The sequence below is a fragment of the Pelodiscus sinensis genome, chromosome 1 (genome assembly GCF_052426305.1).
Source record: "Pelodiscus sinensis isolate ZL-2025 chromosome 1, ASM5242630v1, whole genome shotgun sequence".
Lineage (NCBI taxonomy): Eukaryota > Metazoa > Chordata > Testudines > Trionychidae > Pelodiscus > Pelodiscus sinensis.
In genome coordinates, this window is record NC_143052.1 from 272,096,181 (window position 1) to 272,366,117 (window position 269,937).

The following is a 269,937-nucleotide window of genomic DNA, read 5'->3' on the forward strand; positions in this document are numbered from 1 at the left end:
CTAGTGGACTGAGGGAAGGCAGGAACAGCGCAGAGCCTTCCTCCCTCATGCTCCGGCCAGCCAGGGGAAGGCTGGGGCTAAGTCCCCGCCCCCCCCCCCCCACACCAGGAACGAGGCCTCATGTACACCTAGCCTCATTCCACTTAACCTGCCTCCCATCTCACATTCCCCTGTTTGTGCCTGTTCCTCCCACACTCACTCACTCTCCTGCCCTCTCACTCCTTAACACTGCTCTTCTCTTTCACCTCTGCAATTAACTAGCACAACCAGATTGCAAGTATGAAAAACTGCAACTTGGGGGGAGTGAAAGGTAAAGGTACACAAAACAGTCCCAATAATTTTGGGATGTCAGGTCACCCTACTTTATATACATCCCTTAATCCTTCTCCACCCACCCTTATTTACTCATCCACCTTTCCCTTCTGCCCCTCAGACATCCCCTTCTCACACATTTACTCACCCCTTTATCCTGACACACATAATTCTGCCTACATCTTAACCCAGACCCTCTCTCACATCCCTTTACTTACCCTTTAACATTGCCTCTCTCATGTACCTACTCTCCTCAACTCTGCTCCCTAATCACACATACACATATCTGTTAACACTGCCCTTTTATTCACTCACACACACAACCAGGTTAGCTTCTCTAGCTGCCCACCACATACTGAAAGTACAGCAGGAGTAGGCTGTAGGATGGGGTTAGGCCTCACTCCTGGGGGAGGAGGGGAAAATTAGCCCCAGCCTTTGGCTGGCTGGAGCATGTGGGAGGAAGGCTCAGGTAGCAGCACGCCACTCCTGCCTTCCCTCAGCTGGCCGGAGCACGCTTACTTGGGGGATCATGGGAGGGAGGTGCATTCACACCCTTGTGGTCCACATTTACAAAAAAATACACAAACCCCCACAGAAATTCCTGCAAACAAGCCTGCAAATATATACTGAGCATTTCGGCAACTCATCTGCCAGATATCTGGGAAAGAATTCTCTAATAACTCAGAGCCCTCCCCATCCCATGTCCCATTACTGGCCATCGGGGGTATTTGCTACTACAACTTACAGATTGGCTACATGCCATTGTACATAGTTCCATCATACATCTCCACCATAAACTTATCAAGCTTAATACTGAAGCCAATTAGATTTTTTTGCCCTCACTACTCCCTTTGGAAGTCTGTTCTAGAATTTCACTCCCTGATAGTTAGACATCCTCTAATTTCAAGCCAAAACTTTTTGATGATTAATATATAGCCATTTGTTCTTGTGTCAGTATTGGCACTTGACTTAAACTTACCTTCCCCTCCCTAATATTCATCCCACCAAAGCATTTATAGAGAGCAATCATATTTCCCCTCAGTCTCATTGTTTCCTGTCATATTTATGAAGAGGCTTTGAGAAAGAAATGCATGTAGAGAATCCAATTTTTATCTGAAGGTATCAACTTCCATCCTCTTGCCTAGAAAAGGAAGATTTAATTGTTGAGATGGCTCCTCAAACCATTCACAGATGTAGAAGTTTTTAGCAATAGTAAATATGTAATTTTGGCAAAACCTGAAATGCCACTATATTGAAGAAAAATAATAAATGAATGCTATAGTCAGTTGCCTGAAACTCGTGTGTGTCTAGTGAGGAGAACAGAAGTGGTCACATAGTGCATACAGTTTAACAGATTTCTTCTGGCGTTCCTGTTGCTTATCTTCTGATAAATTACTTGTCATTTATGAGACTCATATTTAATGTCAGTATGATAAAGAGCTTGAACATGCACTAGCCTTGTCGTCCCCATTACCTTGGGGTACTTACATTACATACTAAATGTATAAAGTGAAAATGACCAGGAACACAAGGATGGCGCAGTATAGGCAAGTTTCCAACTTCAATGTGATCAGGAATTTCTAAAGGAAAACTTTTCTTTAAGACGATTACATAGGCAATTATTTGGGTCAAGAACCAAACAGAAGTAGAGGAAAATATCAGTGAAGCTAGAACGTTGGTGTAGAAAGAAAGAAAACCAGCACTTGGTAAAATGGAAAAAATTACTGCCTACATTTGAGCCTGTTTTTCAAGTACAGTTTAAAAAAAATTCCAAGGCCAAAAATTCGCATAAAAGGTTACCTCTCCTTTATGAAAGGATATGTTCCCTGAATCCTCACACTGCTGTAGCTGTGGCCTCTCTTTCCATACATCACTCTCACCCTCTCCTTATCCTATCTAAGATTCAGACCCCAGTCAGATGAAGAAACATTTTTGGGTCTTTGACATGGTTTTTGCTGCCCTTTGATATGGTACTGCCCAAGTCTTGACTTTAGCCCTCCCATCCCTCACCCCTTTTGAGATGCAACCCATCAAACTAGAGCAAAAATTCTTGTGGGCCAAATCCTACATATCTTTGCACCTGTCCAAATCATATGTATCTTTGCACCTGTCGAGGACCATGCAATATGACTGGTCACAATATGTTTCTTTTTTTTCCTTGGGCACTTTGGGTCTTGAGCAAAAGAATTGAGAGCCACTCTTTGGCATAGTACATATTCCACCAGAGCACTCTAATGCAGCAGCAATTCAGAGATAGTTCCTGAACGATCAATAGCCTGGTGGCCCCAACAAAGCTTTTCAGCAAAGCTTCCAACTACCCTTAATGAATTGATGCAGTCAGATCACTACATTTTGAAAAAGAGCGTGAAAGGAAAAAAAAGCTATCACATTTAAATCTGGAGTGAGTGAAACAGCACATAGCAAGAGGTAAGCCAGTAGTGTCCCTGTGCATGCATGATGATATTGTAAATATTAAACAAGAAATTTTTTACTAAAATAAATTCAAACAATCATCTTTATTTTTCAGAAAATTCAACCTATGCACCATTCATGGACCTTGATATTTTGAAATGCAGGAAAGAGAAGAAAATACCGGATAAATGCCGCATCAGAAAATTTATTTACAAATATTCTGGAATTCAACAGAAAAATTATCCATTTTCTGAATCAACTTATCAGGGTAAGTGATAGTTGTATTTTTCAATAATAAAAGAGAAAATAGACCCCTTTCCTCCAAACAGTTTCCATTGTTCTTCTGCAGAACATTATACCATTACCACTATGCTATACTTTGTATTTTACTTTCAAAAACAAACAGTTTTAGAAATCAGAATACAGAAATCAAACATTTTGGTGTACATTTTAATGCAGCTTATATTATTTTAGGAGAAGTCACTTTGTAGTATGTGTCAAATAAAGACAGCAATTACAAATACATATTTATATTAACTATTTCAATAGGGCTCATTTAAGAGCATAAAAAACAAAATACCCTCTTCATATACCACTGGAAACTCTGCTAGCTGATTATTAGCCTCAGAATTGTTTTCATGTTATTACTGATAAATGTTTGTTCTCCCTTGTGCTTTTAAGTACAGTGAACTCAAAAAGTGAATGTGGTTCCCTCCTCTCTTTCCCCCCCGCCCCAAGAGATTTCCTTCTTGTGATTACAGTCTCATAAATAACTAAAAAATACAGTTGAATGAAGAATACAATATATTTTCTACATAATCTAGACAAGCAAAAAAGTTACCCTGAAAAAACACAAACAAAATACATATTTATAGATCTACATCACCAGCAACCACCTCTTCTTTTATCTGCAACAATGGTTTCATATGTTCAGTTGTTTCACATGGAGGTTGGTTGTCCAGCTGTTGGGGTCAGGGAGAAATGGAAAAAAGGTTTTAATTCAGGAAGAGTTTTTTGGAAATGTAGTGTTTTACTAATTGTAAGATTTGGAGTCCAAAACGGCCTGACTACATAATATCTTTAATCAATATCTGTTTGCAATATCCTTCTGGGTATTGCAAACTCAAAAGGCAATTAATGTAGAATCTAAATACAAGATAGAATCAACATGCAAACTATAACTGCAACCAACACTGGTTATACTGCATAAATCTTGGTTTGACATTTAAAACAAATGGACTTGCAATGGTGCATACAATCTACCCAAAGCTCTTGCTTTAAAACATTCACAGTCCCATTTTTTTTTGGGGGGGGGGGGAGAGGGAGGCAGAGGTTGCAATTAGAGATGAGCAAGTTTTGTTTTGATTGCCAAATAAATGTTTGCTAGATTGTTAACCTTTTAAAAAAATCACGAATTGTTTCAATTAATATGTCAAGTATCCATCCAATACTCTGCACTTTTGCAATATTTTAAAATGTTTCATTTAAAATCAGCACTAACCAGAAAGGATGATCAACTGCTCTGTATAATATATTTAAATGACACTATTATAATAATGCTATACAGTAACGCCTCACTTAGCACGGTCCCGGTTAACCTTATTTCATTGCTTATCTATTAGGTCACATGCACATTTAAAGCTGTGAGATACTCCCTTAACATTTTCTAGCCTCTTGCTTTTCCCAGAAATTCCTGCAAGTAGTGGACAAAGTTGCCTGTCTTCATGGGGGCTTGGAACCAGAAAGGGTCAGCAGCTTCCTGAAGTTCCCTGCAAAGTACTGTATGTAGCTGCCAGCAGCAATTCTGCTGCCCCTTCCCTCTGCCTTGGAGCTGCTTCCTGTGCAGGGGCAGGGGGAAGTGAGAGGGGGAGAAGGGAGAGATGGGTGCTAACATCAAGATGTTTCCCCTCCCCACAACCTCCCAACTCCATACCCCATCTTCACAAAGCAGGTCTCCCTCCTGCCTTAATCCATGCTGCCTTGTAGAGTGTGAGGCTCATTAACACGTTAACCCTTGAGGGCTCAGCCAAGAGCTAGTTCTTCATTTAGCATCAAAATATACCCTGTGAAATATTCCACCCTATGACTCTCTGCAACCTCAACCAAGCTTTACAGTCATCACTGTTGTGTCCAGTATTAAATTGTTTGTTTAAAACTTTTACTGTATGTGCCCGCACAGTCATAACTGCTGAAAAAAATTCCCTTGAACTTAACCCTCCCTATTTACATTAATTCTAAAGAGGATATTGGATTCACTTATTTCGATTCAAGTTGCATTTTTCAAGAATGTAACTAAAATGTTAAGCAAGGAGTTACTGTAAATTACCAACCTAAAATCCTTAACATTTCTTCTATTTGAGGTCACTGTAAGCATAACTGGAAGTTTCGCAAATACAGGTTGTGACAAGAGATATGGAAAAGTCATATCAATCTGAGAGTCAAAGCCCTTTTATAAGAATGCACTATTAACAGCACTCTCAGTGAAAGGGGTCTAGCTCAAATGCTTCCATTCATCGCAACTGCTGTAGTAACATACTGAGGGAAAGGCAGCTTCTTAACTATCCAAGTCCAGACAACTGGATAGGTCAAAAATCAAGATTCCATCCACATGGAAGCCAACTGGTTTCCATTGGTCTCAAGAACATAATAATTTTAAGTAATCACACAGCCACATTATCTGCTATTCATTTAATTCCACTGATGGGGTCGAAAAGTGATGAAAATATATAGAATGCAGAGCCCTCACAGTGGTTTAACACGGCCACTGAACTGAAGTTAGAATCCTACAGAAAATTACATATGAGCTCACTTGCCCCCAAACTACCCTCTCAGTTCTTTAAGAAGGGTGGAGAGGAAGGCCATTCTAGAATAATTCCATCCAGGGAGGACTACACATCACCACAGCTTTATAGACCAAAATATTACAGGCAGCTCTAAGATTTAAAAATTAGCTTCATCCTCATCCACAATATACAATTTTCAACCACCACCACAACTCAAAAACACTGGCTACCTATAGTCAAGAAAATCTGTGGATTCCAAATGTCAGAGTTATATCAGTTACACAGCAATTTTCCCAAGAGAGGGCAAGTGATCAAAGGAAGTCAGAAAGAGTATATGTTGCAAGAAATGGTTTCTTTAGTAGAGGCACCACAATTGTTTTTATCTAAGAAAGTAACATCATCCCTTTACATTTTCGAAACACGCACAAAAAAACCCCCACTCTCAATCTGAAAAGGGTGACTAACAAGGGAACCAGTATTTTCTTCTTCCTGCGAGAACTACCCCATCCAGAGAAGTCCTTGGGGTCCTGTTCATAGTTTGCAAGTCCAGCATATCCCCATTGATTTCCAAAACCTCAGTGAGCCATATAGACCGAAGTTCAAATGGAAAAGCTGGAGTGTATGTCCCTCTCTCATTCATTCTTAGAAACTCTTACAATCCCTGTCACAATTATTAATTTAAAAGAAGTTTGGGCTTGCCACAAATTACAGGTTGGATACCTCCCTGATTCAGCACCCTTGGGACCAGGCAGGTCCTGGATGAGGGATTTTGCTGGACTAGGAGATGTTGTTTCTGGACCCTTATTTGCTGCCCGCACTCCCCAGCCCACTGGCCTTCCAGCTGGCTCCTCACCTCCTGCTGGGCAGCTGCCCATACCGTGCTGGGGCTTTGGGTCCTGCTAAGCAGCTGCGCGCTGCGGCGCTCTGCCCCACTGAGCTCTCAGCCCCACCAGGCAGCCATGTGTAGGTCTCCCAACCTCCATGGACAGATTGGCTGCCATGCGCTGACGGCAGGCTTGCTGCAGGCACCTGCTGCCCTGCCAGCTCCACAAGATTCTTTGCCACTGACCCACCAGCAGGACTCTGTGGTCCTGCAACATCCGACTGGACCATGGATGTTGCCAGACCAGGCAATCCTGGTTAACCTGTAGCTATATAGGAACCACTGGACAGAGAACTCACCTAATAATTAAGATGTTATCTAGCAATTTCTGCAGCGGCATAAATATTTTTTTTCTTTTTCCTAAGTGCCAGCACCAATCTCACTACATTCAACATGGATTCACCAAGGGCTGGCTAGATTGTCGGGCCCAATGCGTAGTGATCACAGGCTCAAAGTTTGGTTGGCAGTTGGTATCAAGTGGAGTGCCCCAGGGGTTGGGTCTGGGACTGGTTTTGTTCAACATTTTTATGAATGAGCTACGAGTGGATGGATTGCACCTGCAGCAAGTATGAAGATAAGATAGGGGTAGAGGTAGATATGCTGGAGAGTAGGGATAGGGTCCAGAGTGACCTAGACATATTGGAGGATTAGTCCAAAAGAAATCTGATGAGGCTCAACAAGGACAAGTGCACAGTCCTGCACTTGGGATGGAAGAACCCCAAACACTGTTACAGGCTGGGAACCGACTGGCTAGGCAGCAGTTTGGCAGAATAAGAACTGGAATTTATAGTGAATAAGAAGCTGGATATGAATCAACAGCATGCCCTTGTAGTCAAGAAGGCTAACGGCATATTACCGTGCTTTAGGAGGAGCATTGCCAACAGATCTAGGAAAGTGATAATTCCCCTTTGTCTGTCACGGGGGAGGCCACATCTGGAGTACTGCATCCAATTCTGGGCTCCCCAACTACAGAAAGTATGTGGACACCTTGGAGAGGGTCCAGCAGAGGGCAACCAAAATGTTTAGCGGGCTGGAGCACATGACTTATGTGGAGCGGCTGAGCGATTTGGGCTTATTTAGTCTGCAGAAGAGAAAAATGAGAGGGAATTTGATAACGGTCTTCAACTACCTGAAGGGAGGTTTCAAAGAGGATGGAGAGAGGCTGTTCTCAGTAATGAACAGATGACAGAATGAGGAGCAATAGTCTAAAGTTGCAGAGGGGGAGGTCTACTTTGGATATTAGGAAAAACTATTTCATTAGGAGGGTAGTGAAGTACTGGAACAGGTTACCTAGGGAGGTAGTGGAATCTCCATCCTAGAGGTTTTTCAGTTCCAGTTTGACAAAGTCCTGGCTGGGATGATTTAGATGGGGATGGGCCTGCTTTGGGCAGTGGGCTGGACTTGATGACCTCCTGAGGTCTCTTTCAGCCCTAGGATTCTATGATTCTAAGTTTTGTGAAAGGTAATACAAAAAAATGTAGACTGCATCCTTTAAAACTTGAAAGCAAATCAATCAACTGTTGATCTAATGCACCCAAATGAATAAACAATCATGAGGCTATAATTCAAATAGTAGTAGTTTGAGATAGTAACCAACAGCCTATAGTTAGGATCTACTCAAAAAAATGAGTTTAAGAACAGATCAGTTGTGCAAGTCAGTGAGATTTTGCAGCGTGACAGACTTGTTATTCAGTGAGAAATGATGACATTATGGATATGCCTACACTGCCACCGATGCCGTTATGCAACCATCCTGCAGTCAACAATAGTGAAGCCACAGAAGCAAGGGCTGTACCTAGCCTGTGATTCTGTGAGTTCACGTCCATTTAATTAAGCTAGCTAGGTCAAAGATAGCTTAGATGTGTCTATATATACTGCAGTCACACCTTGGAGTTGAGAGAAACCAAACCCTAAGGTGGCACTTTCTCTGATTTGCAAAGAATGAAGCATATCCATAATAATGGGATGGTAAACCATTGCACAGTATGGTAAAGGGAGTGGAGAATACAGCCCATGAAGACAAATTGAAATTAAAGCTTTAGGAATCAATTCATTAATATGGCAAGTTGGTGACTAAACATAGTCTTTGGTAAGTACAGCAATAGGCAAATTCTTAGGGCCCCAGAACAAAAGTAGAAAATAAAGTTCACACACTTATTATAGGCTGGTCTCCTTACTTTTAAATCTGACATAGCAGTCATTGCAGAAGAGCTCATTGTTTCGGATCCTGACTTCAGCTCCTGACTGTGAGCCCCCAAGGTCACGTTCACAAGCCACGCACTGTAACATACACCAATAATTAGTAACTTGTGACAAATATACATGTTCAGAAGCAGCATACAGTATAAGCCAGCAAAGCCTAAATCATAAACCCACATTAGCAAAAGCAAATATAGGATTAGTAGATTAAAATGAAGCCAACAAGATGAGACATCATTTAAAGATGATGATTGGTGAACTAATAGCAGACGCGCACATTCTAAGCACATAAAAGCTGAAATGATTCAGAGATTAGTTCATGAAATCTTGTTTAAGCTTCAATGTCTCAAACAAAATTTTAAAAATGGCACAGCATGAAATAACTTGTTCTTGAAATGGTGACAGCAATTTTGGCACAGAATATTTGGGTGTGCCACTTGGAGATTCCATGCAACGCTATCTGCTTTTCATTCTGACAGCTTACTTTTCAAGACAGGAATGCATCGAATTATTCTAACTGTTTATAATTTTAAAAAATACTTGCCACCTTTCTTATGCTAGTATTAAAATGTTTAAGCATAGTGGGTGAACAATGCATTACTATACTGAGAACTAATCAATAACTCTTGACTCTCCAAGCAGGCAAAGTACATTCAAGCAGCTATAAGCTGCATGGTGTCTGGGTCGACTGTTTGTATTATCATTTATAATATTTGCCTATTGGGTTTAGACAATAACATGTCTTCAAGAAGGTCAGCTTTAGCAGCCTTTGTGGAAAACACTACATTATGATGGCACCAAGGAAGGATATCAGGAGAAAAAAAGATTCAAGAATTAAGATATATTCAGTCAGCTGTTCCATAGGTCCTCACACATTCATAAAGCCCACAACATCTAAAATAAGAAGTTAAACACTGCAGTACTTTGTTCAATGGTGCATTAATCCTAAAAATATTTCCTTAGGGGAAGTTATGATCTCTCCCAATGTGCCAATGCAGGCGAGTGCAAAGGGGTAACTGCTCTGTGTTGACTATCTATGTAACAGGAAATAACAGACGAAAAGCAGGGGAGTGAAGCTTGCACAGATTATTATTCTTTCCTTCTATGCAGGTGTACAGAAGTCGGATGAGCCCTAGGTATTTCTCCTACAAAATGCCACCCAATACAGCTGACACAGATTACATCTTTCCTTCAGCCTGTGGGAAACCAAGGACCAGAGACACTCAAGTCATTACCTCATTTCTCATCTACTCCTGGAGCAATGCAATTATGTGTTGTCCCCTACTAAAGGGTTAATGGCAAAGTGGCCAGTGATTTTAGCTGTCTCACTTTTTAGATGCCCAACTTGACACATCATAAAGTGTCTTGGTTTTCAAAGGGCAGGTGGCTCAGCATTTTTTCAAAATGTCTTTAAAAAAAAAGAAAAATCAGAGTATATATAATAGAGAACTAGTATTATAGTGAATGCCTAATGCCCGTGGATGGGACTGTTGCACGGATATATGCATGTAGCACACAATATGAGCAGAGCATGTAGCACATGATTAGTAGAGTCTTAGCAACCAGAATTCCAAGTAGCCATGCATGCTCCAAGTTAGCTCCCATTTCTTCATGGTGTTTCTCCAGCTCTCTCACCTTAAAACAACGTAAATGATAACAAAGACCAAGAGATTCGATGATCATGGCTGCTCCTTTGCCCAAAACGTTATTACAGTATGAACATACTCTCTTCCCACTGACTGACCTAAATACAGAACAAGAATGTGGCATGATGCCATGAGAGAAAGCACTGAAACAGAGGACCACATGTTGCAGTAATGAGCAGGAAATTAAGTTATCTGGAATAAAACATCAAAATTAATATTCTGTAATTAAATCTGCAAGCTATAAATATCTAAAACTGAAATGAGAAAAATATGAAGAAACTGACAAACTGTGGTAAAGGGAATGCAAGATTTAATGTAGTATTCTGCCTCATTTCTTATCTGATGACATTTTAGTAAACACCTGAGTCAAATATCACCCTCTGTAGCTTGTTAGATAAATAAAGTCTGATTCTGGACACATATTATATTAACTCCTTTGAACATGTGCCTTATGCAGTCCAATATTGAAGGATCAAGCAGATTTGAAATCCCATAATGAAAGATCAAACAAGAGAAGCAGTCGTTTTCAACAGATCATTTTCTTACCCCCATCCCCCCAAAATTACCCATGACCCTCTCCCCAGCATCTTCCTTGCTGAAGGCTTTACTCCTGGTACCTGTTTACACTTGATCCTCCCAGACCTTTCACTCCAATTGTCCTGATTAGTCTGCCTCCCTTGATTCTGAAAGCCACCTAAATGACTCTAGATGTTTAATTGCCCTAATTGATTCTGTCATGCTCCTGCTGGTTCTGGTTTAGCTCTTGTTAGTTTACCCTTGGCAAAGGGACCTATTTAATCCTGGGGTAATACGTTTCCCTTCTACCACTCTCCTGTAGCCGTCCGGCCTGACCCAGAAACTGGGGGAATTGAAGAGATATGTTCAATAAAATATGGGTTCTCTTCAATTTTATGTATTCATTTTTTTTAAACTAAAGATTCTTATTAAACCATAAATGTCAAAGGTGATGCCTGCAAAGCACAAGGAGACTTTTACACTCATTTAGGTAACTCACAAATAATTTTGAATTGAGTAAAGATTTATTGCTTCACTTTCTCTTTACCAGTGTAAACAGAATCCTTAGAAACTTTCTGAACAGCTGTGAGAAACACATAAGTAATAGCACAGTGTTCAGTGTTGCCTTTCAACCAGATAAAATTAATTTGAAAAGTGCTTTGAGTTTAACATTCCAAAAGGTAAGTACAATATAATTATACTATTTCACACACAATCAGACTACAATACTAGAGATCAAGTAGCTTGTTTAAGATCCAAGCAAGACTGTTGCAGAGCTTGTACAAGACTCATTAGATCCACCTCCCCTGTAGTAATTACTATATGAGAGTGCCCACAGTACAGTGAGCTATTTATAAATTTTCAGCAGATGGGCAACTACTTACCTGTTCCGCTGCTGAGCTCCTGACTGGGAAGCAGAGGTAGGAGACTGAGCACGGGGTACAGAAGAAGATGCTGAGGGCAAAGTGTGGGATGAAGTCACTGATCTTCCAGAGCTGGAAGAAGGAGGTCCTGTACTGGAGGAGGGGGTACGCATGTAGGCCCGGTTTGAAGTAGACACTAGTGGAGCAGCAGAGCGACTAAAATCTTGACTAGATGACAAGGATGTGGAAGAAGTAGATTGATTTGTCCAAGGCTGACGTCTCCATGAACTTGTTTTTGAGGAATCAAGATTATCTAAAGATTCACCTCTGAAATGAATAATTGTGACATGCGGAATATTATTGCCCAGAAACATATCCTCTTATGAGCTAACATTTTATCATGATATATATTCTCTCCCTCTCCCTCCCCCGCTCCCCCCAAGGTGCTGCAGGATTACTCTTTTTTCAACCTTTTATTCATGCTTTGATTTTAGAAGAAAGAAATATTTAAGTTTTCACATTATGTAGGATAACAAAACATTCACCCTTTCTATTTTAAAGACTGATATTATAAGCATAATTATTTTGATAACCTGGAAGAATATTGTATTATATTTCTTTTATTAAAATTTTTTGAAGCTGCAAACTGTTGATCATTACCGTGCTTCACCAGTCTTAGAGAGAGCAATGATCAAAAAGGTGACACTAAAGCATTAAAGATAACAGCAGAATACACATCAGTGCTGCTTTATCAGAATGAACCAAATCAAATTGCTTTTATTTAGCAATGACATCAGTTAGTTGTGGTGTTTGTATTTTTTCTTAGGGATACCATCTCTAAAATAGATCAAGCCCTGCCTCCATTGGACAGGCACATTGTCCAGCAACTAACTGTTGTGCCAACAGCTATGAGATCTCATGACTGATAGGAAATAATAAAGTAAGTGACAAACTGAACATTTAGAATCTACACAAGCCTTAAACACAGAAATCCTGAAGTTTCCTACAAGGTATCTGTGTGTTAGAAATACTAAAATGTATTCTTCAGAACCTATATTTAAGCATTATTTTGCAACAAATTACATTACCGAGGTTCTCAAATACATGTGCAAATGACAAAAGCATATTAATTATTAATTCACATTGCAGGTACAAAGGACAAATAAACAACTGAGGAAATATTGACAATGCACACCACCACCTTTATATTCTTGACTTGCTTGTATCATAGCTGAGATCAAATATTTGCAAGTTTTACCCTCATATGTTGTGACAAATTTTTAGAGACTGGATTTACAATCTGTGCTGCAAAGAAACATTCAGAATGCCCCAAAACTAAATATTTATCAAGAGGCAAAGTTCAGTGTACAGTTTTTAACAAGCATCTTACCTCCTCATTGTATTCTTGTTTAGAATAACGGGGTCCTTATTAACACTAGAACTGCGCTGCCTAATCCAACTGTTGTCTGTATGTAGTGGTGTTTTCTTCCTCATTTCCTGAAGGATATGTTGTCTCTCCATTTCTGCTGAAGACATCGCATGCTCTTTCTGAGACCCCCTCTGTGAATCACTGACATTCCAAGATCTTTCCAAATATTTGTTGTTGGTACCTAGTTTGAAAAATATATAATCTCATGTTTGAAGAAGGTAAAAAGCAAAAGCTAAAATTAAAAAGCAAATTGTAAAACTACAGTTGCCATATGTGAAGCAATATATACACCTTTGTGTTATTAATATTTGATGCAGTGTAATTTCTCCATTTTAGTTTTGGGTCCCATTACAAAAGCAAGTATTACCAGACATGCACATTGGAAACAAAGATTTAACCAGACAAAAAAGGGATAGCTAGTGTCAAACTAGCAGCAAGCTATCAAATATCCAAGTTAAAGCACAGAAGCAAGTATCAGGTATTCTTTACTTTTAAAATATAGTGCCAGAATGAGGTAGGAGTTATTTTGTCTTTCTTCCACTGTCCTCCACAACAACGTAAATATCTCTAAGATGTAGGCTTTTCATGTGAGCATTATCAAATCAAACAAACCATTTAAAAGTGGTAATTTATAATAAAACAAATCAAATACAGACAAGCAAAACTGTTGATCCACCATGGGAAAGTGTCACACTACAATTACCAAATGACTATCCCCAACTCTCTTAGGTTAGAAAGCCAAAACAATCCTCAGCTTAAAGGCTTAACTTCTCTCCTTCTTTGAAAGAGGGGCTTTTCTCCAATAATGAGAAGAAAGCCTGCCAGAATACATAACTGCATTACAAGGTTCGTTTGCCCTTTCAGAAAAAACGGTTACTTACCTTCTAACTATTGCTATTTGAGATGGTTAAGGATGTTAAATATAGACTAAACACTGTAAGGAGCACAGCATCAGGCTGCATTTTAAAGTGGCAGTGCCACATGGAGCCTGGGATCAACTGTGGACTCCCATGCTGATCCCGGGCTCCATGTGGTGCTGCTGCTTTGGAACACTGCAAGGAGCCTGACACCAGGCTTCTTGGGAGGTTTCAAAGAGGCAGCACTACACGGAGTCAGTGGGAGAAGTCCCCAACTGATCCTGGGCTCCACACAGAGCTGCTACTTTGAAATGCCACGTGCAGCCTGGGGACACCCCAGCTGGCCCAGGGCTGCATGCAGTGTTTCAAACAGTGTTTCAAAGCAGCAATGCCGCGTGTAGCCCAGGGTCTGGCCGCAGGCTTCAAGTGGTGCTGCCGCTTTGAAGTACCCTTTTCTCTCCTCCACCCTCATGGTGCCTCCACCTGAGAGAGGCAGCCGGGGGGGGGGGGGGGGGGTGGAAGCGACTAGCCAACTATCCTGTTATCTATCCAATAAGCATTTGCTTATCGGATAGTTGACTAGTCCTTGACCATCCCTAAAATGTGTTGCTCATGTCCATTCCTTGTAGGTGTGTATGCGCCCCATGTGCATGAGTTTCTGAAGCTTTTTCCCCCTCAGCAGTACCCAGCTGGGCCAGCTAGGTAGCCCCCTGGAGTGGCACAGCTACATCGGTGCATATATAACCCTGCTAGCCTTCTACCCCCTCAGTTCCTTCTTACAGGGAACTTAGGTGGGGAGATCCCCACATGGGGAAGACCTCTCAGGCTATGTCCTCACTGAGGGACCATTTGTATGCTCTGAATGACGTGCTGAGTCTGTCCGCCAGAAGATTATGGGGTTCCTGGAAGGTATGAGGCCTTCAGATGGATCTCATGCAAAATGCAGAGATCCCACAGGGCCAAGGCTTCCTGACGTATGGGAGAGGAACAAGCTCTACCCTGTCTGTACACAAGTTATACTGCTATATTGTCCATCAGGACTGAAATACACCTGCCCCTCTGGTGAGGCAGGAATGCCTGGCAAGACAGGTGAACTGCCCTCATCTCTGACATTTATATGCAGTGCCTGCTTGGCCTGCAGCCATGTACCTTGAGTCCTGAGGACCATGAGGTGTACTCCCTAACCCATATCTGAAGCATCCATCACCTGCTGGACTGACAGGGATGCCTGTGCACACCGCATCCTGCTGCAGCCACCAGTCTTGAGAGGACAGGATCTCTGCAAGTATTGATACCACTATGTCTACTGGCAAGTGAGCTGGGTTGTACACTTGCACCAGTCATGCCTGCAGGGGATGCAGGCATAACCCAGAAAGCTGTACCACATATATGCAGAAGCTTTAGGCGGTAGCCAAGTTAGTCTGTACAGGATAAACTTAAACAACAAGTCTGGTAGCACTTGATAGACTAACAAGACATATAGATAGTATCATGAGCTTTCATAGGCACAGTCCACTTCTTCAGATGACTGGAGTTATATGCATGCAGCCATGTGGCCCAGTAGCTTCATGCAGTTCACCGTTGTCAGAGGCGACACTCGTAGGCCAAGAATAATGTCCCTTATGCCACGAACCTGAGCTTTGGAAGGGAATCCGTTCCCATTGTTGAGTAGAACCTTGCTCCCACAAACTCTGTGGTCTGTGTTGAAATAAGCATGGACTTCTCATTCAACAGGAACCCTAGTCGGGTGTATGTGCCCCTCACCAGTTTTATGTGCTGTAGGACCTGGTCTAGTGAATTTCCCCTGATCAGCCAATCATTTGAGGAGGGGAAAACTTACACTCTCTACTTTCTTAGAAAGGCTGCCACCAACAAGCATTTTGTGAAAACCCTGGGAGCTGTGGACAGGCCAAAGGGGAGGACCGTGAATTGGTGAACTGCTTCTGATCGTGAAGCAGAGAAACTGCCTACATTGAGGAATGATGAAGATGTGGAAATAAGCATCCTCTAAAACAAGGGTGGGGTACCAGTCCCCTAGATTGAAGGAGGGAATAATGGAGGCTAATGTGACCATCCTGAATCTGGTCTTTTTTAAGAAGGTGTTGAGCCCACTGATATCCAGAATGAGGCAAAGGCCCCCTTTGGACTTGGGGATTAAGTAATAACATGAATAAAAATCCTTCCCCCCAAATTCCTGTGGAACCACTTCTACTGCTCTTAATTGCAGAAGCAAAGACCCCTCCTGTTGGAGAGTATTCATGAGAGGAATCCCTGAAGAGGGACTGGTAAAGGAGCAGGGAGGCAAGGAATAGGATACAGTATCCCACTTCCCCTGGGTCCAGGATCCACTGGTTCCACCCTTTTCCCATTCTAGATCTCGCCTGGAGTGAGACCGGCGCGAGAAGATTCTTGACAGGACTGACTACCTCAGACTCCAAAGAGTACTCGGAGACTGATCATGGTGGTGCCACGGATAATGCCAAGAAGCCATGCCAGATCTGATGGCGGACCACAGCCATTGGCTTGCACTGGTACCAGGCAGGGAGTGCTGGCAGCAGCAAGTGCAGCTGAGATGGTCCCGAGGCTGGTGATCGAGGCTGTGCTGTGGATACCTGCGACGTAGAGATTGCTGCTGAAAGTGCTGGTACTGAAGCCAGAGCCAGACATCTCAAGGCTGGAGGTGCCAGTGCCAGCTGGGTCGGAGAAGTAGTTGGGCCCTTCACCAATGAAGACCTTGATGCCACATTCCTTTCCTGAGGTGGCAACGTGCAGGACTCATCCCTACGCGCTACCAGACAGTGTGAGGACGTGGGCGCAATTAGGTCCTGAGCTGTGTCAAAGTTGTCTGGTGTAGATGGTTCCTGGATCTCCTTCATGGACAGGTGCTGTGCCTCTGGATTGCTCACCCACACAGAGCTCGACCAACGACGTGCAGTGGTGAATATGGAGCCCCAGAATGTCCCACTTGAGAACTCATCCTCTGCTCACACCATCAGGGAGATCTGCCTTTTTGTGCCTTCATTGTCATACATGGTGCCAGCAATGGCGGGTGGTACCAAGGAGCAGCCTGGTGCCATGGAATGCCTCAGAGTCACTGCTGGTTCACACACTGATGCTGGCGCGCTTCCAACAGACTGGGTCAAGGCCAGTGCCAGGGGCGGCAGTGCCTACTCCGTGAGGAGGAGGAGTTTAAGCTTCAAATCCTTCTTCCTCTTGGTCCTAGACTAAACTGTCAGCTGCAAGATCTGCAGAGTGTTTACGTGCTCTTCCTCCAAGACACTTGAGACAAGTGGGGGTCACCTCAGGGTATGGACTTCAAAAAACAGGAGGCTTGAAGCCATGTGACCCAGGCATTCCCCCCCGGGGAGGGGAAAAGAAACACGGGAAACTCCCACTAAAACTAACTAACTACAACTATCTACTAACTAAATATAGAACTACTTACAGACTACTCACAGGTTGATCACTAAGGGTACATCTTCAAATCTTGCAAGCTGAAAGCATTCCAGCAACTGTTTCAGGTGGTAAGAAGGAACTGAGGGGGTGGAGGGTGAGCAGGGGTATATGTGCTCCATGGCTGGCCTAACAGGTACCGCTGAGGGAAAAAGCTTCGGGAGCTTGTGCACACAGTGCGCGCTCTCCTACATGGAATGGACTTGAGCAAGCACTCGAAGGAGAATTTATAAAATCTCTCCTCTGTTTGTAGCGGTGGAAAGGAGCCTAGAAGGAAGCCCGGAAGCATGGTTGGTGGTCAGCGGCCAGCAGGGGAGCACTGACTTCCCCGGTACAGCAAACTCCCTGGTCCTGGACTGCTCAAGGTCCTAAGGGCACAGGATCAGGGAGGTCCAACTTGTACAGAAAATGCATTAACATTTTTCTTTAGCCATTGTATAGATTATGATTACAATAGAACTGTAATCCATACAAGTATAAAAGAAATGTGAACTCTTTTGAACTAAAGTATACCTTACAAAAAGCATCCATTTTGAATTTAAAGACACTTTTGGATAATTCACCACATCCTTTAGATCATATGTTCCTATGGTTAATTTTCCACCCTACTAAAAAACTGATATAATATGCTGTATAGCTGAATTATAAGTAGCAATCAAAATGTAATTATTTTTGACCTTCAAATATCTTCTTGTTGTAAACTACCCTTTGATTGTGTTCATAATTTTCATGCAGTTAATCATCAATTTAGAAAGATCTAATTGCAATTAAAGTGCTCACCATTTCGACTTTTCGGGTAATCATCCAGTTCTGAAGTTGATCGAGATTTATTTCTATAAAACCAGAAAAATGTACATTATTTGTATTGCCATAGCACCCAAGAGCCCTTACCATGGCACAGCACACTGTTGGGCCAGGCACTCCATCAACCCAAACCAAAAAGATAGCCCTACCCGAAAAAGTTTACAATACAAAACAAGATATAACAGATGGAAAGACAGACACAGCCAAGTACAAGGAAATAATAAGGTAACACTAAGTTAGCACTGACAGGCTTGTGGTCTCAGCATACCAGCAGTCTAAGCTATTTAAGACTAATTTTGCAGTAGTCCCCATAGCGCCCAGATATGGAGTGGATGTGGAGCATCATTTCCCTGTATACAATTATATGAAAAAAAGAGTCCCTACCCCATTTCCTTAGATTATTAGGTTGAAATATCATGAAGACTTGACACAGTCCAGCATGCCAGTCTAAAGGAGACTATTTTAATTTTTGGGTGCATGCTTATATTTTTAAGTTTGTTACGCAAACATGTAATTACCACGTCTTAATTTAAAAGTGCTATTGCAGATAAAAAAAGTATGGCCTTACATGCTACATGAGGATGCTTCTTGGGGAAATCCTTGCCGGTCATCAATCCTATCATGCAGGGAAAAATGCCTATGTGTTTTAGCTGACAAAAGTCATCAAATACATAAGGAAAAGAATAGTAGGTAAAAGTGTTCTGGCTGCCCAGTGTGGAAGTTAACACAGTCCCTGGCTGCTGTATGCTTAGCTCTAGCTCATGAAAAGGAGGATATGACTGTCCATACAAATATGGAGTTTATTTAGAATAGGAACAAAGAGTTCATTTCTTGGGCAGCAACTTGACTATTAAAGCTACCGATGACTGTTACAGCAACTGCACTGTATGCAATCACTATCCAGTGCAAAGTGAGTCTATCAATACGGCCTCTGAACTCAATATTCTTAATAATTGTATACCGTTTCCTGCTCCCCATATTCACTGTTTCTTTTAAGATAGTCTAATCGGTTCTTGCACTGGTGAAGAGCTGGTGTTACACACGCTCAACTGCTTAGAGAACCAGTTACAACACAGAACAAAGGAAACTAGACCTCGGCTTATGCCACTTTTGGCCTCTCCCAATGTCTCCACAGTGTAAGCAATCAATGCCAAAGCCCTCCACACTTTCTGAGGGCAGACCATTGAGAGGACAGAATACCCAAATATTAGTGAAAGATTTTAGGCAAATAGTTTATTTGCCAAAAATGCAGTTTTGGTCAACCCAAAACTATTTGCCAATTTGGCAGGCATTTGCTCAATACTTTCAGCCATTGGTGTCTAAATGCTGAAGACAAACACATTCACAAAATAGGGGGATAAGGAAGAGGAGAAAAGGAGGAGGAAGAGGTAGCCCTGGATTCTCATATGAGTACCCACTTTCTCAAAGAAAAGGATTTTATCTGAACCTCCCACCTATCTCTAAGAAGAATGCCATAACCACAGTTATGACAAGAGTTTTTGAGTCACCAAAAACTTTCAAAGTTTTAAGCTTTAGTTCAATCAAAACTCAATTTTATCATCAAGTTTTCAGTACTGCCAGAGAACTTAAAAAATCATTTGTCAAGTTCCAGGCCTCAGTTGCACCATCTCAGATCTTGGAATTTCATCTTGTGACATCGCAAATGCCATACTCATTTCCATTTAATTCATGGACTAATTGCTGAAAAGGGTATACAGATTACTTTTACAAGCAACTATGGGGTACTATATGAATTAATGTTGGATGGTAGAGCTATGGATAGAAGATATTTGAACAGAGATGGGGAAATTAGTACATTTAGGATTATTCCAATAAGCAAAAGGGGAAAGAAAATAACTGTGAACATTTAAATGGACCAGTGGATGTTTAATTATGACAAAAAAAAGCTTCTATTTAAGAACAGAAAAGAGGACAGCAAAAAAGACAGACCGACTAAAACAAAAAAAAGAAAATAAGCAAAGGTGAAAAAAGGGAAAACTAAAGAGATGTGTATCATCTTGCTGATAATTTTGTATCTTCACTTTTTTTGCTTATCTTTTATAGTGGTGGTTATTTTACATTCTTATTGGCCTACTCACAACAACACAATCAGTTCTTTATGCTTCCTTACTCTCTCTACAGAAAGATCTACTGATTGAAAGATGTTCTGTGTTATAAATGGAGTATGACTTAAAGGAGCTTTGGCCAACTAGATATTCTTTAGGCGAAAGCATAGCTTAAGGACTGAAAAACAATATTGCCATGAAGGACTCTAAATGAAATAACACCAAAACAGTTTAAATTTAATGTCAAATCCAAGGCTCTAATATGTAGGTGAAATTCTAACCAGCCTGGAGAGTCAGTATCATACTAACCTGTCAGCAAGGAAGTGGCCAGGTGGATCTTCAAAGTTTTTAGAGCCTTCATAATGTTCATAATGCCTAGAAGCAAAAAATAAAGTAAATTATATATATGAAATAAGTAATATCAAGTCCTAATTGTGAAGAGATGGGAAAATAAAAGTACAAACAACAGATCCCTAAACATGCATAGTATATTGAAATTCTAGGAAGCACAGCTTTTGTTTTGGTTAGAAAAGAAGTTTCATAATAGAGATAGCTTTCAAAGATCTTTTATGAAGTCAGACTAACCCACCATCCATAAATGAAAATATCAAACACTGACACCAGACCCCTAGCTTTAGAGGAATAATGTATAACTAGAGTATGAACACAGATTTTTAGGGTAGGGACCATGTCGTCATACATATTTGTATAGTGCAATGAAGCTATCATTCCAATTGGACCTGAAATATTGTTGTTAATGCATTTCAAGTCCCAGTTGAGCAAATCCATTTGCATATGCCTCAGACCAACCCTATTTGGCAAATTCTTAAGGTCACACACAAAAGAAAAATATTTGTTTATGATATTTTAGTGAGTGACATTTGTGTTACTTGTAACACTGGTAGGTAAAACATTTTCAAAAAGGAATGTTATTTATAAGTTAATGAGTGTTGTTTCATCCCACTCTCTTTACTTTTTAAAAGAGACACTTTACCTCAAAGCTCAGTGGGATGATGAGAGATACAGGGTATCGCTCTGTACAAGTAAGACCAAAAGGCTCTTATGTTTGACTAAGGTAAGAAATGTGTATTGGTAGTGCAATGAGACATAGGTTTAGGGTGGGGTACCTTATGCCTGGGGGGGGGCCAGTTTGCTTACATCTGGCCCCCAAGGTTTGGGGCTGACCCCGCACTGGTGCTCCAGCCCCTTTGCCATCCTCCAGGGGCCTAAAGCACACAGAGTCTACTAAGTCCGGGCCCTCTTAAGCTCTGATATATGGGGGGAATGTAGAGAATGTTTTTTCTCCAGTCGAGGGGCACGCCAGTGAGGGATTGTGGCCCCCAACCCATAAAAGGTTCTCCGTTTCTGATTTAGGATGTTGAAAAATGCACTCTGCTTAGTGATTTCATGTCTGACTTTTCCCTTGATACATATATCAACATAAATTTAACAGTAAACTTTTAATATGCACATATTTCACGACACCTGATTGTCTTTGAAAATACACTTTTTAAAAATAAATGCATCTCTCCCATTTTGAGTGCAGACCTTCGGTATTGGGGTATCTGCACTGGTATCTCCTGTTCTCTCTCCGCCCGCCGCTTCTGCTCCTCCGCCTCCGCCCGCCGCTTCTGCTCCTCCGCCTCCGCCCGCCGCTTCTGCTCCTCCGCCTCCGCCCGCCGCTTCTGCTCCTCGGCATACTGTTGTTCCTTTTCTTTTCGCTCCCTTTCAAGCTTTAGTTCTTGGGCTTTCCTTTGTTGCTCCAAATGAAGGGCTTCTTCCTCTTGACGTCTTCTTTCCTCCTGGAGTCTCTTCCTTCCCATTTCTCTCTCTTCCTCATTCTGCTGTTCACCCCACTCATGTCTTCTGTCTCCTTCAGAAACATCAGTGTCTTCTCTCATGTGTGATCTCCAACTAGATATAGGTGGTGCATGTGCAGTTACAGATATTATGTTTGAGGTTAGGACACTTGTCTCCTACAGGAGAAGAAAATAGGTTAAGAAACATTATAGTGCAGGCCACCTATTAGGAAACAGTCTGTTTTGTTACCAGGAACTTGAAGGGAAGGATCTCAGGGGACTCTCAGTAGCAAGGAAGAATGTGCTTTTTACTTTAGGCTTTAGGGATACCTTAAAACACAAGCTACTAAGGTGAGAAACTCCATTCTGTTTGCTAACCTTGATTATTCCTTTGCCTTGTTTTTCTGAAAGCGTCCGCAGCTTTTATTTTTTAAACTACCTTTATGCATGGAACACCCAATCTATACTTATGCTTCAACCCATCACACTGCCTCTTAAACTCCTATGAAAAATTTAAGAACATTAGACAGGCCATAGTAGGTTGGATCAATGATCCATCCATCCCAGCATCCAATTCTCAAACAGTGGCCAATGTCTGGTACTATGGAGGGAATGAACAGAGCAGGTAATTGAGTGATTCTTTGTGTCATTCACTAGCTATCATTTCTGACATTCTATTTTATTTGCATTCCTATGAAAAAGCTCTTTGAATAGCTTGTTTACATGTAGGAAATAAAAATCCCTTTCAAATGAAGGAATAATGTCAGCCCAGATCACAAACCCAGCACTTATGGTTTAAAACAAAATATCCTTGATGGGCTTCATAGTGAAAGCTTTAACAGCTTAACTGAGGAACATAAGCCTTTCTGTTTAAGTTATACAAACTTTAGATTTGTTTTGCGTTCCTGTTTATCACTGTATAAGCATTAATACGCTTGTTGGTACATCTGAAGGAGGATGAAATGCTCCTTTATCTGATACAAGAGCAAAGAGCAATGAATATAGGCTGTCCAGCTGTAGAACAGACTATAGCTGCAGAACTAAACATCTAAAGAAACTAGACACACTTAACATTCTGATATATAGCGAAGCTGATATTCATCAACAAGGCTGCAGTTTATTTAGAAAATTCTTAAGAGGCAGGCTAGCTCAGACTTAACACTACAATTTATCAAGGTACTTAAGCACATGCATTAATTTGAGCATGGGATAGTCCTAGTGGCTTCAATGGGACTAGTCATAAGTGGGCTTATGCTTGAGTACCATGCTGAATCAGGGGCAAGGATAGCCATTTTCACTCTGGTCTCAGTGATATTATGTAAGTTAGTAACCCATTTATAAAACAAATAATTTCTTGTGTTCATACATCTTATGTTGTCCTATCTTGCATGAGTGTAAATCCAACTGAACACAAAAGCCAGCCAACAACCTTTCAGATAAATATTTTTATTTTAGGACTATTCATTCTCTGCATTGGGCAAATGAGAAAACAAAGTCATTATGTCACTATTCAATAAAGGAATAATGAAAAATGTGAAAGTGAACAAATATTCATAACCTACCTCATCTAAATATTTGGAACTCTCTCTTTCCGCTTCTTGCTGAGCACGGAGCCATTCTTCCCTCAATTGTTCCTGTTCACGTTTGTATTTCTCCTGGCATGAAGAGCATGAATTATATGTAATGTAAGTAAAAGCTCCAGGAAAACATGACCTCCTGTATCTGTATTTTAATATTTGTTTTAAAAATAACCTCTTGAAAAGCAGTACATCAAGTATAAGAACATAAGCAGCACAGAATTCTAATAGATTGCAAGAGGTGAAATCCTTACTCTAATGAAGTCAAAAGGGAATTTTACCATTGACTTCAGAAAATCAGAATTTTACCCCAGACTTAGAAGATTCACCAATCTATTACATTTCTTATCTTAATTTTGGTTTAGCTATGAAGTTACTTTTGTTAAGCTAGAGTAATATCAATCTTAACTATTTATAAAGAGAATAAAAACTTTAGACTTGGTAACAAATTAGTAATTAGGTTCCTTAAAGATGACCTCTAAATTAAGTCTGAGCAACAGTTTAATTTGCTTTGAATAAGAACCTGAACTTTTGGATTCTTGTCTAATCCAAGAGTCAACCTTAGAGTATCTCTTGGATTTTCTTATCACTGGTTTTCTGTGTGATGAAATATCATACTAAGTCATATACAGAACAGATTACAGAAGTTGGTGATTTTGTCTTTTGCCATTCAGGTCTGCAGAATAGCAGATCTGTAGGAACTTCCTGAAAAAATATATTTTTTCATGGTAGATGAACTATCCAATACAAAAAAATTCCTGAGTCCGAAAATATTATTCTGCAGGTGAAACAAGATTCCTGGCTTCCAGACTCCCATTCATTTGAAAAATAAATTGTCCATAGTGTAGCAGAGAGAGATAGCATTGGGATTTTGAGCTAGATTGCTTTTCCCAAGAAAAAGGTACACAGAAGCAAATGGAGAATGATTTTTGTATGTAACTCTCTAAAGAGAAATATTCCATGTTTCACATTCTTGCAGGCCAACCCTCCAAATTTTTCCTAGGCTGTGACTGTTAATCACTAATTATATGCAGACTAGTTGCAGTCATGTCCATTCCAGGACATTAGACATGCATGTTAGTGCAGTAATCATTTATTGGACCAACTTACCTCACCCACCTTGTGTCTGATTATTAGTTATTACAGGCTGAACCTCTAAAATTCAGGACTCTCTGGTCCAGCAACATCCATGGTCCAACAGTTCCATGGATATAGCTGGACCAGCAAGCCCTAGCTAAACAGGTTCAGGAGCCTAGCACCAGTGAGGGCCGGCAGCCAGGAGTGTAGCCTGGGCTGGCAACTGGGAGCAGAGCCCAATGGCCAGGGCTGGCACCTAGGAGGAGGGCCAACAGCCAGAGGATAGCCTGGACTTCCTCTGGTCTAGCAAACTCCATGGTTTGGGATTGCTCTGGTCCTAAGGATGCCAGACCGGGGAGGTCCTACATGTATTACAACTTCAGTAGCACACACAATGCTATTAATACACTTTAGGAGATCCAGGTCTTGCCTTGGAAAAATGAATGGTAGGAAATATATTGACACATAAATACAATGTTTTGTTCTCATGCTGGGTTCATCATCACCCTTAACAGAGCTTCTGCAGGGTAAATTATATTCAATGATACCTGAGAAATCCAATAGTCTTTGTATGGTTCATTAATTTGCACATGTTACTCAGGATAGAATTTGAAGATAATGAGGTTGTATATGTTTATTGAGAGCAAGGTCTCGATCTAGCAAAGCACTTAAACACACCACTAAACTTTAAGCAGAAGTAGTGCCATTCAGTTAATTTCACTTGGACTACTCACATTCTAAGTGCATTACTAGAGCGAAGGCTATAATTTTCCCTGAAGAATCTCTCTTAAATAGCAATGTACGAAGATGGAAAAATTCCAGCTTGATGCCAAAGACAGGCTGGGTTTGCGGGACTAGCAATGAGAAAAACACATGTATTTTACTCATTCACAGAGCTATCTAGAAATTCAAGTTAACGTGAACATGAAATTTCATGTCATTTTTAGAAAATCTCTTTGAACGGGAGGAACAAATATATCCACCGACTGATAGGAAAAGGGGACAACTGTTCTGTGGCCCAACAATTCAAAAGGCCCAGTCAGAGCCCCAAGTCCTTTAAATCATTACCAGAGCTCTGATTGGCACCAAGAGCTAGCTGGGAGTGGGATGTGGCATGGTGTGCTACCGGCAGCACAGAGCTGCCCTCCCACCTTGGCCAAGGGCCCAGCAAATCTCTTTATTAACAGCTTTTTGTGGCCCTAAATATTTAACACTCTCTAGAGCTGACCAAAAAGAACATGAACCCTATTTTCTCCTTTTTCAGAGAGAGCGCTCAGAACCGCCAAGTCACTCTATTCTCTAAGCCTCATCTATACACTCATGAAAGAATGATCCACTCCTTTCCTGAAATATTGGGCTGTGAGATACCAAGTTATCACAGGTGCATAATTCCCACTACAAACCATTGTTGGAAACATTACTACAATGGTAACTGACTTCTTTGTGGTAATACATTTTACTATCCTAGTCCACATTATGAATTACATCCCATTGCTTAATTATCTATTGTGACTGACATTCAGGAAAACTGGAAGTAAAGGGGGTCACAGTGTAAAATTTAAACAAAATTTATAAAGACTAAAATCATGTATATTCCATACACAGCATTTAAATTTAATTTTTAGTTTGGCAAACTACAAAAATATATGAACTGCTCTTACAATGAGCCTTCTTGAAAGAAAATTCTATCCCTACTGATATGTTTTAAACAAATCATTCTGAAATCATTTGGCTGGTTTATAGGTCTGTAAGTAGAACTGGTTGAAACACCATTTTTCTCAAGCAAAAATTATGAACTTTTCATTCCAATATGTTTACTTGAATTTTTGCAGGGAAGTTCAAAACCAAATGTATATCACATCAACATATTGCAATTCACTTTTTAAAATAGAATATTTTGATTTTCAGTTTGGGAATTTCTACTGAATCTTCTAATCTGCCCCACCCTCCCTTCCCTCCTTTTTGCTATTGATAGCAATAAACCCCCTGGATGATTTTATTTTGTTTCCCCTTTTCCCCTTCTTTTTCCACTCTAAATTTCCTCTCTCAAAATTGGAAAAGTTGCAAAAGTGCCAAAAGGAAAAATGAAATTTAACTCTGCCATTGTCTAATGTTTCCAGAATTTGATAGGTTTTGAAAAATAGCCCATCCAAAGTTCAATAATAAAAGTTAACAGTGAGGAGTCCTGTGGCACCTTAAAGAGTAACAGACTTATTTGTGCATAAGCTTTCACGGGTAAAAAACAGTTCATGTATTTGATGCAGTGGTTTTTACTCATGAAAGCTTATTCCCAAATAAGGCTGTTAGGGTATGTCTACACTACCCCGCTAGTTCAAACTAGCGGGGTAATGTAGGCATACCGCACTTGCAAATGAAGCCCGGGATTTGAATTTCCCGGGCTTCATTTGCATAAACTGGGCGCCGCCATTTTTAAAACCCTGCTCGTTCGAACCCCGTGCCGCGTGCCTACACGCGGCACGAACTAGGTAGTTCGGACTAGGCTTCCTAGTCCGAACTACCGTTACTCCTCATTCCACGAGGAGTAACGGTAGTTCGGACTAGGAAGCCTAGTCCGAACTACCTAGTTCGTGCCGCGTGTAGCCGCGCGGCACAGGGTTCGAACGAGCAGGGACTTTAAAATGGCGGTGCCCATTTTATGCAAATGAAGCTCGGGAAATTCAAATCCCGGGCTTCATTTGCAAGTGCGGTATGCCTACATTACCCTCCTAGTTCGAACTAGGAGGGTAGTGTAGACATACCCTTAGCCTGTAAGATGCAATAGGACTCTTCTTTGTTTTTGCAGATAGTTAACAATTCTAACCATGTTAGTCTATGTACAGTAAAACTCCCATGGTCCGGCATGTGATGGTCCGGCATCATCAGGAACCCGGAAGTGTTCCGGACAGCTGGACCATTGGAGCTGCTCTGCCCCCAGCTTCCCCGATTCAGCAACTGCTAAAACCGACCAGCGCTGAATCCGGGAAGCAGAGGGCAGAACAGCTGGAGTGCTGTCGGGTAGGTCCAGTAGCGCTGCACTTCGGGGCTGCGGGACCAACCCGGCAGCACCCCAGCTATTCTGCCCCAGGTGTCCCCGATTCAGCCGCTGCTGAAACTGACCAGCAGCGGCTGAATCAGGGACTCCTGGGGCAGAGCCAGACTATCAGAAGGGGGGGCTATGAGGGGGGTCTGGGGTAGCATCCCCCCACCCCACCCCAGACCCCTCATAGCCCCCCCTTCTGATAGTCCGGCATATCTGATAATCCAGGACCCCCTGGGTCCTAAAGGTGCCGTATTATCGGAAGTTTACTGTAATATAGAATCTGGGAGCCAGACCTGGGAACAGAACCTACGACTACTGAATAGCAATCTTGTATCCTTCTCTTAGCAAGGGAATCCCTGTCTACGAGTATGTAGTTTAACTGTACCTGAAGTAAACGTTCTTGTTCTTTCTGCCATTTTTCCTGTCGTTTTCTCTCTTCTTCTTGGTCCCAAGCCCGACGACTAGGAACATTAATAGATGGAACTGGAAGCTAAAACATCCCAAAAAGAGGATCATTAGATGGAAAAAGGATATCGATCCACTATCATTTTAATGCACCTATTTTTAAAAGCTAGATATAAAAGCCTTTATAAATATTAGCTACAACTCCGAGCAATGAAAAGCTACAGTACCACTCTTACAACATTAAACTGTAACTATTCTTACAAGCTTTAGAAAAGGTTTAAAATCAACAAACTGGATAGGTGTCTGACCAAATTAAGAGCATGAAATAAGAACAGGAAACTAAAAAGCAGGGTTCTCTGAAATAAACCAAGCCAGACAAACTGATAACCTTTTACATTAATTTACTTTATTTAGCAATTTGTGAATAGTACTCACATCAGACATTGCAGGCTCTGAACCTCCTACAGGATTTAGGAAAAACAGAAAAAAATGGAAAACACATTACAATTATGTGCTGTTACAAGGTTTGTTTAAATGTGAAACGTTTCACTGGTATGAAATCTTAGTTTTAACTGCAAACCATACTGGTTTCATTTAACCCTATACACTTTATGTAGGTCAAAGAATTATGAGACATCAAACTAATGTATATGTATCCTGGAAGTCTCTGAAAAGGAGAATAACCTTGCAACACATTCAAATGCTTGCAGGCACTGCTTACAATCACGTGATCTTGAATTTGCAGTACATCCCCAACCATAAAAACATGAATTACCATTTCCCATAGCTATTCTGGGGAAAAAAGAGCCAATGTTTTGTCATAACCCAATAATCTACTTTCTTAACCTATACAGTTGTTAGAATCATAAAATATTAGAACTGCACAGCATCTCAAGAGGTCCCCTGCGCTAATAGCAGAACCATCTAGTCCCCTGCCCTAATAGCAGAACCATCTAGATCATCTCTGACAGACGTCTGTCTAACCTGCTCTTAAATATCTCCAATGATGGAGATTCCACAATCTCCACAGGCAATTTATTCTAGTGTTTAACTATCGACAGTTAGGAAGCTTTTCCTAACGTCCATCCTAATCTGTTAGGATATAGCTATACTGCTTATACAGTAAAACCTGTGTTATCTGGCATGCCCGGGGTTAGGGTATGCCGGTAACCTAAACATTCTGGTTATCTGAGGGGGGAGCTGTGCAGGGCTTACGGGGGCGGGGGGGGGGGGGGGCCATGGAAGCCATGCGGGAGCTGGGATGTGGCCTGCTAGGGCAGGCCAGGAGCCGTGGAGGAGAGGGTGGCCTGATGAGGGGAAGTGGGAGCTGGAGGCGGCCTGCTGGGAGGAGAGGGGTGGGAGCTGTGGGGGGGAGGGCTGGCCTGCCAGGAGCCACAGGAGGAGCCGAGATGCTTGCTGCTTTCCTCCGGCTGCCGTTCGCCCCTCCCCCAGATATGTACTGCACACTCGTCTGAGGAGCATCTCGGCACTTAAAGGTCCAGTTCCTTTTTTTTTTTTTTTTTTTTTTGCTTTTCCTGGCGACAGATATTTGCCGGTTTCTACAGTTTTCTGGATTCTTAAGTTCCAGATAGCTCAAGTTTTACTGTATATTCAGAATGATAGACGCACATTTTACTTGTATTAATGCCAATGGGCCTTCCAATAGTAACTAATCTTCCATTATAAACCAACAGCTTCTCCAAACTTAGTAGCATGTGTCAAACCTGATGATATTTGAAGGTTGGCACCTTAGCTCTTAGCTTATGCCATTGGGATAATAAAATGCACACATTGCACTGACAAACTAACCACTGAAGAATCACACACTTATGAGAATCACACACTTATGACTCAAGTTGTTTTAGTTTTTTAAACATCAATTTATCTATCTACTTTTGTTGTTCCAAATAACCAATAGTTTAGACCATAGACTCACCTGCAAAATTTAATTTTGTTGGGAAAAAAAAGTCACAGGAAAGCAACATATTGGTACTTACTACAGTATAACATAACAGTTGAGAAAAACAGCAAATTTGGTGTGCAAAAGTGTCTAATGATTGTCAGGTCTTTATATTAATCAACTATGTATCTTCAAAAACAGGAATTTATAATTAAGAGACTAAATAAAAGCTCCTTAAGTGAAACTATTAACATACTATATATTTTAACTATTAATAGAATGTGTATGTGGATATTAATAGCATGCCTTACTATAGGAAAGATTTTTTGCAAACAAGGGGGAAAGGACTGCATATAAAATAATGTTAAATTATACAAGGAAAACTTAAAATATTTAACCAAGGAAAATATAGTAACATAATGACAGTCTGTTATAACTTCATTATGTTTAAACACACAAAGTAGAAATTTATCAATGAACATTATGAAATGTGCAGTGGCATTTCAAAGTCAGTTTAAAAAGAGAACCACTCAGAGTAAAATACTAGCTATCCTGGACTCAATGACAAAACTCCATTGACTTCCAGGGATCCACTCAAAGTCTACAGAAAAATACTGAAACGAACAGTTTTGAACATAGTATTAGATATTTTACATTAGTGAAAATAGATGTGACATGCGAAACATCAGAAAAGCAACCCCACAAAACTGCAGCAGACATTTTTACATACCTTAAAGCACAAAATAATAATGTAAAATTAATTTGTTTCAAAATTTGTATTGTGTTTTCTTGGACTTAAGTCATTGTTACATGCCTTAAAATGGCAGGTCAACCACTGTATTGTATTTTATCAGTTTGGATGCAAATGAAAAACAGCAGCTGTGAATCAACTGATTTTACTGTTAAATATTTTAACAGCTCATTGGCCTATGCACTAAAATTGTGCTGGAATGGTTAGTTTTAAGCTGTTTTGTAGGGAGTTGCAAACCTGAAACAAATCTTTTACCGGCGGAAAAAAGTGTTTTGAACAGCGTCTCAGAGGTTTAAAAGGTTTTACATATACAAAAGAACACACAAAGACCCATTACCACAAAGGTAGACCCATGAATTGTAATAACAATCTGATGACCCTGAAGAAAGAACGGAAATGGATTATGTAGCTTTTCCATGTTTGCAACAAAACACTGAAGAGGCTTAGTACCCAGCACCAGAGACCAGCACCAGAATAAGAAGAATGCACAATGGGAACAATTTCATGACAGTACATGAAATGTGAGTTTTTTGTTTTACCTTGTTCAAAAAATTGTGACCGTCTTTTTAAGTTTTTCAAAGAAATAGGTTCAGATTCTATTTGAAAAATACAAAGAATACAAAGAAGTCAATACGGTGCTGTCTATGTATTTTTAATGACTATCACCACTGGATAACATTTATCAGAAGGACAGAAAAAAAATCTAACCTTTTATTACAAGAAATTCAAGGTTTTTAGTAGATTAAACCACACAGAGGTTAGTACAGGTCGAACCTTCCTTGTCTGGCACCCTTGGGACCTGAGTAGTCCCGAACCATGGAGTTTGCGGAACAAGGGGAGGGTTAAGGCTCCCTTCCTGGCTGGGGCTGCACTCCCTGCCACTGAATCCAGCCCCCCACCATGCCAGCCCTGAATGGGGCTGTGTTCGCCACTGTGCCACGGCCCTGCTGCCACTACCCCCCAGCCGGGGCTGCGTCCCCCATTGCATCAATCCAGGTTGTGCACCTCGCTGGCAGCCCTGCTGACTCCAGTCCTGACTGGGGCTGCGCTCTCCTGACTGCTGACCATGCTGCCTTCAGCCCTGGCTGGGGCTGCGCTCCCCACAGCCAGCCCCGACCGGGACTTCGCCCCTGCCCCCACTCCCCTACCCTGAGGCTGTTTCTCCCACTGCACCAGCAGCCCCAAGTGGGACTGCGTTCCTAGCTGCTGACCTCACTGCCTGCAGCCCCAGTTGGGGTTGAGCTTTGCTGTCAACCCTGGTCAGGGCTGTGCACCCCACCACACCAGCGCCTCTGGGGATGCACTCCCCACTGCCAGCATCTGAACCTGGGCACCTGGGGCTCTCTGGTTCAGCAATATCTGTGGTTCTGCCAGACCATGGATGTTGCCAGACCAGAGTCCCAGATTTTAGAGGTTCAACCTGTACTTCATTTTAGCAGAATTACTATCCATCTATTACAACAGCATGATTGACCCACTTTGTGTGGGGCTGGAGATTGGGTGGCAATATTTTTCTTACCCAAGATCGCATCTCATTTTAAAAGTCTCCAGTAGATTTTACAAATTCCGATTCCTTGGCACCTTCTCTTCTCTACTCGCCTCAATTTAACTGAGTCAAGTACAATGGTGCTTTGGCTTGGTTATACATTTCCCTGTTCACAAAGCTCACCTGTAACCCACCATGACTACAATACCCTGTAATTGCATAAATAGTTCCCATTAGGGAGTTAGAATTCTATTAGGAGGTTTAAGTGCCTACTTTACTTCCTCCTCCTACCTTCCCCCAAGGTTACTTTTACTAACAAGGGGTCACTAAAAGTTATGGAACAGAGCCAACAATATACAGTGCAGATATAAAAAAAAATTATCATACTTGAGCTAGAGCAAAATAGAGATCTGAATGCTCCAGGAAGGAGGTTGGAAGGGGAAACCCCTTCCCCCCACATACTGAGATTCTTAAAAATAGAGGACGGACTGATGATCATAAGGAATCTTTCTGTTTCAACCACCATTGCAGAATAGATAGGAGGAGTTAAGTTTCTGTGTCTTCTTGTTTCTCCTTTCTTATCCTACCATAGTCAGTCTACACCCAGTCATGCTAAGATTTAGGCACTTATCTGCGCTTTGTTTGCAGTTTTTAAACTATTCAATGCTCCCTAGAACACCAGACTCTTAAATGCAGTTGGATCCATGAGATACCCTTTAGCTTTCATTTTGTCAAAGGTTTGACATTTATTTCACTGTATTAAGTTAGCAATATTTAAAGGTAAACTCATGTTTTCTCCTTTCAATTAGCAGCTGAAAATGTTGGCAATTACCTTTTTGTTCATTAGAGCTCAGATCTGCTTGCATTCCATTTATCATTTTTCCTTCAGGATCCTACACATAGAAAACAATATTAGTACACTTTCCTGTGAATTAAGTTTTATATTTCCTCTCTCAGAAATTCTACACAGCAAAGCATGTCAGGTTGTTATGAATTCCTCAATTTTCCAAAATTGTTTACATCTCTTGCATATATTTTATATAATAAAAAGACCATATGTGCTGGGATTTATAACCAACTGTAAGTTGATGGCCTGAAAGGAAATCATTAATTCTCCAGAAAATGTCATGGGCCAAGATGGATATCCCAGTATTTTGTTTCAAAATAAGAGCATTTTCTGTTTCTTGGAATGGTCACATTCATTTAAACTGTCATTGGAAATCCACTGTATTGAGCATTTCTAAAGAATTAATGTTCTGAGGCTTATTATAATAAGAAGTTATGATTAAACTTAACACACTGCATTTTTTGGAATTGTTTTCATGCTCATATGGGCATACAACGGCCACTCAAAATGTGGTGGTATCCTTAAACAACATCATCTCAATATTAGCAGCATCCCATCTGTTTCCTGCATTATGTAAGTGAAGGGAATACTGCCAACTCCACAGTAACTTCATCTAAGACCATGTCTCCACTTGCCACACCAGAGATTGATCTTCTGGCATTTGATTTAGCAGGTCTAGTAAAGACCCGCTAAATCAAACTCATAGGGTACCCCCATCAGCACTCATAGTCCTGAGCAACTGAAGCCAACAGGAACATTTATTTTTGTTGATCTCCTGCTATGAAGATGGCACAGAACCTTGAATTAAGGTACGAGGACTCCAGCCACGTAATTAAAATAGCTTGAGTTGCATATCTTAATTCAATCTTTCCCGATAGTGTAGACCTGGCCTCAAGGAAGCTGACATGAGCATTTGCTCATGTTGGCCTCCTACTACAAAGATGGTGCCAAGCTTGGCTCAAGGTAAGCTGACTCCAGCTACGCATTTTACATAGCTGGAGTTGCATATCTTAAGACATCCTTCTGCGTCTAGTGTAGACTTGTTCTGCAGCAAAACCAGCAAAATTGAAAAGGTGACTGCTACATATACTTAACTTAAGAACATTTCAGTACACAAACAATATGACCACAAAACCTAACTGCTCCTCCCTCCTTGTCTATTGACCAAAATCACCAACCTACATTCAGTAAGGATCATCATGCAGCTAGGAAGACCAAATGGTATGATGTTACTCAGAATAAATTAGTAAATGCTAGATGCAAGGGAAAATTAAACCCCTAGACTCAATTAGGATAAAGGGGAATCAAGGAACCCTATGATTCTGTATCAGTCTGCTGCAGACATCAAGAGCAGTCTAGTAAACTGCTCTTTTACGTCAGTGGAAGACTAAAAAAAGCTGAGTTCCAAACTGCGAAGTCCTCAGTTCACCCCTATTTTGGGATGAAAGTGCCACCTAGTATAAGGGTTGCCACCACTAAGTTTAGCTCAATGGGGAGTTCCTCTCCACAAGGGGAAGGATCCACTGGCTATTCATGGCTGAAATATAACTTCTCTGAGCTGCTCATTCAGAAGAATGTGCCCCCATGTCTGAAACTACATTAGTGCTAAAATAATTTTATCATGCAATTTTATATATTTATGCAGAGATCAGTTGCCTAAAAACTTAATTGCTACCAGAACAAAACATTGCCACCATGTCATTCTGTAAATCCACATAATGTTACAGTAGTTTCGTATGAAAGTAAGAGTCACAGGAATTAATGTATTTAAGGAGATTCTAGTTAGAAAGCAAAATAAAAACTGACTCCCTGGAATTGCTACATCTTATTCCTCCGAGACATTACAGCTTTTCCTTCATTTCTCCTTCCAATACACCAACTCCCTGTTTTCTCACCCAAAAAATTCTTACCGAATTTTGAAGGCTATTGGAGAACTCTCTTTTGGCCGATATGTTTGAAGACTTGGTAGAATTGTGATCTCCAGAAATCGCATCAATCCATTTGCTTTCAGGTGTACCTACAATGTTGGTAGCCATACTGGTAAGATTGAGGACTTTATGCCTTACATATGGCAGGGAAGGTTGGTCTTTGCCCCAATCTGATTGGCACATGGAGATCAAGAAGTGAATGTGAACAGAAAAGTCAAAGTATAAAGAACAAAAAGTTAGTGAAAACACATTTTCATTTAAAAAAAAGACATGAAGAGGCAGAAAGATGAAGTAGGTAGAATTTGTAAAGGCAGGAAATCATTAGGGCTTTTAGAAACAGACCACCTTCCCACAAAAAGCAAGAGTTAGTCAAAAGATGTGCTTGCAAAACACTAGCAAGTGTACTAAAATTCATTATATAAACATGAAGTTCCTTAGATCAATATTACAAATATTCATATCAATAGAAAGTTATTTTTTCCACAAGAGCTTCTTTGGTAAGGACAACATTCTCTCAGCTATAATCAAAGCCATAGGGAGGAGTGTGCAGTAAGCTGCATTTTAATGGACACTCTGCTCCTGAAGCATTATCTACAAGATTTACAGGAGTACAATCTGTCAAATTTGCCCCTGCAAATTTATCGGTGGATGTTATCATCCACACTACAATTGATTAGACCACACAGGTATTGAGTTTCAGTGGTAGCCTCTTTCTTTCTGGTTACTATGTAGATTAAGGTGCATTGTCCCCATTCTAACTTCTGGGCAAAGATTTTGGCTCCAGTGCCAAAAAGACCATCTAAACCAAAGCAGCAAAATCGGTAAAGAGAGTGGCTACCCCTGGCTAGTATCTACATTGTCCTCAACCAGAAATTCAATTTAGGAGATTGACTCGCAAGTGACCTTCTCTTCATGCAGGAGATGCGTGTAAAAACAAGAAGCTCCTCAATCGATAAATGACTTAAAACAACTTAAAGGCCCCCTAATCAGTCAGGGTCTCCGTGAGAAGCTTCTTGGATTTCTCTCAACCACTGACCCCACTACCATCTAGCCCAAATGCACTGTTAACCAAACAAGCTGTGACAAACCATTTTGTTTGTTTTTTAAAACTAATAACCTTTTCTAACACATGAACCTGTGGGCTCTACAGGGAAAGAAAGTCCTTTCCTGATCCTATAAAAGGGGCAGGCCCACAACAGATCCAGATTCCCAGCAAGGCAGCTACACAACCCATCCAGAAAGTAGGGGGCATGCTGCAGGGCCAGAATGGTGCTACTATGAGAAGGTAATTTTAAATGCCAAGTGGATGGGCTGAGTGAACTAATCAGCTTACAACCTTCCCCAAATAGCTGATCACAGCTCAGAGGGACAATAGCAAGCTCTGTGGTGCATTTCACACACTTTCTTTATTCTGAGAGAGATGCAGGGTAGAGTGTTATTAGGAAAAAGAGGAATCGCTGCCTCTTGCAGATGGTAGGAAGGAGCCCATGAGTAGACATCCCCTCCTGGTATGACAGAACTACCCTTCACTCCTAAATGTGAGGTGGCACATAAGGAGCATTTTCAGTTCTTTTCGGTGGTGTCTTTATGTATGTAACACATACAAACAGCTATGCACTCCTCAAAAATTAAACCAATACATGACAGAGTGGTCACTAGTATAGTTAGCAAACTTGCTAGTGAAGTTATTTGCGATACAAACCACGTAAAAAAGAAACCCCCAAGTTGTCTTATAAAACAGACACACTAACAAAGCACTTGGGCTCCAAAAAGATGTTAAAGCAAGGACTACAGGCTTCAAATCCATCAGAGAAACTTCACTAACTATATAGCTTATTTACTTTATGCAACAGGGTACTTGCCCTGTGAAAACTCACCATTTTTCCCATATCGTCTGACATCCATGACCAGGTTTCCAGTTTCTAGTGCATTGGCCATGGCTTCTTCCCACTGATTATGGTCCATTTGTGAAGCCCTTGTGCCATCAACAGCAATGATTTCATCATCTACTCGTAGCTGGCAAAGGTCTGCAGGGCTACCTAACAGATCAGACAAAAATTCCTCATGTCTGGATATTCCTATAGTACTTCTACTATAGTGAGGATGAAGAAAGTGGCTGTTCAGTTTTTTGTTTTTCTCCCCAAGAAACAAAGTGCCTCGCCAAAAACTTCAGTAAACTTTTGTGAAACTTTCTATTGTACACTGGCCTCTCCAGGGAATGTAATTCTGGGCATCTTGGTTAGTGCAGAAGTACTCTGCAGTTTTCTATTATAAAATAGACCTGTGGAAGTTGAATGGGAACAAGAAACTTTCAGATTTGCATTTAATATTGCAGCTAGCCTGTTCACTGAAGTTAGCCTGTTCACTGCAAATTTTTACTGTCTTTCACACTAGCCCAGATCTTATTGACAAGATAGGGCAGGCATTCGGATACCTGTTGATAACGATAAGCTGAATTTAAACTGATGCAGTTACATAAACGGAGCCAACATGTAACAAGATTATCAGGGTGGTAAAATTGCTATGGAATGATTAGTGAATACTGATGTCATGGTATCAACATGTCAGTAAGTACAATTATTTACTCCATATTATCTAAGAAGACTTTTCTAAATGAAAACATTGATTTAACTTGCGTTAGACTTAGTGTTATGTCTAATATAGCCACATATTGTTTTACCTCAAAGGAGAAATCCATGATTACGAGTGGTTTAAAACATGGCCTAAGCTTTTATTTTAAAGTAAACATGTCAGGTGATTGTTACACAATTATTTTTCTCCCTGTGAAAAGAAATGCAACCAAGTGCCAGCCCAACGTGAAGCTTCCAGTAGTGTTTTCTTTCCTCTTGTTTAAAGCCTGTCTTATTGTAAGGTAATATTTTAGTTGTAACCAAGGACACTAATATGCAGTGAATGTTACTGAAAAATATCAGTGTATTCCCCAATTACTGGTAGTTTATAATTTTGGAGGAAGGGAGGAGTTGGATGAAAAATTTTTGGGTTGTTTTATAAAAACCAGCAATACGATACAACAAAATACAAATTTGTTTTTTAATCAGCGTCTCAAGTTCCTTGTAGTTTTAAAGTTAGATTTATTGCTATAGGAAAAAAAATTATGAATCCTCGATATTAGTAAATACATGAAAACATTTCTGAGTACTTATTACCACATCAAATGAAACTCTGCACAATTAATTTACTTGAAAAAATAGTTCATGAAGATATTTAAAAAGCTACAGTTACTCATAGAATATAATATTTTACAATCTTTAACACAGTGAAGAAAAATAAACCCGAAATTTAAAAAAAAAACCCTCTACATTGGAAAGGTATTTGAGCACTTATCTCTACAGGTTTTAAGAGGAAGTGAAGCCTTTTAAAATATACTACAAGAATGGTGCGTTCTATATTTTATACGCATGCCCATGTGACATCTCTAAGTAGGTAACTGTATTTAACAGACATTATGAGGCCATAAAATAATGCCATAAATAAATCAGAATTTACCCCACTGCTATGGATGCAAGTCTTTTTTACTTCAAAATAAATTTTCTAATATTTCTAAATTAAACCAATTGTAGTGCATGAGGATACAAAAGAATCATAGCATATTTAGCCTTTAGCAGTCAAATACTGTTTTCTTCACTTTCTTGCTATCTGAATTCTTTGGAAGATGTTCATTCATTATTAAAATTAAACACCCGTGTCTCTCAGTCTCAATCTATTTACAGTAAGAGCAAAGTTCATAAAAGGGTTAAATATTAGTTTACCTTCTTCAACTGTCTGTACAAAAACCCCAGAAGGTTTCCAATTTGTTGTGAACCCAAAGCTGCGACTGTTACCAGGTCTCTGGTTTATACTGATTCTCATTTCACTGTACTGGTCCTGAAAAATAAAACATGACACTGCAATATCTGGTGTCACCGGCAATCTACATGAAGGAAAGTTTATCCACTAAACAAGAGGCTACTCACAATGTACACTTTAATTATCTATTGACTGAGTATAAAGCCATTTTCTTTGTAGAACATGCTAACTAGGTTTTTAGATCATTATGTTTTAAAGGTTTTATAAAAAGTTTTTGGTACACATTTAACTCTGTGTAGATATTAAATCTGTCATAGCATGTTTCTTAGAGCAAAATGTTTTAATAATAATTAGAATATCAGAGCAAGAAGACAGTGTTATGGCCCATGAAAGGTGAAATGGACAGCTAGTACCTCAAAAGACCAGTTTATTAAATTCATTATAAGAGATTTGAAAAAATTCACCTATGGAATTAACTGTGTCATGAGACTAAGGCTCATACTCTAACTTGAATTTGAAAAAGCTGGATAACAATGACTCAATTTCATCTATAATTATGCATACAGAGGCAGGGTAAGCCTTGCTCCTTCATGCGCCAGCCCCAGAGCTGCTCAGAAACTACAATTTTCATTCCCTGGGAAATTATAACATTTTGAACTATCATGAAACAAAAATTATGACAAATTAAATTCAGAACTAAAAATAAATAAAAATAAAAATAATGTACACCTTCTCCATCAGCTTCATGTAACATGAACACTCTAATTCACTATTTCTCCCCCTTCCTTCTCCCCACCCACATCCCTTATATATTTTGCAACTGGACTTTTAATACTCCATCTGAAGAAGTGGGTTGTACCCACAGAAGGTCATGATACCTGTTTTGTTAGTCTTTAAGGTGCTGCTAGAAAATTCATTAAGTTTTTCTAAATAAAAACAGTTTTTTCATTTTGATAATACTGAAACATTCTAGTGCATTAAGATACAATATGAAAGCGGACACAAATTTAACATGATAAAAGTGAAATATGGTTCAATGTTACCAAAATGAGAAAGGCATAACACTTCATTTAACTATTTTTGTGGCTGAAAATATTATCGAAATGGAAAAGTCTACAAAACGAGTATGTTAATGTTAAACCCTATGCTATAGCAGAGTGGGCTACTATTTGCCTAATATAGTGCAAATATCTGTCTAATTCCTGGGCACGTTACACTGTTATGAGTAGCAACTTTCCTCAAATTTTAATGAGCAATGAGGAGCCAGGAAAATATTCTAAGTAATAAGACTGGATGAAATGACACAATGGAGAGGCGTGTTATACGAAGAAGCTGCCATATGGCTGGGAAAGTCTGAGGGCAATGGCTGGTTGCACCTAAGGGTTTATAATAATCTGGGTCCACAGTGCAGTACACCAACAGGACATCTGTTCATGTTTACCAGGCAATATTCTTGACCAGTCAAGTCAGGCATTCACAGTATATTAGCCCAGGGTAGATATTTCTGAGATAAATAGTACCAGATACAGCTATTAAATAATATAAGGATATTTACCAGTTTATAATCTAAGTGGATTTTTAGTTTTCTTGCTGTACAACAGATCTCAAATACAAATAGATGATATTCAAGTTAACATAGTATCCAGAGTAAATTTAGTACATTACCATATATTAAGTAAGCTTTTGACGGTTCCATGAATGTTCCATGAATGTAGAATGAATAAAAAGCAGTGATGTTTTTATTTACAGTTAATTACATTGTCTTTTTAGTTAAATTTGAAATGACAGCATATACTAAAGTCTAAAAACTTACTGTAATTTATAAAAAAATAAAATAAATGTTAAGCAGTAAATATTTGCTGCCAAAGTTTTAAAGAAAATCAAATGCTGAACTAGAAGTCACTGGCTAAGCATTGGAAACAGTTTGCTGAAGTACCAAACCAGCATGACAGTAGTAGTCCCTCCTCCAGGTGCAGAGAGTATTTTCTTCATTTCAGTTTATTCAACTAGTTCAGTTCAATGATAAATGAAAATGCAGGAAAGTTTGTTTTCCCTCTCTAATCCATGAATTAAAACTAGTTACGAGAGAGAGAGAGAGAGAGAGAGAGAGATCGATCTACTATTTCTAAAGTATTGAAGGACATGGTGCTCAGAAACAATCACTTTGATTTAATAAACTATTGATATTACTTCCTTTGTTTAATTAATCAATCAATTGTTTTAATGCAAAATATGTTTTGATAAGGCAAAACATTTACATATCCAGCATATTTAAGATGGTCTTTTTAGTTAAATAAAACGGATGATATGCATTTTTATGGAATTACAATTTCTCTGCAAATCAGTTTGGTAAATAAAAATGCACCATTCACCATTTTCTGGCATAACAAAAAGCAACAATTAAGAATCTGAATAAATGTATGTTTAGCTATATAATTGCTTAAATACATGTGTATAGTGTATTCTCTTAATTAGCAGTAGTATCTAATGTAGTGTATAGATACCATTCAATTATAGAATAGCAATCTGAGCCCATGCACTGAACTGCACTATTTGGACAGGTCCTCCTCAATACCTACAATGCCCTACAAACGCCACATAAATGATTCAGAGTACACAAAGCTACCCATTGCTCACCTGGTTGTGCAACCTTGTTTTACCAGCACATAACCGGACATCACAATTGGTGAGAAAGGAGTTCCCACACCAACTATAGCTTGTTTGACAAATGCTGTATATAAAAGCATTAAATGATTCATTTGCCAGGTAGGCGAGTTTACTATCACAGGCCTGATAATCAAAGTCCCAGTGAGGCTTGGTATAAGTTTTGATATGAGAACAGAATGAAATCTGATTCAGAACATTTAGCTTCCATTCAGCTCACATGAGCCCCACACGCACACGCAAAATCAACTAATATAATTCCTTTTACTGTAATGCACTGAAACCATCTCCACCCACATACAACAATCAGGCTGTCAGAATCTTCGATTAAATTAAGTAGAATGACAGCATAGACAGCAGTACTAGCAGTTTGTTGTGTAAACAGAAACATCTCTCATTTCTAAGTCGTTTTTTAAATACATTGTTTGCAGTAATATTTACAAAATCTATTTTAAAATAAAAATAGAGCAGGAAGTGATTGCATCAAAAAGGTCCCGTATTTTCCTTCCAACAACTGACATAATTGTAGTCTATAGTAGCATAAACAAAGTAGAGAATGTGGCCCCCAGCCCGGACTTGGGAGTTAGTAATGTTGTCAACTGTTGTAAAAAGCTACTGACAGCTGACAATATTACTATTCGAGTATGAAATGAGCCACTGAGGCAGGAAATGGTAGTAAGCAGTTGCAAGATTATAGCATCTTACATGCCCCAGAGCTCTGAAAGTAGAACACAGGACTTCTGAACAGAAGTTGGAAACCTGCCATTAAATAGGACAATATTGAGGAAGTGATTTATTTTTAAAATTAGCAATTATAGTCATTAGACTAAACCAAACAAAATAATTGGGGTAGGGGAATAGGACTCCTGCCTCAAACCATTCCAATAAGAAGTGAAACCTGGAGTGATGCTTAGCATTTAAAGGTCAGATTTTTCAGAAGCGGGCATTCATTTTGCCACCTTAAGTTGGAGGGTGTGAATAAATTCTAGTGCGACTCACAAATCAGATTCTTCGCTGTCCTAGTGACCTCAATAGCGGCAGCAAATAATTGTAGTATAAAAATGGAAACATGCTTAATGCCAAGCTGAAAACTTGGCTCAATTTTTACAAGAAACAGAGAAAGTCAAACTCAAAAACAGAGAAAAGCAGTTTACAAAGATTATAGCAATTAAAAGAATGAATTACACAGACAAAGTATTTCTTTTTTCATGCTCCCTGGGAAATAAAAGCTCTTAGGTGAAATGTGTGATTTGTTTCTCTGAATTACTTTTCTCCGTGAAGTATGTTAGGCTGAGTTTCTAATCATCTTTGTTCACACTGTTCTAGTACTACTTTACTGTGGATAATTATATACTTTCCAAACTCACCAGTGACACTGAAACCTCTGGTTCTGGCAGGCTTTTTATTTCTGCAGAAGAAGAAACTGTAATAGTGTCAGGAGGAGTGTAATACTCTGATTTAAGACCATGGGGCACTGTATCTTGATATTGGGATGTAGCAGAGGCTATCAATGTAGGAGACTCTGTTCTTTTAATCCTTTCCTTTTCCTCTTCACCACCACTTGTTTTTGGATCTGTAGAGAGAAGTGGCTCTGCATCGAGTTGTGAAAACGAATAGCTGGTGAGCAAAGTTTGAGATTTCTTAGATCTATCTACTTCTCCATTGTACTTTTGGGCATCATCCACCTGGAATAAAAATATTTAGGTACAAGCCAGTTTTTTAAAAGCATAAAATCCCCAAATGTCATTATTAGCAAACTAAGTTAAACAGTCCAGAAAGTGCAGCCAAAAAAGTTGTGTTTTTTCACCATCCATTCTTTCAGTGCAGTTTCCCATTGCCACATCTAGCTACCGAATTATTAAACAGACAGATGGGTTTTCCCCCTTCTCAGATATCTGTGAGCAGGATAATTAATTCAGGTTTGGATTTAAAAGAAATGCATTAAAATACCATGCTTTTAGACATATTAGTTTCAAGTTTAGGGCAACTAGAGAATGGTGGAGAAGACAAAAATTTATGCAGCTATTTTGATTGCCTGCATTAAGTTTCACTAACAATATTCTACAGGGCAGATCAGCTGGTATAAAATGGTTTTCATCCTATTGATTTTGATGTTGGAATAATTATACTTTTAGCTGATGTAAGACAAGGTAATGATATGTGTCAATAAATTTTCAGGCAAGAAAACATGAAATTTTACAAAAATTATTATTACACCAATATACTTATCAGATGTCTGTTCAAAGGAAACAGATCATTTTAAGTACATAAATATCAATAATTGTTTAAGAATTGTTTAAGAATATCTGCTCCATTAGCAATACATCCTTTGTTAAACAGGGCAGGTAATTTAAAACCAAATGCATAAAAAAAGTCAAAACAGGGATTGAGTTAATTATTCAAGACAGTAATATTCACAAATATTAAGAAATAGAAGAAGTTTTACCGTAAATGATCTGGGAAGTGATGAGATTCCTCTTGAATGGACACCAAAAGGTCTTGGTGTAACCACAGATGTCAACCTAGCGGTATCAGTTTTCTGGTAATTTCTGGGGAGAGAAGCTGAAACCCGAGCTAACCCCATTTGTGCATTCATTGAATGGTAAGTAGACAAAGGGACTGAGCTCTGTTCTTCTAATAGGCTTTTAGATGGAATTTGAGTTTCAACTGTTGCATCTCTCTCTGGCTTTTCAGAATTCTCTTTGTTAGTTTGTGCATATGATTTTTCAGTCTTCTTAAAGCTGTAAGGGGCATCTTTTTCGACAAGGTAATCTTTTGCTTCTGATGGTCTGGAAGGTGTTTTTTCTTCACTAAATACATCATCTGATGAAGACATCCACCTGCGTTCACTTTTTTGCTGCATGACACTATAGGATCCTTGATACTGGTTCTCTCTAAGGAGACAGAGAGCTCAACAAATTAAAGATTTGACCAGAGAATACATGGACTAAGTTTTTCCAGCTACAAAAAGTTCAAAGCAAACTCTGAACAAGCTCTGACAGTCTTCCTGTTAAAATGAAAATGAATCCACCTCTAAACAAAAACCTCACATGAAAAATGTTCAGATATTAAAATGACTAAGGCTCTCCTCAATTTATAAACTACTAATGCCAAGAATGATCTTTTGCCTGAGAAAGCAATACAACAAGTTCCCATAAAAATGCTTGGAAGGCTAGGTTTCGATTTTTTTGGGATAATACATATAATCTTACTTTATTTTTTGGATGTTAAGGAAAGGATGAATGTCTAGCTAGATTTGGCAGGATGGAAGACTTTGGAAAGTGTGAGCCAAACTCTATAGTTCTATGGATCTAGCTATTGTATTAGAATGATATACCAATATATAAAGAACACAATTTATGCATTTGCTAAGTGCTCACTCTGAGGCTTGGTTCCTTGCTAGGTACATTTCCTTATATTGCGAAATGAAACAAAAGCATTATTTAGTGACAGTTAAGTTTTGACAATATTGCTATTAATTATAAACACCTCTGTTTTCTTATCCAACAAGATGTCATTCCTATCCCAGAAACAAAAACAATGGAAATTACATGTAACTGAAACACAAAATACTGCATTTATGTTGAAAAAGGATCCTTTAACTTTGGTTTGTAAGTGTATGTAGCATGTATATACACTTAAACACACATCCCATTGATCTTACAATGGATAAGTAAGTGCATTTATAAAAGTATCACCTCTGGTGGTGTTTCTCGGTTTAGTTTCTATTTAAAGAGAAGCCTTAAAAATATTTGCATTCTGCAAATACCAGAAGGATTCACATAGCAGCAGCAGCAAAGGGGAAAAGTTCAAGAAAAATCTTAATCCTGCTGTTTTTCAACAAACAAAAGCTCTGGCTTATAAATTGCTAAAAAGAATTGTAACTGAAATATTAAAGGAAAAAAACCCCACACAATCATAATAAACAGATAAGCAAGATTATTCACTATAGGTAATTATTTTGGTCTGTTTAAAAATATACTGTTGAAGTGAACAAAGACTGATTTCAAAGCAAACTATATTTGTACTTTGTTTTACCCTAAACTACATTTTACTTTACTAAAATGCTTTAAGTTCCACTATAAAGAGTTTACAAATATTTCTATCAGTAGTTTAGATTTCTCCATTATATAAATGGACCATTCAAAAGGCCAGTAAAGAGTAGGTTTATCAAAATATATTCTCCAAGAAAGGTGTGCTGAGTTTGTGCTCATATATGAAATAGAACTATTAAAATGCTAGTTAAGGATGCTTTAAGATTGAGCATATGTATTCACACCAAGGTAAGCAGTACATACAATATCTCCATTAGGTGATTACCTGTTCTGCTGCATTTCTCTCAGTGACTTGCTATTTCTTTCAGAAGTCTCAGAGGCTCTTCTTTCAATTTCTTCTCTCTCTTCCTTTTTCTTTTGCAAATCCGAAGTGAAACTTTTTCTGCGATTTTTCCATTTTGCTAGATCCTAAAATAAAAAACCACATTAATGTATGGAAATCTGATTTTTCTTTTAGAGACCTTTTAACAAACTACTGAGACCTTTTAACAAACAAACAGTCTTGGCATTGCTAAGACTGCTCATTCCAACTGGAAAACAGTGTGTCCTAATTTTGCTTTATAAAGCCTGTTTGTCTGCACTAACACTAGATTCTCATGTGTCTTCCTGTAAAAATCTGACCCAAATGTTTCTGACCTAAATGTTTCTGACAGACTGTGTTGATATTTTTCAGGTACGATGGCCTGCCGCCTATCGTTAAATAATGGTAACAACTGGAAACTTCTACCATAAAGCAAAAGCACTTATCTTTTCATTTATTTAAAAGGTAACATCAATGCTCAACTGGATGTTAACTTTAAATGCAACTGAAACGTGTGTGTCTGCATAACATACAGAAGAGTAAAGCAATATCTGAATGGATTCATGTATCAACTTAAGTATATACGGTATTAAATCCTAAATGGAAATTGTGAAGTTTCAACCCATTTTATGTTTTGCTCATGTTCTAATAAATAAATTAATTTAAAAAAAAAAATCACACTGCAGTTTGGCAGTCAGCTGCGTCTGCCCCCTAGAACTAGTCAAAGTAGAAGTGCTGAAAGTTTGAACCAAGGTGAACTAAACATGGTGAAAGCTTGCTCAGTGTCCAATGCTTATTAACACCACTCTCACTTCTATCATTACATCCCAATGTCTGAAGGAAAAGTCTCAAGTTTTTATAGGCCCCGTGGATGAATTAGATGAATAAAAATGCTGGTCTCAAAGCTGGGATATTAGTTTTCATAGTAGAATTTAAACCAGGTCTTTTTTTTTTTCCAGCTGTGAAAGGCAGGGGGAGGGGAAGGGGAGGGAGGAGGAGACTAAAGAAAGTGGAAGAAAGTAAATCATGGAATATTTTCCCAAAAGTTTAAGCATTTGAATATAAAACTATCCAAATGGCTTTACAATTTCACTGAATATGACTTTACGTGCTAAATTTATGCACTTAATACACGTTTTGCCTCATTAGATTTCACAATATCACTCCCCCTGCAACACAGAGATGTTTGATTTTGTTTTGTTAATCTGATATGCAGCTTTTTTTAACTTCTTCCTATAAAAGTAACTTATAAGATTACTACACTGAAATGCATTTAGTATTTTAAGAAACTTATGTTAACCATTACCTTTAAAAAACAGATGCAAATAGGTAAAATGACAGTGTGCTAATTACAGCACTTTATCTTTCATTGTCTTACACGTAATTAGGCCTGAAGTAGTTTCTTTAGTTTTGTACTCTTCAAAAAGTGATCATACAGATAAATCTTACACTGAACAGCTGATCAAACAAACAGATAAAGCAGGAACATTAAGGATTTAAATTCCACATACCCAGATAATCTACAAATACTTGAAATTGGTCATTTACAACCCTGTCCCATAATGTGCCCTTTGTACAAGTGGAAAGTGACACGGGATTACAGAACTGGGCCATAGCAAGGCATATATGAGGAGCATAAAGGAACACTCACATCTTGCCACTTCTGATCTTGTTCTTGTATTTTGGACTTCATTTTCTGTAGCTCATCATAACGAATCTGGCGCAGCAGGAGTGTCTCATCTACACTGACATCATTCAAAGACTTGCTCCTAGGACCAAAAACATTGTTCTGCTTAATTTAGTTTTCACCATCATGCATGCAAGCAAGAGTTTCAAAAGGGAGGAAGGGATTTATATTATTATAACTTGAGCTGCCTATGGTACATTTTTCATCAGAGCCAGAAAAACAGATTAGCCATTTTTTAGTATCCATTATGCACCATCCTTGAACAAAGGTGACTAGGGAAGGAGAGAATCTGTTTCTACAGTCTCTCAGTAGCTTTACACTGATCATTCAAACTGCACTTGGCTACTCTTGAATGTTCTGCTTCTCTTCAGATTTTTCTCTCCCCCCATGAATTCAAAGTCTCCTGTTGGGGAAAAAAATTTCCCACCTTATCATCCCACTCTCGCTCCCCACTCTTTCTTCCTTCTATGTTCATAAATCTATTGTTCTCTGTTCTTCAAGCTCACAAGCTTAGCATCATTTTCAACTTTCTTTTCTCCCCTTCCCCTCCCCAACCATCTCCAGATGCTTACCAAGTTTGTCCACCTCTCAATCAAAACTGATTTTAAAAAGACCACAATATTGTAACTACCAGGAAAGCTTGTCTGTGCTTTGGTTCTCCTTTGCCTGGGCTTCTATCAAATTCCTCCTCAGTCTCCCAGACTGTTTTCTTGAATGAAACATCCAACACCTAAAATAACTGTATCGTCTGCTCTCACCACGCAACACTTCTCTACCAGCACATTCACTGTCTTATCACCAACAACCATGGGCTCGATGCCCGTTGGTGTCCGATGCCTCCCTCACTATTTTCTTCCATCTTTCTCTGTCCAGTGCGGAGTGGCTTAGTTTCTGTAGACGAGCTCCGCACCAATCTACTATATCATCTACCCATTCTCTAAGGCAGTGGTCCCCAACCTTTTGGAGCCATGTTTGCGCCACGTGCCCGGGGGTGGCACCACTCATGTGCCGCGCGCTCGGGGCAGAGGTGGCACCACACATGTGCTGCGCGCCCAGGGTGCAAGAATGGCTCAGGCCGGCCCTGGTTACTTGGTGGGCACACATAATGCCCCGGTGGGTGCCATGGTGCCCGCAGGCACCGCATTGAGGACCACTGCTCTATGGGGTCTGCCTTTCCTATTCAGATCATCCATTATGCCGAATATCAAAGTCTTAACTTTTCGCTTGTTGTTCATTCTGCAGATATGCCCGAATAGCTGTAACTTCCATTATATAACCTTCAGCAGTAGGTTCTCTTTCAGCTGTATCTTGCTATATAGTTCCTCCTTGGTGACCTTCTGCATCCATCCTATTCTCAGGATCTTTCTATAACTTCTATTCTAATCTTTCGTTATCACCCATGTCTCACATCTGTACAACATGCCGCTAAATACACACATTTTCAAGACACTCAGCACTGTTCCTAAGCTAATAGCTTTACTTTTCCAGATTTTATTCATCGCCTTCAAACTTGCTCTTGCTTTCCCTATTCTAGTCGCTATTTCCCTTTTACAGTCTACATCATGTGTCATGTTGCTCCCCAAATATGTGAACTTCTCTACATTCTCTAATTTGATCCCATCTACACTGATCTTCCTTCCTATTTCCTTATCTCCAAATACCAGTCTTCATTTTATCAATATTCATAATCAGTCCATACCGCTTCCCTTCCTCATTTAGCACACGCACCATTCTCGCTAAATTCGCTTCATCTTCCACTATCACTATATCACCCGCGAACCTCAAATTGTTAATTCTCATCCCATGCACCAATATCCCTTCTACCTCTTCCTTGATCTTGTCCATCACTCTCTCTAGCTCCGCGGTCAACATCAAAGGCATTTGTTGACCTCCTTTGTAAACCTCATCCCACGAGGCATACCAGGGAGGTTGACAAATGCCCTTGGTGTCGACCACAGAGCGTCCAGACTACCGCACTAAGCCTATAAACAGCTGATCGGCACAGCGCGGCAGCCATTTAAATTTAAATGAAGTGGCAATTATTTAAATCACCGTTTCATTTCCCTATGCCAGGTAGCCTAATCTACATGCCTCTGTCACCAGAGGCATGTAGTCTAGACACACCCTAGGTGTGTGAAGAAGATACTCAGTGATATCAGATCTCCTTGTCTCCCTCTTCACTGTCTCCTTCTCCCAACACTGGTCTCTTTCACCCTGCTTTCCATGTCTGACTTCCATTCCTGTGCTACTGCCTCATCTGCTCCTGCTCTGCGTCAAAGATATCAGGACATATGATCTACTTGCTATAGAATAAGTTTCACATTGATTGGTTTTAGTCCCAGCCCTTTCTTCTTACCCCTACATTCTTTGTCTATCTTGTGCTCAGTAGGTACACTAAGGGGCAGAAACAGTGTGTCTTTGTTAATCTTTCTAAATTATGATGCAACAGAATGGTTCTACGTAGCATATTTAAAAGGGACAGTCATCTTAAAAAAAATTACTTCTCCCATTCAGAACAAAGGCCTATTGCTTTGTGAGGTATTCATATCCTCTATTCTGTTTAGCCCTATCTGTGTTCAAAGGTCTCTGGCTAAGTTCTCAAATCCATCAAGTTTCCTTGTAGTCTGACTTCAAGGTAGAGAGAGAACATTGTAATCTTCTCCCTGATGCTTCTGGAGTTTTAAGCTCCTTCTGGATTGGCCATCGATATAACTTTGGAGTGACATAGGACCCGCCCCAACCATCACAGTGCTTCAGCTCATTGACTGAGATGTGCTCCCATACAACTAGCTCAGGGAGCACAGCGACTGAAGAAGAAACCAACAGAATGATCATCTGAATGGCAATGAATGGCCATTAGAACAAAATAACATACTAAATGCTCCTGAAAAGGAAGGAATTGAGAGGATTCACTTAAGCCAGTTACAGCATAAAAAGGTATTGTGCAAGTTTCACCTATTTTTTGACAAAGTCAGTCAGGCCTGATCTGCTCCCCCAAACTTGAGCCTACCTCAAGGAGACGTGAATTATAGAAAAAAGTATGTAGTGGTTTTGCGATACATAGAACTAGAGATTAAGAGGAGGCTAAATTTAATTTCAGTAAATTAAAATGTAAAAGCTAGAACACTCAGTTATTGTCCCTGTTTATCATTTTAAAATGGGAAACATGACAGGTCTCACAACAATACCATGGTTACTACCTCAGGAACTATTTGTTTGCTTAGTTTTCTGTCCTGCCCTTTTTATAATTCACTTGTGTCAGGCACAGAAATGGTTTTGTATTTCAATAAACTTGTGTCGAAATTTGTTCAAGATTGGTTGAGGGAATGTAAATTATCAACCACTTTTCTCTCAAGCACGGTAGAAAATATAAGTAATTGAAACACATACTTGATTAAAACCAATTTAAAAAAATTGTGTTAAGTTGTGTGTCATCAGTTTAATATAAAAACTTATCTAAAGGATACACCCTCAGAGTCTCCCTCCTCTGACTATGTAGCAGAGCTCCCTCTGGGATACTTTCATTTAACCACTTACTACAAATGCATTTCATACAACTTTCTCAGATGTTATTTCATTTCTAAAGATCACAGTCAGAAAGTGCACAGATTTCAAAAGAGAAAAATTAGGGAAACTTAGTAAAGCATGCCCAAAACCCAAACACTCATGCATATGCAAATCTGCCAAGTGCATTCAGGCTAAAATCAGTGAAGCACTCCTTTTCTCCTACTACTCCGCCTAAACAGTAAGCCAAGTGAAAAAACAAGTCTCAAATGACAAAATTGTGCTTTAATGAGTATTGCTGCATTGAAACTTGGAGTAAGTTTACACTTAGTATTCAGTCACCTTGTGTTGGATAAATAGATTCAATAAATTATACAATATCCAGAAAGCCCAACCTCTCTAGCAGAAACTATATCCTTAAATAACCCTGAAAGGAAAAGCTACCCCTAACTTGCCTCTCTGTCTTTATTTTAAGATGCCCTCATTTTAAAGTTGGATTTTTGTGCAATATATCCAAAATAATAGTAAATGCTGTGCTAAATTAATTTAAGATGCTCTTAATTTTCTTCTCTCTCTCATTCTGGGTTATTTATTCCACATATGTGGACCGTAGCCAACTGAGACACTTTCCTATCCTTTCTTACTAAAATAAATAGCTATTTAAATTCACATCAATTTCAGTATTCTTGCCCATACCCTCCATTAAAGAAGAAATATTTAGTAGCTTTTCACTAGAATTGCTAAACCTCTAAAAACCCAAATTTGAATATTATGGGGAAAACATGGTAAGTTTAAGCAAAAGTGAAATTTCACAGAAGATTTCAAAAAAGCATGACAACAGCAGCCACTGCAGTTTATTTACAACATATGCAACAATCCATTTCTATCAGAAGCATAGCTATTGTGTTTCCTGTAAGTTATGAAAAATTGCCCTTGTACAGAAGTACAAAGCAGCATGCACAAAGTGCTTTGAGCAAGAGTTTTTAGTTATTATACATGCATAAAATTACTGGAAAAGTTTTATAAGATGCAAAACACAAATAGTATGGTATCATTTTCATATTTTTATCAAACTTACCCATCCTCATCAGAAAGCTTTTGAAACAGTCTGAGAAATCAGAAAATCAAAAATAAATTCATTTCAGAGTCTTACTACGTATGTAAGATAACATTAAGAAGCTTAATGAAGAAGCATTTTGATTAAAGTAAAGGGAGATAATCAAAAGATTGGGAGTTAGAGGCTTGGATCAGCACCCTAAAGTCCAGGTGCAAGTCAGAAACTTATGAGAAGCAATGTATTCTGGAAATCAAGCTTTAAAAAAAAAACTCAATTAAAAAAGGTCCCCATCACAATTCCTAATATTTTCAGTTTTGGAAATAATTCATGAACAGTCTAATAGTTACTCATTACCTCTTCCAGTGCTGCCAGAAAGTGCAGACAAAAAACTATGACTATTTTGAACTGATTCCTAAGATAAAGTTGGAGTCAGAAAGGTTATATTTTTGTTCCAATTGATATGTTCATTCTTAATTGTAATGCATGTAATAAATGGAATGAATGAACAGAATGCCAAAAATGCTATCAGCTTAACACATTAAGATGCAGAACCAGATGCATCCAATGTGATATACTGAGTTACTTAGTAAAGACATTGAATATAAAATTGAGTGTAATATCCTGTATATTCAGGAGTTCTAGAAATACTTCAACCAAATGCAAGATCTGTTGATGTGTTAAGCTTCAAAATTAATGATACACACAATTATAGCTGTCATGACATAGGGATGCTGAATGTGAAAAATTGCAACTTGCAATTCCGTATTTTCAGTGATACAGAGAACTTGAAAAACCTACTCTCCCCAACAGAGTAAGGAGTTTGAGAGAGGGCAGGCACTAGTTAAATTGAGGGCAGACAGGATAGCAAGGCTCTCAGTAAGCCAGACACAGAGGAGTTGAGCACTAACTGGCGATTCATTTGATTTGGAGAGAGAGAGGAATTGGTTGGAGCAGTGTTTCCCAAACTATGGTCCGCGGCCCAGTAAAATGCCGGTCGAATTGGGCCATTCGGGCCCCACGCCCCTGCACCCGGAAGTGCCGGCAAGTTCAGAGCCGGGGCCCTGCTCCAGCGCTATGTTGCGCTGGGTCTATCCCCTGCTCTGCCTGGTGCAGCCCTCGGATCCCCCGCTCCTGCCCCCAGAGCGTGCCCCTTGGCCCCGGATGTCCCTGCCGTGTGCAGCTCCTCCTCGCCACCTGCCGCCCATGCGCAGCGTTGCATGTGGGCGGGTAGGACGCACGGGCAGGATGTGATGTCACGGCCCGGGGTTTTGAAACCCATGGGAGGCACGTTGCCGGGCCTGGCTGACTCCGGGTTTGGCCTCCATGGCCTGAGTGCGGACTCCGGCCCCGCAACGTGGAAGGAGAAGGTAGGGAACTGGCTCATGCAGCATTGGCAAGGAGAGGAGAGGAGGGACTTGGGAGGGAAAGGCACTAAGGGACAGGGGTGCAGGAGAGAGAGGCAAATGCCAGGGGGGCAAGTGCAGACCATGAGGAAAAGGGCAAAAGTGGAGGTGTCAGTGAGAGAGGGGACAGGGTGGTGCTGGGAGAGGAGAGGGGAAGGGCACTGGGGGCTGGAGGGGGAGGTGTTGGGAAAAGGCTTGAAAGAAGGGGTGGGCATGAGGAAGGTCAGGATGGAGCAAATCGTGTGTGAGGGCACAGAGGGGCAGGAGGGGAATGGGGCAGAGACTGGTGAGGGGGTGGGTATTAGGGAAAAAGAAGGCAAAAGGGAGGCACCAGGAGGGTGCAGGGCTAAGGGAAGGTGCAGTTGCCAGGGGATTCTGGGGTGAGGAGGAGGGGAAAGCTGGCCACCAGAAGCAGCACTGGACGGGGGAATCGGGGCAGGCTGGGGAGATTGGGGCGCTGGTGGAAGCAGGGCTGCCGGGGGGTGTGAGATTGGGGGTAGGGAGCTGGCCGGGGAAGATGTGGGTGGGGTGGGAGAAGCGGACGCTGGAAGGAGGGCTGGACACTGGCAGCGGGGCTGGCCAAGGGAGATTGGGACGAGAAGCGAGGGAGAACTGGCTGCCTGGGAGGGGGTTGGGGGAAGTGGGGCTGGCCAGAGGCACAGCAAGGGGAGCAGGGGGGAGGAATGAATGTGCCTGCAGGGAGTTGGACTGACCCGACCCAGTTTCCCCCTCCCTCCCCCCAAGCATGAGTTAGTCCGGCACAGGGATTCTACTGGTTCTCCCCCCCGACACACACACACACACACACACACACACACACCCCTCGAGTAGTTGTGAACTGTCTGGCTGGTAGACACACTCATGCAGCCTGAGCACATTTACCAGCCAGGCAGTTTGAAACTACAAACTGATACATCTAGTAATAATACAACTTACCTACTGAGAAAATACCAGACATGTTATAGGTCTGGTATTTTCTCTGTTTGTTTTTCATGTGTTTATATTTTTGGGCTGCAAAAAGCAGAACTGAAGAAAAAGGGTGTCATGATTATGAGGGTTAGCCAGCAGCCTGGGGATTAAGGGGTTAACTACACCTAGCCAGGTGGAGTGACCAATAAGAATGTAGGTGGGACTTTTCAAACTGGGACAAAGGAATTTGGTTTTTTTTTCTTTTCTCCCTTTTGTCTCTCGGAGAGAGTTCTCTGCAGCTACAGAGAGGGACAAGCATGTCTCTCTCTCTCTCTCTCCAAGACATCATTCTTCATTTTCTGTAAGTAGGGTAAAGTTTAGGTAGTTTCGTTAGGTTTTATTGTGTTATGGATTGGGTATGGGATCTGAGATCTGGCACTGCTTAGAAGATGTTTTGGCTTTTCTTTGTAACTAAGTTCTAGGCCCATGGAGTTTCTCCATGAGTATATTTTGTTACCTTCCTCTCTAGTCATTATACTTGCAACCAGAATATTGTTGTAATAATAAAAGTTCTTTCTTTTCTTTTATTTACCTGGCAGTGGTTAATGGTGTGCCCTGATTTTTGTTTTAGGGGGAAGATTTCCCAAATGATCTTTCCCCTGGTTTCTTTAGCAACATTTGGGTGGTGGCAGCGGAAGTTTTATTCCCAAGATCTAGGTTTTTAAGATCTTGGGGGAAGTTTTATACCAAAGCCTGGTAGATAAGGCTTTGGGGTACACTTGCTGGCCCCCACTTTTGCATTTATCATGCCAGAGTGGGGAAGGAGCCATGACAAAGGATTCCAATTAAAGTAAAAAGTTTGGGAAACCCTGGTCTAACCAGCTTTGTCTGTCTGTCTTACAGCCCATTTATCCAATCCATATTCCTTAACTTGTTGGCAAGAATATTGGGGGTGACCATATCAAAAGCTTTGCTAAAGCTGGCACTAGGAGATTTGGGAGGACCAGAAACAACTTATTTGAATATTCATCATTTGATTAATGAATATGCAAATGAACATTACTGGTCCTCCAAAAGTTCGTGAATGGATTTACTGGTGCCCGTGTCAAAAAGTTTGGGAACCCCTGGGATGGAGAAATGAAAGGGCTAGTTCAAGTCACACACACACACACACACACACACACACACACACACACACACCTTTTGGGGATAAGCTTTTTAGGGTCAAAGTGGCACAAGTGCTTTTCACCGAGGACAGTAGGGTTAGAGCTATGGGTAAGTGAGCCTTGGGAATTTTTCAGATCTAGCTCAAACAATATTAACAGAGCATCTATTTCCTGAAATAATTCTAGTGTGCAGGTAATTTTGCAACATTTATACTCTTGTTTTGAGATATAAAGTATTGCCTTCCATGGTCTCTTGGGTGATTAGTCTCAAATTATTCATGCTGCTTTCTACATTTGATCAGGAGTGGGAGTAAAGGACACAATGTACATTACTAGTAGCGATCAAAATAATCTAAAACCAGGAAAACTAGGGGTTTTTTTTGAAAATACGGTATTGCCCAGTCTTAAGCTTTTCGCTGACTACACAAAAATAAATACACTGCAGTTTCGCACTACATGCATGGTTCAGTTCAGTACAAGATGATGCTTTCTTTAACGGGAACATTTCAAATACTTGGACACAAGCACTCTCCACACATGGACACAACCTGACCTCTTAACCATCTGGCGTTTCTTGTGTTTAACTTTGCTGGCCTCTCTGATAGCCTCCCATTTTTTCCAGTCTTCTTCACTGCATGGACCTGGAGTAAAACTGACTGGTTGCACAACACTTCCTACTTTCCAAGACTCAATCTTGCGAGTTAGCATGTCATCTTTCTTATGTCGTGAAGAGGGTGATAAGACTATACCGCCATTTTTTTCCTCTTCTGTTGTGGTAGTCTTGTCAAGTAAACAAAGAAATTTGGATTGGATTTCTGGTGGGAGACTCCAAGGATCAGGAAAGAGTGCAGGATGGTAAGTGTCTGGAGCACCTGATAAAGATGCCTCTTTTTTCTGTGTTTGTACTTTTCGGACAATCATGTCATCTTTTTCTAAATCCGGAATAACAGGCTGTCCCTCTCTGGGCTGCAGAATTATTTCACCCTCTAGAAGAGGTTCTTGTCCAGAGGATTTTCTAAAATATTCAAAAGCTTGAAGAGCAACTGGATTCAACTGGAAAGCCCCAGTTTTCCGAATAAATAAATCATCATTTTCTAAGTCTGGATACAGGTCTCCATTCATAGTTTCCCTCTGATTGCATCCTGGTGTTGAAGAAATATTCTTCCTGCATGTTATGACCCTAGGGCCAGAAGTAGGATCAATTTTGGTCTTCATTTCAGAAGACAAATAATCATCAGAGTATTTTTGGAGGGTCTGCAGTAATGAAAACTGACTGAAGTATATAAACAAAAAAGAGGAAGGTAGAGTATCATTAATTGGCAGAAGACTCAAAATATTCAGTGGAACATTTGTTTTAGACTTGGAATAGTCTGAGAAGCACACATACAATTCAGCAGTTGCTATCATTTCTAAAATGCAGCACACATCCATCCCTCTAAAATGATAATACAGCATATTAACTGTGGTTCAAACAACAAGATCACATGCTCATACACAAAGCTAATGATCTTTTACAGTTTGTTATGCCTTTCAGTAAACTAGCAACTTGTGACTAAGTACAGAGATAATAGCAACATCATGAGTTGCACTTTTAATTCACTCAGGCGTTGCATTAGTAGTCGTTTCCCTTGATACAGCAAGAGCGTACAGTTCATGCAATTATATCAACCTGGGCTGATCAGAGGCATATGTGAGTCCCCCTTCTGCAATTTGGGACAATGATTTCCCCACATATTCAGCAGTCAGTTTGGCACTGCTTGGTTTTAAGGCTGAAGCTTCATCCTCAGAATCAGACTTCCTCCTACTGTAAAGTAGCATGAGGAATGGGGGGGGAAAAAAAAAGAGTGGAAATTAAGAAATATTTATAGTAATTATGGACTGAAGCATAAAGATTGAGGTGCAATTGTCTATTGTAGATAATACAGCAGTTTATTTCCCTGCAAAAACTTCTGCTTGAACAAATAAGCCATAAAAAAGCAGCTGTTTAAATTTTCAAGGAACAGCCAGTAGAGTTGATAAAAAAAAAAATAGACCAAAAAAAGTTTCTTGAAATATTTAAAGCCACATCGCAATCAAAAGTTGTGCATACATGAGACATAAGAGTAGCATGCACACACACACAAACCTGAATCCCTGAAGCTCCTTATACCATGGTTTGGAAGAGGATCCTTTTTTTACTTTTTTCCAATGCAATTCCTCTTCTGGAGTCCAAAACTTAGGAAGAAACTTGTCAAAACAAACTGCTGGGTTTGAAATGGCTGAGTTTAATTTGCGAACATAGAGATCATCTTTTTCAATGTTTGGGATGCCTACTGCCTTTTCTTCCTCATCATCAGAATAGCCGGAGAATTTTGAAGAAATATTAACTTTTGGCTTGTTTTCCTCTTTAGGGTCCAAATGCCTCTGCCTCCTCTGGTTACTGTTCAAAATATCCAATCAATTAAGATACTTTAGCATCAACTTCACAACATATGCAAGAGACATGCTTTTTGGCTCAAAATGTTCAAATTTGTGAATGAAGCAAATTAGTTTTCAATTCCATTACTGCAGCACTAGAACAAAGTTAAGTGGTTATAATAGCATCTTATTTCATCTGATAAAAAGAAAGGAATTTGACTACAAAGAATGTAGTCATTTATCAGAATAATTAAATAAACGTCGATTAGAAATGTTTGCTTTTTGATGCAGTTATTTACGGATTGCAATTTTGGTAGTATAGTAATTTGGATCTAGGATTAGTATCTCTGACCTCATTGGTTCAAGCACAGCAGATAATGGACCAGCTGGATAACTTTGTTGTAAACAAGATTTAGAAGAGTCCTTGTGCAAGATGTAAAGATGTCCAGGTGCAGCAGAACTCACAGGGCTCTTTTTTATTAAGAATCTACGTTTTGCTAAATCATCCATAACCACGTCAGGCAGTCTTCTTTCATCTTCTGAATCAGAGCCACTGTCATACTCATAGATCATCTGCACGGAAGCTGGATTTGTAAACCCAAATTCTGCTCTGCTATTTTGACAGGAAGCTAAAGGATTCTTTCCTCGTCCACTGAGATTGACCAAAATAGGAACAAAGTGAAGATAGTGAAGTCACCTAGATCATGATGAAACCCCAAAATGCCCAATAATTTACAAACTGGAAAATTGGACAGCAGAGATTAACAACAAAATCTGGATAAGTTTGGACCAAAAAAGTAAAATATGTTCTGGTCACTTTAATTCTTCATTTTAAGATAATCTAAATTCCCACTCAAAGTTTTATGCATGTCACAATGTTATTCAGCAACCAGCTATGCCAAAAACAGTTTATTTTGTAAGTCTCAAATACTTTACTTTTAATAAGGACAGCTTCTCTATACTTTAACGAATGAGTATGTCCCATTTGCCATAAATCAAAAATTTGCTCAACTTAAATACCACGCTAGTACCTTGAAAATGTTCCATCTGGCTCAGTGAAGACAGGACTTGCCCAACTTCTTCTATTGTCCTCATTCTTCTCTGTCCTTTTTTTCCTGAGTGGCGCTGGCATATATGATGCCGGTTTGGCTTTGCTTGGTAAGAAACGATTGAACTCTGTAGTAGTCTTTGGTTCAATCACAGCAATCCTGCGGTATGACATATCATCTTTGCTAGAATCATGCATTTTGTAAGGCAGTTCAGAGTCCGTGTCACTTTCACAACCTTAAAAAAAAGCCAAAGGCACACAGTTTATACTCTAGGTTTAAATCTTTGACTAAAGCCTATAATAAACCGAAGTTGATTAAGCTACCGATATGTATTTTCATAATTTTTTCCTAAAACATGCAATACTACTAACAAGATAGCCACAGAAGTATTTTTAGAAGTATGTCATGAAGCTTTGAAAAGGGTGAATGGAGTTGAAACTGGTTTACATGCTAGTGTTAGAATATAATGATTTTTCTACTGTTCCCATTAGAGGTGGAAAGCAATGTGCTAATCCTTAGATATTGAAAAATTTAATAAAATACTTTTGAGTTATAAGGTATTAAATTAATACACACAGCTCAGAGATTGGTTGAAGGTTTATAGAGTGAGGCCAAAAAAATGTATGAAACCTCTGAACAATGTATACAATTTACACATTTGGTTTTGTAAACTATACCATCCAAACAAGTCTACAAACTTGGGACAGCTACACAGTCAATTTTACTTGACTATTGAAATGTAAAGGTATTCAACTGCAGGAGGTATGTATGCCACATTCAAAAATAACTGAAGCAATTTGATTGAACAGTCTTTGCTCTTGGCAATTTTCATAAAAACCTACAAAGCCAAAATGAAACCTATTTTCAAATTTGGATGAAAACACTTTTAAGTAGTTCACGTCAATGTTGGTTTATGGGTGAATGTGGAAAAAACCCCCAGAGGCCTAACTTATGCCTACAAATAGAAAAGAGTAAGGTAGAGATGTTAAATTAATAATTCTGTCTAAAGATCTTTAAACAATCTTACAAAGGAGCAGAAATGCACAAGCAAAGCACAACACGGTGTGTTAAGTGTGAAATTCTGCTTCAATGCCTCTCTTCCTGGCTGCTAGTGATTTAAGTCCAGCATTTAGAGTTCCTCTGTTCTGAAACTGGAGGTGTAATTTCCATCTGGGGAAGATGTAGTAGTTGTGCCAAACCAGCAGTGTATCCACCATGGCCAGGGTACCAGCCTGACTACATACCTGGTATGCTAACTCAAAGCCAATGCTCCTACATCTGTCTGAGCTGGAAGATTACATCTCTAGGTGTAAATGAGCCAAAATGCCTTTAGATAAGTATGATATTATGCATATACTACATCAGTTGTAAACTGCTTAGACTTCATCTGCAGTTCTCAAAATGCAGTTCTCAAAGATACTTAATTACAAAGCATTTCTATCCATGTGTTCTAAATGTAGCAAACAACAAGCCCATTAGAGTAAAGTGACTTGCTGAGAGTAAATAACAGATCTTGAGCCAAAGTGGTAATGTCCAGTCCTCTAGCCATTAGAACACTGAATACACAGAAGAATAGCCTGAACTTAATATGTAGAATACAACATATATTTTACACCTTTAGTGGTTTGGTATTTTTTTAAATAAGTTATAGGCATTTTAGTTCACCGCAAAAAGCAATGTAGTGTCTCATCTCTTTCAAAACCAGTCATACCCACAGAGATTCCAAAATCTGAAAACCATCATTAGCGGTAGCTAAACAATGTGTTGTATATTTTGATTAAAATATTGTGAAGACTTTTTGTTTTTCAGTTTTCATTATGATGTTGAAAGTTTTGGAAAAATGAAAGTTTTCCACAAAGATTTATTTGACCAAAGCTCCAAATAAAATGTTTTGGCAAGCACTGTTAGAAGCACTGCAGTTCAACAGAAAGATCAGTCCTGCTATCCAGCAAAGCAGCCTGGGACAGGAGAAAAAAATCTGTGTATTAAGCAAGTGGTCAACAACCAAACCTCTACACATTCCTCCCTACAATTTAAAAATAAGCAAGAGAGGACAGTGGAGCAAAGGTCCCAAACAGCCCATCTAGAATCACGTTTGCGAGACTAGATTACTTGTTTTCAGCCAGCTGCTAGCTAGTCAATAATTGCTCATGCAAAAACATGTTGATATGGCACTTAGTACTCCTGCAGCAACTTCTGAGTTGGAGCTGCCTTTGAAGTCAGTGGGAATTTAACACATTGAGCAGTTGCAATATTAGGTCCGTATGCTTTCTTCCCCAATCTTCCTCTCACAATCCATAAATTAACAGAGAGCCCTAATAAGCAAAAATACCTTCACTGCCACCCTTCAAGGTTATATCTGATGAAAAGCTTGCAGAGGATCTTGAACCAAAGGAGTCCAGGCTATCAAAAGAATCGTCTCTTTTATGGCTAGTGGAAGGTGAAAATGCTTCTCCACGGTCAAGGTACCAAATATCACCGTACCCGCTATCCCTGCCACTGTTTTTCAGGCTGCAGGATTCTTCGAGGGCCTAAAGGAATAAGTTATTTTGTTGTTTTCAGAATTTTTTTTGGCAATTTCAGAAACAGATACTTTACATAGTACATGCTATACACAGCTTTAAAAAGTGCACTCCGAAGTTCAGACAAGAAACTCAGACGGGATACTCAGTGCCTTACATTCCATTTTAATTTGGGTCAAAACGAAGAAAAAAATCCTAAGTTTTCCTCAGATAAATGAGGGAATTTATAATCCTTTATTGAAGTGGTAGCGCTTAAAGTATCTTAAGCACTTTTGGGGAAAAAGTGAGGAATATCTGCCATCTTCTCACAAGAAAAATTTAATTAAAACTCAAAGAGAGGTTTAGAATTGACATCTCTAATGTATGGCATATGGCAAATTATGCAACATATATTTAATACTCAGCCTTACAAAAGTACATAGCAATTACTATTCCATTTGACTTTCTTACCCTGGTCAGACCTTGTCCTAGTAATTTCTCAAATGCTTTAAGGTTAAGGTGTGGACCATTATAATGAGGGTTGTTTTGTGCTTTCCTCCCCAGCCAGTATAATGTAATCAAAACCTAAAACAAACAAACAAAAAAAAGACAAATTGAGAACTACTAAACAGCATGCCAGTGCAAAAAGGACTGAACACAAACCGCTATGGTTGGTTTCAAGTTTTCCACAATGAAGTGTAAAATCCTTTTTTGGGGGGGAGGGCAGTATATATTTGCCAGGCTGCCTCCATCAAAAAAACAACTGATGAGTTATCATTGTGGTCCATCCACACATGTCCCAATGAGAAAATATTTAAATTATTATTACATTTCTAACTATTTTTTCTAAATTTATTATTATTATTTCATTCTAAAGTTACTCAGGAAGAGACACACAGGAAAGTAGTACTGATGTACACCAAACACATGAACAGCTGAAGAGTTATCTAAGAATGACAATGGCATGACAAGAGAAGTTTTTACAATAGTAAATTAAAGTATATATGAAATAATTATTTCAACCAAAGCATAAGGTAAACATGGCTTACATTCTTCAGTCTTCTGTTGGTCTCTTCTTGCCTGTAACGGAGGGAGTAGGGGAGGAGAATTTCAGTATTTCTGACTAGAACAACCAAATAAATTTTAGTCCCAAACAACACAATCATTAAAAAGATGAAATATGGATATATCTGATTCTAAAACACATCACAAGTGTGATTCACTTCTTCAACCACTACATACAAGAACAAAGCTGAAGGCAGAAACAACTCTATTGGAGGCTTCAGAATAATCTCTCCATAAATGGGAATGTGTCCTTCATTATAATCAGTATTTCTGACTGTAGGGGAAAACCACACCAAAGTAAAAATCTGAATAGTTTTGTATTATAATTTTACTGGTAAATTGAAATATTTAGCTCAAGTGGCAAACAGCCGAATGCTCCTGGGGACAGACTCCCTGTTAATCTGGAATATCTATAGGTCTCTCTGGTTCCATCTGCAGATCTTAACAGATTGTAACTTTGAGGTATTTTTGGAGTATTTTCCAAATACTTGCTTCTGAGCTGCAACCATGCATAGCAAATCTTCTGCCAAGAAAGATTTTTTCAGAAACTTGAGCAACTTGAAATTGGAAACATCTGGAGAAGGCAGTGGTGAAAGTAACTTAACATTTCTTATAGGTATTGTCCTTTTGCAACTCTGGTTCCTGCCAGTTCTTTAAACAACTTCCTGCTGGATTTTGCCACAGCTCTTGCCAGAGCTGTGCACTAAGGTCTACCCATTTACCTTCACCTCTGGAAGAAGGCCACATATCAGAGGACATGCTTGAAGACTATAAGCAGTAATACTAGTCAACATGTTTAAAAACTGCTCACTTGTAGTGTTTTGGTGGTATATTTGAAGATTCTGATCCTCTTTGGTTCAGGTGGAACTTTGCTATACAAAAATGTTTCTTCATCCAAAACATCCCACATGCCTAACAAACTGAATATCTCCCCAGTCACATCTATTACTCAAGGTTATGCTTGTAGGGCCATCAAGACAGGGAACCAAGCCATTTCAAACAAAAAACTACATTGGGAACACCACTTTAAACCTTTTTGAGAGCTTAACTTAACATCTAGGAGCTCTCTTGCACCTCCCATATATTTGTACCAATATGCATCATGACCACAGACTCTGCTTAGGCTATCTCAACTGTATTTGCAATTTTAGAGGGAGATGCAGTATAATGTTAAGTATGTTGTATAGTCTTGCAGTCCCAATGGAGCCTTTGCTGCTACATTTGAAGGGGCAGTCTTAGAATGCATGGTTTTCCATTTATATTTGATAAGGACTCTACAATCTTTACTAATATGTAGATTTCACTAAAGGCAGAGAACCCTGATCTGGCACCCTCGGGACCTGAGTGTTCCTGAATGACAGCGTTTGCCAGGCCAGGGGAAAGTCAAAGCTCCCCTTTTGGCTCTTTACGCTGCTCCACACAACTTCGGGCCAGGGCTACACTACCCAGTCAGGGCTCCACTCTTGCTGTCAGTAAAAGCTGCATTCTAGGGCTCCAGTCCTGAGTACAATTCCGGCTGTCCAGGCTACTCCCCAGCATGCTGGCCCCACCTTTCCTCACCTCTCCCCGCTACTAGCCCAGTCCCTGAACTTGCCAGCCAGAACTCTCTGTTCCAGCAATATTCATAGTCCTTCTGGACCATGGATGCTGCCAGACCAGAGAGCCCCAGATTTTAGAAGTCCAATATGTACAGCATTTGTACTTCTGAAAACACCAGGCAGATGGATCACGTGTACTACTTTGAAATAGGAAGGTGTCCTGATAAGCTTTCAGAAACTTCTGAAAACCTACTTTCTGAGTCTGGTGAATCACTATGAGCAATTCCTATGCTTTAAGTCAGTCCAACCCAGAAAGTATTAACTTTCTAAGATCTAAAACCTATGTATTAAGACACTATTACCTCTATTTCCCCATTGCAACCATTGAAGTCAACTGGGGAGTCCTGACAAATGAAGGATGAAGTTATATTTTATGGGATTGGTATCTGGGTGTACAGTTGAAGGCCATACACCTTGTCGTCTGCTACAACCTAATTCTGGGGCTCAAGTCATACATGATTTTTTCCAGTTCGCTTTTTAAATTAATATTTAGTGTTTGTTTCTGGTTTACATTTGTTTGGTGGATTGTTTCTGGCCACTTATTTTGAAAGAGGAAGACGTTCAGCTATTTTGGAATGATTTAATAATCATTAACAAAATATTCTCGAATTCTTAAAGCAATACAAATTCTGGAGAGCTATATTTACACCTAAAAAGCCAAGGAGTTAAGTTTAATCCATAAGAAAATGGAGGACAATCCCTTGAAAACTTAGTTTAATAAGATGAAATTCCCTTACATTTGCTACTCTAAGGGAAAGGCAGTGAGTTGCTCAGACCTAGCCAGTAAATTTTCTATCACTCTATGTGGCACTTAGATCACTCCTTTGCTTCCTCTAATTTGAATTACTTAGAACTAGCACTTTTGAACAGCATGTTACAATGGATGCAGAAGGGGAATAGGAAAAATAACCTCTTAACCCAATATAATATCCAACTCCTCATTTAAATACCACCCAAAGATGCGAAGTCCAGAAATAAAATCTATAAGAAATAGTTCACTCAAGATTTTTTTAAGGTACTTATCTAGACTGTTTCTGATTCTTTGAGCAGGTCTCATCTTTTTATGGCCTCTTCTGTAAATTCTCTAGTGTAGGTGGTACTTCATATTTATGTTTTGCACAGTGCAACATTATAGGCGTGTAGCAAAAACTTTTTTAAAAGGCTAACAACCTAGCTTGCCACAAGCCAGCAACATCCTAATGTAACAAAGCAAGTATCAAAGTTCTGAAGGAATTTTTCAGCAACATGGTATATATGTTTACAGAGACACATTGTTCAAAGTGCCTTATCAATGCTGGAAGTAAAATAGGTAACCAAAATCATGAATTGTAGTTAAGTATAAACTATGAAAGCAATCTAATGAAAGCCTGGTAAAAGACCCAATATCACCATGTTACTGAATGGGATTAACAATGTAACAAATCAGTTTTCACTTAAGAATTTCATAGTTGCCAATTAATTGTTATTTTACCTGATAGATTTAATAGGAATTATAACCCAGATCCATGTATTCCAAAAAGGACTCATTATCCTTTTGATATATTAAAGAATCTCTTACATGAACATATTAGGAAACCTTGTGACCAAAGTATAAAATTCATAAACAACTTTATAGTTAATACTTGTGTAACCCTTCTGCCAGGACAAGTTAATTGCAACAAGGGCCGGGTTCAATATCTAGGGGTCTCCTCCCAACACCATAATACAACACCGGCTTGAGACCCCACCCAGTGACCTAGGAAATCTTACACACACCCTTGGGTGCCTCAAAGAGGCAATTCTTCCCCTCTCGCAAGTACAGAACCTTGGTATAGCAGCAAATCTTTAACACAGGGTAACCGACATCAGCATTGAAGTGGGAAAACACCTCAACTCAGATTCATAAACCAGACATGAGCAAAGACCCACCCCCCAGCCACAAATCACCCAAGGTCCCCAAAAGTCCAACACCCCAAAAGTCTTTCAAGACCAGCAACCCAAAAATCACCCAAAGTCCGACACCTCAAAAGTCTCTGCCCTGGGTCAGTACCGCCCCAGAGTTCAAAAGTTCACCTGGCAGGGTTTTACCATCCCAACTTGGGTGCAATAGAGGGGGCAGGGGTTGATACATCTTACGCAGTCTACCGGCGGCTCCGCCTTTCCGTAGGTTTCTGCTACCGCCGTTGATGCAAATCACGCTGCCACACTCCACCTGCTGTCCTGTGAGCCACTCCAGCCATTCCACAGAGCAGTGTCTGCTCCGCCAGCCCACCTCGGTCTACGGTCCCCAGCCACCAGCTAGTAGGTCCCGCAGCTGCTCCACCAGCTGCCCGTCTGTTGTCCCCGCCAGCCGCTCACCTGCATCTACCAGTTGCCCCCGCAAACTGCTCTGCTAATCATCCCAGCACAGCAGGGAGACAGGAGCAAAGCCGCAGAGGCGGGGGACCCTTTGCTCCGGGGCAAAGGAGCAAAGCCCCCGGGCAAAGAAGCAAAGCCCCCAGCACACCAGGGAGACCCGGAGCAGCTTTTCTCGCCCCGGAGGACACGAGCTCCGGGGCGAGAAAAGCCCCGTTCGTAAGTGCGGATCCGACATAAGTCGGATCCGCGTAAGTATTTGATTCACATAATCAGGGTAACACCACTTTATCCCCCCTGCCTCAATAACAGTGAAACTTGAGATACCACAGGGGCCAAAGTGACCATTTGGCTGCTGAGAGCACATACTAGGAAGGGTGGGCGTGCCTATGAAAATGAATCAGCCCCTGAAGTCTTTTTGCATCACTTGCCACAGTTCACCCCCAGATGTCAGCATAGAGCTTATCCTGACCCTGCTTACACTTGATTCATTTCATTTAATATACAGCTGAGAAAACACATCAATTTGGTATAGCTTCATTGTGAATTGCAGAGGAACTGCTAGAAGCGCTGATATATTTTCCAGGTCTGTATTAAATTACACAAGTGTGAAATTTTAATTCAGTTGCAGTTAATTAAAGTGTGGAATAAACAGCGCACTCCAAGTTAGCAGTAAATACAGTTTTCTTTAATAAAGAACTTCTAACAGCATTAACTGTCATTGGCTGTATTCTGCCAGGTACAGACCTGAGTTAGGGTGGCACATATGAGAATTAGAGAGCAATTACAAAATCTCCTACAAGTGGCTGTAACACTCCAGAAGAAGGAATCTGTGATTTCCTTTTTTGGAATGCCACACATCTCAGCTTTATAACCCCAGATGGCTAGTCATCTCTGTGGCCAGTGCATGTGACAAAATAGCTCCACAAACTCCCCACCTGCTTATTCCTATATGACAAACTGCCCCTACTCTTTGTACTTAACTCTCTACAGCTCTAATGCAGCCAATTAAAGTTTCTCTCTACTCTTCCATGCAGCCCCTGAAGGGTTAGCCTCAATTCACCTTGAAACAAGTTTTCCTTAGCTTTCCATTCTCCCAGACTGTGTTGGATGGAATTAGAAAAAGGTCAGTACAGTGATTTAAACTATGTAGCTTTTCAATCACTTAACATTCTTGGATAATTTTAGCCTCCTCTTGAATGTGATGGTAGAGTACCTAAGTACATATGCAGCCCTGATTTGTCCAACACTTGTTTCCTGTAGACAATCCAAAGAATTTAAGAGGAAACTTAATTGCTGCAGCAAACAGAGCTCACATGATCTTAATCAATGCAAACAAAATCCATTACATTGAAATGGATAATTAGGCTGCTCCTTTGCTCACTAAGAACACGGTGGCACAGCCCAAGGCTGCAGTTATGAGATACTTTTTAATTCATGTTGGGACAAATACGTGTTTACTATGACTTGCTATAAACCAGCTAAGTCACTAGCAACATCATTTTGCTAATGTAAATTACTGAAGTTTCACAATTTATATGGCTGCCTAATGTCATTGTCAAACATTACTTCCTCCCTGTTTTCAACTACTGTATTTCAATAGCTAATAGCACTATTAAACATCTCAGAGCTAAGCAACATCAACTATTGGTTAGAGTGGTTAAAATGTCTGAAAAATGTCCGTAAAAACAAATACTTTTTTTTTTAATTGCTGGAACTTCAATATACATTATTGAACAAGGTTCTCCTTACAATTAGCCATATGACAAAAGAGTTTTAACAGCCATATTTAGAAAGGATTTATTTTCAACATTTAATCTGTGAGTACCTGCTAAGATTTTAAGAAAAACTTCAGTCTATCTAATGTTAAAACTTACTTTCCTTCTCTGCCTCCCTGAGAATACACACACTAAATTCCAGATACCACCAATGCATGAGTTTATGGCCAGTTTGATACTTTTAAAATTTGACACTTCTAAAAGGATGCCATGCACTCCTCAGCAACAAGTGACATGAAACTCAAAGAGCCCTTGGGTGAGTGAAATATTACTGCTGCTTATTTCATGGCACCCACTCAGGCATTAAAATGCTTTTTAATGTCCTTTATTTTTAGTTTCAAATGTAGAAATCTTATCCATAGTTCTAATATTTTCTGTTCCATCTCAATCAAGAAAAAAAATTAATCTACGGGTTTTTTTAAATTGTAACTCTCAAAATAGAGATTGCTAATTTTTTTCTAGACCTGCTATGCTGATAAATTCATGCATGGATAGACTTCTGGTGTAGGCCAGTGCATTCTGCAGTCACCCAAGGATGCTAACTTGCTTCTGAACATGTAACATGTGCAACCACTTTAAAAAAAGTTTCCCATGTTGTCTGGCATTAAGATCATCTCACATCACCTGACACAGCAGGGAAAGCAATGACCTGTACTCTATTACTAACACTGCACTGGAGTACAATCATCTGTCTGAATCAGCTAAAACAGCTCTGGGAAAGGTACTGTATTCACTCCAGCTGAGCAAGTTCCAACATTATACTAAGGTGCATGCCTTTGTCAGAACAAGGCTGCTTGAATGGGTGCTACTAGAACCACATCGGATTTCCTATAAGGAAGATTGTTTCCCTCAATAGTAACAAACGCGGCTTAGGAGAAAGAAGCAAGTTTAAATCCCCCAACAGTAGAAAGTTTGGAAAATACCCATTACTCCTTTCACCAGTGACAGATGCCCCAGGGCCATTTCCAAGCTGATGCCCAGTCCTCTCCTCACTACATTCTAAGAAATTGTCATTATGTGGCTTACCATAGAAGAAGAAAACACATTTTAATTTTAAAATGAATCATTCTTCTTTTCACCTTGTATCATTAGGGCTTTTCATTTATGGATGCAGACTGCTGAAATCAGGGAAGATTTGCTACAGACTAGAGGCCTACTGTACTGCAAAATGTATGGCCCCTCTCACTGTGCTGGAAAGAATCAACACTCATTAATTGACTTGAGCAGAAGATGGACTCAACTTACACTTATGAGGAGGATGTTAAAGCATCTGAAGGATTTTCCTCCCACTCCAGGATATGCTACACAAGTGTGTTCATTCTCTCTACCCAAATGGCAATACACTCATGCTAAATTTTAACCTCATTGGACACCTACTCAACTGCTAATAATAGTTATCAGATTTCACTGATCCCCGCACATGTTGCCAAGAATAGAAGCGCTTCCGTGGAAGCAGGCACAATTGCATGGTTACAGAAATAAGGATACTTCTTGTAGCTGAATTTTTCCATAATCTGGATAATGAACTCTAAGTAGCCTCATTTTAGGCTCAGCCTAGTGCAAGCGACATTATCTTATGATTACAGCCAATACCTAACTTTATTTTGAGCTCATATACTCAGCTTGCAGATTTGGTCTCTCTTTACATATTAAAGCCCCCACAAATATATTTCAACTTAGAGAGTAATGTGCCCACTGCACTCAGTGTATGTATCATGTAACAGCAGATCAGGTCATCTGTAAAGTAATGGTGAAGGAATCTGTCCTTCAAATACCCATTCTATTTATGATTACATTCCGCCCACTCTGAGCTCTGTGTCCTTGCAACCTCTTTCAGATTGTGACAACCATCCTCATCAACCTATTTGTAAAAGTTCGATCACCTCTGAGGACTGAGCAACCACAGTGCTGGAAAGCTAGATTGAAGGAATAGAGAATTTCTGAAGGGAAGAGGAGGCATCCAGGGAATTCAAAGATTGATGCATATTTCAAGTCTGCATGTGCTCCTCCTATTCCCTACCTCACTGCTTTGACCTTTCACGCTGTCTCCTAGGACTGGAACACCCTTCCAGATCCTATCCATTATGTCTGTGCATTTTCTTCAATCCCTTATCAAAAGTGGACAGTTATTTCTAGACACATGCATTAAACATAGCAAGGGACAGCACAGTCATTTTATCCACTTCCTCATTCTTCTCCTTTCCTACCCCTCCCTGTATAGTCATCTCCTCTAGATTGTTCACATCTTAGTTTAGATCATGATCTCTACAGGGAAAGGAATTCACTTTTATCTATATTACAAAGTGCCAAGCATACCTATGATGCTGGACAGTACAACAGTTCCAATAAAACAGGACTATGGTCACAGGGTAGACACTCTGGTTGACAAATTGAGTGTGCTCAGAACCCTGATAAAACAAGAACCTATAGGCCACAAGCCTAAAGCCATAAATAGCAGGACAACTGATTGTAATTTCAAACCAAACATTTTAAGACACTTTCAAGCTGCTAGAATGTAGCTTATATTGGTGGTTAGTGCAATACCATTGACTGGCTCTAATCTGTATGTTTTTCCTTATCCAGACTTTGGTACCCCTATAGAAACACACAGGTTTTCAGCTGAAAGAACCAAACACATTTGCGTGGATAGTAAAGCTGTGCATTTCCTCTGCTCTACCTGTTGACTCAGGTTCTGAAAATACACAGACACACATCATGAGGTAACATCTGCAGGCTTGCACACAACTGTCACAAAGCTAACCTATGTAGTTTTAGGCCTACCAAGTTTTGATGATGGCTTCGTGACCCCAAAATTCAGTGACAAGGAAAATAGTGTTAATTAAAACTGAAACATATAGGTAAATAATATTGGGAAAATGTTCACAGATCCCTGACTGGTGCCCAGCAATATCTCTTCCTCAATTTTTGTCCAATTTTCCCTTAGACATATTTAAAGATCGTTGCGAATGTAAGTGTAATACACAAAAAATGACATGCCTCTTTTCTCTCTGCTCTGCGAGCTCCTACTAACATCAACTTCTAGAAACCCATGAGACCTAATATGTGTGTTAAGTAGAAAATATATGAAAGTAACTACCAGATTCTTTGTTGCAGTCAGCCATGTGCCAGTCATTTTAGCCAATAGCACCAGTACAAAACCCTAGTTTCACAAAAATTGTCTCCTCCTTAATATAACAAGTTAAAAGATGGAAAAATGACTATGACTTGCATGAACGTTGAAGAGCTTGCTAAATTTTGGATAACCAGTTTAACTTTGAGACATCTGAAATTTACGTTAGTGCATAACGCACCATAAAGCACTGTTCTGTTCATTCAGCCAGAACTGTCAAAACTTGTTTTAAAGGTGCAGGGCAATCATTCCTTTTGGCTTTCCTCTGACTGTTTAGATTTCTCTGTATTGAACTATATAAACCCCACCTTCCAAACATCTTAAGTTATCCAAAATGTTATTTCCTTTATCTTCTGTGTTAACTACCTTTTGCCTTATTAGTGATTTTCAAAATTTATTTAAAAAAAAAACCCCACACTCCTTCCTCCAAGTCAATACAAATTCTGATTTTTTTTTGTACTAATCTCCACCCACACTAAATTTCCTTTCATTACAGTGATGCTCAATCTTTTTGATACCAGGGACCAGCAAGTCTACATGCAAACTTTTAGTGGACTGGCAATATTTACATATTCAGTATGCAAATAATACACACATATGCAGGCAGGGGTTTGTGGCCTACCACCAGTCTGTGGACCAGTGGTTGAGAACGGCTGTTCTATTCAGCTTCTCAGGTATATTTTCCAGACAGACCCCACAATACACTATTGACAGCAAAATAAAAATATAAAAAAATTAAATAAAAATAAATTGGTCATTTGTAGATATCCAAACAGAGCAGCACAACAATCTAAATTACAGCTTTCATTTTTTCCCCCCCAAACCAGACTGTAAACTTATTCATGGCACTCCTTCAAAAACAGTAAATATCAAATCAAGTGTTAAATCTGGTACTGTGATTATTTAAAACAATGGGCACAACCCATAAAGATATAGTGATGGATTAGTACAGAAGAATGGAAAAAGTTCAACACTATATCATAAAAATATCACTAGAAGTAAGAAAAACATAGCATTTACTTTCTGTCTAAATTAGAGTAACCATGGTAACTAGCAAGTAGAATTAGTCAAAACAATCGCAATATTCAATTTTGCTGTCACCTGGCATTGTTTTGCTGCAATTATATTAACATTTCTTCTGAATTGTGCAAATACAAGAGCTGCACTTTTACTTCAATTTCTGCTCTTAGATTTTTATGAAAATATTTGCAGTGTGAAAAAAATGTGCTTGCATGGGGTGGATACTAGATTTATATTTGCAACTTCTCTTTCACTTCATCTATCTATATGCTTTCATTGCATCCACTGAAAGCTGTTCAATACCACTGTGACGAGCACAATAGCAGAAGGTGGATAGATTAGACCGGAAAAAAAAAAAAAGAATTATTGAGGCATTCTGCTTGGTCTGTGCCTAAATGTGGATTTGTTATTTTTGTGAAAGGAAATCAGGAATATAATCATTACATTATTATTAACTTTATGCACAACTAAAATAACTGATTAAAGTATCAAATTTTTAATGTTAAGCACTCGCTGAAAAAAGTTGCTTAATATTTGAAAAGCTATTCTAATGTAAGTTATAAGCATTTAGTTTCTTATTTGGAATGACAATTTCTGCAATATTTTATTTCAGTAGGTATCTGTGGGCAAAAGAGTGGTAGCTGATGGTAACTTATTAACTAATATTGCACATAGCACTATAAAAGCACTGAATGATGCTAAGTCTGAACTGTTATTTGCTTCACTGATGGATAATTATGGATTTATGCACAGAAAGCAGAACAGAATAACGTACAGGAAATTGTTTTCTAAAGTTGATTTTTTTTTTTTTACTGTTGTGTAAACAAGATTCCCAACTCTCTAGGGAATTTACCGTATACTGATTTCCAGCACCTCATAGTGTATGGAATCCTGGATTGAGTAGGCATTGCCATTCAAAGATTCAATATAAAAAGCCCAGAAGTGGTACAGTGTAATTTTCAGGTCCTGATCTTACCAAAATCTATGCCGTTGTCACAAAGAAATACAGGTTCTTTCAAAATGACTGCCATTGAAAAATTCTTGCCTAATAACATTCTTATTGTATCAATCTAATTTATTTAAAGGAAGGCCATATTGAAGATGAAGAAGTCAAATGTGGTAAATGAACGGTATTTTACACACGTATCGTGACAATATGATAGGGGAGACATTTAATCAAATTTGGCATAACTCTTCAGAAAAGAACTGAATTCCCCATGTAGTATTTTTGGAAAACTATTAAATTCTATAGCTCCTGTCTCAAATTTAGCTTTACTTCCCCATGTTTGAGTTACTCTAGCAACCATTATTTATTTTTATATGCAAAGTGAAGGGGAGATCAAGCAAGCAAGAAGTCAGAATAATCATGACAGCAAACTCAAGTTGAACTTTGTCTCGATAAGCCAAAAAAACCCCACTCAAATAATTTGGTTTCAATCACATGTACCGAGAGTGAAGCATTAAGTGACTGACCAAAAGGAAGTACTCGAATTTCATATTGCCTTAGGTTTTTCTTGTTTGCCTTTTATTTATGGGCAGAGACTTGACTTAGAATCAGACATTCCACAATTCAGATTTTCATTGACTTGCCTTCTGTCCAAAAAGGAAGTTAAACCAGAAGTTGTTTCTCTGAGGTGGTTCATCTTGAAATCATAATCTAAACAGTAAAACCTTTGCACAAACAAAAACTATGAATTATAATCCCACTGCAAAGGAGCAGAGAACAATTCTCATCATCCCATTCTGCTTAGATAAGGAGAACAGGCTAATATAAGCAAATATTTTCCACATTTGCAGCAAATCTCACATGCTGATCTCAGCCATTGCATCGTGTGTGTAATGGAGCAAGTTAAAGGAGTGAGTAACTGATTTTCTTGTAGTCTTAAGTCTGTTCTCTAATATTTGAAATGTTGCTAAATTTAATTGGTCTTTGTCACTGAGAAAGTTACTCTTTCCCCACTATAGGATGTACCTACAAAATATAGTCAAGCAGGACCATGGATACTCCTGAACCAGAGAGTCTGGGGCCTTAGGGCAGGACAGCCAGCCGGGCTGGGCTTCAGGGTCAGTAGATCAGCTGGAGACAGCATGGGACCAAGTCCAGAGCCCCACTGCAGCCTCCAGCAGCTCCTGGGAGCACGGGGCCGGGCCTAGCACCCCACGGCTTCCTCCAGTGGTGCAGGGCCTGGGTCTGAGTCCCACAGCTTCCTGTGGCTTCCCTCAGCTGCGCAGGGCAGGGCTGGGCTGCGCAGTGTTGGAGCTTGTGTATGGCCAGTGTTGGAGCTCCAGCCCCAAAGCTGCCCCTGGCTGTGAGGGACCAGAACTCTGTTGTATGAGAGATGAGAGAGAGGGTTGCCTGCTGGTGCAGCCTGCTAGCAGCAGCTGATGGGTTTGGGGGCCAAGGGCAGAAGACTTCCCACCCGGATTGGCAAATTCTCTTGTTCAGGACTGATGAGGTCCCAACGATACCACACTAGAGAGGTCCAACCTGTAGAAATAACAGCTTACCAGTAAAACTAGCACCCTAGAGCGATTCAGGATACATGGAAGCATATACCTCTGACTTAAACCAGCCAATCACAAGTTATTTTTTAAACATTTGCTCCAATTGTTAAAATTCATGGAGCAAGTTTTCAATGTGGAAAAATGAATGCTCTTCTATTGAAAGAGTGAAAGAATGGGTAGAAGTCCAAGTATTTGCCTTGCCATAAGAGCTCAACTCCCATTGACTTCAATGGGAGCACAATATAGGCCTAAACGAGCAAGGTTTCATCCTACAGAAAGAACTGTAGGCATTCACACTTTTCATGAAGGCTACAATTAGTCATTTGCAAGCTTTTTAACCAAAATGGAGTCAAAATAAGCAGGTCTTGCAAGCTCAAAGAAGCTAAAGACATGAGGAAAGGCTATGTTGCTAACCTTTCAGGAGATTGGGGGGAACCCAGGCTTCCTCACTACTCTGGGTTCTGGCCCAGGGACCCTTAGGCAGCAACAGACTGGGTTGTTTTTATTTCTAATGTGGTAGCTTTTTCCCAGGATCACTTCCCCAAATAACCCCTCCAAGTGCCTCCCCCCGGTACCTGCTAGCCAGTCCCCAGCTCAAACACACGCACAGCTTCTTCTTGTACTGCACTTCCTCCTTCCCATGCGTCACTTCTTCTCTCCCCCCTCTCCTTACCTGGGGGAAACCTTTTAAAGCAGCCCCACTGGTTGTAATTAGCTGCAGGTGTTTCATGACTTACCAGAGGGAGAAAGCTTGTTAACTAGCCCCAGGTGTCTGCCTGCCTGGCAGCAGTCTCTAGGATTTTACTCTGGGAAGAGAAAGCCATTCATTCAACACCCTGTATGTCTGCCTTCCAGCAGAGTAGGACAGCCTCCTCTTCCCTGGTCAACTAGGTCAAGAGATCTGTCTGGGTGGTCGGGACCAGGTAGCAGGCAAGCTCCCTCCCATCCACACTTCAGGAATAGGGGTTTGCTGCTCTATCTTGGCATTTTTCTTTCTGCCATGCACCCCTCCCCGCTGGAAAACTGGCAAGGTTTAGAGTCCATGGTGGCTGATCAGTTGTGGAGGTTGACAGGACTGCTCCGGTGCCTTTCCCTGCATGGGAGGGTGCTGGTACTTAATCAGTCGGCCCTGTCCATGCTCTGGCACCGTCTCAATACCCTGGTTGTGACCTCAGGTTTCTTGGCCCACATCCAGCAGCTGATGCTGCAGTTCTTCTGGCATATTGTGTCTCTGCAGGGTTTCCTCCATCTTTCTGCAGAGGAGGGAAGATAGGGCCTGACATGTTTGGGCACACAGGTTCATGTCCCCCACCTCCAGGCCTTGCAGAGGCTCCTATATGATGCAGGTAGTCCAGAGTGGAGCATGTTTATGCACACTTTCCTTCACTGCTTCCAAAGGCTCCAATATTACTGGCAGCTCCTTTACTTGTAAGGTCTTCCATGAGACCTCTTCGAGCTGCCAGCCTTCTACCAAGATCTCCTCTGGGCCTGGAAGCTGCTTTCAGCGACCATGTCCTCAGGGAGCCACTGTGAGGGGGTAGACATTCTCATGGAGCCCCTGCTACACAATCCCCATCTTCATGTGCAGGTGGCAGAGTCCCCCTCAGTGTACCAGAAGCTGGTCCTGGCAGAAGTCACCAGGATCTGAGACCTCCTGGACTATGACTGGAAAGAGGGGATGGATCCTTTGGCGCTCACCCAGCTCATGGGGCCCTCCACCCGGCATAATCCCCGGCATATACTTCAGGAGGCAAAGGAAGCCTTGCTGCCCACTGCTCGGGTTTCTCTTAGCAGGGTCCTGTGAGATGGCGCACCACATAAGTCCCTCACCCCTGGCCCTCCTAATCTCTCCATCGGCCCCCAGCCCTGTGTGCCTTCCCAACCACCCTCCCGTCATCATCCGAGCTGGCTGCATGTGTTGCAGCCAGTTCCCTTTTGAACTGTGCCAAAGAATACATGCTAATGCTTCACATTCTTGACTTCCCTACCCTCATGTCCTGCCCAGATACCAAGTGGCAGCGCCTCCTACCCCCAATAGAGGGTGGGAAGCCCTGGTGGGCCAGTATTTACTCCACCTTGGTTCCGCAGTCTGCCAGGGACATTAGCTGGAGACTCCTCCATGGCACTGTGAGCATGGGTGTGTACTTGGTGCAGTTCACCCCTCTTCCCAAAACTTGCCCCTTCTGTGGCAGGAGAGACCCTAGGCACATTTACCTCAAGTGCGCCAGGTTACAGCCCCTCTTTCAGCTCCTCCAGAACCTCTTGTTGAGGTTCTGGCTCCATTTCTCCCCTATTAATTTATGCACACCCCATTCATGGCCCCACAAAGTCACAGGACCTCCTTGTCCACCTCCTCTTGACTATAGCCAAGATGGCAATTTACAAGACCAGGGAGCAGAGGCTGGCTGAGGGAGGAGTCTGTGACTGTGGGGCCTATTTCCATTCCTGTATCTGTTCATGCATCCTGTCAAAGTTTCACTGGGCAGCATCTGCTGGCTCTCAAAGCCTTTGAGGGGCAGGGGACGCTGTCTGGGGATCTCTGCTTGGTGTCCCCATCCAGTTCCATTGTGTTAGCCCTTTGACTTCCATACCAGTCCCTGTTTTTTCTTTATTTGTCCCCTGGAATCAGTTGGAGTCTAAGGCTTTTGGGATCCTCCCTGTAGGCTGGGGGAGGGTCCTTTAGATGTGGGAGAACTTATGCCCACCCATCTCCAGGACCCCAATAGGAACAGAGTGTGGCATGCTGCTGGTTTGGGTCTGTCACAACTCATTATCTTAATACATTTTTGAAGTTTGAGTTGAACCACCTGAGGTCAATAGTGCGCAAAAAGTATCCACACAAGGAGTTTATGTATAGTAGTGCGTGGCTTTAAAGTCATACACTAGCTTATTATGCATTGATTTCCCCATGAAGATAAGACCTTAGACCATGACAAGCAAGATGACAGAGAAGAGGAGGTACAAAGTCTTCTTCCAACAACATAAAAAACAACATTTCTACATGCAAGGTGGAGTTGGTTTGACCCAGCTAAGAGCCAGAGGCACCCCAAGGCTCTCATCTGGAACTGAAGACCCAGAAAGATTCCAGTCTTCCTTAGAAAATGGCGAATGGTATCATCATTTATGGGAAATTACTAACAAATACAATGCAAAGTAGAGGGGGGAAATCTGCCATTCACAGTTTACAAGAAGTGGTTAAAGTGAGCACAAGATATTCAATTATTAGTGCCAAATATACAAAAACCAGACTTGTTGCTTATTTAAATTTTGGGAACAAGGGGTGTCTTAGGCTCCCTTGCATTCTGTCATTTACCACTATTAGCTCATCTGTAGCTAATGGTTCATCAGTTCATATGCTATGGGATCAATACTCACTGATCTCATAATGGAAGCAACAGATAAGAACTCATCAACCACAGTAAAGTAAAACTTCTAATCTGAGATTGGATCATAAACCTGAAAACATATCCAGTCTGATAAAACTAAAATCTACAGTTTCCTTTTATTAGTGTTACAAAACTGTGGTTCTCAGTGCATCAAACAAAATTACATTTCTGGAAAGCATATAGGAATGCCAGCTCAGAGGCCTACTTATCCAGGGAGTACTCTGCATTGCCATAAATTTGGCTAAAAATTCTAGGTCTGTTCTCTTACCCATTGGGCTGGAAGTGCTACAGAGGGGAAATTCAACCAGTCCAATGGAAAATAATTGCATAGTGTCACTCAACTTCAGCGCTGAAAGCTGATTAAGCAAGAAGGTCGTCCATCTCCAGCTGGAACCCATATGTTCCTTGGCCAAAAAGATTAAGGACATGAAGTACATGAGGAAAAAATGATAAGGGAAGTTCTCAATGCCATGGCAAAGACGTATAGAACTTGTGAAGAAAGCAAACATACAATAACTATCATTGTGGTAAATTAATCTTAATATACATACACAAGCATTAACCAGGTTCTTACCACGCTGAGTAGGTACAAATGCTGTGTTCTTAATATCTGATTTACAGTCACCACATACAAATCACAGCAGCTAAAGATAGAAAACAGTTGCTAGAGTGCCCCAGACCATGGTCAAAGACCACTACCATTCTACCAAGTTTTTACTGGTCACAAATGTATTGGATTTCCTTATTACACACTACTATGAATTAAATGCTAAACAACATCCTCCTTATCTTCCTGTTTCATGACAATGAAAAGCTGGAGAGCTGATCCATGACAGTCCCTAACCTATTTGTTTATCTAGCTCACTCCGTACATTCACTAGTCAATTCCAAAATGGTACCACAGTGTATTTAAATAATAATGTATTGAAATGCAGGGTTATGGACAAATTCTGAAAACACAGAAATTAAAATGTTAAAGGATATTCAGCAATTGTTGTATATATCAAAGAAATGACATAACTATTATCAGCATAGGTTATATTGAGAGAAATTAGCATGATTTACTGGTTTTCTAAATTATGTTTATTTTCCATATTCACAATGAAGGATTGTCCAAACTGTCCACACAAGCGCCTACTCCTTAAGGTGCAATTGAGGAAAAAAAAAGAGGACCAGTGTTAAATCCCTCATCACGTGTCAAAAGTAGTTATTTTTTGAGTAAGACTTCAAAAAATATATGCCTCAAAAATAACAGACATGCAAACTATTCCACAAGATGATATGATGAATAATGCTCATCTTATTACATCCTTTTCAACATAAATTTGAATATAAAACTACACTAAACTTCAATTTTGATGTAAAAAACTTAGGGAGTACTGTAACATAAAAGCATTATATAAAATTTGACTGCATAAATACAAGACAAAGTTTCCATATAGATGTATTTATGAAGCCAGCACATAAAAGCCCTTAAGCTTGGGGAAAATATAGTACATTGTATATTTTAGTAAGATATATACTGCAGCAACTAGTGATACATTAAGCTGTTTTGCATTTGCATGAAACCTTTAATGCTAAAGAATCCCATATAGCTTCACAAACTAAGCACAGTTTATTCAATGTATGCAATGGAGGCATATATCATTCCATCGTTCCAATATTTTTTAATCTTACTCATTCAATTCCTATTGATTTAAAAGGGCAGTGCAAGCACTATCTCTGAAAACCAGACCCTTTATTTAGGTGCCAATCAGCCACATTTTCAAAATTACTTTTCTATAAAGTACGACTGAAATCCAGGCAACCTGTTTTAAAAAGCTACCACCATCAAGAAAGCAGAGCCAATGGAAATACAGTTGTTACTCTTGATGAGGACAAAAGAAGAAATTATGGTCAAGTACTTTGGTCAAAAACTCTTAGCCTTATAAGCAGTGCTATAAGATCTTCAGCATCCCACAGAGCTGATAGGACTGTGGATTTTAAGACCTCATTTTGAATCACTGAATTGTATACGATTTAGAATATTTAAGATACACAAATTATAATAAATCAGAAATCTACCTCAACTTTGTGCTCATTTTAATCTACTTAGAATTCATACTATACTCAAAATGCTTAAATTTAAGATTAGGCAAAATTAATTTTGATAGCCTTCTGGTAAAACTAATGAAAATGCACTATGCCTTTTTTTGAAAATCTCTTCATTTTACTCTGCTTTACTAAGCTTCCTTGTCTGCGAACAAAATCAAAGAGCAAAGTTTCCTGATACACCTTTTTAATTCAATCCAAACAATGTTTGGACAATGTTACAGTGATAGGATAGGCTTTTAGTATGGCAGTTAATAAAAGTCCATTTCCATGGACAACTAGAACTCATTTCTTTAGTGGACAGTGAATATATTATACCACAACAACATTTATTTCAGTGTCTTTCCAATTCACTGAATTACAAAACTCTTTACGTGGGTAAATAACAGCCAAAGAGATAGACCAGAGGATCTGCAGCTCACATCAATGAAGATGTTTCCTTTCTTGGCTCCCCATTCGGTGTGATCCACCTGTGTAATGTAACGTGTATCCTTTCTGTCTTGTTCTCACACCTGTGTCCATACCTCACACTTCTGTTTATGCCTCATCCTTTCATGAGGTCTTTCACATTTGGAACACATTCCCTCAACTGCTCACAAACTCTCTAGTCTTCTAACTTTCAAATCCTGCCTTAAAGCTTATTCCTGCCATCTCCCCTTCAGTGTGTTGGGAGAGATAAGAAATTTTCTTTTTAAAAAATGATCCTTAACATCTATTAATAAACCTGCCTTAACAAGCAACTACATGATCTTTTGACACTTGCTCTCTCTTCTGTAATATCCTACAAACTCTACTTGCTTAGATCCTTCACTTGTTGTCTCATGTTATACTCCAATTATGTGCTCTTTGAAGCTGGGACTATGTTTTCACTTGTTTTGTGAATTGGCTAGCATTTGTCTAGGCTCTTGAAAAATAATCAAACACCAACACTGGAAGAGATGCACATTCAGCAAAGATCTGAAAAGATATTGACACACACAGGAAGGCTATTCCAGACAGTGGGAGGAACAGAGAAGAATAATGGAAACTGTAGCTAGACTGAATGTAAAACACTCAAGAGGCAGAGATGAGCACAAGGAGGGGAAAACAGAGAACTGGTCAAAGATTTTGAAATGATTTAATGTAAACCTTTTCTTCCCTTTTTAAAAATCTAACAAAATAATATTAAGATTAGAGTACTTCTTTACAAATTAGGTAAATAAGGTACTCAAAAACAGTTCCGACTATCAAGCACCTAGCAGATCAAAATGAACAATAAATCAGGTACCAAACTCTAAGTCATCTGAAATAACTGGTGCAATACTTCCATGAGGTATAAAACTGCAAAGTATTTTTAAAAGATTCCTTCCATCCCAGAATCCCAGATTCCTGATTAGAGCTGAGCAAAGAGTGGGAAAAACTAGTGGGTATGATCACTAAATACTACATGCAAAACCTACACTCAAACGTAACCAAAAAGGGAGTCCCTCAAACATATTTGCTTTTCTGTGAAAATTCTAGAAGGAACTTTTATTTATGTAAATACAGATGTCTTGCATGAATGAGTGTATTTCCACCAGGGCTGTGTCTACACTGGCATGAATTTCCGGAACTGCTTAAAACGGAATACTATTCCGTTTTCAGTTTTTCCGGAAAAGGAGTGTCTACATTGGCAGGCCGCTTTTCCGGAAAAGCCCTTTTTCCGGAAAAGCGTCTGTGGCCAATGTAGACGTGCTTTTCCGGAAAAGAGCCCCGATCGCCATTTTCGCGATCGGGGCTTTTTTCCGGAAAAGACTACTGGGCTGTCTACACTGGCCCTTTTCCGGAACAGTGTTCCGGAATAAGGACTTATGCCCGAGCGGGAGCAGAATATTTTTTCCAGAATAGTGGCTGATTTTAGTAGAGCATCGTTGCTTTTCTGGAAATTCAAGGGCCAGTGTAGACAGCTCGCAGCTTATTCCGGAAAAGTGGCTGATGTTCCGGAATAAGTGGCCCAGTATAGACACAGCCCAGCAGTACTGGCATGTCCCTACACCCAGCAACCAATAAATCTAGCTCCTCTCTGTTATTCAGTTATGAAGGAACACAGCCATTTTTAAAAATGGAGTTCACATACATAGCCAATTTCTTGGAGGTAGATATACAAACTTTGCCTTAGCTCAAAATACAGGATGTGGCCTGTAGGTACTTTGTGTTTCAGCCAAACTACTTTAATATAAACCTATTGTGATCTATTATAATAAAACAAATAATCAAAACTGTAAGGCAATAAGATATCCATAAGAAAAGATACATATAGGCAAGCAAGCAGGTTAGCCCTATAGACTACACAGGAGACAAACATTTCAAAATGCCCAGTATTTTCCAGGCCTGCTATCTCTTCCCACAATGAAGTGGGTTCTCTCAGGTACATACAAACATTCTCCAACCCTAGCCACAATGATTTATTCAAATTTTTCTCCTACATTTGAAGCTTTTATCTTCCAAAAGGGAACAAAGAAGTCATCTTATATGGCAGGAGTGGGCAATAATTTTTGCCCGGGGGCCACTTCAAACTTTTTTAAAGTAGCCCCAAACCACCCCGGAAGGGGTGGAGCCTAAACAGGAAAGGGCAAGGCTATCCCCACCCCATAATTGGTCTGGGGGTGGGGGAGTCCCTTTGTCTCCTCTTCCCACTAGGCACTTATGTCCTAAAGAGGCTTGGTATGCTCCCCTCCCCCATCCCCACGCCAATCAAAGCCTGGGGAACACGGGAAGTCTCCTCCTGCCCTGCGAGGAGCACGTGGCACTTTGAGGTGCCATGGGCTCCTCGCAGGGCAGGGGCAGGGTGAAGGAAGCTTCACACAACTCCCCGCCCCCCAGTACCTGATTGGCCCGGGGGCAGGGGAGCACGCAAAGCCTCCTCCACTCTCCCTCCACCACACCCCACCCATCCTGCGAGCAACGTGCTGCGCTTCAATGCGCCACATGCTCCTGACAGGGCAGGAGGAGGTTTCACATGCTCCCCTGCCCCCTGGCCTTAGTTGGCCTGAGGGTGTGGGAGCACGTGAAGCCTCCTCTGCTCTGTCCCCCCTTGCGAGCAGTGCACGGTGCTTTAAAGCACCACCTGCTGCTTGCAGGGTGGGGGCAGAACAGAGAAGGCTTTGGGCGCTCCCCTACTCCCAGACCCTAATTGATCTGGCCCACGGAGGCCCTTTTGCCCACCCGTTATATGGCATAGGTGGTCAAGTCATACAACCAGTGTATTGAATTCTAACTACTTAATACTTCAAGGTGTATTGAATGCCAATAGTTCACACAAACAACTCAGTTTTAGAACTCATAGCTTTGCAAATTTGAGTCTATAAAAACTTTGAGACAGTATTAACAATTACAAAGAACTGGTTGAATCATGGAAAACCATTTACAAATAACGTAATGACTGACCATTTGAGACAAATCTTACTGTATTCTCTGTTTAAGTAAACTGAATTACTTGAATAAATTAATCATGAATTGATTTTCTGTGATTAACCGGAATAAAGTTGTTTAACATATTATTCACCCATCTTCATGAGAATAAATTGAGGAAATCAGATTGGTCTTCATATAAATTGGGCCAAATAAACACATAAGAACAAGAACAGTTAATCAGCTATTCCTATGAAAAAGTTTCATGACTTTTCACCCATGAAGGGGAAGAAAGCAAAGAATGAAATGGCAAACACTATTTGTAAATCCTTGCTGTTCAGTAACCTTTGTAAGATTCTCCATGAGCAATCAACACCCAACAGAAGCACACAGCCTAAATTTCAAAGAGTAAAATACTTTGGATAGCAAAAATGACTGTGGTTTGCAGAGTGACAGTGCTGAAAACATGTTTCATTTGCAATGTCTCTCATTCTGCATTTCTTCCATCTGGGTGGGTGTGCCTTCTGCTTAACCATCTGATGTGTGATCTGAAAAATATCCACCTAAAATTGGTTAAAAAAAAAAAACCTTTTGAAATCACTGCACTTTTATAAGACCAAACTTCATGGTAAGTTATGATGTTGGATGCAAAGTATGTAAAAATTGTTTTTTACGTATTTATAGATGGTAATCTCAGCCACATCTGATAATTTGTTATGGGCATTCACTAGCTTTGGCAAGTAGAATGATAAAGTGGTTTTGTAAAAGACAGACTGTCTAAAAAGCAAAATATCTGAGTTTAAGATAATGTTTATCTTTCCTGTGAAGGACTCTGAGCTGGTCATATCAATTTTTTAAAAAGTTACACTATTCCATTATTCTTAGTAGTGTGGAACATTTCACAATTGTAAGGAGACTAAAAACAGTAGTGCAGTTATGGTGACACAGGTAATGGCTCAGTCTAGCTGCTGAAACTAAGGGGGCTTAAGTGGGATTGTATTTTGGCAATTAACGTGTTACCTTTCATACCATAGTCATGCTAGTGTTTTTACCACAATAGTTGACCATATCCACCCCAGTTAAAAAAAAAAAAAAAAAAAAATCACACCTCCCAGCCATGTAAACCCTCACAGAAATCAGAGCTAAAAACCATCTTCAATGAGATTTTCAAAAGTTTTTAAGTGACTTAAAAGCACATGCCTTGAACGGTCATTGGGATTTATGTTCCTAAATCACACAAGTGGTTTTGTAAATCCCATCTGGTACTCAGCCTGCTTGTGCACTAGGTGCCTCCAATTCCACCAAGGCCTCGCAGTGTCCCTCTCCTTCTGTGTAGCTTCTTCTACATATCTTCTACTGGTTCCATTAAGCTGGATGAGCCACTCACACGATTTTCTTGAAAATGTTTCAGTCATCCAGTCAGGATGCAGAAAATTTCCAAACAATTAAGTTGGCCAGTTGTACAACATTCCTACTGAATAGGATATATTGAAAACAACAAACAAAAACCTCATTGTTTGTTCAGAATAAAGAAATCAGTATTGATTTGCATATACTGTAGCATAAAGGGCTACAGTCACTGGATAAACTGATCATCTAATTCCTAGATCATATTAAAGAAAGTATTAGTTTCACTGAAGACTATCAAAACAGCCTGAAAGGAGAGGTTTTAAAAAACAGAAGGAAAACATCAGGAATATATTGCCATTGTAAAGCAGTTAGAAAAATACAGAAGATGTACAGGTACTTTACATCTATTATCAAAATTGCATATGAAAAGCTAAGTTAATCATGTACTCAACTAGCTCATGCTTGTGATTCCATTCTATATAGGTTGTGATGCCACACCCACCAATGTGGCAGAGGTGTGACAGCTTAGTCACTGCACTGATGAGTACTGCAAAACATTGCAAGGGTGGAACACATGATACACTCTTCCCTACATAGCTTTCAGAACAGTAAGTTAATATTGCCCAATAAAAGCCCTCCTAGAATTTCATGTGAATGCAAAGAGCCTCATTAATATAAAGCGTGTTTTTACTATTTTAAGGTAGCAAAAGTAGCAAAAAGGAAGTTCAATAGACACCATGTGTATCTGTCTCCTACTAGGAATATGCCCTTTAAAATGGACAGCTAGGGACTAAAAGCAAATGGGAGCTGAGGATGTACTAAGTATCTCACAGAATAAGGTTACCTAATGAGGGAAGGAAGCTAGCGATAGAAAACAGAAAGGAACAGAACAGAAGAGAGAAGAGAAGAGAAATTCAAGTTAGGCCAGAGCTTTCAGACCCCACATAGCAGCAGCTCCAGTTTTAAATGATACAAAACAAATAATGAAGGACCAGAGGACAATATATAAAAATGTAAGCATGAAATATATTTTAGAAACACACTAGCTCGAGAGTAAAGATTTTGTGAAATTAAATGGTTAGCCTCTCTGATCCTTGCTCCATAAATATCAGTATCTAACCTCAGTGTTTCTTCATTTAAAACAATTTAAAGCAGTGGGATTTGCCACTGTCAGTATGAATATCAAATACTGAAGAGCAAATACATTTGCTTTTGTGAATATGCAGACAAAAAGTCTATTGCGTTTTTATGTTCTGTTAACATCTGCTGAACACTGCAGTACACTCTTTGCCTTACCTAAATACAACTTCTTCAGAAATTTCCCACTGTTGCCAACACAGCATCAGTTCCACTAGTAGTAGCAACACTGAGCACCAGCAGAATAGAATCTCTAGCCACTAATGCTGTCATTCCTGAAAGGTGCTAAGAATGGTTATACAAACTGGCATTATGAAAGATGTTCTTTCATTCACCTTCCTCTGCCCCTTCCCACTCATTTAAGACTTTTTTTAAAAAGATGACATTAATGCGGAGCTTGTACTGTGCCTCATAGTTGGGGTACTAAACCTACTCTCCAAGGTAAAAATCAGACAGAAAGAATGCTCATTCAACTTCATCCCTCCTGAAATTTTGAAGGAACAATTATAGCATCTTGCTTATGGGCTTTCCATTGAACATATTTTCAAGACCATCACTCTGATTCTTGTAATGCATCTTTTCCTTCTCAAATTCACATCACTTTTTCATTTATACAGCAGACCCCAATGCATCTTTTCTTTCATCGTGTTCAGCATCTGTTCCCTCACTCTTATTTTCTCATTTCATCCTCTTGTATTTTCTTCTTCATTTCTGTTCAAAATTTTCTGCTGCATTTTCCCCTTTCTTCTTCCAAAAATCTTACTTTTGAGCCCCTATTACTTTCTTCTAATGTAATTACCTTTGTATCTACACATTTGGTTTTGTATTTACAGTTATAATGTTATGTGCTCTTTTGCATTTAATACAAATACATAAACCATAAATAAGGTCTGTTCATCAGAACTGTCACATTAGCAGCTACTGTAACAGAAAATGTTCTGGTTTTTAATTCTGATAACATTACTGGAAAATCTTTCAATTATCAATGTGCACAAAACTGGAGACTGAAATACACTTGTTCCACTTCTGCTGTGTTTTTCTGTTATTAATGGAGTACCTCATTAAGGATGGTTTCCCTTTAAACAGAAAAAAGCTACCATATCTGAAAGTTACCCTGTGAAAGGATATTAAACAGAGTTACTGACTCGCATAATCAACATTAAACAAGGCGTGGATTAGTATTAGTTTACAGAAGTATGCGATAATGCCTTTGCTATTCAGTTTCATGATGAACACACATCTTAAAGTCAAACATTGCTAGCCTAAATATTACGCAACAAACTCCTGATTTCCAACTGCTCCTGGCTGGTTTTGACCACTGTTTTATATGAGGACACTTATCCCTGAGGAAAGTCAAAATTTGAAAATATCTTCTTCAATGCACTGCAACATTTCAAAACAGTCTTAGGGTCTATACAATAGCACCTACCTTGAAATAAACTATGTAATTCGAGCTACACACTTATTTCAAAATAAAATGCTATTCTTCTGACTTCCTTTAACCTCATACAATAAAGTTTACATTAAGTTGGAGAAAGAAGCCCATTATTTCAAATTTCAGCACATAACGTAGACCGCACCGACAGTGCATAATGTTATTTCGGCGTAACTCCCTGTAGATGTACCCTTAGACATGGATGCAGAATTAAAATGGATACACTAATACCTCAGATTTGCCTAGAATTAAGTATATGCACTTCTGTCATCAGTCTTGCCTTATTCACTGGGCTCCAGTAAATATGACTGGAACTTTGTATATTTGCCAGAGCTTTTCTAGGAGGACAGGAAAATGAAAGAAGAAATATCACCCATATTACTCATAGAAAGTTAGTAAACATATCACCCTTAGCTGCTTTATTACTAATACTACAATTCTGAATGAATACCAGAGATCCTACCCATTTTTACAGGAATCAAGTGGCACTACTACTGCATGTTGATTCTATCTCCAGCACCTGTTATAAGTTCTCTAGTCTTGTGCTTACAACAATCTCTGCCCTTTCTTCAAACAGTGACAAGTGGGCCCCTTTAGGTTCTTTAATATGTTTCTATCTACTTGGCAACCTTCACTGACAGAATGTTGGTTGGGGGAGGAATCATTTGGGGAGCACTCCCGTGATAGGATACCAGCAAAATGGCAGTGGGAACAGAACATTCCATCCTCTTCAGTTTGTGCAACATAAAATAATTTGTATACTATTCTTGGAATACTGATTATTTCAGACAGTACTAGAAGCATTGCTGTCAGCTTAGTGACTGTTATATGCCTCAAAAATTACAAGAAACATCTGCTAGAATTTAGACTTCAAAAGTATTTAAAATCTTAAGTAAAAAAAAGTATGAACCAATTACTAGAAGCAGAAAATAACCTGTTGCAAATGGAAGACATTTAGTTTAGCTAGCCAATGCTACAGCCCTCTAGCATAGGAGTTTGCTCACTGCCAATTCTGCAGATTGGAAAGGTACAGAAAGTAATGCATCTTCACTCCTCTTCTACTCTCTGTTCTTCCAAAAGCAAGCAATAGAAAATCTAGCTCCCCATAGAATTAAGAGAGTCAGTTCTCCATGTTGCATGGGGCTTGTCTACGGAAGATACAACCATGTAGTTCAGAGATTTAGGGATAATTTACAGTTAGAAATAATCTGATACTGAGTTTGTATCTAGCATTTATATATAATCTGGCATGTATTCCAAGAAACTATATAGTCTAAATTACCTTCAAGGGAATCTCTCAACATACTAACTCCCTGAGGCACACAATATTTTTTATTAGGGTTATCGATTAATTGCAGTTAACTCTTACAATTCATTAAAAAAATTACTAGACAGCCCTAGTTTTTAGGAAATAAGTTACTGCCACCAAAAGACTACAACTGCCATTATTGCATCTTCGGGTATTAGTTTCCATTCTTCCAACTGGATTTCCCTCCCCCATCTCTCATTGTATGTTATAAACAACATTTGTTTGCCCAATAGTAGGAGACTGAAGACTAAATTCACAAATGTATTTAGATGCCTAAAAATGCAAACAAACATCTAGTGGTATTCACAAAACAGCCCAAGCAGGTTAGTTGCTTAACTTCCATTGACTTCAGATATGAAAAAACACTATAAAAGCCAATTAGTAATAGTGATGTTATCTAAAAAGTCATCTCAGGAGAGGTTAAAAAAAAGGCAACATGCTTTCAATCCTAGTTTGAAAATATAAATTCCTTCTTGCAAGAATTTGTCCTTCTTAATCTTTTCCTCTTCTATGTCACTTAGTTGGAAGTTACTCAACCAAAGCTATCTAATTACATGTGAGTTGACTGGTGGTACCATAAACCTCACAAAAGTATTTAAATTACTCCCTCATCCATTTACAATCCACATTTTGTCAATTTTTCAGATCTCTCCATCCTTTCAATATTTGTGGGTGTCAAACTGCTCTGGTTTCCCACCCCAATTTAGCCCATGTGTGTGTGGATAAGCTAATTTTCAGTAATGTCATATTTTTCATTCTGCTTCATTCAGAGGACGGACAGTGAATGAGGCAGATGACTCAGAACTCCACTGAGGTTAAGATGCTAATTTAAGGCCAGAACCCCTTACATGCTGTGGAATCTCACCACCAATATAATTTAATGACAGCTGAAAGTGCTGATCTGACCATTAAGTAGCATGAAGCCTAGTTAACTTACTCTGCTCAGTATTAGACTCAACTTCTGCTTTCAAAGGAAGCCTATATATCCCTTATTTTAAGTAAGCTAGTGAAATACTTAATTACCTATTTAATTCAGTCCTTACAGAAGGCTAGAAGTTGGACAGTCAAGTTGAATATTACCTCTTACAATATTTTTGAGCTCAAGATAAATTTTACAGAATCTAAACTATTTCACACACACACACACACACACACACACACACACACACACGTTTATTTTGTGTTGCCCATAAAAGCTCTTCGTTTATTTTAGTGATGCACTAGTAGATCTGCATTTTACTCTAATAGAGACATTTATCCACTTGAGACAGACAATTTCTATTCTTTACCAAGGATATCAACTGAATAACTGGGAAGCTCAATATCAGAATTTCCAGTAAGAACAACTGAAGTTTGACAGGTCACTGGGATAATTTTGGTCATCTTAAAGCTATTGAACTATTTTTGTAAGAATCCTGCAACAGCTAGGAACAACTGGGTGGAAGTGCTCAACATTTTTTTAAAAATAACTTGGTAGGAAGTGCTCAACATTTTTTAATACTAACTGTGCTGCTAAATGAAAGTCACTGAGCTCAAGTTATACTCAAATTGACATAATAAAAAAAAAAATCACATGAATTAGAAAGATAACCTCCAACAATTGAGAAGTTGCTGCCATGCAGAATGCCATCTCATTTAGCTGCAAATATAATAAAAATATTTAGGGTAAAAGAAAATGTGGCAATACATTACACACACTGAATAGAATGAACAGATACATATTTACTTAATCAAATAACCGATTATGAAAAAAGAAGGAACACATACAACTCTTCGGGGGTATGCATGAAGTATAGTACCATCTCGATCATTTATTTTAGACACGACACATTGTTATACTATACCAACAGCCAATAAGGTCTAGAGATTTTCAGAAAAACTGAGCCATAAATATCAGACAACTAAGCACTCTTCCCTTCTTCCTGGGCACAAAATCATTCATGACAATATTTCCCATGTCACACTAGAGCTCTTCTAGTCTCTCAACTGCTATGATATGAAGACATTTGCAATTTTCTATATACACAAATACCAGGATTTGTATGTATGTGAAAAAGTTTACTAAATTTGCATCTTTGGCAAAATGTTAAGCAACTGTGTATAAGGCACAGACTAGTTATCAAAGAGAATTAAAAAAAACACTGGAAACCGAAGAGTTCTTTTTAGTAGTATTGCAGATATAGCTAATATTTACAGCAGAAATTTCACATTACAAATACCAATATCATCAACTGTGAGAACACTAAGACTCCCACTTCCTTTACAGAAGTGTCAACTAACAAAGTCAACTAACTTAAAGGCACTGTGTTGAAAACATACCAAAAACAACAACTCTACAGTGATCACTGCACATTCAAGCAAGCATTTTGACATGGGGCTCAATGAACACAATCTAGTTAAAACTGTAGACTTTTTTTGCCTGTGTTTACCAGTGTAACCTATCAAGTTACTTGCCTATCATGCTAATAATATGGTTGTGTGGATTTGGATTAATTAATAAATAAATTAATGGGTAGATTTAGCATAGAGGTAATACAGGCAGTCCCCGGGTTACATAGATCCGACTTACATCGGATCCCTACTTACAAACGGGGTAAGGCAACCCCGCACTAGCTGCTTCCCCCCAGCAGACCAGGGAGACACGAAGCTAGCGCCCCCCTGCCCCCCAGCAGACCAGGGAGACGTGGAGCGGCTTCTCTCAGCAGACACCTCAGCTTGAGAATAAAGGACTGAGGGAAGTGAGATGTGGGAGAATAAAACTGAGCTCTGGAGAAATGTTTGGCTAGAGTTTCCCCTACAATATGTACCAGTTCCGACTTACATACAAATTCAACTTAAGAACAAACCTACAGTCCCTATCTTGTACGTAATCCGGGGACTGCCTGTAGTTAAAAGTTGTAATGCAAGAAATCTGCTTAAGGCTGTAACAGGCCGTTTGCAAGATCAGCAGAAGCTAAGGTTTGCAGATTTCCATGGTTGAGACATGGTCTCACCCAGATACAGATCATAGCTTATTTATGGTTTCCTGGGACTAAAAAGGAGAACTTAGTTCTGGGACCTTTCACACACATAGGACAGTAGGAAAAATACCCTCAAACTCGGGAGAGACACCATTATATAAAAGTCCCAAAATAACTGGTTCAGGCTGACTTTAGTAATCAGGACACAAGATGTGACAGATGACACAAAGGCCCATGGTAACGAATTGATGTATATGATAATTTGAGAGCAATGATACACTGACCTATAGGAAAAGGGCACTTCAACATTAGAAACATCCCCTACTAAATATGTGTCAAACATGTCAGTGTCAGCTAGTATAAAAGTGGGGCACAAGTCTAGAGGGGATAGGGAAGAGAAGATGTAGTTCTTGGAAGGGCCAGATTGTTCTAGAAGGAATGATGTACGTATATGGTATGGAAATATGGATGTACGTTCCCTATCTTATGAAATTGGGGTGTTTGTGACTGTGCTAATCGTATTAATAAACTATATTTGTAAATACACAAGAGTGTGAGTGTTGCAACCGTGCACATCAGAGTTCCCAGTCATAGAATAATTGAATACTGGGCCTGATCCTGGGACAAAGAAACTGTCAACCCTAAAGATGGGTAATTAGAAATTAAATGTAATCTTAGATCAGGCAACACCAGATAGTCTCAGTGGCACAGCTGCAACCTTATTTCTGATCATCCATTTGTTTGGTATGGCTTCTATCAAAATAAGATCCTACCTCCAGAGCCATGCTGCCTTTAATCCACTCCAGAGTAAATTTCAGTCCCCCTTAAGTAGTTAATGATACCAGTTGTGTGGGAAGCAAACTTCTCTTTCTTTTGAAGCTATTTTTGTGGCATAATGGAAATTAAGTATTGTTCTATGTACCATTACAGAGTATTAATTTGTGATTCACCACCAATGTGCTAAGTACTATCCCTCACACACAAACACAGGGAGAAAGTTCCTGCCCTGATGAGCTTACAACAACGGCTCTAATGTATTTGAGTAATTATTTAAGACACATACTATAACTATCGAGTCACTGGTCAAATTCAGTATGTGAACTACAGTTAGACATTGACTGTGGGTCCTGAAATGAGGCCAAAGATTAATTTAGGACCTGCAGTCTCATCTGCAAATGCTGCAAATGAAGACACCTTTGTGTTTAGAACCAAATCTCTAACAGTAGTGCACTTACAAAACAGACACTACTCAGATGTTTAAATGCACCATTCTGTAGGCATACACTAATATTATTCTGTACACTCAATTGCAGCTGACTTAAATGTGGTCAGTTAGCCTCAGATGAAAGAGAAAATAAAATTTCCTGAGGAATTTAGGAGGCTTTGAACAAAAGTAGAAGGGACCAGTGTACAACAGAACCTCAGAGTCATGGACACCTCAGAAACGGAAGTTCTCCAGCATTTCCTCTAAGTTTTTCCATCCATCATTGGAGTGAGTTTTATCATGTGCACCAATGTTAAGATCATGTGCACGTGTGTGCCACAATGGTGCCTGGCAGTTACTAACAAAAATCCTAGATACAAGATACATATTTTTAAATGTTATGAAGATGAATACTAAAACAAGGGATAATTAATCAAGTGCATGACTTGATTTTACATTACATAACCATTTAAATGAAAAGAAAAAAATTCAAAATGTTCAGTAGCCATTTGATATCTTATTAAAAAGGTGTGTGCTGCTCTTATCATTGCCAGGAAAGTTGAGTTGAAGGCACTGGGACCTGAGCTGGCAAGCATTGGGTTGGGCTGTTGGGATAGATATTTTAAGTAGTTTTCAACTACTGGCTAGATGTTATTAAATGGGCTCACTTCTATTCCCTCCCATCTTCCACAGCTGTAGCCACAACCTCCCATAGCTAAAGTTCATAACCTTTTAGTCAGATTTCTGAACATAGTTTCTCCTTATTACCCAAGAAACAGGATTTTCTTTGCCATTCAAAGCAGGTGTGATTCACCATTAGCATCAAGTTAGCTCAGTCCTGTTCTCAGACCTGAATTACTTCCTCTATTTTATGGGTGCTTCCTGTCTTGTACTCTGAACAGCAGCCAAGCAGCTGGAGTTGCCTGGGTGGAAGGAGAAGGGGATAGAGGGGGCAAGAAGGTGCCACTTTTTACTCAAATTAGCCCAGCAGCTGGGACAGCTGCCTGAGAATGGGGATAGAGGGGACAGGAGTTACCCCCAATTTAATTCAAAGCAGCACAGCACATTGAGTTGCTGGAAGGAGAAGGGGCATAGGGGACAGGGAGCTGCCACTGGCTTTTATTCCAAACAAGCCCAGCACATGGGGCTGCATAGGAGGGATAGTGGAAGAGAGGTACTGTTTCTATTTCAAGTCACACTCACTGACTACAGCCCAGCTGTTGAGGCTGGCTGAGGAGCAGGAGGGAGTGCAACTTCTACAGGCACATTGGCAGCAGCTGGAGCTGCCCAAGCGAGTTGGACTGAGAGTCAACTCCCCTGCTGACTCCCCCGCCCCTGCCTCCTACCTAGTCCACCAGTTAACCTTTTTCTACATTCTCCATCTCCAAGGTCAGGAATCAGGAGGCAGTAGCTAATTAGGCTGCCTGGCTCCTCTATCTGCACTAATGAGGAGGGAGGGTCTTAATTTCTTCCTCATTGGTGGCTCATTTGCACACTTTACAGGGAACTATGTTCTTAACGCTGAACAAAAGATTATGGGCTTCAGCTATGAGAGGATGGGAGGGAATTTCAGGGCTCTGGGTAAGGAGGGGGTGTCATCAGGGCTTCTGGCCTTTGGGATGCCAGGCTTAGTGTTTTAGACATGGGTGGAGCACTGAGGCTCCCAGCATCAGGCCCGGAGCACCATTCCCAGATTCTACCCTGCAGGGGGCGCTAGGGGTCTGCTCCTGGTTGCAACTGCAGGAGGACTGGTCTCAGGGCTTCAGCTACAGGAGAAGTGCTGGGACTGAACCTGGCATTCTTGTTATACCTAGAACCCCAAATCCCAGTGCCTGCCGCAGGGCTGAAGCTGGGAATGAAGCCATGAGGTTGAAGCACCAAGCCCTGGAGAGCGCCATGGGGTAGAAGCCAGAAGTGAAGTCAAGCCGATCAAAGCCTGAGGCCTTCAGGTCTAAAGTCCTGAGCCCTGGTGCTACTGAGGGTCAGAAGCCCCAAGTCTCCCTCCCAACACCCAGAGCCCTGATTCCTCCCTTCCCCAACGCTGAAGCTGCCACCCCAACTCCCGGCAAGCCCAGATGCCATACACTACTAGCCATTTTGTTCTGTTTTTGTCTGTGCTGCTGCCTGATTGATTACTTCTGGTTTAACTTGGTATCCAATTGATGGATAAATCCAGACCTCTGATGTCTCCATGTTTGAGATTCTACTGCTCAACAAAATCTTTGTCTTTGACAACAAAAAGCGTGTTAGCTTTATACAAATACACTGCAAAGAAGGAATAATGCATACCGTATTTGGTACAAGCTCATCTTATATGTTTATGAGAAACAGCATCAAAATTCCTAACATGATGCAATATACCACTTTGAGGCCAGTATATACACTGTGTATAATTCCACCTGCATATGTCAGAAACCCATCACTTGTGTATGTTTCTACTATTTTATTTTTTAAAGACCAGAGAGTCTTTTTTTTTTTTTTTTAAGCAATTACTCTTAATGTGCTGAGAGCCTTATTATGTTTGCTGGGAACTTTCTGCAAGAGACTGCCTTGCCTCCAGGGTGATCATGTGACATTTGATTGACTTTTGGATGAAGAGTTATCCTAGTGTAAAGCTCTTCCAGTTTGGCAGGAAATTACAACTCAGTCATTCTTTCCTAATTTAAGTTTTAAGCATGCCAAAATTTGCCAGAATATTCAATTTACTGCTTTACAACATGGTCACATTTAAATGTCTGAGCATTTTAGTCAAATTAAGAAGCAATCATATGATACAGGTTATACAGAAAGTTGATCGTGTATTGAAGCAAATTAAAACAACATAGCAAAATGGAAATAATCCCAACTATATATACACAGTATGATGGGGACTAATTTGTCTACAACTACTCAAGAGAAAGATCTTGGAGTCATTGTGAATAGTTCTCTGAAGACATTCCACTCAGTGTGTAGCAGCAGTAAAAATAAATAAATAAAAAAATAAATAAAAATAGAATATTAGGGGTCATAAAAAACAGGGAGAGAAAATAAGACAGAAAATACCTTATTGCCTCCATATAAAACCATGGGATGCCCACATCTTGAATACTGCATACAGATGTGGCTGCCTCATCTCAAAAAAGATATGGCATTGGAAAAGGTTCAGAAAAGGGAACAAAAATGATTGGGGTTTGGAACATGTCCCATATGAAGAGAGATTGAACAGACTGGGACTTTTCAGCTAAGAAAAGAAGAGAGTAAGGGGGGGATATGATAGAGGTCTAATAAAATCATGATGGATATGAAAAAAGTAAATAAGGAAAAAAGTTATTTACTTATTCCCACAATAAAAGAATTAGGGGTCACCAAATGAAATTAACAGACGAATAAAAGGAAGTGTTTCTTCACTCAGCGCACAGTCAATCTGTGGAACTCCTTGCCAGAGGATGTGGTTAAGGCTAGAACTTTAACAGGGTTCAAAAAAGAACTAGATATATTAACAGAGGTTAGCTCCATCAATGGCTATTAGCCAGGATGGATAGGAATGGTATAACTAGCCTCTGTTTCTCTGGAGGTGGGTGACAGGGGAGGGATCACATGAGGATTACCTGTTAGGATTCCTCCCTCTGGGGCATCTGGTATTGGCCACTGTTGGCAAACAGGATACTGGGCTAGATGGACCTTTGGTCTGACCCAGAATGGCCATTCTTACGTTCTTATATTGAAAAACTTGCATAGCATGTCAAGCTCTCTTTATGTGTATATATATATATCTATCTATCATAAAAATGATCAAAAATTAAACCTACTTTTCTTATTGAACAAATGAGGCCTTGTATGGTTGAGAATAAGATACTATTTTACTTTAGTAATGACACATCCAGATTTGATCCCACTTTCCTTTGTGCAGGAACTACTAAACAAACCAGCGCTGTTGAATGAAAAGTTCTCAAAGCCAATTAAAAGGAAGGATAATCCAGTGGTTAGAGAACTAGCTTGGGACTTTGGAGATCTGGGCTAAATTCATAGAATCATGGGACTGGAGGGGACCTAGAGCGGTTACAGTCCCCTGCACTAATGGCAGAACTAAATAAAAACTAACCTACTCCTGACAGATGTTTTTCTAACCTGTTCTTAAAAATCTCTAATACCAGACATTCAGCAACTAACCACCTGGACAGTTAGGAAGATTTTCCTAATGTCCTTCCTTGTCTGTCATTTTCCATTTTCTGTGTGTGCAACTGATTGTTCCTCCATAAATGGACTACTTTACATTTCTCCTTATTCAGTTTCATGCTATTTACTAAAGACAATTTCTACACTTTATCCAGATTTTTCTCAATTTTAATCCTTTCCTCCAAAGCACTTGCAATCCCTCCCCAGTTGGTATCAAGAGAAGTCTTTTACAGGTGTATTCTCTTTGCCATTATCTAAATCAGTCATGAAGATATTAAATAGAAATGGACCCAGGACCAATCCTTGTAGTATCCAACTTGATTCACCCTTTGAGCTTGACAGTGAACCACTCAACTGGTTGGAAAACTGTTCCCAGAGAGAATTATACGAATCCACTTTATAGTAGCTCAGTCTAGATTTGTATTTCTTTACTTTGCTTACGAGAGGGTTATGCTAGACCAGGCCTGCACAACATATGGCCCGAGGGCTGCATGCGGCCCGCAGAGGCTCACTGTGAGGCCCATGCCGACTACAGGCAGCGCAGCCCCATCCGATCCACTGGCCGGGAAGGGGGAAGCGTGGCGATTCTCGCTGCTGGGCTGCCTGCATGCAGCACTGGCATGAGGAGGTGGGGTGCAAGCCAGAAGGCAGGACGCCGGAAGATGCCAGGACGCTGGCGTGACGTGGCGTCGTGACGTCACAGCCAGCGACCGATCAATTTAAAAAGGCTCCGGCAGCCACGTAAATTGGAAGGCAGAAGCCAGTTAGGGGAGGGGGAAGGGGCTTGTGCTGAGGGAAGGCAGGTCAGGAGAAAGGGGAAGGCACCAAGGGGCAAGGTGCAGGAGAGACAAATGCCAGGGGGCCAAGTGGAGACATTTTTTTTTGTCCGCATGTTCGGTATTTTTTGGGAGAGCATCCCTACTTGCGGCCTGCAGCTGTTTTCTTTGGAGTAATTCGGCCCTCGCCACTTTCCGAATTGTGAAGGCCTGTGCTAGACATCCTCAAAAGCCTTACTAAAGTCAACATATATCATATTTACAACTCCCCCATCCACAAGAATTAATACTCTGTCATAGAAAGTATTAGATTAGTTTGACATTTTTTTCTTGATAAACTATGCTGATTATTACTTATCACCTTATCTTCCAGGAATTTGCCCTTTTTATAGCTGGGCACCATATTTGCTTTATTACAGGACTCTGGAATCTGTCTTCCATGAGTTTTTGAAGAAAACCACTAATGGCTCACACCCTGTTCAGTGAGCTCCTTCAGAGTTCCAGGATATATTTCATCAGGCCCAGTGACTTGAAGACATCTAAATTGTGAAGTAATTTTTAACTTGTTCTTTCCCTATTTTGGCCTCAGACCCCAATTCATTTTCACTGGCATTCACTATGTGAGAGGTCCAGTTGCAACTAATTTTGTTGTTAAAAAAAAAAGATTTTCTGAAAGACTTTGAATAAGATATCCACTCTGTGCCTCAGTTCCCCATATACGAAAGGGGGATACTCATACTATCACACTGGGTGTTTGAGAATCAATGCATCAAAGAGTGAGATGCTTGGATACTACAGATACTAATAGGTTCCATTAAGTACATAAAAGAGATAAATAAATCTTATTTCATTTAATTGCCAACCATTACCAGGTAGGCATACCTGCTACTTTTGTGACCTGTAGTTAGAACTCAAACAAGTTGGACAACATACCTTCCACAACAGTTTGCTAAATTTAACTATCGGACCTCCCTCAGATTTCAGATTGTCAAAATATACTTGGCTAAATACTGACTAATCACACAACATTTTAAATTACTCAGCTATATTTTAACATCAAGCTAATCTAAAACAGGGATGTGGAGACTTGTGAAAAATTAAAAGGCAGAGTTCACAAACATCTTAGTTCCTGTTGCTCCATAAAGAATAAAAGAATGCCTACATTTTAAAACAAATAAATCCTCAAATAGTTTAGAAATATCTTAGTTATCATAAAGTATAAGAGATTAATCCTGAATTAAGTTTCATTTTCAAGTGGCGGAAGAACAGTTCACCATATTCCCACTCAAGCATCTTCACAGGTAAAAAAGCTGAGTTGTTTCACATTTTTTTTTCCTCGTCACCTTTTCAAAAATAAAAAAGTGTCCCTGCCAACTCTAACAATTCTACTAAATTTGAAGGAAATATATATTTAGTAAGTATCCTGTAAACCAGTCAATATCAGACTCCACCCATTGTCCCTTTCCCCTTACTGCTACTCAACAATGTACAAGCAGGTTGCACATCATGAGAACAAAAGCACCAAACACTACAAGCTAAATAGCCCAAGGAAAGATTTGGTGAATGCCATATTTACCTCAATAATACTTGTTAACTATCAAGTTCTGGCAGCTTATTAAAGCTCTATCTTGTTCTCACTCAAGTTAATAACAACTCCCATTCAAATGAAAAAAACATGAATCCTAAAATTAAGGAAAGCATGAGCTATACTGCAAGAACCAACATGTCTATTTGATGGGAAAATATTGTCATCTAGAAGTATAACAAGCAGTCCAAGTGCAATCCAACAGGTAATTGTTTAAATACATTGTACTTTGTTCATGTTTCTCTCACCCCACTCTGGAGTGTGACATTTAGTAACAAACGTTTGAGAGAAATTTTGTGCTTTAAAGAATACTCATACAAATACACCACAGCAAATTACTAGTCTAAGTAATTTGAAATCTTTTTAACTACTGATATAAACATATAAACACAACACCACATAATTTTATCACCTTCTGGTTACTACAGTGATTCATCAACAGAGTTTATTTATTCTAAAATTAAACTGTAACAGAACACTTTCTACTTCACATCTTTAAATACTCAAATTAACAAGCCAGAATACTGGTTGGTATAAAATACTAATTATACCATTTATATTACAAAATAAGGTTCCTTATATGAAAAATATGCACTATCAATTTTAACCAAGCTAAGAACCTTTTCAGCTACACAATTTCAGAACTGCTCTGTTTCTATTTTTTTCTAGCAAGAATTTTCTGGTGAATCATTTTTAAAAACTCTGACTGTAAAACATATTAGCTAAAATTAAAAAGATTAGGTAAAAAACAAAAAACAAAACACACTTACTTGACAGTAACTCGACTGGATAAATCCTGAAGATCCCCAGGATGAAAAAGCTGAGCTTCTTTCAATCCAATATTTTCACAAGCTTTCAGAAAAACATTTATATTATCCTGTGAAAAGAAGTGGAAAGCTATTGCTTAGTTAAGCAGCTATGAGCAGCTACTGCAAGTAGATTAGTATGAACGCCTAAGTTTCAAAGTCCAGCTCATGACAATAATAAAAAAAAGCAATCTTCCAGATAAATACTAGTAATACTTCATACACTTGCGTGGGCTAGTTTGTGATCTTTGACTGACACACACGTTAAAGATTGCCTGATATAAGGCAAGTGACTAGCCAGTAAGCAGTAATCTACACTTTGATGTCAGTTCTGCTCTGCAAACAAACGCCCTCTTTCCAGCTTTGCACGACAAGCCTCACCTCTTGCCTTTAAAAATAACTCCAGCTACTGACATTCACCCACCCAGAAACTGTTGGCAATGGAGGAATAAGAGGAGGAACATTCTGTTTCTATGATTACAGAATGATTGTGGAATACTGCACCTGGAATCTGGGTTTGGTTGCTGAGCAGGCTCTTGACAGAGACACAATCCAAACTGCTTGATCAAGGAAGCAGCAAAATATTTTATAGTGTGGAACTATAAAATATAGGTGTGGTAGAGTACTCGCTTTTTCCACCTGCTTCAGAACAACTGTCTAGTAAAGGCAGAGTAACAAACAACTGAAAAGACTGCAGAATTCATGATTTCACCTTCTACTGCATAATCAAAGGCAATTTAAAAGAAATTCTTTCAGTACATAACATTTTTATTTAATAGAAGAATATCCCTTCACATTCACTTCATAGCTCAATTTGGTAGAAAGGGGAATTGGAGAGAAGAGGCTACTGTTACTTAAATCATAAAATATAGCCATGTCATTCAAAGTTTCTGTACTTAAGGTACAGGGCCAGACTTTTCAGTCTGTAAAGCAGTCATGTTATCAATTCAGTACCACTTTAGAGACGTTAAAATTAGATTAATCAACTAATCGAATATTCGATGGAATTTCCATAGACTATTCTATTGCCGATAAGTGCACTTCCACTTTAAAATATAGCACGAGTCAACCTGTCTGTTCATACATTTCAAAGGGGGAAGTGTTGTGCAGCATTCCGCCCCAGCAAAGATTGAAATGCCACATGCAACCCAGGGCCAGTGAAGGACTCTGAGTTCTTCGCTGGCCTCAGGCTCCATGCAGCACTTCTGCTTTGAAATATACAAGAGCCCCAAGTAGGGGCTCTTGTACATTTCAAAGATGGAACACTGCTGCTGCACCCCTGCCCTCTCCCATGGAGCTGGAATTGGAGGAAGAGAGGGTGAGAGAACCAGCTTTTAATCCCACACCCCCTAGCACCCTCTCCTCTTCCCCCCACCTTGCTGCCTCTTTCTGACAGAGGCAGCAAGGAGGGGGGCAGGAACAACTAGTCATTTACATACCCATACCACCTTAAAACATTCTCTTCCTCTTATTTGTTCTCCTTGGATGAAAGAACTCAATTACATAAATTATGAAAGTACTCCTCCCAAGAAATCAGAGAAGTGTCAGTATCTTTGAATTAAAAAAACACCCCACTTGTAAGGTAGAAGTGACTATGTTTAAGTAAAATCAAGTGATTAAATGCAAATAATTGAATGGAAATGTATAACATCAATTGTAAATTTACCCTGTGAATCTTTGTACAGTGCATAGGACTGATATTTATTATACACATGTATGTATGCCAATTTTACTTATTTACAATGCATAAAGACTTAAATATAGCAGAGTTCTGCAATATCTCAAAATGGAGTCAAACTCCATTTTGAAAACCATAGAACTTTCTCTGAGCAACCAATTTGAAATATGAATTCTGTCACGTCCACAGGTAGCAGTTAGAGATTTAAAAACAGCAACGCACCTACCTGTTAAGATTTGAATAAGTTAAGAATATTCATTAATATCCTCCATTGACCAATCAATTCAAACCATAAGAGCATCTTTATCAGCCAATCATTTTAAACCTGGAACACTCATGAATATTCATGAGCCCTGAGTATAAAAGTTTCTACCGCACAGCAGTTGCTGCTGGCCCCTAGGCTCATCCTTGGGTCAGACAGCGTCGGGTCGTCGGGTATAGGTCAGAGAGAGAGTGTAAAGTTCTAGATACTCTTGTCCTATGTTGGATGAGTGAGGTCTTATACAGAGTTTCTCTCTTAGAAGGGACTGACGGAAAGTCATGCTCCCTCAATTTAATCTAATTTAAGTCTTTTACAGGGATAGGCTGACGGAAGGTCAGACCTTCTCTGATTAGGTTAGGTATTTAGTTAGGTAGTGTTTAGTCAGGATAGCTCCCGTCATCGAGTCTGTATGTCAGGCTGTGTCGGTCCATGCATGTCTGCCGTCGTTGTGTCTATTCGTCGGGTTTAGATAAGGTTTTCATTTTAGATTAGAGTTAGGGTAAGTAGGATAGGGTCTAGCATCAATCGCCTGATCCTGCCGCACTGAAGCGTGAAGAAGGGATCGCGAGGACCAGAAGACTTCGTGGAAGATGAATCTACCATCATCGCTCTCTGCTCACACCTAGAGGGATTCACCTTGGCTGTTCCTCCCTGACGGCTTTCAATTAGCCCAAAGGTTGTAGGTCGCCAAGCGCCGGGATCAGCCGACGAGGGACACCTAGCTGTCCTCCCTAAAGGCTCTCAATTAGCCTGAGGGTTGTAGGTCACTAGCAACTCACCAATCCTCTCCGTCACCGTAGACTCTGTGGTAGGCATAGGGACCTGGAAGGACTGCCCTTCCTGGTCCATTTAGTGTAAAAAAGGGGACTGCCCCCTCATTTGTTCATTTGAGGTACTGCTTGTTAAATTTGTTTGTTTTTAATAATATAGTCTTGTGGTTTCCAGTTAAATCCACGTCTCCAGTTTTCATTTGCGCGCCATACAAATCTAAGATTGGCACTCCCAGTGATCAGATACGGATTTGAGAGTCACTACCTTGTATACCATCCCTTGCAGATGAGCTGAGTTATTAGATAACTCTCGAGGAAGTTGTCCTTAAGACATCCTTCCTAATTCTGTCAAAGAGATACCGTAACATACTATATATTTGAGACTGTTCGTGTGTTTGTTCAAGAAATCCTTCTAAATCAGTCGTCTCCAACCTTTTTACATCCAAGATCACTTTTTGAATGTCAGGACAATCCAAGATCCACCCCATCCCTTCCCCAAGACTCTACCCCTTCCTTAAGGCACCGCCCGCTCCACTCCCCTCCTCTCCATCACTTACTATCCCCAGCCCTTATACACTCTCACTGGGTTGGGACAGGAGGTGTGGGCTCTGGGGTGGAATGAGGGATTTGGGTGTGGGAACAGGTGAGAAGTGCAAGCTCTGGGAGGCAATTTGGATGCAGAAGGAGGTAGAGAAGGGGATGATGGCTCGGGGAGGGGACTCCAGGCTGGGAAGTGTTGGGGTCAGGTGGAGGGTTGAGCAAGCCACAGGCTTGTGGATATGAGGGTGCAGGAATTTGGGTTGGGGTGTGAGAGTGGCTCAGGGCAGGGAGGTTGGGAGTATGATGGGCTCAGGACACAGATTTGCAGTGTGTGGAAGGTGCAGAAGTGTTGTGGCACAAGACTGAGGATGTGGGGGTGCAGAAGTTTGGGGATGTGAGTGGCTCAGGACAGGGGGTTCCAGTGTATGATAGGCTCAGGTTTGGAGTCTGGGGTGTATGTGCAGGAGTGTTATGATGCTGTGGCCAGATGGGGACATGATAGCCAGGCTTCATTTTTAAATGAAATATGTCAAACAAAATGTTTCAGCATTGTCTATTTATGAGAGGGGCAGAGAACCTGTTTTGAGTCAGGGGTCACTGACCCACAGAAAAGTCAGTCAGGGCCACACAGGTGAGATACAAAAAAACCCAACCTCTCTAAAACCTCCCCAAGTCTCACTAATGTGGCCTTAACTGAGACACCTCACTCCCCTGGCACTCCAGGCCAGGCCAGATTAACTGTTCTGGGGTCCAGGGTTAGTGGCATTTTTGGGCCCCTCTACAATCTAAGGCAGGGCCAAAAAGGAGGGATCCAGTGTATGGGACTGGGCTGCCAGTGAGTGGGATAGAGATGGGGGTACAGAATCTGGGTAGAAAATAGGGTACAGGAGCAAGATGCGGTAGGTATCTGGCCAGGAGGGAAGGAACAAGAGCAAGGTGCTAGTGGGTCTGGTCAGGGGGCAAGATGCTGATGGGAGTCTGGCCAGGGGGCAGGATGCTGTTGGGGGTTTGACCTGGGGATCCTGCAGCTGCATGCCAGGTCCAAGAAATGTGTGGGCTGCTCTTTCCTCTCCCATAACAACCAGTGCAGAACCTGAAATACCAGTCCATTGCACGCCTGGGACTTCCTTCCCCTGTTGCTTTCCTGTGTATGGGGGGCGGGGGGGGGGGGGAGGGCAGAAGGGGAGGAGACGAGAAAGGAGTGGGAGTCCTGGACAGTGCCAGCTCCAACTGCTCAGGGAGTGCATGCCCTGCTCCTCTGCTCCCCACAGCAGTACATGCTGCCTGAGCATTTGGAGCTGGAAGTTTGGAACTCCCACTCCCTCCTCCTCCCCCCCCTGCCCCGCAGGAAGGCAGTAGGGGAAGGAAATCCCCGGCACACAACAGACTGGTGTTTCAGGTACTGCACCGGCTGTTTGGAGGGGGGGGGGGAGAAGAGACGAGCAGCCCATGCACTTCCTGGACCTGATGCACAGCTGCAGAACTCCCCACCCCCATCTCCATTGTCACTGGAGGTAGTGTCAGTGCAGGGTTCTTCTTGGGGTTGGGGGCAGGAAGGCGGGCCCCCAAAAGCCTCACAATTAACTGGTCGAGCCCCTGGGATCGACCAGTCGATCACAATCGATGGATTGGTGACCACGATCTTAAATGGGCTAGAACCACCAAATTTGGTATGCAGCTTCCTCTTACAACTTAAAGCAACATAAAGGTTTTGTTATGCCAGGAAAATGGGATGTACTTGTAAAGGGATTGTGTCTCAGAAAACCATACAGAAACACAGAGACGGAATCAAAAGGCAAGTGAAAGAAGCTGGTGGGGATGCATGCCACCTCCCCATCTGGGACTGCCCCAGCTGCAAACCTTCCACCCCACAAGCACCCTTTAGGGAGTGTAGGGGGGGCTTCAGCTCCCTCCCCCAGATTCATACAGGGACACATCTGGCTGTTTCCCCTTGCTCCCTGATAAAGGTGAAGTTCAGTTTGCTGCATTCCTCACTCTAGTGGGGAACCTTGGCGCGCTCTCCTCTGGCAGGGGAAGATAAAGCACCCTGGTACAAAACTTGGGAAAGTGGGACACTTGGGCCTCCCCAGCCCCCCTGCCTTCTCCTCCCACACAATCCTCTTCCCAGAGCCCCTCATGTCCCAACCCTAACTCCTTCGCTCCCCAACCCTAACTCTGAGTTTCTCTTTAAGGACCTGAGCATTGCTGGGTAAATGCCCTACCTGTTTAGTACCCATACCCTTCTTTGTGTCCATGTCAGCCCCGTTTTGGCACCATGGCTCTGGGGGAGGAGCTGGAGAGACATGGACAGGAATAGGGAGAGTGCATGAAGTAAAGTTGAGTGTCTGCTACTTTCTAGTTTCCTTAGCTGGCTTTCAGCACACTCACCATTAAAACACGTTCTAGTGTCACTGCAGAAAAAGAGTGTGTGTGTGTGTGTGTGTGTGTGTGTGTGTGCGCGCGCGCACGCACGCGCGCCGCACATATACACACAGCTGGCTGTATAAGAAGTGAAATTAGAAATTATAGTTCCTACGAGGACACCTTGGGGCTCCAGTCCTGACCACGCCTGGGTTGCCCGTCTCCATCCCCTGCCAGGTTGCTGCCACTGGTGGACCTGGCCGGCTCTGGCTGAATGCCAGCCCCAGCTCCACTGCCATCACCAGCTCCAGCTCTGGCCACAGTCACTGGCCCCAGCAGAGCTCTTGACTGCCAGCCCTCCTGCCATCTGGCTCCTGTGTGGCTGGGCTAGGACCTACCAGCTCCTCCTGCCATCTGGATCCCGGCTGGCAGAGCTACCCTCCACTGGCCCCTTGATACCACTCTCCCAGCTGCGGCTTTCTGGCCCAGGAACATATGCGGTCCTGCCAAACTATAGATGTTCCTGACCTGAGTGTCCTGTTTTAAGGAAGTACAACATTTATTTAACGTCACAGCTGCAAAGTTTTCTGGCTAAAAACATTTATGCTGTTTTTTACTCCTATTTATACTGCAGAATAAATTCAGTTATGGGAGTTTAAGGCTGAACAGAATCCCACTCTTACACCAAAATGAATCAACTAAGTTCTAAGCACAGGATCTTGGACAGATGCTTGGTTAGAGAATATTTCAACGTTCAGTTCCCAAGTAAAGGTTTAGAAAGCTGTTGATTAGAAAGCCACCATTTTCACCGGTACATGTGAAAAAAAACATTGTAACAAATAAAATCTGTATTGTTTTTACGGCATCACTTTTCAGAACATAACCGCAGGTTGGAAACTGCTTTATCTTTTAAATTAATTACTTCTGCAATACTAGTAAAGTGCATTTTACTAATCCAATTTACCTTAGGTCAGTATTTGTATTTTACACACACCCACACCCCCACCCACCCACCCACACCCCTACCTCTCTCATACAACTATAAGGCTAAATGGTGAGTATTTAAGCCTGAAGGTTAGCCACAAAATTCAAATGCAGTTAATTTTTGATGGGATGTTATATGCATAAAAAGAAGCAAAGCAATTCTTGCTACTTCCAGTAGAACTCCAGTTTTATAAAAATCTATAAAGATGGCCTGCAATGCACAGCACAACTGATGACTTGTTTGGCAATTTGAATTCAGTATTTCATTTTGCCTGAATCATCAACACCAGCCACATCCCAAGATAATTTGATGGGATACTAATAGCAGACACCCAATCTGTGGAGAGAAATATAATCTAGGCTTTGATCACCCACAAGCAGGAATTAAAATGCTATGTATCTCAGGAATGAGGGAAGACACTACTCTTCTAGGGGTGCATCTGTCCTTCTGCTCTGCCACACAGCAATTCCTACTATTGCCGTGCTTCTGCTGAGGAGGCTTTGCACTATGGTACTACATTCATGTTGCTCTCTAATCTCTATGGTTGGAGAACCAGGAAGCAGCATTGTGTAACATATTGGTAGGGAAGGAGTGGAAAAAAACAGCATTAGGGATGTAGGGAGAATAGAATTCTCACAAAATAGGGGAAAAAAAGGGAAAGAAAGCCCCTATAAAGAAGAGAGCTGCACTGATAATAGTGTGACCAGGGCACGGCACTAAGGACTAGTGACACAGAATAGAAAAAGAGCAAGGGAGAAGAGCACTATGAAAAAAAAACCCCACTTGTATCCAGGTTTGAAATAGGATCATTAGAGTGGGTTCATGCTCAAGTATGTTACAAAAAGAAGTCTCAACACGTAAGAGGATGGAAGTACAGTCTTATTTTGATTTATCTTGTGGCTTTTAGACACAAGGAAACATACTGATTACATTAATGTCAACTTACAATTATGAACTGAACTTAAAGTGGAAACATCAAGTTTACTACAGGCAGTCCCCGACTTACGTCGGATCTGCACTTACGAACGGGGCTCTCGCCCCGGAAGTCGGGGCGAGAAAGCCCCGTTCGTAAGCTGCTCCAGTGCCCCTGGTCTGCTGGAGACCGTCTCCAGCAGACCAGGGGCACCGGGCGGGTTCCCGCGCCTCTGAAGCTTTGCCAGAGCAAAGCCTCAGAGGCGCGGGACCCCCCCCCCGCGGCTGCGGCTTCAGTCCGGGAGCCTGTGGTCTGCTGGGGACGGTCCCCAGCAGACCACAGGCACCCAGATTGAAGCGGCAGCAGCGGCGGTTCCCCGCGCCTCTGAGGCTTTGCTCTGGCAAAGCCTCAGAGGCGCGGGACCCCCCCCCCCCCGCGGCTGCGGCTTCAGTCCGGGAGCCTGTGGTCTGCTGGGGACCGTCCCCAGCAGACCACAGGCTCCCGGACTGAAGCCGCAGCCGCGGCGGGGTCCCTCGCCCCTGAGGCTTTGCCAGAGCAAAGCCTCAGAGGCTCTGCTCCCCGTGTCCCTGGTCTACTGGGGAGGGAGGGGGGCAGCTAGTGTGCTTCCCCCCCCCCCCCAGCAGACCAGGCTTTTGTTTTGGACTCTGGGGCAGAGCAGCTGGGGCACTGCCGATTGGTCCTGCAGCGCCCACTCTGGGCACTACTGGACCAACCCGGCAGCACCCCAGCTGCTCTGCCCCAGGTCCTGATTCAGCCGCTGCTGGTCAGTTTCAGCAGCGGCTGAATCAGGACACCTGGGGCAGAGCAGATGGGGTGCTGCTAGGTTGGTCCAGTAGCACCCAGGAGCGGCGCTACTGGAGCAACCCAGCAGCACCCCAGCTGCTCTGCCCCAGGCGTCCCCAACTCAGCTTCTGCTGAAACTGACCAGCGCTGACTACAGGAAGCCCCAGGCAGAGTTGCTCTGCCCCGGGCTTCCTGGAATCAGCTGCTGATCAGTTTCAGCAGCAGCTGACTTGGGGACGCCTGGGGTTCTTAAGTTGATTCTGTATGTAAGTCAGAACTGGCAGTCAGTTTCAGCAGTGTCTGAATCTGGACGCCAGTTCCGAGTTACGTACAAATTCAACTTAAGAACAAACCTACAGTCCCTATCTTGTACGTAACCCGGGGACTGCCTGTATTAGGTCTCCCTGATTAGTTGTCACTATATGGGGGGGAGGGGGAAGAGATTCTCAAGCTTTTTTACATTGACACAAATTTGCTTTCTTCAGAACTTAGTCATGCTAGGTGGGAGGCATATGTTCACATTATGTAACATTTTCTGACATTTTATTCATATACTGAAATGCAGCAAGATCCTGCTATTCAGCCGAGGCAAACAGCTTTTCAACATTAGCAGAAACACAAGTTGTCACATCTTTAGAATTCAAGGACTTCGAAAAAACAAACAAGTAGAGTGTGTGGGGGGGGAAGCAGCCTACTTAAAGTACTTGGAGTCTGAAGAAACACTTTCTACAGGACAATACAAAATAGGATGTAATCCTCGAACATAGATTGGGATCTTCTGCCATTTCAGCTAACTGTATGGGAGCTGCACCCATGCAAGCAGACACAGAATTAGACCTACTCAACTCAAGTAAGTTTCTTTTGGTAATTTTTTATTTTAATTAAGGAACACACCACCCCAGCACTACAAAGGTTAATTTTTTCAAGTACCACGTGTTCACCTGGATGAAAAGTTGATGCTAGAACTCCACTCAACCACAAACAAAAAAAATTTAAGTCATGCTAAGATTGCACAATGAAGTACCTGAAATTCAGGAAATGGAAAATTGGGCGAGTGTCATAGAATAAGCTCTCTGAAGAACTTTGAAAGCCCTCTAAGGAGGCCTTCAGTTCTGGGTTGCTTCGAGTTCTGGTAAGTCAAGTAACTACAACTGCAGGATTAAAAATCTGCCACGCTTTGAAGAGGTACAAGAATGAAGCATACAAGACATGTTGCTCTTCAGGAATGCTTCCAGCAGGCACTTTTTCCTGGGGATCTGATTGTGACTACCCATGACCAGAGGTGCTAACAAGCAGGTTTTGAAGACTGAAATCAGGGCCAGCTTCCTCAATTACACATAACACTCACTGTGCCTCCAGAATTTAGCTAATCCAGCATTATTAATTGGTTATAGCAAAGATGTGCATGAAAAGTGGGCAGTTTCAAGATGTAGACGTTTTAGTTATTTCCCCAAACGACAGGAGTTACAAATTTTAAAAGCAAGGAAAAAAAAAACACAACACAGAGCAAAAAACAGATCAACAAGATTAGCTCAAATCTTACATGTATTTCACCTTTGGGAAGCAATCAACCATAAACACTTTTTAGTGTTGGAAAGTAACAAGTAAACTAATAACTCTGGTCATCTGAAGACGTGGGCTGTGCCCAAGAAAGCTCATGATACCATCTACATGTTTTGGTAGTCTATAAAGTGCTATCAGACCATTTGTTGTTTTTTTTCCCCTGTAACAGACTAACTCGGCTACCCCCGAAACAAGTAAATGCATGTTTGTTGGGGATTGTTATAATGAAAACATTTTTACAACTTGTAAAATTATGTAAGTCACAATGGGACTTTTGTCATACTCAGACAAGTACACAGGACAGTGGCATCATATTATTCACTAATATACTATTTATTAGTACAGTATTTATGATAATCATTAAGTACATCCACAGCTCAGGAGATGTAAGCCATATCAACTATATGATTCCATAGGAAGCCTACTTGCACAAAAACTTGAGAAAATTCAGTAAAAAACAAAAAGAAGCATATTTCAGCTATAAACAAGGTATTTAAAAAGGATAAATATTGCATATACTCAAAGTCAGTTATACTAATCATAAGGACCATGTTATTGTATTTAATTTAGGACAGGACTTAGAGCTACATTTTGCAGCATTACCATATGATAGCAACAGTTAAATTAATAAGTACGATAGGGGAAGCAATCTATAAAGGAATCTTGATAAACAAGATGGATTACAAGCTGTTTGTCCCAGGTATGTTCAGATTATTAAAAAATTCAGAGGTGACATGGGGGAAGGGAGAAGGTATATGCGGTCACCTGCCCCCCTAGATTTTAATTACTGAAGCCAGATGCCCTCATTCTGCCCCACACTCTCTCCTGCCATCCCCCCACAGGCACAGGTTGCCAATAGCTATTTTTCATATAACATGAGAAGAGAAGGTTGGCCTCAATGTTTTATCACAGGACTTTGGGCGTCAGGTATTACTCATCTTGAATGCTATTCTGATTTATCTTTCAACAGGTTATTAAATATCTGATTCATATTCTTTATATTTATTGTTTGTGAAAGCAGGCTCTTTGCTGTCCAGGCCTCTCGCGCGTATTGCCATCCAAGCAAAAGGTCAACTTCCCCTTGATGAAAAACCTTACACTATGTAACTTAAAGATCGGCGACGAACAGGAACCAAAACCAGACCTGAAAAGTTAATGTAAAGTTCGTGCTGGTTGTGCTGACTGTGCCATGCCCGAGAAGGCAGAAAAGGAAAAACAGAAAGCCATCTCACCGCCTTACTCCTGTCACTTAACACACAGGGTCTGCTAGCCTATCACAAAAAGCACGCAAAAGCTTTCTCTGTAAAACAGCTTCCCCTCCTGTATCAAACTGAGGAATCCCGAATAAACATTGGAAGGCAGAATAAGAGCCAGGTCCGAGGACTGATCACCTGAGGGCAACCTCCCGGTCACCGAACCAAATGAGTTCCTGTAGAGCGTAATGTATACCAAACATAACGAATACCAAATATGTTGTTGTTGTAGTCTGTGTGTCTGTTAAATGTAAGTATTGTTATCTGAAATTGTTTAGAGGTATTGTTAAGTAGTAGTGTTAAGAGTTTTAGATAAATGATTAGTCTTATAAGTAAGACTAATGTAAATGTAACTGTTAATAATCCCTGGTCCCTTGTTAACAACTATTGGGAGTTAGAGAAACCTCAAGGAAGTTTCTTTACTGTATTGCATTTTGCTTATTGGACATTCTAATAATTATTTGGTGCCTACGTATGTAAGAAATTGATAAAATAATTTATACGTAGAAGCCCTTCAATAAAACTTTAAAAGATATTTAGTAATAGTTTGCCTGTTTCTGCACCTCCCTGGGGCTAGCCACATTCCCGAACCCTTTACTTTAAACCACACTGGTAAGGTAAGTCAGTCAAGGGACACAAGGAGAAATCTATGGCCAGCACAGATAAGGACAATAAGGACTTTTTAAATGCCTCTTAGGAACATAAAGAATCCTAACAATGGTAATTAGTACATGGAAATAACAGAATTGTCAATAATGGATGCAGAAAAGGTAGTAATACTCAAATCTCTCTGGTCTGTATTTTGGAGGAAAACATATGATGTGGTTATGTAGGATAACATTTTCTACTTCACTGATATCTTAGGAGTATGTTAGACAGTGGCTATTAAATAGGCATTTTCAAAATCAGCAGATCCAGATAACTGGACTGAATGTTGATATTCAATCATCTTTAGAACACCAGGAAAGTTCCAGAAAAATAGAGACACAACTACAGTTGTGCCATTCTGAAAAGGACAACTGGAATGACCCAGCAGTTATAGGCCTGTCCCTCTGAAATTCATCCTAGGTGAAATAATGGCATGACTGGAATAAGACAATTACTAAAGCACTAAAGAAGAGTAATATAATTAATGCAATCAATCAATATCAGTTTATGGATAGATGCTGTTAAACTAATTTGATGTTTTTATATTACAAGTTTGGTTAATAAAGATAATAGTATTGATACCATATTTTGAGACTCTATTTACATTAGACCAACTATGCTATTCTGCTTCTGGTGAAAATGCTCCAATAAGAGATAGCTCACCTGTTGGCTTAACTCTTGCTTTCATGACAGATAGTAGCATAGTGCTATCTATACAGCACTTAGGTCAATATAACCTACATCACTCCAAGGTGTGTATTATACACACCCCTGAGCAATGAAAGTTATACTGAAGTAATCTATTGTGTAGACTTAGCCTTACACTTCCATTAGGCATTTGACTTAGTACAGCATGACATTTGTGTGTGAAAACTATGACAATATAAGCATACATCACAAAATGTAGCTCTAAACTGAGAACCATCATCAAATAGGTGTGTCTCTAGTGGGATTTGTTCTTTGGCCCTATGCTGTATAAGATTTTCATCAACAATGGGGAAGAAACCATAAAACTCTGATAAAATTTGCCGATGACAAAAATTGGGGAAAGAGCTAAATAATTAAGAGGACAGTCACTGATAAGAGCACCCTGAATTGTTGGTGCAGTGGACACAAGCAAAAAATATGTTTCAATATGGATAAATGTTAACATATACATTAAGGAGCAAAGAATGTAGCCTATACTTACACGATGGATGATACTATCCTGGAAATCAGTGACTCTGAAAAAGGACTTGTGCTTTATAATGGATAATGAGGCTAAACTCAAGTAGTAGAGAGGTTGTTTTCCCTACAAATGTGGCCACCATTTCTGGTGTTCACAATTCAGAAAGGACGTTAAATAAAAAAGCGTTTGAAGAGGAACCAGAATGATTAAAAAAAATTAGAAAACATGCCTTTTAATGACAGATAGAATTTATTGAGTTTATTTAGCTAAACAAGGACAGGACCAAGGGATAACTTGGTAACAGTCAATAAGTACCCATATGGGAAGCACATAACTAATAATGGGCTTTTCAGTCTAGCCAAGAAAATGACAATACTGTCTAGATGCTGGAAGATAAAGCTAGACAAATTCAAAGTGGAAACAAGAACAACATTTTCAATAATGAGAATAATTTACCAAATGTAGTAGTGGATCTTCTATCACTGATTTTTAAGTAATTATTGGAGGGTTTTTTTTTTTTTAAGTTCTGCTCTAGGAACTATTGTGGGGAATTCTATGCCTTGTGTTATACTGGTGATTAGATCACATGACCAATGGTCCTTTCTGACTTTGGATTGTATGAAAAATGGTTTACTTAGCTTGGAGTGGTGGTGTAGGACGCTATGAATGAGCTTAAACCTCAGCTGCAACTGAACAGCTAAGAGGTTGAGCCAAATGACTTGAGGGGCAATTCTGTGCCACTGCAGCCAAAAAGAAACATGGCATAGCTTAGAGGAGTACCCTAAATTACCTCAGCTGCAGCTGTTCAATAGTGAGTGGCACACTTGTCAAGAATCAAATGAAGTTTTTCCCCCTCCCTCTGCATGCCATTACATGTGCTTTTCCATTAGCTTTGTGCTTTAGGTAACAAAATATATGATTATATATTTGTCATCATACCTGCGATACGCACAACCATGATACACTATGGAAAAATGCATTGTGTGAACTTTACTAATATTACAATTTAAAAATCGCCATTTACAAGCTTCACTTAATTAAAACATTTTATACTGAATAGGGCACACGATATCTGAGTAACCTTCCTATAACAAGTTACTATACGAGAAAGTAAGAAATAGGGTAAGAAATACATTTGAAAAAGTTCTGATATTATATAATATATATATTGCATAAATGACAGCTCGCTGAGCCTTGCTTGTTCTGATTAATGAATTCTAAACTAACTTTGCTGCCAGCTACATTCTTTACTCCCACTTGTATGCAAATCAATCCATGTACTTTTCTTTCTTGACAGTTTCTAAAAACCTGATTTTTAAGCTAAATGTGCATAAGCTACCAGGAAGCCAGGTTAACCTAGTACATATAATCAAAACAACAGCAATTTACCTGAAGACTAAACTTTCCTAAGACTTTATGAGTAATAGATTAAAAACCTTTTGGTTTTCCACTGAAACATGAACGATGCTGGCAAAGGGTTTTTCCACTTTTGCATACCGTGACATTCTGTACCTCAGAGTAGTACTCTGATGCCCCCATATTTACAGTCATAGGATGTCTTGTACAAAGCCTGCCTCGTGAAGGTATTAAAAAAGTCTTTGGTATATTAAGCTCAATATCCTGTTGGATTGTACGTACTATCATTTTATGTGAAGTTATGAAGTATTGCTACTATGTTGCGAGATTTGTTTCAGCAATGAAGTAGGGCCAAGTAGCATTAACGACCCATCAAGAATAAACGATTGCAGAGACTTGTGTCTATCCTAGGAGATTTGGTCAAATTTATTGCCCCTGATTTTATCAAGTCAAAGATGCATGTCCCCACTGCACACAAGAATTTGACGTATTGTCTCCCTGCTAGGGTGGCTACCATCAACTTCGACAACAATGCACTATTGGTATCTATCCACTGTTCTTGATCCTCCTTCGCATTTGGGGTTAGGTTCCCAATGCCTGATGGGACAAAGGCAGTGCATTGGATTGTTCTGGGGACATGTCATCAGCATCCCATGATGAACTTATTTCCTCCCTGCCCAATCGAACACCTGGCAACTCTACCTGTGAGAGCTGGGAGAAGATGAGCTAGGAGCAGAGAGCAGACCGTTCCTCACTCTGTAGCACTTTGCAGCAGGTAGTGACATTATTAACCATCTACCAGGGATCATGAGCAATTCTACTTAGAGCAAGAAGAACCTGGGAGGGAAAATACCTTCTTCTGTGTTAATTGTCTGTTTTAATTTTAGCCAAACTGTTTTAGTTATTTTCTCAGTATGATTCTTCAGCTTCTCTGTAAATGTCGTAATGGGGAAAGAGTCCTTTCTACTTCGTTATTCTCAGTTTTTTTAAGCCTGTTCAGTTGTGAGTTAACTGACTAGTTTAATCAGTGAACTGGAGTGATCCACAGCAGAGGAAGAGGCTGCCTGGACTTCAAATGAGGATTTCCTACAAGCAAGTGGAGAGATGGTTCAGACTCAGCATATGGTGCAAATTTGATGATCAGAGGCACAAACTGCAGCTTCCGTCAACTAAATCTAAGCTTTTGGGACCTCTCAGTCTTTCGTTTTTACTATGTTTGTGTGGACTGAACTGTTCAAATTCTACTTTTAGTTTTCTTTTTACTTGTGTTTACTGTAACTATGGACATTATCTGTGGGTTATAAAATAGCTGTGTTCTGTTGTAAGAATTAGATTGTTTCTTCATAAGATTTTAAAAAGTTATTTCATTAAATTCATTTCTTTAGTTTCTTTTGGAACTTGAATGTAGGGAGGCTGATACTAGGCAATCTTTGCTGAAACTGCTTACAGAATGAACTCTGGGTTTCCAGTACTATGTATGGTTGTGGAAGTAGGGTTTGTTTTTTTTAGGCACTGGAGAAGGGCAGTGAAGTCTAGCCCACCCAAGGTTGCACATGCAGAGGCCATAACAGGACAAGCATGAACCCTGTTCAACAGCAAAGTGCTATGACAATCATAGCGAACAAAACTCATGCCTTAGGCTGCAGTACATCAGAACTTAACCAGGGCCTGCCAGAGTGAGGCCACAGACAGACACTTTTATGAACCAGTTCAATGAAGCAACTGGCAAATGCTGGCAGCAGTTGATCCTCGACACAGTGGAACACCAGTACTGGTGCCATGAGAAAAGCATAAACTGGCGGAGACACATAGTTGTTCAGGCCACTTATATGGCCCTCAAAATCAGCATAACAGGCTTAATGGTGTGGACTCATTGTTTAGAAAAATTGACCTAATGTAGCTAAGGTTGATCTCAATGCCTAGGGAAGACCAGGCCACAAAGAAGGCACATAAACAATGAGGGCATACTAATCCATATCACGGCAAGATCTTTCTAGCAACTGGAAGGAAGTATCAAAGAGGGCCAGTTACTTCATCACTTGGTCTCACTGCCCCCCACCCAATCTCCTGCCATCTTAATGCCTGGAAGATTATCTGGAAGACAAAGACTTTGAACTAGGGAGACTGGTCTTAAACTGGAAGGAGTAACTAACTGTAAACTACTTGTAAAATCAAGTCAGGTGAGAGAAATTAATCTTATTCTGCTGAAATTAGACTGCAAATTGTTTCTCAGATATCCAACTTTGATCTTTATGTTTGCTACTTATAATTACTTTAAACCTATCTTTCTGTAGGTTTTTATACTTATTTATATTAGTAATAAATAATAATAATAATCTCTCTATATATATAAAAAAGTGTTTCCTGCCGCATGACAGAACGACGTCATCAAGCTCTCCGGTCATGACCACCACCAGAGAGAGTTGGGGGTTGGCGAGTGTAGCAAGCAGTGGATGCAACCAGTCAGTAATAATAAATAATAGTACAAAGACTGGTGTCTACCCACATTCCTATGAAGAGAACTTGCATTTATCTTGGCCAAGGGAGCCTCGAGCAGTGCAAAATGTTACAGGTCTGAGGTGCAAAACTAGGGAGCTGGGGGTAATGGGCTGAAGCCTTTCTATTGATAGTTCATGAGTGCCTAGGAGATCACTTACACAACTCGGCTGGCTGTGTTCCTGTCGGTGGATGGTTGTGTAAGTGCAGTGTCTGTCAGAGGCTTGTAGCTTGACATCAGCACCACAGTGAGAGACAGGTGAAGCGGATGAGTTTGGAGAGCTCACTGGTCATACAGTCCAGGTTGCACTCCCAGAACCCCAATACACATACAGACTTTTCAGTTTTGTAGATATAGTTTATAATTCATCACAATAAAATCAACACTAAATAATGTATACAGTCCTTGCAAGTGTAATGAAATGTTGACTTGCTCTTTTTTCCTCACATACCAACACAGTATCTGTCAGATTTTCTGCTCATTTACTTTCCCTTCCTGATTGTGATTGGTCTCTCTGCAATTAAGAAAATTCTCTCATCTCTTCCAGTCCCTAAACCTGCTTTCCTTAAAAATAAACAGGGAGGGGGAGTTTATTTTCTGAAAATAGCTTGCTTTGTACTAACTGCACTCTATGGACTACTGTAAAGATGCTGTAAGTAGGATACTGCAGGCTTTATGGACCACTGAACAGGAACTGAAAGGGCTGAACACCTCTGCAACATCTAAACTCTTGTACTAGCTCTAAACTCATAGCTAATCTTAATTCTTGAGTTATGTAAGAAGAAAGCAAGGGTATTGGGGTGTAGCAACTCAAACTGCTCACAGCAGCATTAATGCTGCCAGCTTCATTAAGTTTTTTCTACACATGCCATCACAGGAGTAAAAAGTATAACACAGGAAGGCAAGAAGTTAAATATTCGTATCATAGTCATAGAAACAGTATGAGAATCTCAACAGAATAGAAAGGTGAGCAGAATATCTGTCTAATTCAAGCACTGAACTTAAATGAATCTATGATCTCTTACAAATCATTCCAATTTATCGTTGCTTTGAAAACTGGATAGAAATTAATCTTTCCCCAAAAGAGCCTGTATCAGGGCAGTGAGAGAATAACTTGCATCCTGGATATAAATATTCTTTTAATTTAGCATGGATACTATGAAATGCTGCAATATAAATTCAAAAATATCTTGTGATTTTTTTTGAAATCATAGTGAATTTTTTTTGCTAAAACTCATGTTTGTCATATCCTTTAATTAGGAATGTTTCCTCACAAACATACTGCTAGTCATAAAATGTTTAAGGAAATAAAAATAGCAACCAACAAAACAGGACATACCTGACGACTGTTGACTATGTTGCTAGATAAACAGTCATACAATGTAGTTTATATAGCAACATGCTTCTCAAGATGTGCAAATATTAGCACCCCTTTAGGGTTGACAGAAAAGTCAGATTTATTTGGCATCTTACTAATTACAAATTTAGGCATGACACCTAGTTTAAAATAACCTGTAAAATAAGTTTTAAGTCATATTTGTACATTTAATTAGGTGTTCTTTAATAGAGCTTTAGTTAGCATTTGTCAGCACTTTCCAGTAAAATTCTCTTGATGCTTCAGTTTGGCATGTTAGATCTCATCCCCAGCACCCTACAAAACACATTTTATGGTATTGTATATAATTCATAAACATGTACAACATTCGCCCAGCACAAAGAGGAATGATGACTGAATGATATGCTTCTAGATGGCCAAGCAGTTGACTGCCTTTAGATACCTGGATGAGCACAGTTTAACAGACATTGAATTATTAAACTACATGTTATATCAAGCCACTGTGAAGGAACATTACTAAAAATATCCCACAGATTTTGAATCAATCTGTCGTTTACATACTATCCCCTGCATTTCAATGTGTTTAGGCAGTAAAGAAACAATTAAACAGAAATTGATAGTCAAAGCTGAAAAATATCATACATCCACAAGCAGAAGAGCACAACACATCGCAACATCAAGAACTAAATACATCCGGTTCAAGTCACTGGCAGCTGTATAGCATGCTTCACCTCTAAATATTAAGAAGCCCTACTTCTTGCAAAGCAAAGAGAATTGAGACCCATTATGTGCATAGATTTACAACTTTTACTTTGTTATTCAGATACGTGAAATTTTCTAAGGTTATTTTAATACTTCATATACAGCTATGAACTGTAAGATTCTGGTGGAAGGCAGGAAAAGTGAGTTATTATTCCATAAACAGCCTTTCATCTTTCAAGATTTTTTATTTTATACCTACAGTTTGAGGTTTTCTGTTAGAAATAGATAGTATATCTATATTCATGTTTTAGTTTATTTCCTTAATTGTCATTCTAAAAGGCGATCATTTTTCCTAGATAATTCATTTGTCTCTTGTTAGGAATAAACAGAGACATGGGCTTTTTCTCTTCTTAATTAAATATATTCACCATTAGATTTAAGGTGCTCTGTTTCATCGAGCTTCTTAAATGAAGAACAAGTGTTTGAGAGAGCAGAAATATTATGGGACCGAAAGCCTTTCAGATTCTGCTAGGAGAGGGAGCCACACAAGAGGGTTGATATGTAATTACATTTTATAGAAACAGAGAGATTTTACATTAATAAAAGTTTCAAGGTAAACAAAAAAGTTTAGACTAGTTTAATAATAAACTGACATTCACACTTGATACGACAAACTGATATAAATATTTTCATGGCTAGCAAACTCCTTCAGGTCCTCATATTGGACCACTGATCAAAAAGAAACAGGGTTTTCTCTTCCATGCAGTTTTAATTAGGAGAGCAAGGTAGACTACATTTTTAAACATGCACATACACTTGTAGGTCTTGACTAGACATGGATAAGGTTTGAAAACCCCATGTCTTAAGTATTAGAATATGTTTACCCTGCAATTTGACATGTCAGGAACATGCCAGCTCAGTCAGGTTCGCGGAGCTCAAGCTAAGGTACTGTTTAATTTCAGTAAAGACATCCAGGCTCAGGTTGGGACCCAGTCCTAGGCTCCTGCAACATGGGAGGGTTCCAGAGCTGGAGCTGGAGCCTATGCCCAAAAGTCTACACTACTACCTTGAGCCTGAGTCCTGTGAGCCCAAGCCCATAAATATGAATGAAATTTACTTAAAACTGCACATTCCAAAAAACATGGTAGCTGAGTGCTCTATTTCATCAAAGTGAGTTTGCTGTAAATTTAAAGTCACTCTATAATCTTGTGCCAATGCATAAATCAAAGAGATAATTATACCAAGAATTTCAGGAACAAATTCTGATGAGATTTGTGATGGACAGACAATTTGTTTAACACATTTCTAAAAACATTTGTAGTACAGGTTGAACTTCCCCAATCCAGGACTCTTTAGTCCAGCAACATCCGTGGTTTGGCAGGGCCAGAAAGTGGCTGAGATTTGCCACCCCGGCCGGGGAACCCCCAGCATTAGCTGGGCCACATGACCAGGGAGTCCCAGCCTCAGCCAGGGAATCCCTGGTTGCAGAGGGGCTGCTGGCAGCTGGGAGGCCCTGGCCAGGAACCCAGAGAAACCCCAAGAGGCAGCAGTGCTGGAATGACTGGACAGCCTCTGCCAGGGAACCCCCAGCTGAAGTGGGGCTGCTGAAGGTGGGTAACTGGAATACTCAGCAGCCACAAAGCGGCCCCTAGCAGCAGAGCAGGTTGGCCCTGGCTGGGGAACCCTGTCACAGTAGGGTCAGTGGCAGCCAAGTGGCCCCAGCTAGGGAACCCAGGGAATACACTGTGGCAGTGGGACTGGCAGTGGGACTGGCAGTGGGACCAGTAATGGTAAAAGATCCTACCAGGAACCTGGTTCAGGACAGCTCAGGTCCCAGATATGCCACATCAGCCTGTATCTAGAACTAAAACTTGCTTTTCTCGGGAGAAAAAAATCTCCCATTATATTTGACTAGCAGATTTTGTTATATTCTGTATCTTTGCACTGTAAAGGTCACTGGTAAACAGATGAAGTAAAGGAATTAATCTCATCCCTGCCATTTAAAATATTCCTATTTGATACATGCCTTAATATATAAAGATTGAACCGTGGTTTTAAAAAAGTAATCAAGGATAATCATGGATGTTTAAAAACCTCTCTCTTCCCACTTCCAGAAGGGGAAGTCACAAGCTGCACAGCCACGAAGAGAGAAGGGGAAGCTTTCATATGATATGGGCTGGACCAGAGGCATAAATAACACAGCCTGCGATAGAAGGGTGTGGTGCAGTCTGTGTTAGCAAGACTTCTGTAGACAGATTGAAGTTAAGTATAAGCACCCACAGCTGATATAGCTGTGTTAATTCATTTAAATAAAAAAGGCTAAATCTGCTAATTAGAAGGTTGCTAAGTTATCAGGCTGTAAGAACTCCACAAGCATGTCTACAAGTAAGTCATGTTGGATGAGGGGAGGCCCATATCAACTGCCACTGCTGTTTCTCTCAGTTCAATCTGTCTGGGAGTCTTATTTAAATTGCAAGCTCTTCAGAGCAGGGTCTATTATTTTGAGTCTTGCCCTGTGACAAATACAAAACAACAAGCAGCTGAGAAATAGGGATGTAAGAGAGTAGTTGATTAGTTAATGGATTAGTAGTCACATAGTCAAGCTGACTACTCTCATTTCCCACCTGCTCCCCCATGCCTCTATATTAGAGGCAGCAAGGGGCGGGAAGCAGAATCTAGTGCTGAGGGAACTCGCTTTTAAGTCTCTATGGTGCCGCTTGTCCCCTACCCCCAGAGGCACCGTGTGGGGTGCCAACGGAGACTGCTCCGGCAGCAGCCCTTGTCCGCAGGATGTCCGCAGACTAGTAATGTTAAATTTCAAGTAACTGACTGATCAAATAGTCGATGCAAACCATCGACTATTTGATTAGTTGATAGGGCACCTCTGCCTTTGAAGTGTAGCAACAGCACTAGGGCTACACTTCAAAGGCCAAAGTGCCACATGGAACACATGGGCTCCCCTGCTGAGCAAGAGCCTGGTGTCAGGCTCCTTGTGGCATTTCAAAGCTGCAGTACCCCATGGAGCCTGGGCTCAGCTGGGGACTCCCCTACTGACCCCAGGCTCTGTGCTGCACTGCCGCTTTGAAACTCTGCGAGGAGCCTGGTGTCAGGATCCTCACTGCATTTCAAAGCGGCTGTGCCCCGTGGAGCCCGGCATCAGGCTCCTCACGGCATTTCAAAGTGGCAGCGCCTCATGGAGCCCAGGGTCAGCAGGGGAGTCCCCAGCTGATCCCGGGCTCCATGCAGCACTGTCACTTTGAAATGCCGCATGCAACCTGAAGACACCTCAGCTGGCCCCAGGCTGTAACCAGCGTTTCAAAGTGGCAGAGCCATGTGGGGCCCAGGATCTGGCCCCAGGATCCACGGATCTGGCCCCAGGATCCACACAGCGCTGCCGTGTTGAAGTATCCCCTCTTCACAGAAGCAGCAAGGGGAGGGAAGCGACTAGTCGTTTACATCCCTACCATGGACAGGAGCTGCTGCGGCAAAGCAACCCCTCTCCACAACCAGTCCTAACGTCTGCAGCAGCCCCTGTCCACAGGGACCTTTATAGACAAAGGCTGCTGGACCTGGCATGAGCCAGGACTGAGCAAGTCCAGCTCAGTTACAACTCACACCAGATCCAGGAGCTATTACTGCTGCAGCTCTGAAGTTTAAATGTAGTAGGAGCCAGGCTGCCTGTGCACCCAGCTCTTACTACAGTTGAACTGCAGACTTGCAGGGAGTATCGCACCTTCTGAGCACCTTGCCTTATTGACTAATCATGTTGTTGATATAATTTTTATCAACTACACGATTACCCAATTACCCGCCTCTGAACAGCCTTACTGAGCAAATCAAATTCTAATTTAAACAATATTTTTTAGTAAATTGGATTACATGGCACTTCAAGAACAGTGCAAGCTAGAAGACCCTCAGCCTCAGAGCTTTTACTCTCTAAGGGTGCCTTTCCTGCTGAATTATCCTGAGTGGTCAGCAACCAGACTTCAGCAGCTGAGTTAATCTAGCCCAGGTGTGAGCAGCAGTACTACCAAGCCTCTTTGAACTTAATCCTCAAGAGAATCACCAAAAACATACAGGCCATAACTATGGGCACAGGTAATGAGGATTCCTCTGGCATCTTAAAGACTGATATTTATTTGGGCATAAGCTTTTGTGGCTAAAAACCATTTTATCAGAAAAAGTGGTTTTTACCCATGAAAGCTTATGCCCTAATAAGTCTGTTAGGGTATGTCTACACTACCACCCTAGTTCGAACTAGGGTGGTAGTGTAGACATACCCTCAGTCTTTAAGGTGCCACAGGACTCATTGTTTTTGCAGAGACAGACTAACACGGCTACCCCTCACACTTGTGGGTACAGAGTAGGCCAGAGCTACCCTGAGCTCAATAGGATTAAAAGAATACAGGCTGCCTTTCCCTCTTAGCTGCAATTGCATTTGTGTTTTTTTAAATGGTGGGTGGATACTGGGAGTTTCTAGTTGTGCTTGCACTTTGAGAAATGCCTTGGCCAGCAGGAAAAACAGGTCAGTTTATCATGACAGTTTGGGAGGAGTGATCTATGGAAACAGAGCTTGTTGAAGGATGACTGACCTAGATGAAATTGCAAAGTTTTCCTCCACAGACAAGCAAGATGAACTTGGACATCAAAGTGCAAAGCCCTGCAGGTAAGAAACTCCAAGATCCTTCTCTCCATCATAGTTAGTTGCACTGTAGGCTCTCAAAAAAGCTGACAATTTAGTTCTCTCCCCCTCCCCAAACTCCTTGCCAGAGCACTAACCTACATGAAATGGAAAATCTAGCTGAACAGGACAAAATATACAGCTGAGCACACTATGACTGATGAAGAGCAAACCTGGGGAAAAATCAGGAGAGAAAAGACAATATCAATATGTGCCAAACTATTCTGAAGGTTAACTGGTTGTCAAAGTCAGACAGGACTCACAGATTTGTCAGACCGCTCTGTTTATTAGCAAAGCTCTGCTAATTTCACCCAGAAAATGTGAGCCCCATACAAGGTTCAAACCCCTTGATTTATACAGTCAAAAGAAAGCCAAGTTAACAGGATTAAAAAGAGGGGCAAAACTTCACATAATTAGTGTGAAACTAGTCAAGTATCTTCATTTCCACATCAAGCACACAGCAATCTCCTGTCCATATCTCCTTTGCTTTCTCCCTAACACCTAATGTTCCTTTTCCCATTAACTCTGGCTAGCACTCTGGAATCAGCATACCTACAAACAACATTAACATACTTTTCTTCTTCCTGTTCAGAGACAAACAGTATTCCTTCAACTTATTCAATTATTACAGCATAATTCATCTTTCTCTTAGGCTACGTCTACACTGGCCCCTTTTCCGGAAGGGGCATGTTAATTTCACCTATCGTAGTAGGGAAATCCGCGGGGGATTTAAATATCCCCCGCGGCATTTAAATAAAAATGTCCGCCGCTTTTTTCCGGCTTTTAAAAAAGCCGGAAAAGAGCGTCTACACTGGCCCCGATCCTCCGGAAAAAGCGCCCTTTTCCGGAGGCTCTTATTCCTACTTCAAAGTAAGAGCCTCCGGAAAAGGGCACTTTTTCCGGAGGATCGGGGCCAGTGTAGACGCTCTTTTCCGGCTTTTTTAAAAGCCGGAAAAAAGCGGCGGACATTTTTATTTAAATGCCGCGGGGGATATTTAAATCCCCCGCGGATTTCCCTACTACGATAGGTGAAATTAACATGCCCCTTCCGGAAAAGGGGCCAGTGTAGACGAGCCCTTACAGTATAATTATTTCTACTTTCACATGGTGCACTTGTCTGTCTTTCACACAAGAGATAACAGCCCACTAAGCATGGGCTGGTATTTTAACAAGAAAAATGTAAGTCAAATGAACACTCAAGAAGGCCTCTTATCTGAAGATGGTTTATGCCATCTTGGTAACCTCTGGATAATTTTTGTTTCTAACAGAATGGGAGATGCATATCAATCTCTATCAAGCCTTCTAATTAATATCCTCCAACAAAGAGGAAGAACTACTGCTGGTACATTAGAATGACTGCAAGCTTCAATAGCTTTCTGCTCTGCCTGAAACACGTGGCCAAAAGAACTGCTGGATATGTTTAACAGAGCACTCTGCTTGGCCAAGTATTCACCCAAGATTGAGAGGCATCTTAATCAGCCAGCACCTGAGGCAGTTGGTAATGTAGGAATGCAGCACAAGACATGTGTACAAGGGCAGGCAGGCTTAGAAAAGGCTGAATTCTAGTCTCACCCATACTCCCAGCTCCTGTGACTGTCCCTTCCATCTACTCACTAGGTTATTCCATACCCTGTCCTATGCTTCAGTCCATGCTCAATACACTCCCTTAATACCCAGCTTCATAAACGTCAAACTGAATAAACATGCGTCTGATTTTGCTTCAGAGCACAGAGGGAAAGGAAAAAGTACAGACCAATCATTCCTCTGAACTGTGCTGAATACACTGCTGTCAGTTTCCACACAGTGAAGCTTGCTGACTAGAGTTAGTTAAGAAAATAATTCTTTTTCATAAATGCTGAAAAGCAACAGTTCGACAAGTATTGGAAAAGAATGCGCTTCCATTTGAAATTTTTTATGGTCCAATACACCTTGCCCACTTTCTTCAGATGCTGCAAGTACCTTTTCCCCAATTTTGCTCCTGAGAAGGCGGAGGGGGAGGGAAAAGGGGGGGGGGGAGAAGAGACAAAAATGGTTTTCATTCATCAAAAACCCCACAAAACCAAAACTTTTTAAGATGTTATGCAACAGGTTATTAACATATACAAAAAAAAAAAAAATCACCAAAAAAATCCATTTTCAATAAAAGACCATTTTTCAATGAGAAGAAGCTTTAATTTACAGCACTGCACGTAAGGGAACAGTAGAGTCCCTGGGGAAATGGCCAGCTAGTGTAAAACAACAACAAAGGGGCAGCTGGCTGGAGCTGTGAGTTCAAGAGTCTCTAATGTGCCCCTCTCTGGGAAATAACAGTAACCTGCAGGACAAGAAAGGGAGTGGTAGTATTACCTCTCAAGCAGAGGCGAAAGCAACTTAAAATTTCTTACAGGTATGGTCCTATTGCAACCTGGGACCCTGTCAGCTCTCAAATAGCTCTGTACTAGCTTTTACTGCAGCTCAGCCAGCTCTTGCTGGAGCTGTGCATCAGGGTGCATCCACTTACTTTCACCTCTGCTCTCAAGGCACAGCACCATATTTACAATTAACACAGGGGGTGTTTCCGCTCTGGATATTCACATCTCCACATCAAATGCTGTGAATGACCCACATCCACCCTGACTTGATTAGCTTAATTAATTCAAGCAACTTATTCATTATCTCTCTCTCGTTGCAGGAGGAGTAACGGTAGTCCGAATTAAGGGCTTTAGTTCTAACTACCTAGCCCGTGCCGCGTATAGCCACGGGCAGGGAGTCCGAACTACCGGGCCTTTAAAAATGGTGGCACCTGGGAACATGCAAATAAAGCCCAGGATATTTTAATCCCAGGCTTCATTTGCAAGTTCGAATGACTACATTAGCCACCCTAGTTTGAACGAGGGTGGCTAGTGTAGACATACCCTAAGGTGCCACAGATACAGACTAACATGGCTACTCATCTGAGACATTTATTATCTTTTTTATCCTTCTATTGGGATTATCCTTCAACTGTGCAGGGCACACCCACATTCTCTAGGCAGAAATATAATGAAGCTAGACATGAAAATTATAGCTTGTTTTCAACTCTGACTAAAATAAGTTTGGAAGTAAAAGTAATCACACTAAAAAACTAACCCCACTTTTTAAAATTAAAACATAGTTAAAATGTTACATAGTAATTGCTTGAAGCCCATTCAAAAAGAATTGGGTACACATACAAATACACATTACTTTCCTGTTTCAACAGGCACAACACAACAGCACGAATTTCAGGTGAAGCTTGGGACACTATTCTGACTTTCATTATTTCTTTTCAAAAATAATCTTAATACTACTGAACATAAAATCCTGCTGCACAGTGCATGTAATGCCTTCTGGCCTTTATTAAAACATCTTATTAAAAACATTCTATTTATTACATCTATCACCAGCCCTCTTCAACCACAGCTAAATCTGAAATATTTCATCAAGCATGTCAGCTTCTTGGCATATTTGAGTTTCAGAGTGGGAAAACTCAATTAGAGAAAACACAAACCTGTGATGGAGTTCTAAGAGAAAGGCAAAAGGAAAAAGAGCAAACTACTAGGATTTCTCTTCTCTGGAAAATGGAGTCATCCAGGGGCACCCATGGGTTTGCAGGCCACATGACCTGACACCCCAGTTGGTGCTGGGGAGGCAGAAACATGCAGACTGGGACACCTACCCCCCCCCGCCCCCCACACACACACACCTCAATTTTTCTCATGTTCTTTGTTAAGTTCTTCACTGAGAATTTGTAACAACTTGAAGGGGTTACAACACAAACAAAATGTGTGTGTGCAGGGTCAGGGAAAGCTATATTCTGAAGAACAATGTGTTGCTGCACTTTTTTATGCTAACAAACAAGAAATATGGCTGCAAACTGGTTTTTTTTTAGAACTGTGCTAAAACAGTAATAAAAGATATAGCTGCTTAAATGTGTTTGCTATTAAATATTTTAGTGATTATTCAAGCCAAAAGTTAAGCCACCACAAAAATGAAATGTATTCCATGATTTTCTGGTTTGTATTATTGGACGCTTCCAATGAAATTTAGCCAGTCAAGCTACTAAAAGTAACTGTACAGTCATCCACAAGGATAATTTTGGTTTGACTCAAGTTCTTTCTTGGATTCCTTTGATGGGAAAAAGAGTTGAGCACAAAATTATCTGAGTAAAACCTAAAGCCTTTCTAGAAAGGAGGCCACAAACGTGCCATGAACTCATCTGATGTGGAAACAGATATATCTGCTGTCTCTAGTTTTCCTAAGGACACATGTTAAGCTACCCCAACTTTATGGCATCTTAACCAATTTAATTACACAGCCCCTTATCCTCCTCTAAAGATTTAAAAACTACATACTTTGCCCCCCCCCCCCAAAAAAAAAAACACTGAGATTTATTTTTTGTAAGTCTATGGTTTTAAAACATAGAAAATAACTGCAGACATTCTGGATTCCACCTGCAAGTAACATAAAAATGGCCACACTGTCCAGACCAATGTGTCCATTTAGCCCAATTTTCTTTTTTTTTTTTTTTTTAACAATGGTCAGAGTAACCTAGTTTTTTTAAAAAAAAAAACTATTATACTTTTGGCCTTCCCATCATCCTGTGGCATCAAGTTGCACACGTTGACTGTTCATTGCGTGAAGAAGTTCTCTCTTAAGCTTGTTGCCTATTAATTTCATTGGACGACTCCTGATTCTTGGGTTATGTGAAGAGATTAAAAAACTACTTCTTGATTCATATTCTTCACACCATTCAAATAAAATTAAATGCACCTTTTAAAATTTTGTCTCAGATTCCCCATAAATTGACAACTTCAGTAGGGTTGTGTTCCAGTGTAACTTAGGCCCTTTAAATCTGACAACTGTAGTTGCAGGCCATGTGACTAGGAGAAAGCATGTCATCTGCAGGAAGCCAGATATAAAGCTTCCTACCTTTGCAGCACAAGTAGCAGACAGCAAACCTACATGTCAGCGGACTCCTCAGGGTACATCTCTCTACAGCAGCCAGAAAGGGTCTGCTAAAAATGCTAGCAGTTAGACAGTTACATGCACTGCGGGCTCTGCAGTATTAAGCTTAAATAAGCTTTATACTATAGTCTCTGCAGCAAAGTCTGCCCAGAGACCCAGTGTGTAGCCTGCAGTGGCTAGGTGAGCTCACCATGGACTAGACTGCTGAACCGGGGACAGGTGGGGAGCTACTTTAGCCCCTCCTGGTTAACTGGAACCGATAAGCCTCACCCGTTAAGGTTAACCATTTACATCCCTAATTAGAAATTATGGTATAATTTTTTTAAATGATGACAGTAATTAAACATTTATGTGGACAAATCGTAGAGAGTCCAGTGGAGGGAACCAAAATAATTAGGGGATAGGCTACAACTTATGAGGAGGGGCTGAATGAACTGGGCTTATTTAGTTTGGAGAAGAATGAGGGAGGATGTGATAGCAGCCTTCAACTAACTGAAGGTGGGTTCCAAAGAGGATGGAGCTAAGTTATTCTCAGAGGTAGCAGATGACAGAACGATTACAGCCCTATTCCTCTGGACACACTCAAGTTCTTAAGTGTATGAGCATGTGAATCTGAGATAGGAGTACACAGCAGTACTTCTTGCCTCTCTTCAAAGGCCAGCACTCCTATGCATAAATTGTTAAGAAACATCTACAAATAAAATACTTCAGTGGTACAGCTATGCCACTGTAGTATGTCAGTGTAGATACTCACTGCAGCAACAGGAGGAATTATCTTGTCGCTGTAGTTAATCCATCTCCCCAAGAGGAGATATGTAGGTCAATAGAAGAATTCTTCTGTCAACTTGACCATATCTACACGGAGGATTATGTGTGAAAAAAATATTTATCAGGGATGTAGGCTCTCACACCTGAGATGTAGCTATGCCAATCTCAGTTTTCATTGTAGACAAGCCCTTCATGATTGATCACATACTGATGCATTACAAAAATTAACAACATACTTCTCAGCCTGCATCTGAACACTTTTTTATTTATCTGAATCAAACAAGAATGAGTAAGTATGTAGCTAGAGCCTGGCTCTAAAACTGTTGTCTTTTTTGTGAATACAATAGCTGTTGCATAGCACAACAGACATAGCAGTTCAGTAGCTATTGCATACCATTTCTAAGAGAAAAATAGTTACACATTCAAACAAACTATATTCAAATCACAAAGCACAGGACTATGTTCCTTTAAAAATCAGAGAAGTCATACATTGAAACCAAAGGTACTGGAAATGATTTTATTACTTACCAAACCAGCTATTGGTGTAGACAGACGATTGATCTTCTTAATGATACCAGGTTTGATCTTGTTAACCAAACTAAAAATTAATGAAAACATTAACCATATGATATGCTATTATGTAATAATGTTAACATTTCATCGTAAGCATAAAAATGTTTGTGAAGAATTGTTTCTACATATTCTTTACTTAAATTTAAATCTATTAAACAGGGTATAAAATAAGTTTATACTAAGCCTTTCTAAAAGTAAAAAGCAATCAAACATAATTTAGAGATAAGATTGCTGAGAATGGCATAAAGAAGACACAAAAATAAGAAATACACAGGTAAGAAAATAAGTGGAGTCAGGTTCTTGCCACAAAAATGGAGGCGTTCAGATTCTAGGCTCTTTTGCTATTAAGACTTCTTCTAATATGTCTGGTTGAGAAGATGAGTTTTTTTTAAATTTTCAGGCTAAAAAGCTATTTAGTTTGCTCTGCAAACACAATACTCACCACCACTACCAAAACCTGCCATTTTGCAAATGTTATTTTTTCCCAGTTATTTTAATTGATAAACACAAGAAAAAAGGATTGTTGCTGGGGGGCGGGGGGGGGGGGGGGGAGTGCTTCACCAGCTCTTTCAGATATAGTCATACCTCAAATAGTTCAAAGCTTACGTCTGTCTACAGCAAACACATAATGGAAGTCTTTAAGACGCAGTTTTAATACATTATTTCATTCACACAAGATAAAATGGGCTTCAAGTTCCACATTTTCAAAATAAAAAACATGTAACTAACATTTTTCACCATGTATGTGAAAGTCCTGTATTCATGCTTACATAGTCAAGTGATTGTGCCAACTACTCCTTCAGCAACTAATTAAGTAATATTTTTATAATAAAAAAATATAATCCAATTGTACTTTATTCAGGTTTCAAGTTAAACACATCATTAGAATAGTTATTCCATTCCCAAAAGTGATATGATTTGCTAAAGGGGGAAAAAATGGTTCTGTAATTTATCTGGTATAATCCATTTGTCCCGCAGACCCTTTATCTAAGTTCCTCAACCTGCTGCTGTATTCGTATGGACAGATCACTGCATCTGAAAAGAGCTCTAATCACGTCCCTACTGTTTTGTGGGGTGAATACAAAGATGCAGTTGCAGAATCAAAGTCTTAAAAACTATCTGCTCTGCAAAGATTACTTGTTCCTACAGCATAGATTTCAGAGAAAACTATTAAATTCCAGTAGTGAGTGGGGAGAAGTAGAAAGAAATATAGTTTCCTTTCCTGCCAATCAAGTAAAATGTTAAGGGTATTAGACTATGGGTATTAATATCTCAACATCCCATTAAGTAGTCACTAAACATAAGAGCATGTAAAGATTTACAGTAACAATACTGTTGGGTGGCTTTTCAACGAATTATTTAGCTTCTGAATGCAATTTTTTTCCTCTGTTTTGGTGCTGATAATTGAAAACATGGGTGGCCTCCAAGTTGGATGACTTAAATGCATTTATCTTTCTAGAGTACACACAGAAAATTAACATATTAGAATGAGAATTCAGTCTCCTTTGACTCCATCCCACTGGGGCTCTTGTACATTTCAGAGGAGGAATGCGGAACACCATGTGCAGCCTGGGGCCAGTGGGAAGTCTGTTGACTACAGGCAGGCGTGCCAGCTTTGAAATGTACAAAAATCCCCAGCAGGGGCTCTTGTGCATTTCAAAGCGTAAGCACACTTATGGAGCTGACCCCAGGCTCCATGTTGTACTGCCGATTTGAAATGCCACGCAGAACCTGGGTTCAGCTGGGGACTTCCCAGCTGATCCCAGGCTTCACACCGCATTTCAGCAAAGCTCAGGATCATCTGGGGACTGTCCAGATGACCGTGGGTTCTGTGCAACATTTTCCCAGAACCCGGGATCAGCTAGCACTCCACAGCTGATCCTGGGTTCTGCAGAAATGCTGCACAGAGCCCAGGATCAGCTGGGGAGCCCCCAGCTGATACTGGGCTGCAGGAAGCCCTGGTGTTTTGAAACACCACCTTGGTATTTCAAAGGGGCAACTCTGCACAGCTGAGCTGAGATCAGCTGTGAGGCACTGACCTTTGAAGTACTCCCTCTCCCCTTTGCTGCCTCAATCTGAGAGACACTGCAAGGGGGGGGGGGGTCAACTATATGATAAGCATTTGCTTATTGGATAGTCAACTAGTCTTTAACATCTTTACTGTCTACCTCTGAATATACGGAATTGTCATGGTAAATTTAAAAATATAAATCTTAAATTCAGAGTGCAGCAAGTTAGTACAATATAACTATGTTCTCAGAAAGAATTTGGCTAAAAGGATGTTGTATGCTACCCAAGTCAACCTGCTCAGTTGAATTAATTTTGAGATTATTTTACTGCATACGGTTAATGAGTATTAAATTAAGATGATTATCTTCAGAAGAGAGCTCCCATATGCCAAGTGCAAGTTATTCTTCCTTTCTTTTGCCAAATATATGACAATAATGACCATATTGCACCTTCAAGTGGGTGAATATTGTTCAGCTTGCCAGGAGAGAGGCAATAGCAATTTATGAGGTGGGGAAGTGAGTCTCAGAAGCTGTGGTGATAACTCATCTGCAGGAACTAGAAGGAGCTGGTTGTTCTAAAGCATGTGTTCCCAAACTGGGGGGCGTGAAGAAACTCCAGTGGGGGCACGAGATGACCCCAACCTCCATCCCTCCCCCCCAGTCAATTCTCCCCGCTAAATTTTGCTGCTATTTTTGTTTTTCGGCCCCGGTCAGTTCCTTTTTATTTTTTCCCCCTCAAGTTTTGCTGCTGGGGGAAGGGAGGGTCTGAGGGTTTCTCAAAAATCAAAAAAGGGGTGTGATGCCAAAAAGTTTGGGAACCACTGTTCCAAAGGATCAAGCCTGGCAAGAGAATTCCTTTTTCCGCAGTCCAGCTGGAGCAGCATCTATTCTCCCTCCCTTTGAGGTACAAAAGCTACCAGGTTTGGTGAGGACCTGCTATGGTCATTGCTCTAACTACTGCTTTTTAGGCGGTTGGAAAGGAATTTTCCCCTCAGTACCAGATTGGCCTAGGTGAAAGGGATTTTTTTTTGGGGGGGGGGGGGAGAAGGGGTCTTCCCCACAGCAAGTTCAGGGAGGTCTTTGCTATCATGAGTAAGGAAAGATGTTAGGTTATGATGTCACAACTAGTTTTGTAAGAGTGATGTGAATATCCAGTGCAAGTACTCCATAGGCAAGGCATGCGGGGATCAGATAAATGGCTTAGAAAAATAATGTAAAATGGAGCTCGGAGGAGGTTAAGATCTGCCTGGGAGACCTAGATAGAAAAAGGGGAGGAGGGCTGGTGAAAGCTTCCCACAAGTAAATATTGAATGAACATGGACTACACTGTTCACTTCTATCGGTCAGGTCGTTCCAGACACCTAATAATAAAGTTATTATCAGATTAAAACAATATCAAGTGTCTCCTGATCTTTTCGTATCGCTGGACAATGAGGCTAGCAGAAGATTTTAAAATACACCTGTTGAGCATTCTAACTCTGGAAGAAACATTTTAGCTTTATTTTTAAAAAACTCATACCAAGTTTTTAAATCTAGACTTCTCTCATACCTCATTCAATTACATGAATACCTCTAACTAATTAATTTGTTTTTTAAAACAAAAACATTTCCCAATTCAAGATAATTTTTAATTACTTGGTTTTTACTGCAACATTAGAGTACCTTTTTAAAAGATACAAACCAAATGCTTTATTGTATCTACTCTGCTTCAATCAGATGTTAAATAAGGTGACAAGTTCTACAATTCTATAGCAGTTATGATTTTTAAGAAATCATAACTAATTTTTCACTTCACTGATCAACTGCTGTATCCCAAAGAGGAAGATGGAGGAAGCAGAAGCAAGTGGAAGAGACAGATACAACAGAACAGAGAGAGAAGACAACAAAGACAATGAGAGAAATTCAGAAAAAGTTATATAGTTTCTGCACTTCTCATAATTGTTCATGTTACAGTATGTACAGAAAATTAAAGGCTTTTGAATAAATATTTTGGTATCCCACAAACTAACATCCTCCCCATAAAAATAATTTGGAAACACAACATGCACATTTTTTATTGTTGGCATTCTGATAACTTTTACTCCTACCCTGCCAAAAATCATAGCAGTTTAAAGCTGCTTGCAGGCCTGGGATTCTGAACTTAAACAATGTGAAAGGTTATTTTTTTTTTAAATAAAAAAGGAAAATATTCAGGGTCAGGGTGAAAGTTCTATTACTCTGACTCACAGATAAGCAAACCCTTTTAGCTCTATGCCCGTAACTTGTAAGTGGTTGAAATGTTTTCAGAGAAACAGTGAAATAAATAACTGCACCATCAGTTTGACTAAGTCAGCAGCAGCATGCGTGAAGAACGAAGGAAAAATTATACCTTATGTTCTGTGGAAATGGTTTATTTAAGCCACAAGTATTCATTTTGACTTAGAGTGCCTTAATCTTTTCAAACATCAATCTGAATAACATGTTGAAAGAAAAAGAAATAAAAATGCTTAGACTTCTTGGATTTCTATGGGGGGGTGGCTTTTTTTTTTTTTTTTTTTTTAAGTACAAACAATTTGGTAAAAAAAATTTAAGCTATTTTAGTGTTTGCAAAAAGTTTGGTGAAAAATTTCTTTCTGCTCTAAAATGCAAGTAGCACTAGGAGAATAGTGTTTCTCCATCACTTTCCATCTTTAATAATGTGTTCTGAGACTACAAAGTAACAATTTAATCCTACAAGTATTGTTTGCAGCCACAAAACATCAGTTGAACAAGATTGGCCAATTTTCTCTTGCATATTTCATCTTCAGAAGTGAATAGGTGATATGTTTAAGCTGGGCAGCTTTTACATTTATTGTATTATGGAAAATATAAACTTACTCGCACAACAGAATTCCATTTTCTAAAGCTGCTCGAAAGTCTTTGGTTCCAAAGCTTTTCCCAGTGACAGCCTATAAAGCAAATAATTGGGTGTTAATTTGTGTTTTAAAAATAATAATAAAAAGAACACAGTGCTAGCAACAGACTGAGAAGTAGGACTCAGGACTTCAGTCAGAAATTTATATCCATACAATTCGTTCAAAGAATTGTATGAGTAAAAGCTTAACCATCAAAAGGACTGCAAGTTTGTTCTTCATGCCTTGTATGAAGCGTTTAAGTTTAACGTATCAGTAAATTCCATCTCCTTTAGCATGAACCAATTACTACACAGTGGGAATTTTCTAATGTAAACCATTACTATGAAGTGTGTAAAAGCATAGTAAATTAGACCGAAAAACCTAAACAATTTCCATATTTCTCAGCTAAACTTTTCTAAAACCATGAAATACAATATAATACACAATTTTCTAGAGAAGAGGGTTTTCCAGGTATATTTGTAAAAGAGAAGGTAATGCTTGCAAACAACTTTTAACTTAATCTATCCAGCTTTACTAACTATACTCTTAACACCTAGTTTTAGGTTGAAGAGTGATGTGGGTTTGTTTTTTTTAAATAAAAATGGGGAAAAGGAAGTTAAGAAAATTAAACGGGAAATGGAACTGAAGGGAAAAAAAAAAGCTTTTTAAGGACCAGATCCTGCAATGATAAATACGTGCGTTGGTCCATTTCTTCAATTCATTGTTCCGAAATAATCAAATGAGAATTTCAATTAAAAATTTAAAAAAAAAATAAAGTTCAAATTTTGCATTTTGTTTGAACTCCATTATGTAATTTTTGTTTCCAAACCAGCTATGGAGACAAACCTGATTATCAGTTATAACAACAAATAAATTATGAAGCTCTTCCTGTTTGTTTAGGAGGGAATCATGCATTATGCCAGAATTTCACGAGGCAGAAAAATGGATAGATAAGTAACTTCCAAACCATGAGAATTCAGAAAACAAATCTTGAAAGAAAAATAGTAAAACTGGGGGTTGTTTTAGATAATTTGGTTAATGTGTATGATTACATAGTCTCCCTCCCCACCCCTAGGCTGCTGCCTATATCAGAGGCAGCAGTGTGGGATGCAGGCAGGAGCAGGTGCACACAGGTATCCGGCGGTAGGCAGCTCTGCAGGAGCTGGTACACGAGAGCCGCATGCCCCTCACCTCCATGTAACCACTGAATTTTTAAATGGTTACACAATTACATAATTAAATGCATTTTAACATCCCTACTCCTGATGTCTCATTTGTGAACATTCATGCATCAGGCTTTATACATTTATAAATTTACATATCCATTGCCATATTTACTTAGGTCTTGGCACCTTTCTTATATGTTGCTTTCAAGGTACCTGTATTCAAAGTTCCAACTGCTGATATAAGCTGTGCATCAATACCACATTGATACATTTTCCAGTGTTTTTACTAAGTTAATGTGGTCATCCTCTTGGTTACCCATAGTGAAAATCCCCTGGAAGTCCACTATCTCAAGCATAAACTGTTATTTTGAACTTAAAAAATGAGTTAAAGCATTTATTATTCAAGGTCAAGCTGCTTATGCTAACTGACATCTCTTATGCTATAATACTTTTAACTACATGGAACCTTAAGCTTACTTTCAAGACTTCCTTCATATTATTAACTGCACATTTACCTACATTACTTAGCATTTCAGCTATACTGGTTTGACTCAACTATATTTAAAAAAAAAAGCAATTTCATGAACAGTATATGAAATATGATTTTTTTCATAGTGTGACCTGTGACACAGGTCAATAGATTGCATAACTGGGGAAAAAAACCTACACTACAGTGACAGCTTAATACAAGAAAAATGTATTTTGATATTATGGCGGCAATCTGAAAAATGATCTTAAGTAATGCTATATCTTGATCTTGACATTGCATGCCCTGTTATATATGGAATCAAACTAACTGAAAGGTCAATAAAAAGCAAGTGGTTTAATCACTTGTATTACTCATGACCATCTCTGTTCACCAATATCTTATTTGTTACATGTCACAGCATCTTCAGATGTTAAGGGTAAGATTTATAACTGTTTGTCATATGTTCTGATCCTTATTCCTTAGCAAGCTATATAGGATAGGATAAATTCATCTATTGAGCATAACTTATTTGGGGACATTACCAGACATTTAGACCATATGCATATTATCTGATCCACCCAAAACCAAAGGAAATATTTGTTCTTCTCTTCATTAACACTCCCTGTTTTCCCTGGTGAGTATATACACAAATTGTTTTCCCTGGTGAGTATATATTACAGTATCATTTCAGCATTTTGGAAAGGGGCAAGTGGAAAGGACCTCAACATAGGGTTCCTCTTTATAGGAAGAACTGCAAAATATATTAATTTGATTTTTGGAGGAAGGTGTTCTCTCATGAATACTTTACATACCTTGGCAATTACTGAGGCCAGGCAGGCAAATTTTCAAACCAGACCTTAATTTACATATCATTTTAAAATACTTATGTAAAAGTCTCATATTCAGAAGTTAATTTTATTAAACAGCTGAAAAATGTCTAGGACTTATCAAATCATTGCAACAAGCATTTTTGGTTAGTCAAAACTGACCAGCCGCTTTCTCTGAGCCAGAAGCAGATACTATTGAAAGCCATGGATCAAGTGAACAAGGTATGCAATGTATAACACAGAATAATACATCAGGAATCAGTCTTGACACAGAAATTGTCCAGGGCAAGGTTCTTTGGTCTGTGTTATGAAAATCCAAGTTAGATGTTTTACCATAGTCCTTTCTTGTGTTAAAAGAAGCGAGCATTACCATGCATGCATTTTTCAGCATGAATGGCAACAAACAACAGGGTTCATGTCATATTTGTGTATTTGCAGAAATATGAACAGTTTCATTTCCCTAAAGAGATTACAATCCAACTAGCCATAGATACCCAGTGAGCACAATAAACAGACTGAAGGAGAACAAAACAAAACCTTTGAGGCACGATAAGCAGATCTCAAAACATATCAGTTGCTTAATCCTTGCCAAATTTCTGTATTTACAGGCACTCTGACAGGATACTTCTATGCTGCATGCCACACTGGCTGCAGAGTAGCTATGCATAGCTACGTGAAAGCAGGCTGCATCCACAAACAACGTGTACACATGTCAGTGAAAGGGTTTGGCAGAGGAGAGGCAGCTGGGAAAGTTTAGCAGAGAGAGCTCCAGCCAAAAGGAGATGGCAGAGCCCTTCACTGCTACCAAAAATCTTGCCCTGCAGCAGAGAGCTGCCCAAGCCTTTTCTCTCTGCTTCCTCCCTGTCAGTGTTTCCCCCCAGGGTGATTTTTTTTCCTATGAAAGGGAAAAAAGGCTTCAGCAGAGCAGGGAGGCAGTGAGATACGAGACTACTAAAAATAGTAGTGTGAAGACGTAGGCACAGCTTGGGAGAGCAAAGAGCATGTAAGGTACATACTCTCATACATCCATATCCTTCAGACACATCTTTATGCCACCTGCGTAAGACATGCCTCACCAGCTACATATTTATATCCATATTAAGGGGCCAAATGGGTATGTACTCTACCCTCTATCAAAACAAGCATGCAACGCAGTTGCACCCACAGAAAAGTTTTCAAGAGGGACTTGAAGGATGATGACAAAAATCAGATTTGAGAATACTTAGGGGGAGCTCTTCCCATGCATGAGAGATAGGGCTGCCAACTTTCTAGTTGCATAAAATGGAACACCCTTGCCCCACCCCTGCACCAAGTCCCTGTCCCTTGTGAGGTCCTGCCCCCTCCCCCACTCAGTCACTTGCTCTCACTCACTTTCACTGGCCTGAGGTGTGGGAAAGGGGTGAGGGTTTCAGCCTAGGGTACAGGCTCTAGGATAGGGCCAGTGATGAGATATTTGGGGTGCAGGAGGGAATTCAAGGATGGAGCCACGTCGTTCGGAGTGTAAACGCCAGTCAAAAACCAGATGCCTGGCAACCCCAATAAGCAACAGCATGGGAAAAAGCATAGAAATGCTTCTTGGCAAAAACATCAACAGGTAGTCAAAATTAGCATCATTTGAGGAAAGAAAATAGATCTCAAATGCATGCAGAAAAACAGGTTTACCACAGTGCCTGCTGATGGAGTTGCTGACAGGTCTAGAGCTGAATTAATCAGCACACATCCATCAGATTAGTACAGGTGGGGCAATTTGTGCTGACAGTGCTGATTGGGAATCCATAACAGCTAATAGAGTTTGTGGGATCAAGGGAGAGCATTCCAAATCTCAGCAGGCTGAAATGGTGCAGCAATTAATATTGGTGGTTCAATTATGTACAAATCAATTTCACAAAAAATTCTTGTCATTTTTCTATGCTCTGTATCAACCACCGATGAACTTGCATTCTGGGTCTATTTAATTAAAGTTTTAATTTATTTTGAAAAAAAATCTTCAAATTTTCCTCCTGAACCACCAGTTCACCAATTCAGCCCACTTTCTACTGTATTTCGACTGCAGCACTGCAGTGAGGTTAGTTCCTGGGGTCAGCACTAACCGGGACAGCTTAGTCCTAGCTTGCAGTGGCTCTGGGAGCTAATCCCACTGTGGCTTTGCCTCTTCCCCCAACAGCACCACGGAGACCGTACTAGGGAAACCAGCATTTAAACTGGCTCCTCCCAGCACTGGCTGCCCCCCCCCCCCCCGGCTGCCTCTGTATCAGAGACAGTGGGGGCTGGGAATGTGAGTAGTCAACTAGTTAATTATTCTATTACTCTTTTACATCCCTAGTCCAGACCCTGCAAACCCAGCTCATACCCTACTTTTTAGCTAGATCCTGCACCCCCACCTTCACCCATTTTGTCATCATGTGCGGTTGGCTAGTGATCCGTGGAAATGTCTGCATTAAGTGGGGTAGGTCACAGGCCAAAGAGTCTGAGGACCATTGCACTAAAGGATAGAGACCTGCAAATACACAGATATTTGTGGGTTCCACATCCACGCATGTGGATCCACAGTTTATGCGCTATAGCAGAGAAATTCAACCCACTTGAAGAATACATACTACACCAACTGGTTTCCCAGAAACAGAAGCTACTTGATAAATTAGGGTGTGGCTCAAGACATTCCATTTTCATTATTTATTGTAGCTTAATATTTTACTTAAGTACTCTTTCATTTAGTGTAGCCAAAAGGAATATTGACATTCAACATAATCACAGTACATAAATGCACAAGCTCTGTCCTTTCAAATTATAATTTGAAAAGCTTCCAATAATCCTGTAAGTACAAATATATTCAGACCTGCCATTTTCACAACTTCATTCTCACTCTTAGCCAATGCACTCAAACACCTTGAACAAAAGTTGGAATAAGGTTAAGAATTGCTCCTGCACATGTCTTTGAGAGTCTATAGAAAACATTTCAGTACTGCATCATCTGTAATTCATAGACAGCATTTTACCACACAACATTTTTTCACTGGAAGTGTTGTTTTTATACTATTTTAGTATCTCATCTCAGCACTAGAAACACACAATTCTTGGCTACAACATTGTTTAGGAATGGCAACATCTTTTAATACACAAAGTATTAAGATTGTTCATTTCCCAAGCTGCATTTTCTCTGCTAATGATCATTGTGTGAAATGATGCATCTATCTTCAAAAATTATAGTTTACTATGGATGGGGTAATATAGATCTGCCATTGTATGTTTACAAGGTTCAATTTCCTAGCTACAGCCCTACCCACTATTGTTCAACTTACTAAAGTGACTCATAATAGGGTAGAGTTTCACCATGAATAGTAGTAATTACATGGTACATCTATTTATAGAATGAAACAAGTTTGTAAACTCATAACAAAATCTGAAGTCACTAAATTCTGTCCCATGGCCATAACTCACTTTCTATCAGTTCAAGATATTAGTGGGATGCTGACCATTTGAAATCTACCATTGTTCTTAGCCATGTTGATCCCAGAATAGGAGAGAGACAAGGTGAGTGAGGTAATGTCTTTTACTAAACCAAACTTCTGTTGGCGAAAGAGATGAAAAACAGCTCCACAGATTTCTAGTCAGTTCACACAATGAACTGAAAGTAATTTCAGATACTGCAATTGCCTAAGTACTAGGGTTGCCAGATGGTTTCAACAAAAATACCAGAAACACTTGACAGTACATCATAATCTACATTACATCTTATTTAGAAAATACTATACATTAATATTCTCAATTTTCTCAATTTGTTTCCCAAACCAAAAGCTCAAATACTGGACTGTCCAGTTCAAAACCGAACACCTGGCAACCCTACCAAGTCCCCTTGACTCTTTGGGGGGTTTTGTTGTCACTTCAGCAAAATGGTCTTGAAAAAAAAAACTTCTCACATATTGCTTTGTGAAAGACAAATATGGGAATTATAACCTAGAAAACACTGACTGCACTTCTGTTACTGTTGGTTTCATAATAGGAAAAAATAAAATATTGAATTACATTTCCAGTTTTAGTAAGATTAGGTTACTTGTAACACTAATACATATCAAGATTATAGGCAGCACCGTGTTTTTTAAATTTGTGTCTAAGGATATGACTACACACCACATCTCACACTGGCATGCAGGATATGTTTAGCTAGATGCCACATTAAAAAGCAGGCCATCTAGCTAAACATATCCTGCATGCCAGTGAGAGATGTGGTGGAGCAACACAAGTTAATGCAAGGATCTGACAGAGTGAGGCATTGAGAAGCTGCTGGAGCCTTTTGCTGCTGCCTGCCTCCACCAGAGCTTCTGTCCATGGCAAAAATCTTTACATATAGCAAGGAAAACCTCTGGCACTGCTTTCCGTTGCCTATTTCCATGAAGTGGGGGGGGGGGGGGGGAGGGGGAAGACTCCAACAGCGGGAGAGAGCTACGGGAGACCACACTACTAAAAACAGCTTTGTAGATAGGGAGGTACTGCTTAGGCAGGTACAGCACATTGTAGGCACATACCCACAGGAGTCAGTGTGTCTCTTTACTCTCGTAAGCAGTGTTGCACTGTCCACACTACTATTTATACTGCTGAAAGGACTATGCAGTTAGACATACCTTAAGATGGTAGGGTATTCACCCAAGAGCTCTGAAGGAACTCAAACATGAACTTGCAGTACTATTAATTGTGGTATGGAACTCATCACTTAAACAAGCCTCTCTACCAGATGACTGCAGGGGAAGTAATACAATGCCAATTTTTTAAATAGCTCCAGATGAGAGTCTGTCAATTACAGGCCTGTAATCCTAATGTCAGCACTAGACAAACTGTTTGAAATCACACTACAGAGAGAATTATCAGATGCACAGATGAACACGATTTGTTGTGAAAGAGTAAAGGGAAATGAGGTCTCACTGATCTATTAGAACCCTTGAGCGTTTAAAAAGCATGTGGATAAGGGTATTTCAGATAATGCAGTGTGCTTGGACTTTCAGAAAGTTTTACAAGGTCTCTCACCAAAATATGCTGATCATGGATCAGTAATTGGTTATAGATAGAAAACAAAAAGGTAGGAATGGTCAGTTTTGACGTTGGAAGAGATACATAGCAGATTCCTCCTGAATCTGTGCTATCCTCCCACCTATTCATTAATAATATAGAAAAGATGATAAACAATGGAGAAAGCATGTTCTCACAAGCTACTGAATTAAGGTATGTCTACACTACAGCGTTGTTTCTAAATAATGCTTCTACACACAAAATTCATTTCAAAATAGCATTTTGCTATTTTGAAATAGCATGTCCACACTGAGTGGACGCTGAATTCCATTTAAGGCCGGCCGGAACCAGGTCCAGCAGGGCATCAGGTCAGGAGCGTCTATGTGTGGCTGCTGCCAGAGGCTGAGGCCTGTGCTTAAAGGGACTCCCCCTGGCCAGCCAGTTCTCAGCTTTCCCTGCTTGCTTGCCTACCTCAATGAGGGATAGCAAAGCATTTTGTCTCTGCATGCTCTGGTTGCCCTCACTTGGGATACCACAGCACTCTGCAACATGGAGCCAGAGCTGCTCTGGGCTCTCTGGTGCTTCTCATGGACGTGTTGCTACGAGCCTGGCTGAACTTTCTGCAGGCTTCCATCCAGGAGGTCCATTGGGGTTGTCAGTATCCAGGAGGCCCTGCGGGAGAGCTTGCACCCCGAGGAGCACTAAGAGCCTCCCTGGTGTGCCCCACTGGGGGCTTGTGCCTCATTCCTCCCTCACATCCTTCCACTTACCCCTCCCTAACGTCCCTTCCTGATATAAAATAAAATACATGTATTTTCGTGAACACAAACTCCCTTTATTTATCAAAACTTGGAGGGGAAAGGGGAGAATGAAACTCTGGTGAGAGTGGGGAAAGGAGAAGAGAGGGTGGGAGTGGGGAGGGGGAAACCTGGAAGGGAGAAGCAAGGGGAAGAAGGGACAGCGGAAGCTCAGGGCTCAGTGATGGGGGGCGGGTCTCACCGGACCAACTTGATTTTCATGCAAACCTGCTCCTGGGTTCGCATGCGGCTTTTGGTGGCCAGGCTGGCAGCTATCCTGCCGTAGACGGCCACGTTCCTCCATCTAGTGCAGATATCATGGACATTGGGGGCATCCCCTCCCAAACCAGAATAAGGCCCATGACCTCCACTGAGTAAGGTCCTTCTCTGGGCCCTGTCAGGCTCCTGGGAGCTGGCAGACTGCTCCTGGGGAGTGGTGGAGGGCTGGCTGCCAGGGGCTTGCTGGCTCATGTTTTGGGGTCACTGGGGCAGGTGCAGTGACTGCTGGCTCTGTGTTAGCAGGCTTGGAGCTGGCACAGACACTGTTGCCAGAGTCAACCCCTTTAAGAGTTCCAGGGAGGGGGAAGGGAGAGGAATGTTCTTGGTTGAGGCTAGAGTGGCCACCAGGGGACCCTGGGAAGGCTGGAGGCTCCCTATTTCGATGTAAGTGTCTACACAGCACTTATTTCAAAATAGCTATTTTGAATTTGGCATTATTCCTCATGGAGTGAGGTTTACCAAAATCGAAATAAGCCCTCTGCTATTTCGAATGAATTTCGAAATAGCGGTTTGACTGTGCAGATGCTAGTAAAGTTATTTCAAAATAAGAGCCATTATTTTGAAATAACTTTGCTGTGTAGACATGCCTTTATTCAATTCAGTGAAGTTCAAAGCTAATTTTGAAGAATTACAGAAGGATCTAAAAAAACTGGGTCCACTGTAAAACAAAGTGACAGATGAAAGATAAATGTTGATAAATGCAAAGTAACACACACTGGCAAATGTAATCCCAACTATACATATGAACTAATGGTCTAAAATTGCTCTGTCAGTCAAGAAAAATCTTGTAATCACTATGGATAGTTCTCTGAAAACATCTGCTTCATGTGCAGTGGTAATCAAAAAGGTAAAAATTTTAGGGGCCATTATGAAAGGCTGCTCTGCGTCTCCCTGGTCTGCTGGGGGGGGGGAGCTGCTGTCCCGCTGCCGGCATCCTCTGAGGCTTTGCTCCCCCCCCCCCATCTCCCTGGTCTGCTGGTCCCCAGCAGACCAGCAGACCAGGCAGACGCGGAGCAAAGCCGCAGAACATGCGGGCAGCGGGACAGCAGCTCCCCCCCCCCAGCAGACCAGGGAGACGCAGAGCAGCTTTTCTCGCCCTGGAGAACGTGGGCGGCAGGACCGCGGCGCATCTGGGCGTCCCGCCGCTCCCGTCCTCCGGGGTGAGAAAAACCCCGTTCGTAACTGCGGATCCGATGTAAGTCGGATCCGCGTAACTCGGGGACTGCCTGTACCACTATATACACCAGTAGCACACCTTGCCTCAAATATTACATGCAGTTCTGGTTGCCCCATCTCAAAGAAAAAAAAAGATATTAAGGGTACAAAAAAAGTCAACAAAATTGTTGGGGTATAGAACAGCTTTTCTTCAGAGAGATTTAAAAAACTAGGATTATTCAGTTTAGAAAAGAGACAAAAGGGGTATATGACATATGTCTATACAATTATGCATAATGTGGAGAGAGTGTGTTATTTACCTCTTCATATAACAGAAGGCCAGAGGTTAAATTAACAGGCAGCAGATAAAATACAGAAGTACCATTTCCCCCCAGACAACCATTTGTCAGGGGATATTGTGGTGGCCAAAAGTCTAACAGGGTTCAAAAAGAATTAGGTAAATTCATGAAGCATGGCTATTAGCCAAGACAGTCAGAGATGCAACCACATGCTTCTCATGTCCCTAAACCTCTGACTGCCCCTGGGACTGGAGAACAGGTATAGATCACTTGATAAGTTGTCCTATTCTGTTCTTTCCTTGCAGAAATCAGAACATCAGGCTGGATTGCCACTGGTACGACCCATAATCGCCATTCTTAGGTTATTTTTAGTCTTGGTTGGGGAAAAGAACAGTACCTTTGTTTTCTATTTAACACACTAAATAAATCTCCACCACTACCCATAAGTGAAACTCTGTTGGGAATCTTTAGGCAGTCAGTCACAACTAGACCCTGAAAAGATCATACTTCGGAGTAGATTTTAGATATAAAAAGTATAGGTTGCAGTGATTCTTCTCTGCCAATAGTACTTCAATATAGTTTTCTGGACATATTTTAATAGTCTGTGTTTTCTGACATTTAGTCATTTAGGATAGTAAAGTACATGGCTCCATAGAGTGGCAGTTGAGTACCAAATATAACTGGTTCCCACTTTGAAGTGTTGAACTTAGAATCATTTGGAAGAGGGCAGGAATTCCAAGAGGGAAAGAGATGCGTACAATGGGTAGAAGCCAATGTTTTCATATAGCTGTTTTGTCACCTACACTGGAGCTGATGCATGTATTTATTATTACTGTACCATTTCCTCAACATCAGAGAAGACTTTTCTGGAGGCATTAGTCCTTATGTCGTATTTATGACAGTGACAGTTTTGAATAGAGTCTCACAGGGGAAAGAAAAAGCAAAATAGTTTTTCACAAGATTTCTGAGCACTAAAGACTTTTCCATCAAGTCTCTTCCCTCTCCTGTTTTTCTCATCTCCCTCTGTGCCCAACATTTTCCAATCTATTCCATGTGCTAGACTAGCAGGTAGAGGACAGATCCGGAAATTGGATAGCAAAAAATAGGTCATAAATAGGGTTGCCAGATCGTTTCACAAAAAATACCGAACCACCCCCCCCCCCCCCCAAAACACACACACACACACACAAAACCACACCGGGAAGAAATTCTGTCATGGAAAAAAAGAGGGGGGGAGGAGGAGAAAGAAAAAGAGAGACCAAAGTTAAGCAAACGTTGGACAACTCCCTCCAGTTTGGGGCCACACACTAATCCCCACTGCACCCACCCCTCCTCCAGAACCAGGCCCCCCTAGCACCCCGCCCATCCCAATGCACTCACCCTTCCCCCCAAGCGAGGCACCCCCAGCAGCAGGAGTGCCCCACCCCAATCAAATACATACACACACACACACACACACACCCCCACCCACCCACCCACCCCTGAAGGCCAGGCACCAGAGGAACGGGATGGCCGGGGAACTTAATCTTACTTTTAAAGTCACTGCTCCTGCTGCCCAGCCACCTTGTGTAGAGGGAGGCATCATGGGACCAGCTCCCAGGTCTCTGCTGGTCACGTGGGCCAGAGCAGCATGCGCTCCGCTCCCACCCAGCCCAGCGCCGCCCCCCCCCAACGTGGTGCCCGGTAAGGGCCTCCTCCTGCCCCCTTTCGCTAAGACTCTGCCATGCTCCTCACTCCCCCACCCCACACGGCAGGGAAAAATTGTCCCCGCCGTGCTTCTGTCTGAGAGAAACGGGAAATACTGGACATTTCACATGTCCGGTATTTCTTGTGGCTGTTTTTTTTTTTTTTTTTTAATGTGATGGAGCCTGCAAATACTGGACTGTCCGAGTGAATACCGGACATCTGGCAACCCTATTCATAAAGAAGCAGGAGAGGTACCAGAAAGGCATATAAGTCTGTGCAAGTCCAGAAGAAATTTCCATAGTGGTGGGTTAATAGCTAGCATCATTGCTCTTTCTAATAAATTCTTGAACTCTCAATAGTGTATCTACTTAGTGATGACGATGGAGACTCAAGGATTTAACACAAGTTTAAGAAAAGACATCTGTGCACAGATGCAAAAATAGTGTATGTACTGGTTTTTCTGGAAACTTGACAGTAACATTGACATTACCCAAGAATAAAACATTACAAATTAAAAAGCACCACACCAATACATTCAGATGTATAAAATCATTATATATTGCTTTCTTTTTTGAAGTCCGGTTGTAAGAGGTGTAAGGAAAGCAAACTACTGAAGCGTCTCAGACACTTCAAAGGATCAATGCCCACAAAACAGATATTAGACAATATCACAAAGAAAAAACAGTTTCTTGCCATTTCAGCCAGAAAGGACATTGTCTCAACGACTTGATTACCTGCATCCTACTTCAAAGGCCTTTTAAGAATACACTTGAAAGAGAATCCTCTGAACTATCATTCATGCTCAAATTCCACACTTTACACTTAGGTTTGAACAAAGACTATAATTATCTTACCCATTACAAAGATAGCTTCCCAAATTATCACCTCTAATATCATTAGCTCACAGACATTTCCCTTCCCCCCCGCCCCATCTGTTCTGAAATTTGGTTTGTCCTTTTCATATGTGTTTTTTTTTTAATTGTATCCTTTGGTATATATGGTTGTGACAATTTTCTTCCACTATTTAATCTGAAGAAGTGGGTCTGGCCCACGAAAGCTCATCACCTAATAAACCATCTTGTTAGTCTTTCAAATGCTACATAGTCCTGTTTTTTGTTCCCTAAAAATAAAGATTTCTACGTATCTAAAGTCAAGTGTGTTAACTCTAGTAAACACTAACTTAGAAGTTATGTATTAGACTGGCCTTGAAATGCAAAAGCAATGTAATAAATGAACCAACAAAGTAGTGAGACTTCAGGACTTCTATTTCTTATGGCTTGTAGAAATGTGTTTTCTTGTAAGTTATGAGATCTATGTTAAAGAAAGTGTTAAAAAATGCAAGACAGAAAGAATACTGCTTTTTGCTGTTTAGCACCAGCTAGTGGAAAAATCTACAACTTTTAAGCATAGACTGAGCCCACATTAGGCCCTCTCTCTGGCAAGAGATACAAAATTAAATAATTAAGTAATTACAGTTGGCAGAGGGATGACTATTAGAAATCAAGAAAAAAAAATCTAAGGAACAGCTCAAGGAAGGATCACTCACATCTAAGCCCTGAAGGGAAGATAGCGTTAGTCATAAAGTGTAGAACTGGTCCAATAGTAATGAAAGAGAAATGAGAAATATTTGCAGAACAGACAGCTAGCAATCACAGGCACTTTATATTAACACAGTTGATATACATTTTTTATTAATTTCATAAAAGTGTCAGGATTTTAGAGCTGGTTTGTATTTTTAATGCTAAATACAGAATTCATGTAGCTTACAAAATCAAAAAATGTTGGTACTGGTAACATTCCTCATCTAGCTGTAATTAGTTGGCACTACTACAAATGTATGTTTTTAGGGCAAAGTGGAATTCTGAATGTCTCAGAATACCAACAGTCTGTAATTCAGTCGCACTTGGGTGATTGATCCTGACAAAAGATGAAACCACTGTTCATCTATTCATTAGATTTAACATGTCTAAAATGTATTTACCCCCTCCTTTAGTTAAAATGTTTTAATATAATTATCTGAAAATAGCTATTGTCTTTTATTCAAGGATATAGTAGTAGTCATCTATGATTTAGCAATCAGCAGAGTTGTTCTCTATGGCATATTTTCCCATCTACTTGTCCATATTACAAGTGACCCTGCTTTTTTCACTTCACTTTGGAGATTACTCCACATTCTTCAGTAGAGAACTAGAGAAAAAGTATCATGCTGAGTCTAGACTGGAAAGTTTTTCCACAAAAACAGCTGCTTTTGCGGACAAACTTGCCAGCTGTCAACACTGGCCGCTTGAATTTCCGCAAGAACACTGATGATCTGATGTAAGATTGTCAGTGTTCTTGCGGAAATGCTATGCTGCTCCCATTCGAGCAAAAGCCCTCTTGCACAAATGCTTTTGCACAAGAGGGCCAGTGTAGACAACGTGGTATTGTTTTGCGCAAAAAAGCCCCGATGGCGAAAATGGCAATCGGGGCTTTCTTGTGCAAAACCACGTCTAGATTGGCACAGACGCTTTTCCGCAAAAAGTGCAGAAAATCATGCCAGTCTAGACGTAGCCTCAGTGTATTCCTTAAATTCCAAATGATATATTTCTCAACATCATGCCTTTGAGAAAGTTATATGCCTATGTATACTAATTTCAAAAAGCTTTTTTAGTTGCCCATCCTAATTTTGCCCAAGTAAATTAATTACTCCTAATTATGTCTTTTGGTTTCAACTTCCTGTTAAATGACAGTGGGTTAAAAGAGTCGTTGTGTTAGTTTACAAATAGTTGTTGTTAAGGTTTTGACTGTTCTCTTGTATAAAATAGTGTACTGTAAATAGTTAACTTTATGAATAACATCAGTATTAATTCGACTGTTCCCAACCTCTGGGCAATTATTGAGAATTATTGCGACTTAGAAAAGCCTCAGGGAATTGTTTTATATTGTCTGATAATTTGCTTATTTTTTATTCTGATGATTGTCTGGCGCCCGCGCATGTGACTGAGTTCCCAGTCATTAGCTGTCAGAGTCATCATTAAAATAAAATCAGTTTCCCTTTTGTAACCTCAAGTCGTGGTCTCATTCTTTCCAGCATCCCTTTCAAACTTCACTTATTGTGGGGACTGACAATTTGTTTCTATTATTAAAACAAAAACAACCTCCCCTCCAAGTTCTCGGAATGAGTTTCTGCAAAAAAGGCAGGATGACCATCTCTCTCAATTCATCAGCACCACCTGCTTAGGGTAATTCTAGTTTGAGGAAGCCATCATTAGATGCAAAAACAACTAGAAACAAGAAGAACAGATTCCATCCACATCCATCAAACCAAATGGTGGAACAAAATTTTTGCCACTGGGAGTAAGGAGTAATGGGGCTGAAAATTTAGCCTATGACACATTTACCTGTCAGCAGTGGCTCCCATCCCAAAGGACTGGGCCTACTTCTCCACGCTGGGCATTGTGACCCAGCACATAGGGTCACAGCACCATTCAGGTTTGATCCACCTACCACTCCATCATTTGACAAAATGGCATTGTGACATGGCACATGGGGACACAGCACCACAGTAACCCTGTGCATTCGTCACAACATTCATATCAGAGAATCAGGCCCAGCCCATCACAAGACAAGAGCTACTGCTACTAGGTGAGTGCAGGGCAGACTCACTCTCCAATGCCATGCACAGAGGTAAACGCTGTTGGGTGGGGGAAGAGGAAGAGTGTGCTGGTGGAGTTATTGATCTGTTCCCTATTAACCCTGCCACTGACCAACCACCTCTCTGTCTGCTTCACAACCAACCACTCTATGCGCTGTACTTCACCTATCTTACTGCCAGAGTCAAATTGTAAGTTGGCTCTGAGCAGAGTCCAATGTGGCACTAACAACAAGTTTTTTTGATGAAGTGTGTTGCATAGTAATGAAAACTTAGGGCATAGCTATATGTAACGAGACAGTTATGACAATCTGTGTTGCAGTAATAGCGGCACAGAGACATTGGGGGAGGCGAAAGAAAGGGGGTATAGGATAACATCAGCCAGTCCAGCCTGGAGGAGGCACAGACATATTCCGTTACTGGTAAGGGATTGCAAGAGAGGAAAAGTTGGAGCATTGTTGGTTTAAGATAAAAAGTTTAAGAAACACTAAGACCGAGACACACCAAAGAATTTTTTTTTAAAAAATGAGAAACACCAAGGATTTTTGGTTGAGGAAAAGAAAAGAGGGGGTGCATGGAAAATTAGTGACCCCATCGCGCCCCCCCCCCCCAAAAAGGCCAGGGAAGCTATTGAGAAAAAGGTTGCCTGCCCCTTTAAGGGCAGCCATTTTGAACTCTGTTGTTCTCCATGGCACTCCAGTGCAGAACACAGTTTAAGAGTAATGTGAAAGAGGAAAAGCAAGGAATCCTGACCTGTAATATTAAAATAAATAAATAAATATATATATATATATATATATATATATATAGCAGCAACTATAGCTTATTGACTTCAAGGTAATTTCTTTCCTTACTATGGCATTCTCTTTACTCAAACCATTTCCCCCCATCTCCATTCTATTGTGTGCAATTCTTATCTCCTCCAACATGAAATTTTCTTTCAGCTACTATTTTATTGCTTCACTACAGCAATGTGTTGTTTTGAGATGGATCAAACTGGTTTGTCAGAAGTCTAGCCTCCTAACCAGTGTGTTTAGAGAGAGACAGATTGAGCGCTCTCACTTCATACACATAGGTTGCTACATACAGTTCCCACAGGGGGAGTTTCAATTACTACTTCATTGTATATAGTTTCTCTCTCATTACAGAAAGCCATTTATTAGCGTTGTATTTTTAATAAGATATTTCAGCAGAAATGTGTGTCCTTACAGCAAGGGGGGGTTTAATATATCGAACAATTCTCACATAATGGACTTAGTATGAAAATTGGTCCCTTTACACACTTAACCTTGGATATTTTTCTAGAGTTTTAAGATCTACACTTTCTTTGCAAGATGAAACTACAAAGAAAAAGAAGATTTGGCAAAATGACTTGATCTGATAATGTTCCTCTCAAAGAGAAGTCTGGATATTAGATTTACTAACTAGTTAGGCTAAGACAAACTTCTGCGAAACAGAAACCTGTTCATTTGTGCCACCTCTAGGCTGAACCATTTACAATATTTTTTCAGAAAAGACCTTGGACTATATTAATAAATAAAAATGCAAAAAGAGCACTAAATAGGAAAGAACAGTCTCTCTTTTATATATGATGCCTGTGGCAGACACACTGAACCTTTTAAGAATGTTGATCCAATTGTAGTCATGCAGTTGGTATAGCTTAACCCAAGAGCAAACACACTTTTTGGATTACAAAGTAGATGAAAAAGTCTGGGATATCCTTGCATTTCTAATCTACTGTTCTTCTCTTTAGATAAAATAAATCTGAAGCATTGATATGGAATAATGTTGCTTCTAATTCAAACAGCTAACCTAATAGGAAGATGACTAAAATAAAAGAATATTTCAAACTTCCGGAGGATAGACAAGATGCCCGAAGCATTATTTTCAAGCCACAATGGTTTCTATGATCAAATACCTTTAGGAATGTTCAGAATGTCTCAAGTTCTGCTTAGCAACTTAGACAAAGCATAGACTACTTAGTGTGTCAACATATTTCCTTTATACATATTTCATGAATGTATTTCTCCTGCTTAATCTAGTAAATACCGGTAATAACTTTTTCTAAGCTAAGAAACTTCATAATTTTAAGTAAATTCATAATTTTACAAATCAGTAGGGTAGTTGAAGACACCCTACACTTTACCATTAATGTAAATAGAAAAACTGGCAGATACATACTTTAAACATTAGGTCATTGCTTCATATTCTCCTTATAGACCTAGGGAAAAAAATAATGTTCCTTTTAACTAAGTCACAGTTTTGACTACACTGCCTTTCATTTCAAGATTTACTCTTACTTATGTATTCTAAATCATGCACACTTGACATTTTTCAGGCTACTTTCTTTGACATTAAACCTTACAACATGTACTTTTAGAATCAAGTGTGGTAGGTGTAAGCTCAGATATGAGCTGAAATATTCACAAACTACTCGCATAACATTTACAAAGGGACAAAGGAATTATTATATTGCATGAAATTGGTTGTCCATCTAAGCCCACTACTCCATCACTAACAGGGACCAAAACCAGATGCCTCACTTTAAGCAAGTCTATTAATGAATTTGCATAATTTCTCTGACTTTTATGGTGAAAGTCTGGATCTCTCTCTAATGGTATGGTGTAATGGAAGCGCTAGAGAGCAATGAACATTATTATAAGATAGAAGTCACCAGGAAAAAAGGCAATTACCATAGTGAGAAGAAAGGTATCCAACAATCACTTTTTCCTGGAACATAGCAAATAGCCACTCCTACACCTAAGTCAGTGTACTTACTGTATATTTGTTTATTGTGCAACAAGAGGGTGGATAAGTTGGTGTACTGACACAGTCGGTTGACGTGACTTTTCAGCTGTCACCATTTATCATATCTAGGGCCACGCAATAGGTCTTGTTGCCCAGATAGCTTTACAGTATTCACAAAACATTTTAAATCTGCTTGCAGTTGCTGCCATAGTTAAACCTTCACTCTACAGAGCAAGCAATGTACCTTGCACTATTTAATAAAATACCACATACATCTGTAGCACTATAACAACTAACCACCAATGTAAGTAAAGGAGAAAAAAACTGCCAGTGGGTATGAGGAATTAAGTTTGTCCTCAGCCTTTTTATTCACTAGTAAACAAATCATCTTACCTAGTTCAACAGGCCCCTCATCTTCCTGCCTGTGCATAATATATGCAAAGTCAGAAACATTAACATTGTTCAGATGTAATTTTGTTTTGTACAATGGTATACATGCATTCATATAAAGCACATTTTCTCTAAAAGCAAAAAATAAAAAATCCTGACACAAATGAATCCCAGTTCCTCAATATGTATTACTCAAATCAGTTTCATTTTTTAAACAAAGGCATTGAAGACAATGTGGTCTATTCTGCCACATTCATTCCCCAAGAATATACTGCTACTGTAACCTTATGTTTCCCATCAATACAGTGTAAAGTATGTTTTCATGAGTTCCTTAACTTCAAATGTATTGTATAGTTAATACTTTGGGAACCATTTTACTAATATTTTGTAAATAAGATTGTCCTGTTAGAGCTCAGTGAAGGAAATTTGCAACTTTATTTTAATGAAAATGGTCAATAATTGAAGAAAAAAATTAAAATAATCATATGCTCATTGTTACATTCAAATCCTGGTATGTTATTTTAAATTAATTTCATTCCCAAGATACTGGGAATTTGTTTTTCATAAAACACAAGTTACTCATTTATTTTTATTTCTCAAAGTAGGATGAGGGTTGAACTCATTATGGACTGCCCTGCTGCTTATTTTTTGAATTAAAGATATAGCCATTATGACAGTATAAAAAAAATGCAGACATACATATAGACTAATTTTTTTTAAAAAAATAGGTGTGTCTGCTTAAGTTCTCAGTTCATATATAGGAAAGTAAGGGTGGGATATTTCTCATATACCTAAATGATTTAAGGGGACAGGTAATCAACCTTCATTAAAGCACCCAAATCACTTAGTTACATGAGAAAAATCCCACCTTTAATAGCCTAAATCAGGAACCAAAATTGAGGCAGTTATTTATGAAGCCTGTGGCCAGTTAGGTATTTAGTGTACCATCCGTACTAACAAGTTTTAAAATAATCACGTGGAAAAAAAATCAGACTCAACTCTACTTCGATGCAATAAAGTAATAACACAGCAGGAATTTAATTACTTATTACAATTTTATATCCCACAACAGAGGTTTTACAACAAAATAATAAGCACATAGTTATTTAAGGAGATGCATGAAATTAATATCAAATAATGCAGAAAGACCTTAACTGACTTGATACCTTACACACTGCTGGTCTGGACCCTACACTTGGACAGATGGAAGGAAGGCCTGGTTTCAAGCTTACAGTGGTCTACTAAAGCCACCCTCTGTATACTAATATGGTTTCTTTGTCTTTTACTTTATAATACATGAAGTATTAGGTACTGGTCAAAATCTTATTTAAAAGAAAGTTAACCCTAGGAAAGGTTCTCTTTCAGATGAGTATCCTGATTTTAATATAGCATTTTATAGAGAAAGGCATTTGTTTGCACTAAGACTCAGCAGGCCAATTTCACCATATGCTTGAGATTGTAACAATTGTTTATAGAAGCCAAAAGCATCATTATTTTGTGTAAAGGGTTCAATTCTTTCACCCATATAATTTTCCACCAAAATGTACACCTTTGATAACTTCCTAGGTGATTTAGTGAATGAAGGCTGGGATGCATTTGGTACGATAGGGTATGTCTACACTGCATTCCTCTTTCGAGAGAGGAATGCAAATGCAGCTGAGCAAAACTTCAAATGAAGTGTGATTTGAATTTCCCACGTTGCATTTGCATAATTGCGTCCAGGCACTATTTCAAAATACCCTATTTCGAAAAAAGAAACACTGTCTAGACGTGATTATTTTGAAAGAAAACCCTTCTTTCGAAATTACTCTTACTCCTTATAAAATGAGGTTTAAGGGTAATTTTGAAAAAAGGGTTTCTTTCAAAATAACTGCATCTAGACAGCATTTCCTTTTTCAAAATAGGGTATTTTGAAATAGCGCCCGGACGCAATTATGCAAATAAAGCACAGGAAATTCAAATCCACGCTTCAGTTGCAATTTCGCTTAGCTGCATTTGCATTCCTCTCTCAAAAGGGGATTGCAGTATAGACATACCCAAAGATATGTTAAATAAATCAGGTAGAAATAATGTTTATTCATATTGGATACAAGCCATTTATTGTAAGGAGAGAGTTTCAGTTCAGAGAGCCTCTGCTTTGCCATGATGCTGTACATCTCCTGACATCTTGTGTTATAAAGTGGAATTTATTTCAACCAAATCATTTAAACTCAATGTTTTGCTTCAACAGAAGAAATTAATTTTCATACTATTAGAATCATTTTAGAGCTACACTGTTAGAAATAGAAAGACATTTCAGACACAACAACACTATTTCCAGCAGTTTTTCCTAGTACATGTAGAAAATTTCCAGATAAGCAGCCATACAAATACATTGTAACTATCATTTAATGGGATTCAATCAAACTGAAAGTGACACTTCAGGGTTTTTACTTGATTAAATTTTAAAAAACAAAATTTAGTTTTTGATTTATGAATTGTTTCTATCATTCCAAGTTTTGTTTAAACACACCAAATGATTAATGTAAAATCAGTCCCTATTCATTGATACATGTATATGGATAGCTGAAAAATATGTAGACTCATTTACACAATGCCTATGGTTTTATTTCACTAAAGGCTTTTTAAACCTCTAGATCTACCTACCTAACTGCTACAATAGCTTCTCTTCTGAACATCATTCCATAGTAAATCTCTAATAAATCTTGATATGTACTGATTCACATGGTGGATGCTCCACATGTCTTGCAAATTGATAATACAATAGGCATGAGCTAATTAATGCCATATTTAATAAAGTTGTCTTTTGGCAGCTCCACATACCATCATTTTGAAGTACAGAGGCACAGAAGATAAACATATTGTCAATCTCAAGCATACTTTTCCCTAGAATTGCTTTTTAAAGGACCCTCATCCCCTGTTGCTGACATATAGTAGAGCTGATAAGGTTGCCAACTTTCCATGCTTTCAAAAACAAACACTGCAGGCCAGGTCATTCACTCCCTCACTCCTGAACTCACCTGTTGGATGCAGAGTTCATATCGAGCTTTCTTGCCTGCCCAGTCAGGGTACAGTGGGACAGGCAGTGTCTGTCCCTGGAATAAGGGGCTGGAGAGTGCTGGGGCCATAGCAGGCTGAGAAGGCAAGATGGGCCATCACAAGCAACAAGCTCAGTTTCCGGCTCTGCCCTGTTCAGGACCAGGGTCCCTCTGGGAAAAACAGCTGCTCCTCCCATGCTCTTGGTGGCAGAGGCCAATCACAGTTACTGCAGTAACCAGACTTTTGTTACTGGGTAAGCACCATTGACTGTACGCTGGACAGGTCCCATTTCAACTGGAATTTACAGTGAAAAGCCAGGTAACCCTATCATGAGGTCTGGAAGGAGCCATCTCCAGCATACCACGACACTCAATCTTTTAAGAGGGATGGCTCTGGCATCCTAACCACGTTTTGGAAAGTTCCCCAACAGAAGACTGAACAATTCTGTTAGGAGTCATACAAATCTCAGGTTCAGTCTTCTTAGCATGACAGTTGGAATTTACTGCCCCTCCTCTTACCCTCTCCTCCCCGGGGAGGGGGGAGGAGGGGTCACACTCAGCACACTGCCCCATCTCCTCCCCTCCCTTTGGGGGGTGGGGCCTCAGCAGAGGAGGCAGGGATGTAGGTGGGGCTGGGGTCCTGCCTCCCCCAGCCCCAGCTGCACCAACCACCCATGGTGGGGATTAGGAATACCTAGTAACCCATCTTGACAGGTCTGTGTTTGAGAGCTTCTAACAGGAAGTTCAAAAGCTGGAAGTCTGTAGCTCTACTTCAATGTGAAGAGCTTTGCACATGCCAGAGTCAACAACAGGACTCTTCAAATATGTTAGTTAATACATCCTAATGCTGCATCTCTTAGCCTTGTCTAGGCAAAAGCCTAGGTCTGTTTATTTAACGAGAGATCACTGTCTGGTGGATCCACCCCACTCCAAATTCCATAAATAACTTCTGAAGCACAACCATTAGATCACCTGAGGGCCTAAACAAGTGTGTTAAAGCCTGTTCAGTAGTAACTATGTCAGCACATGCCGGGGGGGGGGGGGGGGGGGGGTCAGCATTACCAAGTTCTTTCTGGTGAACTAATAGTATTGCTTTACCCTGCCAAACAGACTGCATTTTTTAAAATTCCAACTCAAGTAAGCAAGTGCTGAAAAAGATAAAAGTAATCAAATTAATGCAGAAAATTCAAGAGATAGCATACTGTCACTTTGGGCCAGAACTCCTAATCCAATATATTTGGCCCAAAGTTATAGCTACGAAAACAGCAATCCAAAGCTACTTCAACAAAGCAGTACACATGGTATGACACAGAATTAGGATGTGCTCAATGATGGAAAAGCCACTGTCAATTGCAGAAGATGCATCAACTCAGACCAAATACCATGTAAAAAGAAAGTTTGAAATCAACTTTCCAAAGAACAGTTTGTTTCAATCAAGCAATTCAAGTGAATGACCAATCTGTTCTGACTGATTAAATAACTGGCTCCTACCAAAATGCACTCAGAATAGAGTCAAACTTAATAAAACCTATACCAAGACTTGCTAGCTCACTGTTACGATGACTGGGGAAAAAGTCTACAACAAAGCTTTCCTAAAGTGTTTTACTCATAGCAAAAGAACAGATGTGCAATAGGTTGATATATGTAGTCAAACTTATTTTGCACTGCACTTCTGAAATATTGCCCTTAAAGAAATCCCCTCTTCAAGAGTGATTATGAAGGAAAAAATTAAAATTTATGCAGTACATTCCCTGGAGACTGAGATTGCAATGGGGGAAATTGTTATTTTAATCAAGTCTGAAAACTTTGTGGACTGGATTAAATGATAAGCATTTCGTAGCCTCATGAAAGATCTTGTGATTGAACTTGTGATACTAACATTCTTTCTAGCTGCTAAGATATGTTGCTTCTTGTAAAGGATGGTTGGTGAAGTTTTCTAACAAACAAAATCAGTTATAACAAATCATGTTAAATAACTACAAATATTTGAAAATTGTATATAAATATTTCCTACCAAGTTTCACATGAAACTAAACTCAACTTCAATTCCTTTCTGTATCCAAGACACATTTTTCATACAAGTGAGATATCTGTTAAAATTCACAGCACCTCAACTTCAATTACACATTCTTCCATTATGACATAGTGGGGGTTATTTTAAGATGTTGGAATGCCATTAATCTGTGCCCCTTAGCTCAGCAATTTGTAAATGATTAGCTCTAAGGCACTGAAACAAAGTAAAGCCTGACTAAACCTATTTCATTTGACTATTAGCATTTAATTTAAACAAGTTTTCAAATACCATTGTCAGAACTCAGAACCTATTATTAAACAAGAGAAATTAAAGTTATAAGAAGAAAGCAAGAGAGCAGAAATAATATGCATTCCCAACAAGAGCAAGGGATATTTTAAACTTCCATAGAGGTTTCAAACAATAATTTTTATTTCTTTCATTAATGTCTCCTTGAAAAAAAGTTTGATTTGTTTACACTATTTCTTGTGATCATGAACTTTGCTTTGTACTGCCAAACACGTATATACTTCTACTGGAATTGGATCAAATCTAAAATCATTTAAATATATATTCTCCTTCCCATGAAAAATTATATTTAACATGGGCATTGCACTTTTCAAAAGGAAAATGGCACATAATGTTGGACTCCTGTCACACCTATAATGGATGCCATTAGTAATTTATGGGATCTGGCAAGTATTTGGGTATGCATGATACTCACACTAGGCCAGAGGTTCTCAAACTTTGGACGGAGGCTTATAAGGGCGAGCCCCTAGCTGGCTGCGAGACACCATGTTTACCTGTGCTATAAGAATACAGTAGCTCATCAACAGTGAGAAGCTTAATTCCTCAAGAGGTCATGGAGCTTCTTTGAGCCACATTAAAAACAAAATTCTAAAATTTAGAAGGAAAAGAGTTCTGCTTAAGGAAGTTAGCATGAATTATAGGACTCCCATGTTCAAAATAAGTCACTGTTGCAACAGGAGCACACACATTAAATATGCTTTAGGACATTTGGTACCGAGTACAAAACAATTCCTAGGATTTATATTTTTTCACTTTAAATAATTCATCAGAAATTGAAGGTAACGCTGGTCTGAAGTTCAAGGGCCTGTCCTAAGACATGGCTAAAAGCCGTTAGCTAGACTCGTGGGCTAATTACAGATAAAAGACAAAGTATCTCAGGGAATGTCTACACTACAATTAAAAACCCACAGCTGACTGGGGTTTCAGCTAAGGGGCTGTTTAACTGAGCTATGTGTGTTTTGGCATGAGCTCTGGAACCATCCCACCTCACAGGTTCCTACTGCCAAGGCTCTAGCCAGTGCCCAGAAATCTACACTGCAATTAAAAAGCCTCATAGCCCAAGCCCTGCAATCCCAAGTGAGCTGGCATGAGTCACTGTGAGTTCATAATTGCAAGGTACCCTCACAGCCCAGCAGGGGAAAAAAAAAAAAAAAAAGATATGTACTGTCAGAAAGCTGTGGAATTCTTCTGTTTCAAGCCCTGGTAGTTTCGAAGTCCTCGATGTTAAAATCTTGCTACTCTGATTAGTTTCTAGCTATCTCAGCAATTAATTTTCCGTTGTACCACATATTCAGATGAAAGCAAATTAATAATGTTTTATGCCATATAAAAGTATGCCTAAGTCATCAGAATAAAACTTGTATCTACTTCTAGTTGTTAGAGTCATATCAGAATTGATGGGAAGAAAAAAAAATGAAACTAATTAGGTTTTGAAGAATCGAGGTCTCCTAATTTGTGAAAGCATTTTTTAAATCTCTAAAATCTCAAGGATTCTGCAAAAATGGAAGTGTACATATTCAAGAGATTTTATAGTGATCGAATAGAATAAAGGGAAGATATCAGAGTGACAAAGAAGAGTTCAGAAACGGATAACAAGTGGAGTTCCGCAAGGGTCTGTTTTGGGACCCGTACTGTTCAATATCTTCATCAATGATGTAGATATTGGGATAGAGAGTACGCTTATTAAGTTTGCAGATGATACCAAACTGGGTGGGGTTGCAACTTCTTTGGAGGATAGGGACATAATTCAAAATGACCTTAGCAAGTTAGAGAAATGGTCAGAGGTAAACAGGATGAGGTTTAATAAAGACAAATGCAAAGTGCTCCACTTAGGAAGGAACAATCAGTTCCATACATACAAGATGGGAAGCGATTGTCTAGGAAGGAGCATGGCGGAAAGGGATCTAGGGGTCATAGTGGACCACAAGTTGGATATGAGTCAACAGTGTGATGCTGTTGCAAAAAAAGCTAATATGATTCTAGGTTGTATCAACAGGTGTGTTGTAAGCAAAACTCGTGAAGTCATTCTGCCGCTCTACTCTGCACTAGTTAGGCCTCAGCTGGAGTACTGTGTCCAGTTCTGGGCGCCACATTTCAAGAAAGATGTGGAGAAATTGGAAAGGGTACAGAGAAGAGCGACAAGAATGATTAAAGGTCTAGAGAACATGACCTATGAAGCCAGGCTTCATGAACTGGGCTTGTTTAGTTTGGAAAAAAGAAGATTAAGGGGGGACACGATAGCGGTTTTCAAATATCTAAAAGGGTGTCACAAGGAGGAAGGAGAAAATTTGTTCCTCTTGGTTTCTGAGGACAGGACAAGGAGTAATGGGCTTAAAGTGCAGCAGGGGAGGTTTAGATTGGACATTAGGAAAAAATTCCTAACTGTCAGGGTGGTCAAATATTGGAATAAATTGCCAAGGGAGGTGGTGGAATCTCCCTCTCTGGAGATATTTAAGAACAGGTTAGATAGACATCTGTCAGGGATGGTGTAGACGGAGCTTGGTCCTGCCTTGAGGGCAGGGGGCTGGACTCGACCTCTCGAGGTCCCTTCCAGTCCTATTATTCTATGATTCAGAGGAAGGATTTTTAAAAGAGTCTTAAATCCTATATAATGCCTAACTTCCCTTGAAAGTCAGCAGAAGTACAAATATCAGTGTTCCTTTACATTTTAAGGAATTACTAGGAAGTTTTGTAAGCTATTATCCAACAATTACTGAAAAAATATTAAACAAAAAAGTTGTCATACTTAAGCACAGAAACCCTTAACTGAATCACTTTAAAGGCCTTCTGGACAATTGTTAGACACCTCTCTGCCTTCATTATTACTCCAGTCCCCAAGAGAGGATTCTTTATCATAAACATTAAAAAAAAAAGTTTGACTTGTAGCTGAGAAGATATCCTCCTTTAATTAATCAAATGTAAATTGATGCAAAAGAAGAGTGCAAGCTGCTTGCATATGCAAGAAAACTGCTTTGAAGCATGTGAACTGTATGCAGGTGGATGCAATCACTTTAAACAGACAGATTTTTAATTTTAGACAGTTTTTACCAATGTGTGCCCAATAATCAGGCACCCCACATAGAAAAATAAAGAACAAGTAATCATGGTGGCCTTAAAATTGGCTGGTGTTTCTTCCTATTGAGAAATGTGGACTTCAACAGAAGCTTCCCAAATTTAGTTACTAACATTTTCTAGACTAAAGATCAACCAGAAAAGGCAATATCATGGCCAGAGATTAACATTATAGGTAAGTGATCTCTCAACCATTAATTTTCATAAGCTGATGAAAGAAAAAAAAGCAAAGAACTCCAGAACAGGGTTTTAAACTTGTCATCTACCGTTTAAGTGTTTTGAACCATAATACCAATGGCTGTCTCACACCAAAATGACATCAGTTTAGAAAGGAAAGTCAAAGTCAATAGCCTTTCTAGATGGGAGAAGCCAGAAAAAAAAAATTACTTTTGAAAGAGGTGGAACAGATTTAGTGGGGAGGTCATAGAAACATAGATAAATAGAACTGGAAGGGACCTTCAGAGGTCATTAAGCCCAGTCCCCTGCACTATGGCAGGACCAAGCACCATCTAGATCAGTGGTCCCCAACCTTTTGGGGCTGCCGGGCACCCAGGGGAGAGGCCACTCACATGCCGGGGACCCAGGGGCGGGGCCACGCACACACCCAGGGGCGGGGCCACCCATATGGCGTGCACCTGGTGCTGGCGCCACCCATGCGCTACACTCCTGGGGCCAGTGCCGGTGCCGCTCCTGGGCCGCGTGCCAAGGGGTGGGGCTGCCCATATGCCGAGCGCCGGAACAACCCATCTGCCCGGAGGCACACCCGGGGGGCAGTGCCACCACTGCCCATGTGCTGCATGCCCAGGGCCGGCGCCAGTCGTGTGCTGCATGCGCAGGACCGGCGCCACCCCTGTGCCATGTGCCCAGTGCCGGCCCCACCCATATGCCACGTGCCCAGGGCTGGCATATCCGTTGCACCGCGTACCCGGCGGCAGGGTCACCCAAACGCTGCATGCCCGGTGCCAATTATGCCCATACGCCGTGCGTCCAGGGAGCTGGCACCGCCCATGCGCTGTGCGCCTGGGGGCGGCCCCATTCACTTGGCAGGTGCACAGAAAAGGCTCAGCGGGTGCCATGGCGCCTGCGGGCACCGCATTGGGGTCCACGGTTCTAGACATGTTATTTAAAAGCAGGTTAGATAAACATCTCCAATGATGTAGATTCTGCAACATCCTTAGAAATATATTCCAGTGCTTAACCATCCTGACAGGAATTTTCTTCTAATGTCCAATCTAAACTTCAATTGCTGCAGTTTAAACCCTTAAACATTGCTTCTCCTTAACCTCCGATGACAGGACAAGAATATTTCCCCCTCCCCACTCATCCTTGTAACAAATTTCTAGGTATTCGAAAACTGTTATGTCTCCACTCAATCTTTTCTTTTCCAGCCAAAACAAACCCTTTCATCTTCCCTCATAGGTCATGTTTTCTATGCCTTTCATTGTTTTTGTTGCTCTTCTCTAGACTTTTCCAATTTATCCACATCTTTCCTGCATAAAGTAGTCCACCTGAGACCTAAAGTGCACAGACTAGAGCAAAATAATTCCTTTTAGTGTTTTGGAATTACAGCACGCCTCTTAATGCATTCCAGAATATTTGCTTTGGATGGGGGCAGTTTCAGAATGTTGACTGGTATTTCATTTGTGGTCAAGTAGGAGCCCTAGATCCCTTTCCTCAGTACCCCTTCCTAGCTAATCATTTCCCATCTTGTGCGATTGTTCCTTCCAAGGAGGAATACTTTGCATTTGTCCTATTGGATTTCATCCTATTTGCTCCATTTTCTTGATTGTCCAGACCATTTAAAATTAGAATCCTATTCTTTAAAGCACTTGGAACCTCTCCCAGTTTTGTATCACCTGCAAACTTAATAAGTGTACGCTCTATGCCATAAATCACTGAGAAGATACTGAACAGAACCAGTCCCAAAACAGATCACTGTAGAACCTCATGTGTTATACCCTTCCAGCATGACCATGAGCCATTGATAACTATTCTCTGGGATTGGTTATCCAACCAGTTATGCACCTGTCTTATAGTAAGTAGCTCCATCTAGGTTATATTTCCTTAGTTTGTTAATGAGGTCATGCAAGATGGGATCAAATCTCTTACTGAAGTCTAGATATGCCACATCTATAACTTCCTACTTTTAAACAAGACTTGTTGGGTCAATGGATTCCAAAGGAGTATACTTTAAAATGTTTTCTGCTGATGGAAGCAAATAGCAAGTTCCTTTAGCCCCAAGTATAATATCTTGCTTCTAGTGCTCAGCATCAAGTGCCTCATTTCCCCACTTACCAAGGAAGTGAACAGACCTTTAATTCTTAGAGTCAGTACAAAGTGACATTTATGTTAAGGCATGTTGTGAAATAAATGTATTGCTAACTCTTAGGCTCTCTGTAGAATCACAGTAATCTTGCTACCAACATTCATTTGATTGGTAGACTGGAAATATGCCAGTACTTTTGGGGCTAAAAAATCGTGTGTAAAATTGAAACAGAAGACAATTGATGGGAAAGCTGCCAACTGTAAACAGGAAACTACTAACATTTATGGAACATGTCAATGGAATGTGATGTTTGAGTTTTCAAATAGGATCAACAGCAAAAAAAATTTAAAACCATTTGCTGGCAATAGCATGAGGCTATCAATGATTAAGTGGATTAGAACAAAGCATCTCAGCAGAAGGAGAAAATGAGCCACCAATATTTTCTGTGCTCTTTGCAGCAGTTCCCCAATTTATAGATATTCTGCAACTGCTACAAACACACTATATTAGCAGAATAATGACTGAACCACAATTAAAGTGGGACTAAGGTTATCTGAGTTTTCTGAAAGACGACAGCTCTGCTTTATACCTGGGAAGAAGAGGATGAGGTTAGAGACTGCTTCTAAGGTGTGGAGGGTGGGTAGATTTCAGGTGCTGACTCAACCCCCAGGAACATGAGTTCTGAACGACATGAAGGAGCAAGCCTTGGCTGGTAGAAGCCTCTTTGTTCCATGCAGCAAGCAAGCCATCACCCACTCTACTTTCCCTAGGGGAGGCAAATATCAGGTTGGGTTAGGACCCACTATAGGCATTATGCTTGTCACTCCTTTTTAAAGGCAGTTGGGAAGGAATTTTTCCTGCACCACCTAATTGACTTCATTGGAATAAGCTTTTTTTAAGCTTCCCTACAGTGAGTGTTAAGACAGACATTTTTGGATAAGAAGAAAAGGTGAAACGTCATATATTGCAACTTCTTTTGTAAGGCTGGACAGTTGTCAGAACAGGTATTCCATATGGAAGGCATCCAGGGACCAGATAAATGACTTGGTAAGGACTTAAGAGGAGGTGCTACATACAGGAACAGAATAGGGGAGGAGGTTTGGGGACTCTCAATTGATATGGCAGGGAGCCACCCACCAACCCCATAGCGCACATTAACTCTGCTACGGGGGTAGTGGATGGTAAGGTCCAAGCCATGGGCTGACTTGGGAATCTGGATGGAAATGAAGGGGCCTGATAGAACCCCTCAGTAATGATTTAAAAGAAAACATGAATTTGCCTGCACTGTACAATTCATCTTCTGTTTAGTCCCAGGCATTTATATAATACAGTTACAGCCTGATCAAAATGCATATCAAACATCTCCTGTCTTTTTTTTTTTGTTATACCCCATCAACAGGCACGGCTTGACACTACACAGAATACAAACAATTGACTTTGGAATCTGCATTATGCAGCTTCTCACAATTAGTGTCCAAACTGATCATTTATGATTTCACTAGATTTGCACAACTTTCCACTGGTTCAATAACTTTCCTGAAAAATCAGTTAACATTAGTTGTGATATAACCCTGCTGCTCTGTGATAGAGCTATGTATGCCAAAAAGTTTTTAAAAGTTGTGTTATGAAAATACTTCATTATGTCAATTTTGCTTTACGTAAAGATCAGTCACTACCAATGGTTTTTATTTACCACTGGAAGCTGCTGCCACAGTCGCTAAACAGATTCAGCATAATTTAGAAAGTGTCCTGGCAAACACTAGTCATGAGGCCATCAAACATGTAATCCTCACTGAAAAATGACACTTACTACATTAAGGATCCCCAAAGCACAACTCCGAGTGGATGGGAATTGACACTGCAAGTATCCAAGATTAAAAACAGATTCCGTTGACAAAAGACTAAATATCATTATGGTCATAACACCAACACTAAAATAGAGAGGACAGTTCTTAAGGTAATCAAAAAAAATAGGAGATGCCTAAATTCACAGAAGTAGGCAGGCTTCTAAAAGTTCACACATCAGTGGGAATGTGACAGTGATAAATAGATAACCTGATCATTTGTTTTCTGATTATGTTAAATGCCCTAAATTACTTGCATAGACTACGTATGAGTTCATGATGCTAACCATATTCATGTTCTGCTTTTATATCGCTTTGATTAATTTCTTCTTCCACAGAACAGTGTTAAGACTATTTCGCAACTAAAGATGTGAGAAGGAATTTAATCTTAGCAATATTTATAGAGTTCTCATTTCCTCTACCACAGAGCTAGTCACATGCCATTGGGAAGAAAGGCATGGGAAGCCAATTACAAACATACCCCAAAATAAGAATGGATTCAATTAATCTTTTAAAAAGAAATTTTTATCAGATATTCCATTTCATGGACAAGATAATCCATTTTACGACCAAGTCACATGTTTCTGCAATATTTGAGAAGTCTGTATTATTGCTCTGGGTTAACAATTCTGATCACAAAGAAAAAAGGAAAAGTGATATATTGGACATTATAGTTCCTTACTTTAAAATTCTTCACCCACAGTAACCAAGAAGAGGGGGACAGTTTCCTACGAACCAGACTCTTGAGACAAGAGCAGTTAGCTATTTTATATTCACTCAAAATTAAGTCTAAGTCAGAAGTTTCAAAGAATCAAAGTGCTTCTAATTTTGGCTATCACAACAAAACAAGAAGTTGTACTGAGGCACTTTAGGGTGCATCTACACTGCACCATTATTTTGAGATGATTAGCATTATTTTGAAATAATGCGAACATCTACACAGCCATTCTGTTATTTCAAAATAACGGACTGGTTATTCTGAAATCTGTAAGCCTCATTCTACACAGAAGAATGCCTATTCTGAAATAGCTAATTCAAAATATGGCATGTGTAGACACTCCACTGCTACTATTTTGAAACAGCCCCCAACCAGGGCCATTCTAGGTTATTCCTCCCAAGTGCCTCGTGGGGCTCCAAATCGAGATAACATGTCTACATTAGGGAAGCCTGCCTTGTACTAATTTTGAGGCTTCCCTGCAGGGTAGATGTGCTATTTCAAAATAAGCTATTTCAGAATAACTATTCCAGAATATCTTATTTAAAAATAAGCACACAGTGTAGATGTACCCTTAGAGACTAACAAATATATATAGTATCATGAGCTTTCAAGGGTAAAACCCACATGAAGTCACAAAACTAGTCAGTTTTTAAAGTTACAGGCTGACACAGCTACTCCTCTGAGACAATAAAAAAAAATAACTACCTCTTAGTGTGGTTTTTCATCAGTAGATCTCAACAAAATCTTAAACATCTGGAGTTGTCTGTGGTCAGATAGCCACAACCTACACATGGTACAAATGCTGCCCAGATTGATAATCCTGAAGCACGAAAAAGATTTACTATGCTGATTGAGCCTCTGTATGTAGCACATCCACCATCTACACAAAGACCCTAAAGATTATAGATTCAACCATACAGAAAGCACCCAAACTCAGAAAGATACAGAGGGAGTTGACTGTTTGCATTTGCTGCCTGGGAGAGCAAATGTTTGCACCAGCACCTGGAAGGGAACTGTCTCTATACTCTCTTCAGTAAACTGAGCTCATGCCAGTGTTATTGTTCCAAAATATCTGCTTGGATGTGCTAATCTACCAGCGAGGAGACCACCAGGCCTTGTCAAAGGCATAATATAGTACATGTTTTTATTTTGATCAAATATATTATTAAAGTTATTCAGGGAAATGCAAGACTCTTGTTTCAAGTTGAGAATGTTTTGTACTAATTTAAAGAAACATCCAAAAAAGGAGAGGTACAGGAGGAATTTGCTAGACTTAAAACGCTTTCCCATGATTTGGTCTTTCCCTTGCCTTCCTTAGTGCAACTTCCTTTTCTCTTTCCTAGACTGTAAAACTTATCACAGTGTAGCACTGAGGCATTTAACTCCTAAAGAAAACATAAGACTGTAGAATCCCAGAACAGAAAGGTGATTGAGCTAATAATGCATGTCCAGGTTTTATTTGTATTTATTCAAAGACCATCCATTTACAAGGATGGTGGCAACATAATTGAAAAGGTATGTTTTACCTGATCTTCAGAATTCCCAACTCATTTTATATAGTCCATCCAAAAAGCTTCTGACAAATTAATCTCCCTCACTTATTGCTTAGATCAGTGCTCACCAACCAGTAGATCGGGATCTACTGGCAGATCTTGGAGCCTCTGGCAGGTGATCCTGATTGGTTTGGCCAAGAGGTTATCAAGTGCAGCACTTCAGCTGCTGCTCCCCTCCTCCTCTGTTTCCCACCCCCGCCGGGCATCTCCTGCCCTTTGCCTTGTAGCTGTCCCCTCAGAAGCCTCCTGCTTGCTATGCAGGGCAAGGGAATGAGAGGAGGGGCGTTGATGTCAGGGTACAGGGTGGAAGTGGGGGTACCCTTTCTCCACAGAGCAGAGAGGGGGCACAACAGAACTTGGGATAGAGTTTGCTGGCTGCTTTTGGGAGTGGTGCAGGGCCAGGGCAGGGAGCCTGCCTTAGCCTCACTGCAGCACCACCCAGGAGCCACGTGAGGTAAGCAGTGCCCATCCCCAAACCCTACCACAGTCATCAGAACAGCCATCTTGGGTCAGACCAACAGTCCAGCCAGCCCAGTACCTTGTCTGCCAACAGTGGCCAATGCCAGATGTCTCAGAGGGAGGGAACACAACAGGTAATCCTCATGTGATCCCTGTCCTGTCATCCACCTCCAGAGAAACAGAGGTCAGGGACACCATTCCCACCCATCCTGGCTAATAGCCATTGATGGACCTAATCTCCATGAATCTAGCTAGCTCTTTTTTGAACCCTGTTAAAGTTCTAGCCTTCACTGCATCCTCTGGCAAGGAGTTCCACAGATTGACTGCACACAGGAGTGAAGAAAAACTTCCTTTTGTTTGTTTTAAACCTGCTGCCTATTAATTTCATTTGGTGACCTCTAGTTCTTATATTGTGGGACTATGAATAAGGCAAAAATTACTCTTTCCACACCACTCATGATTTTATAGACCTCTATCATATCCCCCCCTCTTTTAATCTCTCTTCATATGAGACCTGTTTCAAAACCCCTAATAATTTTTGTTGCCCTTTTCTGAACCTTTCCCAAAGCCTATGTATCTTTTTTGAGATGGAAACCACATCTGTATGCAGTATTCAAGATATGGGTATACCTTGGTTTTATATAGAGGTATTAAGATATTTTCTCTTATTCTCTATCACTTTTTTAAAATGATTTCTAACATTGTATTTGTTTGTTTTGTTTTTTTGACTGCTGCAGCACACTGAGTGGATGTTTTCAGAGAACTCTCCACAATGACTCCAAGATCTCTCTTGAGTAGCTGTAGCTAAATTAGCCCCCCCATCATATTTCACGTATAGTTAGGATTATTTTTTTTCCCAATGTGCATTACTTCACATTTATCAACATTAAATTGCAATTTCAATTTTGTTGCCCAATCTTTAGTTTGGTGAGATTTTGTTGAAGCACTTCAGTCTTAACTATGTTGAACAGTTTAGCATCATCTGCATGAATTACTTCCTGCACCCGAAACTCCTGCCTCCAAACACCCTTTCAGAGCCTGCACCTAGAACCTCTTGCTGCACCCTCTGCCGGCCCCAACCTCAGCTCAGAGCCCCTCTCACACTCCAAATCCCTTAATCCAAAACCGGAACTTGCACCCTAACTCTCTGCCTCTGCCAGGTGAAAGGGAGGGAGGGAGTGAAGATAGAGTGAGCAGGGGCAGGGCCTCAGAGAAGAGGCACAATGGAGGCGGGGCCAGGGTATTTGGGTTTGAGGTACATCTTGGATTGTACTTAAATAAAAAAACTGTGATCTCATGCTTAAAAAGGTTGGAGACCACTGGCATAGATCAGGCCAATCTCTCCATAAATGGCTTCACTATATTTACATTCCCTTACACAAATTCAGACTTTGTCCTCATTTTAACATCTATAGACTATGTCCCTTGCCTGTGTCTCATTTACCCACTAGATGCCTGCAGGGACTGAAATAAGTAGAAAAAGACCGTCAGGAAAATGCGCTGTAACTTATTCCAATTGTGACCAAGGACATTTAGAATACAGTAGACATGCAGCCAAACATGAATCTACTATAGCAGTAAAATATGAAGTGTTTTAAAAAAAATTTTAAAGACTTTTAAACCCCTTCTACACAAAATTAGCAATCTGAGTGATTGAAATAAAGTACAGGGATACTAAAGTAGAATGTGCTTGGCTAAGTTCATTTGAATTCCACATCTCTCCCTTAGAGGTCACCCTCCCCTCCTGAAGTCCTACCACATCTCATGCATGCGCGGGGGAGGACTAATCCTTACCTCAACCCTGTCCAAACATTATAGAGCAGTGGTCACCGACCAGTAGATCAGGATCTATGGTAGATCTTGGAGCCTCTCACAGGTGATCCTGCTAGCACTTCAGTTGCCCCTTCACCCACTTTCATGCTGCTCCTGATTTCTGCCTTGGAGATTCCCCCCCTGGGAACCTCCTGCTTGCTGTGCAGGCTGTGGTAGGAGAAAGAGGGGGGCGCTGATGTCTGGGTGTCCCTCCTCACTCCACTTTTGTACTGTAACTCCACAGAGAGAGAAGAGGATGACGGGAGCTTAGCAATTCAAATCTGTCACTCTCACAAATACCAACTGTCCTCTCATCTCCTGACCCGCCACATACATGGGGGTTGTTTTTACTTTTTACTGCTTGCACAGTAGGTTTGGTTTTTGACTGGTCTATGCATTTCATAATTTACATTTCTCTCATGTTTACATTTAATTCTTTGAGTAGTTCGTTCTAAAATGCCTAACCTGACCTGGCTGGAGTAATTATCCTTATGGTAATTGCTGCTCCTGGAAGTGGCTGGCATGTCCCTGCAGCCCCTGAGAAAGGCAGAGCAGTGGGTCTCCACATATAGCCTCTCCTTGAGTTATGATTGAGTTATGGACCAAACACTTGGCCGTAACTTGATCCATTCGTAACTCGGACCCCACTGAGTTACACGCGACCGCGGGTCACGTTCGTAACTCAGGGACCGCCTTTACGACCGCTCCATGGGAGCTTTGGTCGTAAGCGCGAACAGTCATAACTTGACCGTTCGCAACTCGGGGAGTGGCTGTACTGTCCTTACCTGCAGACACCATTCCTGCAGCTCCCATTGATCAGTAATGAGGAACCATGACTAGTAGAAGCTGTGGGCTCAGTGCCTGTAAACGAGGGGTAGCACAAGGCACCATGGAGCTGCTTTCAGGAGTGGTACAGAACTGGGACAGGAGTAAAGCCTGCCTTAACCCCAGCGCTCCACTACCTGGAAGCTGTCTCGGTTAAGTGGTGCCCAGCCAGAGACTACATCCCGAATTCCTGACCCTGGCCTGAACCCCCTCCTGCACCCAACCTCCTGCCCCAGATGTGAGTTCCCCTGCATCCAAACTCCTTCCTTGAGCTTGCACCCTGAAGCCCCTCCTGGACCCCAATCCCCCCCTCCCCCGGCCCGGGATAAGCCTGGAGCCCCTCCCACACTCTGACCCCTTTGGCCCCAGACCAGAGCCTGAACCCTAACCCTCTACCCCAGTCTGGTTAAACTGAATGAGGTTCAAGGAGAAAGGGGGATAGAGTGAGCAAAATGAGGCCTTGGAGAAGGGGTGGGAAGGAAGTGGGGCAAGGGCATTTGGGTTTGAGATAGATCTTACATTACACTTATTTTGAAAAAGTGATCTTGTGGTTAAAAAGCTTGGAGACCATTGTTATAGAGAACCAAGTCACTGGTTATAAAGGGAAGAACACATTTAAAAAAGTCACCACCAAAAAGCGGAGATTGGACTATCCATCTCCCCTTATCTCCACTGAAATGCAGCAATGTAATAAATCTATTGCTTATTTGCTACCTACAGATCTGATCCTGAATATGTATCTACATTGGTCACAGGTATCACAAATCAAAGAATTATTATTATTATTATTATTATGTTAGTTGGTTATTAGCTCCTTCAGAAGCTATTCTTGTCACTGAGCATACCTGTAGAGCAGCCAGGAGAACTACCACCACAGCAAAGATTCCTTCCTTTTTCATTATTTCCTTTCTGGGTTTTGTTTCCTACATAGCTCATAATTAGAAAGCCCTCCTTCTATAAATGGAAACATAGGTGGACATTCCTGCTTTACCAACTTTCAATCTTTGGACTGAGAACATATCTAAAAATATCAGATTGTTATTTAAAAATGTTTAATGGGGAATTTGGCTAAATTAAATTTTTCAAGAACAAGTTTTTATGGAAATCATCTACTTTCACTGAAAATTTATTTCTTCCCTCCCAACAGGGAAACAACAACTTTTTGGTTGCTAAGAAAAAAGTAATAAGCTTCCATTCAGAATGGTAATTTACACAAAAAATATTTCTATTTAATATTTTCTAGTTTCAAAATGTATGTAAAATAAATGAGGTATTGACAACAAAGAGCAGTAGATAAGACTAAGGGTCCTTGAAATTATCTGTTGAGAATCAGCAAGCCAGATGGCCTAATAATCCTTGTCAGAAGAACCAATCATTTCTTAAACAAAGGGATTCTAGTAAAAAATAATAATCCAGCAACTATTTATGTCATAGTTAAAGCCATTTGTAAGTGAATCACATTCTTTCAGAGGTTTGGATTAGTAATACCTTAAATATTCTATGCTTTGGAAAGCTTCAACAGAAATCTTCTTAAAATATTTAACTAGTAAATGTAATGTGTCCGTTGTAGATGCCACTGATCTTAAGAACTTGCAGATTTGTCCTTTTGGTTAATGGAATTAAAGGATATTTCCTCAAAACAGCATACTGGCTTTATTTTCAATTAAAATAACACAGATTCTCTCCATAGAATAAGTTAGGGCCTTTCCAGTTGGTTGCTATAAAAATATATCATTAAAACACACAGCATATGCACATCAGACAGGCTGAATCTCACAATGCTTTTATCCTTCAAAGAACAACGGGAGATTCTGACACCATGCTCAAAACAGCAGTACTGAAAGGTTAAACCGTAATTTTCCAAAACACTGAAGAAATATGAAAGAAAGATTTATAACCAAGTGTCAATCTAAATTAGTACCTACTTTGTTAATATGTTCTGTGGGTTACATTGATACTTAAGTCTTAGATTTTTCTATTCATTAAAAGCTCCTAGCACTTGCTACACTCACTATTGCTTACAGATTGAAAGGATAAAAGTGGGGGGAGGGGGAGTATTATTTTAAGCAGTATGCTAGCTTTACTCCTATAAAGATAGCTATTTTTAAAATAACAATGTTCAAAGATTCCAAAATAGAAATAGCTTCCTGAAACAATTTCTCCATCATATAGGATATTAGAAGTACACTTGCTTAAACAAAAATATTTGTAGTGCACTGATTCTCTGACTACTGTAGTTTTTACACAACAGTAAATAACTCAACTAACTTTTTCAGATTTTATGTAATAATTTCATATTCACGTTTACTTTTTATTCCTGTTCTCCTGCAGGATTACTACTATAAGGAAGTCTAGAGGAAGGGAGTGGTGCTTACAAGGAACAGCTGGAATGCGTCTGGTTTCTGTAATACAATAGAATCCCAGTGTTTTCCACAACTCTGCAAGGCTTTATTAAATCTAATACACACAAGTGCTCATTAAAAACTTCAAAACTTTAGATGAAAAAGTAGCATGTGTGATAGAGAAAAAAAGCATTAAACGAAGGAAGTTATTCCAGTGTGGAAAAAGCTACCAAGAGCACTCTGAACATGGAAGATATTACCTAATGTCTGTTCGCTCCTGACCTGTGGAAGGAAAATATTAGTGGCCCCACAAAGCTGGTGAAAGGTTTAGGTCATAGTTCAAGAACACAGAGCTAAGGAGTAATAACAGTTCCATGATTGACTGTAGCTGGTAACCATAGTTAACTCAGCTCAGAAAAAAACAACAACCCACAACCCAAACCACACGTAAGTATATAACCTAACACATTCATCTAAAGGATCAGCTAAAGAAAGGATGTTATATATCCCAAGTATCAGAAATATTGAAGATGTATAGCTAGTGATATTCAGCATCTTTAGGACATTTTCGCAAAAATGATAAATGTTAGCATCTGCTGGGAAGATTTCAGAGCAATACTGAAAAATACAAAGACAGCTCTTATAATGAATAAAAGACAAAAAGATACAGGTCTTTAAAATCTACTGAAAAACACAAGAAGTTCTATATGCATACGCATTAAGGACAGTCAAGACAAGCAACATGCATTGTAACTGAAGTGTTAAAGTAAACTAATTAAAGTGTTAATTATCAATCCACTAAAGCACCTTTATATTCTCTAACAAAATCAACCTATCAATAGTTCTCACTGACATCTCCAAATAGTGTCACATTGATGTGTGTGTTATTGAGAAAGAGAATTTCAGCTACACATATAAGAGTGGAGTTCTCATCTTCTGAAATATTCTTACCATTTCTGCTGTATGAAATCATTGACAATCACTTTCATGGTTTTGAACAGATCAGAGTAAGATTACTTTGAAAAATTCTTTTCATCACTATTTACTTTGAAGTGTATGTCTTGCCCTGGAAGTCCACGTTCAGGCTTTAATTGGATACGTTTAGATTTATCCCCTGCAGGGACTCATGGGCAAGAATCTATACACACACAATGAAATATTGATGCTTTAACTTAACAGAAGCTTAAAATACATCCCTTATGTAGACATTAAGAACTCAGCCAAGGCTTAGACAGCACAGCTATAAAATGGTCTACAGAAACTGGCCCACCCAAGTTTTATGGTCTGATCATAGAATTACTCAGTAACAGATACCGTACAGTCAGCACAACACACAGATTTTGCTTTTCAACTATACAGTTTCATTCTGAAAACATTCAGGAGCTTGACGAGCTTTTAGCATGCAACCCAGGCATACTTTTCACCATGGTTAGCACAACTGAGGTAACTAAATAGTCTGCTCAGATCCTGTTCCTCTAGGCTATGAAACGAGACAGGAATGCCTACTATCTCTACACTTGTTTGTCTCATCTGTTGAACCAGACTGTATATATATATTAGATCCATGGCTTGAAGAGAATCAGTAAGGGAGGATCTTTAAGCAAATGCAGGAAATACATCCCAAATAGTAATTTTTACTGCACTGGCAGAAGCCATGAAAATATATAGTAAACATACTGGCTTTATAACAAATTCCACAAGCAAAGTCATTTGGTGACCAGATGTTAAATGACCATTTTATTGGACTCAACCCTTAGACAATATGCCCAAATTGGAAGGTTATTTTAAGTAACTTTAGTTGTTGTTTTTTAAGAGTAAGTTCTATCTTCAAGAGGGAACACTCTGCCACTAGGACTCAAATGAAATATGTAGGATTTTGTTTGAAGATGCCTGTAGTATAAAAAAGTACTCAAAATTTTAGCTCAATAATTTACTGTACTGCAATACTCCAACACAAGAAGTGTAGCTCAGAACTGATCTTTCTTATAACTCACTTTGACATTTTTGGTGACCACGCATCTAAAACCCGGTCAATGGTTCTTGGACCGTATGACTAGTTTTAGAACTCTCGATCTATTGATTAATGAGTAGGAAATCCTCAGATACAGACCACAGGAGGTACCCTTACATTTTGCAATGCTGAATGTTCACTTTAGTGAATCAGTTAAAGTTGTGTCAAAGAACTAGGGGCCTCATAGCTTGACTACAATGGCTTTTTCAAGAACAATCACTCCTGAACAGGATTTTCATGGATTACTGCAAAATAGAGAGGTTTCTAAAAATCATGAAATTGTAGAGACCCTTATAGCAAATACTACTTGACCTTTGCTGGTTAGGTTTCTAACTATTTCAACAAACAATTGAAAACTGAAACATCCACCTGGAGTTGGCTTCATTTCAAATGTAGAATTCAAGTAAAATAGTAGTTTTATATGAACACTTGTACGTATTCTAGTGGCGTCATTAGCAATCCAAAACCACCCTCCCTTCTGAAATCTTGAGAGACAGGCCAAAGGCTCACTCCCTACCTCTAAGCCTGACATTACCAGGTATGGTGGTGAGTAGATATCTTTTTTGACCCAGATACGTTAGAAAGTCTGTAGGTTGAGAAAAGAGATTGTGTACTCACACATCTTTAAGCAGTGAGCAGCAAAGAATTCTATGCTTGCTACTATCACTCCATTCCTAGGACTCCTTGGACTATCCTTACAGTAGCAGGCATCACAGGACCCATACCAAGTTCAACAGCAAAAGTAGATTGACTCAGATTATTTCCTAATTAGAAGAGCGATGGTCTTGTGGTTAACACCCAGTACACTGTACTTTAAGCGAGCAGAATTCTACTGTTCCTGGTTTTGCTACATATTTGCTATGTGACCTTGTCCTTGTGAAGGGATAGCTCTACCCCATTATAATATGTTGAAGATGGTGTTCCTCATATCAGAAATTTATGCTAACTCTGATTGGATCTCACCAAGATACAAAACTTTCATTTCATTTTTGCATATCTTGACTGGCAATGGCAGTTATTATATAGACTCAGGGGTCTCAGCTGTAATTGTCTATAAAATTAACGTTCTACTGGTCTCTGGTTTAGAAAATGGCCTGCATAAGGATGCCTGAAAAAGGTTTTTAGGTTATGCTCGTAAAAACTGTTCTCTGCCACAGAGAAAATTAGGAAGCTCCAAAAACATCTAGCGCTCTGAAAATGGTCAGTCCATCTCCTATTGGAATATAGGATTCTGTGATGAGCAGAGAAATACTTTTAGAACACAGAACCTACATCCAAATTTCCTTGAAAATTGCACTTGGTGAAATGTGTATATCCTTTACTGACAAGGCTTGCCTTCCCAATGAATACAGTTATATGATGCTCAAAAGTGACATCTTCCCCTTACGAGAATTAGCACTACTGAATACCTAAAACTCCTTTTGTCTTCCTATGTAAAAAGACTGTGCCAAAAGTACTGAAATCTCAACTAAAGGAGACTCATGGCGGAGGGCAATAAACTGCAGTTTACAAGATTTTCTTTTTTAAGAGATATACAAAGCATCTAGTGTTTGTTTCCTTTCATCTTTCTCCAAGTGTTAGAAGGTTTCACTTTGCAAAGTGAAAAAATGTTTCAAAGTAAGCAAGCATTTCTAACAAAAGACACTAAGTTTAAACTGCAAACAAACTATTGATTTAAACTGATTTAACTGGCCTGCTGACACTCATTGAAGTTCCCTAGTATGTGTTAAAATAGTACTGTTGAAAGTTTCATCTTATCAGGAAACTTTACAGGGCCAATATCTAAGAGAAAAGTTAATTGACATGGCCAAGATTACTAGTACTAAATGACTTTGTGTATTTTATGGAACTGGATTTAATTAGAATCAACAAGTAGCAAAAGAAACTAATTAAAAGTGAACCTTTGCTTTAAACCAAAGTAAATGTATTTACATATGCCCTGAACATAAACTTTTTTATTTTTTTAAACAGATTATAAGGATGTTGAAAACATTTTATATTTTAAAATCCAAATATCCATTCAAGTAAGACTACTGATTGTTAAAGAATTCATAACAATACATTAATGAAGATTGCTTATCTCCTAAAACTGGAAGAGACCTTGAAAGGTCATTGAGTCCAGTCCCCTGCCTTCACAGCAGGACCAAATACCATCCCTGACAAATTTTTACCCCAAATCCCTAAATGGCCCTGCAAGGATTGAACTCACAACCCTGGGTTTAGCAGGCCAATGCTCAAACCACTGAGCTATCCCTCCCGTCCTAAAAAGATATTTAGGTTTTTAGATTCTGGAGATCCCCCTAAACCCCCCTCCTCTTATATGTGACCACAGGCATAGGCTAAAGAAGTTCTGGTATCAGTCTATACACAAACAAGTACTATTAACCAAGAACCAGAGTTTAAAACTCAGAGACATAGACTACTATAATCTAGATTACGCAACTTTCCCGGAGAGCGTGAGGGTGTGATTAGATCAAACTGGGGGGTGAGAGAGGGGGCGCAAATCACGAAATTGTAAATGGCAATTACATTATCCTGTATAAATGTTCAAATGGTTATGAGACCCAGCAGCTTTTAACACCACCTTCGACATGCAATAAACTGCAGCTACTCATGAAGTTCGAAAGTCTGTAAACAGGACTCGTGCAAACCAAGCTCTCTCAGCTACCCGTTAAAACGTTTTTTAAAACCGCCTTCGGTGTACAGCGGAGCAGCTCTTCGGTTACTCGCTTTGAAATCTCAGTCCTCCGGAGGCAAGACTATCCCAGTGCTACCCAGAGATACAGCCCCCGCTTCCCCATTCCCGCCCAGGCGTTCAGCTCCTCAAATTCCCTGCTGAAGGGCAAAGAACGCGGACCCCATTGTTTCCTCTGAAACGCCCCAGCCAGCATCCATGGAGAACACACATGAACTGAGCGAAGGGACCGGGACTAACGTCACCTTGAACAGCTGGACATTGCGCTCCCGAGCACATAGAGAAGGACCGAGAGGAAACTTTACAAGCACTTAAGCGCCTCCACCAGCGCTGGACGCCTCCTTATCTGCGAAGGGGAGTCCCTAGGCCTATGGAGAATGATTAACTGCTGATGGGCAAGAGCCAAGCTACAAAGCAAGCAAGCGCGACACAGTAAAACCCATCCACTCACCTCCACCCATCTCTGAGCTTCGGCAAAAGCCACCACATCCGAGCTGCACTCCGTATCTTCTCTCCCTTCCATGGCTAGGAGAAAGGGGGTGGGGGACAGGAAATCAGTGGTCAGCCCCTTATGCTGCCGCTCCTGTGGGGCTCTCGCTGGAGTCGGGGCAGGCAGCCTCCGGCCCGCGCTCCTAAGGCTTTTGAACGCTCCCGTCAGCCCCTCCCACGCCCCTCCCCGGGATTTTGGTGAAGCTCCGAAAACCACAAGAATCTGAAGAAGCCGCTGGCTCCAGACCCACAGAGTCACCCCCCGGAGCCAGGCAAGCGAGGGCAGCTGGGAAGAGGCGGGGTATTTGGTCGAACCGCACTTCTCCCCCCCTCCCCAAAACAGCTGCACCCCCGCCCCCCAAATGTCAGCTCGCTCTGGGCCGCCGCCAAGCTGCGGGCGAAGGCGCTCGCCACGCCCGCCCCCAGGAGGGTCGGGGAAAGACCCGGCACGCCGCGGGGAGAGCGCCCGACAGCTGCCCCGCCAGCGCCGCTACAGCCCGGTAGCGGGAGACCGACCTCGCCTTCCAGCCGCTGCTAGCCCAGCCCGGCTCTCCGCAGCTGCAGCCCAATCCCCCAGCGGCCTGGCCCCGGTGACCCGGCCCCACCTGGCGGCAGGTAAAAGAAGCGCCAGGGAAAGACGCGCCGGCCTCGCCTTGGCACCTTGGCTCTCCCGTTGCGCGGCGCCTGCAGGTGCTCTGCAGCGCCACCAGGGGATGGAACGAGCTCGCTGAGCTGGCCAGGAAAGTAGGCCGTGGCGCCTGTGGATGAGGGGCAGCACCTGGAGCCGCTGATTTCAGGGGTGGTACAGGGCCAGGGGTAAGCCTGCCTTAGCTCTGCTATGCCATGCCATCCCTGGGGCAGCTGTCTGGGCGGGGGGGAATAGAACCCACAACCCTGGTACCCACAACCCTGTGTACTCTCCTGCCCTGAGCCCAGTGCCTAGCTGAGGAAACCTTTACAGTTTTTAAAAGGGACATTCGCTTAATTTACTCTGTCCGCAGATCCACAGAATTCAGGGATCTTTCCTACCAGCAACAGTGTGCCACTGCCTCCTTGGCCAAAAAAAGACCAGCCCCAGCCGAGGCACTGTTGGGTAGGTTATGTGTTTGGACTCCTTTGGCATGAAATGGTGCTAAGTTGTTAGTTCTATTAAACCCTCACCTGCTCTCCAAAAAAAAAAAAAAAAAAAAAAACTCAAAGGAAATCTCTCCTAGGTTTCTCAACTGCCAATGAGTAGGGCCCAGGGCTATTAGGAGTGAGGGAAGACATTAGGACACATATTGCAATGGTTTTTTTGTTGTTGTTGGATCTGAGCAGCAGTCAAAAGGGAAGGCGGTGGCATTCTGTATTGTCTCTGTGTCAGTCACCCTTTCCATTGTGTCTCCAAAGGCAAAAGATGCCAGAGCCAAAATTCCAGTATCCTGTGACCACCACCCGCATTTCAGACATTTTTCTCTTTTAGCTCTCACTGATTCATAGCTGACTTTTTGAACTCCTCTAATTAGAATGGATGGGGGGCTAGCCTAGGGAAAATGGTGCTCTGGGCTAATTTGTATTTTGGCACCTCTGTAGCCCACCCATCCACTCTGGCCCCCCAGCTCACCATTTTCCCCCTCACCTCTGGGACCCACTGCCTCCCCAAGTGCTTAATTTGTATTGAAAGAGGGGCCAGGGCTCAGCCCTACCATAAATTAAGGACTGAGTGGATAGCTAGAAAGCAGAGGGGAAAGAAAAACATATACAAACACCAATTAAACCATATTTTAAGTTTAGAGCCATCAGGAGATAATATAGCAAGATCAAAGACACAAATTTGATATTCAGACACCAGTAGCTACTGGCAGACCCTGAGAGGCAGCAGCACAGACAAGTTCCTCCCCTTGTTCTGCTACCCAGCTCAACAGAGACCAGATATAGAGGTGGAATGAAGAGGGGCACTCCCCAACATCAGCCCTCTACCCCCATTTTGTTCAGCAGAGAGAATGCTCCCAGTGTCAAGCAAGCAGCTTGGCTAGGGACAATTCCAAGGATAGGGAGGAAAAAGGAATAACGGCTGCACAGGGCAAGGAGAGGAACGGGATCTCTGCTCCGAAAGGAGTCACTTAGCAGTTGCCCCCTGCAGTTCGGATATCTTTGCCCTCTGTAGATGCTGCTGCTTGCCTATCTGAGGTTACATCTACACTGCCTCTTTTTCCAGCAGAGAGCATGCTTAGGAAGTGCTCATTAGCAACTTCTCACACTTCATTTGCATATTCTCTGCCAATGCTTTTTGCGCAAGAGGTTTTTGTGCAAAAACAAGCAGTACAGATGAGTCCATTTTGTGCAAAAAAATCCTTTTGCGCAAGATCTGTATACCTCCTTTCTTGAGGCATGAGGATCTTTCACAAAAGGTTTTTTGTGTGTGCAAAATGGACCCGTCTATACTGCTTGTTTTTGCGCAAAAACTTCTTGCTCAAAAACCATTGGAAGAGATTACATAAATGAAGCGCGAGAAGTTGCTAATGAGTGTTTCATTTGCATTGCCTCTTCTGCAAAAAGAGGCAGTGTAGACATAGCCTGACTGTCTGCCTCTAAGCCCAGCTTGTTCTTGGTGACCAAGTTGGACTCGAGTACTAAACTCTAAGCATGATGTCCTCTTGAACAGGTTCTGAGCCACTACACAGTCTGTCCACTTCTAAAACCTACCAATTTCTTTCTACTATATTGAATGTATTTAATCATTAGTGTTTTGTTTTAGGGTTTTAACGGTCCCCCAAAGACACCAATCAATTGGATATCTGAAGAAGGGGAAGGGCATTTTACCACTTATATTGGATAGGATTTGAATTCTGCCCTACAACCTGAACTGCTCATTTGATCAACACAATGGGTATGATTGATGTTCCAGTAGCAAGCTTCCCTACAGTCTCACCACTGTGCTTCAACCCTGGATTACAGAAATCCCCTTAAGCAACAGAAAGGAGTTAATTTGCTTTGTGTGTTTACTGAGGTTATGCACACCCTGCACTATAAGCCATGGATTAGTAGGACTTGAGTTCATGGATACACACAAAGCTTGAGTGTCCCCACTCGTTGGGGATCCCATGGTTTAGAATTTCTGCACTGAGCCTCCCTCTCCCCCAGCCAAGCTCCAGTTTCTGCACTGTAGTAAGCAGATCTGAATCAGACCACCATATCACAGGCTTTCTATCACCCTCCCCAGCTGTGGTTGCTTTCTAGCGCAAATCAGACAATTGCATGTAGATGGAAGGAGGGTTTGGGCTAGAAGGTTAGAATGCCCCGTGCCAATTTTCTTCCACTATTTGATCTGAGGAAGTGGGTCTGGCCCACAAAAGCTCATCATCTAATAAACCATCTTGTTAGTCCTTAAAGTGCTACATCATCCTGTTTTTTGTTTCAGCTAGACCAGACTAACATGGCCACATTTCTATCCCTGCTCTTACATTGCTGTGTAAACATGCCCACGTTGATTGGGGTTGCATAACTGGCAACAGTGATACACATCATAGCGGCCATTGATTTTTGTATCCCTACATTTCCTCCCTCTCCTACCCATATATTCTCTTTGCTGTTTCCTGTTCTAGTTACTCTATAATGTTTCCTCTCTTCTCCCAAAATCTTCTATATTCAGTCTTGCCTGGAGTAAGCCTCTTTCACTGTTACATCCTAACAGTGGACAAGGCCTATCAGTTGCTCCTGAGTTTAGCTTTCTAGAGTGCTGTGCTCTAGTCTCCGGTAACTACATACAACTGTTCTAGACAAAACTATGCCCAGAGATGTCCCCAGGCAGTTTCCCACCTTCTCGTCTATAGAAAGCAGGCACATTCATTGGCTATTTCAACTGGGGCCTGGTGCGAGTAGGAGTTATGATTACATTTCCATTGCAGCAATTTACAAATATAGCATCCTATCAGAAAACATGGTCAGCTGGATAAGGGAGAGGTCTCTATGCAGCATGGTGGTATTTGATACCTTGTATCCTTTAGAAAATGAGATCTGTTGAGAAATCATTGTTTGAAATGTCTTGACATTTAACATTACTTTAACATTACATTTATGCTAATTTTTGTTCTTAATTTTCGATTACTTTTAATCATAGTTTTTCTATAAACAAAAACGTTTAATTGCTGTATCCTATACTTTGCTAGTGGTTGACACAACTTTTGCAAGTGCATCAAGGTTTTAGATTTTACTACAGGATGAAATAAGTTGTAAACTAAGCATAAATAATTTAAAACTAGATCCTACAAAGTACTATGAAGTCTCAGCTCTTATTGTTAAGAGATAGACTAGCTTGTGATAGAGCTGCTAGGCTGAAGGCAGTAAAACTTCCTTAGAAAAAAAAGTTTTTTGCAGTATAGATTAAAAATGCTATACTAGATGTACCATTTTATTGTTAGGAGAGAGAGAAATTCAACAACTTTTACTGAAATATATGCTTGTAAAAGGCATACTTGAAGTTTCAGACTTCAAACAGTTGCAATTGGAGAAACCAAATTGCCAGTCTGGAACTATCATGAGCTTCTTTCTAATGTATCTTATTAATAAATCTGATCCTTTGTATTCAAATCAAATATGAACAGATTGAATTGTTACCATATCTATTCATGCTTTTGTGTGAATAGTATTAGTGCAACTTCACTAAGGGCAGTAAATCATCCTAATCCATAGATCTTAATTATAAATGTAATTTTGACTGCTTCACAAAATGGCTATGTCTACACTCACAGCTTCTTGCATGAGAAATATGCAAATGAGGCTAAGCGTGGAATATCACGGAGCCTCATTTGCATACCTAATTAGCCACCATTTTTGCAGAAGAGGGTCTTGCGCCAGAAGGAGCTGTCTACAATGCCCCTTATTGCGCAGGAATCCCCCCCCCCCTTGCGCAATGCCGTTATTCCTGAAAATAATCAAAATAGCTATAGAGGGTTGGAGACAGTGCATGGCTGAGTTGCAGGGTAGGAGGCGGGGAGTGACAGCTCAGATGGGTCTATGGGGGCAGAGCCGGGAAGCCCAGTGGGGCAGCAGGGTAGTGCCAGAAATGACCTCCCCAGCAAAATCTCTCACCCAGGACCAGTTAGGTCCCAAGGTTGCCAGACCAGGGAGGTTCAACCTGTATAAAAATGAGGAACAAACACTTCTGGGCATCTCTCTCTGACCATTGTAATCACCGAACCTTTACTGGGCTTTGGAAGAAGGGGCCCTGATCCTGGCCCTGATCTTTGGTAAGACAGACTGCTGGAAGCACATGGTGCAGATGCTTTGCTTTGAATTCAAGAGTTTGTAAAGCACAAGTTGTGTATTTTCTTGTAAAAATTTCTCATTTTTATGCTTGCTTTTGTAATTAAACTTATTTTTTTGTATTATCTAATCCATTGTGTTTAAATTGAAGCGTTTGAATAATTATTTCAAATAAGCTGCCATTTTGTTCATTTACAGAAATAATAGGCCTGACATGACATGTATTGTCCAGAGTGGGATGGGCAATACAGGACATTTCTGGTGGGAATATTTAAGATGGGAAGGGGGGTTGCCCGTGAGTATGTTACCCTGCAGTGAATCCAAGGCAGTTGAGAACCAGACTGTTACCCGGTTGTAGCTGGCAGACTGCAGTTTCACACACAGATACTAAGGGTGTGGCTTGCATGCTGGAAGGCCATTGTGAATGTCCCAAGTGTGAGTTACTTCGGCAAGGCATTGCAAGGCACCCGAAAGTGCACGGCCAGGGTAATACGGCAGCTGAGTAATTTAGATTGTATCCTGGTATGTCACAATGAGTTAGATGTACATTCAGGATGCAACTGGGGGGAAAAGCAATGAAGATACCACACCTTCAAGGAATCCTTTTCCTTTCCACAATCTTCTAGATATATTGATGTAATATCTCACCTTCAGTAATTCCAATAAGGAATCTCTCTCTCTCACTCACACACACTCGGTGGCAGTAGAGCAGACTTGCAATGGGACGAATGCAGTATTAACATTTGAACAGAAACATTTCCATGTCATGTGTCTGCTGCTTAAGGTTTGCTTTTCTTTTCTTTAAAGTTTCAGCTTAAAAGATTTAGACATTTTCAAGACTGAGGTCAGGTAAAATACATCTTGATAACATTAAATTGTTTTGTTGAGAAGCTCTAATAGCAGCTTGGGAACAGGGAGTTGGAAACTGGCCAAGGCAATGTCTTGTTGTCAGATGTGTCTTTTGCCATCTTTGTGAAGAGTCACCAAAATCTGGCCATGTTACAAGTCTTGAATAAACAAAAGCCTTCTCAGTTTGCATATTCTTAGTAGACTTGTTGGAAATTAGTTGCTAAATTCTCTTAAGTTTACATCCATCCACACTGATTGTACTTCATTTCCCTATGTGCTGACCATACTGCTCCCATACCATTACCACAGAGCAAATGAGAATGCTCTAGTAAGAGGTGATGAACAGGACATTTACTGCAATTGCCTCTCCAGGCTGCAAGAGACCACTGTGGCACCAACTGCAGGAACTGTGTGTATGGAAACTCTCTCTTGCTATGCTCTTAATGCTACTCCCTGCTGATGCCCAGAAAACTGTACCCACAATTAAAAATATTAAACTTCATGTTAGAGCTTAAATTGCCTGGATAAGAGAAACAGTACTATCTTTATGGGAATGTCTTTTCAATAACTGTGCATTTATAAAAATTTTAATAAACTATTTTTGGGTGTGTGACTGCCCTAAATTCTTTAAGTGTATTGTTACTTTATTTTGATTAATTTATGAGTAGAAAACAGTTTTAAAAACCAAAAGTCCTACATTTGCATCTCGGTTGTTGTTTATTAATTTACAATGTGCTTCCTGATGTGTGTTTGAATGTGTATGTTCAATTCTGGCCTTCCTCAGGGAATAATTCAGAAAAACTGAAAGGTAAGACTTAAGTGCATGAAAGATCTTTGGTGTGTGTATATGTAACACTGTTTCAAAAGAACTACTTTAGGAACAAGCAAGATGATGCAGTAAAAACAAATTCAAGATTTAATCCATGTATGCTTAGGTGAAAGTATCAAAAGTCATACATAATATGGCAATTATTTTTTTTTTTTACAACACGTTAGTGGTGCAGCTTTTCCTAATAAAATAATTAAGCTGCAGAAAGAGCAATCGCATTAAATCTTAATTCTTCTGGGTCACGTTCCATGAACTTCTTGCAAACTTCTACTGCATCCTATTTGAAAAAAAAATATATGAAAGCATACAATCACTATTTATTATATAAAGCATGCTGTTACTAAAAAAAACAAAAAATAATTGGCACATGAATTAAATACAGTACAATAACTATGATTTACAGCGCTTATGTCTATCAGGATTCTTTCACTTCTGCACAAACTTTGCCAATACAGGCAGTCCCCGAGTTACGCGGATCCGACTTACGTCGGATCCACACTTACGAACGGGGCTCTCTCGCCCCAGAGCTCGCAGACAGCGGGACCGCCCAGAGTGCAGCAGTCCCGCCACCTCGACCTCCGGGACGAGAAAAGCTGCTCCGGGTGCCCCTGATCTGCTGGGGACCGTCTCCAGCAGACCAGGGACACCTGGAGCAAAGCCAGGGAGGCGGAAGGGTCCCGCGCCTCTGAGGCTTTGCTCTGGCAAAGCCTCAGCGGCGCGGGACTCCGCCGCCACTGCGGCTTTGCTCCTGGTGTCAAATATTGTGATATTTGACAAAGACTATAAATGCTGGACGAGAGTGCACTTTTTGTTAACATGACATCTCAAATTATAAAAAGTGAAAAACAAAACAGCTACTCAAAAGTCCTCAGACTGGTCATTTCAGGGCTCCCCCATCATGTGGGCTGAGAGCAGCAAGACCATATGAACACCTCAACATGAGAGAAAAAGCAACCTGATCTTTGGATATGGTAAACTTACAAGATTTCTGCTCAAATAGCTCTTGTCTGCCATATTAAGCTGTTCTTTTACACACAAAAGCATTTGCATGGGTATTCTGAAATACTCCTGGTTGAGAACTTTTCTTTTTATCTTTCCCCTCACCCAAATACATACACAGGAAGTACATAACATTCGAGTTACATAAAACTTAAAGAATTTTTCTATTCTTACCTCTAAAAAAGTGTCATCACTAGTTTGCCCATGGTTTATTGGAAAAGGTTTGCGCCCATCTGTTGGAATACAATCAATTATAAAACATAACTACGACATGAAAAAGTTGTCAGTTTTCTCAGACAAGAACATAAAACCAAAAAATTAAATGAGTCCCCTCCTTATATAAGAATATGCCACCAAGATCAGCTACTTTTCCACAAATTTAGCATATTAATTATAATATCCAACTATAAAGCAGTTTCCTCCTACATCAAATCTTTCAATAGGAATACAGTATTACAATTAGTGACAGTAAATAATGAAACACATTTTAGCTTAACGGAGATTTTTAATACACAAAACCATTTGCTCAAAGAGGAAACCTTGTGTTCTGATTATCTTGTTACTGGCAATGTTTTAAATTCTTTGGATTTTCCAAATAGGCTACTGGGGGAAAAAGTAGTTACTGAGTGCAGTTAGCTAAACAAACACATACAAAAATTGTTTACCTGTACAGAAAAAGTTCATTGAGGTAAGCTGCTGGCAGTTGTTTACCTTGCGTTCCACAGGTAAGGCCACCTGCAGCTCCCATTGGCCGTGGTTCAACGTTCCTGGCCAATGGGAGCTGTGGGAAGCAGCATGGGATAGGAAGACGGGTGAGAACTGTTAAGCTTAGCACGTATACAGACCATCTATCGTTTTAGAATACGTTTTTACTGTAATGCTATTGTCCTAAGAAAATATACTATGCTTTTGTGCAACCACTGGTAAATGTTATCAAGGCCCCTGAGAGAGAGAGAACTGCAGGCACTGGATTAAAGTCAGGCCTGCTGGGATAAATACAGGGGATTGTTAGGGAATGTAACCTAAAATTCTGATCCTGTGGCAGAAGATCATGGGTCCACAGACACAGTGAAAGATGATAGTTAAGACTTGAGAACTAAAAGGAAGGAGACCTTTGAAGGGACAGAGTTGCTGTTAAGCCTAGTATTGTGAGGTTTAACACTATGGCTGTGTCTACACTGGCATGAATTTCCGGAAATGCTTAAAACGGAATACTATTCCGTTTTCAGTTTTTCCGGAAAAGGAGCGTCTACATTGGCAGGCTGCTTTTCCGGAAAAGCCCCTTTTCCAGAAAAGCGTCTGTAGCCAATGTAGACGCACTTTTCCGGAAAAGAGCCCCGATCGCCATTTTCGCGATCGGGGCTTTTTTCCGGAAAAAACTACTGGGCTGTCTACACAGGCCCTTTTCTGGAACAGTGTTCCGGAATAAGGACTTATGCCCGAGCGGGAGCAGAATAGTTTTTCCAGAATAGCGGCTGATTTTGTACAGTAGAGCATCGTTGCTTTTCTGGAAAGTCAAGGACCAGTGTAGACAGCTCGCAGCTTATTCCGGAAAAGCGGCTGATTTTGCAGAATAAGTAGCCCAGTGTAGACACAGCCTACCTGTAGAATTTGGTATTTCTCAACATTTTACTTTGTTGCTTACTATACAAATATTTCAAGCTACTTATGAAAAAACTATGAATGGCAAAGTATATGATAAGGCATGATTTTTTTTCCATTTCCAGAAGTGGCCTATTGAACTTGCCAGGCCAAAATTTTTCTAAAATAGTTCTCGAATAGTTTGTTAGTTCTCAAATAGTTATTTTAATCTGCCATAATTTCTTTGAATTTGGCAGTACTAATTTATGATTAACCTAAAAAAGTAGGTTCTTATGCAATATAACGTTAAAATATTTTTGTTTACTTTAATGACTAACCTCTCGTACACAGCAGAAATGATTCAAGCTGCTACTTTTAAATAAAAATCCTCAGCACACTGCAGAAAACAGAACTGAATATATTTCACAAGTTATGTTTGTATTGACTAGATGCATTTTGGCACAAAAGTATTTGAATTTACCTATGAATAGAATGTTTTTGATGGCAGCAATATGAGCATTTAAGTTCATGTGGCATTCCATAGCTTGATGCTTGCCAAGGTCCTAATATTTACCACAGTGGCCAAAGCTGATGACTCAGCCAAATTATCTGAACAGATTTAGAGGAATCACAAAGATTACAGGTTTTAGATGTGAACAAGAGAAGAGTTACAGATTACCAATTTTCTTATTTCTCCATGTTATATCTTTAATTTCTTATGGTGGTGCATTAGGGTTTTTGTGAGGCTATTATTTATGTATTTGTAAAAAGTGCTGTTAGCATGCTGCCATGTGACTGTATCATCAACATCTTACTAGGAATTTAAGAGACTAGTCGACTATCCAATAAGTAGAAGCTTATCGGATAGTTGACTAGTTGCTTCCCCCATCTTGCTGCTTCTATCAGAGAGAGGCAGCTATGGGGGCGGGGAGCAGGAGCCAGTGCTGGGAGGGAGCCGGCTTAAAATCCAGTTCCCCCCCCAGCAGCGGCTCTGTGTGTGGCAAGGGAGATAGAGCCATAGTGGAAAACAGCATGAGTGGGGACTGAAGCAATCTCGGCCCACCCTGCTTCTGCTGCAATTCTGCTTTTGAAATGTGTATTTCAAAAGAAGAAGCCCCATAGCAGAAAAGCTGAATTCCCCCTCTGGTCCAGCGCTCCCTACAGGGTTTCTGTTCTTGAAATGTACAAGAGCTCCCCCCCAGCCTCTTGTCCTAACTTAAAGCAAGATCAGGATTTGGTTGTGCCAAGACAGCCAGAAGCCCCAAGAAAAGGACAGTTTTCCATAACTTGTGAAGGGAGGAGATGCTATTTGGAAGGATGCAACATGAGAGTGACCAATGAGGGACAGTGAGCCCACAAAGGAGAGCTTTCCTGCAGTGTCCACTGGGGACAGCCATACCACCAAGGGAGTGGCCAGCATGGCTGGGTTCCGCCATCTTGCCTGTCAGAACACCAAGTAAGTAGCCCTCCTGCCCCAAACCCTTTCCCCCTTCCTGGTCCTCTGCCTCAGTGCTGGAGGGAGGGGTAGAGCAAACACCCCGATAGCTGGGGGGAAAGAGGGGGGAAGATTCGTGCTGGATGGGACCGGCCCATGGTCCCCCCTCCCTCTGAGTCGCTCTTGCTCCCCCCAACCCTCACTCTTGTCCCCCACACCCTCACAGATCCCCAAGGCTCTGCCTTGTGTCCTGCACTCCCCAACACTGATAGCCCCCTGCACTGAAAGACATGGGCAATACTGGGTAAGTCTGCTGGTTGACAGAATAAAATATAAAAGTAACACTGACACAGTGACTCAAAACCTGAGAGAGGAGAGTTAAAACAATGGGAGGTTCTTTAATTCAAACATCACATTTTGAAATTTCAAGTAAAAAGTTACTGGTGCTGCACTGTCCAGCTTTTATTTCACTATTTAGTTTAAGCCAATAGCATCACAAATATAAGCTCATAAAACACATTTTATGCAGAACGATGTACATCAGTCATGACATCAGCTGAGGGTGAGGATTGTTAGGTTCACCTTCATATTGATTCAGCACCTGTCCTTTATACTACATTTCCCACCAAGCTATTTAAAATGTGAAAGTGTGTTCATTAGGAATATGTTTTTAAAAGGTTCGGTAGTCAGATGACATATGGCAAGCGTATTCTCACTCTACAACATTGGAGTGATCTGCATGGCTTGTAATTTTCATCTTAATCCATTTAAAACTGCTTTAACTAGTTTTCAGAAGTGTCTGCAGCAAAATCTAGTTGCCCAGCAACATGCTTTAGACAAGAAGCATTATAGGCTGAGCAGAATTTAATGGTGCTCAACCAGCACAGAAGCAAATAGTTAGAAATAATTCAGATGCAGAAGCTACTGCTCAATGCAAATGAAGTATTACTTATTAAATATAAAAAACTTTTTAACATCTGCCTGCCATAAATGAGTTGCAGATCATTAATATCTGTTAGAACACTATTCTTCACACAGAATATTTTGATTCTTGCTATCCTGGTACTGAATAACACGGCTATAGCTCAATTCCATAATTTACACTATATTGTGCGTGCATGTGCATGTGCATGTGCGTGCGCACACACACACACACAAATTCAGTGACATTAATCAGAGAAGCCAAATCCCACCTCCAAAACCAAGCACCCCGGAACAGGAGTGTTTTCTTGAATAGGACCAAAATAAATCAGATTAGTTTCCAGAAATATTAGTTTAGATCCTGCCCTTTATTTCACCTTTATATTACATATACCTTATTTTCTTCTTGTGGCGGTGGGAAGAGATAACAGGAAGAATGTTTAATTATTTGGCAGAAAGACAAGAAATAATTATAATACATCTAACACAACTTGAATCTGTCTTAAACCAAAGTCAAACTATCTACTGTAACTTTAATGGTAACATTATTGATTGCAACTGACAAGATCACCACACTAATCTGTTTTAAGAGAAATGAAATAAAAAGTATCTTACCTAATTCATAGAGATGACTGCCTACGTTAACTAATGCAATAAAGTGAAGATCTACCTTTTCATCTATGCTTGGTGCCTGTAAGAAAAGAAACATAAATATCCAATATAATACTATGTACACCAAATCACTTATGATATTAAAAATACAATTTCCCAATATAGAAAGCATGTGACCTATAAAAGGAGGGGACTTATGTGAGATGCCCTAAAAGCTAGAGTGGACTGATTTTAAGTGAAATTATTTAAAAATCACCAATCAATCATCATCATCATCATTTATTTTATTTTTTTTGCATTTGTATTCTAGGATTTTCCCCCCTAAATATAGGTTGGTTCTGTTTGGTCAGTAACCATTTAAGCATGTTGACATTCAACTAAATATCATTTTTACACTAAAAATGTAAAAGCTAACCTGGAGGATATACTTAAAAAAACAACAAGAAGTTTAGTAGCACCTTAAAGACTAACAAAGCCTGTGGCTGGTATCATGAGCTTTCGTGGGCACAACCCACTTCTTCAGATGACAGAAGCGGGCTGTGCCCATGAAAGCTCATGATACCATCTACAGGTTTTGTTAGTCTTTAAGGTGCTACTGGACTATTTGTTGTTTTTTAAGTTTTTCCTGTTACAGACTAACCTGACTACCCCTCTGAAGCAGGAGGATATAGTGTATATCTTAACACTTATTTAAGCAGTTATATACTTTAACTTAAAAGTATGTGTCTGAATAAATGTATCTTCATACCGCTACCATCAAGGTTACCTTATTTTAGATAGGGAACTAAAGCACGAAGGGTATGTCTACACTACAAAGTTAATTCGAACTAACAGCCGTTAGTTCGAATTAACTTTGATAGGCGCTACACATACAAACCGCTAGTCTGAACTTAATTCGAACTAGCGGAGCGCTTAATTCAAACTAGGTAATCCTCATTCTACGAGGACTAACGCCTAGTTCGAATTAAGCAGTTCGAATTAAGGGCTGTGTAGCCACTTAATTCGAACTAGTGGGAGGCTAGCCCTCCCCAGCTTTCCCTGGTGGCCACTCTGGGCACCACCACGGAAACTCATCTGCCCCCCTCCCGGCCCCGGAGCCCTTAAAGGGGCACGGGCTGGCTATGGTGCCCGTGCCAGGTGCAAGCCTGCCAGCACCCAGCCAGCAGACCCTGCACCTGGCATGGCACGAACCAGCTACCCGCTGCCACCCAGCCCTCCGCCTATTCCTGGGACCAGGCTGGCGGCTCCCGGGAGCCTGCCCGGGTCCGCAAGAGACGGGCGCCCACCTGGTCTAGTGCGGACATCGTGGACCTTGTCCACGACCTCCGCACTAGGCACAGGAAAGTGGCTGTCTAGGGCAGGAGAGCTGCCAGCCTGGCCACCCAGGAACAGGTTTGCATGAAAATCAAGGAGGTCCACTGAGACCCCCGACCCTGAGCTTAGAATGTCCGTCCTGGGTCAGACCAAAGATCCATCTAGCCCAGTAGCCTGTCTGCCGACAGTGGCCAACACTAGGGACCCTGGAGGGGATGGACGGAAACAATGACCAAGCCATTTGTCTCATGCCATCCATCTCCAGCCTTCCACAAACAGAGGCCAGGGACACCATTTCTACCCCCTGGCTAATACCACTCCATGGACCCAACCTCCATGACTTTATCTAACTTCTCTTTAAACTCTGTTCTAGTTCTAGCCTTCACAGCCTCCTGCAGCAAGGAGTTCCACAGGTTGACTATTTGCTTTGTGAAGAAGAACTTTCTGTTGTTAGTTTGAAGCCTGCTACCCATTCATTTCATTTGGTGTCCTCTAGTCCTTCTATTATGGGAACTAATGAAGAACTTTTTTTTATGCACCCTCTCCACACCACTCATGCTTTTATAGACCTCTATCATATCCCCCCTCAGTCTCCTCTTTTCTAAGCTGAGAAGTCTCAGTCTCTTTAGCCTCTCTTCATATGGGACCTGTTCCAAACCCCTGATCATTTTAGTTGCCCTCCCCTCTCCCACCCTCTCTCTTCCCCTCTCCCACCTCCTTTTCCCAGTTTCCCCGAGTTTTGTTCAATAAAGAGAGTTTCTATTTTTGAACACACGTGTCCTTTATTTTGTACATCAGGAAGGGGGGCTAGGGTGGGTTAAGTGGAAGGAGGTGAGGGAGGAATGGGGTACGAGCCCCCGATGGGGAGGCTCTATGGGCTTCTTGGGGTGGAAGCTCTCCTGAAGCCCCTTGATTGACCCCCCCCCCCTCTGGAAGGCAGCCTGCGGCAAGTGCAGCCGGGCTGATGGCTGAGTGCTGTGATGTGCTGAGTGTGGGCACTCAGGGCACTCCAAGCCAGGACTGCTTTGCAAGCGGGAAACCCCTGAGAACTGTCTGTCCGGGGTGGGGGTCGGGTCCCTTTAAGCATAGCCCTCGGCTAACCTGAGACAGCAGCTCCACGCTCTAAGTCCTAACCTGATGCCCTGCCGGCACTGCTTCCGGCCATCCTTAACCTCGGTTCAGGGTCCACTCAATGTGGACATGCTAGTTCGAATTAGCAAAATGCTAATTCGAACTAGTTTTTAAGGTCTAGATGCACTAATCCGAATTAGTTTAGTTAGAATTAACTAATTCGAATTAAGTTAGTTTGAATTAGTGCTGTAGTGTAGACATACCCAGAGAGATTAAGACCAAAGTTGTCACATTCAGCAATTTTAAGTTTCCATTTTGAGATAGCAGAGGGTACGGTTACACAGCAGGGATGAAGTTGAATTCAACTATGCAACTTCAGCTATGTCAATTGCATAACTTAAGTCGAATTAGCTTAATTTGGCTTTTGGCACTGTCTACACAGTAGGAAGTCGAAGGAAGAACCCTTTTTTGACTTCCCTTATTCCTCGTGAAATGATGGTTCCACGAGTCAGAGTAAGTCACTGTCCAGCTCAACATTATTTCGAAATAAAGGCTTGTAGCATAGACACGCACTATGTTATTTTGGAATAACCTCAGTCTAGACGTGTCGTAAGTGACTAAATCCTAATTTTTCTAAGCATTTTATCTAGCGCTTTATATGTTCTGTGTACCAGATCCCATTAACTTAAAACTATAGCTTTGTGTGCTTAGCACTTCTATAAATCAAGCAAAGTATTCTAAAAGTTAGGAGTACACAATTACTGACTGCCTGTGAAAAATCTGGTTTTAGATGCCTAGAATCATATAACAACGCTGTCAGAGGGAGAGGCAAAAAAAACTCAGTTATCTCGGAGAACAGTCAACTGCTTTATTCATGAGACTATCCTTACTTTTCCTGCAATCCCAACCCCATTTCTAACTTCTGCCAGAAATGGATGCAGGGATCCTATAGACAAGAGCCTCATTCATCCATTCACTCCCTGAGCCCCAAATGTCCTGTGTGATGAGTGAGGCAGAGGTCCTGTGGAAAATACATGTTTTTTTTAATTAAAGATTGTATCATCATGCATACTCAACAGGGGTCTGAATTAAAGTTATACAGGTAACCTTAATTCTGGCAGTTGCTGACTTCTGAGGAATTGATTCCTCAACCGTAGTTTTTCTGCTGCCACTGAATCCTGGTGGCTAGAAGCCACTAGCCCTTTACACATCTGTAGGCATGTGACAGTTCTCCAAAAAAGGTTTTACAGTAGACTTCCGATAATCCGGCACCTTTTGGACCTAGGTGGTCCCGGATTATCAGATTTGCCGGATAATCAGGAGGTCCGATACAGCTGCACAGCTTAACAGCTGGCCAGGACACAATCTCCCTCCCTCTCCCCTCCACTTTCCTCTTCCCATCGCCTCTGTGCTGTAACCTGATCCTTCTCCCCCTCCCCTCTGCTGAAGCAAAACGCTCTTCTCCATAGTGTAACAGGATCCCACTCCCCCCCCCCCAACCTTATGCTCCCTCTGGTTACAGCCAGCGTGTGTGCTAAGTGGCAGGCTTTTTAATCAGCTGGTCAGGAGCGCTTAGCATTTTTATGCCGGTGTATCAGGAGTGCCGAACAGTTGGATGCTGGACTATCGGAGTTTTACTGTATTTTTGGAATTTAACATACCCATCCTATATAAGCCAACATAATTTATCATCTGATAGTTATTTTATGTACATGTTATTTAAGTATGAGGTGGAGCTATCAAATGGTGTCATAAGCGTGTTGGGGAAGTAAAACAATGGTACCCAAAAAAAGAAATTGTCTTTTTGTGTTGTTCTAGGAAAACTGCAACATGACTGTAACTATACTTTATGTAGTTTCAATTAATTTCAAAATCTTAGTGTGGTATTCGTTGTACAGTCCTTTGGAAGAAGTGGATACACGGGTGATTCTGCACATTGTATGTACCAATTTAATTTTGGGGTATCTTGGTATCAAAGGACCCATAGTAATCAGGTCAGCTGATACGGATTCATGTATTTGCCATTCGTGTATTTTAAAAAATGGAAAACAGGGCTAACATGGAGACTGAAATAGGCACCATTACTAACACAGCTGACAAGTATTGCTTCATACCTGTGCATGCAATTTGTGACACACTCACTCCGGACTTCTGCAACGTACTTCCTGCTATACACACATTAACAGCGTGTGATTCTGTCTCATCCCTATTTGGTATTGGGGAAAAAACTGTGTTAAATGATAAAACAAAAAGGAGCTTACTGCTTAGGGGATCTTGCCAAATTGGAATTTTTGCAGCAAAGAAATCTGGGGCAGCTCTGTATTAACAGAGCAAAAAAGACAAAGAGAATTGGGAGGGGGCATGAAAGGTGCATCAAGACTGTAACTGGTGATGGAGTGACATAAAAGACTGTTAACAGAAAGTTATGCAAGCCATTGAAAATGAGAACTAAAAAGCTTCAATTTGATGTAGCTGAAAGACTGAAACATGAGGTCACAGCAATTGGCAAGGAAGACAATTTTAGTTGCTTCATTTTGTATGCACTCAAAAGGGAGATGTGGGGTGTTAGGAAGATCACAAAGCAGGAGATCATGACCTGATCGTAAGTCTTAGCAATATGGAGAGAGATGACTGGTTCTTGGACAACTGTAGAGCCTCTCTGATTATGTGGAGTCAGAGATGAACACCTAATAACAGGCTTTAGTAACTGAAAGAAAGGTATTATGTGAAAACAGTGAGAATAAGGGATATTTGCAGTGAAACTTCCAATAAATAGAGACCTGCATGGATACAATTTTTTTACCTGCATTTCCAGCCGTGGATAACTGTGGATATAAAGTGGATATTTGCAGATTTGCAGGACTCTACCAATAGACATCTAAAAGTCAACGTAGCTGAACTGAAACCCACCTCAGTTGGCTAGCTTCAAAAAGGAAAACTACACAAAAATGAGGAAGCTAATTAAAAGTAACAATCATAACAGTAAAATGTTTGCAAGCTGCATAGATACGGTTTAAAAAAAACACCAAAACAGAGGTGCAAACTAAATATACATACCTCAAAAACACCCTCAAAAAACAGTAAGACGACAACACACAAAAAATCACTATGGCTGAACAGCAGAATAAAATAAGTGATCAGAGACAAAAAGGCATCCTTTAAAAACTAAGTCAAACCCTACACAGGAAAATGTAAAGGAGCATAAACTCTGCCAAGTCAGGCGTAAGAGTATAAGGCAGGACAAAAACGAATGACGGACAACTAGTAATACAAAGAAAAATTAACAGTAAAAATGTTTTATGTACATCAGAAGGAGGAAGCCTGCCAAACAATCAGTGGGGCACCACTAAATGACTGAGGTACTGGAGGACCACTCAAGCAAATCAAGGTTGTTGTACAGAAGAATTAGAATTGGAAAAGGTATAACAAAAGGAAACTGAAATGATTAGGGGTATGGAACAGCTCCCATAGAAGGAGAAATTAAAAAGACAGGACTGCTCTGCTTAGAAGACAGAGGTCTAAGGGGGGATATTCTGTACTATTCATTTTGGAAATTAATCTGTTTGTTCAAGAACTTTTCTTAAATGTTAAGAGCTAGGACCACCTAATTTGGCATAAAACTTCGTCTTATCATAACTTAAAGCAAAATAAGGGTTTGGTTGTGCCAGGAAAATGGGATGTGGCTAGAATGGGATTGCTTCTCATTAAACCATACATCAAAGAGACAATCACCAGGCAGGTGAAAATCACAGGCTAGCTGGAGGCATTCCCCCTTCATCTGGGATTACCCCAGTTGCGAACCTTCCATTCCAATGTGCCCTTTTATGGGGAGGGGACAGGACTGAAACTCTCCTCCTCCCCAGATTCATACAGGGACATTTCTGGCTGTTCCCCTTCATCACTGTCACAAAAAAAGTGCACAAACTTAATTGAATCAAGGACCCAAGCAGTGCTGGGTAAATGTGCTAGTGGTCTATAAAACCATGAACGATGAGGAGAAACTTAATAGGGGAGTATATTTTACCTTCACATAACACAAGAACCTGATCTCCCCCAATAAAATTAATAGGCAGAAGATTTTAAGAAAACTTAGTATTTATTCATTCTATCCTCAATGAACATGTGGAACTCATTGACAGGGGATGTTGTGAAGGCCAAAACAATATCTGGGTTAAAAAAAGAGAATTAGGTAACTCCATGGAGCATATGTCCACAATGGCTCAGTGGTATATTATGGAGGAGACACCAGACCTTCAGAGCAGAATTCTGCTCTGTGGACGATGTAAAAGGGATCATTGTCACAGGTTAAGAACCATAAGGAGAGAGAGGGCAGGAAGGACTTTGCCCATCCTGAAATGCTGACAAACTTCTGTGAGATTAAACCTGGGGAAAGCACATCACTGAATTTTTGTTATTTTCAAAGATCTTTAACTCAAGCACTCTAGGCATAAAATTTCTGTGGCTAATATATTCCTTTGCTAAGCCCGCCCTATGTTCCTTGCTTTCCTGCCACATTGTCCCCAGAGAAATTAATCAAGAAGCCCAGAGAGCTTCATCCTACGTAGAGTTCTGGGGTAGTGTGTTGAAGTGATCTGGAGGCATAGGAAGTCTCATGCTGATTTCAGGAAGCAGGTAAGTGGATGGCAGCATCCCACAGAAAGATATCAGGTAAGAGATCTTAGCTCAAAAGTGTGCCCTGCAGATCTATTCACAGGGACTAAGACTCTATCCAAACAAAGCGGGTTAAGAAGCACATGGGACCTAGTGACTAAACCTACATACAGAAGACTGGAGAATGATTAGATGGGCACTGGGCCTAGATGTAAAACGGAGAAAGAGTTCTAACATGGAGAGATGAGGGTGGGGGGGGGGGGGGGGGGGAGTGTTAATGGTGGGTTTTGAAGCTGAGGGGAAAACCAAAGCATGATAGTATTTTGGAGCTGAACAAGGCAGGAAAAGTTTAAAAAGTGGGCATGAGAGAGTGAGCTCATGTTGCAAGTGCAGATGTGGAGAACAGATGAGTTGGAAGGATGAAAAGACATGAAAAAAGGTAGAGGAATATTATTGTTCAACTGAAGCAAACAAGGAAAATAGAAAAATCCTAAGAATCCAGAAGCGAGCTTACATTAATGAGCAACAGATCCAAAGAGTTCACTGTTTAATGTTTATGCCAGATATGATCATATCGTAAGTCACTAATCTGTATTTTTACTCCAAAAATTAATTTAAGAATAAGGCGTAAGGAGTGCCAGACTGTTGTAGAGAGAGAAAAAGTTGTAATGCTCCCAAGAAAATGAAATATATGGTTCAATTCTCTATTTTCACAAAAAGAATGGTCAGACTGTTCATTCACAAATATTTAAAGATCAATGTACTAGTTCACTGTATTATTAGAAATAACTAGAAAATGCTTAATTGGATCCTTTATTTCACTCATTATAGATTTACTGGAAACAAATCCCTAAAGCATACAAATATTCACTGAACAACTTTGGGCAAAGTGTTCTAAAGATACGAAAGTAAACTTAAAAAACAACCAAAAAAGTTTTCTTCACCTAATATTAAGACAGGTGAATGACATGAACTCACAAATGCTAGTGAGAAGGCCAAGGGAGATGTACCCAGTAACGTTTTTTTCCTTTAATTTGTGCATTTTCCTCTGAATAATATTCTCAATTTTCATTTGTTACACACTAGGTAAGGCTCTGAAGATATAATATCTAGCAAGTTTCATAGTTCTCAAATACGGATTTCCAACCACTGTCTATATGTAGCAGATTAAAACAATTCTCCAAATAAACAAAGGAACGGGGTAAGGGTTTCAACATTGAGATATATGAATCATATAAAATCAACACTCAAAAAATGGAAGTATTTCACATGTGAATGTGTTTGTGCCATTGAACAACAGCAAAAAGGATTTCCATTTCCCTATTCACATTGGGGAATTATTTAAACTTACAATTGGTCCACAGTCAGAATTATTTCAGGTTAGTCAGGACCCATACACATTAAATCCAAATTTCTAACAGTGTTACAGCAATGTGATTATACTGGTTGAAACAGAAAGATAGTTATTTCATTTGTAACTTGGTAGCATCTGTGTCAGGTTATGCATCTTTCACACAGTGGAAAGTAATGCACTTATTTTTTGTTAATTTCCACTCCCTCATTCTATTTCAGTTTACTGATTCCAAGGGTTCGGTCCTATAACAATTACCTAAAAATGCTGTGTACTAAATAAAAATAGAATGAACAATTACTGTATCATTATTTAAGCCTCATGAATAAGAAAAAAAAAGTTGAGGCATGATATTTGATAAGGAGCCACCATCTAACGGAAAATATTAATCTTCAAACAAAAGATGAAACGAAGAAACTTTGTATCTAAAATAATAGGACCTCAAGGGAGAAAGTATCTAAGCCACCTCAGAACTACAGGAGCCTGAAACACCTAGAGGACTATAAAGCAAAGCTCAGAACTAAGAACAAGAAGGAAAATGGGTTCAGGATATAAAAACACAGGAAGAGGAAATCATGCTGTATGGCAAAGAATTAGAAACTGCTAAGAAGTGCCCTTAACAGAACCAACTTAAATACCAGGAAGATCAAGTAAAGAGCGCAGAGGTTTGAAGAAGAGCTTATGGAAGAACAAGCAGTTCCATAAAGGGCAAGCTTCTTGGATACACTGAAAAATAGTTCACAAGTGCCAAATTGTCTCAGAACCAAAGAACAACAAAACCACTTAGGAGGCAAAGCAAGGATTAATACATGCTTGCTGTTCCCCACAGGAAAAAAAAAGCCCTAAGAATGGTTAACAGAAAGAACAACAGCTGTGTGGAGACTGAAGATGGACTACACTTACAACAGAACGGAGCCCAACAGGAAGGCGTATCAATGGCTGCCAACACCGAAGACAAATTGATGGACTGGTAGCCTGTGCAGGACTTACATGGTTATGTTTGACCCAGGAGAGAGATGCACAGTGACACAATGGTGAAGACTTCATTCTGCACAGGCTAAAATGAGGCTGCAATGACAATGATGGTAAGGATAGCGAGGATGATGATGACTTCATACATATGAAAAAAATACTTACACTTGAATTAATGTATCTAAGCTATTGCAAAGATCCCCACTTTCTGTATTACATATTGCTTTAATAAGCATCAGCATGGAAGAGTATATGCATGCCTAGGAATAGGCTTATTTTAACAATAATATGGCAACAAAGAATGGAAATTAACAAAAGATATGGTCCAAAGCTGAAGAAGTTCCTAACAAATATGAACCCTTTAGAACAGTTATGTTAGTCACGCCCAATAAACTTCATAAAATGAAGACAAGCTTTACAGAATATATTATAAAGATTGTCGAAAGAAAGGAGGAAGGCAATTAAAAATACCTTCAGTTCTGGGAGATTAGATGACACAAAAGGATCTATCCTTTCCTCAAATGCAACCCAAAAGTCAGGTTTTCATGTAATTTAGAAGAAAGCCATATGATACAGTTCTGATTAAAGGGCATCAAATCATTATTGAAGTGGAAATCAGAGTTTTTCACATTGGTATATTCCCAATGTAAAAGGATAGCAACTGGAATGGGTCACTGGGGAAAGGTATGCAACTTAATATATATTACACTTATTCTTCTAAAATACATCTGTGGCATTTCTGCCATTAATACAGGCTGAAATCTGTTCTCATATCATTCGTAGAAGTAGGAATATGTTAAATGATTCAAATAATGGTTATTAAAAGTAAGATTATAGAAGCAAATAACGAAATAACTCAAGCACAACTGTCTCATTTTACAGAATATGTATTGCAGCAAAGTTCTGGTTGTTCCCTGTGGGTCTCACGCAACTGGCAGGCAGTGTAAGCTTCAAAGGCTTGCTGTGGTCCTCCAAGCAGCCTCTTTCTCTTTACTAGAGGCAGGAGCCAAAGCCTACTGAGCCATACTCATAATAGGGTAGTTCATAATTGGGGGGGCAGGGGGAGGAAATCCCCTCTGGAGTCCTCATATCCCTTCTTGGGGGAAGATCTTTGTGGTGTTGCGGGGTGAAGCTGGGCCCACCCACTACTCTGGGTTCCAGCCCAGGGACCCTAAGGCAGCAACAACAGGCAGGGTTACTTCCACTCTCAATCTGGCAGCTTTTCCTTGGGCCACTTTCCCAAACGATTTCTCCCAGCACCTTTTCTTTGGTACCTGCTCATCAGTCCTCAGCTCAAACCCACATAGCTCTTCTATACCACACTTCCTTCTTCCAGTCCTTCACTCTTTTCTCTCCCCATTCTATGCCTGGGGGGAGACCTTTTAAAGCAGTGCCACAGGCCTTAATTTGCTGCAGGTGTCTCATTAGCCTGTGACTTCTATCAAGTCCTAATTGACTCAAGGTGCCCTGCCTGATTATGCTGCACTTAGGATTGGCTTTTTTTTTTTTTTTAAACGGGGAAGAGAAAGCTATTCACCCAAGCCCCAGCATGTCTTCCCTCTATTAGTGTATGGCAGACAGTTGGTCTGGGTCTGTCAGGTATGTATGCAGAAAAGATGTAATTCCACAAGATAAACCCAATAAGCATATATTCACCACAGTGAAGTAAGTGTTAAACCGTTCTAATGAAATACTAAAGCTCAATGTATAATATGATTAAGTTGTTATCCTAACAGAAGAAAAAATATAATTTACAGAATATCATCTTGACAAAAAAGTATCACAAATCCATACCAATACTGCTTTCTGCTTTTAAAGCTTTCCAACTGCCATTTTGCTTTCTTAGTCTATATTCATTCTGTGACTTCCCCATGATAGGAGGGTCCAAGTAAATTTCTGTGCCATATACAGGCAGTCCCCGGGTTACGTACAAGATAGGGACTGTAGGTTTGTTCTTAAGTTGAATCTGTATGTAAGTCGGAACTGGCGTCAGCCGCTGCTGAAACTGATCAGTTTCAACAGCGGCTGAATCTGGACGCCAGTTCTGACTTACATACGGATTCAACTTAAGAAAACCAGGCGTCCCCAAGTCAGCTGCTGCTGAAACTGATCAGCGGCTGATCCCAGGAAGCCCGGGGCAGAGCAACTGGCTGAATCAGGACGCCTGGGGCAGAGCAGCTGGGGTGCTGCCGGGTTGGTACAGTAGCGCCGAGGAGCGGCGCTGAGGGACCAACCCGGCAGCGCCCCAGCTGCTCTACCCCAGGCATAGGCAAGAAAAGACTGGTCTGATAGGAGGGGGAGGGGGCGCACTAGCTGCACTCCCCCCCCCCCCAGCAGACCAGGGAGACGGGGAGCAAATCCGTGGAGCACTCCCGCAGTGGGACAGCCCAGGCGCGCCCGGGCGCGCCCGGGCTGTCGCGCTGCGGGCGTGCTCTGCGGCTTTGCTCCCGGTCTCCCTGCAGACAAGAGAGACGGGGAGCAGCTTTTCTCGCCCCGGAGGACGGGGGCGGCGGGACTGCAGCGCATCTGGGCGTCCCGGCGCTCCAGTCCTCTGGGGCGAGAAAAGCCCCGTTCATAACTGCGGATCCGACACAAGTCGGATCCGCATAACTCAGGGACTGCCTGGACAGTACAGAGCAAGAGGCAATCAAAGAGATTCTTTCTGCATAGTAAGCGTTAAGTAAAAGAATAGCATCCAGGCTATGGTGAAGAGTCATGTAGAAGTTTGCAATATGCTCCTTGCCTTTAGAGCCTGAGGCAAAACTTATAACTTTGACATATTTTGGATCAGGTCATATACTTTAACAGCTCTATAGAGTGGGACAATGTACAGCCAGCTGGAGGAAGAGGGAACAGAGGCAATCCAACAGCAGAATAAGACAGCATTTGTGGGATCAGAAAGAAGCTTGCAGGAGTGATGGCTGCTATGCTTCTTTTATGCTGCTTTGATACTTGGATTTCTCAACTCTTCATGCTGACCAGGTATTAAGAGGAATGCTTTTGAGTTAGCAAAGTACTGAAGATGCATATAACATACCAGAAGGAACAAAAAGCTTCAGAATGCACAGCAAAATACCTAAAATTCAGGGTTTCCTTTAAACTGTGTGACCGCACAGCTGCTTAGTAAGCCCCACACGGAGGCACATAGCTACTGCGCATGGAAATGCCATGGATGGAGCACAGAGAGGCCCCCCGCTGGCACATGCCTCTTTCCCATTTGCACCAGCTCCCTGAAGGACAGGTGCCTTCTCAAGTTCTCTCCCCGTCATTCCCAGAAGCACGGCCCCACATCTGCCACTGATTGTCCATGTGAAGAATGAAGTTGGTTATGTGCATCAGTATGGAAGTGACGTGTCACACATCTCCATATTGGTGCACATAAAATTCATTCAACAGATGGACATAAAATTAGAGGGAACACTGCCAAAATCGCTAGTCAAATCCTAAAGAATTACTTCTATTTCTTGTAAAACCCTTCCAAGTCAATGGACCTACATATGGAAGCACAGGTCTGCTGACCAGAACAAGTTGTAGGATCTACATCTGAATACAGTAAAACTCCATTAGTCCGGCATCCAATGCTCCGGGACTCCTGATGGTCCGGCACCATCAGGAACCCGGAAGTGCTGGGGCAGCTGGACAGGCTTCCCCCATTCAGCTACTGCTGAAACTGACCAGCAGCTGAATCGGGGAAGCCGGGAGCAGAACAGCTGGGGTGCTGCCGGGTTGGTCTCGAAGCGCTGCCCCTCGGGGCTGCGGGACCAACCCAGCAGCACCCCAGCTGCTCTTGGGGACTCCTGGGGCAGAGCAACTGGAGTGCTGCCGGGTTGGTCCCGCAGTGTCTAGGGGCGGCGCTGCGGGACCAACCCAGCAGGACCCCAGCTGCTCTGCCCCAGGGGTCCCCAAGTCAGCCGCTGCTGAAACAGATCAGCGGCTGATTCCAGGAAGCCCCAGGCATCCCCAAGAGTTGCTGGAGTGCTGCCGGGTTGGTCACGCAGCCCCGAGGAGCAGCGCTACGGGACCAACCGGGTAGTACCCCAGCTGCTCTGTCCCAGGCATCCCCAAGAGCAGCTGGAGTGCTGCTGGGTTGGTGCCGTAGCGCTGCCCCTTGGCACTGCGGGACCAACCGGGCAGCACCCCAGCTGCTCTATTGCAGGCATCCCCGATTCAGCTGCTGCTGAAACTGACCAGCAGCATCTGAATCAGGGACGCCTGGGGCAGCGCCGGATTATCCTAAGGGGGGGGCTATGAGGGGTCTGGGGTGGCATCCCCTATCACCCCACTCCAGACCCCTCATAGCCCCCCCTTCTGACAGTCCGGCATATCTGATAATTCGGCACCCCCTGGGTCCTAAAGGTGCCGGATTATCGGAAGTTTACTGTATCTTGTGGTCTGGCAAGAATTTAGAATTTAGAGCCCTCCCTCCGCAATGCAATGCTAATGCAGACTATATAAGGTTTTTAAATTCTGTAAATTTCTTGCCTATTTTGGTAACAGAGGTTTGTCTTGAATCTGCAAATTGTTTACCTAGCAACATAGGGGAAAAAAACGTTAAAATTATAGAGTAGGAATTTAGGTTTGGCTGGATAAACACGGTTGACAGGAAATTGCATAACAGTGTGTGTATTTTTGCTCTGAAAAAATATAGAGTAGCATTTTCATATCATAAGACTTGTCAAGACAACATGGTAATGCCAACCCAGAGGATGCTGAATTTAGCTATTTGCTTAAGGGAGTAGAGATTGACTAACTAGTTTGAGATTTACATACAAGATTTATTAACAAATAAAACATTTAGATAAAAGCATTCTTAGCCAAGTGTTATATTTAGGCAAGTTACAGGACTAAATTATGACCTTCCATCTCTTTCCTTCATTTACTATATTTTAATATACTTTATATTCAATCCTACACTCTAAAGTCAGGCAAGGTTTCATTAAGACAAAAGGAATTTTGTTTAAGAAGCTGGATTTTCCCTTTCACCATTTATCACTCTCAATTACTGGCATCTATTTCTGAGTTTCCCAATTGTTGCTTTTTTGTTTAAGAAAATGATGAATAAATTCAAGTAAATGTTTCTGAAAAGGTTTTAAACTACAATGATGGAGGAACTTTTTCTGGTCAAGGAAGAAAAATACAGTCATACCTCTTTTAAGGGACAGTCACAGAGCTCTGTAATTAGGTGTGCAGTGCTGTCATCAGGGATGGTATTCCTGATGGCCTGTAATCCGTCTTCATGTGGAATGTTAGTGTAAAGAGCTTCTACGTCCATAGTGGCCAGGATGGTATTTTCAGATAGATTACTGATGTTTTGAAGTTTCCTCAGGAAGTCAGTGGTGTCGCAGAGGTAGCTAGTAGTGCTGGTAGCATAGGTCTGAGAAGGGAGTCGATCTAGCCAGATAATCCTGTTGTAAGTATGCCAATGCTTGAGACAGCACTGCACACCTGATCACAGAACTTTGTAACTTTGTCCTCACCCACAACTACTTCTGATTCAGAAGCAATTTGTATCTTCAAGTCAGTGGCACAGCCATGGGCACCCGCATAGCACCACAATATGCCAACATCTGTATGGCTGATCAAGGTTTCCTCAGCTCTCACCCCCTAACCGCCTTACTCTACTTACGCTACATCAATGGCATCTTCATCATATGGACCCACGGAAAAGAGACTCTTGAAGAATTTCAACAACTTCCACCCCACCATCTACCTCAGCCTGGACCAGTCCACACGAGAAAACTACTTCCTTGACACTACAGTACAATTAAATGATGGACAAATTTCTACCACCCTATTCTGGAAACCCACTGACCACTACACTTACCTTCATGCCTCCAGCTTCCATCCCAGACACATTTCTCAATCCACTGTATACAGCCAAGCCCTAAGATATAACCGGATTTGCTCCAATCCCACAGACAGAGACAAACACCTACAGGATCTACATAGAGCATTCCTAAAACTGAAATAGCCACCTGGAGAAGTGTAGAAACAGACTGACAGGGCCAAAAATGTACCCAGACACAAACTACTTCAAGACAGACCCAAAAGAGAAAACAACAGAATTCCATTTGTCATTACCTACAGTCCGCAACCTAAACCCCTCCAACGCATTATCCACAATCTACAACCTATCTTGGAAAATGATCCCTCACTCTCAAGAGTCCTTGGGGGAAAGGCCTATTGCAAACAACGCTTCCAACCTGAAAGAAATTCTTTCCAGTAACCATGCTACACAACTACATCATAATCATCCAGGAACCCACCCCTCCCATCAGCCCTGGTCCCAACTCTGCCCACATATCTATACAAGAGAATTCATCACTTATGCCACCAAATCAGAGGCTCATTTAACTGCACATCCAGTAATGTGATCTATGCCATCAAATGCCAGCAATGCCCCACTGCATTATATATTGGACAAACTGGACAGTCCTTACGGAAAAGAATCAATGGACACAAATCAGATATCTATAAAGGGAACATACAGAAACCTGCTGGCGAACACTTTAATCTGCCTGGTCACTCATTAAGAGATCTTCACATTACTGTTTTGTTACAGACCAATTCCACAAGCCAAATACACAGGGTAGGATTGGAACTACAATTCATTCACAAGTTTAATTCTCATACCAATGGTCTGAATTGAGATACCAGGATGGCTGGGCATTATCTACCAACCAACCAATGAAGGTGCCAATGGTTCTTTGTGTAGAATCTGGTGTCAGTACTCTTCCTCTAATTGCTAACTAATGGTTTGTATCTGCTTCTAACTATCCAGTCTTTAGGTGCTCATACTATCAGTTTTGCCTGTTACATGCTGCTCGGCTTTTCCTTTGATACTTACATATCCAGTACCTCTCCCCCCCCCCCCCAACCCATTTTTTTCCTCTTTCACCTCCCCTCTCCCTTATTTTTGGTTCTGGACATCCAACACTCTGGTCATCTGAAGAAATGGGCTATGCCCACGAAAGCTCATGATACTATCTACATGTTTTGTTAGTCTTTAAAGTGCTACCAGACCATTTGTTGTTTACGTTTTTTCTTGAAGCAGTTTCTCAGAAAATTGGCAGCTAATCAAATCCTTTTGTATAGCATCCTGCCATCTAGTATGCATCTTCCAGCCCTTCTCCTACCTTCTACTTCTAACACCCTATTTCCTATATATTCTTCTGACCTTCTTTTCACATGCCCAAACCACACAAGTCTGGATTTCATCAACATTTCTATAATTGGTATCGTCTTCACACTTCCCCTAACTCATTTGTTCCTAACAGTCTATCCTGTTAGCTCCAAGCATCCATAATAGCCTTTTCATTTCCACTGTATTCAAGATCTTCTCCTGCCTCTTCATTCATGCCCAGCATTTGGAGCCATACAAAAGTGCAGACCCAATTACCATCTTGTATCTTATTTTCAGTTTGACAGGCATTATATTAAAAATGAATTCACTCACTTTTCTCCATTTAATACATGCCTTTCTGCTTATTCATTTGTTGTTAATTTCATCTGTACTATCAAGCCTAGGCACTTCAGCTTCTGCAACTGATAGTAGCTGTTCCTTCAGTTTTGTTTTAATGAAAGATTTAACTGAATCTAAAATCTTATACTCTGTCCTATTTCTACTGATTTCATGCTGTTTAAGCACCCCCCCCCCCCCATATTTCTGAATCTTCTTCCACTTCCTCTTTGCTTTCCCCAACATGCACATAAATCTGTAAGAAGCACACACCAGGGTGCCATTCTCTGGATATTTTCTGTAAGTGCAGCAAGCATCAAACTGTGAACAAAAAGGTGCTTACTGCAGAGCCCTAATGTACTATTGCAGGGGTGTCCAAACTTTTTTCAAAGAGGGCCAGATTTGATGAAGTGAACATGCGTGAGGGCCGACCATTTTGCCTGACATTCTTTGAACCATTAAAATTAAATGCAAATTAACTATTTTATGCAAAGTTTATTGCAAACGGCAAACGACATAACACCAACTATACATGTTGTGTCCAAATATATTTATAACTGATTTAGACATTAACTGAGATTTTACAATGTATTCATCTCAATTGAAAAAAAAAAAAAACTTGCCTACACTAATGTGAAGGGTGAAACTGAGATCTGGATTGCAGTACATAGGCTAGGTCTGGTTCAAAGGCAGTGGTTTTGATGCGCAAAATGTCACGCAGGTGAGAGTCACTTAGTCTTGTCCTCACGCGGTTCTTGTTAAAGTTCATAGCAGAGAATGTCTTCTCACACATATATGTTGAGCCAAACAAGCTCAGCATTTTCTTAGCCAATGTTCGAATCTCTTGAAACCGGCTCTTATCCAGTTGGCGGTAAAAGTTCACAAGAGAGAGCTGTTGGTGACGACTGCGTAACTCGCTGTCACAATGCAGCTCAATGAGCTCGAGCTGCAGCTGATCTGGAGCATCCTCGGGGTCAACAGAGAATGGAGAGGAGAAAAGGCTGATCTCCTTTTCAATAGCTGCAAAGTCCTGAAAGCGCCGTTTAAACTCCCCAGCCAGAGATGCAATGTCTGCTGCATACCTGCTCGTTTGCGCACTGATATTGTCCTGTGGAAAACTGTTCATTATTTCCTGCAACGCTGAAAAATGTATGGTATTGGGCTGTGTTTGTGACAACTGCCTTATGAAAAGTTGCAGCTTTGTCCCAAAGGCTTTGAGGTGTGAATAAAGCTGGTTCACCGCTGCATCTTTCCCCTGAAGACTCGTGTTCAGTACATTCAGATGCTTTGTTATGTCAACTAGAAACCCCAAATCAGCCAGCCAAATAGGATCAGATAGTTCTCGCATTGGTTGTCCCTTTGTTTCCAAGAATTCTCCGATTTCCTTTCTGAGAGAGTAGAAACGCTGCAGTGCAGACCCCCGACTGAGCCATCTTACATCGTTGTGATATAAAACATCTTCGTATTCAGCCTGGATGTCCAGTAGAAACTGTTTAAACTGGCGGTGGCACAGGGCTTTAGAGCGAATAAAATTAATAGTCTTTAGCACCGGTTTCATAACATGATCATATTTGAGATGTTTAGCACAGAGAACTTGTTGATGAATGATACAATGGAGTTTAATAGCTTTGCCTCCTTCTTCGATCACCTTGTTACAGATTAGGGTTGATAATCCACTTCGTTCACCAACCATGGCAGGTGCCCCATCAGTAATAATCCCAGTAACTTTGTTCCAAGGCAGTTTCATGTCATCTATGGCGGAACTAACAGAAACAAATAAATCTTTTCCTCTTGTTTGGTCCGTAAGGCTCTGGAGGTCAAGTAGCTCTTCAGTCACATTCATTTCATCGTCCACCCCTCTCATAAAAATCAGCAACTGAGCTGTGTCAGATAGGTCCGTGCTTTCATCACAGGCTATTGAAAAGAAGTCAAAATCCACTCCTTTGGATGTCAACTGTCTCTTAATATCTGATGAAATCTCTTCAATTCTCCGTGCTACAGTGTTACGAGCCAGGCAAATGTTGGCAAACTCTTGCTTCTTCTCGGGACAGATATTCTCAACCATTTTCATAACGCATTCTTTGATAAAGTCACCCTCAGCAAAAGATTTGCAATTTTTAGCAATTAACATTGCCACCTCATAGCTCGCCCTTGTGGCATTTTCATTTGACTCACGGGCTCTTATGAAAAATTTCTGTTGTGACATTAAAACAGCTTCAAGTTGCTTCAACTTTTCACTGCGGTCGTGCCCTGTAAGCTTGTCGTATGTGCTATGTCTCGACTGGTAGTGTCTCTTGACATTAAATTCCTTATAAACAGCCACAGTCTCTTGGCATGTCAGACAAACACAGTGATTCTCTATTTCAGTGAAGAAATATTCCACTTTCCACCTGTCCTGGAAGCGGCGGCCCTCACTGTCAACTTTCCTTCTCTTATTTACAGTCGCCATTTTTTTAAATTGACCAGAAGGGGAAGGGATCATGTGAGCGCAGTGCCAGAGGTTTAATACACTGCCCAAGTAATACACTGCACTAATACACTGCCCAACAAGAATTCTCTTGCCTTTGTGGCTGTTTGTGGCGAAGTCTCTAATGATGAGCTCCACGTGCCTGAGCCCGTTTGTGGCGAAGTCTCTAATGTTCGCAGCTCCACGTGCCTGAGCCCGCCAGGAAGCTGACAGTGCGCAGGGCCAATCACAGATACTGAGCTTGAGCAGCTGCGGAGTCCGTCCCTGATCTCAGCAGCTGCGGAGTCCGTCCCTGCACTCTCAGCCCCAAGGTAGAGGGCTTGCAGGGTCAGAGGCGGGCGGAGAGCGCAGGGCACGCTGGCCTCACGGCGGCCCGGGGGCAGGGCGAACCCGTAGCCAAGCGGGGGAGCGGGGCTGCGGACGTGCCCTACATGGAGGACTTTAGGACCGCAGCGGCCGCCATGGACGGCGGCGGCGCGGCCGGAAGCGGCGCCAGTCAGAGGAGCGCCGGGGAGCCAGGAGAGGGGGAGGAAGCGGGGGCTGTCCCTGCACTCTCAGCCCCAAAGCGGAGTGCAGGGGCAGGGTTTGGGACTGCGGCGGCGGCGGCCTGAAGCGGCGCGCTGAGCGCGCCAGTTAAAAAAACACCGGGGAGCCGGGAGAAGCGGGGGGCCGTATTAAATCCGACCGCGGGCCGCATTTGGCCCGCGGGCCGGACTTTGGACATGCCTGCACTATTGTATTACTAGAATCCATTTACTCCTTACTTATGGCCTTCAGGCATCTATTTCATTCTCATACATGACCCAATAACTGCTTTGATAACACACTCTTAAGATTTAAGACTGCATTCATTGTTGACCTCCCTGGCAAGAAAATCCAAACTGAATGCCACTCATCTTTAGTTCTTTTTATACTTTCTTATCCATAGCTTTTGCCCAAGTCTTCGTTGTGTGGTTCACAAGTTTAATGTTGCAGCAGTTACCCCAGTCTTGGTATGTCTGCTTTCTTCTTAAGTATTGGTATTCCATTCTTCTCCAAGCATGAAACATCATCCTAATGTTCATTATGGAATTAAACTGTTGTGGTGATATGTTCAATCCTTCTTCACTTCTGTTGGCATGCCACCAAGGTACAGAATTATTTTTCAGGTTACCCAATGCTTCTGTGCTACTTCTGGATCTGGTTTGATTTTAATTGCACATCATTGTTCTCTTGGATTCTCTTCATTCATAAAACTTTTTCAAGTAATTTCTCCACTGTTCTTCAATCTGGTTCTCATTAATGTTGTTCTAAATGTATATTTAGTAGTTTTGATCTCACTAATGTCTTCAGTTCTCTTATCCCAGGCCCTTTTTAGTTTATACATTTCTCTCTCACCTACCTTCGATTCAAAATGGTCAAATAAACCTTTCCTGTCTTTTGGCTTAGTGGTTGCTATCTTTTTGGCTTTTTATATGGCTGAAAAATCCTGCTGGAATGTTGCTTAGCACTATTTGTTGCAATTTCTTTTTCCTTCAGAAATATTTTCATTCCATCACCAGATCTCACTGTTTTGTTTCTCTAAGACGATCTTTGCACACTCTTGAATTTTGTTTAAAATATGATTCTGCTATTCATATTTTCTCTTAAACCTTCTACAGATCTCTTCCAAACATTCATTTTACAACTCCTTGCTAACACCATTAAAGCTCCCACCACTTGGTTTTCTGTACTGTTATAGGCTATTTTCTTCTCATGTACAATATGTATCCATAGTTTAAAAAAAAAAAAAAAATGGTGGTTTCAGATTCAGTGCTTTCCTCTGTGACAACCTTAACTGTTTTTGATGCTCTTCAGCTCAGATTATCAAAAAAAAATGATCTGCACACTCATACTTCTCTCTTAGGCTATGTTTATACTATGAGCTTGGAGTATGATTCTCCTGCTTTTGTGTGTAAAATGAATTTATATTTACTGGAAGACTTACCCAGAATTGCCCACGTCCTTCAGGGCAGGGAACTGGCAGTGTAAGGGGTGCAGAAATCAGGGCAGGGTCTTGCGGTTGGGGCATGAGGGCTGGATGGTGAGAAGGGGCTCAGCACAGGGGGGTCCTATCTGGTGAAGCTTTCTCGCCTGCCCCCAGCTGCCAGGGACCTTCTGGCCCCTAACCACTCTTGGTCATTGGGGCCTTCCCTCCTCCTCCCCACCAGCACAGTGGCCAAGGTCTTGGGGGAAAAGGGGGGAGGAGAGATTTGGGGCAGGATGGCTATTTACTCAGCCTGGTGGCAGGCAAGATGCTAGAGCCCCGGCTCTGCTGGCCACTCTCTTTAGGGGTGCAGTTGTGCTCAGTGGCCACTTCGCATTAAAAGCTCTTCCCTGCGGGCTCACTACCCTCCCACCCCCATCTGTTTTAGTAACGTTATTTTGGGAGTAAGTCTGAATCTTGTTCTTTGCTTTGGAAAGTTGTTTTTGGAATTTGGTATAGTAAAGTGGTGACAAGAGATTTTTAACAAGGTTTTTTTTGTTTGGTTGGTTTTTTGTTTTTGTTTTTTTGCTTATTTGTGAGAGAGATATCTGGCACCAATTTTTCCTTTTTTTCAAAAACTGTAATAAAAGCTATTTTATTAATGATAAATACTATTTAGGAAGAACTTCTGGTTCTCCCAGAAGCCTGAATTCAGAAGATAGACTTTTGCTAAGTAACCAGCTATGTAATCCAGAAAACCTTTATTTTCCTATACCTGAAAAACTAAACCTTTGCAGACTGTGCTATAGGCAACCAAGTCTGTACCCACAATTTCAAGTAGCCTATTTTTACCTGATTAAGTACAAGAAATGCTTTTCCACCTGTAATTCTGTATTTTATTCATACTTCCTGCTTTGGCTTAATCAGAAACCAGTTCCCTCTTCTTAGAGATGTTGGAAGCTGACTGAATCTGCAGACATCTCTGCATATTATAATTATAATTTGAAACATTCTTCACAGTATTATGTTCATAAAATTAACAAAATTAAAAAATGGAGTACCTCAGTCTGACCTTCATGGGCACTGGATTCATGAGTAACACGAATAGCCTGAAATTAGAATAACGTATTAGATTTCAAACCAAAAAATCCCCCCACAAAACACAAAAAAAAAAAAAAGATTTCTCAAAATAGCAAGCATTAAAAGACTCATTCCACACTCTTCATTTTAACTTGTAGCCTATGGAAGTCACTGAACCTATGCCATATACTATAGTGTATGACTTTTAGGGTTGTAACTATTAGAAGTATTGATTAGAAATTAACTAACCCCAAGATCTCAATTAAAAAAAAAAAGAAGATAAAACCGCCTTTTAAAACTAAACTTTTAAAATGCTTAAAATAACTGTAATGCTGTTTCATGTAAAGTTTTTAAAACCATCTACATGTTAGTGAGATTACTAATTCCCCACTCCATGTTGAAACTCTGGTCCAGAAGAGACCAGAGAATCCCAATGGAGAGCTAGCGCCTGGCAGCCTGACATGCGGCAGCAGAGCTTCCTGGCAGGGCAGTGGAAGCCCTATTCACGGTAGTAAAGCAGCAAGAGCCCAGCACACAGAAGCACCAGGGCTGCCTAGCACGGCACCAGGAGCCAGGCACTGCACCGAGAGCCTGGTGCGTGGGGGCGGCGGGGCTGCCGGTTGCTGCAGCAGAAGCCTGCTGCATGGATGTAATGGGGCTGCTGCATGCAAAGGTAGAGGGGCAGCCTGACAGGACAGTGGGGGTCAGTGACGAGGGGGAACTGGCTGGGAGGCCTTCAGTCAGGCCAGGGCTGGAGGGTGCTAGTGGCAGGAGGACCATAAATGACTTTCCCCTGGTCTGGCAAAGTCCCTCATCCGGGACTAGTCAAGTCCCAAAAGTATGAGACCAGGGAAGTCCAATCTGTAGTAGCAAGTGACATTTACAATAAAGCATTAATGTCTTAATCTGTGAAAGCATTTCAGCACATGCTTAACTTTAAACATGTGAGCAATCCCATTTCCACAATGGGACTATTTAAGTACATCAGTGTTTGCTGGACCATGACACAGGATCAGGACTATTTCTGCTGATAATTCTATCATATTTAAAAAAAAAGATACTAACTTCATAGGTTTCTAAATATTTGGCTCGCTCTTCAGGGCTCATTGATAACGAATCCGCCAAGAATTTTTTCAATGTAGAATCTGATTCTTAAAAATAAATACAAAAAAATTAATAAATCACTCCATTCCTCTTTCCATTCTCAACAAGTTAGAGCATTAGATGAAAACTGAAAGGTTATAACAAAGAACAATTTCGATTTGTATTATTTATTCTTTCCTTTTCCTCTGGACTAATACTTTGTTAAAAACCTTGTTACACAAGGTATACTGAGTGTATTTCCATTTAGAGAAAGACTAAAATCCGAAAAGCAACACATTCTATTCCACTACATACAAGAATAAAACAATTTGAATTTAGACTCTTATTATGGTGTGAAATATTAATATGGTATCCACTACTTTGAATGTGGAGTTATATTTCATTCCCTTAACTATATGTTGTTTTAGTGTCCTTGGAATTACTAAAATGCCTTAATCTATACCATCTAACAAAAAATTGTGCTGTATTGCTGCTGTATAATTAAGACAAGACAAACTAAATTTCTACTTGCATCTTTTAAAGAGCTTTCATTAATATAAAAGGTGTATTGTGCCACCTACCTTCCAAAAATTAAGTCTATTAAGAGAACATACTTACCAAAGTTCATTTTCTCTCTGTTGTTTGCAATAGCATGAATAAGCCCAATCGTTCCACAAGCATTGTTGATGGTTTGCTTCATGAAATATACTGATGATCTGACATCTTGTCCTTGGGCTTTTATTCTCTCTTCTTCTTCTGTTCTGAATGTTTCATACTGGAAAGAAGATCACAAATGTCTTGTATGTAGAATAATTAGGAGAACTATTTCAAATTTCCTGTGCAAAAACCAAATTCCATTACAATGTAATAGTTGTTTGAAACAGAAGGAAGCAGAACTAAATAAGTAAGGGAGCCTTTATTCACATGGCCAGTCTCACTGACGTATCTGAGATCATTCACTGGTATAAATCTGCAAAATCATGTCCTAAATCAGTGCCTTGTCACTAACCAAACATCAGTGTCTTTAACCCAATGCCCTGTAACACTTAACTTACGCTATCAAGTGCCATACCAAGAGTGGTAAAATATGAAGATTGATGAGCTAGGCTCACTATTAGAGAAACAGTCCCCTTTACCACGGCCTATCTCCCTGCAATTCAGCACAAGTCCTGGAAGCAGGCAACACAAGTTTTAGATCTATCACAAGCAAACTGGGAGTACAGTCAATAACTATAAGTTGAACCTTTGCAAATGGGGACTCTTTGTTCCAGCAACATCCATGGTACAGCAAGACCATGGATGTTCCAGGACCAGAGAATCCCAGGGGAGCACTGGAACCTAGGAGTTCTGCGAACTGGCAGGGTTGTAGGTAGCAAGCTGACTCCTGGCCCCACTGGCTAGATTCCCATAGCTAAGAAGCTGGGTGTGCCCCAGTGGGGCTGCCTGCCGGGGTTGGGAGCCCGGCGCGTCGCAGCGGGACTGCTCAGCTAGGCTGCTCAGCGCATCCCAGCTGGGCTACCCGGAGGAGCTGGGACTGATACACTGCAGTGGGGCTGCTCAGCTAGGCTGCCCAGTATGCCCTAGCTGGGCTACTCAGCAAATTGGGTTGCACAGCATAGCAGGAGGAAGGAGAGGGGGGAACCAGCCGGGCAGCAGGGCCTGCAGCTGGTCTAGCGTGGGCGGGAGGGGGGAAAGAGGCGGTAGTTGAGGGGCCAGATATGATTTCCCCTGGTCCGACAAAATCCCTCAGCTGGGACTAGTGAGGACCCGAGGGTGCTGGACCAGGAGGTCCATCCTGTACACTGAAGAGAAAAAAAAATGGAAGCATTATAGAAACTCCAATGTAGTCCTACTTGTTTTGGAAAAAGTTGAGTCATTTCCATGAGAGGTACTAATAATTTTATGAAGGACCCATAATAAGAAGCCACAATAAGATGACAATTTTGTTTATTCTGTTTGTTTTAGGAATGTTAGATATCGTGTAATTGAATAGTCAAATAACTGCATGTAATCTTAGTGGTTACATGGCTACTTGATAGTCTCCGGGAACGGGGCCAGCAGTCAGTACACTCCCAGCCCCACTCCCAGGGAGCCCCTTGTCACCCTGCACTGCTGCCTCTCTATCAGAAGCAGCAGTGCAGGTGGCAGGTGCAGCTGGTCCGCTACAGGAGTCAGTTTAAAAATCAGCTCCCATCTCACACCGACTGTCTGCCACCCTGCTGTATAAGAGGCAGCAGCGAAGGGTGGCTGCAGCCCCTGTCCGTGGGGGGGGGTCTGAGCTCCCCACGGACAGAGGCTGCTGCCACAGAGGAGCCTCTGTCTGTGGCAGGCCCAGCTTGCTGCAAACAGAGACTGCTCTGTGGGATGTGGAGCAGCCTTTGTCTGGGGGGAGCGCGGGCTGCCACAGACAGAGGCTGCTTCACAGCACCCTCCCCCTGCTCCAAGAGGAAGCAGCAACACGTGGGGCTTGGGGAAAGGGGGGGGGAAGGAAAAGGTGACACCGGAGAGCTGGTGCTGGGGGCGGGGGGGAAATCTGCTTTTAAACCAGCTTTCCCCAGCACCAGCTCCTGCCTATCACCTCCCCCGCCTCTATAGGAAGCAGCAAAGGCGGGAGAGGCAGGTCTGCACAGTAGGCACGCAAACAGAGCCTGCTTGAAAGATGGCTCCCTATATGTATAGGCTCCAGCCTGTCCCCTTCCCCTCCACGCTGCTGCCTTTCTATCAGAGAAACTGGGGGCATGCAGATCTAATGCTTGTGGGGAGCCTAATTAAGGTCGGATTCTCATGGGCACTGGCTCAAGTTCCTCTTGCTGCCTCTGATACAGAGGCAACAGGTGGGGATGGGAGAAAATGCATGTAGTTGATAAGATCAACTGATAAGCCCAGGCTTATCGGTTAATCACGTAATTGTCTACAGTACACAATGACATCCCTAGTATGTTTCATGACAGTTTGGCTGTATAAACTGCAAATTATTAAATGTACACAGGTGTTCATGGTAAGGGAAGCATCCAGAGGTGAACAACAGCATTCTAGAGTTTTTCAAACTTGAAATGCTTGGGATAAAGAACGTACTGTAGACAGGGAGGCTGTGTCTACACTGGCACCCCTTTCCGGAAAAGGGATGCTAATGAGACACTTCGGAATTGCAAATTCCACAGGGGATTTAAATATCCCCCGTGGCATTTGCATGAACATAGCTGCCGCTTTTTTCCGGCTCGGGGTTTTGCCGGAGAAAAGCACCAGTCTAGACGGGATCTTGCGGAAAATAAGCCCTTTTCCGGAAGATCCCTTATTCCTACTTGAAAGTCTTCCTTCCATTCAGAATGCACTATACTGTTGAGGGAATTGGAGTTACTGAGAGTCGCTTAAAAATTAAGCCAACTCTTCATCTCAGTACAATTCCCAGATTTCTGATAAAGAGAAGCTACTCTTAGGAGCAAAAGCTTATTTTGCTTTGAAAATACTTTATAGCTATTTAATAGGGAGGTTTTTTGCTGATGTACAGCTCAGTGTACACATTACTGTGTTGTTTCACTGATTATCTTTAGTGTGATCTACTCTGCTGTGGAGACATTAACCAATAAAGAAAGATAAAAGAAATATATTGTGCTTTTATGAACAACTGGTAAAACTAATAAACCAGAAAAAGCTGCTTGTGAGTAAAACTGCATAGACAGGTGTTCAGATAGACAAACCGGACTATAAAAATGAAGGTATGTCCTGATTGTAAGCCTTTCTACCTTTTCAATATACTGCCCTAATGACTGATTTTTAAGCAGTCACCACAGCAAACCTGAAAGCACTAGACAGCTGGCTTTGTCAATCATAAAACATTCCATTCTCTTATCTACTTTGGGAATGTTGTTCTCTCTGGAGATATGATGCTCCCCTACTTTAACTTTTTGGTTAATCACAAAAGTAAAAAGGATTATAATAAATAGATATAAATCTCATAGTAAATAACCTTATGTGCTTTATGCATGTGCCTAAAATGCTCTACTATGCACTTTTACAGCTGCTGCTGCTACAAAAAAAATCCATTGTATTTCTTTAAGAACACTACAAAGGTGCATTTATGGGATTAAAAAACTACTTGTTGGCACAATAAACTAACAATAATACCACATACGCAGGTATACACAATTTCTGGGCACTATTTCTCACTGCATTGACTAGCAGAGGTTGGAGTATTACACATTACAGTCAGGCTGGCCTTCAAGAATGCTGTAAGCATTCCAGATGATCAGGGCAAGCTATGCAGCACTAATTGTGAGGCCTCTGGAAGGCACATGAACAGCTCTAAGCAGAAGCTTATTTAATCCCCTTCTATCAAAAGGACTAGTGACTGATTCAAGGATTCAGGATTGAGAGATATGCAAGAATCAGAAAATAAGAAAGGCTCTGGCAGCAAAAAAAAAGGACTAATTTGGGAAAAGTAGAATGGCTCAAAGAGTCACATTAATAAATATGGGAAGGTTACTCACCTTGTGCAATAACTGGAGATCTACAAGATGTGTTCCCATCGGTGCTCCACTTAGGTGTGTTAGTGCCGCTGTGCACATGGCCTGGAGATTCTTGCTGGCAGTCCTCCAGTCACTGGCTCAAGCTGCACTATTGCACAATCATTTGGAATGACAGTTGCACACATGCCAGCAGCCATTCCCTCCGTTCCTTCTCTAAGCTGGACACTCCTAGCCCGTATCAGAGGGGAGGAAGGAGGATGTGGAGCACACATGGGGTGTGTCTAGACTACATGCCTCCTTCGACGGAGGCATGTAGATTAGCCAGATCGGAAGAGGGAAATGAAGCCGCGATTAAAATAATCGCGGCTTCATTTAAATTTAAATGGCTGCCCCGATCTGCCGATCAGCTGTTTGTCGGCAGACCGGGGGAGTCTGGACGCGATGCCCCGACAAAGAAGCCTTTCTTCATCGACACAGGTAAGCCTCGTGAAACCAGGCTTACCTGTGTCGATGAAGAAAGGCTTCTTTGTCGGGGCATCGCGTCCAGACTCCCCCGATCTGCCGACAAACAGCTGATCGGCAGATCGGGGCAGCCATTTAAATTTAAATGAAGCCGCGATTATTTTAATCGCGGCTTCATTTCCCTCTTCCGATCTGGCTAATCTACATGCCTCCGTCGAAGGAGGCATGTAGTCTAGACACACCCATGGTGACACATCTCGAAGAACTCCACTTACTGTACAAGGTAAGTAACCTTCTCTTCTTCTTTGAGGGTCACTGTGGATGCTTCACTTAGGTGACTATGCAGCAGCGTTCCTGCTTAGGTGGGCGCTCTGTGATGCAGGATTGGATATTGGATAATACCGCACGTCCAAATCTAGTGTTTGTGTCCTCAAAGGTCTGAATTGAGTAATGTTGTGTCAAAGTATTGGCCGAAGGCCATGTTGCTGCTCTGCAAATAATGTCTATGGGTAGACCTTTAAGGAAAGCAGTAGTGATAGACACTGATCTTGTGGAATGCACCCATACGACTATTAGTGGCTGTCTGTGTTTCTGGGAGTAGAACAGCTGTATGCATGCAGAGATCCATTTGGATATTTGCTGTCTGGAAACAGGTTGACCTCTGGACCTACTCATGCATGACACAAATAGTCTGGGTGTTTGGTGGAAGTACAGTCCAGGTAGAAGGCTAATGCTGTGCGTATATCCAGCGTGTGTAGCGCTGTCCTCATGTGGTTTTGGGAAGAGCGCAGGTAGGTATATCGATTCGTTACAATGGAATGAGGTAAGTATCTTGGGAAGGAATTTTGGGTCAGTTCTGAGGACAACCTTGTCTTTGTGGAACACCGTTAACAGCTCTCTCTCATACTCTCCTGGCTGATGTTCTCGCTACGAGAATGGCTACTTTCATTGATAGATGGAGTAGTGAGCACATTGCAAGCGGCTCAAAAAGCCGTCTCATGATTGAGTCAAGCATGAAGTTCCAGTCCCATGATGGAACTGGGTCGCTCCGTGGTGGACATAGATTTTGTATCCTTTTCCGAAATCTCTTAACAGATGGATGGGAAGAACAGGAATGCCCTTGGATCAGTGGGTGTAGTGCTCATTTAGCTGCCAGATGTATGTTGATGGAACTAGTTGATAGTCCTTTGTCCTGCAGGTTGAAGATGTACTCTAGTATGTCTTATATTGTCGCCCCATGCATGAGCTGAATTCCATACTGCAAACTGGACCCACTTCTGTAGGTAAGTCTGTCTCGTCATGAGTCTCCTGAAGTTAATTAGGATGTCTCTGACCCTTTGAGACAGGGTTAGCTCTCTGTCTGAGAGACAGCAAGCATCCGGGCTCGTAGGTTGAGGGTATGGAGTCCGGGATGTGGTATGCGTCCTTTGTCATCGGGGTAACTTGTACAGGTACCATGATCTGAGTTGAAGTATAATAGGGTACCAAATCTGTCTCGGCCAGTTGGGGGCTACCAAAATGATCCTGTTTGATCTTTAGTACTGTCTGTTGTATGAGAGGAATAGGTGGAAAAGCATACAACAATGGGAAATTGCAGTGGACTACGAACACATCCCCTAAATATCATGGTCCAATGCCCTCCCTGGAGCAGTACAGGCGGCATTTGGCGTTGATGTGCGTTGCAAACAAGTCCACCATTGGGGAACCCCATTTCCTGAAAAGGTTGTTAATGATGGATTTGTTCATCTCCCATTCATGGTTTTGTGGGAATTGTCTGCTGAGGGTATCCACAAGTACATTGTCTTTACCCGGCAAATGCATTGTGGTAAGTGTCACATTGTGTACAATAGACCATTGCCATAATTTCATTGCTTCTGCTCACAGGCTGAGAGACCTCACTCCCCCCTGCCTGTTTATGTAGTATATTGTTGCAACATTGTCTGACAATATCCTCATAGCCTTGTTTTGTATGTGAGCGAGCAGTTGTGAGCACACCGTCCTCACTGCTCTGAACTCCAGTACATTGATGTGAATCCGGGACTCTTTGCTTGTCCATTGTCCCTGTAACACCACGCTCCCCCATATGGGCTCCCCATCCCAGCAGGGACACGTCCATTGTGATGGTAATGGATGACATTGGTGGCCGAAACAGAAGTCCTATGCAGACGATATTTCTGTCTGTCCACCTGTTCATGGTGGCTTTGACTCGGTTGTGTACATGGAGTGTCTTGTGGAGCAGATGGTTCCTGGAACGGTACACGGAGTGTCGCCATGCCTGAAATGGCCTCATATGTAATCATGAGTTTGGGACTATAAATGTGGACACGGCCCTGTGTCCGAGTATTTGCAGGCATGTGCATACTGTGGTGTGTGGGCAGCTCTGTACAGACTTGACCAGGCTGCATATTCGCGCCCATCTGTGGGTGAGTTGTGAGGTTATACCACGGGTGCAGTCCAGCTGCACTCCTATAAACTCCAGCATCTGGGTAGAAGTGAGAGTGCACTTGTCCAAGTTCAGTAGGAGCCCGAGCATGTCAAATAGCGTTCTTATTGCATGCACCAACTGCTCCGTGTCCCCGTAGTTGGGTGCCATGATAAGCAATCGTCAAGATACAGAAATACGGTTGTTTGTTTTCTTTGCAGATGTGCAGTCACTATGGAGAGGACTTTGGAAAAGACTCTCGGTACTATGGAAAGGCTGATAGTGTAAGTCCTTGATGGTAAATCTGAGGAATTATCTGTGCACCAGGTGGATTGATACACGGAAGTATGCGTCCTGAAGATTGAGGGTAGATAGCCATGCCCCTTTTTCCAAAGCAGGTTTGATCTTCGCAAATGTAACCATCTTTAAACGTTGATACTTAATAAACTGGTTGAGGCCACGTAGGTCTAGGATGGGCTTCCACTCTTCCCCAATTTCTTGACTGTTAGGAAGTATCGATAATAGATCCCTTCCCTCAGTATAGGCTGGGCACTTCCTCTATGGTGCCTAGTTTTAGGAGACGTTGTGCTTTCTTCAGGAGGATCAGCTTGTGAGAAGGGTCCCTGAAGAGGGACAGGGAAGAGGCGGGTGGGGTGGTGGAACTGCTGTGAATGGTATGCAGTATCTGGTTCGAATTATTTCTAGTATTCACTGGTCCGAAGTGATGGTTTCCCATGCTGGGTAGAATTCTGCCAGTCTGTTTCTGAAGATCTGTTTCCCTAGCTCTGGCTGCCATGGAGGAATGGGGGCTGCTGTACCCTTGCCCAGCACTTCAAATTTGCTGACACGAAGCAGGTGCGTGGTTCGATGATGTATGCTCGTTTGATTGTCTTTGTCGGGTTTTGTCTCATACGTATCTTGTTCTTCTAGGACCTTTGCTTTGTGTATACAGTGGTGCTCTGAACCTTTGGTTATGTTGTTTGTATTATTTTCTCTTGGCTCCAGGCAGCTGAATTCCTAGTATGTGCAGCGTCACTCTGGAATCCTTAAAGGTGTGGAGGGATAAGTTTGTTGCCTACACTAAGAGCTTTGTGCCCTCAAACGAGAGATCCTCAATGTTTGATTGAACCTACCTGAGGTGACCCCAACAGTTGCAGCCTTGATACTCGTCTCATCACTACTGCAGATGCCATGGACCTGGATGCTATATCCGCTGCATCTAATGCTGCCTGTAATGCTGTTTACGATATCAATGAACCTTCCCTCACATTTGATTCGAACTGTTCTCTTATGTCTTCTGGTATGTACTGAATAAAAGAACTGAATGATTCGAACGTCTGGTGCGAGTATTTGGATAGCAGGGCTACATAATTCATGATTCTCAGTTGGAGGGAGGCTGATGAATAGGCCTTCTTTCCCATAGTATCCATCCTTTTTGTCTCTGTCATGATTTGGTGTTCTGGGGTACTGGTGTTACTTCCCCCTCTGGTTGGCTGCTTCAACTACCAGTGAATTCAGGGAAGGGGTGGGAGAAGAGGAATTCAACCCCTGTAGGTACTACATAGTACTTCTTATCCAGTTTCTTTGAGATTGGAAGCACTGATGCTGGGGTCCTTCATATAGACTTAGCCGGATCCATCAGAGCTTCGTTCATCAGCAGAGCCAACTTTGTATGTTGAGATAAGCGGAATATGCTTGTGAGTTCATGCTTGTTTTGCATTATGTTGGAGAGCCTTATGTCAAGCGTGTCCACTACCCTCCGGAACAGGTCTTGGAACCTTCTAAAGTCATCCCCTCTGATTGGTGACACAGGGAGACTATGTTAATCTATCGTGGAATACAAAGTATTCGGAGGAATATGTGACACCTGTGTTATCTCCTCCATAGATGACTCGCTGTCATGGTCGACCGGGTCATAGTCAGCTCGTTTCTGCATGTTCATGTTGGCCAACTATGTCCTGTGTACCTGAAGAGTTTGTTGAAACTGCGTTTGTTGGCTTCTGTCAGGCACCCATGCATCCCAATAGGACCACTGTGGTGGAAGCGGTGGAGGTATCCATTGTGCCACCTGCCACTTCTGTAGTTGCTGCTGTTGTGGTGTAATATGTTGAGGGACTCTGTGCTACCCCCTTATCTGCTTCTCCTCCTCATCACTAAATCTCGCAGATATTAGTGATGCTGGTGTCGAGGATAGCATGGAATCTCTGAGCCTTGGTGTGCTGTTGGTTCCGAAGAGTGGCGAGGCTATCGCAAAGTCCGCCTTCATTATGTACGTTGGTACCGAGAGCAGTGGAGGCATTTCTGTGTAATTCACTGCAGCTGAGCTCATCTGTGCCCTAGATACTTTGAAGTGCACCAGTACCAGCGGTACCGAGCGTTTGTTAAAGCACGGCATTCTGCTGCTCTGCTGCTTACCGGCTTGTTTATTATCGGTACCGTCTTCTGCACTGGCACCAAATTACTGCGAGGAGGGCCCAAAACTAGCCAGTGGCTCTGTGCTTCGTTTGGGGATCACAGCTTCTCTTCGAGCAGGATCCTTTATCCTGCTTTTGACAGCCCTTCTCAGGTCAAGCATTGTCAGCCTCTTTGTTGAGAGTTCTTTTGTTACTCAGAGGCTGAGGCTCAGCAGGGGACCTGGAGCCTTTCGAGCTCCGCTCCAGGTCATGCTCTCTGGCACATCCTTGTGAAGTAGTGCTCCTCCTGCCCTTCTCCCCTAGAGAGTTATCTCTGGGAGTTGGTGGGGGAGGCTGCATCTCAGACATGGTATTGAGGTCTGTAAATAGAGGTCTTCTCTGCAGATCTCTCATCTTTTTAGATCTTGGGGCAAGCTTCTGGCAGTGCGGGCAGTGGCTGACCTAGTGGTCCTGTCATAGGCAGCACAGACACTGTTCATGTCCATCTGCTGCTTTGAAAGAGATCCCACACCCTGTGCACCTTTTAAAGCCCAGTGGTGTGGCCATGACAGTGTTTGCCTGTCTGTATTGCCCTTTGGGCAAGCGGGATGCAGTGATAGTGCCCCCTGCGCCGCTCCACTTGTTGTTCTTCCGGTGTTGTCTTTTTTTTTTCTTTTATAGATACTGTTGATTAAGGGAGACAGTCTAGCTGCAACTGATGCCGGCGGCGGTTAAGAAGGAATTGAGGGAACGGTGCGTGTGCAACTGTCATTCTGAGTGATCGCGCAATAGCGCGGCATGTGAGGCAGCCAAAGGACTGTTAGCAAGAATCTCCGAGCCGTGTGCACAGCAGCGCTGACACACCTAATCGGAGCACCCACAGGGACCATCAAAGAAGAACATAATGCATACTGTGACTGAATGCAGATCTATATTCACACCCTACATGGTACAGCAACATTTTGTGTACAAAATACGGTTTGAGAGGCATTGTTTGAAAGCTAATAATGAATACAAACTGAAATAAACAGTCTAGGTGTTTAGCTGGTAAGTCTGGGGAGTGTGTAAACCAGTTTCTCAAAAACAAAGGACAAACTTACACCTCTTTCCAAATGTCAAAATGGACAGGCATTCACTGGTCAAGTAACCATTTTTTCAGTAGTGAAGGGGGCAGGAACAGATCAATTTGCATTTTAACAATATCAAGGAATCTCTTTCACCAGGAATCTCTTCACTCATGTCTGCATCCTCACAGCTGGAAGAAACTTCATCTCTGAGTAACCCTCAGGATAATGCATTTCAAGGAAGACTGTATTATAAAATGGAGATAGCAAAAGCTACCCCAGATGTTCATTCTCTTATTCTTCTCTATCACTCTTTCCCTTTAGGAGGGATTCTGACCTGAGAAGCTGATCCGCCCTATTGCTGGCAACATGTTCTTGTGGCAAGGATTTCTCAGTGAACCAAGTCTAATTTAAATTTTAGTTACTAGAAAGTGTTTTATTGTAACTGCTCTTGTAACCATTTCTGACATTAATGCCTTATATTTTTGTGACAGGGCATCCTATATTCTTTATGGAAATATGCTTATTAATATGATGTAACTTGTTACTCATTATGCAAGATACTTCATTATGCAAGATATGTTGGGAAACTAACACAGCGGGGCACAGGCTATCCAATAAGTTTCTGGACTGCATTGGAGACAACTTTCTGTTTCAGAAGGTTGAAAAAGCTACCAGAGGAGAAGCAGTTCTGGATTTGGTTTTAACAAATAGGGAGGAACTAGTTGAGAACTTGCAAGTGGAAGACAGTATAGGGGACAGTGATCATGAAATAATAGAGTTCATGATCTTAAGGAAAGGTAGAAGGGAGACCAGCACAATTGAGGTAATAGATTTCAGGAAGGCAGATTTTGATAAGCTCAGAGAACTTGTAGGTAAGGTCCCATGGGAAGCAAGACTGAAGGGAAAAACAACTGAGGAGAGTTGGAAGCATTTCAAAGGGACGTTGTTAAGGGCCCAAAAGCAAACAATTCCGCTGTGTAGGAAAGATAGAAAATATGGCAAAAGACCAGCTTGGCTTAACAAGGAGATCTTGCATGATCTCAAAATAAAAAAGGAGTCATATAAAAAATGGAAACTAGGACAACTAACAAAGGATGAATATAGGCAAGCAACACGGGAATGCAGGGGCAAGATTAGAAAGGCAAAGGCACAAAATGAGATCAAACTAGCTACAGGCATAAAGGGAAACAAGAAGACCTTTTATAAATACATTAAAAGCAAGAGGAAGACCAAGGACAGGGTAGGCCCACTGCTTAGTGAGGAGGGAGAAGCAGTAACAGGAAACTTGGAAATGGCAGAGATGCTCAATGACTTCTTTGTTTCGGTCTTCACCGAGAAGTCTGGAGGTGTGCCTAACGTAGTGAATACAAACAGAGAGAGGGTAAGTTTAGAGGATAGGATACACAAAGAACAAGTTAAAAATCACTTAGGAAAGTTAGATGTCAGCAAGTCACCAGGTCCTGATGAAATGCATCCCAGGATACTCAAGGAGCTGATAGAGGAGGTATCTGAGCCTTTAGCTATGATTTTTGAAAAATCATGGCAGACAGGGGAGATTCCAGAAGACTGGAAAAGGGCAAATATTGTGCCCAACTATAAAAAGGGGAATAAGAACAACCCAGGAAACTACAGACTGGTCAGTTTAACGTCTGTCCCAGGGAAGATAATGGAGCAGGTAATTAAGGAAATCGTATGCAAACACTTGGAAGGTAATAAAGCGATAGGGAATAGCCAGCATGGGTTTGTGAAGAACAAGTCATGCCAAACTAATCTGATAGCTTTCTTTGATAGGATAACGAGCCTTGTGGATAAGGGAGAAGCGGTGGATGTCATATACCTAGACTTTAGTAAGGCATTTGATACGGTCTCGCATGATATTCTTATTGATAAACTAGGCAAATATAACTTAGATAGGGCCACGATAAGGTGGGTGCATAATTGGCTGGATAACTGTAGTCAGAGAGTTGTTGTTAATGGTTCTAAATCCTGCTGGAAAGGGATAACAAGTGGAGTTCCTCAAGGGTCTGTTTTGGGACCCGTACTGTTCAATATCTTCATCAATGATGTAGATATTGGGATAGAGAGTACGCTTATTAAGTTTGCGGATGATACCAAACTGGGTGGGGTTGCAACTTCTTTGGAGGATAGGGACATAATTCAAAATGACCTTAGCAAGTTAGAGAAATGGTCAGAGGTAAACAGGATGAGGTTTAATAAAGAGAAATGCAAAGTGCTCCACTTAGGAAGGAACAATCAGTTCCATACATACAAGATGGGAAGCGACTGTCTAGGAAGGAGCATGGCGGAAAGGGATCTAGGGGTCATAGTGGACCACAAGTTGAATATGAGTCAACAGTGTGATGCTGTTGCAAAAAAAGCTAATATGATTCTAGGTTGTATCAACAGGTGTGTTGTAAGCAAAACTCGTGAAGTCATTCTGCCGCTCTACTCTGCACTAGTTAGGCCTCAGCTGGAGTACTGTGTCTAGTTCTGGGCGCCACATTTCAAGAAAGATGTGGAGAAATTGGAAAGGATACAGAGAAGAGCGACAAGAATGATTAAAGGTTTAGAGAACATGACCTATGAAGCCAGGCTTCATGAACTGGGCTTGTTTAGTTTGGAAAAAAGAAGATTAAGGGGGGACATGATAGCGGTTTTCAAATATCTAAAAGGGTTTCACAAGGAGGAAGGAGAAAATTTGTTCCTCTTGGTTTCTGAGGACAGGACAAGGAGTAATGGGCTTAAAGTGCAGCGGGGGAGGTTTAGATTGGACATTAGGAAAAAATTCCTAATTGTCAGGGTGGTCAAATATTGGAATAAATTGCCAAGGGAGGTGGTGGAATCTCCCTCTCTAGAGATATTTAAGAACAGGTTAGATAGACATCTGTCAGAGATGGTGTAGACGGAGCTTGGTCCTGCCTTGAGGGCGGGGGGCTGGACTCGATGACCTCTTGAGGTCCCTTCCAGTCCTATTATTCTATGATTCTATGATTCACGTGAGATATCATTGGAAAGGTTATGAGTTGATGAATGTGTTTATCCTATTTGTATGCATGTATCATTTCTGTATCTGTATCTGAAGTTAAGAATATTGACAGCAGATTATCAAAGTGTTCATGTTGGGAAAAAGCTTATTACAGGGCATCCCTGCTCTAAGTTGCCCCTGTATACATTTGTTCCACACTTAAGCTGTTGATGCTTGTAGGAACTGATGAGTTATAAGTCCTCCCATTCCCTGCTCCCAAGTCACGCAAAAAAGCCCCCCACCAAATGGAAGTCAGACATGGGAAAAAAATTCCCCACTTAAAGTTGTTTTGCTATAAGTCCAAGTTTTTTCGAATGTATCTTGGACTTATAGAGAGGACAGCTTGTACCAGAGCATCAGGAACAACAATGAAAAAGCCAGATTCAAGATTAATGTCCGATTAGCAAAAGACAATGAACTTGGTTTTCCTGCAAGCGTGAGGGTCAGCATGTAAGAAATGGCTTCTGGCTCCTCAACAACTTGGACCATGTCACCTGATGCTGAAATCCATCTTGGATTCTGTATTTTTCCACAAAAAGGAAGTGGGGGGGTTGGTGAGGTTTGGGATACAATGGATTCCCATCTTAAACAAATGCTATTTAAGGGTGGGGAGTGAAGTAATCCAGGTCATCAATTCCCCCAGATACTTTACCCAAGATGGCTGCTGGACACAAGACTGAATTGGTAAAAGGAACTGGACCCAGGCAGAAAGGATGTCTGGTCTGCGAAGATGATTTATTGCTGATTAGTCCATGACTTCTCCCTTCTGTTGAAAATAACCATGAATGTCCATCTCAATGGAGGTTCCCTGCTACTGTCACTGAAGCACCACAATGGTTAAATAAGCCAAACTTCTTTCATAAGTTCATTTTTAATAAGATGGCCTTAGAAATACTTCTGCTACTCTCAATTTAAAATAACAGCCCAATCAAATTCTGAGACTTCTTCAGTTGCTAGTTATGTGAAAGATTCTTGAAACCCTCACAATGATCAGCTATGAAACTAATAGCATAGAGCAGATAAACATATGTAGTAGGGACGTTAAAATGCTTTAAATAATTGGGTAACCTCTGAAAAGGTCAGCGGTTACATGCAGGGGGCTCACGCCTGGCTTCCCCCCCTGCGCTGCTGCCTCTGGCAAGCAGCGCAGGATAGGGAAGGGACAGGTGGTTCCACGGGAGTAAGTACATGTGGGGAGCCAGCTTAAAACCTGGCTTCTCACTTGCACTGGCTCCCTCCAGTCCACTCAGGCTGCTGCCTTTGTATCAGAGACAGCAGCGTGGGGCCCAGGGCATGCAAGGAGCTGGCTTTTAAGCTGGTTCCCAACATGTACCAGTCGCCTGCGTGTAACCATGAACATTAACCAATTAAGCCAGGCTCATTGGTTACATTTTAATATTCCTAGTAAGCACAACAGTTCTGCAGTATGTGATTATGATCTCACTCAAACATCAACAGAATTGTGCATACCGAAGGCCACAAGTGCTAGAATTAGGGATGCCATCACACCCCCTGGCTTGAACGGATTTTAATTTTATACATAGCCTTACAGATTTGTTCAATGGCTTTCAGCATTCCCATTATACAAATTGTTCCAGCACCCCTGAAGAAGTCATCTACTTCTTTCACTTCAGTAGCCAGAGAAGTATTCCTGTGAGTTACTGGCCCAACATTTTTCTCGTAATGCAAATTTTACATTAATTCATGACTAGTAATGTGGCAATTTTATGACCATTTCTTTACTTATATTTAATATTTCCAGTTATTCAGAATGCCTTATGAGAAAAGTTGTGTGCTAAGAAGACATGAAAAAATAGACACTTCTGTTTGAGATATTAACAGCTTTATTAAAATTTTAGCACCTAGATATTATGGCAAGATTTTATATAGCTGACATGTAACATCTGATTTATACTGACAACAGAAAAGAGGAGCAGCCTGACTCACTCCAAGAAGAAATAAATATAAGTTATGTTTCAGTGCATATATTTCAGGTCAAATACATAATTGCATGAGATGTACTCAGTAGCCTGAAAATTTCACAGATTGAAAATATTTAAAGCCATCATTAAAATATTTCAAAAACTGCCTACCACATATGTTAACTCTAGAGTCTATATTTACATGTTTACTGATTAGTGCATAGCCTGGAATGGGGGCTGGGGAAAGATATACAATTTAACCCATGACAAAAAACACAAATCAAAACCAAAGATAATTCCTAATTCTGTCTCAGTAGCTAACATGCCCAATTGGTCTAAGGAATGAAAACAATGATGGAGACACAGACTTCTGTAGACTAGTGTTTCTCAACCAGTGGTACGAGTACCCTTAGGGGTACATGAGAGAAGTCTGGGGGGGTACATCAACACAATTCAAATTTGGAGAAAACTGAATTTTTGTTTTAAGTTTTACTACGATTTATTATTTTTGTACTTTTTAATTGCCCACCCAGCTATGATTAAGTTGTTTAAACAAATGTGTTGCAATGGTACAAAAAATTCTGTGTCTGAAAACTGTAGGTACTAGAGGTACTTATAATTTTTGAAAAAGGGGGTACTTTTGAAGAAGGGGTACTTTTTTTTTTTTATAAAGGTTGAGAAACACTGCTCTAGACAGTGGTTAAAGTTTGGACTTCAGTATGATACTACTAAATCAATACATATTTTATATACAGCCGCTCCTCAAGTTTCGACCACCTCCACTTAGACCATCCGCACTTACGACCAAAGCGGTTGTAAATGCAGATCCGAGTTACAAACGGTGATCCGTGCTTACAAACAGCGCAGTCGCCATGTAACTCTATGGGATCCGAGTTACGATCACTTCGAATTACGGACCAAATGTTGATCCGTAACTTGTTCGTAACTCGGAGAGCAGCTGTATAGCTGTTTGATATTTTCATCCTAGCTCACCACTATATTCATGTCTTAATGCGATATAAATACTGCAAAAATAAATACCGAAGAATATCCTCTAAAATATCTATCATTTTAAATACTTTTGCAGTTGTACAGTTTTGTTTTAATAAACTTATTTATTAAACTTATTTGACAACACAATGTATCAAAAACAAGAGGGACTTTCTAAAAATCGTGGAGTTTTTTTAAGTATCCTTAACTATTTCACTGATGTAGAGAACTACAGATTTTATATTATGTATGATGGGCATTCTGACTCATCTGCTGACTTTGAATTACTAGGTATCAATAGTAAATATTTACCTTTTCTGTTACTGGGAAGAGAAGCAGCACTGCACAGACAGGTCTTGGCACCATGCTAAGAAGTTCTGGATCCATACCATACACATCTACGAATTGCCAGTCAGGATGTATACCTAACTGCTTCAGAAACTAGTAAAGAAAAAGAAAACATATTTGTTAATAAATAATTCATCCATCAGAAGCAGATTTGATCACCTGTAAAGTTAAATACACTTTAATAGGCTTTATGAAGATCAAAATATTTGAGAGGGAAATAGGGGGATGAAATGATGTAAAATTTCAATGAATGACAAACTGAAAAAGTGCAGTGTTAATCAGCTTTCCCTCTAAGATTTTCCATCCCTGAGACACCAATATTGAGTTCATGTGTGCTTGTTCAAATGTGTGCCACCATGGCACCCACCAGTTACTAACACATATTTTAAATGTTTATGGAAGAAAGAATACTAAAACAGCCCTTTCCCAATCACAAAGACAAAATAGAGCTGTTAATTCAGAGGTTTCACCCAAGCATCCTTATTATTATGGCTGACCCTAAGTGCCAATGTACTGTATCATGACATCAGTTACAGATAAAGTAAAAAGACATCATCCCCTACACATAACATGCAAAGTCTAAACAATAAGCTGTTTTTCTTAAAGGCCTGTGCTGCAATGCTACACAGTATCAGTAATAAATGGTGGCAGGAATGGTTCCTTGGCAAAGATCAACTGCTGCTGTCCTCAAAGATGGCAGAACCTGACCTGCCACAAATTAACTGTTGTTAACAGCATTTTGCAATGGCTAGAGAGATGGTAGCTGCCGGAATTGGAGTCGGGGCTGAAGTGCAGCTTCTCTGGGGCCGGGGCCACGCATTATGCACGGTGAATCTATTATAATATGAGGGATTCTGATTATTGTTTCCTACATCTTTACTGTAATATTGTACTGCTTTCTTTTAGATGTTCCTTCACCAGCTCTACTTGTTATCCATGAACAAACTAGAGTAAAAATCTTTTGTACGTTCCTCCCTGCTAATTTTCCCTTACCTCCATTTTTTTAAAAACTGTAGGAGTGAGTTTTAGGCAGCATGGGATGTGATACAGTTCCTATTGATGTTGAAGGAACATCTGAAAGAAAGCAGCACAATATTACAGTAAAGATGTAGGAAACAATACATGGCTCCATCAACGGAGCCATGTAGATGAGTTTACTAGACAGGAAAATGAAGCGTCGATTTAAATAATCGCCACTTCATTTACATCAAAATGGCCACCGTGCTGTGCCGATCAGCTGTTTGGCAGCACAGCGCGGTAGCCTGAACACTCTGCAGTTGACAAGGGAAGCCTTTGTCGGCTGCTCCGGTAAACCTCAAACAGCTGATCGACACAGCCTGGTGGCCATTTTGATGTAAATGAAGCGGCGATTATTTAAATCGCCGCTTCATTTTCCTATGTCTAGTAAACTCATCTACATGGCTCCGTCGACAGAGCCATGTAGTCTAGACATACCCTAGTGGAAAATCCTACTCATAAAAAAAGATTTATTTTTTAAGAAAAGGAAACATTTTTCATAGAAAAGGCTTGTTTTGTCAAAGGTCCATTTTCCTTCAGAAATTATCAGCCAGCCCAGGTAAAGAACAGTTTTGTATCAGTATGGTGAGACCCAGGCTGTGTTGTCCATTTCCCCTTCTCCAGTCTTGCCACCTTTTACGATTGCATTATAAGACTTGCATTACTTTTCTTAAACTCTCACCAGAAACAAGAGTTTGCATCACAATATCTGCTTTCACCTTTCTTAAAAATTGTATTTGTAGTCCTCACAGTTGCAGAGGAAAGCTAGAAAATGGGAAGAAGTTGCACTCCAAAGGCTCGGACGCCAGACAGCAAATTAATTTTTTCTTGTTTGAGTAATGAAGTGATATCATCCTGGTAAGACAACAGCAATTGCTTTGAGAAAAGTGGCAGTGCAAAACAAAGAGAGACAGACAGATGCACTTAAATGAGTGGCAATGTTATTAATAGACCCAGATTTCTTGGAAATGCTGACAAATATTGAAGAACAGATCAGAACCATAAAAAACACATTGCTCCTTTACTTAGTTTTTTTGATGAGCATATGATCTATGTTTATAATGATAAGGACTTAATGAATTTTCTACACATATACATTGGCCTTATCTAGTAATTTTTATTCATATGAATAGTTCCACTAAAGGCAACAGGACAACTTATACTTGAAAAAGTTGCAGGATCAAGCTACAAGATGTAAATATGAACTAGACAGCTCCAGTCTTAATATTGCAGATCACTGGTTTCCTATCTTTGATTTCTCCCAAATCCACTTTTGCATTTCTGTAATCATCAATGGATTATATCATTTCTTTCTATAAGGTTGGAAGATTTTTTTTTTAGTAACATCACATTTTAAATACTGCTAAGTAGTACAAGCAGAGAGGATTTTTTTTTTTTTTGAAAAAAGCTTGATTTTATGGAAAGAAAATTACTATCTTAAAGTACTGGACTCCCCCAGCACAGCAGGGAGACAGGAGCAAAGCCGCAGAGGCGCAGGACCCCGCCGCCTCTGCGGCTTTGCTCCGGGTCTCCCTGGTCTGCTGGGGTGGGGGGGGGGGGCGCAGCTAGTGCGCCCCCCGCCCCCCAGCAGACCAGGCTTTTGTTGTGGATGCCTGGGGTAGAGCAGCTGGGGTGCTGCTGGGTTGGTCCTGGGGGGCCTACTCGGCAGCGCCCCAGCTGTTCTGTCCCAGGCTCCAGATTCAGCCACTGTTGAAACTGATCAGTGGCTGATTCCAGGAAGCTGGGGGCAGAGCAACTCTGCCTCGGGCTTCCTGTAGTCAGCCCCTGGTCAGTTTCAGCAGCAGTGGCTGAATCTGGAGCCAGTTCCGAGTTACGTACAAATTCAACTTAAGAACAAACCTATAGTCCCTATCTTGTATGTAACCCGGGGACTGCCTGTATAGGCATCTAAGATACTGATTTGACCTTGCCTACCAGTTCTGCCTCGTCCTTCCTTTCTTTCTGCTATTGTAACCCACACTCCCTCCCATTTCCGACCCATCTCCCAATTTTCCATGTTCTTCACTTGCCCATGGGCTTTGCTCACCTGTCCCCATCGAACCTAGTTTAAAGGCCTCCTCACTAGGTTAGCCAGTCTGTATCCAAATACGGTCTTCCCCTTCCTCAAAAGGTGAACCCCATCCCTGCTTAGCAGTCCTTCCTGGAATAGCATCCCATGTTTGAAGGAAGTAAACTCTCCTGGCGACACCATCTTTGCAGCCAGGCATTCACCTCCAGGATGCACGTGTTTCTGCCTGGGCCCCTACCTTTGACAGGAAGGACTGAGGAGAATACCATCTACGCTCCAAACTCCTTCACCCGTACTCCCAGAGCCCTGTAGTCACTCTTGATCCACTCAGTGTCACACCTCGCAGTATTATTAGTGCCCACATGGAGGAGTAGCACGGGGTAGTAGTCAAAGGGCTGGATAATCCTCGACAGAGCCTCCATAACGTCTCAGATACGGGCCCCCAGCAAGCAGCATACCTCCGGAGATGACATGTCAGGGCGTCAGATGGGCGCCTCCATTCCCCTCAGAACAGTCTCCAACCACCACTACGCTATGTTTCCTATTCACAGTGGTGGCAGCAGACCTCCCAGTCTTGGGGGTACGAGGCTTCTCCTCCTCTGTTGTAGGGGGTGATTCCTTATCTCCCGCATCAAGAAGAGCATAATGGTTTCCTAGTACCACGGTGGGAGGGTTTGGAGTAGAGGTGGAGCACTGCCTGCTGCCAGAAGTAACTAACTGCCAGTGTCCACCCTGAGCCATCTCTCCTCCACCAGTAGTGCATCAGCAGTCCTATGTACTGGGACAGCTACCTCAGCTGTCTCTACATGAACACTGTCCAGGAATTGCTCGTGGATTCTCAACCTAGCCACTTGCTCCTGTAGCTCTCCCACCTGCTGCATAGCTTATTTTAGGTGTATTTTTAAATAGATTATTTTGTAATTCGGCACCGTCTACACAGCACCAAATTTCAATATAACATGCTATTCCAAAATTCCCCTTAACCCTCGTGGAATGAGGGTTTCCGGGATGTTGGAATAAGCTGCCTGTTATTTTGAAATAACAGGCTGCTTCAATAGATGCAGAATAGCCATTTCGGGAAACCAGAAGTATCCCAAAATAGCTCTGCAATGTAGATGTACCCTTAGAGATTAACAAAATATCATGAGCTTTCATGGGCAAAACCCACTTCCTCAGATGAGCTTGAGTCTTTGTTGGTTTTGCCTATGAAAAAGCTCATGATATTTTTGTTAATCTGTAAGGGGCCTCAGGACTAGTCGTTTTTAAAGTTACAAACTATCATGGCTACTCTTCTGAGATTTTAGATATAAAGTGGCACACAAACATATTACAAACACCACCAGAGACACACTAATAGGTTTACCAGAAACCCAAACTTAATAAATGATGGTATGCCCAATCCTTTCAAATCCTCCCCTAGTGATTGTGACCCTCTGTGCACAAGGGGTCCTGCCTAACTGCTCAATCAGGAAGAAAGCCTCAGTCAGTTGAAAACTATCTATTTGTCCAAAGACCCTTTATCTATTGGTGTGTGAAGAATTCAGTATATGCACCCCTTTCCTAGCGGTAGTTTCTCTCAAGATGTTATAACCTAACTTAATTTGTCCCTTATTGTTCTACAATTACCCTTTTGATATAAATACACACAGTTCCACAATTTCATTTTAATACAATTAACTACAAAGTTAAAACGATTTCAGTAAGGTGTAACTTAATTCAATACAGTTCACTCAGGATTAGGGATGTTAACGAGTTGCTGACGAGATGATTAACCAAGTCAACAAGATTAAGTGATAAATGTAGGCTACTTGCAAGGGAGGGTGGGAAGCAGGAGCTGGTACTGGGGGGAGCTGGCTAAAAAAGTGATTCCCCTCAGCACTGACTCCGCGGTGCCACTTGCCACCCCCTCCATGCTGGTGCCTCTAACAGAGGCAGCAGTGGGAGGTGGAAAGAGGGGGGGACCCACTGCCGCAAAGCAGCCTGGGCCCGTCACAGGCAGATGCTGCTTCAAAGTAGCAGCCCCTATCCACAGGGGTGGGGAGGAGGGAGGTCTGAGCTCTCCACAGTCAAAGGCTGCTTCAGGATAGCAGGCTCTGCATCTGCATCTTCCAGAGCAGCCTCTGTCCATGGGGAACCTGGGGCCACCATGGACAGGGGCTGCCGCTATCCCACACTGCTGCCTCTTTCTTCCAACATTAGCCAGTGCCAGCTGTCCCACAGGGAATGAACAGAATAGGTAAACATCAAGTGATCCATTCCAGGTTGCTCATTCACAGCTTCTGGCAGTTGGAGCATTTGATTTTCCCTTCAAAAATGTAGTACTTTGCACTTCTGTATTGCAGTTCATCTAACTCATTTCGGACCAATTTTCCAAGAACAGTGTGAATCTAATGCTGCCCTCCAAAGTACTTGCAACACCTCATGTGGTGTTATATGCACATTTTATAAGCATATTCTCAACCATTGTAAAAATCATTAATGAAAATATTGACTAATACAGGACCCATCACAGAATTCTGCAGTATCCCACTTTAACTACAGAAGATGTATCGCCACTTATTGATAAGTATTTTGAATACAATGCCATCAACTTCAAGTAGTGCCATCAGCACAGTATTAGCAGCTGAGCCCATGGTATCTCATCTTTGCCGAAAGTCTCATGCAGATATTCAAGAGAAGCAAGGATAGTATAGATCCATATTGGATCTTGCAGGTGTGGACTTTCAGAGGAGGAGGAATGCTCTCATCACTAGCCTCCAAGTTCTGCTAAAGATGACAAATGGGCCCTCTTAAAATGAGGAATAAGGGATCTTTCGGAAAAGGCTTTATTTTCCGAAAGATCCACGTCTAGACTGGCGCTTTTTTCCCGGCAAAGCTCCGAGCCAGAAAAAAGCGGCAGACATTTTTATGCAAATGAAGCGGGGGGGGGGGGGATTTAAAACCCCGCTTCATTTGCAATTGCGATGTGTCTAATTTGCATCCCTTTTACGGAAAAGAGATGCAGTCTAGACACAGCCTCATTGTATAAGAAATAAGGAAAGTCGGAGGAAGCGTATTTCGAAATAAATGCTGTGCAGATGATCCCAATTTCTAAATAAGCTATGAAATTGACGTAGATCAATTTGCATAGCTTATTTCGAGTTACGCCTGCTGTGTAAACACACCCTAACTGAATAGGACTTTTAAAATGTATATATAAAATTCATACCAAAACGTACATAATTTATATCAAATGATATGATTTTATATCATTTATAGATATAAAATATCTATCATTCTGAAGGCTTACAAATAGCTTTATAAATTTTATGGTTGTCTACAAGAAACCTAATCAACTACCAAAACCCTTAGTCCTATGCAATGATGTGAGTCGTGCTAAGGCAATATTTTCCAAGGTTGTGTTTTGGATTCCTCCTACCCTTTAAAAGAAGTAAAATCCAACTTCGTCTGAAACTCAGAGGAAGTTTAAGTAAGTATCATATAATTGGACAGCAGTTAATCATGAGGGTAACACCCTATTCTAGTACGTAGTTATACTGGTAAAAAAGCTCAGGACACTATGACACAGGTATCAACTAATCATTAATCATGCCATTCATAAACAGTTTCTTAAGTGGAACTGAATTGTATTAAGAATGCATGTTTGCTATACAAATTGTAAATAAACTTCAACCACTGAGCAGGTAACAATTCCAGAAACATAGCTGCAGAATCTATTTAAGCAGTAAACTTAATTTATATAAAGTTGCTTCTTCTAAAGATGCACATGATGTTTTCTTAATTTGAACTAGCTCACTGAATTATGGAAAATGAAATAGAGAAAGCAGGAAAATATCTGAGACAAAATTAGCACTAGAAGAATTGTATTGTTTACACAGCAATCTAGAAAATCGAATGTACCTAACAAATTAATTATCTGTTCCGTTTTTCCAATCATTAGGCTGAAACCAGATTTTTTTAAAAAACTACTCAGTTCTTGTAAACGTAACGTATGTACTTTTTCATTTTTACCTTCATTTTCATTTTTAATCTGAACAGTTTAGCCCATTTTTCTGTAAATGTACAGTCAAACAATGTGTAGTGATCTTTTCACAGTCTGGGGTGAATTCCAGCACTTTTGTATAAAAAAGTGTTCCACACTTATTTCATTCTTTGGAAGGATCATCATATTTAGTATAATTCTTGCCAACTCAACTTTTCTATCACATTAGACATTCAGATGATTTCCATATATACAGATCAATAGCTCCTATACTAAAGGTATACTAAATTAATTTTTTTGTGAAAACAAACTGCACTTACTTTACAGAAGCTACCACTGACTCAGTGAAGAGACCTTCCTTTGCTTTCGTTTCAGTGAGAAAAACTTCTCACTTTGGACATTTTTCAGGAAACATTCCATATGTACTTAGCATATTGGCAAATGGAAAATTTACTTTAAGATGTTTTTATTTAGAAGTTTTAAGAATTACAGGTTATTGTGAATCTACATTCCTGTTACTCATTTCCACTTTCCTGAACACAAACCATTTCACCATCACTACACCTAATGAAAATAAAGTTCTCTTTCCCCTTCTTATCTTATTCTAACTCAAAGCACATTGAAAATAATGCAAGTTTATCTAGCAGATGTCCTTAAAACAAGGTAACAAGATTAATAGTGTAAGATAGGAATGGCACACTCAAGCTGTGCTTTGTTTTTGTTACTCCTTCTAGCTTAATGAACGTCTGTTTCAATAAATAGCAGCTGAATGGCAAGTAAACCTCCCCCTTCCTGGCTAAGGGAAAGGGAAAGGAAGCACTGTAAGTGGGAAGTATGTATTCTCCATCCTCCACAGCTCCTAGATCTCCCTATGAAGGGATCAAAACCACAGTAGTTTAAAACAAAGCTATGTATACCAGCAATATTTTAAGTTTTGGAACTCCTAAAAGAAAGCTGAATTTGAGTGCTCTTCCCTTGATTACAAAGGAAAACAGACATTTCTCCATTAAAATTTCTTCCAAGTGAAGACTAATTACAGACATTGCTAGTTTTTTAAACTGGCTTTTGTGCATTTTTAAGTGTTTAATATAAGATGGCATAATACTTACATTGTGAAAAATACCTATAATTTTATCCTCACTGTTAGCTCATCCCAAGCTGTATAACATGTTCAGTTTCTCTTTCATTTTTGCTTGTATTACAATCATTAGGCAATGCTAAAAATTAATCAGCCTAAATCTTATTTTCATGTATTCCTTACTAGAAAGTAACCAGACACTTAACTTAGATTTTTGAGGGACTATTCTGCCCAGGTATCCAGTTTATAGATTACAAAACTGGAATTAAAGTTATCTGTATAATTCCAGAAGCACAGAGGGAAAACAGAGAACATGTAGTATAGCAGGGCTACTCAACATGTGGCCCACAAACCATTTGAGGCCTGCCGTGAAGTTTGGGTTTATGCGGGGCTTAACATGCAGCTCGCAGGTGGGATTCTTTGAACATGGCCTCAACTGGGAACATGCTCCACAATGGTGTCTCCCACGTGAGTGAGCAATGAAAGACACAAGCGGACGGGCTAGCTGGAACAGACGGGTACAGGATGTCAGCATTTTTAGCCCCTAGGGAGGAGGTGCTGGGAGTGCCCAGGCATTGTGGGAAGTGCTTTGTATTCATGCCCCTCAGTGTGAAAGAAGCTATTTGCATATATATGCAACCACACTTAAGTTGCAGCTCTCAGTATGCGCTGTGAGTATCATTGTGCCCCACCGCCCCCACCCCACGGCTTCCAAAGTTAAGTAGCCCTGTAATACAATCTCAGACATTTTATTTTAAAACTAGTTTTAATTTTGTCAAGTCATTGCAATGAAATAAAATCATTGGCATGTAGATTGCTTAATTACACAGCTTATTAGGGAAAATAGAAATATCCCGAAAAAAAAGTTAGTTACCTTTCCCTATCCTGCATTTTCCAACAAATTATCAGAGGCATTTCTTAAAATAAACATTCTACAAGGAACAAAGTATATGATTAACTCAGAACACATAGTGGATTATTTCATAGAGTAATAAAACTTCAGCATCCCAATAATCTTAAAAGTGTGATTTTTTTTCTGAAAAAGTCAAGCTATGTTTTCTGGATCAACCTCCATTAGTAGCAAAAGATATATACAGGCCAAGTGCAGCCTTTGGCAAGCCTATTGCTTTTATTAAGGAATTCACAGCTGCAGCTAAGGGCTACATAGACAGCCCTACAAATATAATTTAGCCACTCATTCTATTAACGCATTAAGTAGAATAGAGCTCCCTGTAAGGTATTGTTTCTACAGGTGTGACCAGAGTAAGAAAAGATACAAAACACTTATTTCTCACACCAAAGTGAGCAAATATGACTGAATAAGGAGCAAGTTGCAGACACACTTTTAGAATGTTACCATTTTCACAAACATTTTTCAGAGCAAAAATATAACCATATCCAATTCTGCAACTGGATCTTCATGGGCTAGCTCTCAGACTCTACATGAATACAGAAATACGCATTCAAACACACTCAGAATTAGACCCAAATATGCATAAACAATGGAAAACACACCTTTTATTCATTAACATATGGCGGTCTCAAAACAATTCAAATATACCCTGATCAATAATTCACTTCCACATTTTAAAAAGTGCTGCGCTCTTATGGCTGTCAGAGAGAAAACAAATGTTTCAAGTTCTTCAGAAACTCAGCTAGGGTCAAATGGGCTATGACAGGCCGTGCCAACGGGGAGTGGGGGTAAAATCGGTTTTATTAGGGTTGTGAAGGGGGTGACGTTCCTTTATTACAAGGAAGCCAGAGGAGTTGGGTGCGATGATAAAAAGGAGGAGGGGGGGGAGAAGGGGAGAGGGGACTGGTTAGTCTATAAAGTAAAGCCACTCACCTGATTAATGACCTGAAAATAAAGCAGAAAAGAGACAATTGTAACACCAGTTCTGCCCCCTCCATTTACAGCCACCAAGCCCCCGTGCCCTATCATCATCCCCTCCCCATCGTCCCCACCCAGTCATTGTCTCCTCCTCCATCGCCTCCTGACCCACCCCCTCCCCCGGTCACTTCCCCCCAGTAATCCCCGTCCCCCTGTGCTTCCCCCAACTCCAGCACTCACGTCGGGATTGGCCTCCAGGGGCAGCCAGCGGTGCGCCTCCATGCTGCGGACTCCGGGCGCTCCCCTCCGCGGCGCGGCAGGACCCGGCACTGACAGCGCCTCACGCGGCTACCGCCCATCCCCGCCCCGGGACGGCACCACAGCGAGCGCGGAGGAAGACATCAGCCTCCCCCCCCCCTCCAGGTCCGAGGTGGACGGCGCCGGACCAGGGTTTCTGTCGGGCGAGGGGGCAAACACCAGGCCGCTGGTTGGCCGGGGGAAGGGCCTTGTCCTACCACATTCTCCAATCCCCCCCCCCCCGGTCTGGTACATGGACTCTCCCGCCTGGTAGGGGCGGGCCCGCAGCTGACTCTGCCCCTCCTGCAGTCCCACTGTGTCTGATGGCGGGGGTCGCGGCTGTAGGGTGGTCCCTTCGGCGGCCCCGCCAGCCTCAGTCGGCGACCGGCCCTAATCGCGAGCAGGCTGCAGTGTGACCCCGACAGTCACCTGACAGACACTCTCCCGCTCACAGCCTCCTCCCTCACCCCATATCATACTGACTGATATTCCCGGAACGACATACATTCAGCCACACACACACCACCAGAGATTTATACCCTGACACGCCCAGAACTACACACATTCAATCACACACATACCCTGACACCCCCAGAACTACATACATTCAGCCACACACAGATCCAGAAACTGACACCTCCACATCATTTGTGACTGGCATGCCCAAAGAGGGCTTAGATTCAGATACACAGACCCAGAGATTGAAACCCCTCACAACCACACAAATTCCTACACACATAGACCCAATGACTGACTCTCACACTGAACCACAAACTACTGCACAGATGCCAGTGACTAACACCCTCACAAACCACCCCAGCGACTGACCTACACACAAACACTCCAGACTGACACGACCACACAACCCCAATGACTGTCACAGACTGACACATCTACATACACACAGATCCTTTACTTTTTTGAACACTTCATTTCTTTCCTTAATCTTAAACTTGAGTGCTCACCCCAGAAATCTAAAACTAAGTTTTTGTAAAATATTTACATATTAAACATGGAGCAAATAATAACATGAATCTATTGTCTCAAAATGTGTTGCACACTTTTCCCTTTTTGTTATTTTACACCTTGATCTTTCCAAGATTTGCACATATGGTTAAATTTGCATATATGGTTAACATGTGGTCTACATGTTTTGTTAGTCTATAAAGTGCTATCAGACCATTTGTTGTTTTTTTCTGTACAGAGTAACTCAGCTACCCTGAAGTTTATTAATTGAATTAATCTTTTTGATTTCTAATTCAAAGGTGATACTTGGTACACAAAAATATCACTACTGGAATGCAATGAAGTTGATGGCTAGGGCAGGAAGCTAAACAGAGAGCTTCTTCCCAGTCTTGTTAATCTTGTGAAAGTTACATAGGAAAACTCAAAACCAGGGCAAATCTTCACTAATTCTCCTGTTAGCTTAGCAACAGGGAGCATCAGGAAAACTGTCATCTTCCATTCTATCTGCCAAAGAGAGCAGAATATTTATTTGGGGTTGTTTCTGACTCCAGAATAAGTGGTTTTGTCCTTATCACTTAGCAAGAGTGGATAACAAACAGACTCAGGTTTCCTAGCCACTGTCAAAATAAGGAGCTCTGAACTAAAAAGTGGGAAAGTGACAATTCATCAGCAATATGAACCCCAAGTCGATTTAAAGGTGTAATTACAGAACCTTAGTGAATATGTGCATGAAATACCTCAGGGTTACACAATACATAAGTGATAACCATGAGGTTAAGGAGGTATGTGATCTCCACCTTCACTATAATATAAACAAAAATAATTATATAGCTGGGAAGGGACAGGACAAGACTAGTCAGATTTCTGACCCGTATATCTAGTGCTTATTAATAACAACAAACAAGTCTGTAAATGTTGCACAATTGCAAACCTAGAATTGGCGTTTCAAAATGTATCTAGTTTGGTGAAAAGGGGCTCAAATAAGATGCAAAATTACAGCACAGATTAACCAGTACTGCCAGTATTTTACAATTTTATTAATCAGTTCATTTTCAATATGAACAAATAAGCTCAAATTAATTATTTCGAGATCATGGTTATATTGTAATAGTCAAAGAAAACAGAAAATGGAAAACCTATAAAACCTGCATCATGAGGAGTATCTGATGCTAGATTAATCCATATATTAGATATATATAGGTGGGAGGAGACAGACAGGTCACAAGAACTCTGGTTATCTTGATTTTCAGGCTACTGTACTGAATTGGTTTCAGAGGGGTAGTGGAGTTAGTCTGTAACTGGAAAAACTTAAAAAACAACAAATAGTCTAGCAGCACCTTAAAGACTAAAAACCCACATAGACGGTATCATGAGTTTTCGTGGGTACAACCCACTTCTTCAGATGTTATCTACAGAAGTGGATTGTGCCCACAAAAGCTCATGCTACCATCTATGTTCTGTTAAGTGTGTAAGGTGCTGCTAGGCTATTCGTTTTTAAATTTTGTACTGAATTGGGTAAGTCTTCCATGTATCCTGTGCAGGTCAGATTTTAAGGATCCCAATTTCGTTTTGACACGGACACGGTTGCCTAACACTAATTTCAGTATGCCACACAGCAAGGCGCTGCACATACAGTGCAGGAGCAGAACGCCATGCTCCCGCACCATGGCAAGAGGAACTCATTGCTCGGCAGGGAAAAGCCCAACGACAGTGCTACATTGTCCTGCATTTTCCATTGAGGGACTGCGCTGCTCGAAAACCGGCGTCTGATGACGGGAAGGGAGGAACGGCCCTTTATCACCGGGGTCGCCAAGATCGGAAGGTTTCGCGTGCGGCAAACCGAGGGGAAAGGCCACTGGGAGCCTCCAAACCACGCGCCGCGCGAGACAGGCTGACACGTAGCAACAGCTGCCCCCGGGGAACCCAAGCACCGCGCGACAGCCTCAGACTGAGCCGCGTCACTTCACCGTGACGCCCCCTTCTCTGTCGCTTGATTGACACGCCATGGCGCACAACTAACGACAGCTCGGGAGAGGGGCGGACCACGGGCCCAGCAGCCAATAAGCCCGAGGCGCGGCGGAGGCAAATGATTGGAGAGCGGAGGGGGAGGGTCTGTAGCTACTAACCAATGAGAATGGGCCGCTCGCGGGCGTTAAGCGGAAGCACTGTCACGTGGTGGACGGCTGGCTGGCGGGCGGGAGGGACAGAGAATGGCTGCGAGAGCTGCCCGGGGTGGTGTGAGGTCCCTGGAGGCCTTTGGTGAGAGGCGTAGGGGTGGTTGGTGGGACCCGGGGTGGGGGGAGGAGATTCATGTGGGGAGGGAGGCCAAAGGGAGCGCAAGGCAGTGGGGTGCAGGAGGACCATCAGGGAGGGAATAAGGGTGGTATTTGGAGGAGTACGTGGGGAGTGGGTGGGTGGGGTGGTGTGGAGGGGGGATATGAGTCTAACCTTTGCTGGCACTCCTAGAAAAAAAAGAGACTTGTCATTATGTGTAAGGTCCTACCTAATTTCCAGTCCAGTTTGGTCAATTTCATAGTCATGCAATTTTAAAAATCATACATGTCATTATTTCAGCCATTTTAAACCTTATGTTTCATAGTGTTGTACTTTATAGGGGTTTGACTGAAAAAGAAGTTATGAGGGTTGTAAGGTTATTTTGTGCATGGCGGAGGGGGAGGGGGACATTGCAGTTTTGCCTTCCTTCTGCACTGCTGCTGGCTGGGCTGTCTTCAGAGCTGGACATCTGGGCTATGTCTAGACTGCAAGCCTCTTTCGAAAGAGAGCGTCTAGACTGCACGTTGAACTTTCGAAAAAGCGGCTTGCTTTTTCGAAAGAAAGTATCCAGTGAGTCTGGATGCTCTCTTTTGAAGAAGCCCTATTTACATTGAAGAACGCCTTCTTTCGAAAGAGGAACTTTCGAAAGAAGGCGTTCTTCCTCGTGAAATGAGGTTTACCGCCATCGAAAGAAAAGCCGCGTTCTTTCGATTTAATTTTGAAAGAACGCGGCTTGAGTCTGGACGCAGGGGAAGTTTTTTCGGAAAAAGGCTACTTTTCCCGAAAAAAAACCCTGAGTCTGGACACAGCCCTGGAGAGCAGTGACTGCTGGCTGGCAGCCCAGTTATGAAGTAAGGATGTTAAGGGCTAGTCAACTATCCAATAAGCAAATGCTTATCAGATAGTCAAGTCGACTAGTCCAATGTTCTCAATTTTTTTCATAAAGATACCCTTTTAAAAAAAAGAACCCTCCAGTACCTAAATTTTCAGATACACAAATTTTTTTTCTACCATTATAACACATTTGTTTAAACAGCTAAATCGTAACCAGGCGGGCAATGACATTTTTCGGTGTAAAAAGTACAAACATAATAAAACGCTGTAAAACTGAAAAGAAATTCAGTTTTCTCCAAATTTCAGTTGTGTTGACCCCCCCCCCCCCCCCCCCAGACTTCTCTGAAGTACCCCTAAGGGTACTCATACCACTAGTTGAGAAATAGTGGACCAGTTGATTTTCTCCTCCCCCCATCTCCTCCCTGCTAAAAGAGGATTGAGAGAGGGTACTTCCAAGCGGCAGTGCTGCATGGAGTCTGAATACTCCGTGCAGCACTGTCGCTTTGAAACGCTGCTGCGTTTCAAAGTCCCTATTAAAAAGGCTGGTGCACTGCAGGGGAGGACCGGACACAACCCGGAAATCAGCTGTCCTGGCTTGCACCAGATCATGTCCTCTCCCCACTGTGCTTCTGCTTTTTTCTGCTTCTGCCAGTTCTTAATACATTTAAAAGGCAGAGCTGCGGCAGGGTTAGCTCCTTATCTATTAGTCAATGAAAATTCCATTGACTAATCAATTAGTTGATTAAACTAAATTTAACAACCCTACTATGGACAGTGGCTGCTCCAGCTCCCACTGGTGAACTGGAAAGCATCACCTGTTAAGAGTGATGGTTATTGGTTAACCTTTCACATCCCTAGTCTAGAGATTGTAATGGTCCTTTCTGACCTTAAAATCTATGTGTCTATGGATTCTTTTTGTTACATTTTACCTTCAATGCTGTCATTAAGTATTTTTTATTAGGTTTGCAGAAATCTGATGATAAACTTTTGTATCTTGACAGAAAATCTTGTTTAAAATACAAACACCGTGAGCTGAGAGGATTTATTTAAGGGCTCATAGTTAACTAATAATGTGTGTGTTTGTGTTTTTTAAGATTTTGGCAGCACTGCTGATATTATTCAACTAATACCTCAGGATTTATTTGCTGAGCTGGTAAGTGATCTATATTTAGTTCTTATGCTTTTGTGTAGTATAAAATGTTTAAAGTTATTTTATATTACTAGCTGTTTGAGTGGAAATTTCCCTGATAGGATAATAGTAACGCCCCCTCCACCTTTGCATAAGTGGACCACATTCTCTAGCGATGAGTGAGATTGTTTTTTAAAAAAAATATAAAATTGACTCAAAATACTAATTTTGTTTGAGAGAGACACATAGGAACAGCGTGTTAAACAGTCCCTTTTATGTTTTCCATGCAATTTCTTACAACCATGAAAAAATGCACCTTTAGTGCTGAATTGTGTCACTTAGTTGAAGTTCTGTGTTGTAAGCAGTACAAAGTAGGTGGACTAGTGACTTAAAAATTTTGAACATCTATTTTTGTTCTTGTGGATTTGATAGTATTTAAAGAGATTTTTAGCAGCTGCCACTGACTTAATACATATTCAGGCAGTCCCCGACTTACGCGGATCCAACTTATGTCGGATCCGCACTTACGAACGGGGCTTTCTCGCCCCGGAGGTCGAGGTAGCGGATTGCTACCTGCGAGCTCTGGGGCGAGAGAGCCCCGTTCGTAAGCTGCTCCGGTGCCCCTGGTCTGCTGGAGACCGTCTCCAGCAGACCAGGGGCACCGGGCGGGTTCCCGCGCTTCTGAAGCTTTGCCAGAGCAAAGCCTCAGAAGCACGGGAACCCGCCGCTGCTGCCGCTTCAGTCGCGGTGCCTGTGGTCTGCTGGGGACCGTCCCCAGCAGACCACAGGCAGGGGACTGAAGCGGCAGCAGCTGCGGTTCCCCGCGCTTCTGAGACTGCTTTGGCAAAGCCTCAGAAGCGGGGGAACCCGCCCGCTGCTGCCGCTTCAGTTGCGGTGCCTGTGGTCTGCTGGGGACGGTCCCCAGCAGACCACAGGCAGGGGACTGAAGCGGCAGCAGCTGCGGTTCCCCGCGCTTCTGAGACTTTGCAGACCACAGGCACCGCAACTGAAGGGGCAGCAGCGGGCGGGTTCCCCCGCTTCTGAGGCTTTGCCAAAGCAAAGTCTCAGAAGCGCGGGGAACCGCCGCTGCTGCCGCTTCAGTCCCCTGCCTGTGGTCTGCTGGGGACCGTCCCCAGCAGACCACAGGCACCGGGACTGAAGCCGCAGCCGCGGGGGGTCCCGCGCCTCTGAGGCTTTGCCAGAGCAAAGCCTCAGAGGCGCGGCACCCCGCTGCCGCTGCGGCTCTGCTCCCCTATCCCTGGTCTGCTGGGGGGGGGGGGCGCGGCTAGTGTGCCCCCCCCCCCCCAGCAGACCAGGCTTTTGTTTTGGACCCTGGAGCAGAGCAGCTGGGGCGCTGCCAATTGGTCCTGCAGCGCCTTCTGGGCACTACTGGACCAACCCGGCAGCACCCCAGCTGCTCTGCCCCAGGTCCTGATTCAGCCGCTGCTGGTCAGTTTCAGCAGTGGCTGAATCAGGACGCCTGGGGCAGAGCAGCTGGGGTGCTGCTGGGTTGGTCCAGTAGCGCCGAGGAGCGGTGCTACTGGAGCAACCCAGCAGCACCCCAGCTGCTCTGCCCCAGGTGTCCCCACGTCAGCCGCTGCTGAAACTGACCAGCGCTGACTACAGGAAGCCCAAGGCAGAGTTGCTCTGCCCCAGGCTTCCTGGAATCAGCTGCGGATCAGTTTCAGCAGCAGCTGACTTGGGGAAGCTTGGGGTTCTTAAATTGAATCTGTATGTAAGTCAGAACTGGCGGTCAGTTTCAGCAGCGGCTGAATCTGGACGCCAGTTCCGACTTACATACAGATTCAACTTAAGAACAAACCTACAGTCCCTATCTTGTACGTAACCCGGGGACTGCCTGTACTACTTCTTCACTCAGTATACGTGTAAAGTGGTGTAGCAGACTGTATATTGCCAAAATAGGCTTCTTTGCTTGCTCACTGTATGGGTCAAAGCATTGAAACCACGTGACTCGAAGACTTTACTCTGTATATAGTTATTTTTAAAGCATTATATTTTAATAACTTCTAGTTCTGCTGTTCTTGTAATTTTTTTCTTTGTAGTGTGAACGAATTATTCAGCATCTTAATTGTCAGATTCCAGGTGTCAATACAGTAGAACTATGTCAGGTAAGTTTCCTGATTAGGGGTTATCCAAAAGTAAATCGATTGCATTCATTTTATACAATGTGTACATGGATTATAGAAAGTTTCTAAAAATGACATGTGTTTGTGTTCAACCCTTCTGTTTCTAGAAATTTCAAGCAGCTGGAGTTGAAATGAATGTTGCTGACCTGGCAAAGATAATTAATGTTGTTTCTTTTTTATTCAGGTAAGCAAGAACCTATCCTCCCTATTTCTCTTTTAATTGTAATCTTTCTTTAAAGAATTAAAAGGCAGGGAGCATAAAAGCTGGAAGGGTATAAATTAAGGCTGAGGAAGAGTCAGAACATTTTGACTTTCAGTAGATCAGGGTATCTAAAGAGTTTTGCTAACATGCATTACACTTTTTAAAATTAATTGGTAAATCCAAAACAATCTTTTCTTCACTTAAACTATTTATGGATATTACAGATCTATGGGACATAAATGAGATGAAATTACTACCTTGGTGGGACCTTGCATTCAATTAAATTCTTTGCACAGTTTACTTTGGGGAAATTAAGTAAAATCCTTTGCAAAAAAAATTGTGTAGGTTGCATTACACAATTACTGCAATATTAAAATAATACTCCTGAACAGCTAGAAGTACCAGATATCTGTTTGCCTATTTAAACAAATACATTATTTCTTGAACATTACTTTTGCAAAAACATACAGATTGTTTTTGTTTTTAAATCTGTCTACAGCACAGCTGCCAAAAACAACCTCTCTGTGGAAGAACTGACCACTGGCATGGGTAATGTGATCAATATGCTGCCAAAACATGCAGTTCAAGTAATTCGTCAAATATGGAATGAAAAAGGTAGTTCTATCAGTGTGTCGGAAGATGCTAGAAACATGGCAACAATGGGACAGGTAACTACTCAGACTTCTGATTCAATAGCATTAACTCTCCAGAAATGTCAGTGCTTTGTGGTAGATACTGCTGCAAAACTGGCAGATATATAAGGGACTGTTGGATGCCTGGCAACAGCTTAAAAGGAAATGGTAACATTTATGAATCCAAAGTGGTAGAAGAAATGAATGATTTATTTGCCTGTACCATTGACTTCCTGAATTCTCCTTTGTCTCTTGTCCTGAAATAGTGTTCTTTATAGTAATGCAAACATAAGCTTCAGAGTACTTTGGCATAACAACTTGTATTGTGGGAGGAGGGGGACTTGCAGTTGAAGTCCATGTTTGTTTAAGGCAGTGGCTCTTGGCTTTTCCAGATTATTTACCCCTTTCTGGAGTTTGATTATCTTGAATACCCCCAAGTTTCACCTCACTTAAACTACTTGCTTGCAAAACAAAAATACAAAATTGTCACAGCACGCAGTTAGCAAAAAAAGCTTGTTTTCTCATTTTAGCCATAGACAGGCAGTCCCCGGGTTACGTACAAGATAGGGACTGTAGGTTTGTTCTTAAGTTGAATCTGTATGTAAGTCGGAACTGGCGTCCAGATTCAGCCGCTGCTGAAACTGATCAGTTTCAACAGCGGCTGAATCTGGACGCCAGTTCCGACTTACATACAGATTCAACGTAAGAACTCCAGCATCCCCAAGTCAACTGCTGTACCAAAGCCGCGGAGCACGGGGGCAGCGGGACAGCCCAGATGCGCCGTGGCTGTCCTGCTGCCCGCGTGCTCTGCGGCTTTGCTCTGCTTTGCTCCCCGTCCCCCTGGTCTGAAGACCAGGGGGATGGGGAGCAAAGCGGCGGAACTGGGCAGTCTGGGCTGCCCGCTGCCTGCGTGTTCCGCCGCTTTGCTTCCTCTCCCTGGTCTGCTGGAGACCAGGGAGAGGGCCCCGTTCGTAAGTGCGGATCCGACATAAGTCGGATCCACGTAACTCGGGGACTGCCTGTAATTATAACCTAAATCTCTTGTAATATAAATACTGGAGGGGGAAGCGTTTCCTGAGAGAGAATCCTGCACGTGAATAGTTTTATGTTTGGAACCTCTCCACACCAGCTGCCTCTAAGATCTTGGTGAAAGATGTGCCTGTGCCTGGTGACAAGGAGGTCTGAGATGAATGGTTTCTCCTTTGTTGTGGCCTTCGTACCTTTGAGAGGTGACTTCATCCACCTGCTCTATCACTGAGGTCTTATACTGGATTGTGTTGTGTACCACTTTGTCTGGTACCTTACCTTTGACCTTATTGCCATGGGTGACCATATCAGCAGTTCAGGACTCCCTACAGAGTCACTCTTAAGTACACACAAGCATCTCTACCACACCAAGATGTTTGCCCAAGGAGAAGATCTGTTTATGTAAATATGCTACTTATACTTCCATGTAAACAAGCCATTTTATGCCTTAAAATTTTAGTTTACATTGACTTGCTAGTGCTTTGTACGTAGCTTGTTGTAAAATGAGGCAAATATTTAGATGAGTTGATGTACACTCTGCATACTTTCAGGGGTGCATATATACCCCTGGCTGAGAGCCACTAATTTAAGGGGTCTGGGAAGGGAAGAGCATAGTTTGGTTACTTTAGAGCAGTGGTCCCCAACTTTGCGTGGCTGCCGGGCACCCGGGGGCAGAGCCACTCACATGCCAGGCACACGGGGGCGGGGCCACGCATGCACAGCGCACCCGGGGGCAGGGCCACCCACAAGCCATGTGCCCGGGGTCAGCACTGCGCATGGGCCACGCGCCCGGGGCCGCCCACGAGCCACGCGCCCCGGGCCGGCCCTGCGCATGTGCCGCACGCCCAGGGGAGGGGCCGCCCATGCGTCCTGCGCCTGGAGCCGGCACCATGCATGTGCCGCGCACCGGGGGCGGGGCCAGCTCAGATGCGTTGGGGACCACTGCTTTAGAGAATCTAAGGGGTGACTGTCTTTTATGATACAGCATGTCTCGCGGTTATTTTCCATTTCCTGCCCCTATACACTTTTGGGTATAGCTGAATAGATAATTGAAGTGATCCTCAACAAGAGGTATGTGTACCCTGGGCCTGGGGATACACGCATCTTACAGAAGGTACAACTCATATAGATATTTGCCTAGTTTTACAACAGGCTACATGAAAAGCACTAGCATCTCCACTTTTTTTTATTATTATTTGGTCTTTCCACTTGGATTTAAGGGGTTTGCTAAAAGTAACAAAGCATGGTGTAAATGGCTTAAATAAAATCTTCATTTCAGGGCTTGATAATGTAATGGTCATACATATTGCAATAGCATGTGCATTAAATGTTTTTGAATAGTAGGTTTAATTTGATCATTGCTCTATATCAAAAGGGATGAGAGGAGCTTTTGTTTTCCAACCAGAATTTCACACGGTATCTAATTTTTTAAATTTATTTTTTGGTATCCTTTATTTTTTCAGTGGGCTATTATGCATATCCGAGTTACCTTGGTGGACTAATATATTGCTGATAGTATAGAATTGTGAGAGTAGGATTGATTGAAAGTGGTTTTTAAACAGTTGGATTACTCTTACCTTTCTGCAGGTTATAGATATCCAATGGAAACTGGGAATGGCAGTGAGCTCTGACAGCTGCAGATCTCTTAAGTACCCTTACATTACAATTACACTTAAAGTGGCACAGCCTTCAGGCCAGATAATGAGCAAGTGTCTTGAAATGACAATACCACAGTTCCAGGTTTGTAATCCAGTTTCATACAATATTTACTCCTCAAGAATACTATTTTCCTAATAGAAATCTAAGTGTTTACATGAAGGAAAGCACATTTCTGTGGCAATTATATATGTGGTATTTGAAAGATGAGGTTTCAGTTAATATTCCTACATATGGTTCACTTGAAAAATCCTTTTGTTTAGGCACCTCTAGCCAAACAATATTAATTTCATAAGAACTTTTGACTTAAGAATTACAAGTTAAAACTCCGGTCATCTGAAGAAGTGGTCTGTGCCCGCGAAAGCTCATGATACCCATCTACATGTTTTGTTAGTCTCTAAAGTGCTACCAGACCATTAGTCTGTACAGGAAAAAAAGACCAACTCGGCTACCCACTGTAGCAAGTTAAAATTGGTTTATCCTTCTCAAAACCATCCCATTTCAATAAGTAAAACTGTAACTAAAGACTACTAGATCTTTTAGCATGTTAACTCACTTGACTATCTGTCTGGCTTACTACCCAGATTGCCTCTCCTGCAATCGCTGAGTGTGACTACAATTCAAGAGGTCTGTGGGACTGCTCCATACTTAAACTGAAATTTGCAATAAACCCTAAGACAAACTGTAAAGGATTTTTTCCCCCTGATGGTTAGAAGCAATAGCAAGTGCTAGTAGTCAGGTAACGTGGAGTTCAAGTTTCTGTGAGATCATCTGAAATGGTCCGGGTCAAATGGGTAAGGCCCTAGGATGTGATATATTCTTAACTCTAGACACAGAGAGTTAGCTGCTATTTAATAAAGTTTTTAGTTTGGTGAGATAATCCCAAATTTAAACATAAATGACTTGTTCATGTTCCTCAAAGCAGAATCATCATTTAATTATATATAAAATGTAAACTGTGCAACTCTTCTGGTTTCAGCATAGTAAACACAGATCTACCAATTACTTGAATCTTCATAGCTGAACGTACACTAGCTTTTGGAACCATTTCTGATTGTATAATTAAATAGCAGCTGCCAGTTAGGTCTCTTCTTCTTCTGTTCTTCCTGGCCTATGCAGTAAGTACAGAGAAGTGAAAATAGACTTCCATTTGGTTGATCTAGATGCAAGGGACTTCCAAATGCTGAACACAGAGACCTCTCAGAAGTGTGATAATGTAAGCAAGCTATATTCATAAAAGTGAAAGAATAGCACCTACCACTAGGAACAATGCTGTATGAAAAAAAATTCTTCACTTGGAGATAGGGGCATGTGTTAGTTTTTGCAACTAATGCTATGAATGGAAAAAAAACCAAGAGGAATGAGCAGAGAAAGGAAAGGTGCTTAAGCATGGATCAGCAACCTTTTCAAACCAGAGATCTAAACTACATCAAAATTCAGAACAAGTGGTCAACAAAGAGCTGTATAAGAATGCCCATTTGCATGACTGAAAATATATACAGTAAACTTCTGGTAATCCGGCACCTTTAGGACCCAGGGGGTGCCAGATTATCAGATATGTCAGACTATTGGAAGGGGGGGCTGGGCTGGGGTGGGAGGATGAGTGGGGTTTGGCTCTGTGGGACCAACCTGGCAGCACCCCAGCTGCTCTGCCCTAGACTTCCCCAAGGCAGCCGCTGCTGAAACTGACCAGCGGCTGACTCGGGGAAGCCCGGGGCAGAGCAGCTAGGGTGCTCTGCCGCAGGCTTCCCGGAGTCAGCCACTGAGCAGTTTCAGCAGTGGCTGACTTGGAGAAGTCTGGGGCAGAAAGCTGGGGTGCTGCCAGGTTGGTCCCGCAGCGCTGAGCGGCAGCGCTATGGGACCAATCCAGCACCCCAGCTACTCTGCCCCGGGCGTCCTCAAGTCAACCGCTGCTGAAACTGACCAGCGGCTGACTCAGGGAAGCCCGGGACAGAGCAGCTCCAATTGTCCGGCTGCCTGGAACACTTCCGGGTGGTGCTGGACTATCAGGAGTGCTGGACCACTGGATGCCGGACAACTGGAGTTTTACTGTAACTTAATATTAATTGACATGATGATTAATAATAGCATAAATGAAACCTTATACTCACAGACTTTATTTAATAGTACTTCTGCTGCATCTTTTTGCACATTTCTTTGAAGTTTACATCATAATTGGTCAAATCCAGCTTTATGCACGCATCCAAGTTGTCTTCCATCAATCTTACGGCAGGGGGTTGGGGATGTGGGCATGCAGGAGGAGTCTGGATTGGGGTGTATGATGGGCTCGGCACAGGATTGAGGGGTGTGGCAGGGTGCACAAGTATCATGACGGGGGACTGGGCATGTAGGGTCAAGGAGTTTGGGGATGTGGGGGTTTTCGAAAGAACCCTTATTCCTGGAAAAAATGAGGTTTACAGGTTTCTTTCGAAAAAGTTTTGTTTGTTTGTTTGTTTTTTAAAAGAGCTATGTCTAGACTGCTTTTTTCAAAATAACCTTTTTCAGAAAAGAGATTGGATGCAATTATGCAAATGAAGTGCGAGTTTTGTAAATCTGCACTTCATTTACATTCCTCTTTTAAAAGAGGAATATAGTCTAGACGCACCCCCAGTCTTGTAGCGGGCTGCATGACTGGAGCACCAGCGTGGGCTCTCTGCTGCAGAGGAGCTGAGCTCGAGCTGCAGAAGAGCTGTATCTGCCTCCCTAGTGAGCCGTAGGTTGTTGACCTCTGTGCTACAGTGTCTATCAGCAATGGGCAAGTGGCTAATGATTGGGCAGCAAAAGTGGCGATCTCACTGAACTACATGATTGTTGTAACCAAGATGGTCTCCCAAGATAGGCAAGTCTTGATAACTGTGCTTGTGTACTTCAAATATGTAATATGTTAATTAAATCATTTTGCTATGACTAGCTGCAGATGGAGCACCCAGCTTTCATAGTCAATGTTGTGTGCAATCTGCATGCACCTTACTTCACACGCCCTTGCTTTATGTGTGTGTCGCTTTAGTAATATCCATACCAAAAAATGAAATGGAAAGAACCAGTGGAATTTGGCAACCCTTTGCATTGGCAATGGTAAATAAAATGTTTTGTGGGCAGCACATGGAACCCTGATGGGCTGCATGTTGTCCCCCATTGGTCTACATGGTTTCTGTACATGGATTGTCTGTGTTTTTTGGCTACAGCATAAGTACAATTGATTATCTCATTATATGGGAGACTACAGTGAAACCAGTCACAATCTTTTCTTGATAGTGTGTGGAAAAATTCACATAAACTGGTACAAGTAGTAGACAAGTGTGACTGTGAAGCTGCAAAAATTGGCAGGGGGGTCTCTGGACATGTGTAATACTTGAAACTTTTTTAAAATCACTAGTCCAGTTAATTCTTTTTCGCTAAAGCAGAACAATCTTGGCCTTTGACATTACAATTTTGTATACCCTTTTGCTGGCATTTGTGGACCTACTTTAACATCCATTACAAGATGGTTTTATTTTGGGTTACAGTATAGCAGTAATGATATTGGTGGCTTCCCGCTCCCCACCTTGAAATGTTCCAGTTCTGCCTCACTGTGTTCTGCTATTTCTGTGTCTTTTGTTCAGTCTCAGCATATTTGAATACCTATCCAATGAAACTTTTGCCCCCTCCTTCTCAGTCATCTTGTGATTGTATGATCTTGAATTGCTTAACTTACAGCTGCAAACTTGGGGTGATAAGAGAGCTTTTGTTTACCCATCAGAGTTGAATTATTTTAAAGGATAATTACATTCCCCTTTGTTTTGGAAGTCTATGGATAGATTAAACCCTTAGTGAAAAGTGTGAAGGAAAGGGATGACTGGTAACTTTTCGAGTCTCTCAACTGTATACATTGGAAACACTTTAATTTATTGCTGTTCAGTTGCTATGTGAGAGGAACACTGTTCACTTCGATGATTTCAAACTTAGAATAAAAGTACTTTCAGGGACGACTACTGTCAATTTCTGGGGCCCTACAATCATATTTTTCTACTTCTAAAACATTTTTTCTCTCCTGTTTATATAGGTGGACAAAACCACACAAATATGACATCAGACAATACTGAAAGTAACTTTACAAAAAGTGCTGACTAATGCATAAAGCAAACTGGAATACAGTTCTTAGATTTCAGTTAATCATAGGTGTTGCTTGTAAATATCGGGGGGGAGGAGGGGTTTCCCAACAAGAAGTTGTTGGCTTTAATGACAATTAAAATTATTTAAATGTAGTTTAATAATGCCTCTTCTTTTTCAGGACTTCTTCAGACATTTTAAGGATATGGCAGCTGTTCTTGAGACTGTTTGAGCATAAAACTGCTAAAAAAAAATACTTACTTCAAAGACATGCTTTACTTGATCCAATTAAGCCTTCCTATCTTGCACAAGTAATTAAGTGTCAATGTTTATGTAAGGTATGTGTTCTCATTGTCCTGTAAAAATATTTTCCAGTGTATCCTTTTTTTTATCACACTGAAAGTTTAAAAAAAACAAACCCCTACTAAGTATATGCAAGAGTTGGTTCTTTCAGTCTGAGTACAAGCGTTTTAGCTCTATAAAGGCAGAAGATTATGCTGCATAGCTAAATGGTTTTTTTCCCCACAACTGCAGATTTTTTTTAACTTTGCAACTACAGAAGCTACGTATATAAACCGCAATGTGGAAACACTCAAGAAAATGCTAAGTGAGAAGACTCTTAGAAGAAATGTAAACCCCATGTTTACAATTTTATCAAATCATGGTGCCATTGTGCACATGAAATCAATTATTTAGCTATGCAGAGCGCATAAAATTATAGTCAGCGAGCCATGAGGAATAGTGAACTGATAGATTTCAGTTGTATCAAGGAGGTTGAAAGCCTAATTTTTACTTGCTTTTTGTTAATTATTGGAGAATATCTTCTTTCCTTCAATTTAATAAATGTTTAATGTAAATTTAGTATGCTTAAATAGTTTCATAAATCTGGATTTTCTGTGTCTATGGCAGTAAATGTTTCTAGTGACAGAGACCTAAAATCTTAATTATGTGCAGGGAGGTTAACATGGACTAAGGAGAACTTATTTTCAAGTGAATGTATGTTTTAAAAAATATTTTCAGAGCAAATATATAAGATTTATAGCAAGTTACTTTATTGCTAATGTATGTTCTCTACTAAAACCAACTTTAAACTTGTGGTATTTACTTACTATTCTGATCAGCAGATTCATTTCCTAATTAAACTGGAAGATTCCATTTCAAGACCAGAAATGGAAGCTTAAAGTCAGACTGATAAAAATGTATATTACTTATATATCATAAGTACCTAAAAGGATGTTACAAGGAGGAGGGAGAAAAATTGTTCTCCTTGCTTCTGATAGGACAAGAAGCAATGAGCTTAAATTGCATCATGAGAGAGTTAAGTTGGACATTAGCAAAAATTCCCTCTCAGGGTAGTCAAATGCTGGAATAAATTGCGTAGGCAGGTTGTGGAATCTCTATCACTGGAGATATATAAGAGCAGGTTGGATAGGCATCTGACAGGGATGATCTAGGCGGTGCTTGATGCTACCGTGAAGGCAAGAGACTGGACTTGATGACCTCTTGAAGTCCCTTCCAGTGTTCTAGGATTTTGAGACAGTTTTAAGAGTCTTAAGTGTCTCTTTGAGCTGCAGTACTCGCTCTGCTAGTAGTTCACAGGTCTTCATTACTGTCTATCCAGAGATTTGTTATCCTGGTCAGTCAAAAGTCAGATTCTGACATGGCCACCTATGATCAAGAATGAAGGTAATTTCACATGTAGAATAATAGATCCAGCTGTCCATTTTTGTGTTTTCCTATTAACCAAATAATTAAAATGGAAGATAACGAAATGGAATTAGGCATACTGAAAACAAATTACTCTGATGTAATAAATATGCTGTTGGTATTCAAGTCAGATGATGTTCTGCTTGCGCAGTGGAACAAATAAATCATATATGAAAACAGAACGGATATGGGTTAGTTGACTTAGTCTTGATTAGACTAAAGAGCTGGAAGTAGGCTGAGGCAAGCAAGAAGGGGAAAAAAAAAAGGGCAGCTGTCATCTGTGTTCCCTCTAGGGCTGTGTCCAGACTCAGGGGTTTTTTCAGGAAAAGTAGCCTTTTCCCGAAAAAACTTCCCCTGCGTCCAGACTCAAGCCGTGTTCTTTCGAAATTATTTCGAAAGAACGCGGCTTTTCTTTCGATGGCGGTAAACCTCGTTTCACGAGGAAGAACGCCTTCTTTCGAAAGTTCCTCGTCCGAAAGAAGGCGTTCTTCAATGTAAATAGGGCTTCCTCAAAAGAGAGCATCCAGACTCGCTGGGTGCTCTCTTTCGAAAAAGCGGATTGCTCTTTCGAAAGAAGCCTGCAGTCTAGACATAGCCTAGGAGTCTAAGCTGTTGGGCAGCACAGCTTCACAGGTGATTAATCAGCCCCACCCAGTCAAAGGCTCAGGGCTCCTTGTATGGAGCTGACTGACTGAGCAGGATTGATGAATCCCCTTTGAAGCTGTGCTGCCCCACAGCTTAGAGGGAACACTTGACTGTCATCCATATCTCCTGACCGAGGGACTACATCTACCATTTGATCTAGTTTTACAATATTGAAGGTAGTTGAACAAGAAATGCTTTTAGAACTGGGATGGATGGGCAATAATTTTGCAGGGGTGCACTTGAATTTTTGGTACATGGCTATGGGACGCCTCCACCCAGAAAGGGGCAGGGATTGGGGTGAAAGGGCGGGGCTGGAAACTAGTCTTCTACCTGAGTTGTAAACCATTCAAACTCTAAGCTTTGCTGGATGTGTCTGCTCCTTTGAGGATAATGCAGGGATGACAAAGAGTTGCACTGAATTCCATATGAATTGCAAGGTGATGGACCTAACCTTAACAATAGTTTTGGAACCTGGAACCTTACTTGAGGAACTCTCTGTGCAGTTCAGATCAGTAGATTTGTACAAGTGGCACTTGATTGATCTGAAAATGAGAGGGAGCTGATTTGCAGGACATTTTCTAGGAGGGGGCTTAGCCTCTAAAATATACTTCCTTCCTCATTCTGCCAGGCCCTGGGTTTGTTGATTTAAGCATATTATAAAATCAAGGGCTCTGAGTTATTACACAGAATTCTTTGTCAGGTATCTGACTGACTACTGGTTCTTGCCCACAAACACAGGGTCCAACTGATTGCCATATTTGGGATTGGGAAGGATTCCCCCACCTCCTCCCCAGATCAGAGTTTAGGGGTTACGTTCTACAAGTTGGTAGATGAAGGTCTATGGGCTGCAATGTGCTGCTTAGACTAGATGTTCAGGATTGTCCCTTCTGACCTTCAAGTCAGAGTCTAAAACTGTCAATCATAGCTACGTAAAAACTCAGTGATAGTAACATTAATCAGTACTTTGTGAAACATCTCTGTATGCCAGGAAATTGAAACTTGCTGGAAGAACCCCAGAAGCCTGTGTTTGGTATTACTGTTCTGATAAAACTCACTGAACTCCTTATTTTTTTTTTTTAAATAGATGTTAACTGAAAGTTGTCTATTGAGACAAATCTCAGATATTTTATTTGGTTCTATGTAAGAATTGCAACATTAAACAGTGGAGCGTTTAAATACTAAATTAAAATTGTTTTAGAAATTGAATTGTGTGGAATAGTAATACTAAAAAGTTAGATAAAACTTTACTATTGCATATTGGTGTGGAATCAGAATTCTTTATTCTGTTACAAATCTGTCTTGTATTTAATATTTTCTGTTTTAATACAGATTTCTATATACCATGCACATTTTTGTATGTTTATAAACTAAAAAATATTAAATATTTGGATAACAAATTTAAGTGGTATAGATGTGCTCATGCCGGTTCTTACTTTGTTGCATGAAAGTCTGTCTTTACTCCCTTGTGGACACTTTTTTAAATAACACTAAAGCAGTCTTCTTTCCATACTGAATTAGACAAAACTTGCCAAGCAGAACTGTTCCATTAGTTTATCTTGCTGATCCTACACTGAAAAGGGTAGGGGAATGGAGGAATTCAAAGCTACATTACAAAAACTACATGGATTATTTACACCCTTAATAGTACATTTCCAAGATATTTATAGTATATGAACCTGGAAGATGGCATAGGTGCTGACATCATGTGGGACTGGGGAAAAACAGTGGGTTCTCAGCATGTACCATTAGCACTCCCACTCAACTTCTCTTCTCCCAGTGCCTCTGACCAACTTGTGGGCCCTGCTGATCAGTTCCTCCTCGCCAGTATCTCCTGCTGGTCAGGAGCATGCAGAAGGTACTGTACTGGAAGGGAGGAAGAGAAGCAGTGGGTCAGAAAGCTGGGATTGAGGTCTTGGGGGAAGGATTGGAGTGGGGGCTCTAAATTTAAAATCTCAAATTAAAAAAGCAGTCATGTCAGGGAAGATTTGTCCTTAAAGAACCTAAGATACTTAGTATTTCTACTCTGATACTTTGAAGGATTGAGGTAAACTTTGTGAAGGGTTTTTTCTAGGATCATATTCTGTCCTTTAGAAGATTAACACCCTTTCCTCTTCACCTTGGAAAAAGCCTTTGCTCTCCAGGATAGGAATGTGAAAGGTTAACCTCACCCTTAATGGTTAAGGTTGGGTGGGTGACACCAGCTGTGGGCCTGCTATGGACAGGAGTTGTTCTGGCTGGCCCTGGTGTGCCCTTCATAGGCAGGGGCTGCTCCTTCCCCTTTAATTGATTAACTGGTTAAATATGATGTTTAACTGGCTAACCAATTAAAGAGGATTTTACATCCCTGCTCCAGGACTTTATAAAAAAAAATCATTGGATCAATTATGCTATCAGCTAATTAACTTAATCTGGATGTGTGTTACTGGGAGCCACTGGTTTTTATTCTCTTGTTTTGAAAGTTCCTCCCTATTGTCAATCTTTCCTTTGTTTTTCTTTGTAAAAATGTTTTAAAAGGAACTACTTCTGAATTTCAGAATAACTAGCTCCATTCTTCCCCCTCCGAATGAGCAGTCTTACAGTCCAGTTCTACTTCCCTCCTTAAATTAAGTAGATTAGACACTCATTTTTGAAAACCTAATGTCAGTTGTCTAAAGTTTAGGTTCAAAGCTTTAGGCATCACAGGACATGTCTACACTAGGAAATTATTTCAAAATAAGTTACTTTGAAATAAAAACTCACAAGATAACTATTTGAAACAGTGCCCACACTACAGGGAAGCCTTGAAATTAGTCCAAGGCAGGCTTCCTTAATGTTGACGGGCTACCTCAACCTAGAACCCAGGAAACTCATGGAATTCTGGAGCAAACCGCTCACCTGAAAATCAAAATGATCATCTGGAAATCAAAATGTGTAAAAGGCTATTTGATCCACTCATTAAGAATCATTTGAATTAGAATAGATATGTGCTTTTGGTCAGCTGCCTGGAAAAAAATGGTGTTTAAAGACATGACTATATGTCTCTGAATATGTCCATATCAAAGTCTCCAAAAACATAGTGCAGTTTGAGAATATGCTGACCGATTCTCTAACATTTCTTAATTCTTTAATGCTCTAAGCCAGTGGTGGTGCCTCTCGAACAGATACTCTTGAGATACTTCTAATGTTAACAGCTTTCAGCAGTTTTTTCTCTTTGCAGTAAAGATTGGGGCAGTTTGGGAATTTGGAGAGTCTCTCTCAGCTGTCAGGAGCTGCTATTTATTAGATTTTATAGGTTTCCTAGTAACTTTTTCTGGTTAGGTAACTGAGACTGGTAAGTGGCAAACTCCATCTAGTTTCACTAGGAATCCCTGTAACTTATTGTTAAGAATGTACAAATGTCCTTTTTCCTAAGTCTGAGTGTTTATACATGTCGGAATGTAAAATGGAAATATGTTGTTAATTTCATACTGTGTGCACAAGGGACCAGTTAGAGTACAATTTTGAAGTAATGTTTTATGTTAAAAATGAGGGGGATCTTAGTTTTAAACCATTGAATATTCTTGCATTTTATAGTAGCAGTCACTAGGGGGTGCTGTTATGCATGATAATTTTTCATACATAAATAAAGTTAGTCTTTGACTAAGTACTGTGGTGGTGAGTGTAGTAGTTCTTTGAGAGAGATTGTAGCAGATGCTGAAGAATTCACTCCGCTTTCTTCTTTAGAGGTGAAGGTATTTCCTGAGAGACTAATTTCTTGAGAAGCTGAGTGCGGTTGAGCTGAGATTTCTGGAAGAAGGGATTGATTGCCTGAACACTGTATGTAATTACCTGTTAAAGGACTATTGTGCAGCTGTAAATAAAGCAAGTTACATTTGCAATATTGCCAGACTTCCATGTCATTGCTTTCTCCTCCATTGGAAAATCATCCTATAAGGTTCCACACACTGGTGTTGAAAGAAGAGATCACACTATTTATAAATGTCTTTGGGATGAATAGGAGCAGTAATACTCTTGTGGACATTGCAAACATTCAGATAACTAAAGCTTTTTTCACAGTGGTTAACCTGTGAAACTCAACCCTATCTGTTTTGCTTGTAAGGCCACACAGGCAGGCTTGCTCACTCACTGTCAAACTCTCTCAAATATATAGTAGATTCACACATACAAACTTCCAGGTGTGTGTAAAATAAATAAAAGTCCAATGCCTTGATAAAATAAATACTATATACAGCAGTAAAAGTGATGTACTGTAATATCATAGTTACTTATAACAGTAGTTATGCTTTATACTTTTACATTTTTTCCCTATATTTCAAAGTTATGGAATAAATGTGTACTTCCTTGTCTTACATTCATGAAATTTAACCATCCTATAAAAATTCTACCATATTGTATTATTCGGGTTATTTATTTCAAGGCCTACTACTGTCCCCTATGGAGTGCTGGTGTAGTCCTACTTGTTACGCTTTTGTACAAAATACTGTGCCCTCCTTTTCAAGCACTGTTTGTAAAAGGATGGTATCCAGCACTATGACTTCAAAAGATATGATTCTATGCTGCCCTCTTAGTTATCTGTAGGATACCTGTGTGTGACCACTAATTTAATCCCAGACTTGAAAAGGGCTGAAAACGTTAATAAGCAGAGCTAGCTTTGCATGTTTTGGCTGGGAAAGGAGGGATTGCAAAACAGCATTTCACCACATTCCTACTCCACAGACCTAGATCTAACATGGTCACAGCTGTATGCAGGAAGCCATGCTAAAAGTTTTGTGAAGAATTAGTGGAAAGACTTTTTGTAATCTATTCTAAACAAAACTGACTCCATTATTTATGGTGGGTGTCTATTCAGTGGGAGATGTTTAGGTCCTCCTCACCCTCCTACTACAGAAATATTCCAGCTACCTGTTCTTTTTAACCATTATAATTAACTTGCATTGGCTTACATTTTCAAGGCTGTATTTACTAGAAACTTTTTTTAACAAAAGGTAATAATCATCTTATGCTGGCCTGTGTCTGTGCTGTTAAAGTGGTGCATGGACCATCTTTGACTAACAATAGAAAACACTGCTACTGCTTAAATGTCTCCTTGAGGCAAACAGACTTAATATTTGAATATGACAACTATTTATTTTTATTAGTGTTCTTTTAAATTGACTGTCTGTACTGATCATAAAAATCCTAAATGGGATCCTTGGGGGTTTGGAGACTTCTGTGAAATAATCAGCCAGGGATAATTACTTGTGGCTTATAACTTTTGGTCATTCCTTTTCCCTCAAATCTCCTTTGGACTGGGTTTTGTTGGCAGTACAAATCATAATTATCATGCAAGATGAGTTTCAGTTGTGCAATAAAAGTTCCATCAGATTTATTTTTCATTATTTTTATTGTGTACAAATGTAAATTGAGTGGTTCAAATAGTAAATTGAATGTATTAACTTGTGCAATACTGATAAGTATAATTTCAACACTCATTTCTTAAATCTTAATAGCTATACCCATCTTCAACATGATTGATTTTATTTGGCTCGTAATGTTTTGAGAAAAGGGATGTAGTTTAGACACAGCCTATGATGCTGGAATAATTAGAGCCAAAGTTGGACCAGGGATGTGATAATGTAAATAGTTAACCAATGAACCTGGACTCATCTGTGTACCTTCACATTTACATACCTCCTTCGTGCCCCCCTTCCCTGCTTGCTGCCTTTGTATCAGAGGCAGCAGCATGGGGATGTGGAGGAGGTAGGCAGAAGCCAGTATGCACAGGGAGCTGGCTTTTTAAGCTGTTTTCCTGTGTGTACCGGCTCCTGCAGAGTCACCTGTCCTTCTCCCTCCCCACTGCCTCTGAGACAGCAGTGCAGGGAGTGGAGGGGAAGAGAGGCTTGTACTTGCTGAAAATCTCAGCAGTTATATGTTTACCAAAATAAAAGCATTTTAACAACCCTTTTAAACAGCTTATCAGTCCTTTAAAACAAAATGATGAATTTAATAAATTCAGTAGGGGAAAAAATGTCCATGATCTTAGATGTTACTTGAAGGTGATCTGAAACTAAAAGTGAAACTGATGCAGTTCAACATAATTTAAATAAGTGATTGCCCTCTGGAATGCATGTGGATTGAAGAATGATACTATTTTGTAGATGAGTGATAGTAAGGAGATATCTGTTATTTAATGAACATATCACAAAATGAAGGTATTCTGGTCTGAGGTAATTATATATAAAATATGGGTGTATAAAACAAACATCTTTGTCTAGTTTGTGCTTAATATTTTTTCCACACTTGAAAATGCAGCTAAAACCATGAACATGGCTAGCTAAGAGTTTGGTCTTGTGAGGTGCTAAGTGCCTTCTTCAACTCTCATTTAAGTCAGTGAGAAATTCTGGGTCTCACCACCTTGAAAGGTAAAGCTCTGTGAGAATGGTTTTGAGGAAATCCAAGACTGGTGCATGGAGATGTATTGTCACGAAGACATAATATTAAATTAATGAGGGACTGACAATCCTATTTATCGTAACTTCTTTGCTACATTAAATAGAAAGAAGACAGACATCCTAATGGTGTCTAAATGAAAGTTATTCCACTAAAAGATATTACTTTACCCCCTTTGTATCTAACCTGGGATCAATATTTACCCTCTTTGTATCTAACCTGGGATCAACATCAATTTACCCCCTTTGTATCTAACCTGGGATCAATCAACACTGCAAACAATGGAAGATATTGAATTTTGCCATCTGAAACAGAAATTCCACAACATGAAGAAGAAGAAAGCCAAACTACTCCCTGTAACACACTTTAAGATCCCTGGGTCCCTACACAGGCTGATCATACTGAATAATGTACCTCTGGCAGCTCATTAAATGCCCAAACACCAAGGTTGTGTCTACATTGGCAAGATTTTGTGCAAAAACTCACCACCTGTCTACACTGGCCGCGAGTATTTGCGCAAGAACACTGACTTTGTACTGTACAAAATCAGTGGTTCTTGCGCAAATACTCTGACGCTCCCGCTCAGGGATAAGTCCTCTTGCGCAAGTATTCTTGCACAAGAGGGCCAGTGTTGACAGCAATGTTAATTTCTTGCGCAAAAAAGCCCGATGGCTAAAATGGCCATCGGAGCTTTCTTGAGCAAGAGAGCGTTTACACTGGCACGGATGCTTTTGCGCAAAAGCAAACCTTTTGCGCAAAGGCACATGCCAGTATAGATGCTTTCTTGCGCAAATACTTTTAATGGAAAAACTTTTCCATTGAAAGTACTTGTGCAAAATCATGCCAGTGGAGGCGCAACCCAACAGTGTGAGTGAAACCAGAAAATTACTGTGGCCTCAAATTCACTAAGTATGGTGGAAAAACAAACAAACACATGCTATTACTTGTAGGTGAACACTTTTCACAAAGTGATCCCTCTGTACCTGACCTTTCAATCCTCATCCTCAAAGGTAACCTGCAGCATACCTTCAAAAGACAAGCTTGGGGAATTTAAAAATCATGGTTTCAGAGACACTTACTTTATTATTTTACAACCATTTGTAGCGTAACTCTCCTTTATCTTATGTCTGCAGAGCTGTTAATTGCCTGCTTTATTTTAAGTGCTTTCTTGCAACATGTTACAAACAAAGTATCTTTGCCACCTTGTATTTAACTGTGACACTCTGGTTGCTTTTTCCAGTCCTGAAGAAGGGTTTCCACCAACAGATGTCAGTCAACAAAAAGATATTAACTCACCTACCTTCATTCCTGGTTAAACACTGGAATAAGTTACCTAGGGAGGTTTAAGAGTAAGTTAGATAAATGTCTATCAGGGATGGTCTAGACAGTACTGGGTCCTGCCATAAGGGCAGGCGACTGGACTTGATGACTTCTCAAGGTCCCTTCCAGTCCTAGTATTCTATGATTCAATGATTTATGTTCAGAAGTTTCAGGGGGTAGCCGAGGTAGTTTGTACAGGTAAACTGAAAAAACAACAAATAGTCTGGTAGCACTTTATAGACTAACAAAACATGTACAGTTAGTTTTTTTCAGTTCATTCATGTTGCTTGTTCTGGAATGCTGTTTTAGTTCGGAAATCTAGTAAGAATATTTTAAAACTTTCTATCTGGCCTAGTGCCCATTAATAAGCATAGTTTAAAACAATCAGACTTTCATGTCTAAATGCTGGTATCTGTATCCATATTTGAGTAGCTAAATAAAGGGCCTGACTTTCAGAGGGATGAGAAAAAGTGTGATAACATGAAAACAGATGAAGTAAATAAAGGATCAAGTTTCTAATAAAACACTAGAGGAAAGTAGGGATAAAAAGTGAGTGGCAGATTAAAGGATAAGAAGACAAATGATTAAATAAATGTAACATTATGTGCAACTGAGGAGGATTACAATAGAGTATTGATGCAGAGTGGCTGTCCCACATTTTGAAAGATGAAAGGAGACTTGACAAAGTACTGATTAGGTTAAAGCCTGAAAACAGTAAGCTGGAAGGGATCTTTTTTAACCCACTGTTCCTAGGGCCTTCTCCAAATTGGGGAAAGTAGGCTACTGCTAAATAGGGCTGCTTGGACAGTTGAGCTATTGCTAAACACCTGGGTCCTTCCCCATGAGAATGAACAACCCTGGAGCACAGACCCTTAACACAGATGCCTAGACAAAACACAGAAGAAAGGGGTTGTCATAGGCCTTTCACTTTCTCTCTCATAGCAACTACAGAGCTCCAAGGGAAAGACAAAGGATGCAAAGTTTCTAGCTGGAACACTACTCTTGGGTTGAAGAACGTGCCCACCTTATTGCATCCCAACTGTGTTTTTTCTGGATGAGTATGGTCCCAATTTTGTTGCAATTGGCCAACAAAATCCAGGCTCAGCCATTTTGGGGGGATTTTTTTCCCCCAATGGATTCCACTATTCCACTGGTAGCTTCTCCTCTGGAGATAGATGACAGCTAATAAACCTGTCAGTTGTCGTGGCTCCTTGTTGCACCCTCTAAATATTTAGTAGCGAATACCAGGAAACAGCAAGATGCTAAAAAGCTGTATAAAAGAATGAAGTTGAGTAGGAGGAGGAGTTTTGAAACTGAAACTTTATGGTAGCTTGATTAAAGGTTGAGAACTTAATCATCTCAAAGGAAGCAAAAAACAGTACTAATATATATAGATTTATAAAGAATTTAGCACTAAAAATAAATAGGGTATTGCAAAAAAACCAAATCTTACATCACATTAAGGAAGTAAGTCAAATGAAACATTAAACCAAATAGTTGTATGCATCAGTGGGCACCATCAGTTAAAAAAAGGAGAAATCTCTGGCTATTTTACAGAGGCTGTACCAAGTCATGCGCGCACACATTAGAATGAACTCAAGAATTTCAGTCTCAAGTTTCACATATTTTTAGTTTTCCCCATTTCTTCACTATCCATTTTATACCCAAAGAGGCAGTCTGCTCAAGGCAAAGTTGGCCTTGAATCTTGATATCTGTGGCTTCAGTTGAATGGCTTATGTGAAATTTGGAAGAGCAGCTCAGAGAGACCTCTCTCCTTTACTTAAGGATAGAATCTCATGGCAGCCTGAAGGAAAAAAGTCCTCATGGCAGACAGAAAGCCGTATCCTCGGCTTTAGGCTACTTATTGCTTCACGTGCCTTCAAGAAAGCGAGGGTGTGTGTTGTGTGTTAGTTTTATTTAAAAGTTTTTCGGAGTGTTATTTTAACAGTGAAGTTAATCTCTTACATTGATAACTCTCATGTAGTCTTTTGCTGTGCGATAATGTGAAAAACAATTAGGTTAACTAGGTAAGTAAATGGACAGTTAGGAAACATTACAGATTGCTTATAATAAATTTATTAGGTATCTTGTTAGTTATGTAGCACTTTAAAGACTTTTTTCTTTTTGTTTTACCAAGATTCGACTAACACGGCTACCTCTCTATTACAATAAATTTGATATGCTCAAAATCTTTTTTACTTTTATTCATTAAAGCAATGTGTTACTCATTTGCTATAACAGTGGTTTTAAATGCTTGAATGAAATATAGTGATGAAATTCATATTTTGGTTGTATAACATTAACTTTTCTCATGTTTTATAAAACTTACATATTTAAGAATTTGACATTTTTTATGTAAAAGACATGAACCTAATGAGAATAGGATATGAACAAATTAAAGAGAAAAAATATTTAACAGAATGTAAACCACAAACCGATATAATTTATATGTCTGTAGTTAGTAAAATAAGTAATTCATTAAACAATAAATATCCTAAGAGGTGGATTATTTACAGAGGTGTACTGAGGAGGGTGTGGAGGGGAGGAGGAAAAGTGGCCCCTGGGTGCCACACTAGTGAGGTGCCAGTATAGTCTCCCTGCACTCCCCCTGTCCTCTGCTCCTCCTC

General features: G+C 41.1%; 3 protein-coding genes across 23 annotated transcripts; 1 reads left to right on the forward strand and 2 right to left on the reverse strand.

Annotated features, from left to right (window-relative positions):
- Positions 1-2,813: 2,813 nt before the first annotated feature.
- On the reverse strand, positions 2,814-179,743 carry LMO7 (LIM domain 7). Of its 15 annotated transcripts, none has more exons than XM_075918868.2 (35): positions 179,729-179,743; positions 179,086-179,159; positions 135,215-135,285; positions 130,305-130,374; positions 100,491-100,597; positions 62,583-62,613; positions 62,005-62,118; positions 61,365-61,563; positions 59,015-59,267; positions 58,336-58,635; positions 57,712-58,005; positions 57,256-57,390; positions 56,140-56,859; positions 52,130-52,159; positions 47,512-47,629; positions 45,825-45,967; positions 43,951-44,398; positions 42,872-43,189; positions 38,804-38,918; positions 36,911-37,072; positions 35,016-35,203; positions 33,091-33,151; positions 31,312-31,368; positions 28,557-28,582; positions 28,102-28,206; positions 23,585-23,677; positions 21,772-22,199; positions 20,533-20,598; positions 18,726-18,773; positions 18,134-18,186; positions 13,005-13,224; positions 11,636-11,941; positions 10,225-10,333; positions 8,568-8,670; positions 2,814-3,686 (listed from the first exon to the last, which is right to left on the reverse strand). In XM_075918868.2, exons 2-35 carry the CDS (start codon positions 179,155-179,157, stop codon positions 3,664-3,666), a joined length of 5,586 nt encoding a protein of 1,861 aa, XP_075774983.2. In that variant the 5' UTR covers positions 179,158-179,159; positions 179,729-179,743; the 3' UTR covers positions 2,814-3,663. The 15 variants fall into 15 exon arrangements, with proteins under 15 accessions (XP_075774983.2, XP_075774982.2, XP_075774984.2 ...); XM_075918867.2 differs by lacking the exon at positions 179,729-179,743 and adding an exon at positions 179,640-179,707; XM_075918869.2 differs by lacking the exon at positions 179,729-179,743 and having other exon boundaries at positions 57,256-57,387; positions 179,086-179,582.
- Positions 179,744-186,109: 6,366 nt separating this feature from the next.
- UCHL3 (ubiquitin C-terminal hydrolase L3) lies at positions 186,110-242,715 on the reverse strand. Of its 5 annotated transcripts, none has more exons than XM_075918887.2 (9): positions 242,219-242,715; positions 232,006-232,134; positions 215,565-215,721; positions 214,929-215,014; positions 213,845-213,892; positions 200,844-201,008; positions 191,597-191,672; positions 187,219-187,277; positions 186,110-186,322 (listed from the first exon to the last, which is right to left on the reverse strand). In XM_075918887.2, exons 1-9 carry the CDS (start codon positions 242,258-242,260, stop codon positions 186,239-186,241), a joined length of 846 nt encoding a protein of 281 aa, XP_075775002.1. In that variant the 5' UTR covers positions 242,261-242,715; the 3' UTR covers positions 186,110-186,238. The 5 variants fall into 5 exon arrangements, with proteins under 5 accessions (XP_075775002.1, XP_089631564.1, XP_075775003.2 ...); XM_089775438.1 differs by lacking the exon at positions 242,219-242,715 and adding an exon at positions 241,994-242,114; XM_075918888.2 differs by lacking the exon at positions 242,219-242,715 and adding an exon at positions 241,994-242,112 and having other exon boundaries at positions 200,931-201,008.
- A 2,655-nt stretch (positions 242,716-245,370) lies between these two features.
- On the forward strand, positions 245,371-263,441 carry COMMD6 (COMM domain containing 6). 3 transcript variants are annotated; one of them, XR_012900612.2, is made up of 8 exons: positions 245,374-245,500; positions 247,444-247,502; positions 249,542-249,607; positions 249,733-249,809; positions 250,327-250,495; positions 253,073-253,225; positions 257,412-257,568; positions 263,285-263,441. XR_012900612.2 is itself a non-coding variant. In XM_075918891.2 (7 exons), exons 1-7 carry the CDS (start codon positions 245,452-245,454, stop codon positions 257,460-257,462), a joined length of 624 nt encoding a protein of 207 aa, XP_075775006.2. In that variant the 5' UTR covers positions 245,374-245,451; the 3' UTR covers positions 257,463-263,441. The 3 variants fall into 3 exon arrangements, 2 of the variants coding, with proteins under 2 accessions (XP_075775007.1, XP_075775006.2); XM_075918891.2 differs by having other exon boundaries at positions 257,412-263,441; XM_075918892.2 differs by lacking the exon at positions 249,542-249,607 and having other exon boundaries at positions 245,371-245,500; positions 257,412-263,441.
- Positions 263,442-269,937: the final 6,496 nt, after the last annotated feature.

Coding starts and splice junctions, on each gene's coding strand:
- LMO7 (XM_075918868.2), bottom strand. CDS start 179,157: ATGGAAGGGAGAGAAGATACGGAGTGCAGCTCGGATGTGGTGGCTTTT. Junction 59,268..61,364: donor CTTGAAGGGTGGCAGTGAAG/GTATTTTTGCTT, acceptor CTTTTTTTTAAG/GTTGTGAAAGTGACACGGAC. Junction 47,630..52,129: donor AAGCTTTCTGATGAGGATGG/GTAAGTTTGATA, acceptor TTTTGGTCCTAG/GAGCAAGTCTTTGAATGATG.
- COMMD6 (XM_075918891.2), top strand. CDS start 245,452: ATGGCTGCGAGAGCTGCCCGGGGTGGTGTGAGGTCCCTGGAGGCCTTT. Junction 249,608..249,732: donor ATACAGTAGAACTATGTCAG/GTAAGTTTCCTG, acceptor TTCTGTTTCTAG/AAATTTCAAGCAGCTGGAGT. Junction 249,810..250,326: donor GTTGTTTCTTTTTTATTCAG/GTAAGCAAGAAC, acceptor ATCTGTCTACAG/CACAGCTGCCAAAAACAACC.
- UCHL3 (XM_089775438.1), bottom strand. CDS start 242,092: ATGATGATAGGGCACGGGGGCTTGGTGGCTGTAAATGGAGGGGGCAGA. Junction 215,722..232,005: donor TCTTCCCAGTAACAGAAAAG/GTAAATATTTAC, acceptor TCTTCTTTCCAG/TATGAAACATTCAGAACAGA. Junction 191,673..200,843: donor CTGTTGGGCTCCGTTCTGTT/GTAAGTGTAGTC, acceptor CTTTTCTTACAG/GCACCAAGCATAGATGAAAA.